Source organism: Cupressus sempervirens, chromosome 5 (assembly GCF_028749045.1).
Source record: "Cupressus sempervirens isolate cs-2001-9-10 chromosome 5, ASM2874904v1, whole genome shotgun sequence".
In the NCBI taxonomy this organism is placed as follows: domain Eukaryota; kingdom Viridiplantae; phylum Streptophyta; class Pinopsida; order Cupressales; family Cupressaceae; genus Cupressus; species Cupressus sempervirens.
The window spans coordinates 515,678,418-515,966,775 of record NC_143122.1 but is presented as its reverse complement, the minus strand read 5'-3'; the positions used below and the strand labels follow the sequence as shown (position 1 = coordinate 515,966,775).

The window sequence follows — 288,358 nt, the reverse complement described above, 5'->3', positions numbered from 1 at the left end:
CACCCATTCTAGGAGTCCTTCCAAAAGGAGACATTAAAACTATTGTGAACCTGCCAAGATAGGAACTTGGTGACAACTGCTCTAGAAGACATCATAAAATTCCAAATAGGTGAACCAGATGGGGTATTAGAAATAGTAAATATTCTATAGAGCAAGGTGAATCTAAATATTTGGCTTGCATAATTTGGCACCATAGTGACTGAGGTTTGGATAAATATTCTAAACTAATTTCCCACCAAAAGATTTATTCCAAAGAGATAAGTTTTGCACATCAACCCCTCCAACAAGTTTATTGGTGGAGAGCTTCTACAAGGACATAAGGGGAATATTTCTAGTATTAGTCATATTAGAGGACCATAGGAAAGTACAAATGATTTTTTCAATCTGACTAATTACATACAATGGTGCTTGGAGAACTAAGATATAATAGTTAGGGATAACTAAAAGAACAGTTTTGATCAAAAATTCTACTAGAGAGAGAGAGCCAACTCGCCTTCCAAGTTGAGATTCTACTCTTTTGTCTATTGATAATGTTGTCCCAAAATGAAGCTTTTACTTGTCCCATGAAGAATAGGATCCCTAGATATGTGGATGAAAAATGATCCACCAAAAAGCCAAGAATATTGATTATTCTTTGCTTAAAAAACTTAGACGTAAAGACCATAAAGACTTTTGACTTGTTCAAATTAATGACCTAACCAGACCCAAAAGTATATGTATCTAGAATTTTCTTAATACATCTAGCCTCACTTATAGAAGATCTTCCAAATAGAAGCATACTGTTAGCAAAAAAAATATGGGTCACAAAGAACTCTAAATTTTGGTATACTTATACCCTTCCAGTTGGACAACAAATTTTGTCTATGTATAGATCTACTAAGAGTTTTAGCCATGATAATAAAAAAGAAAGGAGATAGTGGATCCCCTTTTCAGACTCGCTAGATAGCTTGGAAAAAAGAAGGTATGTCATTGATAATGATTTCAAAAGTGGCCCCAAAAAGGCCAGGCAGCCAAAAAACCAAACTTAGAAAGAACTTCCAAAAGAAATGCCCAATCCACTTTATCATAGGCTTTCATCATATCTAGCTTAGCCACAAAAGAAGACATCTGATAAGTTTCAATAGTATGTAGGACTTCCAAAGCAACTAGAGCCCCATCAAATGTATCCCTACTAGGAACAAAACCTCCTTGCTAAGGAGATAATAATCTAGGGATTAGGGGTTTGAGCCTAAGATAGATAGATTTAGTTATGATCTTATATATGGAATTGCATAATGAAATGGGCCTAAAATCTATAAATGTTTGAGGTGATTTCAACTTAGGAATCAAATTGAGGTTCATTCTACTAAATTTTTTAAGAATATATCCTTTCTTACGAGAATTCTCTACAACCATTAAGAGATCAATACTAACAACATCCCAACACATCTAATAGAATAACATGGTGAAACCATCTGGGCTAGGGGCTTTCTCTAAAGCCATAGAAAAAACAATAGAATGGAGTTCATCAATACTAAAAGGCTTCATAAGGTTATCATTATCTTTACTTGTTACTGAAGATGGGATGGATTGCAGTATCACATTCCTATCACACTTATTATCTCTCAGGAGAACACCAAGAGCAAGCTTTTGTAAAAACCTACTCCCTCATTATTTAATGTTTATTATTATTATAAATATATATATATATACATGTATATATATATACATGTATATATATATATACATGTATAGATATATACATATATTAATAAGTTGATAAATATTATAATTAATAATTATTATTAAATTATGATAATAATATTTAATTACATGAATTTGTTTAATAATAGTATTTTATTGATAATTTTATTAATTACCTTATTGTCAAAAATATTTTTATAAAGTAAATTGATAATTGTAATTCAATTGGTAAAATCAATTGATTTTGATAAACTTGGATTATGCTTAAATGATTTTGTTTTATATGAAAATGATTTCTAATACTAAGGATTTTTGGAATATTTGTGAACTCGAAAACCTTAGCATATCTGACACTTGAAAAAAAATGAAAACTTGAACCCTGTTTGTAAATTGAAATCTTATGTTTTCAAAGCCAAACAAATTATGCAACTACACTTGTTGTGATGTATGTTTTACTTTGTGTTGGGGTTTGGGTTGACTTAGTATGTTGACCAGTTTTGGATGTTTACCAAAGCTCTGGGAGTTATTGTTTTAAGATGTTATATGTGATGTCATGGTTATGTGTTTTGATTTTTGAGTTATGGATAAGTGGTTATATTGTGATTTTCTTGCCGAAATCTATGAGTTTCGATTAGTTATCCTTTGGTGCTTTCCAGTTGCTTGTATAGACCTGATGTGGTCATTGTGACTTTATGAGATTTTTTACTATGAGCTTAGGGTAGGTTGTCTTTATGTATGTTGGGAAGTGGCTTGCAATGGAGGTTAGAGCCCTAAAGAGGCTGCCTAGGTAACCCATTGTAGGTTGTTCTAATAAGTGATAACATTTCATTAAATGGGTTTGAAAATTAATTAACAAGAGTCAGTGATTTGCCTCAACCATGCCTCAAGTTCTAGTATAGGCTAGAATGGGAATAGAGAGGATGCTTGGTTGCAACTTTTCCTCGTTAGTATGCCTTGTCCATATGAAAGGATATTGATGATGCATAGATGAATTTCTTTTTGTACAAGTTTTCACTAGAGGGATGTGTTCTCATCAAGTCAATTTATCAAATATAAGGTTTTTATTTTATTTTTTCACTAGCAAATAATAAATCTCAAACATAGTAATGGGTTGGTACCATGTATCATGATGTTTAATTACTCAATAAGTGGGTTTACTACTTCATAAAAATTGTGTTTCAGTAGAGACCCTAGAGCAGAGTAGTGGGACAACTAAAAGTATCTCAAAATTTTATTGTTGAGATTTGAGTAGAAATTTAATATGAAGAAAGTGATTGTTGCTACATGTCGTTAAGTATCTAGCCTCACAAAAAATTTAGGGATATCAAGATATATAGATAGATAGATGAGATTTTGATGTCCATGAGGTTGAAAAATATCCTATGGGACACTATTCCCACTACATCGCCTTTGTTAATCCAATTCACTTTTTGTGAAGGTTGATGATGAGAGCACTAAACTTATCAATGTTCTCTTTGTTGAATAGGTTGTACCATGAATTTTCAGATAAGATATCCACAAATTTGACCATGTTGTCCCTGTATGCCTCACATTCCAAAATGAAGTGTTGTTCAGTTTCCACCTTCCCAAAATTGCAAAACATGCAGATTATCTCTTCCTAGAGTTCTTTTGGTCACTTTCATCACTCAATCTTGCATCAAAGTTTATGGGAGTTGGTCCTTAGTTGTGTAGTGAGTGTCTTATCTCTCCATGGTATTATGGCCTCTATAAGTTTCAATAGTATGTAGGACTTCCAAAGCAACTAGAGCCCCATCAAATGTATCCCTACTAGGAAAATACCTCCTTGTTGAGGAGAGACTAATCTAGGGATTAGGGGTTTGAGCCTAAGATAGATAGATTTAGTTATGATCTTATATATGGAATTGCATAATGAAATGGGCCTAAAATCTATAAATGTTTGAGGTGATTTCAACTTAGGGATCAAATTGAAGTTCATTATGTTAAAACTTTTAAGAATATATCCTTTCTTACGAGATTTCTCTACAACCATTAAGAGATCAATACTAACAACATCCAAACACATATAATAGAATAACATGGTGAAACCATCTGGGCTAGGGGCTTTCTCTAAAGCCATAGAAAAAATAATAGAATGGAGAGTCATTCTCTAATAGTCCTTAATACAGACATCGTAGTCATCGACCACATTCATCCAATGGTCTTCCAATGTTTCCTCATGTACAAATTTATTGCCCACTAGATATTGTACCATCCCAATGTTATCAAAATAAGGGCATGGAGCTTGATAATATTCCAAGGGATATTGATCACATTTTGAGTTGAATGTAGAAATATATTGCTTCTGCTTCACTTTGAATGCTTCGATGGTGATCGACCATACCCATGTTTTCTTATGTTGTTTCCTCACTCTATCATATATAGAAGAGAGTTGGAGAGCTATCTCAAGTAGTATGAGCTAGTCTAAAGGGTATCTTGGGAGCTTTTTAGGGCATAGGAGAGCACTAACTACCAAAGATAAGTAAATATCTTAAACTAGATGTAGTAGGCACCTACTTTAGTTATCAGTATTATAGCCTCTACTGACATCCTCTTGGTGTAATCACCTTCAATAAATATGATGATGGAAAAAATGAAACCACCATTTACCATCTTGTATTCCATGTTTTGTAGTGGGAGCTTATTCTTCACCAATTATGGATATACTACATAGGGACAAGCATTGTGTCTTGCATGCTTCCCTTCCTATGCAACCTAGGGTAATCCATGGTTATTTCTACCAATAGATACACCATATAAGATGTCATGTAAAAATGTAGATCACTCTTGAATGAGATCAGTTTCTCATCCAAAATGTCACTTAGGATAGTGGCCCAATCAATAGGCATCTTTGCTATTTTGATGGTCTCAATAAAGTGCACCATCCATGTCTCTAAATGACCTACTACAAGAAGGCTCATGGCTCTACTGGGGAGAACTATTGAGTATCCAATATCATCTTTCATGTACCCCCATGTCATATACATGTTTCCTAATCTTTGGCCCAAGGGTGTTCTATTAATTAAGAATGTAGATTGCACCAATTTCTTGGCCTCTTTCTCATTTTCTCTATACCATTTGTTTGCATCTTCATAGGACATCTAGAGGTATTGACCTACCCTTGGGAGGTGAGAAACCTTCTCAATGTTCTATGTCTTAAGGTCAAAGACTATCTCTCCTGTCACACTCTAAGTTATGACTTTCTCATCTAGCACGTAGTGTTGATCTAGTGTCATAATTAACTTAGAGGATTGAACTAATGTAGGGTATCAAGTGCACTCACTAACCCATTCCAGATCAGGGCTAATACCATTTTTTATCTTTCTTTTAGTTTATTGAAGAGGGTTGGGAGAGAATTCTAGTCAATGTGTCTCAATTATGTGTCGTAGATACATGTATGTTTGTCCTAGAATCTGGACTTCTTCGAAGCTCCTTGGTGTTTGAATGCTACTAGTTTCAGTGCCAGCTTTGTTGCCATAGAGGATGATGATGCCATTATATCTGCACAAAAGTGGGAAAAATTAGTATCCTGATGTCAAAAGACCATTATGATAGTCAACTAAGACCTAGACTAACAAAAAATTGAGGAAAAACTAGGCATAACTGAAAAAAATTGTTAAAGGTCTTATTTTCACACTAGCACACATGTTTAGGTGTGCTAGTGTGCTTTATGTTTGAGATTTTAAAAGTAATGTGTGTAGTTGTGCACCTTGCAAAGTGCAGTTGTTCTATTTCTTAAGGGGGTTTGTTGTGTTTTAGGTGTGCACTTATGCACCTCTTAAGAGTTGCGCACATGTGCAAGTGTACACCTCTAAGAGGTGTATATTTACCTTAGAAGGTTGGAGAGTTGGAGAGAAGAGAAGTACACCCTTAGAGATACATAGTTAGAAAGTGTGTGAAGGTGTACAAATGGAGGGGGAGTGGAAAAAAAAGTGAGGAGAAGAAGGGGAAAGGTGGACTATTTATAGGCCTACACATCTGAAGGTGTACACCTCTAAGGGTGCACACATGTGCAAGTGCACATGTGTGCACTTTATACACTAAAAAGGTCTAAAAACTTGAATTTTCACCTCGTTCAACTATCCAAGCCTACTTGATCAAAGACTGGGGTTTGGCCTAGGCCTAGAGGAGGGTGCTAACTAACTAAGACCCTTCATTGTGTGCCTCTAAGAAGTCTTTTGAAACTAGGTGGTCCCCATTTTGTGACTCAAAATGGGGTGTGCATTATGGGACCATGACACATCTCAATTGGGAGTGATTGATAGATGAGTATGGGGATCAATATCTCATAGCTTGCATTATATGCTCTTTGGTAGCCCAGGCCTTGGTCACATATAGGAACTAGAAGAGCTTCCCTTTGGGCTAGGGTCAGTTAGTAGCACATATGATCGGGCAACCTTAGAGGATGGTGTGGGGACTGATGTCCTCACTGACATGTACCATGAGCTTTATGTGCTTCTTTATCAAGATGGGAGGACATGGGCTTGTGATGCAATTTTAGACTAGATTTGGGTAGGGGAGGATATAGTAGTACTACAGCCATGGGTACAACCTTGAGAGTGGAGGCATCCCTATATTTACAATTATATTGACTTTATTCCTCATACTCACAATGGGGACCTCACATATTATAAGAGAATATTTGATGAGATGTCATCATTTGTGTGGAGGCCCTATTGATAGTGTGCAAGATGCTCTAATGTGTGGGATTTAGACTACATGCTCTACAGTAAACCACTTGTGGGTAGTCACTTAGATATTATTGAGTGCTTTGTCATTAGCCGAGTATGGAGATAGTTTGGACTCCAACAAGGTGTATCTATAGAGATGATTGCATATGTCTAATTTAGGGGTGAGGAGGATTAGGGATAACTACCCATGCTGGATTATTAGGCCTCCTTGAGGGATAGGGTAGCTTTATAATGAGAGGCATGGGACTATCATCGTAATATCACAGATGTATGAGCTAAGCCATCTTATCTCCATGAGAGGTAGAGACACCTATTTCCTTGGTCTACTAGACTAGATGCACTACCTCAAGCAAGAAGATAGAGAGGGGATGGCAGAGGTGGTGGAAGTGGTAGAGGTCAAGGAGTTAGGAAAATGGAGGTTGGGAGCATCTCCTAGGAAGTTGCACATAAGAAGACACGGTCATGGAGCCAGAACATAAGGGAGGAGGCCGATGATGAGGAGGGGGATGAGGAGGAGGAGAAGGATCCTAACACAAAGGAGTGGCTAGTTAGACATAGGAAGGTGGAGAGGGAATAACCTAGGCCTAGGAGTAGCCTACAGTGAGAGAGGGGGAGGTTGTGAGGGATGTTCAAATTCAAGAATTGGAAGTAGAGGTATAGGGGTTGAGCAATGAGAGAGAGCCTTGTGGTATTGTAGATGCTCAAAAATGGTTCGCATCTATGAATTCATTACTCCTTCATAATAATTTGTCCCATTTTCTCATTCTACTAACTTTGATCTTTTGGCCAGATTGACCATATTTTGTCATTTGTATCCCCTTTCACATCAATTTCATATCAACTCGAAATCATATCAAATCAACTTGAAATCACCCCAAATCAACTCGAAATCACCCCAAATCAACCCAAAATCACTTGAAATTAGTCCTAATCAACCTAAAACATATCAAACATCCCAAATCAATCATCATTTATCCACTCCTAGGCATTGTTGTGGCTTTCAGTGCCTTGGAAACCTATCAATCTTATTAATTTGACCTTAGTACTGTCGTGGCTCTCAGCGCTAGGTCAAACTATCATTCATGTCATTCAATCTTTGACATTATTGAGGCTTTCAATGTTGGATCATGGCATCATTAACCATTTTAATAATATTGACAGCGTCCGTCGATGTTATTATGATCAAACCTTATCAATCAATTTCAATCCTGTAGCATTTACAATGTCGGTTAAATGTTACATATCAACCAATTCATGTGTCCTTGGCATGTTATCAACTTCAATCAATCAATCTAATCATGGCTTTGATCTACTGGTCATCATCTTATTCCATATCCATCATCATTACATTTTCATCAAAGGATACAGTCACATTCATTTAATCAATTTGGCCAATTATCTACTAATTTTCTCTATAGGATTAAATAACCCATAATTTAATCCTATTCTTTCTAATTATTCTTCCCAATTATCATCCTCAATTAATTAATTTTATTAATTAATTGATTCATTATCTGCAAACCATGGAAATTCTTAATTTCCTAAGTTCCATTTTTCATCATTAAATCCATTTTCTACTAATTCTTATTTTGTGGAATAAGAGGATTTTTAATTAAAATATTCCATAAAATATTGCATCATCATGACACTTGGATGTGACACCTCGTGGACCCTCCTTTGACACTTGGCTGAGATTTTTCATAATCAAATATTATTACCTCTTACGCATGTCCCTATTTGGCTTATTCGTCATAGATTCTTGGCTTTAAGTGGGTTGAGGAATCTTATGACGTGTCATAGATTCTCTTCCAAATTTGACTCTAATGTGTCATAGAATCTTACTTTTGGCATATTCCATCATATGCGTCATAGGAATCTCTTGCCACATCGCATGTCTATGGGTGACAAATCCAATGCTCTCACCCTACATGAAAATTATAAAATGGACACCCTTCCTCTCACTTCGGATTGGAATGCTGAAGTTTTGAAAACCCAAATCTTTGAGTTTTTGAGTCTCTACTTCTTTGCATGTTGCATTCTCTCTCTCTCATAAAATCACACTTCAAGTATTCTCATGGCATGATCCACATCATAGGCTTTGGCTTCAACCTTGTGTGCATTATAGGTGAATTGGAGCTACAATCATTTGGAGAAGAAAGAAGGACATGAGAGCTACAAACGAAAAAGGGGGTTTCTATTGCTTTCTTTATTAGTTTGGCTTTCATGGTAGACTAGTAGGTGCTAACATATGTTGATTGAGTTTGTGATTTTCTCATACTATGTTATGCATTTTTACCCATTTTTCTGGTCCTACAGGTATGATCTAGAGGAGGATCAATGTGAGGTGGAGAGTCAGTGAGTGAGGGCAACATATGATCATGGAGTCTACATTTTTGTAGTCCCACCAAGTCTGTGAGTGTCTTTATACTTAGAGAGAGTAGGTAGATCGGACCAGCCACCAACAAGGACACCGGTGGCTCCCCCTCAGCCACATCCTACTCATGAAGGAGGGAGTTAGTCTTAGGTCTAGGTTGATGTCCTTGAGATGCATTTTGATGTATATATGTATTTTGAGATATTTATCCATATTTTGGATCTCACATGTATATGTACTTGATTCATTTTTATATACATGAGATATTGGATTTGATTGATCTTCATTGCATACTTGTCTCAATTAATTCTTATGTCATGGATTTATATGGATGTTGCAGCACTTATGTTTATGTTTTTGTGTGAAACTAATCATATGTGTTCATTCTCATACTCATGTTTATGTGCTTATGTTTATATGTTCATGGATGTATCTCTCTCATAGATGTTTTAGCTCTCATGTTTTGAAATTGTGATATTTCATTAGATTATATATGATGATGAGATTAACCCCTTGTGATGATAGGTATAGAAGAAGAAAGATAGTGGACATGATCAATAAGTGATGAAAGACATGATCGAGAGGAAGGATGAGAAGAAATGAACACAATTAGTTGACGTGTCCATGAGAGGTGAAGAGAGAGATCTCTCCATATGCAAAATGCAATACTAAACTAGAATGATCTTATAATGCAAATTAATATGCAAAGTGGTTTACTTGCAAGGGACACATAACTTTTAGACTCTAATTTCATCATTGAGTGTTAATAGGGACATTGGAAGATCATACAATGCTCACTAGTATAACTATGAGGATATGAATATGATCTATATTGGATAGGCATGTGGGAATCCAACCTAAGCATCAAAGACATGTAGGTCAAGATGACTAATGTAGTTAGACTCCCTAAGTTTGGTATATAAATATTACATGTGTATCAAGGCATAAGCACAAAGATGACCCCTGAGTGTGATCTTGCAAAAATAGATAAGGACGATACATTGTACACCCAAAGTGTCAAGTAGGACAAGCATGAAAGTCTTCAAAGAAAATCTTCCATGTTCTTTTAGTGACATACATAATAGAGGCATCTGGAAAGTCAATCTACATTGGAGCATTATCTGTAATTGGGAATTCAACCAGTTAATTAGCAATTACTTTTCCTTTAATAGCCTTACATTCAACATACTAAATTTCAAATTATGAAATAATCATCATCCATTTGGCAAGTCAACCCACAAGTGTAGCTTTACTAAAGAGGTATTTTACAAGATCTATCTTTGCAACTAGTTGTGTGGTATGTGCAAGCATATAATGTCTAAGTTTTTGGTATGCATATACTACTACTAGGCAAGCCTTTTCAATATTGTTATAGTTAAGCCCATAGGCCACCAAGGTGCAACTAATATAATAAATGGCTCTTTCTTTCACATTTTCATCTTGTTGTGCCAATAAAGCTCCTAATGAATTTGATGTAGCTGAGATATAGAGGATCAAAGGTTTCCCTTGAATCAGAGGCATGAGAATAGGAGGCTTTGCTAGTTATTCCTTTATTTGAGCCAAGATTTTATCACATTCTTCATTCTAGATATTGGTAGTACCCTTATGTAGATTCTTATTCAAAGGTTGTGTCCTATCAACAAATTGAGAGATAAACCTTTGGATTGACTAAAGGCATCCTTGCAGACTCCTTAGTTGGCTAATGTTTCTAGGAGGTGGTATTTCCATGATAGCCTATACCTTTTTCAAGATCTATCTCTATCCCCTTAGTCGAGATGGTGTACCCTACTAATTTTCCTGATGTGACACCAAAAGCACATTTCTTTAGATTGAGCCTAAGTTGAAATTGTTTCATACAATCTAGTATCAAACTCAAGTTTGACAAGTGAGTGTTTCTTTGTTTAGATTTTTCCAAAGTGTCATCAACATAATCTTCCATATTTTTAGTATCATGAAAGATAGTGCTCATATCCCTTTGAGAGGTAGCACTAGTATTTTTAAGCCCAACTAGCATTACATTCAAGCAGAAAGTTCACCATGCACAAGCAAAAGATTTTTTCTCTTGGTCTTCTAGAGCTATCTTGATTTGATTATACTTGGGGAAACCATCATTTAGGGAGTACATTTCATAACCCATAGTCATGGTTACTGTCATGTCAATGTTAGGTAGCAAAAAGTTATCCTTTGGATATGCCTTATTGAGATCCCTAAAATCAATACATACATGAATGGATTTTTCATGTTTTGAAATAAGCACAATATTGGAGATCCATTCCACATAGTCAATAGCTCGGAGGATTGGCACTTAACAATTTTTTTAGCTCAACTTTAACTAACAATGCCACATGAGGGTGTATTTTCCTTAGCTTTTGTTAAATAGGTTTGACACTAAGAGCTATGGAGAGATGGTGCATAATGAGCTTTGTGTCTAGACTAGGCATATTAGCATAAGTCCATACAAAATTGATTTTCTTTTACTTAAAGAACTCTATAAATTTTTCTTTCTCTTCTGATGATATGGATTGAGCCACATGTATTATCTTAGAAGACTCCTTAGTAACTATATCAATTAGTTGCATTGGTTCAATCAAAACTAATGACTTGTCCTAAAAATAGCTTGGGAGACTACCAATCACCTCATCCTCAGGTTCCTCAAAGAGGTTTTCACCCTCAGATATGTCTTTACTTTTACTATTTTTGGGTTCAAATACCATCACAAAGTGGCTTTTTCCATCTAAATGCTTATTTTTCATTTTTCTCTTTATTTTATGACTAAGGTACTTGATGTCTATCTTTTTCATATTAGATGTTGGTTCGTTGGTAGAAGACACCATGGGTTTGATAGCATTTAGGCAACAAGTGATCCCATAATCATTTTGGAAGGATGGTAGCTCTAGTCTTTGATGTTGGAGAGACCAATCTCTAAGATTGGGGTGTATGAGTGAAAGGGAAGTGAAATCTTCAAGATTTTTCATGTGAAAGGAATCATCTTTAGTGACGAGAGAAGTTGAACCTATACAAAGGAAGCTATATCAAGAGGAGGCCTAGATAGATGAACGAGATCCACTAAAGCAAATTGTGAGTCAAACTTGTTGGACCCTACACTAGATTCATCAACTACATTGGGTTGGATGACATAGGCATGTATTACATCTACTCCCAATTAAGAAGAGGCATCTAAAAGAGATTCCCATTTATAGTCGCTAGAATTGGTACTCTGATTTTGGACTAGTAGACGAACAATATTTTCTCTTATTCTACCTCTGTTATGATCTTCATTATCACATTCATCAAATTCATTTTGTCTATATGTAGATTCTTTAGCATCATTATTGGTATTCATTTGTTCTTCTCCCCAAAGGAGGAAACTAGAGGGAATGGGGTCTTTTTCTTGTATAATGGGGGTAGCAAAGAATTGATCATCATCTTCTAATTCACACATCACAAGGAATTTTCTATCAAACTTGGGTAATTCATCATCTACCCCAAAGCCTAGACTAGCATTATCCTTGCTTTTTCATCCCTCAGTGTGACTTAGAATTTCCACAAGTGCCTTTTTGTCACCATTCAAGGATCCTTGACCATGATAGCCCATGCTTCTTATAAACGTATAGCCTTTCCCATATCATTTGGGAGAAATAGGAGTAGTAATAGTAACATCCTCAACATCCTCTTCTTCTCTATAGATCTAGTCCCTTATAGCTTGGTCTTCCTTCTTTGCTTATATAGAGATGGATGATTAGAAAAAGGTCCCAAAGATAGTCATGGCAAAAGACAAGGGCTTCATTTTCTCAAAAGGTTTCCCAGAAGATCATGGCAAAATTGGAAATGCAGCAATAGAATTTGAAGTGTACTCTCCCATACCAATGCTCATCATTTTTAGTTTTTTTCACATTATGTAAGGGATGGTTTGATCTCACAAGGAGAGTGGTTATGTGGTACTATCATTTTTGTAGCAATAATCATGTTGATAGAGTTGTCCCCTAGAATGAAAATATTTGTACTATTGAACAAGAACTTAATGCATTGATGGTATGTTGATGGCATAGCTTGCATTTCATGGATCCATATTCTTCCTAGCAATAGATTGTATGCAAGCAAGATATCTAGGACTTGAAAGACCACATCCTTCTCTATAGGACCCACATGGATAGGTAGCACAATTAGGCCTTTAGAAGACTATTCAACTTCATCGTATGCCTTGATAGTGATTTTTTGTCTAGGATCAATGGTGAATTCAGACATTTAGAGTTGTTGGATTACATTGAAAGAAATAATGTTTAGCCTAGCACCATTGTCTATCAAAACTCGGCAAACTCGAGTGTGAAATATTTGGACTTCAATATGGAGGGATAGATTGTGTGGATGACTAAGAGACTCATCACCTTCCTTGGAAAAAGTGAGATAATGAGGTGAGGAGATGTGATTGACCATAGTTACAAACCTCTTAGCATCAATATAATTGGGAATTTTGGTTGTTCTTAAAGCCTTTTTAGGGATCTCCTAGTGCAAAGGAGACAACTCTAGCAACTCAAAGATAGATATATATGCATGGGTTCATTGCAACTAACTGACAAAGTCATAACTAGATATGGCTGGTGTAGCCACCTATTTGGAGGAAGAGGCATTCTTGGGATTATTTTCTACTTTGAGGATAATCTTAGATTTCCCCATAGTGATAACATTTAGCATCTCACCATGTGAAGAGGAAGATTCTACCACCTTAAGAGTCACCCTAGGCCTAGTGTCTCTATAGTTTTGTTGAGAGTTGTGTGTTTTCAAGACTACTTTAGGCTTTTGGTCATCAATTTCATAGTTTGGTTCCTTGTCAAATTTAGGATGCATAATGTAGATGCTTTCAATGGGTTCTAACATGTTGATTACATAGTCTATGTCGGTATAAGTATAGTTGATCTTAACATCATGATTCTTCTTGTTAGTGTGAGATGACTCTCCTTTTTAATACTCAAGTAATGGTTGCTTAAAGGCTTTGTGATCAAAATATTGACTAAGCCATCTGTAAAAACCTTTCCTCCATCAATGAGGTTTTGGATGACATCCTTAAGCTTTAACAATTATCAGTGTTGTGTCCCTTACTCCTATGATAGTTGCAAAAGTGATCATCTCTCCAACAAGTAGGCTTGATGGGTGGGTCATAGGGTTAGGAAATATCAGGTAGTGTGATAATATTCTTAGCAATCAAGGTCCTTAGGACTACCTCCTATGACTCAACCATCGGTGTGTAGACACGTTTTGGTTTAGAAAACTTCTAAATCTTGCCAAAGGGTTAAGACATTGAAGTCTCTTGTTTTTTAGTAGCATAAATAACATTAGACAAATGGAAGGTTGGGTATTTTTTCTTAGGAGCATCTACAACTCCATCATTGACTGTGTATTTATTCTTGTTCCAAGGTTTTCTTTTATCCTTTCCATTTCCATTGTCATTCTTGTCTTTGTTGAGCACAATGTCGCCCTTCTTGACGAAAACATCCTTAATCTGGTAAGCACTCTCAACCTTGTCATTGAAGGATGTGAATATTTTTTTTCCAAGGTCATAATATAGCTCAACTATAAGTGTATTGACAAAAATACCAATATTCTCAGTCTAAGGGTACCTTGAGTGTAATGATCTCCAACCTTAGAGATATGTAGCAAAGGGCTCACCTTGTTTTTGTTTGATATTGCACAAGTCCAGCATAGTGATAGGATGTTGAATATTGTAGGAATATTTATGGATGAATCATTATGCAAGCTCATCAAACAACTTGAGGGGGGTGACAATTTAGTGAACCATTCCATAGATTGTCCCCTTAAGCTTCTAGGAAACAACCTCATAATATAAGTGTCTTCATGCATAAAATCCATGCTAAGAGCATAGAAGTGTTGTACATGATCATGGGGATCACTATTTTCATCACATTTATCATATTTGGGAACCTCTATATCCCCAAGAAATGGACCCATGTAGAGACTCCTATCGAATAGAAGAGCACATATAGATTCAACAAAAGAAGTCTAAGGTTTCTCTTTCACTACTTGCAGTTGAGAAAGTTGGTTTTTGAGCTCTTGTATCTCTTTCCTAAAGATTTCAGCCTTGGTGAGTTCTCTATTTTGTATGATCTTTTGAACATCATATTCATGGGGGAGTTTCCATTCCCTAGAGGTCATATATTGAAAATATTGGTCACCATTTTGTTAGCATCAGCCTTTGGGAAACCTCATTTTGTTGGAATCACATAAGATCCTCACTAGATATTTCATCATTTGCCTCACTTTTATGATGTGATTGTGAGGGTCTAGGTGGTGATGGACATGCTTTTGTGTGTATTCTTGGAGACCTAGGTGACGTGTTGTTTCCATTATTGCCAACAATATGGTTTCTCTTGAAAGGATTAATGTAGTAACCATGTGCATGTCTATTCTTAGAGTTATGTGCATGAGTGTTAGTCTTGGCTTGATGATAAGACCTATCCCTAGTAGTCATGTGTGCAGCCTCTTGTAGTCTTTCTCTATCTAAGCGCACCTATTTTTCTTTTTGTGCAAAGAGTTTCTTTAGGCATTGATTCCTCTCTTTAGGATGCATGGTGAGTGAAACATTGTCTATGGCCCTAGGAGTGTCAAAGGGAGTATTAAAGAAGTTCTCAAAGATATAGAATAGATTGTGCAAAGTTTAAGCCTCTTCTTTTTTTCTAGGAATGGGCTCTTCCTCACAGGTTTGCCTATGAGGATGCCTAGTTGGAGTTGTCAATTGTTCAAAAGTGAATGAGTGATGACTTCCTTGATTGACTTAGAGCCTAGTCACAATTGACATGTAAGGATATGTCTTTGTTTAATAAGATAAGATAAAAGATTTTTACATTTAGAGTTTACACAGTCAAAAAAATCACTTTTCAAAGATAGAATGAGTGAGTGTCTTGTCAAGAGTGCTCAAGAACTTACAACACTAACAAATTGAGCCAAGAAGTTGAACAAGAAGCTCGATAGAAAGTAGCTAGAATAGTAAGGTAATTGGGTTTCAACAAGTGATCATCAGTGATGTTTTAGCTCACATATAACAAACTAGATCCACCTTTTCAACTTGGAATAGCACAATATATGAAGATTTTGAACCAAACTTGGGTAGGACAAATTTACAACACCCCTAAATCAGCTACAACACAATTTTGACTCAATTATGTAAGCAATAGAGGTTGGGTAATATTTCTCAATAAGCCAGGGGATATAAGATTAACAACAATTATCGTACAACAATTTTTTCTATAGTCAGGCAATACTTTCTCAGCATGCAAAAATTTTTAGAAAGAAACATGACAGATCTTATAACTAGGGTGTGATAAAGTTTTTTTACTAACAAGTGATACTTCCTCAAGTGAAAATTATCGTACAATATTTCTCAAGAGGTTGTGTGATAAAGGGCTAGTGAATTGTGTAAAATGTAATTTAATGCCTAAAATGCCTATGTTTTAGTTCAACTTTTTGGGTGTTTTAGACCAAAATGCAGCAGTGAAAAATAGAACTTTAGTTTGTAGTAATAAACATTGTAGTTTGAAAACACTAGGGGAAATGAACATATCTCAAACAATTAAACAAGGGGCAAAGAAACCTTGTCAACAAAGCAATTGGGATATCAAAAGAAAAATCATATGGATGTTAATGTCATGTTTGATGTTTGAGAATGTTTACACAAGTCTTGTCACATTCCAAGAACTAACTAAGGTCACAACTCATTACTCAACACCTTGGCCTATGCTTGATGCCTCTTAGCCTGACACAAAATGTTTTCCTACAATAGATGTTGGCTTTGTCATGGAGTTTTCATTGGCACAACCAAAGGGACACAAATTGTGAGCGTAAAATCTTGGGGTGAGCTGGGTAGTCTACTAGGATGGATCCTTGCACCAAGATGTTGAGTGGATAAATAAGGTAGCTTTTATTCCTATGTCACTTAGAAAAGGTCTAGTTCAAAAAACTTCTCTTGCACCTATGTATAGGACACCCGACCTTGTTGTAGCTAACAAACCTCAAGGCCACAAGAGTACTTTAATCATTCTTGCTTAGTATTTTCCTCATGGTCCCAATCCCACAAGTACTTCTACTAAGTGAAGATAAGTGCTATGCCCCCCAAGGGTTTGGTCTTTGTCAAGGGGTTTGTGATTATAGTGGGTCAGGTTAGCTGGGTTTAGCTCATTCCCACTTTGGATTGTTCTTATTGGTATCTTTCCACCAATAGCAAGCCCTCTAAAGGTAATACCTCTCTAGGAGATAGAAATGAAATAGATCCACTCTTGGAGGTCAAGATTTCTAATTCACCTCAAGGGTGAAGAACATACTCTCCTATTCCAAGCACTTCCCCCATTCACACCAAGAAAGTTAATTAAAACCACTAAAAAGTAGATTATATCACTCACTTTTGAGATCTAAGGTTGGGTCAAGATTTTTGATTCACCTTAAGGGTGAAGATCATACTTTCCTACCACCAAAAGACCCTACACACAAGTTTATATATCTATGGAAAAAAAACAACTAGTGTATTGCCGCACATAAAATGAAGTAAACATAAGAACACTTGGTTGTCATTTTTATTTTTCTTTGGGCAGCCCTACAAACAAGAGTTAGTAACCCTTTTAGCACAAGGTCTTTGACATGTGTTCTTTTATAACAATTTGCAAGTAATTTTTAGGAAACCCTATCAAATAAATGCATTAGTCCATCAAAGGGTTAGTCCAAAACATAATAAACCTACAAAAGACATATGTTAGAAAATGAATAACTCTAAGAAATTTGAAAAAAAAAATGTTAAACTCAAAAATTAATCAAATAACCTAAACAAAAATCAATTCCAGATAGGGAGATATTGCTTTTATTGACACAATATTGTACAATAATTCTTTGTACATACACAAGTGATACTTCTTCTTTATGTGATACTCTATATAATGCTTGTGTGGTAGAGTTCAAGACTATAGTGTGATAGTTCTTGAAAGGAGGTATGATACTTTAACTATTAAAGTATTGAGCCGTAGTAGAAAAAAACTATCATGCAATATTGATAAAATATTGCGCGATAATCTTATCTAAAAAAAATTAAAAAGTACATAACAACAAGTTAAAATGCTCAGCTAAATGCAATCAAAGATTCAAAACAATAGTGTTCTACCCAATGATGGGTGCCAAAAATGTACACTAAGAAAGTACAATCTCTAAACCATTTTATCCAAAGTGTTCCATAGATTGAAAGGCTTGAATGGTGGCTTAAAGCTCCCTAGTCATGGAGTGAAAAGGCATGTGCATAAGCATGAAAATAGCTCTTATTTGAGCCTTAGAGATGTAACCCTTGCTAGTAAACCATGAAATGGGAGATTCTTTAGACAAGAGCAAGAGTGCTAGTGTCAAAAAACCCTCAAAGAATGCAATGCAAATGCTACTATACTAGAATGAAATGCAAAGATGCAACTAAGCTAAGAATATGAGAATGTTATAACCATACCAATTAAACCAAGTGAGCTATACTATTGAAAAAAGGAAAACTAAGCTTATGCAAATGAATTAAACTAGTATGAGTATGCAAGAATATGAAGATAAAAGTTAGAAGTTCTCCACAAAATGCTCCAAGTAAGCCTATGAGAAAACCCACAACGTAACAATAGCTCAAAATCGGGGTCCTTAGAGAAGGAGAGAGCTCTCCCTTTTAAGGGTGTACAAATTGTTGAGATCAAGATCAAGAGATGAAAGATCAAGCGTGGGGGTTGACTTTTGACGGGATCCATGTGAACATTTTTCTTCTTCACTAGAAATGAGTTGACTTTTCATATGAGACACGGTCTTTTCTTCAATATTATAAATAGGAAAATGACTTTATGTGTGCACATTAGAGTGGGTAGGAAGAATGGAGCCTTTTATTTAATTGAAAGGGGACATTTTCTTTTAATCGAATATGGACTTAGGATATTATAGTCAACCCATAGGTTATTTTTGAATAAATTGATTTTTGATGATTTGATCTAGGCAAATAATTAAATAGTTTAGCCAAAATGTTGATTAGGGGGCTAATAGTCTAAGTGAAAATTTTTAGGTGATTATACCTATTTCAAATCAATCAAAAAATGATACACAACTCTATAACAGCAACATGCTCATGTGACTTAAAAAAGGCAATTGCAAATATCAAAGACCACACATTTATATTCAATCCAAATATCTAAACAAAAGACCATTGACATTAATATTTGCAAGTACAAAATATTTTAGAAAACTTAAGGAAAATTTCCAAATTATAAATACTCATTGAGCCAATACAAAGAGGAGGTACTCAAAAGTTTTATAAGAAAGCATGATGATTAGAAAGTTAGAGTTATAAACTCTAGCACTTCATATTTGATTATAAATTGTGATAGTGCAACACAAGTGCTATAATAGTATTCCTAATGAGTAACAAGTAGAATTCATACACATATTTGAGATGTCAATATGAATATCAATGTACAAGCACCATGATCATGAGAGATCTCAATGAAAATGTAAGCAATGTAACTCATGAACAACAAAATCATTATATATTTCTATAGGAAAGTACCAAATCAATATAAAATAAGGGATTTTAGCCCTCAATCATAGAGTTACATAAATTTAAAGGTAAAATCAAAGATACAACACAACAAATTAAAATGGTTAGCACTTATAATAATGTGAAATGAGCAGCAACATAAGTATCTTAACCATGAAGCAAAGGATGAAAAATTACATGGAAAAACATGTCCTTAGACTTGGTGAAGTTGGGGATTGCAAGAGAAACAATAAATTTAAAGGCCAGAGAAATGGATCCATGTAAGGTGGATCTCCAGACTCTAATTTATCCTTCACTGGTCATCCTTGGCAATAATAGAATAGAGGAAGACATGGACCTCGTAAAAAATGCTAGGAACAACCTACTTGATAACTTCACATCAATAAAATGGATATTTCATCAAATTCTGGGATTGAAGGACAAGATGTCCATGGTTGAGGAGAATATTGGTGATAACAAGGTGCAACATGGAGAGAACAAGGACAATCCCCCCACTAGGTCCCTGATTGACTTGGCTACATTCTATAGGCTAGAAGCCTAGGTGATGGAACTAGAAAACAAAGTCAATGGTATTGAGAGTACCCTCTAGAGTATAGCTCAACATAGCTATAACATCCTTAAATCCTCCAAGAAACACATCAAGATCCTAATTAATAAGTTGGAAGGAAGCCAAGGGGAGAATTCTCATGTTGTTGTGACTGAGGATGCTAGACGTACTGATGACAATAAGGAAGGAATGGGCACAAGAACCAAAGCTACCACTAAGAAGATGATAATTGGAGCTTCCTCTAAGATCAAACAAATCAAAGTTGTCATTGAGAAGATGGATGTGGTGCTGGAAAAAGCATCAAAAATGATTAAAAGAATGGGTTAATGCTCTACTCACCTTTGGCTTTTTTGTGGTTTTCTGGTTTGTTGGCTTTTTGTGTCATCTTTCATTTGTGAGCCTTTCATTTTTGGCTCTATTTTTAGTGGGTTGTAGTTTCTTGGGTTGTAATATTTAATCTTTAGTTCTTTTTTGTACAAGGTTTTAGGGGCCTTCAAAACATATTTTCTTAATAAAAAACATAAGTGTCTTAACCCAAAAATTAATAGGAGGCAATCACAATATTGTATCACACAATGATCAATTTTGATGAAAGAGAGATTTACAAAAACTCAAGGTTAAAATACCAGTACATTGGGGTATATCAGCATATTTTATGGAAAATAAAGGAAAACCCATATGGATATTTATGTTCAAAAACAATCTTTTCACATTTACAAAGAAAGATTCCATGTGAGTAAAGATGTGGTCAAAAGACAAAGGCACTAGTACAACCCTCATTGATGGTCTTCATTGTTACAACAAAAATTAAAAGATACCCAGATTCAAAGGTCGAGGAACATACCTCCCATGTATTTGTAGGTAAATATGTTTCTTGAACCTATGCTAATATTTCTTACAAATTCTATAGATATGAATGAATGAAAAAAAATCATAATGAGTTTATTAGATAATGTTTCTTGTGCAAGGATAGATAATGAAGGAGAATCATCATATGTTTGTAATGGGATGGTGATAAAGCAACAAAGTACTTACAAAAAGCTTCAATGGCATCATGTTTTTTCTTCACATGAACTCATACTATCAAACCCTAAGGGCATGGTCGTAGCCAACTCTCCAAAAGACTCCATAAATCAAAAAAATCAAAAATAAAATGAAGAGATAGGGTTTACCCTTCTTTTTACCAATAAGACATTAAAATAAATTAAATCAAATTGAGTTCATTATATGTCACCTCATCCCTTTGAGAATTGTAAATCATCTCACACTTTAAAATCTTTTGTGGATTTATATATGTTAAGTGGTTTTATTTCTTTTAAACCATTTAATATATAAAAATTCTCAAAACTATTTTTTTTTTTTTATCAATATTGTGTCATGTTTAGTATCTATTATATAGAACTAGAAATTTGTCTAATATATTTATTAAAATCATAAATCTTGATAAATAAAACATGGTAATTTTTTATGCATAAATTATCCTTGTAAATAATAATGACCGATTGTTAAAATTATAAAACAATGAGTCATTAATTATTTGTTTAAATGCAAAATAAAATCACCCTTGCATAAATTATTGTAAAATTAATAATATCAAGTATTGAAATTATAAAATACTTGATATTTAATAATTATTTGAAATGCAAAATGAGGGAGATATGATCAATTGAGTTGTGACTATACTTTTGGAGACTTAAGAGAACCTTCTAGTTTGACAAATAGTCTTATTTTTAGCCAAGGAAGATTGTCTTAGTCAACTTCTTGTCACTGGGAGTTCATTTTTAGAAGAGGAGTGACTTTTCTCATACATTTATGGATCACTTAAATTCCTTTTTTAGCAAGATATGATGCAATTAGGACCTATTCTATATTGAAATTGTATATTAAAAAGGTTTCACACTCTAAACCCTTCTATCCAAGTGATTCCATGATATTGGAATGCTTGGATATTGGCTTAGAGCTCCCTATCCATGGAGTGCAAGAAGTGTGTTTTGAGAAATATAATGGGCTCTCAACTGAGCCTTAGGAACACATTCCTTGCTAGTAAACCATGCAATGGGAGGTTCTTTGAGACAAGAGCAAGAATGCAAGTGTCCACAAGAGAACTCTCAAATATTTAATGCAAGCATGAAGTAAGCTAATACGAAATACAAAATGAAACTACATTAAACAAGATGAAAGTATTACAAATCCAACTATTTAAGCTATGTGAGCTAGATTATTGCAAAAGAGAACTAAGCTAAATGCATCTATGCTAAAATGACATGATGTGAGAGAATGTAGACAAGAAGATGGAAGTTCTCCACAATGCTCTTCAAGGATTCGAATGATAAACCTACAGCATAACAATACTCAAGAGTGTAGATCCTTTGACAAGGGGAGAGCTCTTTCTTTTAAAGATGTACAAACTATGGAGATGAAGATCAAATGATGAATGATCAAGGGTGGAGTTTGAAAATAGGAGTGATCACAAACAAGTCAACCAATAAACAATGAGTTGACTTTGCATGTAAGACAAAAAGAGCCTTGACTTTTAATTTTGAAATAGGAATAATGCTTTATGTGTGCACATTGAGTGGGTTAGAAGAATGGGGTCTTTTATTTAATTAAAAGGGGACATGTTATTTTAATCAAATAATGAACTTAGGATAGCATAGTCAAACTGTAGGTTATAATCAAATTAATTGATTTTTAGCAATTTGGTCTAGGCAAATGATTAATTAATTTTGCCAAAATGTTGAGAAGGGGGCTAATAGTCTAGGTGACCATTTTTAGGGGATTATGTTTTCCCCTCTTTGAATAATGTGTGATCGATATGGGAACACATTACATCAAAGAAAATAGAAGCCAAGTAGGCAGAAATGGATAGAGATGTCTGATTTTGAAGAATGAAATACAGAAAGAGATAGAAAATCCTGAATGTATAGCCTGATAGCGGTAGTACTAAACACTAGGAAAGAGATGATGTTATAACTCAAGAAGAATGCTAACACCAAGCAAAGTAAATAGATCGAGAGCAAATGAAAAGATCAAACATATGCTCCTAAGAAATAGATAGTTGTAGCAAGTGATGATACTCATTTTTGCCCCCTTGGGATAAATATTGAAATGAGCTAAAGGGGATGTAGAAATGAGATACATATGAGAAAATCAAGATATATAAATATCCACGATGATAAATATATAATTAGAACCAAAGAGTGACCATAAGGAAATGAGAGAATGCCCCAGTTTGATTAGAGTTGACCATGAAGGATAAAGTGTGAATTTGAGTCGAATTGAGTAGAAAATATTATCTAAACATGAAAATGTGAATAAAAGTAGATATGAAGTGTAGAAATGATGAAGACATGGAGAAATGAAGATGCCCCAATGAAGATTCGCAGATTAGACCTCAAAAGGTCAGCTAACTATATAAAAGAAGGTAGAATTTTGAAATGTGATTTTGACTATCAAGATGAACTTGGATTTTGATTTTGATCCCAAAAATGGATCTAGGATGTCAAAATTAGCTAGGGATGCAATTTTTGCAGAATGCTAAGTAGTTTAAAAAATGAGCCAAAATGAGGTCAAAAGGTTATATAAGGGGTTCAAGTGTCATTTTCAATTCATTTGTCTTTTGTGATTTTGAGAGCTTTTAAGTGGTCTGGAGAGAGAAATATCGCATTCGCAAACATTTTGACCCATCGACATCATTTTGAGTGTAGTCGGTTGCACAACCATCCACCTGAGTATGAGGTTCTAATAAGTGATCAACTTTTTGCCCTTTTTTGAAGCATTTATGACCCTTTTCACACATTTTAAGGTTTGTACATGAAATATCATGTGATATTTTAAAAAGTATCACATAAGAACTTTAAGAAAAATTGCATGATATTTCGCATGAAAAATTCTATCGCACCATGTGTAAAAGTCTATCGCATCAGCTATACCCAAATGTTGCCCAAGCTAGTGTGAAATATCACCTGAGTGAAAAGTATCTCCTGTGTAGTGTAAAAGTATCACACAATACTTTATCAGCAAAAATTATCACTTGCATATAGCAGGAAGTATCGCACAACCTATTTTTTGAGTATTTTGAGTTGTATTTTACATGTATGATCATTTTTTAACGTTACTGATGTTTGCTTGACTTTGTTTTGCAGATGATGTTTCAAACACTTCACATCAAGGCCCCTAAAGTGGTGGGGTTGCATGTTTTAGGACATCTTATTGATGATGAGAATGCCACCATAATGAGTATGGGGCTAAAGTGGGTTACACGGATGCCCCATATACAGGTGAACCATGGGTTATTGACTACATTAGTCGAGCGATGGCATAGTGCGCACAACACCTTTCACCTACCTACTGGAGAGGTGACCATCACACTAGAGGATGTATATCGCATCCTTCAAGCACCCTATTATGGTGATCTTATGAGTTTATGTTTAATTTCTCTTTTGCATTTTAAGTTTTTGATATCTATGTGAGGCATACTGATGCGAGGTTTTTTACATGTCACTAATTTGTTATGATCAAACCCTAATAGATAGGAGAGCAGTAGTGCAGTAGATGTTTCAGGATGTTACCATCCTAGACTGCCATTTGAGTTGGAAGTGACCGATTGATGAGTACCCATTACAGTGCCTTCTATGTTTGTTGGTTGCCCATGCTCTAATTACTAACAACAGCTAGAAGGGCTTCCCACTAGGATGGGGTAGATTAGTGGTAGATCTAATTGGGTGGCCTCAGAGGATGGCATGGGGACCAACCATCTTAGTAGATATGTATCATTAGTTGCATGAGGTATTATATCATAGCGGTAAGTCTTGGGCATATGGAGTAGTGTTGGCTTAAATATGGGCTTGGGGGCAGATTTTCATCATTCGACCATGGATTCATCTGTAAGAGTGCAGCTAGCCATACACATTCAGATACATGGGATTCATACCCTAGAGTCACAATGAGGATGTGAGCTACTATTAGTGGCTCTTGGATGAGCTTACATCTTTTTTTTGGAGGTCATATCGACAGTGTCACAAATGGTCTGACTCCTAGGAGTTAGAGTACATGCACTATAGTTGACCATTGGTCAAGAGACATGCACACATTTTTGAACACTTCGTGATCAGCCAAGTGTGGTGGTAGTTTGCTGAGTGGTAGGTGGTCTTAGTGGAGAGTATGACTTATGCCCAATTTCATGGAGAGGAGGCATAAGGTTGGCTTCCCATGCTAGATTGTCATACAGGCCTTCGAGAAACTATAGCCTTGGTACATGAGCCCTAGGATTACCATCTAGATATAGCAGATGTAGGGGCATATCTGGCATATTTATATGATAGGTAGAGACATCCATTCCTGAGGTTTACATAGCTAGATACCCCATTCATAGTAGCAAGATAGGGGGAGATCGAGGAGATAGCGGTGGAGGTAGAGGTAGAGGTCGAGGTAGAGGTAGAGACAAAGGAAAAGGTAGATATGTGGAGGTCGGGAGAAATTCTTGAGCAAGGAGGAGACACATGCAAGCTTAGGTCATGAGGGATGAGGAAGAGGAGGAGGAGCATCGACTGAGACACAAGAGAGCTAAGCAAGTGGAGATACAGGTGGAGAAGCTTGTCGTAGGCAATGAAGATTGAGATGCTAGGTTTTGTGCCATGGAGGTAGAGTTGCAGGCAACTTGGGTGATCATCATAGTACAAGACCAGCAGTTGGTGGATGCATGGGTAGAGGCTGACAGACAAGAGCAATCTCTAAGAGATGATTTAGTTGAGGCCTAGTAGGAGGTGGAGTAATAGATAGCTAAAGTGTTGTACTATCATGGGGTGTACATTATTGCAGTTCTGATAGATCGACGTGTACCTATGTACTCGAAGAGGGTTGGTAGATCGAAGGGTGTGGTACGGCCACTGAATAGGAGACAAGCTCCTCCACCAAGACCACCACTAGCTATAGAGGGTGGGAGTCAGTCTTAGGTCTAGGCTGATGTTTCATGATAGTTTTTTATTGTACCCAATGTATTTTGAGACATATATCCATATTTTGGATCTCACATTGTATATGTATTGTGAAACATTTTGATATATATGAGATATTGGATTTGATTGATAGCCTTGTGTACTTATCTCATTTTATGGATGTTTATGGATGCTTCAGCATTTTATGTTTCCATATGATGTTTTAGTTTCTTGCTCATGTATGCATTGTTTTATGCTCATGGATCTCTCTCATGTATGATTTTTAGCTCTCATGTGTATGATATAGACTTATGTTTTGAAATATGTAATACTTGGATAGATTAGATGTGATTTTTAGATTAACTCCTTATGATGACAGGATAGTAAAGAGGTGAAGTGAAAGATCAAGAAGATGCAAATACATGATGAAGAAGAAAGAAAAGAAGGTATGAAAGTAGGTAGCTGACATGTCTGAAAAAAGATGAAGAGAGAGCTCTCCCCACATGCAGAAATGCAAGACTAAGCTAGAAAATGAGCCTCTAATGTAAACTAATATGCAAAGTGGTTTACAAGTAAGGAACGCATAACATTTAGACTCTAATTTAATCTTTGAGAATTTATGCTGTGGGCACCAAAATCTTACACGGCGGGTGCCAAAAATGTGCACTCAAAATGTGTCACACTCTAAACCCTTCTATCCAAGTGATTCCATGATATTAGAATGCTTGGATTTTGACTTAGAGCTCCCTATCCATGGAGTGCAAGAAGTGTGTTTTGAGCAATATAATGGGCTCTTAGCTAAGCCTTGGGAACACATTCCTTGCTAGTAAACCATGCAATGGGAGGTTCTTTGAGACAAGAGCAAGAATGCAAGTGTCCACAAGAGAACTCTCAAATATCCAATGCAAGCATGAAGTAAGTTAATATGAAATGCAAAATGCAGCTATGTTAAACAAGATGAAAGTATTACAAATCCAACTATTTAAGCTATGTGAGCTAGATTATCACAAAAGAGAACTAAGCTACATGCATCTACACTAAAATGCCATGATGTGAGAGAATGTAGACAAGAAGATGTAAGTTCTCCACAAAGCTCTTCAAGGATTTGAACAATAAACCTGCAACACAATAATACTCAATAGTGTGGATCCTTTGAAAAGGGGAGAGCTCTTTCTTTTAAAGATGTACTAATGGTGGAGATCGAAATCAAATGATGAATGATCAAGGGTGGAGGTTGAAAATAGGAGTGATCCATGTGCACAAATAAGTCAACTAATATATAAAGAGTTGACTTTGCATGTGAGACAAAAAGAGCCTTTTCTTTTAATTTTGTTTTAATTTTGAAATAGGAATAATGTTTTATGTGTGCGCATTGAGTGGGTTAGAAGAATGGGGTCTTTTATTTAATTAAAAGGGGACATGTTCTTTTAATCAAATAATGAACTTAGGATAGCATAGTCAAACTATAGGTTATAATCAGATTAATAGATTTTTAGCAATTTGGTCTAGGCAAATGATTAAATAATTTAGCCAAAATGTTGAGAAGGGAGCTAATAGTCTAGGTGACCATTTTTAGGTGATTACACATATCACTTTGGGATGATATTTGCTAGATTTTTTACTTAATGATCACATTCAAGATAGGGTTTTGCATGGATTTTTTAGAAAATAAAGGAATTTTTTAGTTGGCTATCAATTGGATAGGTACTTGAGGAAGCTTTTATGGGTTGCTTCATAGATTGGAGGAGTTTGAGAAAAATTTGTCATGCATATTTTGGATATCCAAATTAGGGTTTGAGGCTTCTATATGATTGATTTTTCACCTCATTCTTTGTCTCTTCTTTTTCGCTCATTTTTTTGCATATTGAAAACAAGTGAACTGATTTTTTGGAGAACTTTGTACGAGATAATTTTTTAGCATCAGTTATATAGATACAACAATTGTTTCTCATTGATTCTTGTTTTTCTTTATTGTGGATTCCTTTCTTTTGTGTTGTTTTTTCTTGTACTTATAATTGTAGGTCTTTGTTTATGTCCCTATTATTTTTACACAAAAATGGTAAAGTCTAGGTTTTCCTAAGCAAAAGATTGTAGCTCCTTGCATAAAAACACTTTTTTAATTGCATTATTGTCTCTATTTTGTGCATCATTTGTATTGTGGGTAATTTGTGTTGATTTAATTGAATTTGCATACTAATCATTTTTTTATCACCTCATTTAGGTTTAGTATTAATTATTATCATCCACTTCTCATCCCTTTTCTTGTATGAGTTTAGTTTAAGGTGATACCAAAAAAAGAACCAGTTGGATTTAGAGATTATTCTCTCATTTTAGGATGACCCAACATGAGAGAGAGTTTCCATGTTTCAATAGGATAGCTATATTTTGCATCTGACTATCAGCGCAATCGTAATTAACAATTATAAATTTCTTTATCTCCTCCTAAAGATTTGAAAGGACTAAAATTATTAGGGAAGAATAATGTAAGTGTGATAGAAATGAGCTTCTTAAGAGATATATCCTCAAAAAAAATTCACCTACTTTATGTTAAAGAAAGTAGTGATTTACAATAAGGATAACTCTACTTGTATGGTAAGTTAAAGTCTTAAGAAAGCCATAGGAGGGTATATGTACAATATTATTCAAGGATATAATCATGGGAGAAAATTTATTATATTTCCTAATAAAAAAACTTCTATTAATATACCCTTTGTAGATCAAAAGATCACTATGGAAATAAATCAAGTGATCTATTTTGATGATTATATAAGAGTAATAATTATTACTTTAGAAAAACTAGTAGTTGATTAGCTACAATAGAGTTTTAAGAGGATGAGACATTAAAGGAATATTTGGGGAAAATATAAGATATAGATATAGTGTTAAAAACAATTAAAGTGAATTATTAATGTTCTTACAAATTCATTACAAATGAAAAAATTAGATTATGTACGTACATTATGATCACCTAAGGAGCAACATGTTGTTAGCAACATTATCAAAGGAGTAAAATTAGAGGCCGATGGGTTTACTGGCTAGACCAATTATAATATAGTTGTCATTGATGTCAAGAAATCTTTGAAGTATCAACCGATATAGGAAAGAAGACTAGTGAGACAAGAAAGAACACTAGTGCAATTCTAGTCACAAAGGGATTCCCGGTATGGTAATAATTGACAAGTGAGGATGGGTGATATTCACAACATACTTAGACAAACTTGACAAAGTACAAGTTGACATAGGGAAAAATTTAGGATAGGTGGACAAGAATCAAAGACTCTAGCCAAATAAATAGATGAAAAAAGTCTTTAACAACAACCAGTGATTGATTTAATTGCTAGTGAGACTGAGGAAGCATTAAGGGTAAAGGGGAAAGGAATGAAATGCATAACTAGACACATCATGGGATAGGTTAAATTCATCCAATTTCTTAAAGAATGGAGAAAGAGTTATCACATCATACTCTAATGGGGAAAAAAGTAGGAGAATTAAAATTTGAATTTTTATCATCAAGTTAACTCTACGAGTCATTTGAAACCCACCACTTTCAATTTTGGAACAATGTACCTAACACACATAACCTAAAAAAATGGAGCATAACAGAGGTAGGAGAACTCAAAATTTGAATTTTTTTATTAGGGTTTGAAGGGGATTGAATAGGAACAATATATTGCCATTCACTTTGGAATGAATGATTGGATTTCACATTGAGAAGATAGAATGCCAAAGTTTTAGGTTGTAATTTCACAAGAGAAAAGAAGAGAAATGAGAAGGGGTCAAGACTTAACATGAGGTGTGTTGAATGTGGTCAAGAAATCTAAATATAGGATGAGAAGAAGTGATAAAGTAGAGAATATTTGAGCACAAACAAAGTGAAGTCTAAGTTACTGAGATGAGGGTAGTTGACAAAGTTGCAGACCGGAGTATGAGCACGGGTGATCTAAATCAATCTAACATAAGTGTATATCTTCCATAAGTCAATCTTCATGTTTTTCTCTTACAATTAATACAAAAAATCCCATTAAGGGTGGACTATAACAAGTCTTTTATATTAAATCCATTAATGTTTTAACACATTCACTTTTATTCTAAGTCTTATAATTAGGCTACCTCTAGTTGAATAAAGACTCTACCAGGTCTCTCTCAAATCCCTTAGACAGGTGGCACTTGACAATGTCTTTTTAATCTTCTAAGAAGGATAATCACTTAATCAGGTGCATTGCAGAAGGGTACAACCTTTGTGAACATCGTCTCGCACTGTAGTTTTCACCCAAACTAGGTTCCCATCAAATGCATCAATATTATATGTGATTTCTATTCTTTCTTGCATACCATATTATTTATCTAATGAATGTTTAGGTCATAGCTAAGAACATCATAGGTCGGTAAAAGGTAATTTAAGTCTAAATTGACCAACTTTAACTTGATTTCCCCCCTCTCAATATAGCAAGTATTGTTAAAACCAACAATTGGTATCAGAGCTCTGGTCCTCTAAAGTTATAAGTTTAACAACTTAAGGGAAAGATCATAACCTTGGGAGATGCATACTGGAAGCATGTAGAGATCAAATACATCTATCCTATTGCACCACTTGATGCAAACCAATTAAAGAAAAAATAAATCCATGTTTCTACCATAGATGCCCTTGTAAGTACTCTCTCTTATATTGAATATGTTTATGTAGAAATTATTGACACTGCATATGAAATTCGGGAAAAGCTCAACATTTTCTATGGTGGATACAAGCATGTCTTGAAAGAAAGGGTTGATAGCTTGAGAGGAAAGTATGATGAAATGGAGATGTAAGAGGGAGAGAACATTGATCAGTACAAATCTAGTGATTGGCATAAGAGGGGTTCAAGGCACACTAGAGTGTTAACCTCAAAATGGTTTTTGACAATTGAGTGCCAACACACTTAATCATTTTCTACATTGGAGCCGAGTACACCATGTATGCCGAGCCACAACATGAGCCAAGTCAGGAAAGACTTCATGAGCCGAGTGATCTTCAGATGCCGAGTGAAGATCAGGTGTCGAGTGAAGTTCAAGTGCCAAATGACTTTAGGTGTCGAGCATGATACAAGTGCAGAGTGACATTTGAGTGTCGAGTCATAGATGATGTCAAGCAATACGGAAATGCAACAAGTGTCGAGTAAGCTAGTTTAATATAAGTTTTGAGCATCAGAGATCAGTAAGTGTCGAGCAACACAAAATGCACATATGAGTTTGTAACATTAAAAATTTAGATGTAAACCATTTTTATGGCCGACATATGATGAATCTCGAAGGATTAAAAGATAAGATCGAATCTTTTGTATTTCCCATGCAATCAACATGCAGCCAATAAGAAAAATGGAGAAGGCATGCAACCAATAAGAGAAGTGCAAGGAATGAGTGGAAAATAGAGATTCAATATAGATCGTAGATCCATACCTAACCCTAAGTCTTCAAATGTCTTTATAAGGAAGATAAAATCACATTGAACCATGTGGTGGATGGACGAGGGTGCATAAGGAAAACTAATTCTCAGAGTAAAGAGTATAAGATCACAAAGGATCAAGATCAGAGAAAGCAGATCAAGTGCCTCCTGTATTCAGCAATCGAAGGATTGTAAGCTATCAGGTTCATTATACCTAATACTCTCCAGCAATTGTATTAGAAAGAAAACCCTATGGTAATAGGTTAGCTTAGCAGCTATTTTGTAGATCCTATAAATAGGTGATGAAATCCTTTAACATAGTAACACTTCTTGTAAAGTGTTTGAAATCCTTTAACCAGGTCACTATTGATACAGTGTAAAGCCTTTAACAAGGTAGGCCTCTAATAGGGCAGACCATCAGAAGTGGTTAAACTTTATTACTGCAGTGATTTTGTGGTTATCATCCCCACCCCAATTTTACCTTCTTATTCCTGGAGGGTTTCTGAGTTACCAAAATCTCAAGTGTTATGTGGTGATGCTTATGTGTTTTTCATAATTGTTTGATACGTTTATATGCATGCAATCTACTTTCAGTGAAGAAAAAATTTTAATGGTCAAAGCATAGTACTTCTAATTTACCCCCCCCCCCCCCCCCCCCCCCTCTTAAAAGCATTATTCCTATTTGAATATTCTAACAATTGGTATCATAGCTGACAAGGTTCTCACAAGAAGAAGTCTAACAAATTGGAGAAAAAGATCTAAAGATGGAAGTCTTCAAACTTGGGAAGATTATTGGCAATCAAGTGATTGATGTGCAACTGGCTCTACACAAAGTAGAGGAAGCAAGGGAGGAATTGAGAAAATCCTTGAAGAGAAGAAAGGATATAGCCATAGCTGAAAATGATATAAACTACAAGGAGATTGATACCACAAAAATGTGTACCAATGGAGACACTAAAGAGTTTGATGCAGCAATAGTAGAATTGATGGAGAAAAAAAAAGTTCAAGCAGATGAGATAAGATCTCTCAAGATGGAACATGAATCTCAAGCCATAATGTTATGTGAAATCACTGAACAAAAGAAAAGAGCAGTTGAGGATAGAGTCATGATGGAAAATGACAAAAGAAATCTTGCAAACAGACTTGAAGAAAAATGTACTGAATTGACAAGGATCTCAAACATGCAGATGGATACACTTGCCCAAATGATGAATCTTCATCATGAACTCAATATGAAAGATATTGAGATCTCTACTTTGAAGATGCAGAATGAACAACTATAGAATGAATTAAACAGAGAAAGAGAGGTAATAGAGAATCTCAACAAATCAAGTGAAGCCATCAAGTACTTTGAACAATTGATGAAATTTTCAAGATCAGCCCATGATACATCAGGACTTGGATACAACAGTACTGAAATTAGAGAATCATCAAAGAGTGTTGAACAAAGAAGTGACAAAGGTAAGGATTCTAAACCTACTTGTCATTACTATAATAAAAGAGGGCATATTGCTAATGGTTGCAGGAGTAGAAGAATCAATCAGACAAACACACCCAAAAACAAAAGTTACTACCACAAGTGCAACATGCAAGGACATATGACACAAGATTACAAATCTAGAGTTACAAGGACACAAAGATTTGATGGACATTGTCATAATTGTAAGAAGTTTGCACATAGAGCATTTGAATGTAGATCAAAGCCTATGTGGACATCAAATCAACCAACAAAAATAAAAGGAATTAAAAGACAGTACCATTGGGATTACAACACCAGGTATAGCTATCATTATTGTCAAGAATATGGACATATACCCTAGAATTGCATAAGAACACATTTTAAAGGGAATTATAGGAGGTGGTTAAGCCAAACCACATGTTTTAGTTGCCTAAAAACCAGTCATATCAGCAGAAACTATCCTACAAGGTCAAAGGCGCCAAAGATTAAAGAAAACAAAGGCAAAGAAAAGATTGATGTGGAACACATTAGAACAAACATGAAAAAGACATGGCAGAAAAAGAATGAATCAAGTACATCCAATGAAAGGGTCACTTCACCCACAAGGTCAAGTGATCATTTCTCATCCAATTAATCTCAAGATGAGTCTATGGGGTTGATACATACAAGGAAGTATCATACATCAGCCCTAAATCATGAAGAAGCAATGTAAAGTACAAATCTGCATGAAACAACATGCCAAGACAAAATTTTAAATAATGATGTTGAGCTATCTTTGGATGCCGAGTAAAATTCTAGTGGAAGTCGAGTTCCTAATAGCAACCGAGTTGATGAATGATGCCGAGTTAAGAAACTCCTATGGAAGACGAGTAAATTAGAAATTTAGTGCAAGCTGAGTAATGTTAAAAATCCTTCATAAGCCGAGTTTGCAGTTGAGCATTTAATGCGATGGAAATAGGGTATATTATCGTGATTTCAATCATTTTTCCTCATCGTGATCAAGAAGAAAAGGAGATAAAGAGCACAGAGCGACTTCACAATAGAGAATCCAATATTCCAAGAAGATTGCAACCTCCTACAATGTGTTTTCATCGATCTTGAGGTATTTTCATTTGTGTCGAGCTATGCAGTTTCATATTTTTGTGTAAAGGAAACCTTGGTTTGCATAAATGGCTTCGAGTTCCAAGAAAACCCTATAAAAAGAATCGTTTGAAGTCCAGCTAGTGTCTAATGAGGTTAGGCAGCCTGATTTTCACCCTATTCCTAAAGTTGCATACAGAAACGAGCTAGCCGAAGCCCTTTCTTGCATACCCCCAAACGTTGTCATGGTTTAGGACATAAGAAGATGTTACAATTGAAAGATAGGAGCCCTAGGAGACATGGAAATTAGAGAAGCCTTTGCGAAGCTATGTGTCGATGGAGTATTAAAAGATGAATACAAAATTGTTGAAAAGAAGGGTTTGACACAAGTTTTGAGTTTTCCCACCGTATTCAAGACAGAGTAGATCAGACTTGTATTGAGAAAAATTCATGATGGGAGTTTGTGGTTGGAAGAAGTCCCTATCAAGATCACAAAAAGAATAATTCATAGTGTAACTAGATATCCTACCCTAGATTGGCACAAGACCTTGAGAAGTGAATCCAAGGAAGTTATAGAAAAGAAGACAGGTGCTTAGTGGAACAAGAGAGGAATGACTATTCATACCATTCAGGATCCTCTAGTTGAGTTTACTGTTAGAGTTAATGCCCACAAATTCTACCAATCTAGTAGACTCAACAATGTGCCATGTATAGCAGTAGATGTAGGTTACAAAATTGGTAAAAAAGGATCATACTTATGATCTTGCTGAACTACAACTACAACAAATAAATGAAAACCTAACAGCCATAAGAAGGACAAAGGGTGCTCAATGTAAATTTGGAGCAATTTTGGTTTGCATATTCTTTTATGTTCACAATGAATTTCCTTCTTTTGGAAAAGTGGCATGGAGGAGTGATAGGACTATCATATCCCAAATAATTGAGTATATAGAACAAATGGGAGAAAATTTTGATACTCTGATGACAAGCTATTTTGAGGATTTCAAGAAATCCATGAAGCAAAGGGTGAGAAAACCAGTTTCCTTAGTGGAAAAACACATTAATGATATATGCTTCTTAGTTGATATTGACTTCACTTATATTCAAGCTGCAATTCCAAGGGTAAGATGGCTAACGCCATTTGGTTATGAAATTAACATTGATGAAGCATTTGTAGCAATAACTGCATTATTGGCAGAAGAGACAGATAAAAGTGCCCTACATTTTGGCACTTATGATGTGGTAAGATCAAAAATAAATATGGAATTAAAAACTGCGTCCACATTGAAAAAGAAAGATAAATTGATGAAGAAAATTAAGAAGCAATTTGGTGAAGGGGTAGTAGCTAAAGCTGAAGAAGATGATGATGACAATGATGATGAAGAGGATGAAGAAGAGCAAGGCCCAATGGAATTAACTCAAGGCCTAGGTGAAGACAAGGAGGAAGGTGTTGAGGAAGAAGAAACTAAGGAAGCACCAACCCAGGCCAAGCCAAAGAAGAGAAAGGCAAAAGATCAGCCTCCAACTCAGCCCAAACCAAAGAAAACTGCCATGCCATCACCCCAAAAGCCAACAACTAGAGCTGCAACAAGGGCCTCTACTCAAAAAGCTAAAGAGGAAGCTACAAAGAAGAAACCAATCAAAAAGACACGGGAAGAGCCTAGGAAAAGAATAAAATATGTAGCTCAACCTAATACTAATGAAGAAGATCAATCTGAAAAGGTAAGCCATTCTTCAGTTGATATATTATGTAAAAAGATTGGAAATGGAGATTTAAGAAATATAAATAAAGTTGATTTCAATGAATTCACTAAAGGAGAATAGAATAGAATAGAGGAATCAGTTTATGGAATGATGGCATAGTTCAAGTACACCCCTCTTGAACTAGATGGACAATTGCCAGATGAACTATCAAAAATTGTAGAAGATAGATGGCATTTCTGTTTAAGAATGGAAAAGGAGATGAGAGAAACAACCCTAGCAAGCATACTGTCTGATTTGACTAAGGAGAAAATAGAAAAAGCAGTCAAAAGGCACAATGCCAGGTTTACACCTAAATACAGGGCATTCTTCATTCTCCAAAACAAAATGGAAGATATTGTACAAAGAACAACCAAATCATGGAAGAACTTGTACAAAAAGATTGAAGATTTTCTTGAAGAAGAATACAAGGAAGAAGCTACTGCTCCACCAGAAGAGAGAATAAAAAGGAGAGAAGAGAAGAAAGGAGTAGAGCAAGGTAGAGGAGAAAAGAAGGAAGAAGAAAAGAAACAAGAAGAAGAGAAGAAGGTAGAAGCAAAGAGAGAAATAGAGGAAGAGACACAAAAGCAAGATGAAATGGCAATAGCTGAGCAAGAGCAGCAACAAGATCAAAGTGTGCAAGACACACAAATGTCGCCTTCTAGCCCTCCTCATGTACCCATCACACCTACAAAAAGAATAATTGTACAGGATTTTCTTGACACTTCTGCTCAGAACACCAATCCATTAACTACAGAAGATCTCAAAAGAATCCTTGACCAATCTATGCAACAAGCAAGATTGTGTGCAGATCCAATATTGGTCAGTATGGATGAATTACAGAAACTAGTAGAAAACACAATTAGAGATAAGGTGAATCCACAAGAACCACCTTCCAACATCTCTACAGCTACTAGTGGTCAACTTCAAATGTCAACAATTGTTTCAACAGGCATAGTTGACACCACAGTTCAGAAACCAAGCGCAGCAGCAAACAAAGAAACAAAACAAACAGGATAGACTATTACATCTAATCCTATAGCACAAACACAAGGTGCACTTCCTATAATTACAATAATTGATCAAGGTAGATAGTAGGAGAAAATTGAAGAAACCCCTAAAGAGCAGGAGGCAATACAAACATTGATAAATTTTCCTACCTCGGGGACTCCTTCACAAAAGCCTTTACAAATATCAGCACAAGGATCAAGCTCTACAAATATTGCAAGGGTACTTCACTATGGAGATCCTAAACTAGATAAGGAGATAGTCATACCGAGTTATGACTCAAAAACAATAAACATTGATCAAATCAATAAGGTGCACGAAGCACTAAATAGAAGAAAGAGGCAAGAGATACTCAGAAAGGAGTATCAACAAAACCAAACAATGCATGAAATTAAAGATATATTTATGGATGCTTTCAGTATTCAGTCACTAGATGAGTCAAAGTATATCATGGAATAATTATCAGGTATTATTGAACAGGTGACAAATGTAGACCTAGAGACAAATGCAAAACTCATGGAATGGTCTGAAAGAAAATTTCAAGGAAAAGTTAATGAGAAAATATCCAGTGAAATAGTACTTTCTCAGATTGAATTGGAAAAGGTCATAGACAAATTCAAAAAGGTACTTGAGAATATATTCTCATTATACAAAAATTTGTGTGACTTTTCATATTTCACACAAGAGACCAGTCAAAAGATAATGAGCCTGGAGAGAAATTTGAATATTTCTAGCATGCAACTACCTAAAGATCTAGCTCAAAGTGAGAAGCATTTTTCTCAGACACTTCACACTTAGAAAGAGATAGTTGTATTAACAGCAGAAGAGGCCACCATCAAGGCCAAACTATTACAGCTCCAATCTTCTACAACCCCACATTTGGAAATCCTCCATAAAGAACAAGTCTATGCTGAAACTATTCTCAAGAAAGACCCTAATCTTTCTACTTTAGAAGGACTTGTTCATCTTGCTGCAGAGACTGCCCTCTAGCATAAATCATTGGAAATTGCTTTGCATAATTAGGATGCAACTCTTAGGATGATCATGGAGGTAAACAACACATTTTTGGTGAAATATGATCTTAACCCTTAAAACCCTCTGACATAAGTGTCAAAAAGGGGGAGACAAGATAATGGGGGAGACAAGATAAAAAGGCAGAGCATGATATACAACATCAAATTTTGGTTACCAAGATAGCACTGATAATGGCACAAATATTGAACATTACAAATTTTGATTAAGGTTTTAAAAACCTTTGTATATACCAACCAGATTAGTACATGTACTCATAAGGTTAGTTAAGTGTTTTTGTCACTCATGTCAAAGGGGGAGATTGTTAACCTCAAAATGGTTTTTGACAATTGAGTGCCAACACACTTAATCACTTTCTACATTGGAGCCGAGTACACCATGTATGCCAAGCCACAACATGAGCCGAGTTAGGAAAGACTTCATGAGCCGAGTGATCTTCAGGTGCCGAGTGAAGATCAGGTGCCGAGTAAAGATCAAGTGCCGAGTGAAGTTCAAGTGCCGAATGACTTTAGGTGTTGAGCACGATACAAGTGCAGAGTGACATTTGAGTGTTGAGTCATAGACGATGTCGAGCAATATAGAAATGCAACAAGTGTTGAGTAAGCTAGTTTAATATAAGTGTCAAGCATCAAAGATCAGTAAGTGTCGAGCAACACAGAATGCACATATGAGTTTGTAACATTACAAATTCAGATGTAAATCATTTTTATGGCCGACATATGATGAATCTCAAAGGATTAAAAGATAAGATCGAATCTTTTGTATTTCCCATGCAATCAACGTGTAGCCAGTAAGAGAAGTGCAAGGAATGAGCAGGAAATAGAGATTCAGTATGGATAATAGATCCATACCTAACCCTAGGTCTTTGAATGTCTTTATAAGGAAGATGAAATCACATTGAACCATGTGGTGGATGGATGAGGGTGTGTAAGGAAAACTAATTCTCGGAGTAAAGAGTATAAGATCATAGAGGATCAAGATCAGAGAAAGTAGATCAAGTGCCTGTATTTAGCGATCAAAGGATTGTAAGCTATCAGGTTCATTGTACCTAATACTCTCTAGCAATTGTATTAGAAAGAAAACCCTATGGTAATAGGTTAGCTTAGTAGCTATTTTGTAGATCCTATAAATAGGTGATGAAATCCTTCAATAGGGTAACACTTCTTGTAAAGTGTTTGAAATCCTCTAACCAAGTCACTATTGATACAGTGTAAAGGCTTTAACAGGGAAGGCCTTTAACAAGGCAGACCATCAGAAGTGGTTAAACTTTATTACTGTAGTGATTTTGTGAGTATCATCCCCACCCCAATTTTACCTTCTTATTCCTGGAGGGTTTCTGGGTTACCAAAATCTCAAGTGTTATGTGGTGATGCTTATGTGTTTTTCATAATTGTTTGATACGTTTATATGCATGCAATCTAATTTTAGTTAAGAAAAATTTTTAATGGTCAAAGCACAGTACTTCTGATTTACCCCCCCTCTCAGAAGCATTATTCCTATTTGAATATTCCAACATAGAGGAAGATTATGTGGTAAGAAGATATAGAGGATGTTGCAACCACAATATTTCATAAGGATATCAACCATTCAAGAACTCAAATTGTTGGAGAAATGTGAGGTATCTCTTGATGCCCTAATAGGGAAGCTCACAGCCTTTGAGCTAAGAAACTATGACAATAACCTTCCTAAGGGAGAATCAACACTCAAAGCATTTGTCACACCTAATACATCCATAAAAGGAAGAGAAGTAGAGAACTTATCGAACTAGTAGAAACCTTGAGAGTCTCATGTCTGAAGAAGCTGAAGGGGAAGAGATAGAGGCACTACTATCAAGGAGACTTCCTCAAGGTAAAGCAAAGTACAAAGGTAAACTTCCTTTGAAATGTTTCAACAATATAAAGATAGTCCATATAGCTTCAGAATGTCTTGACAATTATAGGAAAGAGAAGTGCAAGAGGTGGAAAATTTTCAAAGACAAAGCCAAGAAGCATTACTATCTTGCAAAATAAGCCATAACTGAAAAAGAGTCAACCTATTAAAATGGTAATAAGGAGATAGCCTTATTTTTTTCTCTAGTATCATTGATAGTGGTTGATCTCATTATATAACTGGTGGCCGGAGAAAATTTCTTGAAGTGGAAGAATGTGATGGAGGAATGAATAGATTTGACAATGATGCTCTTTGTAGTGTAATAAGTAAGGGTTGTGTAGCCCTTAATAATTTCACCAACTATGATGATTTATATAGGGTGGAAAGACTAAGTATAACATGTTGAGTGTAGCTAAACTCAATAAAAAAGTTATAGATTTGAATTTTATAAAGGGGTTTGAAGGATACTAGACAAGATAGGTAACTTGTTAGCAACTATTGAGAAAAGAAGAGGTAACTTGTTTTACCTTAACTCTACTAAAGATAGTTTCTTAAGAGCCAAATCTAAAAGTAGTTGGCTTTGGCATAAAATGTTATTCCATGTAAACTATGATAGCATTATAAAGGTACGTAGAAAGAAAAGTGTGCAAGGCCTGCCTCCAATCACTAAACTTGGAAATTCTACGTACAAAGATTGTCAATTGGGTAAGCTAGCAAGTTCAAGTTTTACTATTAAATATTTTTCTTCTAAACACACTCTAGAACTATGCATTATGATATGTGTGGTCCTATGAGGAGTAACAGTGTATTTAGTTATAAATATTTTATGGTGTTCATAGATTTTTTTCTATAATGATGTGGATAGTCTACTTGAAATAAAAGTTTGAGGCATGCCACATGATCAAGGTGTTCAAGGCCAAAGTGGAAAGATAAATTGGCAAATCTTTAAAATGCCTAAGATCAGACAAGGGGGTGAGTTCATCTCATAGAATTCGTAAGCTACTATGAAGAGCATGGCATCAAAAGGTGGATGTGTATCCCCATAACACCTCACTATAATAGTGTTACTACGAAAAGAAATTGAAAAATCATAGATTGTGCCAAAATTATCATGATACTAAAGAATATTGCACAAATCTACTAGAGAGAAGAAATGAACACAATGGTATATACCTTAAATAGGGTATAGGTAAAGAAAGGTACGTACAAAACTCCTTATAAACTATGGTTTGGATACCGTCAATGAGTAATTTTAAAGTTTTTGGAAGCAATGCTACATCAAAAGGGACAAGTACCAAGGAAAGTTTAAACTTAAGATTGATGAGGGAATATTCTTAGGGTACTCCACAAAGAGAAAAGCTAATCATTTCTTAAACACTAGAAAAAACAAAATAGTGGAATCTAAAAATATAAGAGTAGATGAGTTCTCTGAGATACATGATGAAGGAAGAACCAAAGAACCACAAGACTACAAGCAGTTTGTGTACACACCACTTGTTGCCCCTATAGTAAAAGAACTTAGAGAAGATACATAGGAACAAATATAGGAAAAATAAGTTCATCTTAAGGAGTCACTTAATGAAGTATTGAGAGAAGAAATTGTGCTACCAAAATAGGTAAAGAGACACCACTTAGTTGATCAAGTCATTGGAAATAAATATGCTTGAGTGATAGCAAGGAGAAAGGAAAGAGAGAGGACATGTCTACTCTTACAAGTGGAGCCAAAGGCTACAAGAGATGCCTTGAAAGATAAAGAGTAGTTAAAGGCCATGGAGGAATAAATTGAACAAATAAAGAAAAATGAGACATGGACCTTTGTTCTTTGGAAAAAGGACAAAAATGTCATTGGCACAAAATGGGTATAAATAAAATAAATAAATAAGGATGGGGAAGTGATAAGGAACAAGGCTAGAATTTATTTCAAGGGATATGCATAGGAAGAAGGAATTGATTATGGAGAAACCTTTGCACCTATAGCCAAACTAAAAGAAGTGAGGATACTTCTAGCAATCACAACATACAAGAAATTCAAAGTATATCAAATAGATGTAGGCTTTACATTCATAGATGGAGTCCTAGAAGAATAGGTATACATAGATCAACTAGAAGGATTTGTATTATAAGATGGAAATGAAAAATTATGCAAGATGAATAAATCCTTGTATAGACTCAAACAAGCACCTTGCACATGGTATGAGAGACTCCACTCATATTTAATTACGATTGAATTTATGAGAATAAATGACAATAGCAACATCTATCAAAAGTAACAAATAGGAGTTAGGTTGCTAATAGAATAAATATTTATATACGATACCATCTTTTGAGGTGATGAAAAAATGAGTAAGGAGTTTTCTAAGGAGATGAAGAAATAATTTTAGATCTCAATGATTGGATAGATAAATAAAATCATTGGGCTATAAGTGTCTCAATTAAAAGGAGGAAACTTCATAATCCAAATAAAGTATATACGAGTGATTTTGAAGACCTTTGGACTAGAAGATCCCAAACCAATGGACACCCCAATGGTGACTAGTTGCAAACTATCAAAGAAGGGTGAGAGCCTAGTAGTGAATAAAACACTTTATTGGTCAATGATTGGTAAACTATAGTATGTGGTGCATAGTAGACCAAATATTACATAGTTGATAGGGATAGTGGAAAGATTCTCTACCAATCTTAAATAATTACCCATGGTTGATGTAAAATAATATTCAAATACTTGAAGGGCACTGAAGTATATGGATTACTGTATCCTCACAAAGGAATCTTTAAACTCAGTGTCTTCACAGATATTGATTGGGCAGAAAGAGCATACTATTGGGTACATTCTCTCTTGGAGTAATACTGATATAATGGGCCAAAAATAATAATAATTTCATTTCTTAGTCAACAAAAAAAGCTAAATATATAGTTTCAAAAGTAAATTGCACACACGTACAATATGGATCAAATAGCTCTACTGGAAGGTATTCAAGAAAGGGTAATGGAACTGATGGTAATAAATTGTGATAATACAAGTTCCACCAATATGTAAAGAACCTAAAAATGCATTTGAATATAAATCACATTTCCATTAAGTATCATTTCTTGAGAGAGAAAGTAAAAGAGAAAGAGGTCAGGTTAGAATTAATATGTTTCGAATATAGAACAACTAGCAAATATCTTTACAAAACCTCTTCAAATGGATATATTTGAGCATCTTAGAGGGAATTCAGAGGTCATACCCCTATCATGCCTAAAGTAAATAAAAATATCAAGCATCAACCCATGATCTTTCAAGATCACAACTTATATTGGATTGATGATCAAAAGGGGACTACTCCATAAGAGGAGTAATCACGAAAATAAAGGTGATAGGTATGAACCTTTGGTATTTTTTTCAAAGGGGGATAAGTAAGAAATTATTACCATAGGAAAATAAAGGAAGAGAAGTAAGAAAGAAAGAAAAAAGTGATCACTTGAAACTGGGCTAACAAAGGGGGAGAAGTAAGAAGAGCACCATGTGTGATGTGGACTTTGAGCAAAGCACAAAAAGAAACAAAAGAGAGAGAAAGAAGAAAAGTGATGGAGCACCAAAAGAAGTTAACTATCTCTAGGGGTGATGTATTGAAGAAGAACATGACCAAAAGATAAAGGTAATGACACATGCTATTATTTTCTAAATATATAGTAGTCAAATAATTTCCTTCAGACATTGTGAAGATTGTGTTAATGCACTAAATGGTTTAAATGATGTTAAGGTTTCCATCAATGGAAAAGGGGGAGATTATTGGCATAACTATTAAAGTAGTAAAATTAGAGACTAGTGGAGCTTTATTACTAGTTAGACCAATTATAATATAGTCATCAATGGTGTTAAGAAAATTTGAGGTATCAACTAGTATAGGAAAGGAGACCATCAAGACAAGGAAGAACACTAGTGCATTTCTAGTTAGAAAAGGACTAGAGTATGGTGAAAATGGATAGGTGAATATGGGTGATCTTCACAACTTACTTAGACAAAGTGGGATAAGCACAAGTTGACATTGAGAAGAAGTCAAGGCAGGTGGACAAGAAGTGGAGATTGGTATCCAAATAGACAGGATAAAAATAGTCTTAAACAATGATTGGTGATTTATCTAACCACTGGTGAGATCAAGGAAACATAGAAATACATGAGTAGACATGTCATTGGCATGTAAAATTCATCTAACATCTCAAAGAATGGAGAAGGATTTGCCACATTAGGCTCCAATGAGAAGACAAGCAAGAGAATTCAATTTTGAATTATTATCATTGAATAGACTAGAGGAGTCACACAAAACTCATGACTTTCCATTTTGGTACAGTGTACATAACACACAAAACCTAAAAAAATAGTGAATGAAAAAAGGCAAGAGAATTCAAGAACATTTTAATTTCTCTCATTAGGGTTTAAAGGACATTGAACAAGAATAATATATTGGCATTAACTTTGAAATGAACAATTAGATTGCACATTGAGATGCTAGAGTGCCAAAGTGTTAGGCTGTTGTAATCATAAGAGAAAATAGGAGAAAGAAGAAGGTATCAAGAGTTAAAATGAGGTGTGTTTAATTAAGCCAGGGGAGTTGAAAACAAACCAAGCATAAATGTTGAAGCAAAGAAGAGTTGAGCACATATGAGGTGAAGTCTAAGTTGCAGAGTAGAGAAAGTCGGAGACTAGTGAATGAGGGTGGACTCTTACAATTTATCTTCTACATGTCAATTTTCCTATTGTTCTCTTACTATTACAACAAAAAATCCCATTGAGAGTAGACCCGTACAAGTCTTTTGTATTGAATCCCTTAACCAAGTAATAGATTCCATTGTGTTCTAAGTCCTCAAATTAGGGTGCCTCTAAATAGGTAAATACTTTGACATGTCTCTATCAAATCTTTTAACTGGGTGGTAGTTGATAGTTTCTTTATAATCTTCTTACAAGGATAAGCTCTTGACTAGGCACACTCTAGAAGGGTGCAAGATTCATGAACATTGTCTCAGACTGTGGTTTTCACCAAAACTGGGTTTCCATGAGATACATCAGTATTATGTGTGACTGCCAATTTGTCTTGCATGTTATATTATTTATATGATGAATGTTTAGGCGATAGGAAAGAACATCATAGATAGGTAAAAATTAAAAGTTTGAATTGACCAGTGTTTTATCGATTCACCTCCCTCTCAATATAACTAATATTATATAAACCAACATAGGTGTATTAAAGACAATCTTGGGATAGAACTTAACTAGGAAACAATAATCTCTTTGGCTATTTTAGTTACTTATAAAAGGTATGGGTGATATACTTTTATGGTAGATAGTAATCAATCCTAATTTGAGACTCCTAATAGAAAATATATTATTTAAAAGAAGGATGTTTTGAGTTTCTATTATGTTGGAATTTATTTTCGTCAAAGTAAATATGAGGAATTCTTCCTTATGTTTTGTATTGATATAGTATTGGCCACATAGGAAGATTAAAATCATAATCAAGTAAGGATCCTCTATTTTTATATGTTATGACTTGTAGTATTTTTTTAACACTTTTTTTTATCATAAGAGAAAAATGAGGGTATCTTAATGACCTAGTATAAGAATATAATTTTGTAAGTCATCTTAAACCTATTTATATGAATTCAACCAATAACTTGAAATTTCAATCTCTTTTGTTGCCCATAATATAAGACCTTTAAACTAAGGATATTTTAGACTTTCTATATAAAGAAAATGTATAAAAGATAGCAAGGTAGAAAGCATACATATCTTAGGGGCTTTGATTGATTCGCTCATTTTGTAGAGAATGAAAGTTATAAAATTGTTCCTACATTGTGATAATTTTTTGAATATTTTTATGCTCAATAATGTAGTGATAAATACCTTAAGTGTGAATAGTTTAGTAATTTCTACAATTCAATAGTAAATCAAATCCTAAGAGGTGAGGATGTAATACCCCTCTTACCCTAACAACTATTTCAGAGAAATTAACAAGCATTAAGGGTTCTAATGTTGTTTGATATGTTTTAACTAGGGTTAAGTTGAGACAATATGATTTCGATTCATATGACAAGGAATTTACAAGTGAATGCATAGTGCATCTCTATTGTTCAAAAGATAACATTTTGATCAGTTAATATTTACATTCTTGTTGATAATGCCAATTTCATGCATTACTTTATTTATTTGATTATGATTATGATTTGAGCTAACTCTTATAATCCATCATGTTTATGTATTATATTTTGTGTATATTTTAGATGAAGAGATGCAATCATAGTCAATACTGCGAGATTTCAACATGATGTCACACTCCTCCTTCCTTTCCTATTGCATTTTTTATATATGTATATATGCATGTTGTGTATATGTTGTTGGTATTTGATGCCAATGTGTACATTTGTCAAGAATTGACTCCACCTGACTACATAGGTATGAGTGTGCCTTAAAATTATTGAGCAAGTTTTTGATACAAAGATGACATCATGATCCAAATAGGCACCCCTATACCCTAATTTATAATAGGGAGTTGGCTACCTAGTCTGGGGGGATTATATTTTATCATTTTGTTAGTTATGTTGATCAGTCAATGTAGTATTAAGAATTTATGTGTTTTTGAAGTTGTTGTGAAGTTTAAATTATATTCTCTTTGTGATGTTATCTATTGGTATATTTATAAGAGCATGTATAGGTGCACACACAAATGCCCAGATATATATATATATACAAATTATTGTATGTAGTAAAGTGTGTGTTAAACATGTGTGTTTTAAAAAATTAAAATACATATTAAATAAAAGATAAAATAAGCTAGTTAGAAAGAAATAACTAATAAAAGTTTAAATAAATAGCCTACTTTATAGGGATTTGAACCTAGGACCTTGTAGGCACTAGGTTATTGTATTTCCATTATGTTATTTGTATTCCTTGGGGTAAAGAGTATGTGAATTTAGTTTTCCTAATTAAAATTAAAAACTATGTAAAAGAAAATAAAGTGTCTTAACATCCTATGACCTAGGTGAGGCATGGATGATCTTTGCCATTAGGTTAGTTGGATTTCTTAAAACTTAGGTCTTGAGAATGTAATAATAAGGAAGGGAACTTAATTAATAAAAACAAATTTGTGTGTGTGTGTGTGTGTGTTGGAAATCTTCATGGGAAACAAGATACTGAGAGAGAGGGGGGTGAATCAGGAACTATAAAACTTTTCACTAATAAAGAAATTAACTATATTCACACCTAATCCATCTCATATCTTAGATCTCTATTAGTTGGCATTCTGAACCCCAATTTTAAACTTCAAAATCTCATCCACCTGATGATATTTTCCTTGGTTCTCTTGAAATCTCCTCTAGTCTATGTTAAAAGTGTTGTGTAAAGCTTGTTTCAAATAAAGTTTCATGATAATGAATCAAAATGCTCAAATGCACAATTTCAAGACTTTCCTTTGTAAATTTGGAACCAATTGAACAAGGTTAAATGGTTCAATGGATTCATTGGTTTGATATGTCAAAATACAACACCAAAGTTAGATTTTGATATGCAATTTTGAGTACCCTAGTTTGAAATTCAACTTCAAATTCACATAGTTCAGGTTTCAGATTTCAAAAGTTTGGATCCAAGTTGATTTGTAGTCCAAGTTCAAAGATCAGATACTCTGAACATGAATGTAGTGGTTCAAGTCCAAATGCAAGTTCAAGAGTATGAAGATAAATTCATTGTGCAATTCATGTCCCTGGTTGCACTAGATTTCAAAAGTTCACAAAGATATCAGAAGAGGTAGCATTAGGAGAACTTGTTGCTGGTTTTGTTATTGTAAAGCCACCATGGCATCATGCAGAGATTGATGAAGCCATAGGATTTTTTCTGTGTTAACACAGCCATAGCAGCATAATATTTAGTCCATAAGAGTCCAAAGTTGGGCATATGCAAAGTATTGATTGTTGATTGGGATGTTCATCATGGCAATGGAACACAAAATATGTTTTGGACTAATCCACAGGTTTTGTACTTTTCTATCCATAAGTTTGATGCAGGAACATTCTATCCCTATGGAGATGATCACAATTATAAAAGCATTGGAGGAGGACCTGGAATAGGTTACAATATTAATGTTCCTTGGAAACAAGCAATTGGCGACCCATTGGGTGGATGTCGACTTACACCTTATGGTTATTCACTTATGACACAAAAGATGATGGAATTTTTTGGTAGGAAGATTTTTTTAAAGCTTTGGAAGGTGGTTACAACTTTGAATCAATAGAAAATTCTTTTGTTGCTTGTGTAAAAGCTCTGCTTCTAGAAAAAGTAATTATAAGCTCCTCTATGTACCTCCATTTGAATTGACTTGGGATGTAATTCAAGTAGTCTACTAAGAGCTTAGATCATTCTAGCCAGCATTCAATAAGGATCTACTGATGCTAGCACTGATGAAGGATAATGTCACCCAAATCAATGGAAGAACCCTGGTGATTTGAGCTTAGAAGATCTTAGTGAGTGAAGAGAAATGACACAAATTTTGTCAGCACCATGGCATGCTGATAACATAGAATGAATGACATAAATGTTGGAGATGTCACATAAGGGACATATCACTACACTGACACAGTCAGGTGGAAAAGTTCATTACCTTCATAGAAACCCTAATTACTCAAACGTCAAATAATGGAGCATGGTGATCAAAATACACCTGGTCAATTTTGTGGAGTTGGAGCCTCTCTATCCAAACAATGATTGGACACTCATTAGCAATGATTCATTCAACATAACTTCCCTCCTCACATACAATATCTTCATCAAGAAAATTGATCACTGCCAGGAACCAATGGGGTGTGTCGCATGGTTTTGACTGAATGCCATGGGTTGGGAGCACAGAGCATGTATGTGATCATTTGATATAATGCCTAAGCTTGATAAAGACATGGAGTTTCATTTTAGTGCTAAGGGAGGAACCTGTAGTGACACTAAATGTACACACAAACCCAATGTCATCTTGGGTACCACAATGAGAACAAAGGGAGTTCACCAAACTATTTAACCAAATGCCAGTGAACATACCACCATGAAAGCCCCACATAATCGCTCATCGAGGTGAGATTATAAGCATTTTGGAGAGGTTGAAATCCTAGGAAATGCCTTTGTCACCATATTAAATGTAGCATGAATTGGCTTATCAAACCTCATTGTGAACGGCACCTGGTCTCCATACTCCCATCTATCTTCAATCACAAGGTTGGTAGTTTGAATTATAGAGGATAGTATCTCCACCATGCCCTACATCCATTCAAATCTTTGTGCTTCTATGATCACCTATGGTTGCACACAAAATTTTTACAGAAGATGTTGATAATAGAACAAGAGGTGTGCACCTAAAGCTAAAAACACCAGGATAACATGAAATGATATGTAGAGCCTGGGTCAAGCCTCAAGGTATGTAGGAGTTTGTGGTCATAGATTAAACATGTTGAGTATGGTACACCAAATTGTGATCACGCACAAAGGCATTGTGGAAACCGAAGCTCATTTAAAGGAAACCTGAGTGGAAATTCAAAGGCTTTGTTGATTATTTAAAAAATAAAGTATTGTGTTGGCTAGTGGTCTCATATACAATGGATAGCTAGGGTGTGATAAGCTTATTGAGCCCATGTGGTAATAATAATGAACCGAGCCATGAATACTGAGAAGTATTATAATAAATGTGTGGGATTTGGTCAATGATCGTAGTCTCATGACAATGGGAAAAAATGAAGAATATCAATCAAATACAGGTGAAACTCATCATTATGTCACAATTAGACTCAATATTGACTATGACAAGGTTCTGATGAAAGTATCCATAGGTTCATTTCTCATATGCCTATATATTCAATTGGTTAATTGAAAAACAAATCTCGATATGCATCATTGGGGAAATAACATATGGATATTTAACCAAAGTACCGAAGCCCAAATTGGTGGAACCTATAGTTTGGGGAAATGAGGAGTTTGTAGTGACTCATGCGATACAACCATTATAGCTATGTTATCTTTTCCTTGGAGATGAATCATTGGTTGAGGAGTTTGTAGTGACTCTTGTGATACAACCATTACAGTTGTGTTATCTTTGCCTTGGAGATGAATCATTGGCTGAGAGAATCAATTTAGTAATGTTAAAAAGAATCTAGAGATACAGAGTAAGAGTGATCATAAAGACAAAAAAATAAACAAATGGATGGAAGGATTGATTAATTATTGATTATTCTCAAGATTCTGCTATGGAAACTGAATGAAGCTTCTGGAAACAAATTCATGAAGAGGATAAAGAGGCCAAAAAAAGACAAGTGTAGGGCTCTTTTTTCAAAGGAGGTAGATGGTATGCTACTTCTTTTCGAGGGTGGAGAGTCTTGGAGGTTCCACTATTTTTTGCAAACTATGTGCTGCATATTTGGGGAAATTCAATTTGTGTAAAGGGGGCAGTTTTTTATTGTAATCAGAACTATTCATTTTAACTTTGTTTCTTTTTCTAGTTTTCTGCAAGAAGTTTGAATTGTCAATAATATTTAGAGATTTTATAATTTCTAATTGAATGGAGGTTTCATTGCTTTAAAGAGTATATGCTTCAAAATGATCTTATTCTCATTCATGTGTGGATTAAGGTTGAGTGATGGAGTTATTGTTCTATTACAGCATTCATTTATTTCAAGGATTGTCCTTGTTAGTTTAATCTTTTCTCAATGTATGTGCGGGTGGAAGAACTATGTGTCTCCATTGCCGCATATGGAAGTCTTTTCTTTCTATTTCAGTTATAATAATTTGCCCCCTATCAAAGAATAGTGTGGGTAGCCTTCACTTTCAAGTTAAAAGCATTTCTTAAATCTTATTCATTGTATATCCAATCAGGGAGTTGTTCCCTATAAAATTTAGAGGGCGCTTACACAATTCAATGGCAAAGCAACCCAATTGTTGGTATCTTTTTGTGTCTTCATTTTTGGGAAAATAAGGGTTATTCTGATGATTTATTGTGTGAAAGCAAATCTGTTTACCAATAATCTCATACCATATAATCATAAACTTTTAATGCTGAAATTAAATCTATCTAAACATAGCATCCATGAAAACATAAACTCATAACACAGTGATTTTGGTAATCGAGAAACACTTTAAGTTGAAGGTAAAATTGGGGTGGAGATGAAATCCACAAATCTTTACTACTACAACAACAAAGTTCTCCTGTTAGGGCAATAATTTGACAATATCTGATGATCTACCTTGTGAGGGGTTTTCTCTATTAAAAGTTTTTAAGATTGTTAGGTCTTACCATGTTAAAGGGTTTTACACTTACAATAAAGTAAGGACTCTATTAGGAGATTTAAATAGGTCTGTGAGAACCACACTATTAAGATATTTTCCCTGACTCAATCTATTAATATTGATTTAGTACACGATCCTTTGGTTTTCTTTGAAAGCTAATTACATATCTCCTCTCTTCAAAATCTCAATCTGATCTCCTTGTCTAATATCTATGTTCTGTCCTTCACTACTAGGTTTCTCTTTCTGATCTCCTTTCAAACTTAGCCTTCCTTCACTATGTACTTAGCTTGTTTTCTCCTTCACACTTCACACTTCATTATTTATCATTCATTACTCATTATGAACCTAGGGTTGGAACCCTTCTTAAATAAATAATCATAGAAAGTTCTAGATTAGGATCAACGATCCATATTTCATCCTTTTGTCATTTACCATTCTGATTTTTTGATTGGTTAATTTGTTTTTTTTGGGATTAATGACTTTTGATAAAAACATATAATCTTCTCCTTAATTGTGTCTAAAATCTTTAAATTTCATGTAGAATTTGGCTAAAAATGATTTACATAAGTGTTTGTGTAATTACAAACTTCATATGTCAAAACTAGTTTACTCGGCACTTGAATGTTCTGACGGTTGGTCATAACTAACATTCATGTTGTCACTCAACTTCTATACACTTTGCATTTACTGACTCAATTGGCATTAACCAAATTTCCAAATGCTCAGTCTCTTATGTGTTACTTGACATGTATGTTGACTCAGTCTCTACTGGGAAGCTCTACAATCTCTAACTTTCTCAGCTTATGATAAAATATAGACAAGTAATTAGTAGCTTGGCCTTCTCTTGATGGCTCAAGCATAGTGATGACCACTCAATGCTACCTTGGACATGACTAAGTCTTAGAGACTAATAGGCAACTTTGGCTTAGAGACCAACAATCTCCCCTTTTAACATTAGTGGAAAAACACTTTGTCATGACTTAGCTTTCCATGCAAAAATAGTGGTCCCCTCGAGACTGTAACTCAGTCTTCAAAACTTAATCTCTAGTATACATTATATACATGTCCATAAACTTTGATGCTGCTAACTCATTTGATAATGTTGTCTCTAATTTTTGTTTGTCCCTTTGTGTCATCTTCCCCTTTATTTGAATATTTCCCCCTTGTAATGTATGTCATGAATATATTTCTCCCTTTTTTTTGTCACTTATGGCTTGGGGTTTGTAGGGGTCATCTTGTATTTATCCAAAAATGTTTGATGACTAGCCAATATTTCTTAAGTCCTTTATTTCATCTATCTCTTCCTACTTCCATGACTTGAATATGAATCTCTAGCTAAACAGCTAGATAAATTAAGCTCTATAATTGAAAGATGTGTATCTTTCTTCGTTAAATTCTAAGCTATAGATAATTCCCTCTAAATTATCTCTAAATGGGGTAGTAGCCTAAATTTAATTGAAATCAATTTGTTCCTAATGCCACTATCTCTAGCCATTAACTCAACTGATTTTTGTTGATTAAATGTCAACTTATTATATAAAGGTAAGCCTTAACTAGTGTTCTTACTCAAAGATAGTGTACATGCCTTCATATCTACATGAATCATATCAATAGATCATTGATTCTCCAATGTGAAGAACTCAACATCACAAAGTTTCATGTACAAAGAATGAATTATCTTCAAAATTCCTTCCAACTGAGTGGTAAGGGTTGAAATTTCAACCTTCCTTATTACAATTTTTGTTGAGACTTTACACAAAAATTTGTGTTCAAATTTATTCTCGAACCATCTCATCAATTTATCATTGGTCTATATATCTTCAATCTGAACCTTATCAACTATATACACTAACTAAATTAAAATTTTATGTTGCTCATTAATATTGTAAATATCAAATGCATCAACAAAAATGTCCTTTATATTATGCAATACTTGTTTCTTTTTGTGTTCTCTTCTCAATTGTTCTTGCTTTGTCTTGTGATGTAGCAAGGTTTGCAATTCTTCCATCTATTTCAATATCATGTTGTTCAAGTCATACATTGGCAATGTCATGACTTCATCTAAACTCATTGTTTCCTCTATTTTATCATCTAATGTGTCATTGTTTGAGATTGAGTGGTGTTATCATTAGGTAGTGACATCTGCAATTGTTTTCCCTTTGCACTCGATCAAGGTGACTTCTCCTTTTGAGTAGATTTAACCTATTGTACAAGTGTAATAGTTAGGGTCTCTGTAGGTATGACACTCAATAGTTGTATAAGAGCTTGGATAGCCTCTTCTTCTTTGGGCTTGTCTTTTTCTGTTATCTCTTTCTTTGCTTCTACCTTACTCTCATCTAGTTTGACATCTATGACATGGATGAGTTGTGAAAACACAATTATTGCCTTGCCATATTGCTTGTCACTCATGTTAGAAACCACTATTACTGATGTAACATTAAAACCTTCAGTACTTGCACTCTCAATCCATGGATAGTCTTGTACTTGTAGTAACACTGGATTAGTGCATGGTAGAGATGGATCTAAGGCATCTGGTGTAGCATTTTTCAAATCTTCCTTAGTCAAGACATTCTAATTCTATGGAGATGAATTGAGAATTTCCTCGATTGTGACATCTTGTTGTTCACAGCCTTCTACCAATTATCTTATCTCTTTTGCAAGTTTTGCAACCTCTTTTGTATCATCCTCCTCTTCCTTTGCTTCTTCACCTATTTCTTCTTCCTCGTCCTCTTTGTCAACCGATGGAATAAGCAACCCAAATGATTCCTTCCATATAATAATGCTCTCTTGCTCAACTTCATGAGCTTTATTCTTCAAAATTTTGTAAGCCCTCTCCTTAGGCATGAATATCTTCACAAAATCTTTTAGGACTATAGACACGTGTGTCTTTCCCAAATCTGGCATTGTCTAGGCTAAAGTGGTCTCCCTGATCTATCTTTCAGTTGATGATGCCCACTTCCACTTAGCATCAACTTTATTATATAAATTCTCAAGAATGCCTTGACCTAACTCTATAGGTGATGATTTGAACTATATCATCATATCGATCATAAATTTTAAATCTTCTCCTAATCTTCTTTATTTAAAGAATCGAAATTGATTGTCTTTAATGCTTCTATACTAGATGACTCTTTCATTTCTCACATACCTGGTCGACAGTTGTTGGAGGTGGTATGGGTACAATCTAAAGTTTTCTCAAATCATCAAAATTTATTTCTTCATCATCTTCCTCCTCATGTGTCATGACCTATTTTCTCCTCAGCCTCTTAGGTAAAAATTTCGTTGGTGTTTTGGTCATCTTCCTCTTTACTGGACTACTTTTCTATTTTATAGCTAGGGGGTTGTGTTGCCTTTGACCTTGTAATTACTCTTCTTTTTGGCTTTGGCTCAAGTGGTGTAACAACCTTCTTTACACCCTTCTTTAGATCCTCTTTGAATTTTTGATCAACAATTAAAATTTTCTTCTACTTTGTTCCCTTGGGCTTGGCAACAACCAACTCTTTTCCAATGGATGACTCAACTTCAGCTTCATCTCCAAATTTCTCATCATCTCCTTTTCCTTTAATGATATGAAGTTGACATTCATCAAGTTTTCCCTCAAGATCATTCTTTCTTTTCCAATCTATCTTGGATACTTTTGTTTCTAATGTCATTCTACTCTTTTTTGTGTCATATGTACCAAATGGCGTGGTATTTGCATCAATCTCTTCATATAGCAGTGTGCCACTATTGTTGTCACTTCATATTGCATCAGCCTCAGCCATGCAACCCTCGGTATTACTACCTATGCATATATAAAATATGTATCTACCATACTGCATATATCATCAAAATAGTTAGCTACAACCAACTTAGGTATCCACATTTGGCTCTTTATCTTGTTCTTAAATTCTTCAAAATAGTTATCCATTATTGCCTCAAATTTTTTCCCTAATTGACTTATCAAGTCACTTATAGTTCTATTGTTGGTCTGCTCCTATCCCATGTTATGGTGTCGATGATGGGAAATAAATTTTGTACATAGAAAAATATGCAGACAAGTACGAAACCAAACTTATGTGATGTATTCTTGGTTTTCCTTATCACTCCAAGATTTTTTGACAATTGTTGCAGTTATAGCTTGGCAAGATCATAACAATGATCTTTCTTCAAAATTTTGTATCTGATGCCCACTGCAATGCAAGGCATGCTATTTAGTTGGCTCAACTAATAGAACTTATGTGTAATCACTCATACAACAAACTCAATGAAAGGGTCATCAGTCCCATCGATCGACATATCATGACCATCCCACTTTGCTTTTGTTTTTTTCTCAACAACATCCCGTGTGACACTTCTTATTGACTTAGGTCTATCCAGAGTAGGATAACCAATAATTCAGTGTATCATGATAGCCTTGTTAATCTTAATTGGTCTACCCTCTAACCATATCTTCATGTCATGTACATGACTCAACACTATCTTTATCTATTCAACTTTGAAAACCTTCAAAAAAGCTAGGGCATGAGTGATCCCTTTTTTGGCAACAATCTTGTGCTCATCCTTCAACACTCCATTATCACACAATTTCTCATATGTTGGAAGCAATTCATAGTCTCCAATTTCTCCCACTTTACACATATAACATGATCGTGTACCATGAACCATCAATACCCTTGGTGGAATTAATGGCATGACACCAAATTCATCACCATTCAATGCAATGTTCGGATATTCCTTGAAATTTAGTGGGGGGAAAAGATTATTCCTCACAATCTGTACATTGCTCTCCTTCAACAATTATTTTGCAGACATAGATGATGCCATCTCTGAAATAAGGTTCAAACAAATATACTTCAATAGCTTTGAAAACAATTTAACTTGACACTAAAAACTTATCTTAATGTGATCCTTTGATTTGCCAATGGCACACTGTGATTCACTTGCTATATTGCTGAAATCATCTTTGAATCACTTCAGCTCTAAAAAATGGCTTGGTAAAATGAAAATGAATGCAAAAATTTGATATATGCCTTCAATCTGTCCATTTAGTTCTACAATAAATGTGTGTGTACTTAGGTAGGCGCACAACAATTTTCTTGTCCTTCACAAGTTTTGTCCACATTTCTTTTCATTCAAATACTTAGTCATTACCACCTTGCTTGGTTAATACCAATTTGTTTGGCCAATATATCATCTTGGTTGATGTAAGCTCTCGGTCTATATTGTAATGCTTAGCCAATGCAAACTATATTACTGATGCTCAAGACTTAATAGTGAAAGATATTCCTTTACCCAATACTTCTCTTAGATTTGTCCTAATGCATCTTGATTCATGTTGATATGGAATTTTAATCACTTTTCTTATTAGGAGTTGATGTATAATATTACATTTAAGTATACAGTCCCTCACATACCTTATTTTCTTAGTTGGATGTGGTGTGATCACTTGATCCATTGGATTGGGTGATCCCAAGTTTTCTTTCTCCACTACTTCTAGCTCCTACTATATCTTTCCATTTTTTTTTCATCTCAATTTTGAATTTACTTTATTGTTTTCACCATTTGGGGCTGGTGTTGAGGTCATGTAGGTCTTACTAACATGTCCAACCTTGAGACAACTGAAAGAAACTAGGTTTCCATTCAACCATTTCTTATAGTTACCTTTGAAATGTGTCTTGATGCAATTCTCTGTAATGTGCCTATACTCTCCACAACAATGATAATTATACCATGTGTTGTAATCCCAATTGTAAGAGTTACCTTGTTTAGGTTCATGTGTTTTCTTTACAAATGTCCAGTTAGATTTTGCCTTGGATCTGTATTCATGAGCTCTATGTCCATATTTTTGGCAGTTATTATGATGTCCTTCAAATCTAGGTGTAGTAGGTGGATCACTTTTCTTTGACCTGCATTCATGTGCTTGGTGTCCTTGTTTGTTGCAATTAAAATAGTTGTCAGTAAACTTAGGTTTATGGTTTTGCATACCATTTTTTCTTCTGCATATGTTAGCTATGTCTCCAAGTTTACCACAATGATGACAAGTAGGTTTTCTTTGGATTTTGCATTTCTTTTCTCACCACTCTTTGATGATTCTCCTTCCTTGGTAGATGAAGAGTAATTGACATGTCCTAGACTAGAAGTATCATTGGATGAACTTAGTGATCCCATTAGTTATTCAAAGTCTCTGAGCTTTACTTGGTTTTTTCATTCTTTCTAGTAGTTCTTTCTTAGATCTCAACTCATTCCTTAGTTGGTCACTTTGTAATCTTAGAGTTGTGATCTCCATGTCCTTTCTATTCTACTCCTAATTTACAAGAAACAAGTGGTTCATCATGTCCAATTGATTATTTGTAAGCTTCTATACAACAAATTATATTTCTTCAAATTAGCAATTTTTCTTTTGTCTTCTTCAGCCATGATTCTATCTTCTTCAAATTTCTTCTTTTTTTCAATCACTTCACATAATCTTACTGATTAAATTTATTATTCTCTTTTGAGTTCTTTGACTTCTTTGTTCATGATCTTGTTCTTTTGTAATAGATTTGTTATTGTTGCATCACTGTCATCAGTATTTCCACTTTTAAGTAATCCTCTGACATCAATTTCCCTGTATAGTGTGTCATTTTGTTGAATGGCCATATCTTTCCTTTTCTTTAAGGATTTCCTTAACTCATTTTTTCTCCTTCAATTTGTTGGACTATGATCTCAATTTCAATATGATATTTCCCATTTTGTATTCCTCCATTTTAAGATCTTATTCTCTCAAGTTTTTATACTTTGTTTAAGAGAACTAAGCTCTGGTACCAATTATTAAAAATATTAATGGGAAACAAGATACTGAGCAGGCATGAATTGGGATCTATAAAACTTTTCACTAATAAAACAATCAACTATATTCACCCCTAATCCATCTCATATCTTAGATCCCATACCATATAATCATAAACTTGTAATTTTGAAATGAAATCTATCTAAGCATAACATCCATGAAAACATAAACTCATAACACAAAGATTTTGGTAAGCTAGAAACACTTCAAGTTGAAGGTAAAACTGGGGTGAGGATAAAAACCACAAATCTTTACTGTTGCAACAACAAAGTTCACCTAATAGCGTAACAATTTGACAATATTTGATGATCTACCTTGTGAGGGGTTTGCTCTTTTAAAAGCATTTAATATTTTGAGGTCTATTAGAATCACACTATTAAGAGATTTTCCCTAACTGAATCTATTAAAATTGATTAAGTACCTTATCCTTTGGTTTTCTCTAAAATCTAATTATGTAACTCCTCTCTTCAAAATCTCAATCTGATCTCCTTATCTGATATTTTTATTCCATCCTTCACTACTAGGTTGCGCTGTTTGATATCTTGTCAAACTTAATCTTCCTTTTCTATGTACTTATCTTGTTTTCTCCTTCACACTTCATTTTTCATCATTTGTTACTCATTATGATCCTAGGGTTAGAACCCTTTTTAAATAGATAATCATAGAAAGTTCTAGATTATGATAAATGATTCATATTTCATCCTTTTGTCATTTACACCTCTAATTTTATGATTGGTTAATCTACTTTTCTTGGGATTAATTCCTTCTAACAAAATGTGTAATCTTCTCATTTTTTATTAAGGAAAATAGGTTTTAACAGGGCCCTAAAACCCATACAAAAAATAATTCAAACAAAAAGAGAATGCTTAAAATAACAATAGAAACTAAAAGCAAACATTTGAAACATCTCCCCACATAAAAAGACAAGAACTAGAAAAAAGCTAGGGAGACAAGACAAAAAACCAGGTAGGCCAAGAAAAGTCAGGGCATTCAGGAGATTTCTCTTAGCATTTCTACTGCATTGATTTTGAGCTTCGATAGTCTACCCACCACCTCCTTCATGTCTGAGTGATCCTGGTTAGGATTTAGGGTCTCCTTCCTCATGTTGAATTAGCATGTAATCATCTCATTAATTGTTTCTAAAATCTTTAAATATTGTGTAGAAGTTAGCTAAAAATGAATTACATAAGTGTTTGTGCAATTACAAACTCATATGTCAAAACTGGTTTACTCAGCACTTGAATGTTCTGATGCTCAATCATAACTAACATTCATGCTTTCATTTGACTTCTATAGCTCAACATATACTGACTCACTTGGCATTAACTAAATTTCCAAATGCTCGGTCTCTTCTATGTTACTCAGCATGTATGTTGACTTGATCTCTACTAGGGTGATCGACAACCTCTGACTTGCTTAGCTTATGATAAATATATACAAGTCCTTTGTAGCTTGGCCTTCTGTGGATGGCTTAGTCACAGTGATGATTGTTCAAAATTTCTTTGAAAATGACTAAGTGTTAGCCACTAATAGGCAACTTGGGCTTAGAGATCAACAATATGTATGTGTGTGTGTGTGTGTGTGTCTATATATATACATATATATATACATATATACATATATATATGTATATGTATATATCAATACTTACATATATATATATATACATATATATGTTGGAAATATAAGAAGAGTAACTAAGAGGAGAGGGGTGAATTAATTACCACTAATATAAGTCTTAGATCCCTTAGATGTTAACAATGAACACAAACTTAAATGAAAATATTGATGCTTGGTAAACACACAGGCACTCAGTTTACACTAGTAAATATTGTAACTCGATAAATGCTTCACATGCAAATCTTAAGATATTATATGTGATTAACCTTACTTAACTTAGTTGCATACACATAAAAGAAATAACATGAACACCATTGACACCAATATTTAATGTGGAAACCCAATTCGGGAAAAACCACCAATTGCAACTAGTTACTGATTTTCACTCTTCTAAAGTGAGCCCTATTAGGAGCCAACTTGGTTAAAGCTTACAAAACACACTGTTAGGTGTGACCCTATTAGAGGATTTAATCACCCTATTAGGAGTGGCCTCGTTAGAGGTCTTTAGACACTTCAATATAGAAATGTCACCTTGTTAGAGGATTAACAAATAGTTGTTAAGCCAACTCTATTAAGATATTTAGATCATTGCTACAATGGTTAGAGAGTAACAATGAGATGACCAAATTTTTGATGCAACTAAATTGTTGATTACAAATCTCAATTCTGGCTTGTATACTTGATCCTTTATGATCAAATGTATCTTTGTAGCTCCACAAGGATATTTTGCTTATCCTTCTAATTCGTTTCCTCTAAGCATCTTCTATTTTTACATTCACTTGCACACATTCAATCCTCAACCTGACCTTATATTCATACCTTATACATTATCAAGTCATCTTGAATATAACTTAGAATAATTAATATCCATCTCTTCAATCGGCTAGAACAAACATACAAATTAATTAACCTCAATATGCCAAAACAAGAAAATCCTTCGTTACTCGATCCTACTCAGTAGACACTAACTTGAATATGATTTTCCTATGTTAACCAAGTGAACTCAGTTAACATTGCATCTTCACAATGTTCCTTTGGTAACCAAGAGAGCTTGGTTAACATTAGTTCCATCCAAATTTTCCTTTGTTACCCGAGTGAGCTCAGTTAACACTCAACTTCTATGAACTTCTCTTTGTCTCTCGAGTTAACTCAGTAGACACTATATTCTGAACTTGGCAAACTTTGGAATGCTCGGTAGACATAGGAAACTATCTTCATCACCCAGGTGAGCTTAGCATACACTGACTAGAAAATATTTGACATTTTGCATAACATCAAAGACAATACAAAATTAACCAATTGTTTTCAACAATCTCCCTCTTTAGCATTGGTGAAAACACAACATGTCAGAATACAATGAAATTTTAGAGAAAAACAAAGTAAGGAAAATATCCTTAGTTTCATTATGATTCTCATCCTTGAGAACTCCCTCTATCAGTGCAAGCTCCCTCTGCCTTCAGTTTCTCCCTCTATCAGAAAACTTTGTTTTCAACATCTTCTTTTGATAGTAAACTTTTCCTTTTTGCTATCAGACCAAGGTCTTCTTCTTTGATATCATAGAGCTCTCCCTTTCTAAAATTTCTATGAATATGATAGCAAACTCTCCCTCTTTGACATCTCATGCCAAAGACATTCAATGAATATCAATGTACCTCATGTAATAATTCATATGCATTATGCCCTCTTCAATACTCCATCAACTGACTGATCTTCAACATGCTCTAGTTGATGCATCACTAAACTTCATTTTAGTGAGCTTCAGATAGGGGAATAACCCCTAACTTACCTTTTAGACACAAAAACGCATCCTTAGGTAATGGCTTAGTGAATATGTCTACAATTTGTTCTTTAGTATTCACATACTCCAATCTTACCTCTTTATCTTGCACCAATTCTTTCAGAAAATGATATTTTATTACAAATTGCTAGCTCCTTGTATGCATCACAGGATTCTTTGATTTATTAATTGCACTAGTGTTATCACAGAATACAACCACTGGATCCTTGATCTCTATCTTCATACCTACCAATAGTTGCTTGAACCAAAGAACATTGGAGCAATTAAGTATTGTTGCTACATACTCTGCCTCTACTGTATGTACACTTGATTTGTGCCACACTCTAAACCCTTCTATCCAAATGATTCCATGAGTTCGGAATGCTTGGATGCCGACTTAGAGCTCCCTATCCACAGAGTGCAAGAGAGTGTATTTCAAGTTCAAGGGCTCTTAGATGAGCCTTAGAGATACTCTTCTTGCTATTAAACCATGCAATGGGAGGTTTCAAAGACAAGATGCAAGAATGCAAATGTCCCAAGGAGTTCCTCAAGAATGCAATACAAATAAAAATTAAGCTAGAATGAGATGCAAAGTAGAGCTATGCTAAAACATGTATGAGAGTGTTACAATACCATTATTAAGCTATGTGAGATTAAGCTACATGTAAAAATGAAAGCTAAGTTAAGCTAGAATGCCATGGATGAGAGAATGTAGACAAGAAAGAGAAGTTCTCCACAAAGCTCCAAAGAAACCTGTTAGAAAACCTGCAGCATAACAATATTCAAATGATGGATTGGATCGAGGGGGAAAGCTCTCTCCCTTTTAAAGATGTATGGACGGTAGAGATCAAGATGAAGATGGTGGATGATCAATGGTGGAATTCAAAAAGAGGAGTGATCCATGTGCACACACAAGTCAACCAATAGAATATAAGTTGACTTGTCATATAAGACAAAAGTCACAAAGCTTTTTCTTTTAATTGTAAAATAGAAAAAGGACTTTATGTGTGCACTTTAAGTGGGTTAGAAGAATGGGATCTTTTATTTGATTAAAAAGGGACATGTTCTTTTAATCAAATAATGAACTTAGGATAGCATAGTCAAACTATAGGTTATAATCAAATAAATTGATTATTAGTAATTTGGTCTAGGTAAATGATTAAATTAATTTAGCCAAAATGCTGAGAAGGGGGCTAATAGTCTAGATGACCATTTTTAGGTGATTACATTTGCCCCTCTTTGACTAATGTGTGATCAATTTGGGAACACATTACGTCAAAGAAAACAGAAGCCAAGTAGGCAGTAATAGAAATAGATATCTGATTTCAAAAAATGAAATGCAAAAATAGATAGCAAGTCCTGAATGCACAGCCTGATAGCGGTAGTACTGAACACTAGGAAAAGATGATGTCAGAATTCAAGAAGAATGCTAACACTTAGCAAAGTGAATAGATCGAGAGCAAGTGATAAGGTCAAACAAATGCTCCTAAGAAATAGATAGCTATAACAATTAGCAATAGAGTATTTCTACCCCCTCAGGATCGAAATAGAAATGAGGTAAGGGGACATAGAAACAAGATAGATATGAGAAAATCGAGAATATAGCAATGTCCAAGATGACAGATAGATGATTAGAGCCCAAGAATGACTATAAAAAAATTGATAAAATGCCCCAGTTTGACTAGAGTTGACCTTGAAGGATATAGCATAAAGATGTATGGACGGTAGAGATCAAGATGAAGATGGTGGATGATCAACGGTGGAATTCAAAAGGAGGAGTGATCCATGTGCACACACAAGTCAATCAATAGAATATAAGTTGACTTGTCATATAAGACAAAAGTCACAAAGCCTTTTCTTTTAATTGCAAAATAGAAAAAGGACTTTATGTGTGCACTTTAAGTGGGTTAGAATAATGGGGTCTTTTATTTAATTAAAAGGGGACATGTTCTTTTAATCAAATAATGAACTTAGGATAGCATAGTCAAACTATAGGTTATAATCAAATAAATTGATTATTAGCAATTTGGCTTAGGTAAGTGATTAAATTAATTTAGCCAAAATGTTGAAAAGGGGGCTAATAGTCTAGATGACCATTTTTAGGTGATTACATTTGCCCCTCTTTGACTAATGCGTGATCAATCTGGGAACACATTATGTCAAAGAAAATCGAAGCCAAGTAGGCAATGATAGATATAGATGTCTAATTCCAAAGAGTGAAATGCAGAAATAGATAGCAAGTCCTGAATGCACAGCCTGATAGTAGTAGTATTGAACACTAGGAAGATGATGTTAGGATCTGAAAAGAATTCTAACACCTAGCAAAGCGAATAGATCAAGAGCAAGTGATAAGGTCAAACAAATGCTCCTAAGAAATAGATAGCTGTAATAATCAGCAATAGAGTATTTCTGCCCCCTTGGGATCGAAATTGAAATGAGGTAAGGGGATGCAGAAACTGGCTAGACATGAGAAAATTAGAATAGAGCAATGTCCAAGATAACAGATAGATGATTAGAACCCAAGAATGACTTATAAGAAATTGATAAAATGCCCCAATTTGACTAGAGTTGACATTGAAGGATATAGCATAAAAATTAGGTCAAATCTAGTAGAGAGATGATTTAGATGTGAAAAGGTGAATAGAAGGAGATATGAAGTATAGAAATGATGAAGATGTGAAGAAATGAAGATGCCCCAGCGATGATTCAAAGATTAGACCTCAAACGGTCAGCTAACTGCTCAGAAGAAGGTAAAATTTTAAAATATGATTTTGACCATTAAGATGAACTCGAATTTTGATTTTGATCTCAAAAATGGATATAGGACGTCGAAATTAGCTAGGGGTGCAATTTTCACGCAATTCCGAGGAGTTTTAAAAATTAGGTCAAAATGAGGTTGGAGGCTATAAAAGGGGTCCAAGTGTCATTTTCACTATTCATTTGTCTTTTTGTGATTTGAGAGATTTTGTGTGGTCCACATAGCATCATGGCTCAGCAGAACATTCCTCTTCATCGACACCATTTCGAGCGCAGCCAGTTGCACAACCGGCCAGAGTGATATGGGGCGCCAGTAAGTGACTACCTTTTTGTTGCTTTTTCGAGCTTTTTGTGAGTTTTTCGCACGTTTTTAAGTTTTTTTGAAAAAAATTCACGCGATACTTTTAAATTATCGCACGGCCTCAGAAATATTATCGTGCGACACTTTTTTTTGAAAAAAGTGTCGCACCGTTCAGGAAAATGTGTCGCGCGAGCCACACCCAAATGTCGCACGACATAAAAATGTCGCACTCCTATTTCAAAATGTGTCGCGCGATACTATTTCAAAAAAGTGTCCCACTCTCTTTGTAAAAAATGTCGTATAGCTAGTTTTGTTGTTTTTCTGAATGCTTTTTTTCGTCATGTGACTATTACTGATGATTGCTTGTTTTACCTGGATAGGAGGTATTCCCGGCATTACAGATTAGAGCTCCTAGGGTGGTTGGTTTGCACGTTGTGCAGCATTTGAGCGATGAGGAGCAGACTGCGCTAGTGGCTATGGGCTTGCGGTGGGTTGTACGGATGCCCCATATTCAGGCAAACCACGGTTTGTTGTCTGCGCTGGCAGAGAGGTGGCATAGCGAGCATAACACCTTTCACTTACCGACCGGCGAGGTGTCGATTACCTTGGAGGACGTATATTGCATTCTGCGAGTGCCATGTCACGATGAGCTGGTAAGTTACTTGGTTAGTAGTTTGTTGATTTAGCCATTTCAATGTTGGGTGCCAACTGTATTGATGTTTAAGTTTTGGTGATGGCATAGGTGTACTATGATACGACCCCGACAAAGGGGCGAGCGCGAGTGCAGGAGCTTTTCCAGGATGTGACCATTCTGGACCGTCACCTGAGTTGGGAGAGATTGATGACTAAGTATGGATATGATTATCCTTTGCCTAGCTTGTTATGTTCTTTGGTAGTCCAGGCCCTGGTGACAGACCGAGACCAGAAGGGCTTTCCACTAGGATGGGGTCGGCTGGTATATGATCTGATCTCCCGACCACGTAGGATGGCATGGGGGCCTGCGATATTGGCAGAGATGTACCACGAGCTTCATGAGATAGTATATCATGAGGGTGGATCATGGGCATGCAGAGTAGTGTTAGCGCAGATCTGGGCTTGGGAGCACATTGCTATGATCCGACCATGGGTGCAGCCACGAGAGCGCAGCCAATCGTACATTTTTTGCTATAGAGGTTTCATCCCACAGAGGCATAGTGGATATGTGACCTATTACCAACGCATGTTTGATGAGCTGACAGCATTCACATGGCGACCATATCGAGAGTGTCAGCAGTGGTCAGATTCATGGGAGTTAGATTACATGCGGTATAGCAGACCGCTGGTGGGTCGGAGCACAGACATTGTGGAGCGGTTTGTGATCAATCGCGTATGGTGGCAGTTTGTAGAGCGATAGGTGGTGTCAGAGGAGACTACTACCTATGCCCAGATGTGCATAGATGAGGGATTGGGATGGTTGCCGATGCTAGACTATCATATAGCAGTTTGAGATACCGCAGCACTAGTGGCGACTCCCTGGGATTATCGCCCAGATGTGGCAGATGCAGGGGCTGATCTGAGGTATCTTTATGAGATGCAGAGACACCCATTCCCCCGATTCACACATCCAGATGCAGCACCTGTAGGAGTGGGAAGTGGAGGTGGCGGTGGAGGAGGAGGAGGCAAAGGAGGAGGGAGAGGGGGGAGGTAGATGGAGGGGGAGAGTTCCCGAGCAGGGCGGAGGAGGATGCGAGTGCAGGTGAGGTAGGCGGCAGAGGAGTCCTCAGAGTCTAATGGTGATGATGGTGGAGAGGAGGAGGTGCCCTTGAGGAGACGGCGAGTGGTGAGGGTAGAGGCACCTGCAGAGCAGCCAGCAGGAGGAGAGGAGGAGGTGCCCTTGAGGAGGCGGCGAGCGGTGAGGGTAAAGGCACCTACAAAGCAGCCAGCAGGAGGAGAGGAGGAGGTGCCCTTAAGGAGGCGATGAGCGGTGAGGGTAGAGGCACCTGCAGAGCAGCCAGCAGGAGGAGAGGAGCAGGGTGCGAGGATCTGTGCTTTGGAGGCAGAGATGCAGGCACTTCGGGTGACTAGTACGGGATCGGCAGTTGATGGACGAGCGAGCATGAGCAGATGAGCTGCACCGAGAGCAGGATGCTGCGAGGTGAGAGGCAGTGTATCATGGTGCTCAAGCTGCATACTATTATGTCGCCTATAGGAGTGTGGTACCACCAGGACAGGGTCTTCCTAATTATTCAAAGTGAGCGGGTAGATCAAAGGGTGCAGTGCAAGCACCAAATAGGAGACAGGCTCCTCCACTAGGGCCAGCACTAGCCGCAGAGGGTGGCAGTCAGACATGACATTGTGTTTTGATTTGTACCTTATGTATTTTTGAGACATATATCCAAATTTTGGATCTCACATTTGTATATGTACCATGACACATTTGATATATATATGAGATACTGGGTTTATCGATATTCTTGTGTACTTGTCTCAAAATGTATGTTTCAGCTTTCATGTGATGTTTCAGTTTTTGTTTTCAGCTCATGTATGTGTATATGCTTATGTGTTTTGTTTTTTGGTCTCTCATATGGGTGGTATAGATTTAAATATTTTTGTGAAAATGCGACACTTGGATAGATCGTATGTGATGATTTTTTTGGATTAACCCCTTGTGATGATAGGTTAGCAAAGAAATGCAGCGAAAGATTAAGAAGGTGAAAAGACAAGTAGAAGCAAAAGATAAAAGCAACTAACTGATATGTCCATGAAAAAAATGGAGAGAGAGAGCTCTTCCCAAATGTAGGAATGTGCAACTAGAAAAAAATGACATGAACCTAAAATGCAAGCTACTATGCAAATTGGTTTACCAGCAAGAATCGCATAACATTTAGACTCTTTAATTTCATCATTGAGCATTTATTAGGGACATCATGAGATCATACAACCATCACTAGTATAGCTATGAGGATATGAATATGATCAATATCAGATAGGTATGTGGAAATCCAATCTAAGCATCAAAGACATGTAAGTCAAGATAACTACGTGATTAGATTCCCTAAGTTTAATTTAGCAAGATTACACCTGTATCAAGGCATAAGCGCCAGGATAAACCCTGAGTGCGGTCTTGCAAAACAGTCAAGGATGATACATTTATAAGTCAAATTGTTGAATAGGACAAGCACGAATGCTTACAACACTATAGACAAACAAAGTATACCCACAAGCAGAAATCAAGAAGACATGCCCCATGCCCCCAGCCTTCTAGTCCATGACATCCTCGAAAGACTATTAGGGAGGGAACACATGGCAAAGAAATCATCATAGATAGCACACAAAGTAGATAAAGATCAGCATAGCTCAGTCGTTTAAGTGTTAAAGTGCGCGTGTGTAAGTCACTTGGCCATTTCTTCAAGACTTGATTCTGATAGTGAGAAATATTGCGACATCGGAGACCGTAGGTAAACTATCTGAAAAGTGTTGAGAAACACTTGATGTCAAGGTGGGGGAAGTGTTGAGAAACACTATTTCATGAGTTGTCAAAGAAACCCAAATGCACAAGAATACCTCAAAAAGGCTAAGCAGTTGTGCCCCTAAGACAAGGACAAGAAACAATTCCAAGCTAGGAAATGTGTAGCAAAATAGGTGATTGAGACTGATAGACAGAGGTGCAAGGGTCTCAAGTAGCACCTATTTCTAGATTTTCACCACTTGACAGATTTTTTCAGGACTTTTTTCAATTTTTTTGTATTTTTGTATTTTTATTTTTTTTTGGTGATACATCAAAGTGCCTATTGCTAGGTTTTCACTAAGATGATCATTTTTTCAGAACATTTTCTAATTTTTAGGATTTTTTTCAGGATCATATATGATTTTTTTTGGATTTTTTTAGAATAATTTAGAGATCACTAGTTTTCAAGCAAGATCACATCATTTTCTCCTAATGTCTAGCAAGGTATAGGACACGATGGAGAAACAAGCCAGTGGATAAGTAGAGATGGATAAGAAATGAGCAAGATAGCATGTAGGATAAGTAGTGAAGCCAACAAGTGAGATAGCATGAAGCATGTAGTCCAAAAGAGTAGACATGTTAAAAGACCTATGAGAACCATGTTTCATTTATTATGATCAAGATCAAGGGGTCAACTAGATAGTATAGCAATGGGATAGAGCAATAAGAATAAAGCTCAAGATAGAGGCTATGAGTGAATGGGAGAGCACAATAGAAACTCTCATGGATAAGATAGCCAATATGCAAAGATAGCTCAACATTGTGAAGATCAAAGAGAGAAGAGGGGATAGATGGATGGTGGAAGAATTACATATGACGCCTGTTTGCCAGATTTTCATCATGGTACTTATCCAAGGTACCACAAGATGTAGTTTTCACCATAGGACGCATTTATTTCTCTTTACTTTTGCTACCAAGGTGCCACAAGAAGTGGTTTTCACCAAGGCACATTTTCATTTTTTTTTCTTTTTTTTTCTTTTTTTTTTTTAATTTTTAGAAAGAGCTCACGCTTTTTGAATTTAGATAGTGCTCTTATAGAAAAGATAAGTCATGATAAGCCAAGACCATAGAAAGGTATGCTCAAATATGTTGATAGGGTGATGAAAGAGAAATGGTAGTAGGAAGAGTATATGGGGGATAAGAGTTCATGTATAGAAAGTAAGTGTAAGCTTTAGAGGATTTCATGAGGGTAGCTGAAGTATTGGACAAGATCAACATTGACACACACCTTGAAGGGTATTGGAATGATGGAGGAATCATGGATGAAGTAGCTTAAGGTTTAGATGTATGAGGTGGTAGAAGATATTTGGAAAAAAGTGGAGTGGAAGGCTTTGGAATATTTTTAGGAAGATTTTTGGAAGAAGATGGAATGGAATCCTTTGGAAGCTTGAATGTCAACTTTGAAGTATTTCAATATTCAAGCCTTTTAAAAGAGACTTGGGAATCCATATAGCTTTAGATTTTCCTTTGGATACTTTAAAACACATATCTTCAATAATGGGTTTAGGAACCCATATTTTCTTTGATTTAGCTTTTTTAATAGTGGACCTTTGCAGTCTCTTTTGTGCATTTTCCTTCTTAGCATTCACATGTCGATTAGATGGGACATAGTGATCTTCATTTTTCAATGGATTCTTATGTTTGTTCTCACTTCCAAAGGAATTGGGATTTGTGGATGAATAAGGCTGATATGACTGGTTTAGATGTATAGATGGGTGAAAAGTCATCAAGGATGAGTGTCTTTGTTGATCTTGAGGTAATATAGGAGAGCTAGGGAATGAGCTATGAGTAAATGTAGGAGATGGAGGAACATAAGGCCCCAATATGGATGGAAGGTTTGAATGTTTTAGCTTAGATAGATAAGGACCAAGGATAGATTTAGAAGATGCAAAGGGATAGTGAGAAGGGATATCAACATCTTTAGAGTGAGCAACATGGTCAAAGCCATCAATAGACTCATGAGTACCTTTGATAGGAACACCATTTTTAATAGAAGAACTTGAAGCTTGAGCACAATTTTGAAGTGGATGTGGAGAAGTAGAACATGAGGGAATGCTTTGATCTTGACAAGTAGCTTTGGATAGCATATGAAGAGAACTTTTCTGATAATTTTTAGTAAGCTCAAGGGAGATAATGGAAGTGGTATCTTCATCATACTTAGGAGGTGGACAAGATATGGGATATGGAGGAGGAAAATCTTGAAAGAGATGAAAGGATGCTTGATCTTGATCTTTCTTGACATTTATAGCTTTTTCTTTTTGAGAGTCCTCTTTACATGGAGTTACTTCTAAGGAAAAGGGAGAATGAAGAGTGAATGGAGTAGTGGTTCGATTAGGCATAGTAGTGCATGAAGGTTGAGGATGTTTAGGATTAGTAGCATGGAAAAGGTTTTCAGCCAAGTGAAGGTTAGCTTGAGTTTCTTTTAGAGGTAGCCCTTGAGGATACACATAGTCAATGTGGAAAGTATTAGGTTCTTTATTTGATGGAGGCATGTTGGAAAGCTTTGAAATGTTTGGAGATGCATGAGTGTTGGAAGAAGTGGAGGTATCAAGGAAACCATCACTAGACATAGGTTCATTAATATGATCTTTCTCAAGAAAAGTATCCTCATCACATGAATCATTAGAGGTATCAATAATTCCATTATCAATAAGATCTTGGATTTTATGTTTTAGCTCAATGCAATCTGAAGTACTATGCTCATTATGTTGATGATAAGCACAATAGATATCCAAGAATGGGTTTCCATATGAGCTAGACTTAGGTAACATGATGATCTTATTGCCAAGAAGTTTTTGCAAAATGTCATCATAAGAATCTTCCAAGGGAGAAAAATTTCTATTAGAAGTATGTCTAGAGTCCTTTTTTTGTTTCTCAAGTGAATGGTATGTATCCATGTATTCATCATTATCTTGGTCAAAGATAGGTCCATCATGAAATTTTAGCATAAGCTCAAAGGAGGTATCACTTGCTTGTTCTCTAAAGAGGTCTTTATATCTAGAAGATGAAGACATTTGATGTCTTGAAGTAAAGCATGTAGACCTAGAAGAAAAGGATGACCTCAAAGAAGGTGACTTACATGCATGTAAAGACCTTAAGGAAGATTCATGTAATGATGCAATCTTCTCCTCTAACCTTTTCTCAAGTTTAGACTTCATTTTTGTCATGCGCTTAGAGAAATGAAGGTAAGAAAGATCATTTGTCTCTTCTAGTTCTTTGTATTGTGCATATAGATCTTGAAACTCTTTAGTGACATGGAGGATATCATGATCATCTAGATTTGGTTGATGTTTGTTAGCACAAGGTTTAGATCCCATAGTTTTAGATGCAAAGCCAAGCATAAAATAGTCTAGAAGATAACTTGATGTTGAAACTATAGGAGGTAGAGTGTTCACTTGCCAAGATAGTGGAGAGAGATTAAAGTGACTTTTCAAACAATATGTCCAAGAAACTTACGACATGAATGACTCAAGTTAATAGCTTGGCAAGATGCCCAAATAGCCAAATAGATAGAGCAAGCAGGGTGACAAGTGAACAAATCTCCAACCCAAGAGTGTAGTCAAGAAATCAAGGAAACCATTTCAGCAAAAGGATAACTAGCAAGCAAACATAGACCATGAAGACAAAAAGACCAAGAGCACTAAGACCAAAAATTCACTTTAAGCATGTTCAAGAACTAGAGACATAGCAAATCAAAGTCAAATGATGAGACTCCCCTTAGGAAGCAACACAAGAAAAATGTTAAGACTTGATGATTTGACTTGGTTGACAAAGTTTGACAATAGTTGATAGCATAGCAAGTTTGATGTTCAAAAGCAATTTCTTTCCAAGCAAGATAGTGACACATGGAGTAGTCTTCAAACAATCAAACAAGGGACAAAGCAACCTTGCATGATACAAGCATATGTGAAGTCTTAAAAGAAAGTCGTATAACTATCATCATGTGTATGTTCAAAAGATTTTCACAGGTATACCACATTCGAGAACACATCAAGCAATATCTACCTAAAGGACATGGTTCATTACTCAACAACTTGGCCCACACTTGATGCTCCTTTTCCTCACACCAAGTGGTTGCCCACAAGAGGTATTGGCTTTGTCATGGAAGTGCCATAAGCACAACCAAGGGAACACATATGGTGAGTGTAAAATCTTGGGGTGATCTGGGTAGTCCACTAGGATCGATCCTTGCACCAAGAAGTTGAGCGGCTAAAAAAGGTAGTTACTAACTTAGGGTGTTTAGATAGGGCTTCTGTTCATAGTGTTCCTCTTGCTCCCAATTACGAGACACCTTATCTTGTGATGATTAACCGATCTCGCGATCACAAGAGTACCTTAAGCATTCTTGCCTAGTGATCTCCCTATGGTCAAAATCTCATAAGCGATCACACTAGGCAAAGATAAACACTATGTCTACCAAGGTTTTGTGCCCTTGATAGCCTTGAGTTTATAGTGGGTTGGAAGAGCCAGGTAATCAGCTTGTCCCCACTTGGGTCATTCCTCTCAGGTGGTCCGAGAGCAGGCCCTCTAAAGGATTCTAACTACACAAAGTGGATCAACTTTTGGAAGTCAAGATTTTTGGTTCACCACAAGGGTGAAGAGCATACTCTCCTATTCCAATCATTTTCTCCCAAACACGCCAAGAAGATTCAGTTACCCCTTGCTTTTGAAACCAAATGGCAAGTCAAGATTTCTGATTCACCACAAGGGTGAAGAGCATACTCTCCTATTACCAAAAGACTCCAATCACAAGTTTTATGTGCCTATGAAAAATGAACAATTAGTCAATGCCACATATGAAAACAAAAAAGCAAGAAATTTTGAGTTTTTATGCTTTGGGCAGCCCTAAAAACAATTTTTAGTAGCCCTTGTGCATTTGAAGCTTTGACATGCGTTCTTTTTATGCAATGTTTCAATTTTTTTTCATAAGGATGGCAACTTGTAATCACAACTTGTTAGCACCAAAAGTTAGTGTGAAATAATATAAAAATCTACAATAAAAAGTGGTGAGTTGCCTCAAAAATTCAATTTATCTTCCAACCAAGTGCATGCAAAGAAAGTGCAAGTTAATCACAAATGCTCTCATTTTTACTCTTTGATTTGACCTAGTCAACAAGATTGGACTTGTTTGCTATGATTTTGTATCCAAAAATAAAAATGAAAAGAAGAGACCCCTGTTAAAAATTAGAGATTTTTTCAAAAATGCAAAAAATTTAAAAAAATCTCTTCATTTGCGCTCTAGAGATCAATTTTGTCAAAACAGGTCAAATTTATCAAATCTAATTTTTGATCCTTAATACGACCTCAAAATTCAAAACACAAAAAAAGAACCCGCATTAGAATTGAAAACCCTTTCCGAAAATGTAAGTTTTTTTGAAAAATTTGCTGATTTACAATCAAAAATTGTTTTTTATGAAGAAAAAAAAAAGAAAAATTCATAACTCCTGAAAATCATGTCAAAATGCTCTGAAAATCAGATTGAGACATTTTGAGCACATACCCAACCTGAAAATAAAAATTTAGAACGAAACTCCAAACGGTTTAAAAGATATGATCAAATCTTTAAACCAACCAAGTTTTTGGCCTTCAAACCAATCTACTTATGGGTTGGCCTTAAAACCAAAGTGATAATTCTACAAAAGCATTTGATTAGATCCAATATGCTACTGTAAAAAAACTAAAGATGAAAAATAAAAGCAAATGGAGCTAGAAACTTGATTCAAGCCCCACGGTGGGTACCAAAAATGTACACTTGATTTGTGTCACACTCTAAACCCTTCTATCCAAACGAGTCCATGAGTTCGGAATGCTTGGATGCCGGCTTAGAGCTCCCTATCCACGGAGTGCAAGAGAGTGTATTTCAATTTCAATGGCTCTCAGATGAGCCTTAGAGATACTCTTCTTGCTAGTAAACCATGCAATGGGAGGTTCCAAAGACAAGATGCAAGAATGCAAATGTCCCAAGGAGTTCCTCAAGAATGCAATACAAATAAAAATTAAGCTAGAATGAGATGCAAAGTAGAGCTATGCTAAAACATGTATGAGATTGTTACAATACCATTATCAAACTATGTGAGATTAAGCTACATGTAAAAATGAAAGCTAAGTTAATGTAGAATGCCATGGATGAGAGAATGTAGACAAGAAAGAGAAGTTTTCCACAAAGCTCCAAAGAAACCTATTAGAAAACATGCAGCATAACAATATTCAAATGATGGATTGGATCGAGGGGGAAAGCTCTCTCCCTTCTAAAGATGTATGGACGGTAGAGATCAAGATGAAGATGGTGGATGATCAATGGTGGAATTCAAAAAGAGGAGTGGTCCATGTGCACACACAAGTCAACCAATAGAATATAAGTTGACTTGTCATATAAGACAAAAGTCACAAAGCCTTTTCTTTTAATTGTAAAATAGAAAAAGAACTTTATGTGTGCACTTTAAGTGGGTTAGAAGAATGGGATCTTTTATTTAATTAAGAGTGGGTTAGAAGAATGGGATCTTTTAATCAAATAATGAACTTAGGATAGCATAGTCAAACTATAGGTTATAATCAAATAAATTGATTATTAGTAATTTGGTCTAGGTAAATGATTAAATTAATTTAGCCAAAATGCTGAGAAGGGGGCTAATAGTCTAGATGACCATTTTTAGGTGATTACACTATAGACTAAGAAATGCAATTTTGCTTCTTACTTTTCCAAGACACTAGTCTTTTACCAAGAAAGAACATTCCACTATTGGTGCTCTTCCTGTCATCAACACTTCCTACCCAGTCAACATATGTATAGGCTTTCAAATCTAAAGTGCCTCCTTTCTTGTACCATAATCCATAAGTACCTTTCAGATACCTCATGGTTCTCTTGATTTCCATCATATGAATTTTTTTAGGATTTGCTGAAAATCTTGCCACGATATCAACTGCTAATGCAATATGTAGTCTTGTATGCACTACATATTGTAGTTTTCCAATCATTGATCTATATGTGGTCTAATCTACTTCCTTGGAACCATCATTCTTAGAAAGCTTATGTCCAGTAGACATAGATATTCCAACTGGTCTTGAATCTTCCATTTCAAACTTCTTTAGTATCTCCTTGATATATTTGGATTGACTGATATAGATATCATGTTTCTTTTGTTAAATTTGTAATCCAACAAAGAATTTTATCTCTCCAAATATGCACATCTCAAATTCTTTACTCATTTCTTCTGAAAAGGCTTTGCACAAGTCATCATTTTCAATAAAAAATGTGTCATCCACAATGATTTCAACCAACACAATCTTCTTGTCTAGTCCTTCTTTGATATACAGGTTGTTATCATTTGTTATTTGAAAACCAATCTTTATCAAGCAGTTATGAAGTCTTTTATACCAAGCTCTAGGAGCTTTCTTGAGACCATACAATGCATTGTGCAATTTACAAACCATATCCTTTTTACTAGGATCTACAAAACCTTTAGGTTGTTCTATGTAAACTTCCTCTTCAATAATTCCATTCAAGAATGCAAATTTCACATCCATTTGATAAACTTTAAATCCTCTTCCATGTTTAGCATAAGCAAGTAAAGTTCTAACACCTTCTAATCTTGCTTCAATAGCAAAAGTTTCACCATAATCAATACCTTCTTGAGAATAACCTTTGCATACTAACCTTGCTTTGTTTCTGGAAACTTCTCCATCTTCATTCAACATATTTTTGAAAACCCACTCTATGTCAATTACATTCTTATCCTTGGGACTAGGAACAAGAGTCTAGGTCTTATTCCTCTCTATATGTTCTATCTCTTCATTCATAGATTCAATCTTACTTTCATTATCCAAAGCATCTTCACTTGATCTAGATTCAAATTCAATAAGCAAACATGTATCTTTCAATTTGTTTCTTGTCATTGTACCATCTAACTTGCCTCCAATGATCTGATCAGGTGCATGGTGTCTTCTAACATATCTTGCTAATATAGATATTTTAGATTTAGAACTCATTCCATTGTCCTCGCCATGATCTTCTATATCAAGCTTGAGTCCCATTGTTTGTGACTTGGGTCCTTCAAACTTAGTTTGCTCTATCTGCAACTCGGTAGCCTTTGATTGTGACTCGGGTCCTTTAGATTGTAACTTGAGTTGCATTGGTTGTAACTCAGGTGCTTCTAGAGATTTTGGGGACTCAGGAGGTGAAGTCTCCTGACTTCCAATTATATTTGGCAATCTATCAAGTTCATAGTAAATAAACCTTCTATAATCTTGAAGTTCTTTGTTGCTCTCTTCTTCACTCTTTTCTGCAAACTCATCAATTCCCCCATGTGCACTTTCTATGATCTTATAAGTGGATAAATTCAAACATTTATATTCTTTATTTCTATTGGAATATCCTAGGAATATACCTTTATCACCTTGGACATCAAATTTACCTTTCCTAGTCTCTTTCAAAATATAACATTTGCTACCAAATAATTTCAAGTAACTTACATTAGGTTTATAGGCATACTATATTCATAAGGAGTTTGATTCAAGTCTTTCTTCAGTTGTACTCTATTCAAGGTATGTACTACAGTACTGATTGCTTCCTTCTAGTATTTGATTGCAACATTATTTTCTATCATCAAATTTCTTGCATAATTCATGATGGTGTACCAAGGGTTGATACTTATCTTTTAATTCCTCTGTCAATGCAGAACTCATTGAATTCATTAAAGATGAATTCACTACCTCTATCTGACCTCAAACACTTCAACTTCTTTCCAGTTTCCTTTTCTACTCTTGCCAAATACCACTTAAACTTATGAAAAGCTTATGACTTCTCTTTTAGATACATTATAGTCATCATTCTAAAATAATCATCAACAAAAAGAATAATATACGTATCTCCATTGTACCTCTCCATTCCAATAGGTCCACATAAGTCTATATGAACCAGCTCCAAGACTTCTTTAGAATGATAGTTCTTTCTTTTGAAACTTGTCTTGCCCATCTTACCAATTTGACAATTTTTTCATAGACACATATCAGGTTTTCTCAAACTAGGAATATCTCTCACACTTTTGTTCTTTCTTATCTTGATTAGATTATCAAAGTTCACATGACATAACCTTTTATGTTATAACTAGCTTTCTTCTACTTGAGAAATGAAACATGAACTTTTATTGAGATCTAGGTTGAATAGATTACCTTTGGTTTGTTTACCAGACCCAACTAGATTTCTTTTTCCATCCAATAGCTTATCCTTCTCATTCATAAATTTCACCTTGAATCCAATTTTATTCAACTATGCCACACTTGGTAGATTATGTTTTAGTCCTTCAACCCAATAAGCATTATCACATCTAAGTTCATCGATTAGTGAGATACAATCTTTTCTCTTTATGCAACATGGTTCATTGTTTCCAAATCTCACAATTCCACCATCATAATGGTCCATATGTTCAAAAAAATTTGTTTTGAAGTGAGCAACCACTATCAATAATCCATGTATCATTTTTGCTAATATGAGAGATAAGTGTCATTTTAACTCCTTCATCATCAGATTCATCTTTTACAATAATATATACCATTTCATCATCTTTACTACTATCTAAATCTTTAGCCATAAAACAAGATTTCTTACCTTTGTCCTTGTAGTCCTTGAAGTTCTTGAAATCCTTCTTTCCTTTGAACTTGTTGTGCTTCTTTTTATCTTTGTCTTCTCTATTTGGACATCTTGCAGCAATGTGGCCAACTTCTTCACAAGAGAAATAGATTAAAGGAATTTTACCTTTATACTTTCCCTTTGGGATACCTTTTTGCAAGCAATGCTTCAATGGCTTCAAGATCACTATCATAATTATCTTCTTCTTCACTCTTAGATTGTTTGCCTTTAGACTTTGCAGATTTCTTCTTCTTTAGTGATAACTTGGCTTCAAATGCAAACTCAAGATTACTAGAACTAGGAGTAAAATTATCATATTTATCCATCTCAAATGCAGTCAATCTTCCAACTAGAGCATCCAAATTTATCTTGTTATTTAGATCACATCTCATCTCTTGAATAGTAGGCACTTTGATTGCATATATAGGAAGAAGAGTTATGAGTATCTTTCTTACCAATGTCACATCTTCAATTGTTCCTCCAAAGGCTTTGATAGCACTGACACTAGCTTTGATTCTCTCAACATATTTTGCAATGTTTTCATCCTCTCTCATCTTCATCTGATCAAACTGACCTCTCAAGCTTTCTACCTTGGATATTTTCACATTATCATTACCTCCATAGATATCCTTCAGTTTGATCCACATGTTATGAGTAGTAACACATCCTTTGAATTCATCAAGTTCAGCACAATTAAGAGTTGATGCAATGCCAATCATCATGATGTTATGATTTTTCTTTTCAGCAATATGTTCCATAGTCAATGTTTTAGTACGAACCTTGTAAGAATTTTCTAAATATTTAAACTTGAATTGCTAATGGTTTCCAAGTGCAACTTCATGTGTTCTTGTCATGCCTCAAAGTTATCTCTATTCAACTTAGGAATCTCTCTTTTGTAAGACATCCTGATCATTAGCTTTAGGTCCTTGAAACCTTCTCTGCAAGCACCTGTTGAGCTATCATTTTGTACAATGCTTAATGGCAAGAATCTTTTCAAACTTCTCTCTTGAAAAGTTTATTTGGGATCAACTCCAAGGTTTTGGGTGATCTTGCAACCCACTAGAATCCACTTAGTTGAAGATAAATGTATTTGTTCACAAAGAAGCCTTTTTTAGTTCATACTAATTTCAAATAAGATGATAAATTTGCTTGTTGTTTTAAAATTAACCATAAAAAAAAAAAAAAATTGTTTTTGGTATTTTTTATTTTTTAATGAATGCAATCTAACAATGCAACTATATGAATTCTTAATTTAACCAAAGTTTAGGAAACAAAATAACAAAGATAAGCTAACGAGAGATAAATGTAAATAGCATGAAATGGAAATTCCTAATAGACATAAACCATGGTAACAACCATAGTCAATCATTAGGTAGAGAACCAATGAAAGTAGGAGTAATGCTTCCTCAAATCCATTGATGCAATCATCAATGCAAACTTAATAAAATTGAAAGATGTTTCACTTCTTATCAAATCGCAAGGCCACAGAAGGTGCACTCATGTGAGACAAGAAGCTATGTAAGAACAAAAGGGTGATCTCTTATCCAACTTTGTACATCAACAAAATTTGTCAACACACGACAAACACCAAAACTAAAATATCACACAATCAAATCAACATAGAAAAACTATTGGCTCCATTTTTATCATAAACAAGAATCCACAAAAATAACACACTCCAGCAAGAATAACTACACTCAAAATGAGAGCACCAAGAGCATATATTATTACATCAAAATATTGGCCTAGAATATATATTTAATTCCTCAATTTATAAGCAATCATCTCCTCAATTTGTGTTGAGAGTGAGAGATTCCTTCATGCAAATATATGCTTAAAACTAATAAAACAAATCTAATTATGTACAAATTGACTCTCTAAATGGTGCTAAGTAGGACTCCACCCTTGTTTATACTAATTAATGGGTGCATGAGCCTTACATGACTTTAAAACAATGAGAAAATGAGAAAATAAGAAGGAAGTTGTCAAATGATGTAGGAATTTTTAGAGATGCCAAAAATAGAATCTCAACCTTCTTTGGATGTTTGTAGGAGTTAAACTACCATCAAAATGTGTTTCTGGTGCATGCAAAGCTCTAAATTTGGAACTAGCAGTTAATTGTTGGCACACCTCTGACTTCTTCAAAAACTTTTGGCATGCCTTTGGAGAAATGCACCTTAGTGACAAGTCCAAAAATCCAAAAAATTTCCAAGTGTCAAAATTGAAATTCTAGCTTCTAAGTTTTCTTCCCCTTTATACCAGAGGTATGTCTGGATGTTTTCTCTTGAATTTCTCTATGATCTCCATCACTTGGGCCACATCTAGAAAATCCAAAGCATCATCCTTATTCTTTACTATTTTCTAGTAGTTGCTAACTTCTATGCAAGTCTCTGAAAAGTCTTCTAGTTTTACATCCAATTCTAGAAATGTCTCCTCTATCTTAAATGTTTGTCTAATGTCTTCATTAGTTGAAGTTTCTTCAAAGGTCTTCCAAAACTATTCAAAAACTTCTTGCATATACATGAGTTTATCCCTTGACTAATCTTCAAAAATGTCAAGGCAAGCATCGTCGTAATACTTCTCAACTTCTAAATTCGCTCTTGGGTTTGATCCTTGAGCTTATGAATATCCACATGTAATGTCTCCATTACTTAATTACCAACAACAATCTTCTTGATTCAATCATCTATCTTATCTAATTCTTCCCCTATTTATACATCCAGGTAAGTGCACCAAGTTGTGGTGCCAAAAATATGACACAAAAAAAGAATTTTTTAAATTCTTTTTAAAATACCAAGTTTTAATATATGGGTTCCAAACCTGCGGTCCATTTCATTTATTTTTGTTGTTGCATTCTTTCTCCTGAACAATGCGCACGTGGGTTATAAAACCTGAAGAGTTTCCTCCTCGCCTCCTCAAAATGCCTCATCATCACCAAAGATCAATATTAGGATTACATACCATATTTTCTACTCTTGTTTTTGCATTGTTTTATATGGTTTTGCATTGTTTTATATGTTTTTGCATTGTTTTGTAGGTTTTTTTAGTTTTGTTTTAAATTTGTTTATTTATTTAGAATACAATTGATTTCTTATCAGAAAATGTGAATAATGAACCACCAAATCTCCAGCCTAATCAACAAAATCAAAATAAAAACCCTCCACAAGATCCAAATCAAAACCTTCCACAAGATGAAAATCAAAACCCTCCACAAGAAGAGAAAGAAATTCCGCAACCTCCACTAATTGAAATACTTCCTCTTGGCACCCAAGACAACATAATGAATGAAATAGAAAGAGCTAAAATGAATTAGAAGCACTTATTGGTAAGTTCAAAGCTTGTGGAAAAACCAATCCTATGAGAGCACAATTGGCATCCTCCCTTGAGTCCATTATGACCCATATAGCTTATGTTAGTGATCAATTGGATATTTAACATGTTAAGAGGGATGAAAAAAGAAGATATTTTGCAAACAAATTATCCTATAAAGATGTGAGGAAAAAGGAAATAGAAAAAGGTAGCATTTGTGCATTGTTTAAAAAGCTTGGAGAAAAAGACATTGTTAACACAACTAAAAGGTTCCTCATCCACTAGTGCATGCATGATGATATTAGAAATAACTTTTGGGATAAATGGTGGATGGTCTTTGATACCCCTCCCTACAATAATCATGAAGTTCCAATGGATTTCTTAAAGAAATTATATTGTGAATTTGTCCTTGGGGAGATCCCTAATTATTTTGATATGTTTGAATCTCAGGGTAAAGGTGGGGGATCATCATTTGAGAGGTTGAGGGCACATTGTGACCCTAATGTAGTTAGGGTGCCTGTTGTCAAGCTACAGGGTGAGCATATGATTATTCCTTTAGTTGTGAGGGAACATGTAGAGACCAGTACTCGAGGGACTATCAATGCTTTTACATAGACCCTCATTCATTGCACCATTCCATTAGTTGAGGAGGAGCCTTTTGTGCATCGTGGTCATATGTGCACATCATGTGGATCATTATGCACATTTAGCAGTCATGTTGGAGATAGTATGGATGATGGGCTAGTCACTGATGAGTTCCTAAGTGACACATTTGGCATCGACACATAGGTAAATTACAATTATAATAAACTAATTTGATCACATTTCATATGTATAGTGAATGACTAATTAATTAGCATGTCTTGACATTCTTCAAAATTCAAGGTAAGAGTGTTGATGGCCCTAGTATAGATTTCCCGACACCATTTTACGTCCCATCAAAAAGTCAAGAGGTATGTATCGATTTAATAATTTAAATTAATAAATATATTTATTAAGTAATCATATGAAACATTGACCAAAAAAATTATCCATGTGCATCAGTTCTCTACTAGACCATCGACATTCATAAGGGACTATGAGCCTAGGCATGATACGAGCTTTGTAGAGGTACATTTGTTTCATGTTAATTTAATTCATTTGATTATATTTGTTTCATGTTACATGTAAATTGTATTAAATGACATGCAGTTGTTGATGTCTGAGATGACTCCTCATCTTTGCCAGTCCATCAATCATGGAGTTGTTTCGCGATGGCTAGTTCAGAGTCATTGATCAAGGTATGAAAGAATTTCTCTTAGGTTTATTATTGTTTATAATAGTTAGTATTGAAATTTTAAATGTTATTTATAAGTGATTATATTGATTGAATTGTTGTAGGGCCTTATTACACCTAATCATCTGCAAGCCTTTGAGGTGGACGTAGAGAGTGACTATTTGATGGCGGTAACAAAATAATTAATTTTGTGTGTACATATATTTAATTTCAATTATAATAATTATTGATTCATATCTACTTTGTATCAACTCCAGTTAGAGAAGAGCCTAAACAAGAGGATGAGCAAGCATGTGAGGAAGATCCCATCATCCCCATCATCTCCCTCCACACAACGACTGAAGACCTCTAGGGATTTGTTTCCTTCCCCTCATGGGAAGGAGAAGATATAGGGATAGACACATATGTATAGGCATTAGTTGACATATATCTTGAATTTTATGTTAGTGGACATATTCGATATACATTTGATGTATTTATGATCATTTATATTTGATGTATGACATATATTTGATGCATGACATTATTGGTTAATATATGATATATTTGTTCATGTATGACATTATTGGTTATCATAATATATTATATGTTTGTTCATCTATGACATTATTGGTTATCATAATATATATCCTTTTTTTGTTGTTTATGTTTTAAGTACATTTCATGTATTTCATTTTAATGTAATTTGCATCCAAAATGATGCAAAGTGCTCACACCAAAAGCTAGTGGATTCCCAACAAGAACACTTTTAAGGAAAACTACCTTTCTCACCTTCCTAAGTGTCTTCAAAGACTAGTTCCAACTTGGTTACAACATTGAACAAACTTCTACACAAATTCACAAAACTACTTGATCACTTTTCTTATTCAAGACTTGGGAAGCAATAAGGTAAAAATGAGCAAATTTGAGAAATAGATCATAACCAACTTCTTGCTTCAAACTAACACCTTAGACACTCCAAGGAACACCTAATAACTATCTCACAGACTTCAATCTATCATCTATTCCATCCTTCCAAGAGATTCTTCAATAGCCTATGAGTGAAACAATATTCCAACATCCTATAATTGTATTTTATTTGAAACAACATGTAATTTGATGATTTTTGGCCAACTCTTCACAAAGGGAAGTGATTATGTTTCAAACCCATGAAATGGCTATTAAGACAGCCAAGATGATCCTTAACATCTTCCACTAACTCCATTCAGTGATAACATACAACTAAAGTGGTGTTTCATTTTGACATAGTACAGGTTTATTGTTCTAAATAGGAAGTAATGATATTTGACAATAACTCAATGATCCTATATATAAGTTTAACATCAGCAATGATTCCTTGCCATATAAAAAGAACTTAATAATCACCAATACCTTATGCCTCCTCTAAATTCATTGAGGATATTTTCATCATTTGACATCCATTCTAACCGATTACCATTTGGTTTGATTTGTTACAAGGTTAATTTCAATGTTTTCCAAAAAATTGCTAAATATGTCAAAAAGTTGTCAGCAACTTTTATTGCAAAATGCAATTTTTGCACTAACTCTTTCTAAAACTTAACCAAGTGGTTTTTGGTAACACATAGGACCTATATAAGGTTTAATGACTCTCAAAACACTTATTGAATCAAAAACAACAAAAAAACAAAAATCTTTAGGACTAAGGCAACTTGGGTTTATAGGTGACCTCAGTTTCCTTGACCTTACAAACAAGGATTACCTTATTATCATAAAAAAATAACATGTTCAAAATGTGGTGTATGATCACCCCTTTACCTTCTATCATGAGTCTCCATCATTGGATGAGATGACATATCCAGTTGCCACCTAGGTGCCTTGCACCACAAGTTTCAGCATCACCCAAGATGTGGTTGCAAAATAAAAATAGAATACAATCTCCAAAGAGAGAGAGAGAGGTTATTTTAAGTCTCCACAACATGGTCTTGTAGCACCTAGAATCACATCTATACCTCACATGAGCTCTGAGATATGCCCTATAAAATATCGTTGCCTTATGGAATTTAGTAACTCTTAGGGACGATTTGGTTTGGTGTTCCTGAGAATTTTAGAGCACTCAACAAGATGGGAGGAGCTTGGGGTGAGGGTTTACCTAACCACCTAGAGCTAAAAAAAATAGACAGTTTGATCCCACGATGAATGGTGAGAGAGACTCGGCTATTGGCAACCTTGTACTGGCCAACACTACAAGTTTCAACAACACTCGAGATGGGGCCGCAAAATCTAAATGCAATTAGATCTCCAAAAAGTAAGAGAGGTTATTGTAGGTCTCCACAACATGGTCTTATAGCACCCATAATTACATCCATATCTCGCACAAGCTCTAAGATATGCCCCATCAAAGATCATTTCCCTATGGCATTTAGTGACTCTTAGGGTTGATTTGGTTCCTGAGAATGTTCGAGCACTCAACAAGATAGGAGGAGCTTGGGGCTAGGGTTTACTCAACCACCGAGAGCTAACAGAATAGATAGTTCAATCCCACAATAAATAGTGTGAGAGATTCGATAGTTGGCATCTTTGTACTCACCAACAATACAAGTTTTAGCTTCACCCAAGATGGGGCAGAAAAATCTAAATGAACTGGATCTCCAAAAAGTGAGATAGGTTATTTTAGATTTCCAAAGCATGGTCTTATGGCACCTAGAATGACATCCATACCTCACACAAGCTCTAAGATATGCCTCATCAAAGATCACTGCCCTATGGCATTTAGTGACTCTTAGGGATGATTCAATTCAGCATGCCCGAGAATATTTGAGTGCTCAACAAGATGGGAGAAGCTTGGAGATAGGATTTAGAGCTAATGTAATAGATAATTTAATTTCATGATGAATGGTGAGAGAGATTCAACAATTGGCAACCTTGTATTGGCTAACACTACAAGTTTCAGCATCACCCAAGATGGGGTTGCAAAATCTAAATAGAATTAGATTTCCAAAAAGAGAGAGAGTTCATTGTAGATCTCTATAACATGGTCTTATAGCATTGGGAATCACATCCATACCTCACATGAGCTCCAAGATATGCCCTATCAAAGATCATTTCCCTATGGCATTAGTGACTCTTAGGGTCAATTCGGTTTGGTGTGCCTAAGAATGTTTGAGCACTCAAGAGGATAGTAGGAGCTTGGAGCTATGGTTTTCATGGCCACTCAGAGCTAATGGAATAGACAATTTGATCCCATGATGAACGATGAGAAAGATTCAACAGTTGAAAACTTTGTACTTGTCAACACTACAAGTTTTAGCATCACCCGAGATGGGGCCGCAAAATCTAAATGGGATCGGATCTCCAAAAAGTGAGAGATGTTATTGTAGGTCTTTACAACATAGTCTTGTAGCACCTAGAATTGCATTCATACCTTGCATGAGCTCTGAGATATGCCCTATCAAAGATCATTGCCCTATGGCATTTAGTGACTCTTAGGGTTGATTCAATTCAGCATACCCGAGAACATTTGAGTGCTCAACAAGATGGGAGGAGCTTGTGGCTAGGGTTTACCTAGCTACTTGAAGCTAATAGAATAGACAATTCAATTCCATGATGAACGGTGAGAGATATTTGACATTTAGCAACTTTGTACTGGCCAACACGACAAGTTTCAACATCACCCAAGATGGAGCCGCAAAATCTAAACGGAATCAGATCTCCAAAAAGTGAGAGAGGTTATTTTAGGTCTCCACAACATAGTCCTATATCACCCAAAATTGCATCCATATCTCACACGAGCTTCAAGATATACCCCATCAAAAATCATTGCCTTATGGCATTTAGTGACTCATAGAGTCAATTCAATTCGGCATCAATGTTCAAGCGCTCAACAAGATAGGAGAAGCTTGGGGCTAGGGTTTACCTAGCTACTCAGAGCTAATGGAATAGATAGTTTGATCCCACAACAAATGGTGAGAGAGATTCGGCAATTGGCAACTTTGTATTGGCCAACACTACAAGTTTTAGCATCACCCGAGATGGGGCCACAAAATCTAAATAGAATTGAATCTCCAAAAAGAGAGAGATTATTGTAGGTCTCTGAAACATGGTCTTGTAGCACCCAGAATCACATCCATACCTTACGCAAGCTCTGAGATATGCCCCATCAAAGATCGTTGCCCTATGGCATTTAGTGACTCTTAGGGTCAATTCAATTTGGCATGCTTGAGAATGTTCAAGCACTCAACGGGATGGGAGGAGCTTGGGGAAAGGGTTTACCTTGCCACCAAAAGCTAACAGAATAGAAAATTTGATCCTACAATGAATGGTGAGAGAGATTCGATACTTGGCAACTTTGTACTGGCCAATACTACAAGTTTTAGCATCACCTAAGATGGGGCCACAAAATCTTAAAAAATTGTATCTCCAAAAAGAGAAATCTTATTGTAGGTCTCTACAATACGGTCCTGTAGCACCTAGAATTGCATCCATACCTTGCATGAGCTCCAAGATATGCCCATCAAAGATCGTTACCCTATGGCATTTAGTGACTCTTAGGGTTGATTTGGTTCTATGTGCCCAAGAATGTGAGCACTTAACGAGATGGGAGGAGCTTCAGACTAGGGTTTACCTAGCCACCCAGAGCTAACAGAATAGATAGTTTGATCCCACGGCAAATGGTGAGAGAGATTCAATAGTTGGCAACTTTGTACTGGCCAACACTACAAGTTTCAGCATCACCCAAGATGGGGCCACAAAATCTAAATGGAATTGGATCTCCAAAAAGAAAGAGATTATTCTAAGTCTCCACAACACAATCCTGTAGCACCCAGAATTGCATCCATACCTTGCACAAGCTCTAAGATATGCCCCATCAAAGATCACGACCCTATGGCATCTAGTGACTCTTAGGGTCGATTTAGTTTGACATTCTTGAAAATTTTTAAGTGCTCAATAGGATGGAAGGAGCTTAGGGCTAGGGTTTACCTAGCCACTCAAAGCTAACAGAATAGATAGTTTGATCCCACGATGAACGGTGAGAGAGATTTGACAGTTGGCAACTTTGTACTAGCCAATACTACAAGTTTCAACATCACCTGAGATGGGACCAAAAAATCTGTAAAAAATCAAATTTCCAAAAAGAGAGAGAGGTTATTGTAGGTCTTTGCAATATGGTCCTATAGCACCTAGACTTGCATCCATACCTTACACGAGCTCTAAGATATGCCCTGTCAAAGATCACTACCCTGTGGCATTTAGTAACTCTTAAGGTCAATTTGATTCTACGTGTCCAAGAATGTTTGAGTGCTCAATAGGATGGGAGGAGCTTAGGACTAGGGTTTACTCAGCCACCCAGAGCTAACAAAATAGATAGTTTGATCCCACGACAAATAATGAGAGAGATTCGGCAGTTGGCAACTTTGTACTGGCCAAAACTGCAAGTTGCTAATTAGGTAAAATTGGGTCTTTTTGAGTTTTTAGTCAAGATAGCCTAATATTAGGTATTTTTAGTTGTTTTCTAATAGTTTTAAACCTTTTCCAAGTCCTAGAAGTGAAATCTAGTGAACTTTGCAAAAGTTGCACTTTTTGTACAAAATTACAAAAGTCGTAAAAGTTCTTTTAAAATGTAAATATGACTAGAAACCTTCTAACCTTCAAAAATGTGTTTCCCATTCTCATATACTGGAGCATGGATAGTTACAACTTCCCAAACTTCCATTTGCTACTTTTTGCAAAAATTGTAAAAGTTGCTCAAGCAACTTTTTGACCAACATTGCAACTTTTGAGCAATTTTTGCTCTTTACATATTTAGGTCAAATGGGTCCATCTAGGACTATTCTAGGACCCTAGTTAATATTGCTAGGACCTATTAGGTAACCAAATAACTTATTTTTTCATGAATATACAAAGGTGATGAATAATCAATTGGCTACCAACTACAGATATTTCAAAGACATTGAAAACAATATATATTATTCTTTCAAGATAAATGAGGTACCGATTCTAAAAATAAGATTGAAATGATTCCCATTAATAGCATGGCCAAGAGCTATTTTTTTAATATAGTGACTAATATTTGGCCTAACTCCCCATGCCTTCTCATTCCTATAAAGGAAATCTTAATATACAAAGGAATATACACAAAGGAATTGTAGCTACATCTATTAAATATACAAAGGAAGATATAGAAAACCTGTTTAATAGAGAAATTAATTTGAGAGAAAGGGACATTTCAAAAGAAAATGGTTATCTTGGTGCCATCCAGGGTATGCCAATTAGGATGAAGAGATAAAACCCACAGCTATTGGGAAAGAGTACACATGTACACAGACACAAAAAATTTAGATAGAAAAGTAACAAGTGCTATAGAATTATCCATGGAGCAATGTGAAGTGAACCCTCAAATTGGCTCATTAGTAGGCAAAGAATATGGTCATGCACTTCATTCCAGCACCACAAATGTTTCAATTAGAAATGCCTCTTCATCAATGGCCTTGCATTTACAGGACTTTGGAAGCCAAGATACTCAAGCTAAGCATGATCCCTCAAAGTTCTCATTGAAATATATTAATGATCTTAATAGAAAAACAAAAAGCTCATTGCCACCTTTAAATGGAGTTTGTCCTTTCCCAAACATGTCCTAGTCAAGTAGATGACCGAGATGTTGCTTGAGTAAAGGGGATACTAGTTTATTAAGGTATCTTTATGATCCCACTTGCATTTAGTTACTATTTTTTGAGTGGCTAGCCAGCTGCTTCAGTGTGGGATTTATGTAATATATAATATCCTCGTACAAATACATGCCATTTTTTATAAACATTCTATTGTAAAGGATTAGTGAGCAATATCTATAATGTCCATTTTTGGGACTAAAGAATATAACTATTAAAATCACAAAGCTTCCATGCTGTTGTAATGGAGATTATGTGCAATATCATTTTGCTAATTCTAATTTGTTCAATAATATTGTATACATATGTAAGAATACTCTAGTTCATATATATATCTAGTTCTTAATTGTCTAACTATTATGAATGATTTATTGCCTTTGGTTTGGAAAAATCTTTGTTGTATACAATACTCAATATTGGTATTACTTTATATTTTTTATTGGTTAATGTTCATATATGCATATATATCCTTCAATGATGTTCCTTTTCTTTATTGGATGCACTTGCTTTAGATTCTCAAAATGATTGTTTATTACCTATTGGAGGGTTGTGTCTCCTTGGTGTCTCGTCAAGAGTAGCATCTCTTCCATGCATCCTCTCTCTCTCTCTCTCTCTCTCTCTCTCTCTCTCTCTCTCTCTCTCTCTCTCTCCCTATTCAATCTAATGAACCAACTGAATCTGCTCTACATTTTAATGTCTCAAGTATTGTCTCATGTTCTGACTCACGAACTTTCCAAAGAGTCTTATTATGTGGTTTTCCACCATGTTTTATCAAGTGAAAATTTGATGTGACAACGAGGTTTGAATAATGACCAATCTTCCTCTTTGTTTGCCAATCCTTGAATAACCACAAGTTAGGGTTCTTCATAGAATATCGTCTAAGCCATGTGTTGGTTACAACCACTGCATCAATATGGTACTCTAAACCTTCACCATCTATAACAGAGTGATCCAATTTTTGTTTGGCTTGGACACAATGACACAAATAATCATTGTCTTCATGTGTAGTAACAGCAAAAACATGGCCTACAGTGATAAATTTACAAAATGCACTCATTAATTCAGAAACTACTTAGGTAAAAGTTATAAAGTTACATGTTGAAATTACAAAGATATATATATATATATATATATAACCAAGCTGTACTAGATCAGACAAGTAGTCAAAGTCAATGGATGAATCCATCTCTACCATTTCTAGTGCTTGTGGGGGATGATAGGTGTCAATTAGGTCCAAAACATGTATATCCCATTTGTCCACTCATTAAGTTTACTCACACTCATCCCAATTTTTCTCTACATATGATGGACAATAACATGTTATTTTTCATATGTGGACACTCCATGAACCTGCATCAGAGGTTCTAAAGAGTGCAACTCACTTGATCTTGTTAGTGTGCAACAACCCTCATATGGTGCAATGTTAGTATTATATATCAACCAAAAAATTTTACGAATTGTAGATCCACCTTCCTTACCTAGACCCATTGTAGTGTTACACCACTGGACAATGGATTTTTCATCTATCAATATTGCTCCATCTTTTTACTTTAGTTCTTCATGAGGTAAGGCTCTTTTAATGCATGCACTTGCACCATCGTGCTCTCCCTTTCCATGACCAGCCTCTGTAAAATTCCACATATATTGAATTCTAGACAACCTATGTATCTTGCTCAACCAATAGAATATCCATGCATTCTTGAATTGAGATGTGCAATTGTTTGATCAAATAATGTGTTGATGATATGGTATGCCTCTATTAGCCAAATCTCCATAAAATAGTTGAAAACAACCATGTACAAACTCCGTAGAATGTGATTGATCATCGTTGATGTAAAAATGGTACTCAAAATCTTCCTGTCATCCTCTGTACTTGTAGGTGAATGCATGAATGTTACATGAACAAATATGGAAACCTTTTGAAAAGTATATTCCTTTGCTTCCACCTTATTTTGTGGTTGTAGTGTGTAGTTATCAGTGAAGTCTACAACCAAAACAATGGTATCCAGTGGAAACATATCCTTGCGCAACTTGAATTGCAAATCTAGCCATCAAGCTCTATGTGTATGCCTTGCATACTCGTAAATAATTTTTTCATGAAAAATCTTCATGAACTCATACATTGGAATCTTTTCAATGAATAAATCACATCTTTTACCCTATTTTCCATCTTTTAGAGCATATGTCACTATCTTATATTTTTTGTAATCTACTATTTCATTTTCAATTGCATGTGTACTATCTATATATTCACAAGTTGATAAAAGTTGCAAAGAACCAAAAAAAAGCATGTACCATCCAAGCATGATGTCTTGTAAAATTGTTGGACGTCCCCTATTTCACATAAAATGTTGGATGTGAATTCCCTTGAAGATCTAGTTGGCTTATTCATGTCACAATCCTACAAAACAAACTTAGAATGCAAAAACACACATGTATGCCTAAAACATCAAAATGGTTAGAAAATTCAATATGTATCCTAGAACAACAAGTTTTGCATGTGTGATTTATCTTCACATAAAAAGTTTTACCCATCTCAAAAAATCTTTGACTTATTCAAATTTGAGGATACATATCAATAAATTTTGCAAAAAATTGTGTCTGAGTTGAGTCTAAAAAATGTTTCACATGTGGGTCATGATTTTGGCTACTAATCCTCCTTCTTACAACATCTCTTTCATTAGGGGAAAAATGTGTGTTGTTTGTCCAAAATTCTTCGATTAATGATTTCAAAGCTTCACTAATTTCTTTATCATTTTGCGGTAGTTTATCGCTAAATGTCCATAACTCATTTTTTGTTCAATCTTTCAATCTCTCATGCCTTAGCATGGCTCTCCTTAGAGTACCTCTACCAATTTTCAATATTTTTCTTGTCTTTCTCATGAGTCAAAATTTCTTCATTTGGGTACTTACTATTGTCAATGTAAGTACTCATATTGTGATATTACTATCTTTGGTGTGTGATTTAGAACCCACTTTGTCATAAGCACTCATTAGATTCTTTACAATACTTTTTTCATTTGAATCATCCATTGTTCTTAGCCCAAGAATCTTCATGATAGTCCTAAATTTCAAATTCTTAATCATTTCAACAAATAATTGGCATTGACCTATAATATTTAATTCTTCAAAGAATAATCTCCACATATGATTAACTTTTCTTTGACAATTACACTTGCTAATCTTGTCAAGCATTGATTTCAAAATGTTAGTATCAATATCAATCAAATATTTTAGTTTTCTAAAATGAATTCTACAAGGTGTTATATTCTCTTCCATTCCCTCAATATTTTGAACATCAACATAAGGTTGAGTGTTTTGTGTACCTTGAACCAAAGATGATGTGCCTTGGAAATAAGATGCAAAAGATGGAATATCACCTACTTGATATGTTGATGTTGTGCCTTCAACATGACATGATGGAGTGTGTACATCGTTGGATGTACAAAGTAGCGTCTCTTCAACATGGGATGATGATATGACTCCAACATTGGAAGATGGTGTAGCTTCACAATTCAATTGTCTTCTTGAGCATAATAGTCTCATTCTTTCTCTTTCTCTTTCCAATTCTTCCTCTTTGTTTCTTTGTATCGGTGGTTCTTGTTCCTCTTGGAAAGACAATTCCTCATTATAGCTTTGCAATTTTCTTTGTTCATGTAGTAGTTTCATTTTATCTCTTTTAATTGCCAAATCTCTCTCCCTCTCTTCCATTGTTTGAGTTTTTGGTTTCTTCCTTGGCATCATGATGATTTCTATATGTCAAATTATTCAAACATCCAAATTACTTACAATTTGTAAATTACAAATCATTTAAATACATATACAAATTACAATTATTTCAATGAATACACAATATATATTAAACAAATTGTCAAATTATAATCAAACTTGTCTCTATATAGTAACAGAGAATATTTAAAAAGGACTACACTAACCTTTTCTATAGAAAGAATATTCAAAAAGCCTTCAAATATAATTTGGTGTTTGCTAGCTTCAAATAGAATGAAAGAATGTTCAAAAAGCCTTCAAATAGTGTATCCAATGATTGAATATGGTGTTTTCTAACTTCCAACAACATGAAACCTATGTTTTTTGTCAGAACAATAGAACACACAATAGACAAAAAATAGAATATGGATCAATAGGGACTCAAACTTTCATTATGACCATTTTTTGGTGTTTTCATATAGTGTGTATGCACTATAGCACATACTCCCTCTAAAGCGTGTGCACACTATAGTGCATACACACTATGTGAAAAATCTATCTCTCCCTATCTGACCCTATCCCATCCTCTACTCTCTCTCTCTCTCTCTCTCTCTCCCCCACCCCCTAGTCTCTCTTTTCCATCCCCTACTCTCTCTCTCGCACACACACTCCCATCCCATTCTCTCTCTCTCACTCACTCACACACTCTCTCTCTCCCATCCCCTACTCTCTCTCTCATACACACACTCCTATCCCCTGCACTCTCTCTCTCTCCCTCTCTCTCTCATCTCCCATCTCCTACTCTCTCTCACACACACACTCCCATCCCCTCTCTCTCTTGCTCTCCCTCTTCCACTCCCTCTCCCACCACCTACTCTCTCTCTCGCTCTCTCTCATCCCCAACTCTCTCTCTCTCTCTTGGGCTATACTCTCACTCTCTCTCCTCCCCTATCCCCTTCTCTCTCTCACACACACAAACTCCCATCCCCCTCTCTCTCTCACTCTCCCTCTCCCACCACCTATTCTCTCTCACTCACTCACTCTCTCTCTCCCATCCCCTACTCTCTCTCTCTCTCACTCTCCCTCTCCTACTCGCTCTCCCACTACCTACTCTCTCTCATTCTCTTTCTCCCATCCCCTACTCAAACACACACACACACTCCCATCCCCCTGCCCTCTCTCTCCCTCTCTCTCTCTCTCTCTTGCTCTCCATCTTCCACTCCCTCTCTCATCACCTACTCTCTTACTCTTTCCCATCCCCTACTCTCTCTCTCTCACACACACGCTCCCATCCCCCCTCTCTCTCTCACTCTCCCTCTCCCATTGCCTACTCTCTCTCTCACTTTCTCTCCCATCCCCTACTCTCTCTCATTCTCCTACCCCTACTCTCTCACTCTCACTCTCTCTCTCTCTCTCTCTCTCTCTCTCTCTCTCTCCCCCACTGCCCACTCTCTCTCACTCTCTCTCTCTCCTATCCCCTACTCTCTCTCTCGATCCACTCTCTCACTCTCTCTCTCCTCTCCTATCCCCTACTCTCTCACACACACACACTCCCATCCCCCTCTCTCTCTCACTCTCCCTCTCCCACTCCCTTTCCTACCACCTACTCCCTCTCTCACTCTCTCTCCCATCCCCTACTCTCTCTCCCACCCCCTACTCTATCTCTCTCACTCTCTCTCCCATCCCCTACTCTCTCTCTCCCACCCCCTACTCTATCTCTCTCACTCTCTCTCCCATCCCCTACTCTCTCTCCTATCCTCTCTCTATTGCTCTCTCGCTCCCACTCCCTCTCCCATTGCCTACTCTCTCTCTCACTCTCTCCCTCCCCCATCCCCTACTCTCTCTCTCTCCCCCCTCTCCCCATCCCCTACTCTCTCTATCTCTCTCTCTCCCACCCCCTATTCTCTCACTCTCTCTCTCCCTATCTACTCTCTCTCTCCCTCTCCCATCTGCTACTCTCTCTCTCACTCTCTCTCTCCCATCCCATACTCTCTCTCACACACACACTCCCATCCCTCTCTCTCTCCCACCCCCTACTCTCTCTCTCCCTCTCTCCCTACTCTCTCTCACTCCCCCTCTCTCTCTTCTCTCCCATCCCCTACTCTCTCTCTCTACTCCCTCTCTCTCCCTCTCATCCCCTACTCTCTCTCACACACACATAGACATCCCCTTCTCTCTCTCATCCCCTACTCTCTCTCTCTCTCTCTCTCCCACCCCCTACTCTCTCTCCCCATCCCCTACCCTCTCTCCCACTCCTACTCTCTCTCTCTCCCATCCCTTACTATCTCTCTCACACACACTTTCCTCCCCTACTCTCTCTCTCTCTCTCTCTCTCTCTCTCTCTCTCTCTCTCACACACACACACACACACTCCCATCCCCTACTCTCTCTCTGTCCCTCTCTCCCTATCCCACCTCCTACTCTCTCCCCATCTTCTAATATCTCTCATTCTCTACCCTCTTTCCTTCCCTCTTTATTGAAATGTAGGCTTTAAGACTGTGTGTGCACTAAAGTGCATATGCGCTATGAAAGCCTAAATTTAAAAATGCTTTAAATAGTGCATGCACACTATTGAGCACATGCACTATTTAAAGCTTTGGATTCTACCAAGTCTAAGGCTTGGTTTTGTCTTGGGATCAAACCCAAAGTTTTGGAGTCTTTAAATTGGTCTGAGACGTGTTTTTCTACAAACATACAAAAAATGATTGATTTTTCTTGTGTGCTCTCCTTCAAGTTTTCTCATGGTTGAGCATCGATAAAATCAGGTTACATGACATTGTAGGTCTCTGTGTTAGCTATATAACCATATAATTTATTTTTTATTTGAACTATTTCAAGTCTTTCAACTATAATTTCTTTTGAATGTATGTCCATTTTCTATCAAAGACCAACATGTACTAATTGGGTTGTAGACTTTAGCTTGTTCATCGAATTTCACAACTTAGTTTTTTTAGAAGCTAGACTCCATTCTACACACTTTGAAAAAAAGAAGTTTTGATTTTAGATTAATTTTAAATTATTTTTAGGGAGAGCACATAGATATTTCAAATTTTTCGAATGTGTCCAATTAAAAAATTCATTGAAAAAATACACATTATAAAATTACACGAAAAATATGGGATAAACTACATAATGTTTGGTAACTTTTGACTAGAGCGATTAAAGAATTTCAAAAAAAAGTTAAAATTTTTAGGGGAACCACACTTTGCACTGTGTTATGTTTTTTTATGAATAAATAGTATCACTTTATATGGCCCCCTTTTTTGAGGACCTAAAACTAAACCATTTTGAAAAAAAAATAGTATTTTAGAAACTAGATTCAAAGGACTACTACTTTTGTTTTTGTCATATCTTAAATTTTTTAGTGTAACTATCTTCAAATTCTTGTCAAAGTTCAAAAATTGTTGATTTCAGAAAAAAAAAAAATGTGGCCACTTATACCCCCCTTTTGGCACCACAACTTGGTGCACTTACCCATCCATAAGCATACGATACCTCTAACCCTTTATTGACTATAATGTTTGAAGGTCTTTTTCCCAGGTATGTACCTCATCCATCAATCTAAATCCTACTTTAGTATGGCAACTAGCTTATATGCATTAATTTACATATGGTGTAATAGTTTAAGGTTTCCCTATATTATTTGCACATCTTTTTCCGAAAAAATTTCCTACCATTGCTGAAACACCTTCAAAAATGGATATGATTATACAATGCATTCTCCTTCCTATCAAGTGTTGCACCTAGAGTCGCATCAGGATGATCAGGTCCAAAGGACCAACCACTCCATGCAAATAGCCTCTTACAAGCTCATCTTGTTTCCAAAGCCTCACCAATTCAGACTCATCTTGCTCCAGGTGTCTAAACACTTCTTTAATTCTTGTGGTGACCAACAATTTAGCAATGTCCAAAGTGGACTTTCCCAGTAAGACCTTTTTAATCTGATAATCTTTTGAGGTCAGATCTCCAATATTTGCATGTAGAGGAGGGATGGCAATATGAGCGAACAATTCCTAGTTTTGGTTCTCCATAATGAAGGCCAATGTTTGCACATCACCCATAGGTAGCTTAGGTTTCTTGTGAGCTTCAATTAAGTCTTTCATTCCCTCATCCACACTACAATACAATTTCATTTTCTGCCTAACCATCACCTTCCTCTTCAACTAGCTTGGAATAGTTCCCATCAGAGACATATACTTAGTTGAAGAGGGGATTTGTACTACTAGACCCTTTCTCTTATCACTCCTCTCTAGAATCTTCTCTTTCTATGAGAGATCTACATCAAGCATCCTTGTGTCTATTGAGTCCATAGTTCTCACCTTTGTATCTTGAGAAGTTTGTTGATGTTCTTCATATATTTGCCTATCTTCTGATACTTCATTCGTGGGTCTTTGTTGTGTCTCTTCTTCCTACACAGATTATACTTGCTCTTCATTAACAAGAGGGAGATGAGTGGTTGAATCTTTATCAAAGAAAGATAAATCTTGACTTGGTGAAGGTGGGGCACCTAGAGGTCCCTGTGGAAAAGGTGGCAATTGACTCCAATCTTCTTCCAAAGGTTGATTCATTGGTGTATCCCTTATCACCTACAAGTTTAGTACCCATAGGCATGAAGTCAAAATCTGACATGTTAAAGACATCAGTCCCTTGACCCTCTTGTTCATCAACTCAATTTTGTTTCTCATCCTCCAAAGTTGTAGCCTAAATAGGTTGTGTAGGAATAGATAGTGGCATTACAATGGAACTCCTTTTCCATTTTTCCTTAGTAGCCCTAGCCAAATGATTCCTCTAACTCAAGGGAAGGTTATCCTCTTCATCTTCTTCATCCTCTTTGAGAATGGTTTTCGGGACTAAAGGAATAGGAATAACCTTTCTTTGCACTTGCTCTTCATTAATAGGAGGGAGAGGAGTGGTTGAACCTATATCAAAGAAAGATAAATATTGACTTGGTGAAGGCAGGGCACCTAGAGGTCCCTATGGAAAAGGTGGCAATTAACTCCAATCTTCTTCCAAAGTTTGATTCATTGGTGTATCCCTTATCTTATCACCTACAAGTTCAGTACCCACAGGCATGAAGTCAAAATCTGACATGTTAAAGACATCAATCCCTTGACCCTCTTGTTCATCAACTCACTGTTGTTTCTCATCCTTTGAAGTTGTAGCCTCAATAGGTTATGTAGGAATAGATGGTGGCATTACAGTGGAACTCCTTTTCTATTTTGCCTTAGTAGCCCTAGCCAGATGATTCCTCTAACTCAAGGGAAGGTTATCCTCTTTGTCTTCTTCATCCTTTTCCAGAATGATTTTCGAGACTAAAGGAATAGGAATAACCTTTCTTTGCACTTTCTATCTTCTAGTCCTTTTGATTGGAGTTCTATTCTTAGCTCTCTTAGGAGTTGATGGAGAGGCTTCTTCCTCTTGAACATGTGGGGACACCTCTTGTGCTTCCTCTTCAAGTCCTTCTCCATGTTCTGGCGGTGGCACTTGCGAATTATCCTAAGTTTGAGTGGCTTCTGCATTTTTGGGTTCTTGGTTCTTAGGTGTTTGAGTTGCCTCCTGGGCTTGAGTCTCTTCAATTTTGGGCTCAGTTTGCTAAGGAGAATCTCTTTTTCATTTATTCTTTCCCTTTTTTGCTTTAAAGTATCCAACTTCCCTATCATGTTGATACATCATTTTCGTCCTAATTGGAGATTGGGCTATGAATGTTGGTACTGTAACTTTCGCCCCTCTTCCCTTTACTAAGTGGGTTGTCGCCTATAAGATTATTGTTTTAAGAACTAGGTCCAACTTGAATGGCTTCTTAATCCATTCCTTGGTCAACTGGATGATATGCCTCACCTTTTAATTGATATCTATATTTTCTTCTCTATCAATTTCTACATTCATGATCAGCTGATCATATATCTTATCCCAATTATATAGAGGATCCAAGACATCTAAAGTGTCTTGTTGAACAACCTTCAATGGGATCTTTATTTTCAAGGCATTTCCTACGAAATAAATAGTCATCCTACAATAATTCCTTATCCAGATATCGTAGTCATCTACTGCATTCATCCAATGATCCTCTATGGCATCTTCATGTTTAAATTATTTTCCTGAACTCTACCAATATTGTCAAAACATGGATGAGGGGAGATATAGTCCTCCAAGGGATATTGGTCCCATTTTGAATCAAAATTCATGATATCTTGCTTCTACTTGACTCCAAATGGAACTATGATGATGGGCCATACCCAGGTCTTCTTATGTTGTTTCCTTCCTTTGTCATATGTAGATGAGAGTCATCTTGCAATCTAAAATAAAATGAGTCTATCTAATAGATATCTCAAGAGTTTATTTGGATTCACAATTGTGCTTGCTACCCTTAAGTAGGTGAATGTCTTAAACTGGATGTAGTAGGTGCCTATTTATGCAATTCTTGTTGATGCATCTACTAACATCCTTTTTGCATAATCTTCCTCAACGAACTAGATGAATGCAAAAATTAAAGCATCATTCATTATTCTTTATTCTTTTCTTTGATCTGAGAGCTTCTTCTTTACTAGTTGGTGGTATACCAAATAAGACTATGCATTAGCATCTTGCATGCTTCCCCTCTTAAAAAATTCTTCGTAATTCATGGTCCTTACTGCAAATAGATACACCAAATAACATGTCACATAAAACCTTGGATTGGCTTTGACCACCACTAGTTGTTCATCTAAATTCTCATTGAAAATTATGGCCCAATCAATTAGCATTTTGGTCATTTGAATAGTCTCAATGAAATGTACCATCCATATATTCAAGTGTCCTACTGCTAGCAAGCCCATGATTCTGCTCAAAAGCACAATGGAATATCCAATATCATCCTTTATGTACCCTCTAGTCATGTAATCTTTTCCATCTCTTCATCCCACAAGTGTTCTATCAATCAAATATGAGGATTGAATGATTTATGTAGATCTTTGCCCATTATCCCTATACCACCTATCTACTTGATGATAAGTTAACCTTACATATTGGTCTACCCTTGGGAGATGGAAAATTTTCTCGATATTCTTAGGTATTAGGTCTAAGATGACCTTTCATGTGATACTCTTCACCACTCTCTTCTCTAACACATAATTCTCTGCCAAGGCCATAACAAAATCTAAAGACTGCACTGTTGTAGGATGCGAGGTTGCATTAACTAACCTTGATCTGAAAAGTGTTGAGACCATCAGGGACCTCTCATTCAATTTTTTGCAGAGTACTAGGAATGCATTCCAATAAATATGACCTAATTCAGTGTCTCGAATCTACGCATGTGCATCCTAGAAGTGTGATTTCATTTGTACACCTTGAAACTTAAAGACAACTAGTTTTGGAGCAATCTTTGCTGTGAGTGGAGACAAAAAGTAAGCCATTTTATTTGCTCAAAATAAAAACACATTAGTCTAAAAAGCTAAAAATAAAACCCCAAACAAACCCTAGTTACTAAAAATCTAGACCCAAAACCCTAAAAACTAGTAAAAATCACTCAAAACCTTATTTTATTCTCTGATAAAATTTAGCGTACCTTGTGCACCTTGAGGGTGTGCTACATGTGCTTATACATCTAAGGAGCTAAGTACTCTTTCAAAAGGCTAAGGGTGCGCACTTGCACACCTTGTGGGGTGTGCATGTCTGTGAGAAGTGTTTGTAGTGTCAAAAAATGATGCACACATGCGCACCCCACAAGGTTTGCATGTGTACACCATTATGTTGGTGTTCTTATTTGTTTGAAAGGTGTGCATATGTGCACCTTTCTCTTAGGTGAAGGTTCCTAATTTTTTTAATTTGTGAGTAAAAGGTGCTCACTTGCACACCTTGAATAGGTGCGCCAGTGCACACCTTTTAACCTTGGTGCTTTGTTTGATGTGTGTAGGTACATGAAGATGGCGCACCTCTATGGGTGTGAAGGTGTGTTCACCAATAGCTTGGAGGAGATAATGACTGAGGAAGAGGGAGGGGTCCCAGGCTTTTATAAGCCCGAGATGAAGCACACCCTTTGGGGGTGTGCATGTGTGTAGGTGCCCACTTCCAAAGGGAAGCACTCCCGCAATAGTACATTTAGCATAGTAGCACAACATGGACATGTGTGCATGTGTGCTAATGTGCTCTTTTACATACAAATTACCCTTTCTTTCTAAAATTCTTAGTTTCTAGGATCTGGTTTTTTTAGACAAAGGGCAGGACAAGACCTAGATTCTAGTAGAACCCTAAAAATGACTCAAAACTTAGACTAGGGTTTTGGGAAAGTAAAAATTTACTAAGGGGTCCCCATTTCTAGGAAAAATGGGGCGTGCATTGTGAAACCACAACAAATAGCCCCAACAAAAGGGAAGAAATGACAAAGGCATTGCTTCATCAACAAACATTCTTCTAACATGTGCCTAATACCAACTAAATCTTGAATACTCCAACCTTATTTTGAGTCACTTCATAGTCAAAACCTTAGAATCTTGAATCTCCAAGTTCAATGTGTGTTAAGTGTATTCATTTTTTTTGATATCTTAAAGTGTAGTCTATCATGAGCTTCCAACAACTTGGGAACAATCGTCCACCCTGTTAGTCCATTCATTAGAAATTCTCACAAAATATGTTTATCATTAGATATTCCATTGTGAAACCACAAAAAATAGCCCCAACAAAAGGGAAGAAATGACAAAGGCATTGCTTCATCAACAAACATTCTTCTAACATGTGCCTAATACCAACTAAATCCTGAATACTCCAACCTTATTTTGAGTCACTTCATAGTCAAAACCTTAGAATCTTGAATCTCCAAGTTCAATGTGTGTTAAGTGTATTCATTTTTTTTGATATCTTAAAGTGCAGTCTATCATGAGCTTCCAACAACTTGGGAACAATTGTCCACCCTGTTAGTCCATTCATTAGAAATTCTCACAAAATATGTTTATCAATCACTTATCTGACTAGATGAGAGAATCTGTTTGGAGCACTCTTAATGGGTTATCACTTTTCTTTTGAAATCCTGGGCAATCTTCTAAATTTTACTTCAAGTAACTCATATGTCACCATTTGATTCTCCATGAAGCAATTGTTTTAGATAGTGGATAGCCCATTTGGAGTGCACATCCTTATTTCAAACTACCTTTCTCAGACTATTTTTAGAATCTTTCATTCTTAACACCACCTTTTCCTTATTTTCTTCCTGTACCCTAACTACACTTAAATTGTGTGGCCAAGGCATTGGTGTTGTTTCTCAAATTTATTCTTTAGTTAACATCCCTTGCGTTCCTCTTTTAAGAAATTTATTAAAAACTCTCACGCCAAATAATGACCTTAGTAATTCCTTTGAAAAGACCTTTTTTTTGAACCAATAGGGTTTGGACTATCTCTTGTTGTCATCACCCTTGTTTTGAAAACACTAAGATAGTCAATATTTAAATCTGTGAAGTGTTAGAACTGTTGATCAAAAGTTATGAATTCAACATTGAAAGTCCTCTATTACTGCAAGTAACATCCATTCTTCTATTGGTACAAGAAACAAAATCATCTAAATTTTGTGACAAAGAAATACCTCTTTCCAAAAGTTGAAACCAAAATAAAATGGCTTATGAAATGCATCAAGATAAAATCTTGATTGCACCTAACCCTTGGACTGACACAACTTTGAAAGCAAACACACATGCGAAAAGGGAATTTCTTCACTCTTAGGCCTCAAAGTAATGTTTTAGGAACTGCCCATTGACTGGAAATGGAACCAGTTCCCCTTGTAAGGAACTCAGCATAAAAGTATTTTCTCCAAGACTCTCCACAATTTGGTAAGGACCAATCCACAAGCATTGAAACTTAGTGTGGTTGCCCAACTTTTCTTTTTCCTCATCCCACAAAAGAACAAGGTTGGATATTCTAAAATATTTTATTATGGCCTGCTTGTCGAACCACCTTTTAATGATAGCTTGATTTTTTGCCATATGCTCTAAAGTAGATGTCTATTTCTCATCCAACTCCAAGAGATTCATCAATCTAATTTGAACCCTGTCAGCATCTTCAGCATACCCACTCATGAATTTCAAAATAGGAATCCCAAGGTTAAGTGGGAATACTAGCTCTTGTCCATAGATGAGCAGGTATGGGGATGTTTCCAAGGCATTCTTGACCCTAACTCAATCTGTCCATAGCACATATTTGAGTTGAGCATCAAAATCTTTAGGATTTTCCTTCAATAAACATCTTATTACCATGATCAAGTTTTTATTTGTAGATTTAGCCACACCATTTCCTTGCAGATAGTAATTTGAAGAGAACTTTATTATAACCTGATTATCCAGTGCCCACTAGGCAAGAAATATTGATGCAAAAGTTGATCATTATCACAAACTAGAAAGAATGGCATCCCAAGTCTGGTAACAATATTTTCTTCCAAGAATTATGTAACCACCTTTGTTGTGTAGTTTCTAAAAGCCTTATCTTCTATCCAGTGTGTGCAATAGTATGTAGCTATGAGAATGAATGTATGTCCTATTGATGATGGTGGGTTTACTGGACCAATAAAATCCACCCCCCACTTTGCAAAAGGTCTTACCTCGAACACTAATTGTAATGGCATCGCCAAATGTCTTTCTTTGTTAGCACTAGTTTCACAAATGTGGCAAGTACACACATGTTCAAAAGAATCCTTGAAGACTGTACGCCAAATATACTCAGATCTTAGGATCATATGGGTCATAGCTTCTATTGACCCATGTCCCATACCATACTTATCATGAAACTACTCCAAAACCTCTTTTACATCTTCTCATCCCAAACACTTCAGGTAAATTCCTTCATAGTTCCTTTTATATAGTTTTCTATTTTGTAGCATGTAGATTCACACTTCATTTTGAGACCTCTGTGCTAGGAACTATTCGTCCAATTGGGGTATTGATTTCGTAAAAGGTAGTAAAGAATATCTTGATGCCAAAAATCAGTTATTATACCTTGATCAATATCAACTTGAGATACTATAATCTTCTTTTGTTGATCTTCTATGTTGTTTTTGTTGTCAAACCTGAATTGATTCTCATTTTTGATCTCATTATCAACTATCATCTCTATTAACCCTTGTCCTCTTACTAACTTTATTGGTTGAATCTCTAGATCAAACTCTTGTAGTATCGCCATCCATTTTTCTTGTCTTTCACCCAACTCATTTTGCATCAACAATGTCCTAACCACGGCATTAGGCACAATTACATACACCTTACTCCTTAATATGTAGTGGCAGAATTTCTTGACTAACTTTATCAGAGGAAAAGACTATTTATCAAGATTAGAATAGTTTAACTCAGCGTTCTTTAGAGGACATCTCATGAAAGTAATGGGCCTTTCATCCTCTTTGTCTTTCTTCTGCATAAGAATTCCAGCACTTGAGTATTTTGAAGCAAAAGAGTATATTTTAAATGGCAATTCATAATCCAAACTAAGTATTGGAGCTGTAGAAATAGCCACTTTGATGTCCTCAAATGATTTCTTGATTTTTGGAACCCGTTCTATTTTTGCCCCTTTCTTGAGCAAATCATTAAGAGGGTGTGCTATCTCAGCAAATGCACTTATAAACTTCTGCACAAAATTTATCTTCCCAAAGAAAGATTTGAGTTCTTTATGACTATGTGGAGCTGAAAACTTTAGAATGGCTTCAATTCTCTCTGAATTTATTGAGATTCTAGCTTCGAAGATAATATGACCTAGGAGCTTTCCTTTAGTGACCCCAAATGAACATTTCTTAGGATTAAATGATATGCCATATTTGCAACATCTATTGAAAACTTGTCTTAAATTTGCAATGTGAGTGCTTCAATCCTTTGAAAAGATAGTCAAGTCATCCATGTAGATAACTATACATTTGTTTATTAGTCCCTTGAAAGCTTCCTCCATGGCTCATTGAAATGTATCTCATGTGTTGATCAACCCAAAGGGCATTCTTCTGTATGTGAAAGTCTCCCATTTTTTTGTGAAAGCAATCTTCAACCTATCTTCTTCATCAACCACCATCTGATTAAGAAAGACATCATTTTGGATCCATTGACAATTTTTAATACTTCATCAAGTGAAGGCAAATGGTAGTTATCCTTTTGAGATGCTAGATTCAAATTGCAAAAATCCACACAAAGGCAGATTTCTCCAATCTTTTTCCTCACTAGAACTAAATTAGCCACCTATGTAGAATAGCATATGGGAAAGATAATCTTGGCATCGAGAAACTTCTTAACTTCCTTCATTATCAATGGTTCAATAATGGGATTAACAAGTCTTTGCCTTTGTCAGAAAGATTTGGCATCTAACTTCAATGGAATGTCATGTGTGATGATCTTAGGATCATACATTTTGAGTTCTTCATAACTCCAAGCACTAACATCTTTGTATTCCCTAATTAATTTGAGCATATCTTCCCTTTCCTGAGCATTGCACGCCTTTCCAACCCTTACCATTCCAAGGTCCTTATTAGTACCCAGATTATACGAATCGCATTCTTCGATCCCTTTTTCTTCAACGATTCTCCTATTACGTGTTGATTCATCCCAATCAAAAATGTGCTACAAATCAACCATTCCCTTAGGAATAGTGTTCATTTTCAAATTGAGAATCCATTCCTCATCTTCAAGCTCTTCCTTCTCAGGTTTGTCATCTAGAGTGTCATCAATCTCTTGCCGCTTAAAATGTTTATTGTACATGATAAACTCAAGTATGTGTTGGTCATCTTGGAATACTTGAAAATTTATGATTGTCTGGGATGGATGGTGCAACAACCAATTCTACTATGAATCTTTTTAATTTTGTTCTCTTGACGGGTTGTAATGTGCTAGTTGAAATTGCAAAGGCATCTTCTATCATGTTTCTCCTTCTGGGGATGGATCTTATGTTCAATGCTTCAAATTCATCCATTAGATCCCATACTCTCTTTCAATAAGTGAGTATTCTCCTAGCATTGCAAGAATAAATTGATTTTACGTGTCTGGTCACAAACTAGGAGTCACCTTTGATTATGAGAGCTTTGATTCCCTTCTCTAATGTGAAGAGAAATCCATGAATCAAGGCTTTGTATTTTGCAAGATTGTTAGTAAATCTAAGCTATAATCAATATGCTACGTAGAAAGACCTATCTTTGGGTTGATTAATTCAATACCTGCACCAGCTCCTAGTTTGCATTTAGAGTCATTGAACTAAAGTGTCTAGATCATATCTTCTATGGGCTTCCTGGACTTATGCTTGTTCATCTTTAGCCTTTCGTTTACTTGAACCTCAAAATATTGTTTCTTAGGGATCCATTGTAATCTCTCTCCCAATAGACTTGATGATTTTACATTTTTTATCTTTGATATGGGGAATGTATGTTTCTCTTGCTGATCTTGAATTTCCCCAATCAATTTTGTAATTTTGTCAACTTTAGGTTTAGGATGAATGATTACCGAAGTCCACCATTGGCCTTTTATGAATTTTTTTGGATCTTAATCATTCCTGGTGGAGGAGAAGATAAACCTTGATCACCTAATGAGGTATCACTATATGATGCATTGAGATCTTCTACCTCTTCTCCATCCTTCCCTATGGCTTCAAGTATGTATGTGGAATTTAGATTTTTTGTAAGTACTTCTTTTGGAATGTGGCCACTCTTTATTTCCATCATTTGCGTTAATACCCAAACAATCGCTTCTTGGCAATGTGAGCATTTGAACTCTGAATGACTAATTATATGCAATCTGCAAATTTGGGAAGGAGCAACACATTTGGGTCTGCTTCTTCATCTAAAAATTGTAAGTTGGCCACCATGTTATCAATGAACTGCATCACAATTTCTACTTTTGGGATCAGAATCATGGATCTTCCATCTTGATCATTTGATGTTTTAGGTGAAACTATATCAAAAGCCATCACATTCTAAGAGCCTAAGTCAGATTATAAGAATGTCACCTCATTTGGTGCATTGTATTCTATAATCATCATTTTTAGTTTTGGCTCTACATCAATCTTGATCTGATTATTCAACCCTTTCCAAGGCAACTACGGGTGAGTAAAATTGGTTGAAAACCATCCTCTTAAGCATTTTTTTCACTCTCTACTTAGTAGTAATCCATATGTTTTAGGAATTTCAACCACATGTATATCTATGATATCTTGAATTCGAGGGTCAGCTGCCAATTATATCCAAACATCTTTCAACACACTAATAACCTTTACTTCCATTTTGTCGAGTTGTATCACTATTTTGCGGTTACACCTATTAAGTTGATTGGTGAGTCTGCAACATTTGCAAAAAAGGCCATTGGTGGAACAATGGGTGGATGATTTGAAAGTAGAACTAAGGAAAATGATGAAATGTTGAATGGAAGTGGTAGAATTTTGGGTAATCCTTTGTCGCTATGAGACTTGCAAAAGTGACTGAGTTCAAGTAACTCATGTGTACCAGGTGAAGATCTTAAAGTTTGCTAAAATGGAGATGATGGATCAAGATCTTCCAGTTTGTGTCAAATTATGAAAAAGTGCACCTCTTCAAAAAGCACACCTTAACAGCTCAAAAAAATTCCTAAACTTGTGAAAAAGAAAAAATTTGAAATTGCAAGTTGTTTTTTTCTATTCTAAATGGTAAGAGGCCCTCCTTCTAGCGTCACTTATGTTGAGCCATTGTTTTACATGATGCTTAATGACAGGGATCCTTTCAAAATCCTCTCTTGAAAAGATGATCTAGGATCAACTCTAAGGTTCTGGGTGATCTTGCAACCTACTGGAATTTGCTCGGTTGAAGATAAATTTATTTGTTCACAAAGAGGCCTTTATTGGTTTGTACCAATTTTGGATAAGATGATAAATCTGCTTGCTATTTCAAAATTAACCACACAAAAAAAAGATATGTTTTTGGTATTTTCTATTTTTTAATGAATGCAATCTAACAATGCAACTATATGAATTCCTAATTTAACCAAGGGTTAGCAAAACAAATAACAAAGATAAGGTAATGAGAGATGAAAGTGAATAGCATGAAAGGGAAATTCCTAATAGACATAAACCATGGTAACAACACATTTGCGAGTTAAATCATTGAAAAGATCAGGTAGGGAACCAATGAAAATAGGAGCAATGCTTCCTCAAATCCATTGATGCAATCGTCGATGGAAACTTAGTAAAATTGAATGATGTTTCACTTCTTATCAAATTGCAAGGTCACAAAAAGTGCACTCATGCGAGACAAGAAGATATGTAGGAACAAAAGGGCGATCTCTTCTCCAACTTTGTAAGTCAGCAAAATTTGTCAATACATGACAAATACCAGAACTAAAATATCATACGATCAAATCAACACAACATGTAATCCTTAAGATTGTGAATATATGCATGTAATATCTCCATTACTTTATTACTAGTAGCAATATTCTCAATCTAATCATCTATCTTATCCAATTCTTCCCCCCTATATACATCCATAAGCATATGATACCTCTGACCCTTTATTAACTATAATGCTCGAAGGTCTTTTCGCCAAGTATGTACCTCATTCATCAATCTAAAATCCTAGTTCAGTATAGCAACCAGCTTATCTCCATTAATTTGCATATGATGTAACAGTTTAAGGTTTCCCTGTATTATCTACACACCTTTTTCCTTAAAACTTTCTTGCCATTGCTAATATGTCTTTAAAAATGGATCCAATTGTACACCTATGTTCTCCTTCTTATCAAGTGTTGCACCTAGAGTCACCTTAAGATGATCAGGGTCCAAAGGACCAACCACTCCATGAAAATAACCTCTTACAAGCTCATTCTACTTTTGGAGCCTCACTAATTTAGACTCATCTTGTTCTAGGTATCTAAACAATTCTTTAATTCCTGTGGTGACCAAGAATTTAGCAGTATCCACAGTGGTCTTTCCTAGCAAGACCTTTTTAATCTAATAATCTTTCGGGGTTAGATCTTCAATATTTGCAGTTAGAGGAGGGATGGAAATATGAGCTAACAAGTCCTAATCTTTGGTTATTTATAATGAAGGTCAATGTTCATGCATCACCCGTATGTAGCTCTGGTTTCTTAAGGGCTTCAACTAATTCTTTCGTTCCCTCATCCACACTACAATACAGTTGTCTTTTCTACCTAACCATCACCTCCCTCTTCAACTAGCTTGGAGTAGTTCCCATCAGAGACATATACTTAGTTGAAGAGGGAGTTTGTACTGCTAGACCCTTTCCCTTATCACTCCTCTCTGAAATCTTCTCTTTTTATGAGAGATCTACATTAGGCGTCCCTATGTCTGTTGAGTCCACAGTCCTCACCTTTGTACCTTGAGAAGTTTGCTGAGGTTCTTCATATATTTGCCCCTCTTTTGATACTTCATTAGTTGGTCTTTGTTGTGGCTTTTCTTCATTTACAACTTGTACTTGCTCTTCATTAATAGGAGGGAGAGGAGTGGTTGAACCTTTATCCAAGAAAGATAAATCTTGATTTGGTGATGGTGGGGCACCCAGAGGTCCTTGTGGAAAAGGTGGAAATTGACTCCAATCTTCTTCCAAAGGCTGATTTGTTAGTGTGTCCCTTATCTTGTTGCCTACGAGTTTAGTACCCATAGGCATGAAGTCAAAATCTGACATGTTAAAGATATCATTCCCTTGACCCTCTTTTTCATCAATCCATTATTGTTTCTCATCCTCCAAAGTTGTAACCTAAATAGGTTTTGTGGGAATAGATGGCGGCATTGCAGTAGAACTCCTTTTTTGTTCTACCTTAGTATCCCTAGCCAGATGAGTCCTCTGACTCAAGGGAAGGCTATTCTCTTCATCTTCTTCATCCTCTTTATGAATGGTTTCCCAAACTAAAGAAATAGGAATAACCTTTCTTTGCACTTTTTGTCTTCTAGTCCTTTTGATTAGAGTTTTATTCTTAGCTCTCTTAGGAGCTAATGGAGAGGCTTCTTCCTCTTGAACATGTGGGGACACCTCTTATGCTTCTTCTTTAGGTCCTTGTCCATGTTTTGGTGATGGCACTTACAGATTATCCTGAGTTTGAGTGGCTTTTGCATTTTTGGGTTCTTGGTTCTCAGGTGCTTGAGTTTCCTCCTGGGCTTGAGTCCCTTCAACTTTGAGCTCAACTTGCTGAGGAGAATCTCTTTTTCTTTTATTCTTGTTCATTTCCATTTTAAAGTATCCAACTTCCCTATCATGTTGATACACCATTTTTGGCCTAATTAGAGATTGGGCTGTGAATGTTGGTACTATAACTTTTTCCCCTCTTTCCTTTATTGAGCGGGTTGTGGCCTGTAAGACTATTGTTTTAAGAACTGGGTCCAACTTGAATGGCTTCTTAATTCATTCCTTGGTCAACTAGATGATACACCTTGCCCTATAATTGATATCTGCATTTTCTTCTCTATCAATTTATGTGCTCATGATCGTATATCTTATCCCAATTATACAGGGGGTCCAAGACATCTGAAGTGTCTTGTTGAACAACCTTTAATGGGACCTTTATTTTCAAGGCACTATCTGCCAAATAAAGAATTTTCCTACAATAATCCCTTATCCATATATCATAGTAATCTACTACACTCATCCATTGATCCTCTATGTCATCTTCATGTTCAAATTGTTTTCCTGCCAAATATGAACTCTACCAATATTGTTAAATATTGTTTTCCTGTCAAATATTGAATTAGCCACCGTATTAGGAGTGGCCTTGTTAGAGGTCTTTAGACACTTCAATCTAGAAATGTCACCTTGTTAGAGGATTTACAAATAGTTGTTAAGCCAACTCTGTTAAGAGATTTAGATCACTACTACAATGGATAGAGAGTAGCAATGAGATGACTTGATTTTCGATGCAGCTAAATTTATGATTATAGATCTCAATTTTGGCTTATATACTTGATCCTTTCTGATCAAATGTATGTTTTCAGCTCCACAAGGATATTTTTATTATCCTTCTAACTCGCTTCCTCCAAGCATCTTATATTCTTCCATTCACTTGCACACATTCAATCCTCAACTTGATCTTATATTTACACCTTATGCATTGTCAAGCCGGCTTGAATATAACTTAGAATAATTAATATTCATCTCCTCAGTTGGCTATAACCAAAAAACAAATTAATTAACCTCAATATTTTAGAACAAGAAAATCCTTTGTTAGCCAACACTGCTCGGTAGACACTAACTCAGAAATGCTTTTCCTGTGTTAACCAAGTGAACTCAGTTAACGTTGCATCTTCACAAAGTTCCTCTGGTGATCGAGTGAGATTAGTTAACATTGGTTCCATCCAACTTTTCCTTTGTTACCTGAGTGAGCTCAGTTAACACTCAACTTCTACGAACTTCTCTTTGCCTCCCGAGTTAACTTAGTAGACACTATCTTCTAAACTTTGCAAACTTTAGAATGCTTGGCAAACACAGGAAACTATCTTCATCAGCCAAGTGAGCTCGACATACAATGACTAACAACTTAATGACATTTTTGTGTAACAACAAAGACAATACACAATTAACCAATTATTTTCAATTGTGTGTGTGTGTGTGTGTGTGTGTACAATTATACATGTATACATATACATATACACATATACACATATACACACACATATATATACGCACACATAAATATAAATATGTATATATGTGTGTGTGTGCGTGTATATACACATATAAGAATTATGCCTTAATTCTTTCTCCCATATATATCTCATGATGAGATCATGCTCCTTCCCTCCTTGACTCTTTATTCCTATATAAGTTCCACTATGAGATTGTAGAACCCTTCAACTTGGTTGTTTACATGTTTACCCTCTTATTCTTAGGTACTTCCTTACATTGAAATAGGTTTTTCAAGGCCTCCACCCAATCTATTGCCTCCACATGATCCATGATTCCTCCAAATGTACCATTTTTTGCATTGTACCTCTGAATAGACTTCAAGGCTTCAATAAATTCCTTTTAATATGAAAGAAACTCCACTACCCACTTTGGGGTTTTCTCCTCCCCTTTTTCCCCCTTCCTCACTAGTTTCACATTCACTTTCCTTTTCCTTACTCTAGTCTTTTTCATCTCCTCAAGTTTGGTTTGAAACATTTCTTCAAGAATTTTCCTAATAGCATCTTGAGATAAATATTTAGGATGAATTGTGTTATCCTCTCCCTCTAACTCCTCTACAGAAATCCACTAATATCACAACTCCCAAGTGATCTAATTCCTACTCTAATACCACTATGATGTAAAGTGATCCAAATAACTTAAACTTTCTCTTTCACCTATCACTTATTATATCTTTTGGGAATCCCTAAGCCCTCCAAAGGGTCTTCTTGTTGATCCTATCTAATTATAAGATCCACTTGTAGACTCTAAGACTCCTATACATCCCTTCCTTTAGGGAACAACTCAAATAGGAACAAGTCTTATACCAAGCGTATATTTTCCCCTTGAATTCTCCTCCCAAGTTTTTTTGGTTAGCATTATCCACTCTAAGTACCAAGGTCTTCAAAAGGAAGACTTAGATTTTCCTTTAAATTTTTTTTGGGTATAGGAATCATAGCTGGTTTATTCCATCGCACCAACAACTCTATTCAAAACTCTACTAGTATGCTAGCCTCTTAAGCTTAGTTTCTTATTGAGGTCTATGCACTTAGTTTTATTTCATTAACTCTAGTTTTATTTCCAAATACTCTGAGGAGAAAAAAAATATTTTTGAATACCATTTTTCCTCCTACAAAATTTTTCAATCGAGATTCACAGATCCAAACATAAGGCATTTAATAATGTTTGTCTTCCTAGACATAATAGGCTCAATTAGGGCTATTTTCCAAAGTAACCTTTCTAAAATGGAGAGCCTAGACTCTGTAATCTATTTCTATGCCTTTTCCCCTATGATAAACAACCAAATTCATCATTAACCTTGACTAATTTACCACTTTGTATCTCGACAATACCCACTAGCCCTTTTTAATCAACCAGTCACATAATGATGCTTGGATAGGGCTTTCTCAATCTCCCAACTCCCTATTCTTCCTAGGCCTAAACCACATTAATTCTATAATATATTTAGATACCCCAATATATACCAAAGGACATAATTTTCCTACAATAGAAAGCAAAGGAATCTATATTTCCAATCAAAACTCAATAAGGTGTTTGAGGGTTTCCCAATCCATTATAGAAAAAGTGTTACAATTTTCAAATGGTAATAGATATTGACCTCAAACCAATTATGAGAGGAAGGTAATTCAATCTTGTCCCCAAAAATGTGTATTGATCTCATGTGCCAATCCATACAAAGTTGTACATCAATGAAGAATAGACAATTTAAAAAAAGATAGTAAATTGTATTGCTTTCTCTTCACGCAAAATTCAACCACCCTTCAAGATTGAGCTCTAGAGGATTATCAATCCATTTACCCCCATTTTTCAAATGGATCCAACCAAATTTTGAATTTTTTAGCTGTTAGAACCAACCTTGACAACTTTTTGCAAAATGTTACAAGTAAAAATTTCAGCAACTTTGCAAATTTTCCATTCTATCTGATCTACTAACAAAAATATATTTAAAATGGGTCATTTATGACACCAGAAACTAGACAAGACCATTCCTAACCTATGACACCCTCTTAGTGACACATTGACTAGATTTGACCAAGTAGGCTTATTATGGCCTATCAGGTTCAATGGTCTTGCAAAAGGGTCAAAATCATTAATAAAGAAGTTCAGATGGTCCTAAGGACCTTATTATAGAGTAAGAATCCCTATCAGGTTCCATGTTCATATATGGGTGCGCCTACACTCCAAATAATTTGAAAAAATTCAAAAGTATGCAAGGGAAATTACAATTATCCAAAGGCTTATTGCACAATTGGCAAATAAGTGTCATTCCAAAATCAATATCTTCTATGAAAAGATGCAACCTTTAAATGAAATGAATAATGTGAAAAATATATCCAATAATAAAAGGGATATCTTTTTAATCTACCAATCTAGATGCATCTTATTCCAAGGAAGCGATTCATTTTGTACATCTTATCTACTAAAACTACACTAGGAGCACTTCTAGCACAACACGATGAACAAGGAATAAAGTGATCTATTCATTACATCTGAAGGATACTTGTGGGTTGTGAGCTAAATTATTGACTCATTGAAATATAATGTATCTCTATTTTATTTGTAGCTCATAAGTTAAAACATTATACACTTCACGAAAATACAATGCATGTGTCATGAATTAACCCTTTAAAATATCTCCTAAGTAAAGCAGATCTCATAAGGAGACTAGCCAAAAGGATAATGATCCTCAATGATTTTTACATCAAGAGTATGTGGACAAAAACACAATTAAAGGTTGATTGATAGTTGACCACCTCACAAATGCACCAACTCAAGATGATCATGATCCTTTATTGATAGACTTCCCAAATGAGTCCATCTTCAACATGGAAATATCTAATGAATAAAAGTTGTATTTGGTGGCTCATACACAAGAAATGGATCAATAGATGGCATTATGCTTGTCACACCCTGAGGAGATGTGATTCCAAAATCATACAAGATAACATTTCACAGTAGAAATAATATTGTTGAGTATGAGGCTTTAATAATGTTATTGAAATCATCAATTCATGGAACATACAACACCTCAAAGTGTATGATGATTCCCAATCAATCATCTGACAGATCATTGATGAGTATAAAACAAAAGATAAAAAATTGATAGCTTACAATAAACTAATTAAATTTTTGAAGTTTAAATTTGTTATAATTAAATTTCACCAGCTTCTAGGGATACATATTAAACAAGATTGTGCTATAATAACTATTGCTTTAATATTTGGCATTCCATAAAATATAAAAATACTGCGAGTTCTTAGTAGAACAACTTTTTCTACCTCTATTTGAGCTTTCTCGATTTGCATTTGTCTATTAAATTATTGGTCCCAATTCTCCCTAGTACCAAGATATTTATAACTACATTGCCCAAATCCTACCTCCTAACTTGTCCAAAAACCAACATTGAGCCTTTATACATCAAGTTGTCAAATACATCATCACCAATGATACCCTCTACAAAATATTATTTGACCAAAACCCCCTCAAATGCCTCAATTTGAGATAGGTTGACACTAATTTACATGAGGTGCACGTTGGTATGTGTGGAGGCCATTTAAATGCTTTTAAGTCTAGCAAAGAAGTTGGTAAGAGTTGGATATTATTGACCTACCATGGAACAAGATGCACATAAATTTCCAAAGAAGTGTTATAAATGTCAAATACATGATAATTTTATTCATGCTCCAACACAAGATCTTCATCGAGTTGTCTCTCTATGTACTTTTTCTTAATGGGAATTTGATCTCATAGAGAAGATTACACCTCTCTCTTCTAATGGCCATAAATATATTCTCACTACTAATGAATATTTTTTCAAATGGGTTGAGGCCATCCCTATGACTTATATCATTGGTAAATTGTAATGTGCCCATCCTTGAGCAACTAAGTGGAGTTCTTAGCCTTCACGTTCTCCAAAGGCTAAGTGGAGCATAAGAGGAAATTAAATTAATTTCTTATAAAGTCAATAAATAAATTAAAAATTAAAAGGTGACTTTATATTTATTTAATTTAATTAATTATTGTATTACAAGGGAGAAGCTTCTAGAGTGTGTATTAATTATTGGAAAGGGGGAAGCCTCTAGTAATTTAATTTTCTAGAAGCACAATTACTTATTTTATTGCAAGGGGGGAGTTTCTAGAGAGTGCACTAATTATTGGAAGGGGGAAGCTTCTAGTACTTGCAATTAATTAATATTTGATTTTCTTCTAGAAAGTTATAGGAAAAGTATAAATAGAGGTGGGAGCTTCATTGTTTAGCATCAAATGATGGTGAATTGAATTTGATAGGAACTTGGATGTACGATTTGTTCTTGGCATTAGAGGATGTTCATCCTCTCTTATGACATTCTAGACGTCATTCCCTTGCGGTTCGGCCTTTGGAATCCATTGCTACGTATTTGATTTTATCATTTTGAGAACTAATATTATTTCAACAGCAGTTCAATCTTCAATTTGCATAAATTCCTTCTTGTTCATGTTATGTGGATTGAAATCTATGCAAAGACATTGAAATCGCTTTTAGCAGTTGGTTCAATTTTTGGGCATTTCCAGGGTGCCCATTACAATGGTATTAGAGCTATAAGTCATGCCATCCTATGGAGGTCTCATAGGGAATTTGGGATAGTCAGATAGAGGGAAAAGTGTTTGACAAAATGTATATCAGTCCATATCAGGGTGTGATGTTCAGACGGTTACTAGGTACATTAGAGGAGGGGCAGTGTATGCAACAAGAGTAGAATAGGTGAATGGATATGATGCAACAAGAGCAGAATAAGTGAATGGATATGATGTTGTAGCTTATGGCTAGATAGATGGGCATCAACATTGATGATTTCTATGTTGCTCTAGTGTAGGAGGTAGTTGATTCCTCAGGTGGGATCGAGACACGTATAGAGCCACCTAGCTATGATGTTGGTGATGTGGGCATTTCAGCAGAGTCAGTAGATGTGGGTTTATGCTCTAGTATTATTGATTCACAATCTGGTGTTGAGTCATGTGTGCAGAGTCAGGAGTCCACATATGAAGCTTTGTCAGGGGATGGTAATACAACAATAGTGGGATTAGGAGAATGTGAGGATATTGTCATATCAGCAGTCACTTATGTGTCAATTGTACCATCCAACAAGGAGTTTAGTAGTATGCATGCATTGGTTGATGTGTGTTCTAATGATGGCACACATGTTGATTATGAGTTTTCATCAACCAAAGACTCAATTTAGTTTTTTGTTGCAGCAGTTAGTGTTGTTCCTATGTCCATGTATTTTGATGCAGCTACACCTATTATTGATATAGTTAGCATGAGTGCATATGGTTCACCTGTAGCTACATCTTTTTCAATGCATGTTGGTGATGATCAGGATTCTAGTCCAACATATATTATGTGGGTGGATACAGGGAAGAAGAGATTTCATAAATCTTCTATGGCATTGCCTTCTGGTGACATTTTAACTTCTACATCATTAGCACAAGTTTTGGGTGCTAGGCTATAGGACATGTGGTTGGTCTTGATGATGCTAGTTTGCAATTGGTTTAATGTCCATAGGGATGTCACATACTACTTCATTTGGGATCCGAGTGGAGGTTAGAGTTCGTTGTGTTGCTGGATTGCTTGAGGACAAGCAATTTCAAGGAGGGCGGACTGTAATGTCCCCATCTTTTTAGCAACTAAGTGGAGTTCTTAGCCTTAATGTTCTCCAAAGGCTAAGTGGAGCATACAAGGAAATTAAATTAATTTCCTATAAAGTCATGAAATAAATTTAAAAATAAAAGGTGACTTTATATTTGATTAATTTAATTAATTATTGTATTACAAGGGAGAAGCATCTACAGTGTGTATTAATTATTGGAAAGGGGGAAGCCTCTAGTAATTTAATTTTCTAGAAGCACAATTAATTATTATATTGCAAGGGAGGAGTTTCTAGAGAGTGCATTAATTATTGGAAGGGGAAGCTTCTAGTACTTGCAATTAATTAATATTTGATTTCCTTCTAGAAAGTTGTAGGGAAACTATAAATAGATGTGGGAGCTTCATTGTTTAGCATGGGATGATGGTGAATTGCATTTCATAGGAACTTGGATGTATAGTTTGTTCTTGGCAATAGAGGACATTCATCCTCTCTTGTGACATTCTAGACGTCATTCCCTTGGGGTTTGACCTTTGGAATCCATTGCTATGTATTTGATTTTATCATTTTGCGAACTGATATTATTTTAGTAGTGGTTCAATCTTCAATTTGCATAAATTCCTTCTTGTTCATGTTATGTGGATTGAAATCTATGCAAAGACATTAAAATCGCTTTCAGTAGTTGGTTCAATTTTTGGGCATTTCCAGGGTGCCCATTACATAAATAGATCCCAAAATTAATTCTAAATTATATCACATGTCTCTATGGAGTTCCTTTGGCTATCATCACTACTCATGGTGACCTGTTTCAAAATAAGGATGTCAAATAAGTCCATGAAAAATTAAAAAAGCCACCATGGGTTTTCTAGTTTCTACTATCCAAATTGTAATGGCCAAGCTAAACTATTTAATAATACACTAGTGAAGATATTGCAAAAGACTGACAATGATTCTAAGTGAGAATGACACCTACTAATGAGTCCATCTCTTTGGACCTATAGAACCAATGTTCACACCACCACTTGTAGAATACCATACTTCCTAATCTATGGCATTGAGGCCATGCTAACTCTTGAAGTTTAAATTGTTTCATTGAGAGTATCCCTACAACACATTGTTGATAATGAAAACTATAGAGTTTCTAGACTCCGTGATCATGAAATTCTAGATGAACAAAGACAAGTTGCCTTAGTATATTTACAAGCATATCAAAAACATCTCAAAAGAAGTTACAATAAGAAAGTATGGGCTATCATTGTGAGATTGGTGGTTTGATGCTAAATATGAAGTTCAAAACCCAACAACAAAGAGGAGGGCCTAACAAATTTGAATCAAACTAAGAAAGACCCTACATAGTCACTGCAACATATCAGTTTGGAGTTTATCAACTTGTAGAACTAGAGGGAGAACCATTAACAAAATAAATGAAAACCATGCACCTCTAAAAGTACTATACATGATCCTAAACAATGTTACAAAATATATTTAAAAAGTCCTTAAAATAATAGTTAAAAAGTGAAAAAATGGAAAAATAAAGAAAAAAGTGAAAAAATAGATGCCTTAATGAAAACCTAGTAAATAGGCATCTTGGCATGAAAAAATACAAATAAAGAGAAAAAGCTAATCCAAAAGTGAGAGCCTAACAAACAAACATTTTGGGCAAGTACTATGGTGAAAACCTAGCAAACAAACACCATGTGTAGTATGTTGTTGTTCCAACATCTATCCAGACTCTATCTAATATTACCCCTAAAATATTATCTAATCACATATTTTTATTGTGTTGTATTCCTAGTTCCCTTTTTATGGACTATGAAATGGTTGATGTTCCTTGTTATTTCTTTAAGCATCATCAATCTATACTTTGTCATTGGCCCTTTGTACATAGTTTGTGTCTTGTCTATGGACATTTCTCTATACATTTCTCAAATTTGAATTTGAACTAGGGTTAAGTCCCTAAACATGTTTAATCCATGGTGTTAGTTGATTTCTTTAATTGGAGTTGACAACCTATATACTTTAAAGTCCTAAAAAATTCAACAAAATACATAAAGACTTGAAAAATTCTAAAAATTTGAATATGATCCTAAAAAATCTTATAAATTGGAATATGATCTTGAATTTTTTTTGTAAAAATCATAAAAGACTAGTATATATTATAGAATATCATGAAAGATTAGTAAAAATTATAAGATGTCCTGGAAAAAAGCAGTAAAAGTCCTAAAATATCTTTAAAAAAGAACAAACAATCGTAAAATGTCCTAAAAATTGCTAAAAAAATGTAGAAATTTTGAAAAGGCCTTAAAATTTAAATATTGTCTTGAAAACACATCAACAATAAAAACTTCAAAAACCTCTCAAAAAATGAAAAATAAAGCACCAAAAATCTATGTCTTCCTCTTGCGTAACATGTATACATGCAAGCAAGAGCCTACAACACAATGGTGAATTATGAGCCTCTTAATTGGGAGGTTTTAAATTTGAATCTACTCAAGATTAAATAACAATTAAAATAATTAATCACAACAAATAATATTATTTAACCTTGGCTTCAACCTCTTATTGATAAAAAAATGTATACATGCAAACATTGATTCAAAACACTGCACTTAAAAGAAATCATGCTTTAACAAATGCAAACTGAATCCTATGAATCAAAACTCAAACTAATCACACTTGTTCAATATTTTTGATCACACACTTCACATAAACATCTCAACTAAACAATCAACCTAGATACTTTCAAACAATTGATCAATCGAACATCAAATAGTTGAAAAAAAAACTTTAGAAAAAGTAAAAAAGATTAGAACGATTGTTGGCCCACATGTTTCAGTGAGTAATTTACTTTTTATTGATTTTCCTTAATCATGTTCCTATGTTTCTTGATGATATTAGTTGACTTATGAGAGTGGTCAGGATGGTTCATGATTGTTTTCATTTGATTTCTATTTTTTGGATGCCCTCTTGATATTCTACAAAACATATGTTCTAGGTGTATGTGATAAGTATGTTCTCTCTATGAATGCCATACATACCTTGACTCTTTACATACTATCCATGCTTTAGAGAGGACATGATCATTCCTTGTCTACATCATGTTTTTTTTTTATGCAAATGGATTACATTATTAATCTAGCTCTTTGTGCCACGATGTGCCCCATCCATTTTCCATATGAAAATAAAGCTCTCATGATATAAATTGCACTTACAAAAGAAAGCTTTGCCATTACTAACTCTTTGTGGTCTAGTTTCTTCTTTCTACTAATATTTCTTCCATCATTTCTATTGTAATCATTTTCTTGTTTTGAAACATTGTCCTAGATTCAATTTATGCCCAATTTTTTGAAGGGGCTTCCTACTGCCATTCTTTCAATTCACTAAGGAATGATCTTTCATTAATATTTTTTGATACAACACTCATAATCACACTGTCTCAAAGAGGGGAAAAATATAGACACCCAAAAATGGCTCACACCTATTGGACCCCTTCTTAACATATTTCTATCTTGTTTCATTTTTAATTTTTTCTCTTATATTGCATCATAATCTTGATAACTTTGGCCAATTTGGCCATGTCCAAAACTATTAAAATAATTTTAAATCATGTCGAGCCTTTCAAAATCATTGCTAGTGTTGCAACCCTAATCATATCAACATCATTTTGAACCTATCAAACCTTTTCAAAACACTTTAAAATTAATCTCAAGCATTGTTGATTCCCTCAATGCCTAATCAAACCCTTTTCAAAATCATAAAATGCCTCATCAAAATTAGTCTTATTTCACATGAATACATCATTTTGGTCAATGATCAATTAATTCATCCCTAAGTCCTATTTGAATAAATAAATAGACTTTATTTATTCTCCCTCTTCCTATGTCTTCATAATTAATTAATTGACTAATTTTTTGTAATGCCCTGCCAGGGAAGCCAAAAGAAATTAACCTAAAGTTTCACTAAGTTTGGAAAACATTTTTTAAAAATAGATAAACAACAATAATAGATAATATAGTAGAAGCAATAACTCACATATATACAAACAATCCATAAATATATTACATCTCCCAAGGTTTTATGATGTTGAATCGCATATATAAGTTTATTAATATTAAATCTAACACATAACCAAAATCCACATCATGGAATAACCACAAGTATGAAATCCAATTAAGTAATATGCAATTACAAAAGATGCCACATGGCATAACCATAATGCACGATCATTCATTGTACAAGTCACAGAGTATGAAAAGCTCAAAGAAGATACATCATAAATGAATACATCATCTCATAAGATCTCTAATAATCAAGTACAATACAACACAATATCACCATCCAACAAAAATACAGGATCATAATGAAAGGAACAACTGCACAAGTATATCCAACAATGACATCTAGTTGTCAGATCTCAAATGCTATAAGAAACACTACCACTCGATCTTGTGGAACCTAAATGGCCCACTCCCCCATGCTAAGGAGATAATCCCAAGTCCCAAATAGATATCAATATGCAAGTCATAACCAACATATAGGTCAAGGAAATCCTGATAGCAATCTATCTCAAAGGTACCAAGACACAAGTAACACATAATCCCAGAAGCAACAAAGACATGTGAGAAATATACTATGTAAGTGGGAAAGTGTCATCGCATGAGCCAACTCTAAGGTTACCTTGGAAGCCTCTATGGATTTTGCCCCCCTAGTGTCTCTATGTGGCATTAGTATCCTTTCATATAGAAAAATGCATACCAACGAGGCAAGGTTGCAACTAATCATCCTCTCTACTCTCATTCTAGCCTGTACTAGTACTCAAGGCATGGGGGAGGCAAAACACTAACTCTTATTAATTCATTTTAAACTCATTTAATAAAATGTTATCACTTATTTAAATAACTTACAATGGATTTTATGCTATGGTTATTTACTTCATTCTTGTATCTTGATGCTTTATGTGAATGTGAGTAATGTAAATGGATTATTTAGGTACAATTGAATAAATGGTTAAATTAGTTATTTAATGTATTTATTGTTTCGACTATGTTATTATATGCAATTGCATTTGATTGTATGTTTAGTGTGCAAGAATTATATCCCTAGCAGTGGCACATGGAGTTACTGATTCAACTATTCATTTTACCAATGTTAGCCCTCTATAGTTGACATATCTTTTGAATATGTTTAATTAAAACTTTTGGTGATTATTAAATCTGAACTCATCTGCATTATGTGAATAGACCAATGAATGTGTCTATGCATTTATAGGTTCACATTGTCACGAAAGTTGTTAAGTTAATTTCTATGATTTTGAGTTTTTAGGCTTTAAATCTTTTTGAATTTAATTTTTGGCAGCTTTGCCTTAGGTGAATTCCTATTATGAGGAATAACCAGCTTTTGTTTGGGTTGAATCAAAGTCTAGCTAGTCTAAGTGGCTATTTTCCCTAATCGATTATTCACTTGAAAAGTGAATAAGTATTGAAAAAGGGATTTGTTTTCTCACTTTTCAATTTTGCAATTTAGAAATTGGAGAGCTTTTCTGAAATCCTCTTTCTAAAGGATTGGTTTTCTGTTCATTGTGAGAGCTATGAGCGTAGGATTTTTGTGAGATTAGCCTTGTTGGATCTGGCTTGGGGAGACCTTGCTTTGCCATCACTTTCGACAGTATCAGTGGGTTATTTATTTTATCAGGCTGATTTCAATTTTTGCCCCTTTTGCTGTCAGGCAAGGCTTTCCCGTTTTCTTGTTTCTGCTTTGTTTCAGCTTCTATTTCTAGTAGCAGTTTGTTAAGAGGTTGAGAACTAGTGTTCCTGTCCTTTTCTATTGCTTGGTTTTTCCTGATTGGTCGGGTATGAACATTTTCCCTATTTTTGGGATGGGGGTTTGGGGTTTTGTGCCATTATGTTAGCCATTTTTGCATACAATGTCTGAACCCAAATATTATTGGATTTTTTAGGGTTTTGTATCCAAAGACCAAATGGGTTTTAATTTTGAAAATTTCCATTTTTTTGGGTTTTTACCTCGTTTTGTGTGCCACCCTGTTTTCTCGAGTTTTTTTGGCATGAATTTTGGTCGTGGACCTAGATCATTCGTTTGGATGTTAGTCAGATCTGTTTGGCACTTTTTACGTTGCATTGGGATGCATGTTGCATCCGTCCTCCTGAGTCTATTTTTGGTTGAGTGACTTTTTGCATTGTGTTCTCATCCAATCTTTGTGTTATGATCTTCATGGTGGTGGTGTGCCACACATGAGTACACGTGCATACATTTGTCGAGTGACTTGCAAGTCTCAATCTTCTGTGGTACTTCCAAAAGTTATGATCATTGGGGTTGGGTTGAGAATTTGCATGCCTATGGGCACTCATCGTTGGATGAACATGGTTAGGGTAGGGTAGCATATGGAGGGGCTTCTATTTCGGAACCTAGTGTTTGTTTCTTGGTTGGTAGAGGAAGTTTTATATAAGTTATAACTAAATTAAAATACTAGCTTGGGCTTGTCGATGCCAAGTGACTCTCCATGATGTCAACCCCTACTTAGTAGCCCATTGATTGTCTGACCAAGACCTGCAGTTTATGCTTTGTCTATGTTCTTGGTTTTAGTCATCATACTGTCTAGCGTGAGTGTTAGCCATGGACATTGTGCTTTGTGTGTGCTTGTGGTTGGATCTTTACCTCCATCAGCACGACAGGAGTGGACCTAAGGGCTCCCCATAGTTGGGAGGCATAGCTACCCATACCACTATTGGGAACCAATGTACAGAGATGGTCTATTGCCCTAGTACGACTATTGTTGGATGTTTTCACTTGGTACTTTGGGTTCTGGAGTATGCTTTCTTGTGATTTATGCCTTCATTGGAATGCTTGTATATCATGTTTAGGTGATGTTAGTATTGACACATTTCCTCTTTATGATGATTAGCATATGGTAGATGATGTTATTTGTTTTGTAGGATTATCTTATGCTTTACTTCTAGCATGTTAAATTTTCTTATGCTTAAGTTGTAGCACATTTTAGTAGTGACACCCTCATAAGATAACATTGATGATCTGGTCAATAGTTTGGGATGTTATGCACAGGGGATGGCTAGGGCCCACAATGGTCTTATGATGCTATTATGGCTAGGAGGAACTACGTACTTAGTTTGGTTGTTCTATTCATTGCGATGTTGTTTTAGTACACTGATGTTTTCTCCTGTACTTTCCCTTCATTGCTTGGTTAGATGGTTAGATGTAGTTTTTGTCTTTCAGTATTGTGCTCGAGTGTTGACACCTCAAATTGTGGATTGGGTACTCCCTGGTGTGGAGGTTTTGATCTTTGTTTTACTCTTTAGTTTGTCCTTAGAGTGTTTTATGCCTTTCTTGGGTGACCATGTGTCAGCATGGGGTGATACTATAAAGCGTCGCACACCCAAAAGAGATCTATTGTGCGATCCCTAATTGTATCATATGTCTCTTAGAGAAATTTCATATGATACTTTCCAGTATCTCACTCCCTTTGAAGAAGTGTCATATGATACTTGTAAAATATCACACACCCTTTAGAGGAGTGTTGTCCAAACTTTGAAAGTGTCCCCCCCTTCTTGAGAAAGGTCAGGTCATACAATACTGGAAAGTATCGTATAGGGTTGACTTAAAGTATCACCTAGTATTTGCAAAAACCTGTCTAGGCAAACAACAAGCACTTTTCAGTTTGACCCAAACTTTTCAAGAAGTGTTTTGGCTACCCTCTTAGGTGCTCTTCAATCCTTTGGCATTGCATTTTGAATTTGGAATGTTTTGATTTGAATTTAGTTGTTCATCTTTCGTAGTTAGTTATTTTGGTCAGTAGTGGCATTTGGAGATCCATTGGTGTTGGGATGTTTGGTTAGTCTTCATTGCGATCTTGTGATCCTCATATGTTGTATGTCATGCACATCCATACTTGTTTTAAAAAATTATTATCTTGGCTTATATTTATCCTTGTTTCCAAGGATCTCCAGGCGAGGCATTATAGAAAAACTTTGATGATCATCTGAAATGGAACAAATCAAAAGGCCACTACCTACAGTCTGAGCATGAGTGTGATGAGCATTTGTAGGATCACCTGCCAAAGGTCTAGCTACATCAACAGTATCACAAGCCTACTTGGACACTAGTAGAACATCTGGTGGAGGTGGTGAAGGGGGATCAATATCAAGATCTTCCTCAAAGGATGCATAATCTAAGGAGGAGTAGAGGAAGTATTAGATAGCAAGGAAGAAGTTGGAGATGGAGGATAACAGTCATCAAACTAAACATCTTGCTGAACAAGACATCTCTGGAATCAGGATCAAACAACTTGTATGACTTTACATCCTTACAGTAGCTAACAAAAATGAGTGGTCGACTCTTCTTCTCCATGGCTTTCCACTAAGCATCTAGAATAAATGCCCAAGCCTCACTACAAAAAATACAGAAAGTAGAAACATCAGGCTTGACATAAGTCCAAGCCTCCTTAGGAGTCAAGTGTTGCAATGCCTTGTGAGGCATCTAATTCTAAATATAGTTGGCACAATTGATAGCCTTAGCCCAAAATGAAGAACTCGTAGCTCAAGAATGTATCATACAATTGGCCATCTCTCATAATGTCCTATTCTTTCTCTCTACAACCCCATTTTGTTGTGGGGTGTGGGGAATAGTGAACTGATGTTGTAAACAATGTTTAGTACAAAAATCTTTGAAAGGTTGATTCACATATTCTCCCCATTGTCAGTGCATATACACTTGATAGAAAGACCAGACTGCTTCTTCACAAATGTCTTTAAGATTTGAAATGAATCAAAGACATCATACTTGTACTTCAAAAAGTACACCCATGTGCATCTAGAGAAGTCATCTATGAAGGTGAGCACATATCGAGCATTTCAAAAAGATGGAGTGGGAAATGACATAAGATCATTGTGTATCAACTCCAATGGTGCCTTAGCACGTGTGTATCTACCTACTTGAAAAAGATCTCTATGATGTTTGCCAAGTGTACAACCTTGACACACACCATTAGTACAAGAGATTTGAGGTAACCCAATGACTGGCTCCTGTGTACTCATCTATTGTAGATATCTATAGTTAACATGGCCAAAATGCTCATGCTAAAGCTTGCTCACTGCGTCTGCATGAGCAATGAGAGAAACACCTCTAGAATCAGAGCTCTCAAAGCCATCAAACTGATATAAGTGAGAATGAAGATCAACACTCCCTATAGAAATAACCAAGTCAGGATCATGGAGGTCTCGAATAACCACATCATGTGGTGAGAACTCAATTGTCTTTCTAGAGCCTGAATAACAAATCTGAAAGAAAGATAGGAGGTTCATAGAAATGGTCGAAACCAAGAGAACATCCTATAGTTAACCACCTTCTAAAGAGATAGTTCCTAAACCTATGACTGAAAGCTAAGAAGAATTACCAATTACAATATGTGTAGTAACACTCTAAGCAAGTGTGGCAACCAAATCAGGTGAGTGTGTCATATGATGTGAAGCTCTAGAATCAAGAATCCAAGTAGTTGTAGAGGACAATGCTTACGTAGAAAGAGCATGTCCTTTTCTTGAGGGAGAAGGTGGTGGCTTCGAAGAAGAAATACTGTACTACTACATGGCCTCCTCTAAAGCCTTAAGATGTTTCCAACACCTAGAAAGTGGATGTTCTTCCTTACCATAAAACTGCAAGGATCACCTATGAACTTCTTAGTCTTGGAGGAAGACTCACCAGACTTAGAAGATTCATCCTTCTAAGAGGGTTTCTAAGCATTTGATTTAGGAGTAGGCTTGGAGGAACTCTCACTACCTGCTAAATCTGTCCTGGGCTTCAATTTCTTCTTCTGTTTCCATGTAGATGTCTGAGCAAACAATGCCTAAGTCTTTGAGTTGGTGATAATATCCAACTATGTAAGCTTAGACTACTTTCTAGTTAATCGATCACAAAAGACCTCAAAAGTGGGCATGGTAAATCTGGGACCCAAGGCATCCATAGTGGAATGGAAGGTAGAAGAGAAAATTTGAAAGTTTCCTCGAAGCTTGGAGAGAATCAGGTAGATGCATTCCTTATCTATCTTCTCTTTCCTGCATCCTCATAAGAAAGTCCTCAATAGAGGGGAAAATGGAGGGTAGAAGAGAAGTAAGCTCTGCCTCAATCTGAAGTGCTCTGAACTCATTGATGGTGCCAAACAAGTCTTTGAACTTGTCCCACATTTCTTGAGGAGTGAAACACTCTTCAAGATGAAACTATAAGCTTTCTGAAACACTCAAAGAAATCAGACCCATGGCTTCATCCATAATATTCCTGTGCTACAAAGTATGGTATTGACTTTGAAAAACTAGCTGCACTGTATTTAGATAAGACCACAAACCCTTTGAATGAAGAAGTCGTTGTATATGGGTTTTACATGTATGATAGTTGTGTGGGCTTAGAAGTACTAGACAAGAAGAGGTCTCAACCATTGTTTTAGAAGGGGTTTTTGAAGTTTTCTGATATCCTGATATAATAACAAAAAGTAATATAAAAACACCCCCCACAATGCAAATAACCAAACACTAGCTTACAGAAGCAAAGCATAAACAAGAAAAGAGCAAAATAGCTTCAGATATGAATCATAAATACCTAGTACAAAATACTGGTGAAATGATAGAGAATATGGAAAGTGCTCGAGAAGAGCTTTTTGACGCTTTTTTTGGATTAGAAAACAGAGCTATAACGAAGAAGTTATGCCCCCCGGAAGATTGAAGTCATCAAAAGACTTCAAGCACCAAAACAGGTACCAATCTAAAAAAAATCCTTAAAATACCTATGCTATTGTTTCTGTCTCAAAACCATCTTTCTGGCGCTTCTTTTGAATTGAAAAAAGGCCTTTGTATGCTCGAGATATCACAAAAAACCAACAGGGCCCCCAAAAGCAATAAAAAAGGATGTTTTTTTTCTTTTAAAAATAAAATATAATTTTCTAAAAAAATCACCGCTCATGGAAACGGTGGCAGGGTGGCGGCTTGTTAAAGCGATAGTGTGGCGGAGGGCAGGTGGAGCCACTTACGGGTGGAGACGATGAAGCAACGCTGGAAACAAGTTTTCGGTGGCCGAAAATCTTTTGCACTTGGGCCGATTTTTGCTTTAGAGTGTCGAAAATTGGTTTTCGACTGTCACAAAACCTTTTTAGGCCAGTATTTGATTTAGTGGTGCTGGAAATAGGTTCGTAGGCCAAAAAATGGCCTATAGCCAATTTTATATTTTTAATTTAAAAAAAAAAAAGCCCCGTTCTGCGTGTAGGAGGCCATACGGCCCTGTTGGACATTTTTTTTGCAGGCTCCCAGATCAATGTTGTCCAAAATGAACAAACTTTGTATAAAAATAGGGGTTTTGATGCCTTTTGGATCCATCTATGAGATCTATTTGGCCTCAAAGTGCTCCGAAAATCAGAGACCCCCCATTTTCACAAAAAAATACCCAAAAAACTCTAGATTTGCTATGTCAAACCCTCATTTTCCTTTTACTCCAAATACCAAACAAGCTACAACAGATCTAGCTCAGGTACTATGAAGGATTTGAGCATTACAAATACACAAAGCCCGAAGAATATCTGCATGAAAAAACTTGTCACAGAAGAAAAAGACGAGAGGAGGCAAGGGTTTTGTTCTGAAAAATATGCAAATTATAGTCTCAAAAATGAAAAAGATGCAAGATAATTACAAATGATCTATCTTTATAGAAGGAGATTGAAACCCTTTAAAAGGTAAATATTACTTAATAATTACTAATCAATTATTAAATGAGAATGCAAAAGGTGCATAAAGAGAAAATAAAAGAAGGGAATAAAGAAAATTTAATAAATGAAATGAAATTAATGCTTTACTCTAACACTAATTATCATCTTTCAAATCTTCTCACTATCATATCATTATATTGCTTTAATATTTTAAGTGCATTTTATTAATATGAGAGATACATCCATACATTTGGAGAAGCAGGAAAGGGCATAATTGACAAATTGAGGGAGTTTTGTTTATTGTTTACATTCCTTTATCTCAATTTCTTTTGTGTTTGGATAGGTTGATTGTGGACACTTTAGAGTTCGACGGTTCCTCTTATGTGCATGTTTTCCTCATTTTCCCATCCTACAACAAAAAACAACTTCTTCTTAAATAATTGCTCAAGCCAAAGATGCTAAAAGCTCTTTTAAGTGCCTTTCTATAATTTTAGAAACCATGTCGTTCCTCAAATAGACACTATAAATAACAAGTGTGCCACATTGAACCAAATAAAGATCAATCTTGAATTCTTATGTTTTATGAAATGGGAATTGACCTTCAGTTTTGCCAATTAAGAACCTCTAACCGACTTAGCCTATGAGGGCCAATTATATGCTAAACCAAACCACCAACTACAATGAGCTAAAAAAGGGGCATTATAGTCTTACTTTTCTCATGGAGATGGGGACATTCGTTGTACTTGTGTAACCAATTCAATACTTGAGGGGACATTTGGAACATTTGATGCTTGGTCAAATGTACTGTTTGATTTCTTTTACTCTCTTTTGAAGAGGAGTTTTCTCTCAGTTGATTATTTCCCCTTCACCATTTGTAGGAGGTTGCATTAGTTTGTGCATAGACACCTAATTAGGCCTAGTTGTTATGACCCATCCATCTTTACATTTCACACTTAATTTTTTTTTTCCTCTCCCCCTAAGTTTTTCACTTGAGAATGGTTGCTAGAACATATACCTAAATTTGTTATTTGTTATATTTTGCATATTTGTAAATTGTTACGTTACATAATTGTAGATGTGCTCATACATAATTAAGCACATTTTGCAATGTTTGCTAACTTGGGATCTCTTGCGGAACTTCAGTTGAGCATTCACTCAATTGCATCCGACTACGAATGCGATCATAGTTTAACCTAGTTGAACTGTAATTGAACTTTTGGTTTACTTTTTTATAACTTTCTTATTTGGCGTGCGTGGGTCCAGTTGGTCGTAGTAATATGGGATGGCAAGCGAGGGGAGTTAACGTAATAGGGGTTAAGGTAACGCAATTGATGATTAATAATAGACAAGGATGACGTGGCAGGAGTAGGGTCCTGTGCAGACAAAATAGAGGCCTCTGGTTCTCTTATCTGCCACCGCTCCTCATCCACTTCTTCTTTTCATCTCAACACATCATCTCTCTCTAATGTCGAACAATTTTCGGAGACGGACAAAATGTGCGCGCTCAAGTTGAGCGCTTTCACTCCGACAATTGGAACTGCTACTGCCACTGCCACTATTTCATGGCGTCTTTCCCCCACACACTGCAACTTCTTTTACGACTTCACCAAGCGACCTCGTCCCACCAGGCTTAATAGATTGAAACCCTCTTGCTCACTCAAGGAAACACAGACAAAAATACAAAAGCACAAGTTTAGCAGCGTATCGCCCAGGTTGGAGACCAGTGAACCGCCGAGTGATGGAGAGCCCGCTCAATCATCTGAGTCGCCCGACGACAATCCAAACAACGCTGCACTTGCTGAAGGCAAAGGGGAAGGATTCTTTGACGGAGATACGGCTTTGAAGGGCACCCTTTTGGCGGGTCTTGTCCTCGTTGCCGTTGTAGGAGGCCTCGGAAGCGTCGCCTTCATTTACAAGGATCAACTCAACGCTTTCCTAATCGATTTCTCTAGCGTTCTTGAAGGTTCGCTCCTCTCTGCAACTTTCCCTTTTCACTCTTCTCAACTTAGCCTACTCCTCACACCTTTTTTCTTTCTCAATTTTTGAATAGCTCTTTGCTTAGCCCCGTCAAGCTGCCTTTGTAAGGCTGAGCAATTGCTACAGAGCAGACCGGAGTCTCCATGTGAACTGAGCCCGTAAGTCTCCTAGCATGGTTAGCTGCTGCGTGAAATGGAAACAGAACAACTACAACATTATAAGAAATGGATAATGCAGAGATTGCAGAAAGAAACAGATATCATATACGCATGCCTTTGTAAAAACTTCAGATCTGTTGAAGACTCTTTTATAACTCGAAGGGATGGAATAACCCTTTTTTTATAAATTTATTTAAACGAAGAAGACGTGACCAATAATTGAACAGTATCAAATGAATGAAAATTTATAAAACGCTTATCTGTACGGAATATGATACAGAGAGGCTATAGCGGAGAATCAGAAGTGATTCATCCAGGTGTAATAATTAGTAATAGTCGGACAAGTGCTTCGGAATCAGTAAAAGTTTCTGTCTTTTGATGTGGATCACTTCTGCAAATCCAACCAGCGCAAGTTTGGATCTAGTCTCTGTCAATCTCTGAATGTTGCCTTCGCTCTGTCATGAATTTCTATCCCTGTTAATTAATGAATATTAGTCGTGTCACTGGTAGTTTGCAAATGATACTGATTGTACCTCGTCTTCCTTCAACGACTTTATAATTGATTGATGATAGCAAGAAAACACACACCAGATGCTCTTAATATTGGTGCAAGTAGGCAATGCGGCAACGAATGCTCTGACTATGCCAATGAATGTATCTTGGATGCTCTTGTTGGATGATCAAATAAACCAGGGTTGCCCATTTAAGTGCAATTGCAAGGGTCATAAGTGGAAGGTTTCATGCATCAGGTTCGCACACAACAAATAAATGGGAAGGGTAAGGTCCGCCCTATCTGAGTTTGGATTTTAAAAGTTTAAGGGTTATTTCTGCAATTGCACATGTTAGCTAGGACATTCTTGCCAATCTTACTTAAGGTAAGAAACAAATGAATTTCAGAATCAAGGCCAGCTTTCACGGGCGAACGCAAAAGGAGATACCTATCAATGAATAAGAAATAACCAGATCAAAGCAAGTCAGAAACAAAGAAAAAAATGTGTAGTATGCAATTTTCCTACGTTCCATGGGCTCGGGATGGGTGGATACTATTAAGATAATATCTTATACTTTCTATAATAGTCAACTACTTGTCTGTAGTCTGTCTTTCAGTCTAGATAGGAATGTTTCCTATCCTGTCTCTTCTGTCTTCAGTCCAGATAGGAATGTTTCCTATCCCATCTCTAGTTTTGTTTCTAATTCCGTCTTTAATTCTTTATAAGGAACACATTTGTTCCTCTGTTAATCAATTAATCATCCGGAAATCTGTTAATCTGCCAACTCTTCTTGAATCTTGTAACATGGTATCAGAGCCATGATAAGGAATTTTTCGAAAAATTTATAATTTCTTTCGAAATTAACTGCTAAATTTTTTGAAATTATTTCTAAGGATTTCTCTATAGCCCGTCCAGGATTTCTTCTTCTTTGAGAAATTTATCTGTGCACATCTGAGTTTCAGCTAGGGTTTATGAATCTGTGAATCACGTCCATGCAAAACGAAAGTTGTTTTTATCTGCTCATGCTTGTGTCTAGGATTCTAATCACGATCCTATTATTATCGTAACTTGTCTTCATTCCTGCCCACACCTAGCATTTTGTTCGTGCTTGCGCCTGGTCTTCATTTCCGCTCGCGTCTGGTTTTCAGCTCGTGATTGGTATTTCCGCCCGCGCTTGATATTCTTTTTTCTCTACAAATCAAGGCGGGAAGTTGCGTATTTCCTTTTGTGTTTGCTTGCATCTGCAAATCGTGCCATATCCATCTGTAAACTCGCGATTTTTGGAGGTCATTTTTGGTGTTTTTTGTGCAAATGTTTTTTTTTTACGACCAACAACTTGCAATCTCGACCATTTGTGGAGTTAAAACTCCAATCTTCAATGCGACCTCTGCCTCTAATAGAACTTTGTAACAAAAACGACCATTTATTTCCAAGAAATTGCCATTTTCTGTGCTTATTCGACCTCCCTAGCCACCAACTGTTATTTTGCTCAAAACCCTAGTTTTTTGACCTCAGAATTTTTTTTTTGTTTTCAATTGCTTGGTGGATTTTTCGAGAGCTCAACTGGGTTGTCGTTCGTTTTTTCTGGGTGCCTCGATTTTTGTGCCTCGATTTTCGAGCCAGCGGATCCAGAAAACGATAGCAGATTCCTTTTGGGTTTTTCAAGCTCTTTTCTGGGTCATTCTCTGATTCTTCTGGGTCTTTCGTATTTTTGCTTCGAAGAACGTGCCTTCACAAATTTTCACAATTTTTTATTGGAAAACGTGCCATGGCATCTCTGACAAATATTCTGCTCGAACATAATTCCAAATTCAATGGTCGTAATTATGGAACCTGGAAGTAGCGCATCATTGCAATCTTCGAATATCGAAACATTGATCAACTTGTTCTGGGTGTTACGCAGCGTCCGACTTCTCCGGGTCCTGATCAAGATACATGGGATCTGAACAATTGAGAGGCAGTAATGCTTCTCAAAGTATCCGTAGCTGATGACCAACTTTCTCAGATTCCATCCGGCAAGATAGCTGCCGAAATCTGGACACATCTAAAAGGTCTTCATGAGACTTCTGACAAGAGCAGAGCCTTCTTTCTAAAAAACACTCTGTTTTCTATTGTCATGGATGAGCGCACCTCGCTCCAGGCACACCTGAATCAGATTCAGGAAATCCGTGATCAGTTACTTGCCATCGGTCGCAAGATGGAGGAAGAGGATATTGTGGTCTCTTCGGAGTTTACCAAAATCCTATGAGCATTTTATTGAGACTCTCAACCTCACATCTATTGGTGTTGATCTAAAGTTCACTGATCTCTGCACCCTGCTGCTTCAGCAAGATCGGTGGAAACAACAATTTGGTAGCAGCTCCAGTTCCACCTCCACTAAGCAAGCCTTTGCTGCAAAATCCTTTCAACAGAACATTGGCAACCATCAGTCTTCTCAGCCTTCCCAGCATCAACCTTCTGCTCAATCCTTGGATGGCTCTACGAAGCAAAATGTACAGTGTAATTACTGTCACAAGTTCGGCCATATGAAATTCGAGTGTCGGAAATGTTTGGCTGCCCAAGAAAGGCAAAATGCTTCCCAGCCAACAGCACAAGTTGTCGAGCTTCTTGATCAAGGCGAAGCTGCATTTTTCGCCTTCTGAATATGTTTCTGTTTTTTTATGGGTTTGTTGATTTTCTCCTCAAAAATCATTTCAAGTTGTCTGTAATATGCAAGGTTGCGTGAGGTTCTGGGTTTTACCGTTTTTTCCACAAAAACGAAGTTTTGTAATTGCAACTTATTTTGAGTCATAGCACTCTTCTGGCAAAGCTTCTTGGTTTCAGCATTTTGTAGATCCAGGGAGGGTCTCAGTTATCACAGAATGTTCCAACATCCGTACGTTGACCATTAAGGGAGGGTATTAAGATAATATCTTATACTTTCTATAATAGTCAACTACTTGTCTGTAGTTTGTCTTTCAGTCTAGATAGGAATGTTTCCTATCCCGTCTCTTTTGTCTTTAGTCTAGATAGGAATGTTTCCTATCCTGTCTCTAGTTTTGTTTCTAATTTCGTCTCCAGTCTACGTTGTTTCTTTTAGAAACAACGTCCTTGTAATTTTTTATAAGGAACACATTTGTTCCTCTGTTAATCAATTAATCATTCGGAAATCCGTTAATCTGCCAACTCTTCTTGAATCTTGTAACATTATTGGAGATGAGGGGGCCAAGGGCCTAACTTTTGAATTGTTGGACTTCGTAAGGTCAGGCTACTCCAAACCAATAACATCTAAACATTCTTTTTGCCACATCATCATCAGCCTATGTTGGCTCGTTGGCTTTACATTTCATAGAGCTGCCAGACACTCTTTGTTTGTAAGTGTGTTGTGGTAAATGAAACACAAGTTGTGCTAACAAGCTTCTCTACCCTCTTAGAGGGCCTCTTAGTAGAGTGGATGAGACTGTAAATAGACTAGTTCCTGTTGGCAACAAAAAAATAAGAATTTTAGGACAACACACAAATGGTTAGTGTGGTTGTCAAAGAATTAGGGCTATGCATAGACTACTGTAGAAGTTGATCGTCCTATGTCAGCAAATTTTCTCCACTCAATATAAATGATGTTTTATTTTAGAATTGTAAATTTTCAACATGGCCTTCATAAACCTTATTTTCACTTTAGCATCTTGTTTAGGGTAACTATGCCAAGCCTGTGCACATTTCACTTTGGGTTCAACACATCAACAGTCATATGCAAGGGAGTTTTGAGCTTCTACAACTGAAAAAAAATGATAAGAGTTATAATCAAATTGTAATTTGAGGTATTTAGTAATAAGGATAATAACTTATATTGTAGCAGCCCAAAGACTGTCACCATTCACAACCCCCTGAACCCTTCAACCTTGCATTGACTTAGAATCAAGCCATTGATTCAACTATTCTATTGTGACCATTTGTTGCAATGCCTCTTGTAACTCAAGCATCCTCTCCAAGAGAATGAAGTATAAATACATCTTGTGATTTGTCTCTACAAGTTTTAAGAACCCAAAGAAGGTCCTAAAGACTAAAGAGTGCATGTGAACTATGGTGGTTGCAAAATAAACATTTGCACATCTCTAATATCCATTAACAACCTCTATGATTCATTTGGGTTTTCTATGCCATTGGGTGACATGCACACAATAGGGAGCCCACAAAATGTGCATGTGGGATTCCTCAATCAATTTCCTCACGGATTCGCATGCGTGCCCCAGTTGCCATTGTTGCACCACATCCTCTAGCCCAACTTCCTCAATAGCATCTCAAAGGATTTGGAATTCAAATCCATAATCCTTGTGGGGCCTTAAACAATCAATAGATTTAAGGAAATAAGGGGCTTTTGTGCTTGTGACTATGATAGTGGTAGTGGACAAATTTTAATGTTAATTTACTCATCCATAATTATGTTGCATTCACTAGTAGACTTGTTAGCTTTCATTTTATCCGTTAGATTATTAATCTTGGAATTGTTATCCAAAATTATTGTCATCAATTTTGTCTCCTTAGGTGGCACATATGAGGGTCTTCTTATTAGCCTCTGCCACAGCCTCCTTGAATAAGGAGTGCAAGCCACATGGAATGGAATGCCATTGGCAAATAAGTATTTTCCAATGACACCATCTATTTTATCCCTATTTTGAACATTGAATCATTGTGTTTGTCTAATGCCCCCTCCTATTTCACCATAAAATCACAATTGCCCAAGATTAGCATTAGAGTTTACCATATATATGGTTTCTTCAATTTATGTGATCTGTATCTTGAAACCCTGCAACACAGGTTCACTTATGATCATAATGTCATAGTTAGATTTCTTTAATTAGAAATAGCATACATGAGGGATGTAGGTCAAATTGATACATTGGTAGGATCAACTTTAGGGTGACCCAACCATAGAGGTGATAAGGTAAAGTGAGTTGATGTGGTGCCCTAGAAACCTACCCTAGGCTTGAGAGAGGATTTATCATCCTGCTTGGTCTTATGTGGCTCATACCATACGTATGAGCTGGCGTACTTAGTGTGGGGTCCTATCACGTCTCTCCTCCATCTCACCACTCCTAACTGTCTTCTAATGGTTGAACACCCATTTACCATGAGGGTTTGTGAGGAGCATTCACAGCAGGATACCCCAAAAGTCTATCCTTCCTAAGCCTAAAAGCAATCCACTTTGATCCCCTTTGGCCCCATGTGACTCCTTAGTCACCCTTAGTCACATAACATGGGGTGTTGTGCTTAGAAACACCATTCTCCCTTTTGTGATCTCCTCATTTCTACCATGGCTAGTTTTGATGGATAGAAGTGTTAGAGCATGCATATTAGTTGCAATGGGTACATTTGCATATATTGCATTAATTAATTGTGCCATGCTTAATAATTTTTGCATACACATTTTTATGCATAGTTGAGTACATGTTTGTACATTAATGCTTTAGCTTAAGCTCACTTAGTTGAGCCTTAGTTTAGTCTAGATGGGCTCTAGTTTGCATATCATGCACTTCTAGTTTTCGTATCTAGCGTTTAGTTTACTATTTTCTGCTTGAGTTAGCTTTAGGATATTTTAATTACTCTTGCTTTTTATTAACCAAGTCATTCATTAATTGTAATGGTATCCCAATCCTAATTCATCAATTCTAGGGTTGTTCATCTTATCTTTGTTTGATCTCTCTTGTAGAACAAGTGTTTTGCTTGTAGATGATCCTTGGCTCCTAAGGTTGATTCATCAACTCCTACATGGTATCGAAGTATCAAAGTGCCAAGTTTAACAAGTTCCTGTCCGCTTGCTTGAGGGATCCAACCTAGGGTAAAACTTTTGTCCATTTAGGGGTCAAACAAGTTGCCACTGTGTCTGCAGCATCAGAAAACCCTGAGATTGATTATTGTTACATCAAAATTCGAGCAGTTGAAATCGGGTCAGTTTGGCTGAAGGCACAAAAATCGAGGCGAAAGTCCAAGGTTAGTTGATAAACTTGGGCACTTCAGCGCAAAATAGAGTTCTTCGTCGCACTTAGAAGACCTAAAAAGCTATAAATTCGATAATAAAATCATCAAAATCCACCACAGTGAAAGTCAGGCAATTTTTTTGGGAGCACAAAATTGAGTCCATTGTAGTTTGTACAACATTAATCTGCTAATGTAAGTGCCCAGTTAGCGCATGACAAATGAACAATGCAGACAACAAAATAAAATTTGTAGGCAAAATTTTTGAAATTAGGGTTATAAAGTTTTCTTCAAAACTTTATAAAAAAATTCAGCAAAAAGGATTTGCATTTTTTCAGGGGAGGCGTCTAAAGGTATGTTGTCAATAGTCCTTGTTGACTACGTCTCCCACATGCGCATGCAGGAACTGTATATTGTGGTGTCAACACCCCTGAAATAGAGAGCTCCCACTTTTTAGGAGCCATTAATTTTAGCAAGCTCCTCCAGTTTTGCAAAGATTGAGGAAGAGTCTGACGGTTGAGAGAATATTCAGGTGATTAATTTGTTCCAACTAGATGCATTTTTCTGGTGGCAGGGAATTTTCTTAGAATATTCTGTGATGGTTAAACGATCTTCAAATTTAATTTTGTGATCAACTGTTGCCTAGGTTGAACCCTTTGAGCCATAAAAAATAGTAGTTGTTTTTTTCCTCATAACTTGAGCATATTATATTGAAATAGAATGAATGAGATATCATTGGAAAGCTGATTTTGTCTTTGTTCTTTTTGGCATTCCAATGTTTTTAGATTCTACACCAATTTTTCATACCAGGCCATTAAAGTCAGGCTTTTGTTTTGTGCTTCCAAAGCAATAACTTGAGCAAACGAACTCTTGTGACTTCTGCACATCATTAGAAAGCTCTCAGCGTCCTCTATTGATCTTAGGTTCTCTGCAGATTTTTCATCAGGCCTGTAGATTTTTCATCAGGTACACGGTGATATCAAATTATTTCAATTTTTGATTTTGTACTTTCTCAGCTAACACAGTTGAATTGGAGTTGGTTTTTCTTGCCGTGGAGGGGTAGAATCATCCTCTGTTGTTTAAATTTTTGTTTAACCAGGGGCACTGATTAGCCTTCCAGCCATATACAATCCATTATTGTCTCCCCCGAGCACAACTTGTTGTCAATAAAGCAGATTGTGTGTGATATATATATATAATTTGCAAGAGAGGATGATTAATCTTCCTTTATACCTTTTGTGGTGCCCCTTCACCAAGGGACGCCACTCTTCCAAGTGACCCTATTAATAATAATTATATTATTATATTATAATAATTATATCACAATAATATTATAATATAATTATATTATCTCAATAATAATATAATAATTATATAATCAATATAATACTATATTATTAATAAATATATATCACAATAAGTATATTGTCACAATAATTTCATTATCACAACCTTTATGATCTATGTTGGCCTAAAGAAATTCGACCATAACTACAATGACATTAACGCAACTTCTTAGCGAGCTGGGAAGTGCAAGTCCACAAGACATGGTTATTTTCAAACAGTGGAACAAATGTGCAAAACTATTTTTAATTTGGATTTATCACCACATATGAAAGTGTGTACCCAATGATCACTGTCAATAGTTTCTATTTGTTTGAGCGTTCAATGGTCAATGAAAAGGAAGACTTGTTTCTGATTGATGATTTTAGTTCAACCAATGAAGAGGAGTTGGGGGCTGCTATGGTGCCTGGAAGGAAAGAAAGAAGGATGAAGAGAGGACTGCGAGAATTCTGGTTGATTGGATTGAATGAGCAGGCACAAAGGAAATAAAAATGGTATCCAAAAGCATATTTGGGAAGGAAATTTCTTCACATGGTAGGTCCCCAAGATTTTGGGATTTAAGGACTCCATATAGCTTGTAAAACATGACACAATGGTTTTGAAGTTAACAAGCTTGTCCTACGTATAGAAGCCAAATTTGTTATGTTCCAAAACATCCCACTAGAGAAGTCAGTGGCCAGAGAAACATGTGCAGAAATGGAACAGTTTTTTGTGTGGACCAAAGTGCTGGTTTTCACCAGGTAGTATGCTAAAAGGTATTCATGATTGACCAGGTGAATTCATAACCATCAATCACGGTGAAGTGGTTGTTTTGCTCTGTGCAGAAATTGAAGAGTTTTTGCAGTCTCTTTCAGTTCTGAGCATTTGAAATGGCTTTTGCAGTCCAAGGCGGACTCTAAAGGACCATAACAGAACAAGGTTTGTCTAGTGTAAGCGTGGAATCCCATCTGTCATTCTATACTTCTATATGTTCATTTTTAACAGTTGCAGGTGAAGAACACAGGTTTTCCATGGAGTTGCAACCACATACAGGTGTAGGAGCTTGTTGTGCTTGATATATGAGTTACAATTCATCGTAGAGGCAAGATACATACTTGTCATTGATTTGAAATCAGAGTAGCCAGAAACTCCTCTTCCCCTCCTTGGGCATGCGCATCTTGATGTCCATGCTGCATACAAATATAATATGACATGGATACACTTAGATTCCCTACCCACATGTGCCAAAAAATCCTTAATTTTTTGGTTGTAATAAATATAGATTAAACTTCGTAGAATATGTTGACTATTAAATGCTTTATCACGATAATTGAGCTCTACAATAAAATACACAACTTTATCGCCTATAAGTTGTGAACTTATCGCAGATGAAATTACAACTTATGTTCGATAAAATGACAAGTTGTTTAGTTATCGACTGTTGTCTGCTAATATTGACTCCCACCCCAAATGAACTTCATTTTATATTTTTAGAGTTGCCAACTGCTGTTTTGGGGAGAAATTTAAGTTTCCAAGGAAAAGAAAGATGATTTGCTGCGATTTAGAGAATTGTTTTGGGGATTTGAAGAAGTTTTAGAAGCAAAATCAGACTCACAAGTAGGTTTGCACCTTTAAAAAATAAATCATTGTCTTGTCTTTGTTGCATCTAAATTTAGAGAAATTCTATGATAGCATTTATGATGTACTCTAAATTGTTTTAGAGCATAATGAACAAGATTTGACACCATTTTTTAGCAATTTTTGTAAATCTTTCATAGTCTTCTGAAAAATTTCATATTTTCTTGAAAATTTCAAATGTTAACACCTTTTTGTTTGAGGCCATCCACACAAAGAAGAGGAACATGTAAGCACAAAAACACCTAAATGTAGCACACAAACACCTCAATGATCATTTCATTGTGTAAAATAACCTTCAGTTGCATGTAAGAAAGGCAGAGGAAATACTAGTTGGTGCACTTGATTTGGATAACATAGATCCTTAATGTAATAGGACATCATAGGAGTGGCCTCCGTTAGTTATAAAGGATGAGATATACAATATGGAGAGGCAAGCTATGGAGGGTGGATTCACTGTGGGATTGGATGACATTCAGAAGGATGAGCAGGTTGAGGATTATGAGGAGAAGTCATTTCTAGTGTTAACATCATCTACATGTAGGATGGAGGTCGAGTCACAACCAGTTCTACAGATTGAGGGGTCACAACTACAATGGTCTTCTAGGACTAGATCTTCTCCCCCTCTGGTAGTTTTTATTAGATTGGGAAAGGGAAGAGGACAATATAGACTATTTTGATGTTCTATTTAGTTATAGTTTTACAAAGGCAATTTTCTATTTTTAGTTTGCTCTAGAGTTTAGACTATCAGGCTACAGATACCAACCATCAACATTCCACACGAGGATACCAGTTTGTACCCTTTTTGCATTTAAATTTATCTAGAATCAGTTTGTTTATTTTGTTTGCTCATTAGATGCATTTCCTCATTGAATTTTGCAAAAAAATGCCTTTCCAATTAAATTCAAACAATTTTTTAAGTTCTTGATATTTTGCCCTTTTTTTTCCTCCTTCATGACAAGTCGCTGATAACAATATATTTTGAACTATGGTACCAAAGACAATGTGATTTGATTTTTTAAAATTTTGACAGAAATCTTCCTTAATTTAAAACAATCGTCAATCATGCAACTTTTTTTAGTTGGTATAAACAAAAACCTTTATCAAATGTGTAATATCCCCTTTTTTTGGGACATTATAATTCAATGTTGCCGGCTCACTTCGCCTAGGTTTCGGGGGCGAGAAGGTTCTTTTCGGGGTTCAGTTCGTGTTTTTGCCTAGACATTTCCAGTTCTAGACCCATCAGAGTAGTTTTGGCAAGTTGTCTAGATGCTTACTACTTTTAGTAAGTAATTAGAGGTCAGAATTTTCGGTACCTCAGTGCTGGGTTGGAAGTGTCTCGTCGAGAGCTTTTTAACGAGCTATTGCACATGCTTATTAGAGTTCATCTGGTCAGTTATTTTAATGCTTGATGACTATATGGTTTACTGAGTAAGTGACTATTAAAGTTCATTTAACTTGTCACTTTATTTAAAAAGGTACTATGTTCACTTAAGTGACTAAAGGACAAAAAGGTGCTTTATCCCACATTGCTTGAATGAGCATGCATCACATTGGGAAAAGTGATAAAGGTACAACAAGCTCCACATGAGATAGGAGATATATGAAGATTATAATATTTAAAAGAAATATTAATTTGGGAGCTGGAAACAGTTGCTGGTTATTTCTTCGAGGACACAAACCCTTGAAGAAGCATTTGAAAGTTGGACGCAAACCTAGCCTTCTTATAGGTTTTATCTACATTACCAATCTGACTGTTATTTCTGTTTGTAAGATTGGATTTGCTGGATTGTTGTGTGTTATTGTATTGCTGTTGTATAATATAGTAAGGTTATTTGGCAACCACTGGTGATTAATTACTGGTTTATTTATGTATTTCTGAATATTGGAGGAAATAAACAAACTTTCTTGAGTTTTTTTGTATGCACATCTGCTGATTACAAATTGATTAAAGTTTTGGAATTTGTATCAAATGTTGGTTTTCTTTTCGGTTTTAAATCTGCAAGTTTGTATCAAGGGTTTTTAGTAAAATATCCGGAAAGGGATATTATAGTGGTATCAGAGCCAAGAATCCTGCCATCCCGTGGAATCATGCAACACGAGAATTTATAAAAAGAAAGAGTTCCAAGTTTTGGTTGCTTTGATGTGACTGGTCTAAGACTGTGAGGACGAAACCCCTCAAGTCTGGAAAAAATTGAAGGAGTTGGACGTTACCCCATCTTCCTTCATTCAAATATTGAAGAGCATTGGGCAGGAAAATTGGCAAATAGGAAGGGTCTTTATGAACCTAAATGTCTGGAGGTAAACCACATTGAACTATCTAACAATCGCAGAAGTATTTTGTAGAGGTATTTGCTTTCAATCTTAGAGGTATTTTCGCAAAGGGTATTTGTTAGCCGATTGGATGGTTCCGGCGGTGTTTCTGTATTCTGTAGCTGACGGTCCGGCGGTGTTTTGTATTCTGTAGCTGACGGTCCGGCGGTGTTTCGGTATTCTGTAGCCGACGGTCCGGGGTGTTTCGGTATTCTGTAGCCGACGGTCCGACGGTGTTTCTGTATTTTGTAGCCGACGGTCCGACGGTGTTTCTGTATTTTGTAGCCGACGGTCCGGCGGTGTTCTGTATTCTGTAGCGGACAGTTCGGCGGTGTTTCTGTATTCTGTAGCTGACGGTCCGGCGGTGTTTTTGTATTCTGTAGTCGACGGTCCGGCGGTGTTTTGTATTCTGTAGCCGACGGTCCGGTGGTGTTTCGGTATTCTGTAGCCGACGGTCCGGCAGTAAATAATTTGTAGCGGATAGAATAATCGTGGCCGACGGACTTCTTCGGGAAGGTTCGGCGGTAGTATTTATAGCCCGTTTGGGATCATTGTAAATCATCAATAATCTACTATTGCGAATATAATTCTGCTATTCGTGTTCATTGTTTGTATGCGTTCATTTACTTTACCAGTATGGTAAATAGTATTTGCATTAAATCGCAGAGGCTTTGCATACAGGAATTGGTATATGTTTTCACATTAGTGCAAGAGAACACCACAGAGGTGATAATGTTGTTATATGGTGCCTAAGTCTCATTTAGACAGCAGATGACCTCCTGGTAACTTCAACGCACGTTGGCCTTCATTCTCGTTGGAAGTCTCAGAAGGAACTACGTCATGGGTCCTAGGTTTTCTGTAGTCCGCCAAATTAGAAGAGAGAGTTTTTCGGGAGCAACCGCGGTGTTTGGTGTGTGAAGACGTGATTGGAAGTTCGACCCTTTCATCCGTAGCAACCCAGTCTAAGCTAACAGAAAAAATAATGTCCACACGCGGGTGTGGCCAGAGCCACTGCTACTCGCAGGTATCTCTAGTCGGGACTGCTCATAAAAATCGGGAATGGGCATTGTGCAAAGAGGTGGGTTTGGCCAATCGTATAGGGAATCTGCTCACCATCCGGAATATCTTCCAAGACAGTATTTTCCACTAGTAGAACTATTGGGTTATTCAGTATTTGGTGTCATGGTGAACGCTCAGCCAATTGTTCGATAAAATTACTTAGTGGGGAAACAAAATTAAAAAAAATCTCAGAACCTGCCATTAAAATCACTCCAGATTATTTACACACACACACATATATATATATATATATATATATATATATCTATAGTCAAAGAATCGGACATGTGAAAGGAATTGCTAGTGTAAATGTGGTTTGGTTATACCAGATATTGAGGCATTTACAAAGAGAACTGGAAGACATTCGGCGTGGTTATGATCAGCATTGCCTAGTGAGATGTTACACAGGTCAACTTGGAGGAGCTACATCTGTCGCCGATTGCTAGTATATACATTCATGGGTTTATGATTTCTTGGCAGTAAACTTCTGTTTACCGTATAGGTAAAGAAAATGAACGCATACAGACAATGGAACAGAATAGCAGAATTATATTCGCAATCGTAGATGAATGATGCTTTACAATGATCCCAGACGGGATATAAATACTACTGCCGAACCTTCTCGAAGGAGTCCGGTGGCCACAATTATTCTATCCGTTACAAACTATTTACCGCCGGATCGTCGGCTACAGAATACCGAAACATCGCCAGACCGTCGGCTACAGAATACAGAGACACCGCTGGATCGTGGGCTACAAAATATAGAAACACCGCCGGATCGTTGGTCAGAAACACCGCCGGACCGTTGGCTACAGAATACAGAAACACCGCCGGACCGTCGGCTACAGAATACAGAAACATCGCCGGACCGTCGGCTACAGAATACAGAAACACCGCCGGACTGTCGGTTACAGAATACAGAAACACCACTGGACCGTTGGCTACAGAATACAAAAACACCACCGGTTTGTCGGCTACAGAATACAAAATACCGCCGAAACCATCCAGTCGGCTAACACCATCCCCCCAAAAAGAAAAGTCGTCTCCTGACGACTGACAATATCTGAGACAAATTAACAAATAATACATTTACAGAGTGACTACAACAAGAGAAATCTGCTTCCGACACATTACTGTCACCTTCGTCCCGTGCCTATAGCCTCTGCTAACACAACATTGTCTCCTCAAGCTGACCTTGATAGCCACCTGTGCTGCTTTCTCTGTTTTCAATTCCTCGGTACCCTGAGCCAAGTGTCATTGCACTGCCTCCAACTGGATGATCAGCTCCTCCCGAGCTCTCTACGCATCCACCAAGACAGCCTCACAGCCAACACCTGCTCTCACTGCCTCTGGTACACAGAAAGTCCATGCCTGCAACAACTTCAACTCTTCTCAACTAGTCAGATTCCCACGACTGATATCCGCCACGACTGGGGGTCCAGGGGGCCACGCCCCCGGCGGGGTCGAGGGGCAGCGCCCCGGGTGCGCTACCTGTCGCAGTACAGGGCGGGGTCGAGGGGCAGCGGCCCTCGCTGCCAAGACCAAATTAACACTTCGCAACCCACACAGAAATGCACGGATCACACCATTTTTGTCATTTTCTGCCGATTCTGCACTCTTTCTGGCAACCACGGATGCGTCCCCTTCCCTTTGGCATCATCTGTCACTCATTCTGAACAACTTGATTCTGTTGTCGTTTTTTTTTTTTTTTAAATTTTTCTTTTAATTTACTGCTTCCTCTACAATCCACCACAAATCCCTCTGCACACATAAATTCTTCTCCATATTTGCCGCCAATTGACTCTTCCACGGCTTTCGCTTCCTTGCTGACTCCATGCAACAATGACTTATTTCTTCTTATTTTGTTTCCTCCGTCCGTTATAAAAAAATCTTAGCCCGCGGAAGAGGAGAAGAGAAATCTTAATCAACAGTGCTGCCAATTAAACCAATACTTGCCAACAGCTGTGTGTGATTGTCCCTCCTTTTTCTGGTATTTGAATTCTTGCAACCGCATCATTCGCATTTCGAACCATGCTCCACGGCCTTTCTATCCTCACCCGCGACCTTCCTGTCGTCACCCACGGCCTTCCTGTCCTCCCCGCGGCCTTTCTTTCCTTTCTTGCAGTCTATGTTCTCCTCCCCGCGGCCCATTCTTCTCCTACTTGCGGGCTTTGTTTCCTTACCCGCGGACTATTCTTTCACTGGCGGTTAATGGCAAGGATTTTATAAAATATAATGCCCGCGGGGGCTCTCTTTTTTTTTTTTGCCGGAGGAACTTATGCTGTCAGTCTTCCTCCTTTCTCTGCCGGAGTAAATATGCTGTGGGGCTTTACACTCCGCGGGGGTCTCTTGCCTGCGGACCCGCGGGACTTTAAGTGCTCGCGGATAGGCAGTTGCCCGGGGGACTTTTAGTCCGCGGGCCTTCCTATCCGCGGGACTTTCAGTCCGTGGGCCTTCCTGTCCGCGGGGCCTGCAGGACTTCCAGTCGGTTTTTTTTTTTTTTCCAAAAGAAATCAAATAACAGAGGTACCTCCATTTTGCCTCCAGGCGTCGCCATTCTGCAACGATGACGGAGTCAGCTGGCCATCCTGTGACAGCGACGGAGTCTTCCTGGCACCATATATTTTGAATTTGGATCTGTTGACTGCCGGAGGTATCGTCTGCCCGTCCAAAGTTGATAATTTGATCGCTCCATTGTCGCCGACCTTCCGAATCTGATATGGTCCAACCCATCTGCCCTTAAACTTTTCCACTTTGATTTCATTCTGACCGTCGTACGCCTTACGTTTGTTTTGTGCCACCCCCGTTGCCCACTGTGCCTGCGATCGTCGCGCAACTGGATTATTTCCTTGCTGTCGGTGCCCTTCCACTAATTTTATGCTGCGGTGTAACCTTTTCTTTCCGCGCGGTCCATTCACCATGTACCGGACAGTGGGATTTTTCGTTTTTCTGTGTTCAGACTGTATGTTCTTCCCCTCAGCTTCAGCCATGGCAGCTTTTCCTTCTTCCACTTCCCTGCATTCCTCTGGACATTCCTTTTCCTCCTTTTTCTCATCTTCGTCGACCCTTAGCATATTACAACTCGGAAAGAGTTCGTAGTCTTCTATCTGCCAGTGGTAAAGGCCATTCACCGAGTCCAGGTCATCGTCATTCGATCCTCCGTCAAGTCTCAATACTCCTTTTTCATCCGGTTCCATTCTCCTCTTTCCTTCATCATCACTCTCGCCTTCACTGTTAGAATCTGACAATGTTGGCTCCTCGTCAACCATTTGCGTGTGCAGGTCAATTATGAATCTTTTGCCTCCGCGCTCCATTGATAGGGTATTGTGTTTCCAATCATGTTTTACTTTTGCTTGCACCAACCAATCTCGTCCCAGAATAGCATCATAGCCTTTTCTTTTTAATGGAATGACCACAAAATCCAATAAAAATGGTTGCGTACCAATTGTTACCGATTGCACTTTCAGAATTCCCAACGGTTTGATTCCATGTTGGTCTGCCGTGAGCAACTGAAATGCAGGTGGCCACAGCTTCGGCTTTCCCAACTTCTTCCAAGTATCGTCCGATAAGACATTCACGCCGGACCCTCCGTCCACAATTGTCTCTGTCAAAACATTTCCCAAAATCCCCATCTCGACGACCGCCGGATGTCGTCCGGAGGTGAGTGCCAGCAGCATTGGGTCTGTTGTCATCACTTCCCTACTATTCCTTCCTGTGTCCTCCGGTGCTTTCGAAAATGGTGTATGATTCAAAATGGCCGTCTGTAATTGGGGCATTGTGAGAAGGAGGTCACTTATCTTTACCGATATCTCCGTTTGTAAGATTTGCCGTACAATGTTTTGTTTTGCGAAGGTCTTTGCCAAGGTGCCGGTGATGTCCTTCAACTGAGATGTCCCTGCCGACGATGCCTTTGCAATGTCCGCCTGCGCTTCCCCCACTTTTCTCTTTTCCTCCACTTGCCTCCGTGTAATTGCCAGAACCTCCTCTACATCCGTGCCAATAGTGATCAAGTTTACTCCAGCCTTTGGACACTTGGAATCTTTGTGATCGCCAGCTCTGCACCATCTGCATAATAATTTCGGTGTGTTTGCCACTGTACAATCCCGCGCAAAATGACCCCACAATTTACACGCTCGGCCGTCCGTTTGCATCATACTGAGTTTGACTTCGGCTCCCATTATTATTGTTATTATTGTTATTATTTTGCCCTCAGTTATTATTCCTGTATCCTCCGGATGTAGCACCGGCAGTATTTGTGTTTCCGCTACTACCCGACGGGGAAGCCTCCTGTGTGAGAAACACCTGCGGAGATCCTCTAGTCTTCATGTTAAAGGGACAGTCCTTTGTCGAATGGCCCATGATCTGACAGATGTCACAGAATTGGTTCTTCGGACACGATCCCTTAGTATGACCGTCGGTCTTACATTCCGTGCACCACAGTTCACTACCTTTTGGCTCCTTCTGCATGTTTTTAAACTCCTTCATCATTCGAACCATATCCTTCTGTAAGGCACGAACCTTTTTGCTACTACCTTCGTCGTCGCTACTATCATCTCCGGCAGGCTTGTCGTCATCAGAATCAGAGGAGCTAATTTTCTTCTTCTTTGTCTTCTGTTCACTTTCAAGGTCCAGTGCTCTGTTATACGCATCCACATATGATGACGGTGGGACAATTTTCATTTTCCTCCGCAACTTCGAGCGTAGGCCGTCCACAAACCATCTTTTCTGCAATCCGTCCGCTGGCTTGCTTTTCATTTTGTTTATTAAGTCTTTCAATCTCCTGGCGTAGACACGGACAGTTTCGTGCTTCCCTTGCTTGGTATTGAAAATTTTTGCTACAATTTCATTATCATCCCGCAAGAGTTTAAATTCCGCCAAGAACTCCTTTTTAATGTTATCCCATGTATCCAGCTTCTGCGGATCCATATCCGAAAACCAATCAATCGCGACACCTCGTAGTGTTGCCAGAAATTGCCTGACCCATTCGTCGGTATCTGTGATTCCATTTGCCCGCCAGATCGTCTCATATGTCTTACAATGTCGAAGGGGGTCGGTTGTACCATCGCCTTCAAATTTCGGCAGCTTTTCTTTGGGTCCCGCCATAACTCTGGAGGTCTGCACTCCTACACTGGTCGGCACTCCCACACCGGCGGTTGGCACTCCTACACCGGCAGTCTGAACTCCCACACCGACAGTCTGTACTCCCACACCGGCGGACTGGTCTCCCACACCGGAGGTTTGCACTCCCACACCGGCAGTCTGCACTCCCACACTGGAGGTGTCGACAGTTGCGAACCTTGGTGAAGACGAAGGATCCTTCGAAATTGTTCCCGCGGAAGTTTATCCTGGACGAAGAGGTCACTCCACGCTCGTGCTCTGTCGGCACTGCGAGCCGTGCGAGTTGATGCTCTTCCGTCTGAATTTTCTTCCCTCGGCGAACACAAAGTCAAGAACTCCTCCCGTGCTTCTTACACCTATTCCACTCGCTGCCGAGTCTCCTCCAGTAATTCCTCCGCACTTCGGTTTCCGTCGGCAATCTTCTGGAATCTCTGTTGGCGTTCGGCTTGCTGTGCCAGAATTAGATTCTCTTGTGCAATACGGATTCCATCTTTTCCCTTCGCCTTATTCCAATCCTTGTTAAGCTGATTTGGCATTAATCTTCATTCCTCCCACCTTCCAGATTCATAAGGCAACGACGCCAAATGTTTACCGTAGAGGTAAAGAAAATGAACGCATACAGACAATGGAACAAAATAGCAGAATTATATTCGCAATCGTAGATGAATGATGCTTTACAATAATCCCAGACGGGATATAAATACTACTGCCGAACCTTCCCGAAAGAGTCCGTCGGCCACAATTATTCTATTCGTTACAAACTATTTACCGCCGGACCGTCGGCTACAGAATACCGAAACATCGCCGGACCGTCGGCTACAGAATACAGAGACACTGCCGGACCGTCGGCTACAGAATATAGAAACACTGCCGGACCGTCAGCCAAAAACACCGCCAGACCGTCGGCTACAGAATACAGAAACACCGCCGGACTGTCGGTTACAGAATACAGAAACACCACCGGACCGTTGGCTACAGAATACAGAAACACCACCGGTCCGTCGGCTACAGAATACAAAATACTGCTGAAACCATCCAATCGGCTAACAACTTCTTGAATATTAAATTGAATAACTGGTAAAGATATTTACATGTTATGGTTATGTCTAACTATTTGATGAAATTATTGTAGTATTAGCAAATAGTTAAATCAAACCATTCAGAGAGTTTATGACAGTGGCAAGAGATAGAGTTAGAAGAGGTAGCTTAGGTAGAGCTTGTGAGAAAGGCGACACTTCTACACCATAAGCTAGCAGGTTCTGCTTAGGTTGATATTTCAAAAAGAAATTCAGCTGGAGCTAGAAGGATTTGTTGAAAATTTGTTAAGTTTATGTGAGAAAATTGAGCAAGTGCAAGTCAAGGTGAAACAACTAGAAGAAAATATAGAGAGAACTACTGAAACATGGGAGGGACCAACTGAAATAGAAGTGGAATTGGAGAACAGGCTTTCACAACTTACTAACATATGAACCATTAGAAATCGTGTGTATAATTCCAAGTGTATTGAAGTTGGTGTCTGGCCTGAGCTGAGAGCAATTATCACGTAAAAAGGAAAAGAATAGTGAAGTATATCCAGTGAACTTTCTTGCTATTGGGGAACGTGGCATTATTTGCATATGGTTTTCTGTAGGTGCCATATGCCTACATGAGCAGAAGTCTTCAGATGCAATTATTAGTTCTAATGAAGATGAATTAAAGGGAGGTTTTATACTTGCTGTCCTCCAACCCTTGGCTCAAGGAGTTTTGTGTGTTACTGCTGATCAACGTTTTTTGTTCTATGATCTGAGAAGAGGAATTTACGAGAATGAAGACCTTGAAAGAAGCCCTTTTTCTCTCTTCTCCACCAATTTGATATGATCTTTTTTGCTGAGCAAGTCCTTTCTATTGCCTTTTGTTTTGAAAGGAATGAATAGATGGTTCATATCCTCCTATAGAAAAAAGGGGTCTCTGGCATTGCTATGCAAGAAAAATTAGTCATTTCACTGTCGTTATGAATAACAAACTCGGGGAATATATGTGTTATAATAGATATTATTGAACACCAAAGTTTGAGAACAATAATATTAGAACAGCGAGATCGATTTGATGTGGAGCTTCCTAAGCTTACCAATAAAACCAGACTGATATACTAGAAGACACAACTTCCTTTCTAACAGTTGCAGATTTTCAGAATACAGGAACATATATAGTGGTATTAGAGATTGTATGTTAATTGTTTGACGAAATACCCCAGTTTAAAATCAGAACTGCATGGTCAGAATTAGTAGAGTGGTAATATAACATTCTAAAAGTTTGTTTCTAGCTTCAAGGTGTAGTTTGCAAAAGTAAGCCTACAAGTAGAACATATGAAACAGGATTGGGTCCATTTTAGATACTTGACAAGCTACATGATAGAAGAAGTGGGACGAGATTTCCAACTCGATATTAGGACCGAAGTAAGGAGACTGTACGATGATTATAACAAATTTCTGTCAAAGCTTCAAAAAGAATTTCCTTTCATTAATTATGTGGACTTTCAGCTAGAGCTGCAAAACAAGATGGATATGATGAGAAACAAACACCATGCATTGGCTTGAGATCTCCTTGCAAAGGACAGTTACAAAAATTTGCATAGGGCTGATATCAATCAAATGGATGGTAGCATTAATAATGACACAAGTATACTAATAGGTTATGGGGAGACAAAAATATCTTATGGAGTTGCTTACACTAGTCCTTCTGATGAGCATGTTGATGGCCTAGATAGAAGAGTCGACCCACCCGCCAACGTTGGGAACTCCCCATCTTGTTTAGACATGAAAAATACCAACATCCTATTTGGTGAAATGAAAATTAACTTGGATAAATTTTATGGTGATACTAGGCTGAAAATTATGTCAAGTTTTGAGGAGGAGCAAATGGACCGCAATGTTGGCAGGATAGATGATATAGCATGCATTGAGTTGGAGAACATATCTGAAAATGTTGTTCCCCTAGGTGATGAAAAATTCGAAAATTCTATAGAGAACAACCCACTTGTGTTTGAAGGAGATGGTCAAAAACCATTATCACTCCTTGACTTATTGGATATGCTTTTAGTCAATGAGATTGTCCAAGTGTTGACAAGGATAGATGATTCTTCCAATTTGATTAAGGATCTCATACAAAAGATTGTGAAAGAAGAGAGGCATGGGAATGTATGTGGTGTCACAAGCCCTCTTTTACATACTATCTTTGAAACGTTGAAAATGATAAAATATGAGTACTTGCAGCTATTAATGGACAGAGATCTAGCAATAAAATTTGGAAGAGACAAGGAGAGTGAGGTAGATGAGCTATGCTTTCAATTGAGCTTAACACATTTTTCCATCTACAAAGTTGAAAATCAAACACATGGGGCAGCCACTTATGAAGAAGTTAACCGGGGTTCAAGGGCATAAGAAATCACAGAAATCATTGAAGGAATTCATAAAGTGGGTAGATGTGAAGGCAAACAATGTGATTTAATCACGTGTTCCCCGTTTGAGACCTTTTATGGTGAGAAAAATTCTATGGATCAACAAGTTGATGAGTTTGAAAATTCTGATTTTTATGACAGCAACTGTACATCTCCACATGAGCACATGGTTAGTGATACAACAAGTGAGGATAATTTAAAGATGTCAATTAATGGTGAACCATTCTCTTACGAAGACTTAGATATAAGCGAGAGTACTTATGGTGGGGTAGGAAGTTCAGATTTATCCTTCGTATGCGCTTAGGAATTTTTCAGCTTACCCAGAGATTTATCACCTAGCCCTTACGAGATGGCCACGACCTACTTGTTGATTGGTGATTTTTCTTGTTGGTATATTTCTACTATCAGTGATTTGCCTATGTATGTTGGTAATATATTCACTGATTCTATTTGGCCTTCCAGGGTCAACGAGTTATTTGCAGGTGAGTGGAGAGATCACACATTACCCTACGTTCCATATGAGGTGTCTACATTTTTTATTCAACAGGGTATTGAAGGCAGTGTTAGCACTCATGATGCTGGTGATTCACCAACCACTCTTTCATTTACCCAAGATCATTTTGCTTGGGTAGTCGGGAATCCAGGTGTTATTAGTATCTTACATCTGGTAGATTATGCTATGTTGCTACACAGTCACATGATTGTGATATGTGTGTTTCAACTTTCTGACATATTAGAGTTCTAGAGATTAGGATTACTCCTTTTTCACTAGAGTGATATGGTGGTGGAGTTGGATTGGCCGGAGCTATCATTGACATTGGAATAGATATTACAGGAGTGGTAAAGTGATACAGTGGTACAGATATTACAGGAATTGGTCAGTGGTATCTCAGACAGCGCACGAGTCCTCACTTGGGATCCTGGCATTCAGTTATTTGGCACATTGATTCCTATTGTACTATTTCACCATTCTGAGTTTGGGAAGATGCATGTCGGGGGACATCTACTGAGGAGTAGAACCTCATTCTTGATGCGAGTATGGGATCCTAGTATTTGATTTCTGCAGGTATGAGCAGATTGCTTGAGGGCAAGCAATCTTTGAGAAGGGAGGCTTTGTAATGTCCCCTTTTTCTGGGACATTATAATTTAGTGTTGCCGGCTCACTTTGCCTAGGTTTCGGGGGCGAGAAGGTTCTTTTCAGGGTTCAGTTCAAGTTTTGGCGTAGACATTTCTATTTCCAGATCCATCAGAGCAGTTTTGGCAGGTTGTCCAGATGCTTACTATTTTTAGTAAGTAATCAGAGCTCAGTATTTTTGGTACCTTAGTGCTGAGTTGGAAGCGTTTCGCTGTGAGCTTTCCAATGAGCTATTGCACATGCTTATCAGAGTTCATTTGGTCAGTTATTTTAATGTCTGATGACTATATGGTTTACTGACTAAGTGACTATTAAAGTTCATTTAACTTGTCACTTTATTTAAAAAGGTACTATGTTCACTTAAGTGACTAAAGGACAAAAAGGTGCTTTATTCCACATTGCTTGAATGAGCATGCATTACATTGGGAAAAGTGATAAAGGTACAACAAGCTCCACATGAGAGAGGAGATATATGAAGATTATAACATTTAAAACAAATATTAATTTGGGAGCTGGAAACAGTTGCTGGTTATTTCTTCGAGGACGCAAACCCTTGAAGAAGCATTTGAAGGTTGGACACAAACCTAGCCTTCTTACAGGGTTTATCTACATTGCCAATTTGACTGTTATTTTTGTTTGTAAGATTTGATTTGCTGGATTGTTGCGTGTTATTGTATTGCTGTTGTATAATACAGTAATGTTATTTGGCAACTATTGGTGATTAATTACTGGTTTATTTATGTATTTCTGAATATTGGAGGAAATAAACAAACTTTCTTGAGTTTTCTTGTATGCAAATCTGCTGATTACAAATTGATTAAAGTTTTGGAATTTATATCAGATGTTGGTTTTCTTTTCGGTTTTAAATTTGCAAGTTCGTATCAAAGGTTTTTAGTAAAATATCCGGAAAGGGATATTACAAAATGAGGAAGATAAATGAAATATTTTCCTATTTCATCTACCCATATTTTTGGGTTATCTTCCAAATTAACTCTACCATTTTTTTGAATATTTTAAACCATAGTTGAAAAACTCAGTTTCTACAATATCTCAACGGACCTAATTTTTTTAGAAATCTTGGAACCTACAAAATCTGGGCAAAACATTTCAGCAATAAACTGGCACTTTTATTGAACATTTGAAAATATATAATTTCTTAAAACCACACATACAATATTAATCTATATTCAAAAAATTTATAAACCAATAAAAATAAATTTATGATGTATAAACTGATTAATACTGTATTATCCTATGATTAATTTATTATGGTCACAAAATATATAAGTTTATTAATATGTTCAAATATGTATAAATTTATATACAGAACAAATAAATTAATTTACGATAAATCTTAATATAAATTCATAAATATTTGAACTTAATAATACTTTTAAAGTCATAAATATTTGGACTTAATAAGTTTATAATATATTGTAATATTGCATAGAAAAAAAATCATAATACTAACGTCTAAACCATCCATAAAAATCCGATAAATGCCTCATGCACTATGGCAAATGCCTTGGCCTGTGAAGGAAACGTGAGCTGGGCGCGTGACTAAACTCTTAGATTCTGAGAGCAATGACACTATTGAATAAACTGCTAGCTCTCAGAGAGACAAATCTTAGAATGATTCCTTGCTTTTTCTCAAAACCCCGACCCTCAGAACAAATAACTTTGAAAAACGCAACAGCCAGCTATTAAAAATTGTTTGTTGACTTAAACAAATTTTTAATTTTTTTTCATTGACATGATAGACCAAATTTTACCTGCAAAACTTGTGGTTAATGGCAATGTCTTAATGTTTATATCACTGCATTTTTTTCATATTCTTGAAAGTGATTAGTTGCACTATTTAATCGGGGGCTAAAGTTTTTGGCGATATACCGCACGATTGGTGATATATTGCCGATATTTTCAACTATGTTTTAATATTTAAATCAGCTTATAATTATGTATTTAGCAATTATATAACTATATTGGTTTTAAAGTAATGAAAATGTTCTATAATAATTTAGAAATTGTGTTAAATGTGTGTATTTGTTTTTTATGGATGTTGTATCCAATCATATCCATATTTCGGGTGTTAAAAAATTACCATATCCATATCTGAAACCATACCAGTAATTGTAGCCATATCCATATCCATATCCATATCTATGCATCTTTGCTTGAAATTAGTGGGATGAGGAGTTCTTACAGACTTTTCTGGAGATGTTTTCCCCATTTACAGGCTTCTATAGTTGTACCTCTGTTTTCAAGTCTTGTTGCTACTGTTTAAATGCAAATTGCTTGTTGTTCCCACTGTACTGAATTTGCATGTAAACAGCCCAAGCTGGCTCCAACTGTCAATGCTGAGAGATGAATTTTTTTTCTGCGGATATTTGTTCTTTTTCACCTTTTTTGTGTTTTTTTGGAATATGAATTTGAAATGAAATACTGATATGAAATGAAAATTTTGAAATAAACAAATGACATTCCAGACCTACTTCTGAAATTTTGAAGTACTTGCAAATTAATTAAATTACTAAACTCATGCTTTCAAGAGTAAGGAAAAATTACAATTAAATATTGATAGAACCTGATGCTTGTTTGTGCAGTCGAAATCATATCAGGCTAAACACCATTTTTCCTGAGTCCCAATTGCAGCCTAATGCTCAATGCCCAGCCAGTGGTGTTGGTTCACACATCCGACCTATACAGGTACCCTCAGCAGTAGAAACCCATGCCAATAATGGCGTTCAAGTTTGCAAGGATATTCATCCAATCCAGGCATCAAACAGCCAGGGCGATTTGGATTCAAATGCCTCCCTGAAACCCTTGGAAAAGCTATGCCAATTTGTAGGAAGTATTTGCATTTACATTTTTGTAAATATGCACCAGTTTTTTTGCAGGAAGAGTGATGCCTAACAGCGGAGATTTTAGGCGTTTGAAAGCAGATTAAACAAACATTAAATCACAGAGAAATTCACACCAACAAGAGATATGAATGGCACTCTAAATCAGACACTTCAATCTCCAAATTCTCCACTTCAATTTGCCTTCCCAGTCACTGGAAATACAGTAAAGATGTCACCAAAAACAATTCTCAGAACTCAAATTCCAATTCCACTATACCTGAGCAATGGAATGGAGAAATAATTCAGTCTTCAAAAGCCTCAGCAATTATCAAAGCAATAAACATTCATTGCACGATCAATCCCCACAATTGGAGTCATATTTATAATCACAATTATGCAAATCAGCTTCTTCCCTACACTTATCACTTAAGAGGCTTCATTTTCACACTTCCATTTTATAATTTTTGAGATAATATAAAGTGCCTTATAATAATGAAAGCCTCATTAATAACTCAATAAAATATGAACTCAAAGAATAGTATGCAGCATGCACAATCAACTGCAGATGACGACCAACTGAGCCACCACTGCCCTGCCAAAAATAGCAATTGCCCAAAATTAGATTTGCTATAAATAGCAGGCCTACCTCAGAGACCCTCAAAATTCACTGTCAGCTCACGAGGGTTGTGATGATGAACCGACCAAATCTGGTTCCAGGAACCCGCTAAATTGGGGACATTACATTGTAGAGAAAATTAAAGCAAAATTTCAGTTTGGTAAGTGTTTTGCTGAGTTGATAATTTGAAATCCTTATGTTGGGGATTATTTTGGTGAAATTTTCCAAACTTTTATGGATCATTAATCAACCCCATTTAAAGACATTCAATGAAGCTGTTTTTTGAGAGTACATTTACAAAAAGCTTTCACTAGGGTTATCAATGTTCAGTATTATCAGAAAATTGGAGGTTTTAGAATGCCTAAATAAATTTTATATGCATTATGCTTTTGCTTAGGTTCTGTTAATTTGCAAACGTAGATATATTTGGTATAATTTTTCACTGTTGGACTCATAGTACTTGATTTTTTAATTCAATCTTGTACCCAATACATTATCATTCTTTGAATTTTTTAGACCATGAACCTGGAAAGAATTCCCCTCAGACCTTGGTTCCCTAGCCAGAGGAAGGCAGGATAGAATGTCCCGCATTAAGGCTTATGAGCAAAGAAAGCTGCAAAGCCTTTTAACAGAAAAATAAAAGTAATAATTTATATGATGCTGAATTAGTTGTTTATGAATAAAGCTAGTAACAACTGGAGTACTACCAAAATTTGTTATTGTTATCATCATTTGTTAAAAGATCTTATGTAAGTGTTTGGATGCTGGATGTTTATCTCCAAGTCTTAAGCCAGTGTTAAGCAGAAGTAGACGATTATGACTGGTACTATTATTGATAGGATTAGTCATATTATTTGTAAGAAGATTATCTATTTTTCCCGTCTTTGTGGTAAGAAAAATATGAGAATCACCTCATGTAGTTCTCCTCTATTTCTTATGTATAATTACCAAATATTCCTCCATGAGATACTTCCATTAATATTTTTAAAATAAAAAAGAAAGCTCTTTAATGCCTCATTTTCTGACCCGATTCATCTACAGTTTTTGTTCTTGATTTGGTGAATTGAGAATTATATTAACCTAATTCATTCTTTTTGGATCAGGTTATGGCCCAGCAGGATATGCTTTGTTTGTTGCTGTTTATGCAGGACTGGAGGTAAACTTTGTCTATGTTTATACTTCCATGTGACTTATATGATATTAACCTAAGCTCAAGTACTTTTTAGACAGAGATTTATCTTGAACTCACTTGCACTCTGAAATGATAGAGAAGGAAGTTTTCTAGAGAGTGAAAATGGAGAAAAGTGGAAAAAGCATTCAAGTAAATGTTGAAAAATGCACATTATTTCTGAGTAATGTTTTCATTGGGAAACTGGGCATATTCTAAAACATCAGAAAATGAACTGTCTTCATTTGAAAGAAGAATGGCGGAGGTATTTTCTAACAGATTATTTAACTTAGAACCCACAGTATAGAGTTTTGGCACTAGGGTGAAAAATATTGCACTAGGGTGAAAAATATTTATGAGACTCTCTAGGTTGATAGCTTGTTATGATCATCCATGTGGATGGGAGCCATCGATGCCTAATTATGGAACATTATTTTCTAGGGGAATAGGGCATGATGATAAAATAAAAAATGTTGGAAGTATGCATACCCAGATGTCAAATGGATAGAGATTGTAACCTGATATTGGAGTGACTTGTAATCTGAATTAAATGGCTGTAAGATCCCCTACCTATGTTGATTATAAATTTTCAATTATGTCTCGTATGCATTTTGTCAAACAGATGGAGTGCAAAGTCTAATTTGAAATTGCTGAGTTCCTCTGAGTCAAAACACATTACGAAATACAAATTTTTTGCAAAGACATTCTATCAAATATTTGAAAGGCTGTCTGATGCAGAACAGAGTGTAGAAATCTCTCAGACAAATAATAAAAATAATCTCGACTCAATAATAACCTCGAAACTCTGAAATTATCCTTATACAAATCGATATTACGATTCGTTCATCCTTTCTTGTCCCCTATGTTGCATAACTGGTCCCTTAGTATAATATAAGGTGACTGTAACAAACATATTATAATTGGAAATCAGTTCTAACTACCTTAGTATAATATAAGGTGACTGTAACAAACATATTATAATTGGAAATCAGTTCTAACTATTTCCTACATCTCATTAACCCTCTCCTATACGTATCCTAAAAATATGGACTTAGATCATTACAAGACTATTGGTAGGTTACAAACAAACAGCTCCACTTATGTACGTAAGAATCTAGAAATCTTTGAGTGCACTTGCATCGAACTCTCGGGATAGAAAATTTTGTGACGTCCTGGTCATAAGTGTAACAAACGGTTTTTCATTTAAAAAACAAAGACGGTTTATATAGAGATTTTCCCAACATTCATTGAATAGATAACCAAATTCCTTTTCATATAACATTAATTGTTTTAACTATCAATGATTCACTGAAATAACCATGATCAACTGAAATAATTAGATTAACGATTAATTGAAAATAATTGTATCAATGATCAACTGAAATAACTATATTAACGATTAACTGAAAATAACTATAACAATGATCAACTAAAATAACTAGATTAACAAATAACTGAAAATAGCTGTATCAATGATGAACTGAAATAACTAGATTAATGATTAACTATCTTTCTCTACATACAAGTAAACTAAATGCTTAACAACGGAAAGAAGAAAAAAGGTAACATACAAGTATTATTAGGTGGGTCTTTAGCTAGTTGTGCTAGCCTCGGCTTTCGGTAAGAGGAGAAGCATTGACTTAAGCTTAACCTCTCAACCTTGGACCATACTTATACCCAACACAATCTATTGAATTAGAAAGACCCTCCCTACTGCAGGATCGGGCTTGGGATATTCTTAGTCCAGCCGCCTGAGCATTTTGGTGTTTAGAATGTTCGCACAGTTATGGACGAACATGTCTGCATAACTGGCATCAAGTGATCAATAGATGGCAAACATGCCTTTAAACTACCTTGGCCAAGGTTTTCTAATGGGTTCAATCACAATGACCTGATCAACACCGCTCAACTTGACAACAAGAAACAACAATACGGACTGGCATGAGCTATTTAATAAAATGTTTTTAATTCATTAAATCTGACTTTTATTCTATGTCATTTGCAGATTCCATTTCACCTCTTCACCTTTTCCATGGCTATACAGCCGGTGAGTCCTAGGTGCTGAATCTTAGAGCAGTCAACTTTGTCCGTTGATTCTCAACAATTTCATGATATATATATATATATTCCAGCTTATCACAATCTGTGATTTGAGAAAAATATTCTTAAAGATTGCAGAAATTATTGTTTAACTCTAATCTCCATTGACATAATGATTCATGGATTTATATCATGGTTAGTTGGCTTTTACTTGCCATGAACAAATCTAATTTAAAGAGGATCAACTCTGTAATATCAAACAAGATATCATCATGATAAATACTGTAGCTTACTGCTATGTAATTTGATGTTATTGCACCATTTGTTCAAGAAAAATTGAATTTGAAATATTGGATTCAGGTATTCCACATAACCTGGACAAATTCAGAAATGATGTCTTGCTGAACGCTCAGCTACTCGCCACACCTTTACTTGCAAAATATTTAATGTAGTCCCAACATAAGAGTACTCATGATTTCCGGTAGAATATCTGAGTGGGTAACAAATTGTGGTAAGGATTAATGTAATGGTATAGACTGGTATTAGCAGGGATATCAACACTAAGAAGAAGGTACTTGGGTGTTGTGGAAGAAGGCGGAAATGATCATAGAAAAATCATAAGCATGAACAAGGTAGTCAGGTGTTGTAGGAAAATAAGAATAGAGTGCTGCCTTTCGTCTCTTCGACTTCAAAATATAAGAAGAGTGATGTGACTCCTTGGCTTCCAAGAAGCTGTAACATAAAAGAAATGTATTGGTTCTTGGACGCCAAGTAAATGTGCCAAGTGTTCAATCGGTTTCAAACAAGAAAAAAAAGAATAAAAAGAATGGAAGAAGGTTTGAAGGTTATAATTCAAAAAAGAATATTATGAATTGTCTATGTACATGTAGATATATTGGTGAGGTGACATTATTTTATTATAAGAAAATAATATTATGGTGTCACTTCATTTTTTATTTATGTGTACGTACATAGGGATATATTATAATAATATGGTGAAAGATCATTTAAAATCCTTTGAGGTACGTATTATATTTTAATTAAATTATTTTATGTTTCTTACATTATTAATTTAATAGCTCATGCGGGTCCTTCAATTGTATCCTGAAGTTCAAGTCACTAGGTCCTTGCCAAGGCAATTTAAGGCCATACCTGTCAATCTTGATGACTGAACTAAGCTAATATCCCATTCTGTTGATCTTGTTAAGCAATGCTTTCCCCTGTCATCTTCTCTTGCAATCACCCGTGAAACACTTCCACCATAATAACAAGTTCCATAATAATTTTCATATAAACATTTAAAAGACTTTAATTATTAACCATAATTCCAAAATCAAGCAAATGTTAAACATTATATAACAAGTAATTATTAATGACCATCTTCATTAACAGTTAATTCAACGGATATAAATAACCACCTACGTCACATGATTATGAAAGAAAAACTCGTTAAATCCAACGGCTATGAGCAATTTAAAATTAGGTCAAAATTTGGGATGTAACATACCCTCCCCCTTAAATTTTTCATTGTCCCCGATGAATATCACAACAAAACTTTAAACAATATCTATTCAGATTATTTCAAGAAAAGAAATGTTCAGGTTCTAGCCTTGGAGAAAAGATGAGGGTATTTTTGAAAGATTTTGTGATAATCTTCTCAGGTGGCATTATCCTCTGCATATTGATCCCACTGGACCTTGCATTGAGTCACCTCTCGATTTCGTAACCGTAGCTTACGCACCTCGAGTATTTTGAGTGGTTCTGTTTTCTCCACCCTTGGTTCTTACACCTGCATTAGGTTCCAATCAATTATATGATCATGACGAGTAATGTATTTCTTAAGATATGACACATGGAAGACATCATGCATCCTTGCAAGGGCTGGTGGTAAGGCAATTTTGTAGGCTACTGGGTTCACAACTTCCAATATTTCAAAGGGTCCCACATACCTTGGGGCTAACTTGGCATTCTTACCAAATTTGATAGTACTCTTCTGAGGTTTTACTCTTAATAGTACCTTTTCTCCGATTGAGAATTCCCTAGGTGTTCTTTTTGCATCTGCATAACTTTTTTGTCTGCCATTAGCTTCCTTCAATCTCTGACGAATTTGGATTATCTGCTCTTCCATTTCCTTGAGCATTTGAGGCCCAACAATAATTCTATCTTCCAATCAATTCCAACTCATAGGAGTTCCACATTTGCGGCCATATAGAGCCTCAAAGGGGGCTGTTTTAATGGTGGATTGGTAAGAATTGTTATAAGCAACTTTTACCAAAGGTAAATATGTTTCCCACTGATATTGCCAATCCATACAATAAACTCTTAAAAGATCTTCTAATACCTGGTTTACTCTTTTTGTTTGACCATCTATCTTAGGATGATAAGCTGAACTGATGTTTAATTTAGTACCTAGTGCTGAAAATAGTGTTTGCCAAAATCTGGCAGTTATCCTAGCATCCCTATCTGACATAATTTCTCTAGAACTCCATGTAATTTGAAAATTTCTTTTATGAATTTATGAACAATTTCTGGTGCTCCATCAGTTAGATTTCCTAGTATAAAATGAGCAACTTTTGTCAATCTATCTACTACTACCAAAATGGTATTGTGTCTATTCCGTGTCATAGGTAATCCTTGCACAAAATCCATGGAAATTATTTTCCATTTCCATTCTGGTGCCTCATTTGGATGTGTCATGCCCAAACTTATAGGGCAAGAACACAACTGCAAATTTTTTTTGACAACATTTAAGTTATACAATTGAGATTTTCAATGACAATTAAAAAAAAAAAAAAATCAACTAAAAAGTTCATATTGGCATTAGGTTAAGGTTATCTTAAAGGTATGACCGTTACGACTAAGTGTGCAAGTATCGAGTTTTTGAAGACTCACTGGTCATGGTCGATCATTTTCTAAGAACCACAGTTATTCAGAATATCAATCGAGGTGGTAAGAACCTTTACCAATACATCACCGGAGAATTGATTGCCTCCCTTAAATGTGACCATGATAGTAGGGTAAATTTTGTATGGTACCTTTTGAATCTGTCCTAATGAGGATAAGTTCATTCATTTGTCAATAATATCACTGCCTACCAATTTCACCATATGTATAACTTGGTATCAGATGATTGTTTTCTTTGTTCTCCATTGTTCATCAGATAGAGTTCGTATCCTTATTTTATTAAAATTATACATTACAGTGCTAAATTATGGAACAATGTAAATGACTCAGACCCGAGGACTTAAGAAGAAGATTTACCTAGTTTACTCAAATTACACGTAAACATATAATGTTCAAACATACTTTTAAGGCTCTATTATGAACATACCTAGGACTCTACTCGAATACAATGCAAAATTTACATATATAAGTATCATCATAACCATCTACTATTCCAACCTCCTGACTATTTATTGAACCCACTAATCCCATCAAATCTCATTACTTAAACTTCTATACTTGATGTACTTCTTTTTATTTTTTTGTATTGACATAGAAGCAAAGGTTCTCGGGTTTACGAGTGTGGAGGTGATGCATTCAAACAAATTGCTCTACCTCATACATTTCTCCCCCTTCTATTTATCTTTCATACTCATTTTAAATGTATATTAGTATCCTCCTAATGAACTTCTTATGTATTATCCTTTTTCTTTTTCCGCTTGACCATTTTAGAAATTTACTAAATAGTCGCTCCAACTGGCCCCTAAATATTAATTATCTATTATATTTGTTATTTTATTTTATTTTGTTTTGTTTTGTTTTATTATTAATTTTACATACACGTCTCTTTACTAGTATCAATATATAAGTTAGGTCAAATTACTAAATTTATCTTATAAATCAAATGTCTAAACTCTATGTCTTAATTACTTTATAATTTTATTAAATAAATCTTAGTAATCCTATTTAGTAAAATACATTCCCACCTTACCTGACAATGCTTCATTCTAACTTAATTTTTATTTTTCCTAAACCAATATATTCACTCTTTAGTTCACCGTTATTTCTAAGATCATAATTGCATACTACATTTACAATACTTACCCCTTACTAACCTTGAACTTTGCCTCTACTTATTCACAAGCTAACTTGAATTTAGACTAACTTACATTTATAAATATTAAAATTATGCACCAACTAAGCTAAAAACTCTAATTCTAAAACAACTTGACATTCCCTTATTAATGCAATTTTCTCAAACAATTACCTTTCCCCTAAATCTACCTAACACTATACTAAGTCTTCTCCCCCCCAAATCTGCACCTAATTCCCATTTCCAAGGCTTCCCACTAACTTTTCCACCTCCTTCCTAGGCCCACGTGACATGGGCTGAAAAGTCTCCTTGCTGCAAATTTCATAAATGAATTTGGTTTAAAAAGGTAAAACTTTGTCTTGGTTTATTTTAAGAAAAGGAAGCACTTCTGTTTGAAACAAACCCCAAGGCAGCCCTTGGACATTTGACTTCCCACGTGAGTGGATGGGGAGTGTGTTGGGGAGGCTTCCAAGGTGGTCGGCCTTGGGAAGTCTCCCTAGTCTTTTCACCATTCAATTTTTTTTTGCTAAGTATTATGTGATTCCAAGCTATGCAATAATGAGATGTCAGTTTTTTTTAATATTTTATTATTTTATCATTTATGTCTCATTCAAGTGCCTCATCGACCTTGACTAGGGGATTGACTCCATTTTGTTTTCTGACTACCTATATTTTAAAATGATATTGATTTGTACATAAGATAATTACCTTGGATTTCTTTTTACTTGTTTTCTTTCATTTAGGAGATACTTGGCATATTCCTTTATTATTTTAATAGTCTGCATTAGCTGGGTAGTATTTCCATTTCTCCATACAAATTCCAGTGAATAAAATGTGCACCTACAGCCAGTTTATATTTTTTACATCTTATACATTCTATATCACTTATTTGGTTTTCTTCTTCTATAGTCTAGGGTACTCATGATAGGTTATTGCAATGATGATTTGGAGTTACTGATTAGGCTAAGTATAGTCTAGATTAATGATTTATTTTGCATTTAAACATTAACTTAATGCATTAGATATACATTTCATGACAATGTTATATATGACTAACTGAATTGTTTTGATCTTTGTCTTATGAAGTTTAGAAACCATTGCTCAAGGACTAACATTGTATTCTCATGCAAGATTTAATTCGAATATATACACACAACTAATATGCAATAGAACTGAGATGATAATAACGTTCAACAAAGATAATTTTCCTATCAATACAAACTCTTATATGATATCAAATTTCATTTGGCAACCTTTTGCATACCACTCATGAACATCAAGCATTTTAAATCCCTGATTGGTATTCCTATCCAAGACGGTAAAACAACAATATTATTACAATGAATTTCTCTTATGTGATACCCTTATAATACACAAAGGGTGGTGGAACCAACGCATCAATTATACACATTGGAAAAACCTTTTACTACACATGAATACTCCTATCCCTTCCATTTGACAGTTGAACTAAGATAGTAACATCCTTTTACAATACATGTAGTCTCACATAACAAGATGGAGTTTGCTCTCTATCTCATCTCAATACAATAATGTCTTCTCCTATGCAAATGGAAGACAACGAGAACTCCAAGTTTCTAAGATCTTTCAATAAGAACTTGCAAATGAGGAATAAAAAAGATGATGAACCATGGAGACTCACCTCCCAACCTAGGCCTCAAGGAGACCACCCACCGAGCTAGGGGAAACAAGGCTCAAACAGGATACATTCAATCAATCATCACAAAACAAGAACCAACATGAATACAACATTTTCACAACACATTTACAACCCCAACCAAGGCTTGCACAATGATTCACATTTGAAATCATAAACATTGGGTGAAGGTAGGCTCTTCAAGGAGGAGAATGCCATATCCTTATGAAACAACAAATCTCGCAATTGCAATATTCAAATAAGGCTTCCAAGAAACATGCCACAACAAGGCTATCAATAATCACATGCCTCAAAAAGGCTATCCACACTTACTCCTCTTCACATATCCTCACTTATACCTCCCATAGAACAATAGAAGGGCATATGGCTTCAATGGAGCCCATACTCCATGAAAACTATCCCCTCTCCAAGAGGAGGATTTCTCAACTTCAATGTTGAGCCCAACTAACCCCTTCACCCTAAGGCTTCTCTTCCCTCCCAAGGGTGCGTAAAGCCTTCACACCCAACACAACATTCAATCCACAACCACAACCCAAGAAGACAAAACCAAATGCAAATAGATTTAGCATGCTCACTCACATACACAAACATTTACAGCATGCACCATATGCAAAACACATAGATCCTACAAGAAACACGCTTACAATATCCATCTTAAACTTCCATGAGATGAAAGAAAACATGGCATGAAGCACTAACCTCCTTCCAAGCTATGGTTATGAAATGGTGATGAAAATCTTTCCTTCCTTGGCTTCCAAGCTTCCTCCCCCAAAGCCCTATTTGTCTTTACAATTAGAGAGTGGGTGAACAACCACTAAGTTTGGCACAAGCTCCCTAAAAGGACCTCCACTTCTATCCCCACCTACCCCTCTTACACCCTTGTACCTTTCTACCAATAAGAACTTAACCAAGTGCAAGGGTGAGGAAAGAAGTCATGTGATACTGTGATTTTCGAATTGGCTTGAAAATGACTAGTTTAGAGGGTCTCCTAGGTCAACTTATGGTTAGATTTAGACCTCCAACCTATACGATTACCATGTGGGTGACTTATTTTCACAAAAAATAACACTTGGGAATCACTTTAGGCTCTCTAAAGTTCCTACCAAGTTTGAATTCGAATTCCAACAAGATGGTGACTCCTAACACTCTCCAAGGTGGGTTGACTAGATTTCATAATGAGATTAAGTTTAGGTTAAGTGACTTCATGCCTAAGACCCTATATGACATGTCATTTACACATAAACAACACAAGTGTCAAATGACACACACCTTAAAATACTTTACACATCATGATGACATGTCTCTAATTAATTACGATCTTTAAATTTATTACACCCATGCACAAACACATTACGAAATAAACACAATACAATGAGGTTTTGAATCTTTCAAAGATTCACCTTGGTTTTATCGTGTTCACGTAAGTTTGAACCTTGTTTCCCCGAATAATTTCCATGGTTCAACTTTCCTGCACACTCAACTTAACCATCAGTAGCCCAATGAAATATTATAGAAATACATACAAATAAGTGCAGAATAATCCAATATCACATAATTCACATATAAACTAACTTCCATCTAATCATTTCCATAAAATATTCAAAAGATTGTAATATCAAAATATGCGTATCAACATTTATCTTTCTTAACATAACGAAATTATTATTCTAACTCTATTACATTATTTGTCTATCATAACCATGAAACATTGAGGTTATATCTATTACATCATTAAAACAAATAAATGAATCCTAGTATGTCTTAAGTGGGGGTCACTAATATGGGAACATGTAACTAGTATCTTTTCAGTCAAGCTAAACATAACAACATTCCTAGCAATACCCCTTTATTACATTACAAGGGTGTGTGTGTGTTCTAGGGTTAATCTCTTAAGCCAATAGAATGTTCCAAAATTATGTTGTCATGATTTAAAATAATCTATGAATGCAACCATTTATGTTTTGTTGTTATAATCTACATCCATTGTTATTTCTTAGGAGAGAAAATGTTAACTCATCTTTCCTAATTTGGCTAGCAAATCATTCTATAACTCCCTTGATCTAGTCCCTAGCTTGAACATATAGAGTTTCATTTTCATGTGATCTTAGCTATTCCACCTAAAGTTATTGAATGGGTATTACACTTATAATAACCAAAGTCTGCTTTAGTCTCTAATAGGATCTCATAAATCATTATTAGTAACAACAATGTCAATCATAACCTCATTAACTCTAATCACATTCATTTCATCAGATCTATAATAGGGTACTAGTGTAGGCCTTATAGGATGCAAAAGACCGTTTGGTTATTGATGTTCTGCTTTTACTCTTTGGCATTCTAAGCATCCTGCCCCAAATTTGTTACCTCCCTTTTCATTCCTTTCCAAAAATATAAAGGTTTTATATTTGACAACATTTTAATTACTCCAGGGTGTCCTAAATATGGGGCTGAATGAGATTCGTCCAAATCATTTTCCGAAGTTTAGTTTTGTTGGGTACATAAATCTTGTTATGATATCTTAATAATCCATCCTTTTCTATCCTAAATTCTGAATACTTGGGATCCTGTCTGTCTCTGATGAGAGCTAGGTTGATCTCTGCATAAAATTCATCATGCTCTAGATGCTGTAAAATCTGGTCCTTTAATCTGAAATTTATAGTAGCCATTGCAGAAATGTGTCTCCTACTTAAAGCATTTGCCACTTTTTTTTCCTTGCCTTGATGTAACTTATGTCAAATTCATAGTATTTTAAAAATTCCAGCCATCTTCTTTGTCTAGCATTTAGATTTGGTTGAGTAAAAATATATTTTAGGCCATGATGGTCGGATTGTAGATCAAAAAGTTTTCCAATCAAGTAATGTCTCCACATTTGAAGAGCATGAATAATAGCTGCTAATTCCAGATCATTAGGGGCGTAATTTTGCTCAGAATTCTCCAATTTCCTAGATTCATATGCAATTACCTGCTCATCTTGCATTAGCACACCTCCTACTCCTTCTGATGCATCAGTTATAGCAACAAATTTCTTTTGTGGGTCAGGTACTCTTAATATGGGCGCTGTTAACTTTTCCATCAAATATTCAAAAGCTGATTGACATTTTTCTGTCCATACAAATTTCCTTCCCTTTCTATGAAGTGATGTAATTGGGTAAGTTATCTTGGAGAAATTCTTAACAAACTTCCCATAGAACCTTGCCAATCCCATGAAACTTCTAACTTCTGTCACATTTTCAGGTATAGGCCATTCCTTAGTTGCTTTGATTTTTGATGGATCTACAACTATTCCCTGAGCTGATATAATGTGCCCTAAATATTGAATTTCCTTTTGGTAGAAAGCGCATTTAGACAATTTTTCATATAATTTATGTTCTCTTAACCTTTGTAAAACTTTTTCCAAATATTCTTTATGTTCTTCTTTGTTCTTAGAATAGATTAGAATATTATCTATAAAGATCAGTACAAACTTATCTAGGCAATTTTGGAATATGCTATTTATTAAGTTCATAAAGGCTGCTGGAGCATTGGTTAATCCGAAAGGTAACACCATGAATTCATAATGCCAATACCTAGTTCTGAATGCAGTTTTGTGAATATCTTTGTCCTTAATACGAAGTTGGTGATATCCTGACCTCAAATCAATTTTTGAAAATACTATTGCACCTTTCATTTGATTAAAGAGATCATCAATTCTAGGAATTGGATATCGGTTCTTGATGGTAACCTTATTGAGCATTCTGTAATCTATGCATAATCTCCTGGTTCCATCCTTCTTTCTAACAAACAGTACTGGGGCTCCCCATGGTGATACACTGGGCCGAATCAGTTTCTTGTTTAACATATCTTGTAATTGTATATGCAACTCCATTAATTCTGTGGTGGTCATTCGATATGGTGCTCGAGAAATGGGTTCTTCTCCTGGTATCAAATCTATGGTAAAATCAAAGACTTGGGATTGTGGTAAACCGAGGAGTTCTTCGGGAAACACATCTTGATAATTCTTTAGGTAGGGGTATTTTTCTTTGAACGATTCCTTTAACTTTTCTCTGATTTCCCCATCTTAAAAAATGTAGTCATCTCCATAAGTGGTGTTACTAGGATCTCTCATGTCTTCAACTCTTACTGCAAAAATCTCATAGCCCTTCCTTCCATATTTCTTAAGTTGCATGGCAGATATCTGTTTTGATTTAATTTCATGTTTAATCCCTATAATGCTTGTAGGTTTGCCTTGGTCATCCAAACAATCTACAATATTGCAAGACAATCCACCTTGGCCTTATGCTCATTGAGCTAATTGATGCCTATAATAACGTCGTAAGACCAAGAGGTGCTACATACAAATTCAATTCAGTGGAGAAATTTGGAAAATCAACTTGAGCCTCAAACAGACATTGCTCTACCTTAGCCCTTGACTGGTTTGCATACTCGATTGTTCATGGTTTTGCCATAAAATTATATCTCTTTGGAAATCTACTTAATAGTTTAGGTGATATAAAACATTCAGAAGCTCCAGTATCAATTAAAATAGAGACAGGGTTCTTGTAGATCTTACCCAGAGTTTCAATCGGGCCTATTTGTTGTTTAGCTTGTCTATTGTCAAGGACTACATGGATTCTTTGCTAATAAATATGCTGCTGTTGTGGAAGAGGTGGTCGGTGTGGCTGATTGGTGTTGGGTTTGATGGGGCATTTACCAGCATAATGATCTCCCCCACAATTGTAACATTTCGAAGGTGGCCCCTTCTTTTCATTGCTTGTATTATTTTTACTTATATTGAAATTACTTTTAAAATCCTTGATTCCATTTCCTTTTGGTTATGGCTTGCTATACTTGTAATCTTTAAATTGTTTTTTTCGAGATCCAGTATTTGCACCTTCCGTATTCCAGTTTGTTTTCCTTTTATTATCCCAAATGGAGTCATCTCTCTTAATTTTGTATTCTTGTCGAATAGCCTTCTCTAAAGCTTCTTCCATGGTTCGAGGAGTGAGAATATCAACTACTCCTATTCTATTATTCAGATCCATAATGAATTTCCTCACCTTTAGCTTTCTATCTTGCTGATATAGTTTTTCAGTTTGAGTGGGTGAAGAAGTTTTCTTATTATATCCAGAGACTTCTGTCTCTGTTCTAAGAGGTGATGATTGCGTTTCCTCATGGTTATGCCTCATTTGGGCTGCCATCTCATTCATTCTCTTTTCCATATTATCCAACTTCAGTTGCATTTCTTGCAAAATTTAAAGCAATAAATCAGTGGATGATTGTGTGTTTTCACGGACCATGTCATGATCTGCAACGTTCTCGTTGCTGCTCATTTTGTTTGTTTATTGGTTTAACTTGTGAATTTACAAAATTTTGTGTCAATTTGTTGCATACATATTTTTAAGTGTGCTTACAACAAATTAAAGGAGTTTTGTGAATGCATATAACACAAATAAACCAATTTATTTAATTAACTTAATGCTTTTACTGCTGCTTTCATGGCAGCCTTATTTATAAAAATTTCTTCTATAGAGGATATTTACATTATGGAATCTAAATTTTGCTTCGCAGCATTCAAATTTGATTAAGATTTGTACATTTCCCGCACCATCCAAGATTTGTGGAAATGCAGAAGAGAGTTGCCCTGACGAGCGTTCCAATTTTGAATTAGTTTGTTCCTATATGCTGCTTTACTAGCAGGAGCCCACTTGACTCTTTCCTTTCTCATTCACTACGAGGCCTAGTTCAGGGTTTCATTGTCTCGGGCATGGAGCAGCAAGTGTGGTCGAATTTTGGCATGTTTTTATTTAAGAGAAGATGGGATGTCGAGCCTTCTTGCGGAGTGTTCTACGTACTTGCATCGTGTGCATTTATTCTAAGAACTTTTAGGTTTAGTAGTAAGTAGTGTGCTCTAGGTTCAGTGTCAAACCCAATGCTTTGATACCATATGTAACAAACAACTTTTCATATAAAAAGCAAAGACAATTTATAAAGAGATTTTCCCAACATTCATTGAATAGATAACTGAATTCCTTTTCATATGACATCAACTATTTTAACTATCAACAATTAACTGAAATAACTGTGATCAATTGAAATAACTAGATTAATGATTAATTGAAAATAACTATATCGATGATCAACTGAAATAACTATATTAACGATTAACTGAAAATAACTGTAACAATGATCAACTGAAATAATTAGATTAACAAATAACTAAAAATAGTTGTATCAATGATCAACTGAAATAACTAGATTAACGATTAACTATCTTTCTCTAGATACAAGTAAAGTAAACGCTCAACAATGGAAAGAAGAAAAAAGGTAACATACAAGTATTATTTGGTGGGTCTTTAGCTGGTTGTGCAAGCCTCGACTTTTGGTAAGAGGAGAAGCATTGATTTAGGCTTAACCTCCCAACCTCGGACCATACTTATCCCCACACAATCTATTGAATTAGAAAGACCCTCCCTACCCCGGGATTGGATTTGGGATATTTTTAGTCTAGCCACCTGAGCATTCTAGTGAATAGAATGTCCGCATAGTTATGGACGAACATGTCTGCATAATTGGCATCACTGACATCAAGTGATCTATAGATGGAAAACATGCCTTTAAACTACCCTGGCCAATGCTTTCTGATGGGTTCAATGACCCGATCACCACTGCTCGAATTGACAACAGGAAACAATAATAGGGACTAGCATGAGCTATTTAATAAAATGTTTTTAATTCATTATATTTGACTTTTACTCTATGTCATTTGTAGATTCCATTTCACCTCTTCACCTTTTCCATGGCTATACAGTCGGTAAGTCCTAGGTGCCGAATCTCAGAGCAATCAGCTTTGTCCGTTGATTCTCAACTATTTCATGATTGATATATATATTCCAACTTATCACAATCTGTGATTTGAGAAAAATATTCTTAAAGATTGCAGAAATTATTGTTTGATCTCCATTGGCATAATGATTCATGGATTCATATCATGGTTACTTGGCTTTCACTTGCCATGAACAAATCTAATTTAAAGAGGATCAATTCTGTAATATCAAACAAGATATCATCATGATAAATACTGTAGCTTACTGCTATGTAATTTGATGTTATTGCATCATTGTTCAAGAAAAATCGAATTTGAAATATTGGATTCGGGTATTCAACATAACTTGGACAAATCTGGGAATGATGTCTTGCTGAACGCTCAGCTACTTGCCACACCTTTACTTGCAAAATATCTAATGCAGTCCCAACATAAGAGTACTCACGATTTCTGACAGAATATCTGAGTGGGCAAGAAATTGTGGTAAGGATTAATGTAATGTTATAGATTGGTATTAGTAGGGATATCAGCACTAAGAAGAAGGTAATTGGGTGTTGTGGAAGAAGGCGGAAATGATCACAGAAAATCGTAAGCATGAACAAGGTAGTCGGGTGTTGTAGGAAAATAAGAATAGGGTGCTGCCTTTCGTCTCCTTCGACTTCAAAATATAAGAAGAGTGACGTGACTCCTTGGCTTCCAAGAAGCCATGACATAAAGGAAATGTATTGGTTTTTGGATGCCAAGTAAATGTGCCAAGTGTTCAATCAGTTTCAAACAAGAAAAAAAAGAATAAAAGGAATGGAAGAAGGTTTGAAGGTTATAATTTGAAAAAGAATATTATGATTTATCTACGTACATGTAGATATATTGGTGAGGTGGCATCATCTTATTATAAGAAAATAATATTATTGTGTCACATCATTTTTATATCTATGTGTACGTACATAGGTATATATTATAATAATATGGTGAAAGATCATTTAAAATTCTTTGAGGTACATATTATATTTTATGTTTCTTAAATTATTTATTTAATAGTTCATGCAGGTCCTTTAGTTGTATCCTGAAGTTCAAGTTGTTGTGTCCTTACCAAGGCAATTTAAGGTCATACCTGTCAATCCTGATGATTGAAATAAGCTAATATCCCATTTTGTTGATCCCGTTTAGCAATGCTTCCCCCTTTCATCTTCTCCTGCAATCACCCGTGAAACACTTCCACCATAATAACAAGTTCCATAATAATTTTCATATAAACATTTAAAAGACTTTAATTATTAACCATAATTATTAACGACCATTTTCATTAATAGTTAATACAACGAATATAAATAATTACCTACTTCGCATGATTATGAAAGAATAACCCGTTTAATTCAATGGCTACGAGCAATTTAAAATTAGGTCAAAATTTGGGATGTAACACTAAGTCTTCATGTCTTGATCCTCTTGGATCCCAAGCTTTGCTCTGCAATATTCCATTAACTTTACAAACTGATATAGCCACTTGCACTTTGTTGCTGACTACCCCACTTACTTTAGTGCACCTCTTCTTAGGTACTTTAATCATCAACATTCTCATCTCATCAATTACTTTGTCTAGTTTATCCTGCAAGCATCTTGTTTTTTCCTCAAAATCTGTAAGCATTTGATTTGAACGTAGTACTTGAGTCTTAATTTCATCTTCAATTCTTTAATTGCATTCTCATGTTCATCAACACTTCTTACAACCTCAAAATCAATTTGAAAATTGAAATTTACCTATATCTCTTTAGATACTATAAACATTGTAATGTTCCCGAATTAGAATTAACTTCACACAAGCGTGTATATTGAATCCCAATGGGCTGGATGAGAAGGACAGTTGAATTAGGATGGTGTACGGACTACTTGATGGCCGTACAATAGGTACTTAGAGGTTGCATTGTAGCTATGTGAGGGTCATACAGAATGGACAGGGGGAAAAGTACGGTGAGGGTATGTTAGAAATAGGGTCTTAAGGTGAGAGCCAATTGGACATACGGTGTTGGTAGGTACGGTCGTATAGTGTGGGCAAACCCGTACGACGAGGCAAGGGGATCATCGTACGTGAGGGGAGAGTGTTGTACAGAGAGTGTGGGGGGGAGGTATACAATGAAGTCGACGACGTATGGTGGGGTGAGGGTGAGATGTCCGTACAGTGCAATTAGGAGGTTGTGCGGTGTAAGTACGGAGGGAGTCAGCGATGCCATTACATACATATATCAAACATAAATAATCTATAACATCAAAGATCAAATAGATATAAGTAACACCAAGATCAAATAAATATATGCAACTTGTTACCAAATAGCAATAATGTTCCTGCACACGAATAGTGCACCAAATTGCCAGATCCCAAGTTAAGCCGTACATAATGGAATACAAGTGGTCGCCTTTGCCAGAGATACCAATAAACGCTAGTACTAGAATAACAATCACAGATTGATGTAGATATAATTATTTGTAAATAATGATGGCACTCCAATTTGCCAGATTTGAGCCGAGTAATATATAGACGAAATAGGGTGAGGGTTGAATCCCACCAAAACCGCAAGAGCCAAATAGGGAAGATCTTTCACTTCCAAAATGGCGAACAACAGAGAATCTTGAACAGGAGTTTGCAATACAAAGAAATAATCCAAATCACATATCTACGACTACCTAAGCTGTGCTTAAATACCCATCGAGGAAAACCTTTCCGAGGGTGTACAAAGATAGCCAACGGCAACACTTACCAATGGAAACTAAAATAAAAATAAGTTCGAGATATATTAAATCAATTGGAACCACAAATCCAAATATTAACTTGGGCCCCTTATTAGTTAATTAAAGTAACTAATTAAAGATCCTTATATAATTAAAATTCTGGGACGAGTTAATTAATTAAGTTAAATTAAAAAATTACATTAAAATTTGGGGACATGACAAATCCTCGCTGTCCAAAGATTGCTTGCCCTCAAGCAATCTGTCATCTGACGAAACACCAACAGCTCCAGGGTCCTAAATCAAACTTGCAGGCAAGACAAGTGAAATGATATCAATCCTTTGTAGCACCACATTGCTATCAAACTTCCACTGCGCCACTCTAATATAAACATTATCGTCTCCTGAGTCATCAGGATCCCAAACCAAACATGCAGGCGAAATGAGTGAATTGTCATCAAACCTCCCTTGCACTCCACTGTCATTAAGCATCCGCTGTGCCACTCTGATATAAACATTGTCGTAGCCTTCACCAGGATCCCAATGACACAAATTGATGAAATCTTTCATGTCATGTTCAAAAATCTCTTTGGGTATGGTCATGCACACAAATGCTGATGCTAGCACAAACTTACCCATTGACACAACCACGGCGATCACTATTAGATTCTTGACGGATGAAACCTTGACGAAGAGAGCTTCAATGGTGAGAATGTCGATGAAGACTGTGAGAACCACAGCGGCATGAGCTTCGGTGAAGGGTGCTGCAATGATGGGAGCCTCAGTAAAGAGTACCTCAATAAAGGAAACTTTGGTGGGAAAAACCTCAACGGAGAGTACCTCAGTGGCAAACAAAATTTTAGCTGTAGATAAAACTTCAATGGTATGCAGAACCTCGGTTGAAGCCTTGATGATGGATAGAGCCTCGACAGTGAGCAATGTCTCAATGTCAACACATGTAGCTATTACGATCGATGCAGCCACAATGACAGACACATAATGATGATGGACACAACCATGATGCCATCGATGGATACAACTACAGCAATGGATACACCCTTGGCGACGGATACAGACTTGACTCCAGTGATGGACACAACGAGGTTGATAGATGCAACGATGGTGACGAACATGATGGACTTGGTAATAGACACAGCTGTAGAGACGACAATGGAACCCACAAAGATAACACTTATGACGACGATGACGGTGCCAGACATGGAAACAGACACAATGACGATAACGAATATGGCGACGGTGACAACAACAGACACAATGATGGTGATGGACATGAACTCGATGACAGAGACAGACTTGGTGTCGGTGATAGATACTTGTGAACCTGCTTCATCTCTAGCTATGATCTCCTTTCTTGACTCATATTCTCTTCATAATTTTTCCAGCAACATTATCTCGTCACCATATTTCTTGTGCATTGTGTTTAAATGTTGCTCTTTGTACTTCTTTTCATATTGTCATGATCCAACTTTATATTTCTCTCATTGCGTTCCAAATCTTTTTGAAATTTGGTCACCTGTAGGCTGAGTATTGTCTTCTGAAAGCTCTGCATACAAATTTCTGCACCTACCTTTTGCCAAAAGATCTTGAATCAATTCATGGTACTACTTTGCCACATTATTCTTGTTCTGTAGCTTAGGATGAAAGACCATGTAATCAATGAAGGGTAAATCTTTCTGAACCTGTGTAGGGAGTTAGTTATATTCATCATACATGTCGAGTATTTCAGTATTTTTATTGAGTTGGGAATTCTATTCTAACTGCTGCTGTAACTTTACAAGATATTTTGTGACTTTCCCCAGCCATGTATTTTCCCCATGACAACACTCTCTTCCTTTCAAGGAATCTGTTAAATAGTTTGCTGTTTTAGACTGTAACTATTTCTCAGAAATTACAGCTTGACTTGTCAAAGGACAAAAATGAAAATCTCCTTCTAGTCTTGACCCAAATTCACCTCGCATTCCCCGTATACATAACAAAGGCATCCTGTCAAACACTTGCATAGACATAACTAATTTAGAACATTCACTTATCCTCAGGAGCATTTTGTCAAACATCTTGTATCTTGCCTCTTATCACAAGCCAATCATTGTTTGAGCTTAAGCAAATAGATTACTGTTACTGGCATTAGTAGAAATCCATGACAGTATAATATTATGATTCCAAACAATCTATGCTGGCAGATTTATAAATAGAAGTTGCAAATGAGCAGATCTCAAGGACTCTGAACTGATCTTTGTAACAATGTTAACAGTCTGAAATACACAACAATGGCCCCATTCAATGATTCAAAATTGAGGGTACCATACAATGTTCAATTTACCAATGCTTGCTGTAATCGTCTTGGCAGCACCTGTAATACATAGCCACCATCTCTAACACCCAGACCACAACTTTTGGTGCATTACAGGGTCACAGGAAATAAAATATTTGCCGCAAATGAAATATTTGCCCCAAACATTAGGAAAAAAGCAAACCTTGTTAGTTCATTTCAAATAACCCTATAAATTTCTCAGTAACTTTGCCCAGAGTTTATTATTCACGACACTCACTATAATCTTCAATGTTTAAAAATCGTTGAAATGGCAGTATAAATATATCAAGCCCCTACAACACAACGATAAGTTGTGAGCCTTTCATCTGAGTGGTCTTGGGTTTGAGTCTACTCGAGCTTAAGACATAATAATAATAAATTTCAACAAATAATAATAAATAATAAATAATCGAGGCTTCAGCTCATTACCTATTCAAAGAAAAGTGACCTTAAATTTTTTATATTTCTCAAATAATCTTGGTCTGTGATTATAAAGTTGTGTGCCCAACGTCAAGGTAATGAGAGCTCAAATATTATTGCCATCTAAATACTCCATATGGCACCCACAATATTCATCAAAAATATAATCCTCAAACCATACTTCCACAAATCTTATTCCATGAGCCTTTGATAGTCTCCAGTGGTAAAATATTATATTGCATTTCCGTTCAAATGTTACAACCTTTCAAATGATAACATTGTCCGATAATTTATTTAGACATCCATAAAATATTCACCATAGCCTACCAAAAGATAATACTGAGCACCCCAAATATTTATCGAGTTTGCCTTCAATATTGATCATTTCTGAAGTGTCTCTGCTGCATCATTGGAGAATGGCCTTGTATAAGAACATAGGAAGAAACGATTTCGGCAGAGACATGACCCAAGATTATTATCATGACTCCCTACGTAATGGTGATTTATAAAGAGGAAAGAGCATTGAATAGGGAACAGATAGGGGAAAAAACTCAGAACGAAGTATACAATTAGTATAAGTGCTGAGAATAGAGAGTACGGTAAGCAGTGACCAAGTAAGATGCAGCAGATGGACTTGGTACTCAACACCCAATCGTATATCATGGGTTTGATTTAATCTTTGGATGGGTTATCAACTAAATTCTGTGCCATATACATGATTGGTTGAATACTGGTAAAAGTAATACCTTGCTGTGTATTTTTCATTTAATTACTGATTACTGAATTTGAATACTATGGTTTTCTTAATGTACATTAGGGGACCTTGATAGGTATGACAGTAATATATTAGGATCCTTTTATTGCTTGATATATATATATATATATATATGAAACCAAAATTATGTATGGAATAGAAAAAGAAACATAAGAATAGAAGATTATTAAATATATTTCATATTGATCACATGGAAGGATCAATAAGGACATAGTTACTTATATTTGGTATTGAATACATATCATCTGCACACATCAAAAGAAAATACATATTATATTATATGGCTGACAAAGTATGGCACGACAGCACACTAATATGCTGTATGTAATCTGAATCAATACTGAATTACAAATATTATATCTGAATTCTATGGTGGGCGAAGAACTGATATGTTGTCATTTATATACACATATAGTAATAGTAATAAATCAAGATTATATACAATAAAATACATCCATAACAAATTTATATATATGTAATAATCAGAGAGGAAATCATTGATATATTGAAGACATTTGATCCTATGACTATTTGACTAAGAAGGTAAGACTGAAGTGTTACCAAGGAGGGGCTTGTATGAATCCAAGCAATGGAGCTTTGTCCCAAGCTAGGATGGGGATCAGCCACCCCAAGCTACTTGCCGACATTGTCCCAAGAAAGGTTTAAGGGCTTAGATCTGTAAACTTTTGGTGTCTAGGCAACTTGGATAACATGTACTCCTGCCTTCATTAAGTTGAAGTAGTAATAAGGTAGGTATGGATGATAATAATTTGTAGAGATAACTTAATTCTAATAAGATCAATGTTAATCCTATTAGGGGACATTACAATCCAATCCCTAATTGAGAGATTTAGGTTAAATTAAGTAAAGTCCCAACAAGAGACATCATAGAGTGGCAGACATGGACTCATGTTCGGGATTGACATTTTAGTCTAATGAAGGTTTGATCTCCTCTATGGAATGGAATGGCGGGTTCAAAAGTAGGGCGGGAATTGGTATAGGACTTGGATTCTGCAGATTATGCTACTATCCCAGCCATATGCAAATAGTGGATCTTGATATTTACCAAAGCTTGGTGGCATTGGTAGCCCATTGAGGATTTTGGTCGTCTTTGGATTTCCACTCAATGCAAGTGGAATGTCTCATCATTTGGGGGTCTTTTAAAAGGAAATGGCCATGTCGTCTTTAGACAGCTAAGAGGAAACTTAAGATGCTTTCAAGGTTGGATGCCAAGTAAGAAAAAAAGGGAGCATCATGACCTTGGAAGCTCCCAAACTAGAAATGCCCTAGACAAAATGGAATTGCATGCACTTTCCACTGCCAATTGCAGCCAATGAGAAATCTCAGAAATGGACAAACTCACTTGCAGTGTGCCTTGACAGAGTATAAGATTAAGGGTATACAGCATGTCAAAAAACGGCAATGAGTTTTTATTTATCCTCCAGTAGAATGGAAAGCCTACGTCATGGAAAAAGGAACTTATTTTCTGACTGTTTAGGATGATCACAGGGTGATGTTGCTGAGAAGGATTTGGAAACAAGGGAAGAATCTGATCTATAATTGTGTCCAAATAAATTTGTTTCAGTGTAGTGAGCCATAATATCAATTTATTGGCTCTCGAGTATTAAATGTTTATTAATTGGATGCAATTTCATATTAGAAGTACACATGTATAAATCTGAAAGAGAATCAAGTGAGATAATCATATTCACATAATAACGTACAACAATGTCCTCAAGATATGTAATGATAGACACACACACATTTATGATTGAAAATGCACTATAGTATATACATACAATTTGAAATTAAACAATATAAAAGAATTAAGCTGTATTATTTCCATTTAGGTTGTTAACAAGCTGATAATGTGAGTGGTTTTTATTCATTGTTTTGTCTTGGTCTCTTGTGTGATAAGAGAATACTCTTAGTACATGCTGTCGCAGTCTGGTAGGTTTGGCAAATACTCTGGATCTCTGATTTGAAGCTGAAATTAGAACTTATCTCCTAGCGGCTTATCTGACATAATTTTCTTAAATGCGACTCTTTTCTATGATGCTAGATTCTCGCAATTCCAGCAGTCCCATTGACAATGTCTGCAGGTCTACTCTTTGGCAATGTGACAGGCACCATTATTGTCTCCGTTAGTGGAACGGTATGACAATTTGTGGCCACCCAAAACAAGTGATTCAATTCTTCATCATATTTTAGTTTAATATTGTACTAATACATTAACTGTCATTGTAGATTGCGGCTACTGTTTCTTTTTTAATTGCTAGATACTTTGCCCGGGAACGGATTGCGAAGCTAGTAGAAGGAAACAAAAAATTCGCTGCAATCGATAAAGCAATAGGAGAAAATGGATTCCGAGTGGTTACTTTGCTGCGGCTGAGTCCTTTGCTGCCATTTTCACTTGGAAACTACCTTTATGGTCTGACTTCAGTGCAGCTTTTTCCCTATGTTCTTGGCAGGTATTTTTCTTCACTTTTTAGAAAGCAAGATAATTATCATATTTCCTGTGAAGGATCAACTAAATAGTTTTCTGCCTTCGCTGAATTTGATTCGTTCGCAGTTTTGTGAAAACAACAGTTCTTATAAATCAGGACAAATCTGAATTTTTTGTGTTGTTTTTATTTAAGCTGAAATACAGTGAGAAAGATGAACATAAACCCTGAACAAGCTATGTGGCTTATATCCAAATAAGTTAAACTTTCTGAAGGTGGGTATAGGGGCATTCAAATAACCTTTTCTTGAGAAAACGCAGACGATCAAGTCTAATTTTTTAAGAAAATCTGTCTGATCTAAAAAACTCTGAAATGAATCCAAATCAGTAAGACTGGAAATTTTCTTTAATCTGCCTGATGTAGACTTTGTTAAAGATCTTAAATAGGCATTCTTCTAGATATATGTCACACAATAGATTTGCAATTCTTGAGAAGATAAAGAAGGTCAGAAAGAACAAATATACCAAATTGGGTTTCTTTTAACCAAATCCAGACAGAATCGAATTGTTATGAACCTACTGGATTTTCCTAGTTCGATCCAGTATTTTCAAATCTCATAGAAATTTTTATCCTTTTTTCTGGAAATTCTGGATTTCCATTTTGTCTCTTTACCAAAGTTTTTTTTTTGGTATGTGGTAACTATGTAAATTCAGCATTCTATTGCAACAGCATCACAATGATACAAATATTGTTTTGTGAATGTATGCTTATTAGCGAAGTCACAAGGTTTGCCGAGTATCTCGCTTAAAGTTTGAAATACAATGAACATCTAAACAAGGTGTGAAATTCGTTAAAATTTGCGTTTATATTTGTACAGAAAAAGCGGAAGGTTTTTTCTTTTAAATATATCTTTGCAATAGAATTTTTGTTACAGTTTCAATGGTAATTTTTAATCAATTGAGCGCCCACACCGTTTCAACAGAGTATGATTTTGCAAGTCTAGATGAGGTTAATTAAAGAACTCATTCATCCATGATAGCAAGTAGTGAGAGCACAAATTTCTTGTACATCTGATTCATTTCTTCTGTGATGAGTTGCATGTTGTTGACCTGTGAAAAAAAGGTTTTAAGGCAAGGCGCAACCAGCGACAAGAGGGCATTTGTACGAGGTTCCATTGCAAAGTGGTCGCCACTCCAGCAATTCTGCAACATCCCGTGACTTGTTTTTCAATTTAGATTTGTTTTTAGGTATTTTTTGATCATCATATTCATTGTTTTATAAAATTTTAATGTTTACATTCTTTTTCTATTTTTGTAATCAAGACTATGAAATATCAAGTATTATCATCCTGATGATGGATCACAGAGTGTGATCCGAAACTTTGATACAAAAATTGTCACACAATCTGCCCAGAAATAATACAACAAAGATTTATAATGGATTGTGGAAAACTAATATCTACAAGTATTATCATTTTTTAATTAAAAGTTATTTTTATTTATTTTAACTGGTGTTCGATTTAAACATTTGAATCTTTGTGTTAATTTTAGGATCGCTGCAAATGTAATAGCACTGCTTGTGTTTTATGTGTTTTTCAAATGCAACAATCTCTCTTGCATTTATATTGAGGATGAGGCAAGGAGAGACACGTTGCTTCATGAGACATGTCTATTCATTAGTATGTGATTAACATAATGACATATCTTTGAATCATTATTATATTAATTTCTCCTAATAGTATTATATATATATATATATATATCTATATAATATTTCACATAATAAAATATATATATATATCTTCAGTTTAGTCTCATGGGATTTATCCGACTGAAGCTATAAAACATCAACAACCCCTCTTAGCTAGGGAGGACAAACACAGAAAATGATATTACCTTAGCGTAATATCAAGAATGACATGTTTAGGAATATCCTTGATTAGAAGATATTCACCATCAGATATCATCTCATGATATTAGGAGAAATGGCCTCAGAATATCAAGTCACATGATATTCACCAAGTACTCAATGTCCATAAGGTATGTGCACACGTATCCTCAATGATACTTACTATAGGAACGTTAAATTCATGGTTTGTTTAAGGAAATTAATCCACCATGCAAGATATAATCTATCATGATCTGCATAGGCATCAACTATATGATATCCATCATGATAGAAGGTTAGACTATTGTAAGATTGTCACTTTACTATAGTAACCACAAAGTCATGTGGTAACTCACATGACATCCACCATGGCTCAATGCAGAGGGCGGAAACAAGGGATTTCACCTCGAACTTCTCTCACAGAGTAGAACTCATTAAATAGATATCAATCTGTTGATCTTTTCATCCAAGATTTCTTATGAGAAATTGTCAGACTCTCTCTGAATCAAATCTTCTGAGCTCCTCGTCCTGTAATGTTCCTATCATAAAATAAATAAATAATCAAGCTTTGTTTATGGGCTGATTAATTTAGTATATCTCAGACCCATTTTTTATTTTAAATGTTTCCATAGGTGTTGCCATTGACTTTCTCTGTAAACCCTCGGGAGTTTCTACGAAGGGTCTTTAAGCACAACATGTAGGTATTAGTTGGTATGCGTCTTTGGATTATTTCTTTATATAGTGAATTCCTGTTGGAGTTCTAGATTGTTCGCTATTTCAGAAGTGAAAGATCTTCCCTATTTGGCTATTTCGGTTTTAGTGGGACTCAACCCTCACCCTATTTTGTTGTGTATGGCTTGGCTCAGATCTGGAAAAATGGAGCACTATCTGTATGCGGAAATATTATTACTATTTGGTAACAAGTTGTGTGTATCTATTTGGTCTTTGGTTTTTGTAAGTTATTTGTGTTTTATATATATCATTTGCATTGTACAATCCCTTGCCTCCATCGTATGACTGTATGACATCCTGCCAACTGTACACTTCCGCCTTCACCATACCATACACTCTCCAATTCCACCGCACACCCTCCATACTCACCGTATGACATCCACCCCTCATCGTACAATGATATCCTTGCTTCACCATACGACCTACCCACACCATACGACACCACCTGTGAATACCATACGAACAACGGTTTGCCATTGTACGGATAAAAAATGACCAAACTCTTTACATGTCCAACAAACAAATTTTTTCATACCTTTTGGCTCACTTTCCATAATCAAATCAATACCTTCTTTGATCTTCATGTCTTCTTTGGATCTAGATTTGTCTTTACTTGTGCTTCTATTCTTTTGTATGCAACAAAAGGAATCTGGATCTGGAAACTCAATGCTTAGTTTACACATTTCTGATGTCTCACCAAGAAGCTCCATCAGGACTGAGGACTATCCTTTTTGAAATGACTCGCCATTGATCTCCCAAAGTTGTTAAGCTTTCTCTTCAAGGTCTTGATGCTCTGATATCAATTGTTAGAATATATAGTCCACTAATATAACTGGGTGGGTGGGAGGGGGGCAGGGGGTGAATCAGTTATCCAACTATTGTCACAACTATCAACCTTTACAATACTTAACCATATGAACAATATAATCAGAAACCATAACAAGATACTCATTCACAACAACACTAGATATGTTAACTAGGGAAACCCTTATTCTTAGCATGAATGTTGATGGTATTCCTTTGAGGGAGTATCCTAAGCATCGGTGAGCATGTGGCAGTATTGACATGTTGCATTCATGACTGTGTTTGTCATTGATGTCAACATAAAAGTAAGTCTGTGAAGATTGAGAGTGGTAGATAGAGATCAAGGTTGTATGGACTGAGGTTTGATGATCTGGTGATGCGCGCGTAAGAACATGTTCCACTTTGTGTCCTGATGATAAGGTTCAATGCGCATAAAGTAAGTCGAAGACGTACGGAAGATATGCCTGATTTACAGTAAGCAGTATAGAGACAATGTACTTGAGAAGCAGTTTTTGATGATTGCATTATATCTTCTAATAGAGATAATATGGAGATGCGCAGTTAGTCAGTGACAGAAGACCGTCTGATGGTGATGTCAGCGAGTGCGCAAGTTCTAGTGTCGCACATTTGTTAAGTTGTATAGACTGGGAGCCGACAGTGCTATTGTAATTATGAATTAATTAATTATCTTATTATAATTAATTAGGAAAGCCTCAAGGTCGACTCATGTAATTATTTTGAAGATAGGGTATAAAGGAAAGTATCTTCCTTTGTTGTAAAGCATGATCGTGAAGTGATTGAGTGCAAAGTATTCAAGGAAGTGTGAAAATGAGCAGAGTGTTTGGTGAATGCAAGTAAGCAATTCAAGGGATTATTAGATGCGAGGTTTGTGATTTGGTAACAAGATCAGAAGGAGCAGAGGTCCGGTTGATAGGACAAAGTGAGAGGAAGGAGTAGTACACTTCAATTCTATTATTTTGCAAGGAATAATATAGAGATCATTTGGACAGTGGGTTCATTGGTCTTGCCCCTGAAGCTGTTTGGATAGTGGGTTTATCTGCCTTCCACAACTCCTAACAGGGATTCAAAGTCTCCTAACAGGGATTGATATGTACTGAATGTTGTTATAGACACCTAACTTGGTGTTGTTGTGTATGAGTATCTTGTTATGGTTTTTGATTATATTGTTCACATGGTTAAGTATTATAAAGGTTGATAATTGTGACAATAGTTGGATAACTGATTCACCCCCCCCCCCCCCAAGTTATATTGGTGGACTATATATTCTAACAATTGGTATCAGAGACACCAAGCTTTATCCCCAACAACGCAACTTCAACAACGGCAAGGCACTCTGCTTGATTATTCGTACCATCCCTCATCCTTTTTGTGCAAAATGCCAAGATACTCCCATCATCAAATCTAGCCACCACAACAATTCTCGAGGGTCCTGGGTTTCCTTTGGAAGCTCCATCGAAGTTGATTTTCACTCAACCATTCTCAAGCGGGGACCACGTCATGCTATGTTTCTTTGACAAAGAATCAACTCTCAAAGGCCCATGAACAAGCCTATATTTAACCATGAGCCATCTCTTTAGAATAAAGGCATCATTCTGATTAAAGGGATTCTTACTTTGCCTGGTACGGGATGCTACATTAGAAACTAGCTTAGAGATGGCCTTTTTCATTCTTATCAGGAATCTTAGTAGATCCTCTGCTTTGTCCTGGAAAATTGGTTTGCTTTGTTCCTTCGATATCTCCCATAAGGTGTTGGATGGATGATTGTTTAGATTGAGGAAAAGCATGAGAATTGGGAATGAGTAGGCCACACATCCAACCAACCATTAAGATTGGTTGGCATTGAACTAGACCGGTCTAATCGCTTGAAAATGAACTCCCAAACTTTGCAAGAGAAGTCACAACCCAGAAACAGGTGGTCTAGAGACCTTTTATCACGGTTACAAAGGACACACTTGAAGGTTCCTACAAAACCCAAATGCTGAATCCGATCCCTGGAGAGGATACAGGCATGCTCGGTCAACCATGTGAAGCGTAGGCCTTAGGGAGGCATTTATTGTGCTAGCACAATTTATTTTCCCATTCAATAGATGCATGGTGACTATCCAATAGTGAGTACCCAATCTTGATTGAATATCAACCACTTTTCGCACTGCACCGCCTAAAAGCATCTTGCTCTTGTATCCTGATCACCTGCCTATCTTTTAGAATCACTTTGAGAGCCTCTTGACCTGCAGGGGAAAGATCCAAACTTGCATGATATTTCCATGTCAGAGGACGACTTGGGGCAAAGGAATGCCGATTGACAAAATCAACTACTTTCTCGCCCTGCGACCTTTTAGTAACTATGATAACCTCTTGAGGGATATCCATATTTGGTAATGATCTCTTTCCGTCCTAGGAATTAGACCAGAAGTTGGCTTTTCCTTTGTCGCCAACCTGCCATGTGGGGTGGTTCGTGGTCAAGCTTCTGCAACTAAACAAAAAATTCCATATAGCTGAGCCCTGGGGGAGATCGGCAATTGTGAGAATTCTATCATCCTCCATAATATCCATGTATTTAGCTCGCAAAATTCTTACCCACCTCCGGTTCGGCTGAAAAAACATTTATGAGACAAGTTTTGCTCCCAACGCAACATTAAGTAGTTTCTAGTTTCTCATTCCAGCCCCTCCCTCCCCCTTTGGGTTGGTAGATCCCAAGCCAATAGTGGAAATTTGTTGTGATCATGATTACCAAATTTTGTAGATATAATACTTATATTCAAAAGAAATAAATAATATAAGGCGAATTTAATATTGATTTTTCTTAGTTGCCAGATTCGTACCTTGGAGGCCGGATCTGGATTCAGGTTCGTGTCAATCTAGACAAGATCCATGTTTTTACCTTGTGGCCGCGAATCTGGCCGGATCCGACCTTCAGGGTACGAATCGAGCAACTAAGAAAAATTGGCATTAAATTCGCCTTATATAAAACGGATCCACAGGGTAAAAACATGGATCTTGCTCGGATCAGCACAAATCCTTGAGGATCCAGCGTGAACGTGTGCATCAAAAGTGTTTTAAGTGGGTCCAACTTCATTTAAAATGATTTTTTAGTATTTTGTTTTCCTCCTAACCCTAAAACAACCCTTCTATAGACTCTTTTATGAGTGAATCATGTTACAAACTTTGAAGTCTAATGATCTATATTTTGAATTTTCATAATTTCATTTTGTAATTCATTAATATCAATGTGAATGTGTTGATTTTCTTTATAATCGTGAAAATAGATCAATGATCAAGTACACTAGATTCATAGGTTCATACTAGGAAATGATTTAGTTTTAAAATTATGTATGTCTTACTTTTTTGTATATGTAACATGTGTATATATCCTTACGAATCATAATGGGAATTTTTTTTAACGAATCCATGGATCTGATTTTGAATAGGCAACTAAGCGATTTTTTTATAGTTTTTTTTTACCCTTGTCAAACTTTGTCGGAATTTTATAGTTGACGAATTCAAACTTTGTGTGTTTGGACAGGACTGAAATATGAGGAATTTGTGGTAGTGGAAGGATGTAGGGGAAAAAGCAGAATAAGCTAAGGTGAGAGCTTAACCATTTCATCACATTATAATATTGAGACAGCGTATAACAAATGTATTAGGCTATGCTAACAAGATATAACAATCCATGATGAAAGAAATTGGAATAAACCTGAGACAAAGACAGAAATACCCAAGAAATATCTCTACAACAGCAATATTCGATGTTTGTAGTTATTATGGCTATGTGCAGTCACTTATCCACAATCGACATAACCGTCGTAGAGATGCAACAACAGAGCAACCATAATTCAAAATTGTTTATTTGATACAATCTGTTGACAAATTATTTAAATTCTCAATAGTAGTCCAATGCGCTAGATCATTCAAATATCGTAGATACATCTGCAATAAGTCCACGTATCACGATAGTTTTTGGCTCCCAAAAAGTAATGTCAACTTATCATGGATAAGTTATTGCAGAGGAGTTTCAAAATTTTGCAGAGAACTTGGTAAAATATCTGTGATATTTCCCTGTTTTGTTGCGATTAATAGCAAACTTATTGCCCGCAGGCCTGTTATAAGAAGGGATGGCCGAGAGAAGGGCAATACACATTTTTTGATTGGAGAAACAGGTTCAGAGAGGAGAAAGAAGATTCCATCAGGATTGGAAAAACAGATTTTAAGTTCCCGATATCTCCCAGTATCTTTTTTGTTGACCTCAGCACGAAGCTGCCAATAACGATATTTTGAACTATGCCCTAGATGGCTATATACATGTGATGCTACAAGATTAGCAAGACGAAATCAGTTGCACTATGTTATATGCTGCTAAGGACAGTCTACAATGTCGGCCTACAACATCTCAAACAAGATATTCTCAACCTAAAATAGTACAGCCAATCTGTACATCATCAGATACCATCGTTTCTAGTTCATTTGTATTAGTGAGTAGCACATCATGATGCCAGATTTGACTTATAGCTCAGCAAACATTCAACTTACCTAGATCAAATCAGAACTGTAATTAAAAACCCTGAAAAATTTCATGCATATGAGTAACAGTTGACAAATGCAAATTCTCATCCACATAATCAGAGCTATTGCCATTTGTTTTTGATTTTGATGAATATCAATGAAATTTATAATTGAAACTCAAAAATTACAAATAGATTCCCAAGGCTTCATATCAATTTTTGTTTGGTAAAAACAGAAAATGCTGAAAACTTAAATTTGCAAGAAAAGGGATTACTGTCTCTTTAAGTAATCCAGAAAATACTTACAAAGTAGATGTACCAGAAAGTTACAGCTGTAGTTGCATTTCTCAGGATGAGTATTCGTTTGACTACCCAAAGATTTAATTGGGAAAAAATGTAAGAATAAAAGTGTTGCTTTTCCATTTAGAATGGCCCAAATTGTTTTTCTTTTTGAAATTAAGTTGGGTTTTTGGAGCAGTAGTCTCCGGTAAGGTGTAGGGTCAGCATCGATTCATTCTCTATCATAGTATAAGGCAGGGTTGAGGGGTCAAGCCATCATTGCCAAACCCACATGGACCTTAATGGCTTATGCCATTTTTCCATAATATTATCACTTGTAACCTATTGTAATGTCCCCTTTTTCAGAGACATTATAATTCTGTGTGGCCAACTCACTTCGCCTAGGTTTCGAGGGCGAAAAGGTTCTTTACGGGGTTCAGTTCGAGATTTGGCCTAGACATTTCTAGTTCCAGACCCATTAGAGCAGTTTTGGGAGGTTGTCCAGATGCTTACTATTTTTAGTAAGTAATCAGAGCTCAGTATTTTCGGTACCTCAGTGCTGGGTTGGAAGCATCTCGCCAAGAGCTTTCCAATGAGCTATTGCACATGCTTATTAGAGTTTATTTGGTCAGTTATTTTAATGCCTGATGACTATATGGTTTATTGACTAAGTGACTATTAAAGTTCATTTAACTTGTCACTTTATTTAAAAAGGTACTATGTTCACTTAAGTGACTAAAGGACAAAAAAGGTGCTTTATCCCACATTGCTTGAATGAGCATGCTTCACATTGGGAAAAGTAATAAAGGTACAATAAGCTCCACATGAGAGCATATATATGAAGATTATAATATTGAAGACAAATATTAATTTGGGAGCTAGAAACAGTTGCTGGTTATTTCTTCTAGGATGCAAACCCTTGAAGAAGCATTTGAAGGTTGGGCGCAAACCTAGCCTTTTTACAGTTTTAATATACATTGCCAATCTGACTGTCATTTTTGTTTATAAGATTGGATTACTGGGGTTGTTGCATGTTATTGTATTGCTGTTGTATAATACAGTAACATTATTGGACAGTTATTTGTATTAATCTGCTAGTTTATGTATAAGTTTCTGAATATTGGGGAAATAAACGAACTTTTCTGAGTTTTCTTGTATTCAAATCTGCTAGTTATAAATCTATTAAAGTTCTGGAATTTATATTGCATATCGGTTTATTGTTCGGATTTAAATCTGCAAGTACATATCACGGGTTTTTGGTATAATATCCGGAAAGGGATATTACAGTGGTATCAGAGCTGGTCTTCCTGCCAACCTGTGAAATTATAACAAAGACATCAAAGATATTAGCTTTAAGGAATGACTATTCATTCAAACATCATAGTGAGAACCCAGGATAGACGAGCTTTCCAGTATTACTAGCGGTATGAGTTTCAGAACGAATATATAGGGGTTTCCAACATAAGTTCTTTACATTATTAGCTATCTCACAAAAACAAGAAAATTGGCAATGTAAGAAGTTCAGTATAAGCGAATATGAACAAGGTATGAGCAAATGGATCTAATTTGCAGTATTCTGGTCTGTATCTATGTTTTTAGTAGAGGTCAACGTTTTTTCAGAATTAGTTCCAAAGAAAGTGTGCAGGGAAAAACGTAATAGGGAGCATTGACTAGTTGGAGTGTCTCCATTCGAAAGTTATTACATAGTGCAATACAATGAGAATACACCACGGGCCATAGTTTGCAGAATACTCTCATGTGAATGTAGTTTACCCATGCGGATACTGGGCATAGATGCAAGACTTAAATTGTTGACCTCAACTTTAACTCTCCCCCATAGACGTCGATTTGGAATGTTGCATTCTTGGTGACGATGGACAGTGAGCAAACCCACCTTCTAGCTTCACATGACAATCATCTTAATCTGTGGTCGTGGTTTGGAATAAACGTGCCTTAAACTTGGGATGCCGCGGGTTGCTAATCACGTCCAAGGTTAATGCAGTGGTGTACACGTGCGGTCAGGTTGGGATGAGTTGAATGTTTTACCATTCAAGCATAGAACTCACATTGCTTTAGCCAGCTACCATATTTCATCCAACGACTAAGATTCTTGAAGTTGAAGTTCTGACCTATGGGTTACCAGGAGGGCAAAGGGCATACAGAAATACTTGGCAGTTGTTTTTTGTGTCAGATATCCCAGCGCATGGACACTCCATAGTGAAACCGACTTCTGATGTAACGTTCACTTCACGTGTCGAGCCTAAATCTAAGCCATAGCAGGTTGGGCATGACCCGTAGTTGTTGTCTGCGTGTATATTGGAGCAAGTTGGGTCTTCAAACGGCATTAAGTTTTGCTCGGGTTTGTAATCTCTTAAACCTCCTTGCCTTTATTTTGGATTTATCAGCGTGAGTAGGTCTATATGTAGGTTGACAAGGCACTTAGTCTCATTGTAATGAATGCTGGGTTGAGTCAATTTGAATTTAATCACAGTATTATTTCACTGGCCAAATTGGGTACCGTGTAGTAGTCATTAATTCCTCTATTAGTGATTTTGAAGATAGTAGCATGATTTCCGCAATCGAGAGTTATTGCTACAAGCCTCTGATATTTGCAGTGTGAGTAAACTAGTCCACTACAGTACCAATACGGGTCAGAGTTTTTTTAAACTTCCTATTGTGTTGACAAAAACTTCCGCTCTGACATTACACTCCATTTATGCTAAAGATTGACTGTAGTTGTCCTTGTGAAGTAATGAACGTGGCAATGCAAGGTCTAAGACTGAATATTTGTGTTTAACTCCTTAAACTATTAATAGTTACAGTCATCGATTCGGAGTTAGAGAAAATTCGGAGCAGTCGTGTTGTATTCGGAACTCACATTCATTGTTAGAAATATATGACTTTAGTGGCCCCTTTGATAAAATTACCAAATACAAATTCTGAACTTGTGATTAGAGCTGGTGAAGTTTACTGGAATCGGGATATATTCAGATTGTCTAAGAACTGTTTGACGAAATTCCAGTGTTCTTGCAATATGAAATTCTGAGACTCATCACAGGGATATACATAGAAACATTATTAAAACTTGCATATGAATAGTTTGACAAATTCCTTCATACATTGATCAGCAATATGTATTAAAAAAGTACAGTAAGATTACTGCAGTTGGACAAGCTTGCTGCATGGAGGCTCAAATTGGTTGCATTGAATCTGTAAGGATTGGATCTGACATTTTCTTGCTTTCAATTCAGAGCTGGATATTAGCTTTCAGAAAGATGATTCCATTTATTGGGAACAATAATTTGTGTGCCAGAAAATAAATCTCATTCATGATCAAACAGTATTCTTGAATGAATAACATAAGAAGTAGCTGAAGGAGGAATTCTCTGCAGAGTCATGGTCTTTTGAGCAACACCTAGGTGAAGCAGTTCTTGTTCCAACTGTATGCTCTCACCAAGTTAGAAATTTGAAATCATTTAGGAATTTCTGATCAGTTTAGGTGAGATCAGTACAAAGTCATATCTTAGTGCAAGTCATCCCTAGGTGATAGTTCAGTAGCTATTTAATATGCAGTAGTACAACAGATCTTGATCAGTCTTTCAATACAAGCATAGAAAGACATGAAGATTTGAAGACGCAAAACTCGAGAACATGGCTACAACAAACCTTCAAAAAAATAACAATTCAAGGTACTCTCGTGATGGGCAAGTCAAGGATCCTGATGAATGTAAAACTGAAGTGAGAAGACTGTACGATGATTATAACAAATTTCCGATCTTGATCAGTCTTTCAATACAAGCATAGAAAGACATGAAGATTTGAAGACGCAAAACTCGAGAACATGGCTACAACAAACCTTCAAAAAAATAACAATTCATGGTACTCTCGTGATGGGCAAGTCAAGGATCCTGATGAATGTAAAACTGAAGTGAGAAGACTGTACGATGATTATAACAAATTTCCGTCAAAGCTTCAAAAAGAATTTCCTTTCATTGATTATGTGGACTTTCACCTAGAGCTGCAAAACAAGATGGATATGATAAGAAACAAATATTATGAATTGGCTTGAGATCTCCTTGCAGAGGACAGTTACAGAGAATTGCATAGGGAAGATATCAATCAACCTGATAGTAGTACTAATAATGGCACAAGTATACTAACAGGTAATTGGGGGACAAAAGTATCTTATGGAGCTGTTTACACTAGTCCTTTTGATGAGCAGGTTAATGGCCCAGGTAGTAGAGTTGACCAAACCGCCAACGTTGGCAACTCCAGCATCTTATTTGGGGACATGAAAATTAACTTGGATGAATTTTACGATGATAATAGGCTGAAGATTATGTCAAGTTTTGAGGAGGAGCAAATGGATTGCAATGTTGGCAGGATAGCTGATCTAACACACATTGAGTTAGAGTATATGCCTGAAAATGTTGTTCCCCTAGATGATGAAAAATTATAAAACTCTATGGAGAACAACCCATTTGTGTTTGAAGGAGATGGTCAAAAACCATTATCACTCCTTGACTTATTGGATATGCTTTTGGTCAAAGAGGACAAGATTGTCCAAGTGTTGACGAGGTTGGATGATTCTTCCAATTTGATTGAGGATCTCATGTGGAAGATTGTGATAGAAGAGAGACATGGGAATGTATGTGGTGTCACAAGTCCTCTTTTACATACTATCTTTGGAACATTGAAAATGGTAAAATATGAGTACTTGCAACTATTAATGGATAGAGATCTAGCAATAAAATTTGGAAGGGACAAGGAGAGTGAGGTAGATGAGCTATTCCTTCAGTTGAGCTTAACACATTATTCCATCCACCAAGCTGAAAATCAAACAAGTGGGGCAGCCTTTTATGAAAAAGATGACAGTGGTTCAAGGGCACAAGAAATCATGCAAATCATTGAAGGAATTCATAGTGTGGGTAGATGTGAAGGCAAGCAATGTTATTCAATCACGTATTTCCCATTTGAGACTTCCTATGGTGAGAATTTTTTTATGGATCAACAAGTTGATAATTCTGAAAATTCTGATTTTTATGACAGCAGCTATACATTTTCATAGGGGGACATGATTAGTGATACAACAAGTGAAGATAATTCAGAGTTTTCAGCTAATGGTGAACCATCCTTTTATAAAGACTTTGACATAAGTGAGAGTACTTATGGTGGAATAGGAAGTTCAAATTTATCCTTAGCATGTTCTGAGGGAATCTTTAGCTTGCCCAGAGTTTTATCACCTAGTTTTTATGAGATCGCCATGGCCTACTTGTTGATTGGTGATTTTTCTTGTTGGTATATTTCCCTTATCAGTGATTTGCTTGTGTATGTTGGTGATATATTCGCTGATTCTATTTGGCCTTCCAGGGTCAACGAGTTATTTGCAGGTGAGTGGAGCGATCACACATTACCCTACATTCCACATGAGCTGTCTACATTTTTTATTCAGCAGGGTATTGAAGGCAGTGTTAACATTCATGATGTTGGTGATTCACCAACCACTCTTTCATTGACCCAAGATGATAATGTTTGGGAAGTCGGGAATCCAGGTGTTAATAGTATCTTACATCTGGCGGATTATGCTGTGTTGCTACACAGACACATGATTATGATCTGTGTGTTTTAGCTTTCTGACATATCAGAGTTCTAGAGATTAGGACTACTCCTCTTTCACCAGTGTTATGGTAGTGGAGTCGGATTGGACGGATCTATCATTGACATCGGAATAGATATTACAGGAGTGGTACAGTGGTACAGTGGTCCAGGTATTACAGGAACTGGTCAGTGGTATCTCAGACAGTGCAAGGGTCCTCACTTGGGATCCAGGTGGAGCATCCCTAGGTATTGCCTTTGGTCGGGGAGCTAGATAGAGAGTTTGGTTGCTATCTTCTTGGGGTGGATATGGGTATATTGATAGGTCCCCATCTTCACTTGGCACCAGAGGCTCACAGGGTCACTCATGGAGTGAGGTTTTCATCCTGACTGAGTGTATTGGCACACAGGGCAGCAGCGCATGGCAGTGGGTGTCCCTTTATGATGAGACGTGGGATCTTGACATTCAGTTATTTGGCACAATGATTCCTATTGTACTGTTTCGCCATTTTGAGTTTGGGAAGATGCATGCCGAGGTACATCGACTGAGGAGTAGAACCTCATATTCGAGGCGAGTATGGGATCGTGGCATTTGATTTCTACAGGTATGAGTGGATTGCTTGAGGGCAAGCAATCTTTGAGAGGGGAGGCTTTGTAATGTCCCCTTTTTCTGGGATGTTATAATTCTGTGTGGCCAGCTCACTTCGCCTAGGTTTCGGGGGCGAAAAGGTTCTATATGGGGTTCAGTTCGAGATTTGGCCTAGACATTTCTAGTTCTAGACCCATCAGAGCAGTTTTGGCAGGTTGTTCAGATGCTTACTATTTTTAGTAAGTAATTAGAGCTCAGTATTTTCGGTACCTCAGTGCTGGGTTGGAAGCATCTCGTCAAGAGCTTTCTAACAAGCTATTGCACATGCTTATCAGAGTTTATTTGGTCAGTTATTTATATGCCTGATGGCTATATGGTTTACTGACTAAGCGACTATTAAAGTTCATTTAACTTGTCACTTTATTTAAAAAGGTACTATGTTCACTTAAGTGACTAAAGGACAAAAAAGCTGCTTTATCCCACATTGCTTGAATGAGTGTGCTTCACATTGGGAAAAGTAATAAAGGTACAACAAGCTTCACATGAGAGGATATATATGAAGATTATAATATTGAAGACAAATATTAATCTGGGAGTTGGAAATAGTTGCTGGTTATTTCTTCTAGGACGCAAACTTAGTCTTCTTATAGGTTTAATATACATTGCCAATCTGACTGTCGTTTTTGTTTATAAGATTGGATTACTGGGATTGTTGCATGTTATTGTATTGCTGTTGTGTAATACAGTAACGTTATTGGACAATTATTTGTATTAATCTGCTGGTTTATGTATAAGTTTCTGAATATTGGGGAAATAAACAAACTTTTTTGAGTTTTCTTGTATTCAAATTTGCTGGTTATAAATCTATTAAAGTTCTGGAATTTGTATTGCATATCGGTTTACTGTTCGGATTTAAATCTGCAAGTACATATCACAAGTTTTTGGTATAATATCCAGAGAGGGATATTACACCTGTGTTATTGGTTCTTGCAGGAAGACCTCTAGGCTTAAGTTAAATTTGGTCTGGGTTCCAATTTCAATCCCATGCAATCTCGTCAAAGTCCACTAAACAAGCTCTAGACAAAACTCATACAAACTCAATTGTAAAAGGCAGTTTTTTAATTTTCCTATTAGATGCTCATGTAACATGGAAGTGTTTGTAGGAGCTTTCATTCCCATTATATTTAATTTGGTACAATACATCTATTCTATGAATGGGTAGTCTATTTCACTATCAAATCAAACATGCCATGGCTGGAAGTCTTCTCTATTTGTCATGGCTATGCCCCAGTGGTGGACATGTGCTGAAGTGCCTCCTCTTGTCAGCAGCCTTCTTGATGAGAGCCAGTTTACTTGAGTGGTGTTAGAATTGATGATTGTCAGTGCCTTTTCTCTTTCTATTTAACATTTTTATGCTTTATTTTAACATTTTTATAGCTGTTGGTAGCTTCTTAAGCTCTATGGCTTGTTTTTTCAACTTAAGTAGAAACATGCAATAATTATGGATTCACATTAATAAATAGAATACATGATTTAGTTCTTACTGCCTTTAAGTGTCCTCCTCATTCATATTGTGGGTTACATTTATTTTAAGGCACTAAATGTGATTGTAAAAGATAGTGTTCCATCAGGATTTATCTACACTCTCTAGGGCCTTGTTACATGGGCAAGATGTTTTTCTTGTGTCACACCTTTCTCTGTATTGTTTTTCCAAATGACGTGAGGATGTTTCTTTAACCCAATCTGCAAAAATGGGCCTTGGGACATCCTGATGTCCCCCACATTAATAAAAACTAGAGATACGAATAGTAGGTTATTTTTTAAATAGCTATTTTTGTGATCAATATATCAATTAAAAATCGATAAAAAAAACTATATGTCAATAAAATATTATGCATACAGTATCAGATACTTTTGTTTGTATATCATTCAATTTTCAAGTTCAATTTTACCTTAGTTAGCTAGGTTCGCTCCCCCTCCTTCGGACCAGCTTGGGTATGAACTGGTACCTGGTACAATTTGTAGTTTGGTTTGGCCATGGTTTGATTTTGGGGACCCTAGTTCAAGCTTGGTGTCAAGACTGACAAACCTGGGCGAAATGGTCTTCTAAGATCGAACCATAGCCGAACTTGGGTAAACTGTTCCTTGTGGATGACCAAATAAGGTTTTCTTATAAACTTTTTGCATCCTTGATCCTAAAAAGTGGTGAAAGGCTTATGTTGGCTTCTAACTTCAAATATATTATGGTATGACCATGATTTATGATGCCATGACTACAAGTTTTAAATTTTATGGTGTTGATTAAATCATATGATTTTATGTTACTATGTGACATTCTAATTTTAACTTATGCTTCCAGGCTTCATAAATACACATATATATTATAACTTTTTACATGCTTTTGCACAAACGAACCCAAACAAACCCAAACCCCTTTCCAAAATTTTTCTGTAATGGTGAACTGGCTCTTCAGACTTGAACTAGCTCTAAGTGAATGGTTCATAAGCCACATAAGCCACAACACTTGGTGAAGGTTTTGCAAATGGGGTTGTAATGTGATTGTAAAAACTACATAGTTAAATCTTGATAGCAGTAAATGTATTGTAGTGTTTTAGTTAATTTGTGAGTTCAATTTTCAATAATGAATGTTGATTCTTCATGTTCAACGTCAAAGATGTTGATATTCTTTGAATTTCAATTTGTTAAACTATTTGATATTTTAAGGTTTTATGTTATCTATATCTTTCCACTTCCATTCCTCCCCTAACTAATTGGTGGATTTTTGTATATAATTACACACATTGTTTCCCCATGTCTTGGTGACGATTTCCTTGTAGGTTATGTATATCCATTTTATGAATCTTCCCAACTTTAAGCTTTTCTTCCATTGCCAATTTCCCTAATGGGACTTTCAATTATGAGTTATCTGCATAGCAACATGAAACTCAAAATGTGTGAGCCCTTTGATGGGTTGGCAATAATGAGGATTTAGGATGGGTCTTCTAAGTCAAGGCATTTCTTTTGTAAGATTTGGCTCAAATTACAAGATCGAATAACATAAAATTGTCAAATTAATTTTGCTTGAAGAGCAATGTAGCTTATTATTGTTAATGATTTGTAGCTTCGGTCGGATTAATCTAACCAATGCAATCAAATATATACTTAGATTTTTGATCTTGAATATTTGATTCCTATCCTTCATTGATTTGATTATCTACAACATAAGATTATTACGTTTATCATAATGATCTCTACTATCTATGATTATAGTCAGTGATGATCCCCACACACACACACACACACACACACACACACACATATATGTATATACATGTACATGTACATGTACATGTATATACATGTACATGTACATGTATATGTATATACATATATATATATATATATATATATATATATATATATATATATATATATATATGTATATACATATATATATATATATATATATATATATATATATATATATATATATATATATATATATATATATATATAATGTGTGTATGGTTGCAACAAATATCAATTATAATTAATGTTAATGAACAGGTATTATTGTTGGACATAGTGTCGAATCATGTCTTATGTAGAGACACGACTCTATGTGAGACCATATGGTCCATGTATAGCCATGTGTCTACAGAAGAGATGGGCCTTCGATAATATACATATGGAGGCCATTCTTATTCTTGGAAGCTACCGAAATCAACAAGTGCAAAACTAAGATACAACGACGATATTTTTTTCGTGATATTGCTATTAGGATTTAATTGTGTAGTTTTTGAGTCAAACTCATTGACCCATATAGCATGAGTAGAGATTCACACATGAATCCATCTCTCATGAGAATAAATGGAACACTTAGCACTCATTGGATCTAGGTGATGCTCACAGAGGTGAAGCACCGGGACTTCTCGGGAAGTCACCCACCCTAGTACTACTACAGCTTGAGCATGCTTAACTACAGAGTTCCCTCCATGGCTAAACCCACTCTGCTTGCAACCCCATTTGCAAAACCTTCATCAAGTGTTGTGGCTTATGAACCATTCATTAGAAAGCCCATTAAGCTCATCAATTGATAAGTAGGAGATATTTTCCACAGCAAGTCAAATTGTGATATTGCTATTAGGATTTAACTGTGTAGTTTTTGAGTCAAAGGTTGGGCGTTGCCTTTTTGTGAATGGTCATCCATTCAATCAAGTGAGGGTGAGTATTGTCACTGATGGATGGAAAGATTGCAAAAATTGTCCATTTATAAATGTGATTTCTATCTCCCCTAGGGGGGGCAATGTTTTTGAAGGCAGTTGATTGTTAAGGGTAGGTAAAGGATGCATAATTATTGCTTGGATTCTCAATGAACCCATAGAGTCTGTGGGAGTTGACAATGTTATCCAAGTAATAACGGACAATGCTAAAGTTTGTACGGCTGCAGGTGCTTTGGTAGAAGCATGATACAAACATATTTTGGACACCATGCACCGTCCACTCTTTGAAATTGATGATGAAAGCAATTGGCACCCAAATTGAATGGGTGAAAAAAGTGTATGAGGAGGTCCAAATGTTCGTGACAAACTACCATATGTCACAAGTAGTTTTTAGAACTTTCTCCCACTTGGGTAATTGAAGGTAAATTTTGAACTTTATTTAGTTTCATTTATCATTTTGTGTCATCTTAACATAATTGAATAATTTTTTTTGTGTTGTTTACATATTTGAAATTTGTTATTAACTAACATTAACATGGTAATAGGTTGCTGAAACTCGGTTTTCTTTACACACAATCGGCCTCAGACGACTTGTGAGGGTGAAAGATGCATTGTCCTAAATGTTTATTAGCAACTAATGGAGTGTATGGAAGCAATCCAATACAACAATGGCTCAAAAGGTAAAGGCAATGACCTTGGATGATGACTGGTGGGGTTGGGTGAATTATGTATTAGAATTCACCGAGCACATCATGTCTATGCTTTAGTTTGCCGACACTGGTGGGCCTTGTTTGGGGGGCATCTATGATGTCATGGACTCCATGCTAGAGAGAGTGAAAATGGTAAGTTAAAATTTTTGTACCATATTTTATCCTTGTTTATTGAGAGATTTTGATTTTATTAATTTTAATTAACACTACATCAAGATAACTTACATGAACATCATTTGACATCCTAGGTCATTCATAGGAGAGAGTAGGATCTTGAGGACACCTTGTACAAAAGGTGAGTCAATTGTTCTACATCACTGGAACAAGATGACTACACCTTTACACCTCCTAGCATATGCACTTTCTCCCAAGTATTATAGTTGTGAGATACATGCTATTCTTGGTAGAATGCCACCATATAGAGATCTCGAGGTTTTAGTGGGTATAAGAAGGCATTGGGCATGCTCTTTATCGATCTTGAGGTGGCATCGAATGTTAGGAGAGAGTTTGCAGAGTTTGTCTTAGGAAAAAATTGAGACCTTGATGCCATTGATGACCAAAGTATAATGGATGCTATTGGATGGTGGTACTTAATGGGTAAGACTATATCTACCCTCAACCTCTTGCTATTAAGATCCTATCACAATTGAGTTTTAAGTTTTTCTCTCCTTTCTTATGCCACTTAGCTTGTAGAATTAACACTCTTAAATTCCTATTGTAATACAGTTTACAATTTCTAATTTCTTAAAATTTTGTTGGTTGTCTCTCTAGGTTGCGAGCTCTTCTGCTACTGAGCAGAATCGGAGTACATACTCCTTTATCCACTCAATGAAGCGTGACCAGTTGGGTTCCAAGAAAGTAGAGGACTTTGTATATATTCACAACTAGCACCTCCTCTCATGCAAGGATCCAAAATACAAGAAGGGGCTAGAGAAGTTGTGGGATGTATTACTTGAGTCTGCTGACTTGGATATGACTGTCCAAGATCTAACTAGAATTACCTTGCTAGATGTTGAGGAGGATATAGCAATATCTTGGGCTAGTGGAACCGGTTTGGGTTCTAATGATGAGGATCTGGATATAGTTGCAGTCAAGGATGAAGCCATTGATCCCTCTGTTTTTGATGACCCATTTGACCCTTGAAGGGAATTTCTTACTATGATCATTGATAATTTATAAACTATTAGACACTTGTCATCTATCATTATGTTTCAAACTTTATTATTTGATGAATTAGTCTATGTTTTAAAATTTCATTTTGCAATTTAGTAATTCAATGTACGATTTTCTTTACAATGATGTATAAGATTAATGAGTGAGTATTTAATGTTTGTCTTTGACATTTGGCATCAATCAATGATAAAGCAATATATATTCATACAATGGAATGACTTAGTTTTGCAATTATGCATGTTTCTCTTATTTTTTTGTGTATATATATACACACACACACACACACACACACTCATAAACCCACCTACGAACCAAAATGAGAATTTTTCTTTTTACCCAAACCCACGAACCCATCCCCAAATCCAAATTGGCAACTTAGATCTTATCATATTGATTATAATGTGTGTATGGTTGCAGCAAATATCAACTGTAAATTTTGTTAATGAACAGGTGTTATTGTTCGACACAAAGTGTCGAATTATGTCTTTTTGGGTGGATATTTTGCAACCGACAGTTTTGGGTAAAAATTCAATCGCAAAATAAGATGACCAGCCATAGCGTGTGAGACAGAGTCTCTCCTACCTTAAAGGGAAGGCTCTCCCTTCTCACTGTTCCTTGGATCAACTCAAGGTAAGTAAGAAATTGAGAGATTTATAAACTGGGTGTTACTATTAGCCTTTCTTCTTAACTTTCAAGAAAGAATCCACGTATTCGTAAGGCGAATAATGGGCAAGGTGAATCTCAAATTACACTTCTATCATGAGTTGGAAACAGTAATACTGATAAATTTTAACTAGCTCAAAGGCTAGCCAAAATGTACCAGTTTGGCTCTAAGTCCTGTTGTACTTCTATGTGGTAAAATTTTTACAATTAGGGCACAAAGACTCCTAAAAGTAATAAAAATCTAACTATTTTGCGAATTAAGACGAAAATACAAACCACAGACAAAGCTTCTAGCTATGGATTTTCACAATTCTTCCTGGTCAAAGCTCAGGATTCAATTGTTTCTTAACTCTTTTCTATCAATCACAAGATAAAATATCAATAACAAAAGATAGTACGAATCAAAGGTAACTTGAATGAATTATAGACACAGCTTACAATTCACACAAATAACAATTTCACTTAATCAAAGTTAAGTCTCAAATGCTCCTTTGTATTCACTTTCTCTCAAAATAGTGCTGCACAAACAAAGTTCTGCTGGCTTAATTTCTCTAGAGCTCTCGTGTATAAAGATAATGATGATTTTACAATGAGGGGGGCACTCCTTTATATAGGCAAAGAAGTTGAGAAAAAGGGGGAGGAAAAAGTGGGAGCAACTCAACCAACTTTTAAAGGGTTACATGTAACTGCACATGCAACTCGCATTACATCTTTTACGTACATGCAATTCGCATTACATGCAATTAGACTTTATCATGTAATGCATCTTAAACAACTATGAAGTAGAAATTACATAACAATCTTAAAGATTGCTTCTTAATGCTTTGAATTTCACAATGATGTCACGCAGTGTAGGAAGATCAGCAATCTCCATTGTCTTTGATATGGCTTTGATCCTCACTGCATTCTCATATGCTGATTGAACAATTTTAGAATTTGCTGTTGTATTATCCAACAAGTGTTTTGTCAAGGATTTGTACAAAACAAACTTGTTCATTGTGTGCGAACCAAATTCTTCAGAATCTAAATCAGCATTGATTCTGATTGTATATTCTGAATTCACTCTCTCTGCTGCCAAAAGATTACCAAGATTATCAGCCACATGGCATCCCAATTGCTCCAAATCACAAGTAAGACTTGTTTCAACTGCTTGACAATCTTCAAGAGCCACTTGCAATTTTGTGATCAACTTTCTTAAGGTCTCTTCCTCGTAACCAATGAGTCTTTGAAATCTGAAGAACATTTCACATGACGGAAGAACGTCACATGAGACCATAGCATTTAGATCAAATTTTATCATTTCATCCCAATCCTCAAGGATTTCCTTTAGGTTATCTGCTTCTTGAGTCAAAGAAGAAATTAAGCTTAGTTCCATTTTGTTCATCTCTTTGATATGCTTTAGTATTGCAAGTGTTTCTGTGATAGCTCAAACTCCTTCAACAATGATTTCCTGTATCCAAGACTTAGCAACTTCAATCAACCTTCTTTCTTTAGATGTTTGTGATGCAACAACATTCTGAGACGATTGCTTCTGGATGATCTCATTCAAACGAGCTATTTCCTGTTTCAACTGATTCTTCTTTTCCCAAAGCTCATGACTTCTTTTTGATACATTTGCCAATGCATCATGAACATCTTGCAAAGAACTCAAACGAGATTGCCTTCCAACTTCAATCTTAGTAAATTTATAATCAGAGCTAGTGAGTTCTTCAACAGGTTTATCTACTAAGGGCTCAACAACCTCAACATACTTGGTTTTGTCAGAATCAACCAAAATTCTAGAAACAATCTTGTCCTTCAGAGATTTGGATTTAGTCTTCTTCACAGGAAGATTGTCAGGAGGAACAACCACCTTCCTTCTCTTCGTTGTTATTCTACTCAACCATGTAGGTAGGCTGAAATTTTCATCTGTAGAAGTAAGCATAGTGAAGACCATTGGCATTGATCCAGATTGTATATCTGTAGTGACTGAACAAGATTTAGTTTGCACTGCTGTAGGCATAGGAACATGTTGTGAAGATTCTGCCATGAAAAGTTCAAATCCTGTCAAAGATGTATCAAGTTGGGAAACTTGACCACCTGTAAGAGTCGGAAAATCTTCAAACACATTTGCTAAGTGTTCAAATTGATCATGTGTAGGAACACAAGGAGCAACAGATGAAATTGGAAGAGCCATGGTATTAACTTCTGAGACGGGCATAGAGTGAGTGAAAATAGTAGAAAATCAATCTACATCATCATCAATCTCATGCAAAAAGGGCTCTTCATGTGGAGAAGATGTGCAAGCTTGTGCAGGCTTGGGAGGAGATATGATTCTTATTTCTCCTCCTTCATCTGAATCTTCTTTCTCGGATTCTATTTCCAATTCTTCTTCTGATTCTGTCACTGATTCTTGAATTGGTTCAAGAACTTGGGATGATTTAGTCCCTTTTCCGCCCTTTAATTTGATTTTGAGAGTATTCTTGACATTTCAAGATGAAGCACCATCTTTCCCTGTAATTTCCAGTTGTGACTTCCTACCAGGAGGACCAAAGCTTCCACAATCCAGACCCATTTTAGGATTTACTCTTTTTAGGCCTTTACTTTTCAACCACTTGTTAGTGTTTGCTAAGATGGATTGAAACTTGTCCATAATAGATGTACCTTCTTTTTGTTGCCATTGAATAGGAAAAGGACATGTTTTATCAAAACCGGCTTGATGAAATTCTGGATCAAGGATGTTGCCATCATCTTCAACCTGGAAATTTGGAGGGATTTCCAACATATTAAGATCGATTATTTGTTGCAAGGTTAACCTGCAATAATCCATCTTCATAATATCAAGCTCTGTTCTCATGTCAATCCAAATGTCTTCAATGCGATGAACATGAGTATAAGCCCTCTTTATCTGAGAGTTCATCTCTCGATAATCAAAGTCAAATCTAGCCTTGAACCTCTTCAATGTAATCAATTGCAACTCTGCTTCCATATTCTTCGCTTTAGGCACAGAAACAATTGAATAATTGCCAATAGATAAAGGCCTAGCTGAGGTGATGCCAAATCTAGGCCTATGTGATGCATGCTGATCATTTTGCACGTCCATGAGTTGTCTTGCTAACTCCATTAGAATAATTCGATCTGTAGCATACCTAGGTAAAGTATACGACTCCCCTTTGAAATACCCAACTCTCAAGTATGTGAAAGTGGGAAATTGAAGAAAAATTCAGCCGTACTGGTTTACCTTTTCCCATGCTGCATTAGATACTCTTTTGATACACAATTGTTTGTCGAACAGACACCTGTAATGTCCAAAGAAAGCATTTTGGACTCTTCTGTAATGATACTTACTGTTAACCAAAGTAATTTGGTCATAGTATTCCCAAATAGGTACTTGAAGACGATCACCTTTGGTGGGAAGCCCCGAAAAAGACCCCATAGCAGCAGCAATGTAAACTAAAAATGAATTCATGTAAAAAGGTACTGATGTTCCTACATTGCATATTTGCTGACAGAGTGCAGTACTAATAAGCTCTCCCCAAAAGATATGTTCTTTGTTCTCTATGATATGAAACATAAATTTTTACATCCATGGCTCAAAGTCGGAAGAATCCTTAAGACCACAGATTCTGCTGAGAAGGATGATGAGGTCCTTGTATTCCTGTTTAAAATTGGACCGATGAAGAGTCTTTGGCCACCTGGAAAAATTACTTCTTTTGTTGTCTAACCAGTAAAGGTTGACATACTTCTGATAGTTACTTTTTTGTTCATTCCAACAAGCCAATGAGGAATCTTTGGTCAAATCGACACATTCTGATTTATTAGGAACTTTGAAGACTTGTTCAATCACTTCAGGGTCAAGGCTAATAATAACCTTGCCGTCACCATCTTTGATATTTCTTGTCTTAAGAGTGAAGCGCCGAGCACATCCGTAGACAAAATCAGGTTCTATGGCCACCATGGGAAATGTAGAAACCAAATGGATGTGGCTTCTTTTAATACGTTTCATCTCATGCGTAGCTGGAGCTTCAATCCTTTGTGGAAAATCGGCTACATCTACGTGACCAATCTTGGTGTCTAGTATGTTATCCAGAATAGACGTAACTGAAGAAGAAACTGCATGAGCCAATTCTTTGTCATATTGGTATTTCATCTTGCCCTTGGATTTGGAAGGTGAGGACATTTCTTGTGCTTGTACTGTAACACAAAAATTCCAAAACACAAATACATCGTCAGAAGGAATCTCCATGTAAGTGAATTCCAGAGCAGCAGTGAAGATTCGAAAATGAGTGACTTTTGAAAAGGAAGCGTATGCATATGCAACGGAATGTGAAATGAAATGAAATGGAAGTATTAATATGGAAAATAGAATGGAATGAAAATGCGCAAAGGTGAAACGCATGGGAATGCCTGCAAAGTGAAAGTTGCTGATTTCAATTGTGACTTAAATGTTTTCAAAGCTTTATTGAATGAAGCATGCATATATGTAAATGCAATATGTAACGGAAAGTGAAAAAATGAAATGAGGTGTAAGTGCGAATGTGTATACGGATGCGGATGAAGGGTAACATGTAAAATATGTTATGAGGTGGAAACATGTATGGAAACATGTATTTATTCATGTAAGTGTGAATGCATATGGAGAGGAGAAAATGACATCTTTTTGACTTCACAAAAAGTGACTTTTAGTCAAAATTGGACCTTTTGGATGCAATTACATGTAAGGCATTTCGTGTAATCGTGTCGTGCGAATGGAAGCGAAAAATGAGATGGATGAAAATAGAAACGAAAAATGGGATTACATGCATATGCGGATGGCGAATGGGATAAAAGACATGTAATCGCATTTGTCGGATGAAATGTGAGATGTAATGACATGGAAATGGAATGTGAAAAAAAAATGAAATGATAATGCTTTCGCATGTAATGAAGGAAAAACAAGTTTTTGGGAAAAAACTTGCAACTTCTCCAAAATGGAGAAAAACCGGCAACAAGCACACAAAACCAAAATAAAAGAAAAACATACCTCTGAAAACAACTCAAAACATGCCAAGATGTAATGCACTCCCAAAGATGAAATTCGAATTTGGAACTCGAGGAAGAACCAAAGACATCAAAATGAAGAAGAAATTCATATTTAAAGAAAAAATGCACATTCTAAGGCAAAGATTTTCACAAATGGCATCCATCCAACGATTTCAAGCATCAAATCAGCAAGGATAAGCATGAATTAAAACACAAGAAAGAAGAAGTCCACTTACTTGATGAATATGTGCCAAAAATGAAAGAAAAGATGCTCTTTCTTTGAAATTTTCTTCAAAAATGATGAGAATTTGTCAAATCTCCAAAATCCGAATTATAGAGGGCAGCAAACAAGGAGATTATTATGCAAGATCACAAAACGTGCCCTAAATTAACTCCTCATTGCTATGTTTTAAAGATTTGAAAGTTCTTGAGCCGTTTTTGTCAAAACAAGCAAAAAACGTGATCTTCAAAGTAAAGTATTTTGATGATTTAACACCAAAATAATGATCCTCAACCAATGTAATCACCTAAAAAGGTAAAAACGACTTGATTTCATGCAAAAAACGTGATCAAACTTGGCAGATTTATGGATTTTTATGCAAAAAACGTGCCCTAGCTTGAAGTTTCAAACACGTTTTTGGGTGCAATAACTTGATTTTTGATGAGGGCAAAATGATCACCTCTCCAAAACATGATGAATGCAATTGATTTCATTCAAATCCATGAAGAGAATCAAAAGTTATGATCAAAATAGGAGGTTTTTGGAGCAAGAACATGTTTTTTTCACAAAATAGGACATTTTTGTGTTCATTGCATATTTTAAAACATGTAATAAGGTAAAATAGGACCTTTTTGATGCAATTGCATGTTTTAAAATATGTCTTTGCTTATAATCTCACTTTTTGAAGCCCATTACATATTTTAAAATGTGCAAGTCTCTAAAATCTCACTTTTTGGAGTCCCTTACATATTTTATAAACATATCTCACCTTTTTCATGCACAAGCATGAAAACTCAACTTTTCATGTCATTGCATCAAAAAGGTCCACTTTTAGAAGCTTTTGATGTAATAACTTGAAAAGGGTCCTCAAAATGAATTTTTATATGTATTAGCATGAAAAGTTTCCACTTTTCATAGTTTTTTACATGCATATGCATATAAAATGTCCACTTTTAGACTTTTAAGTTATGCATTTCACTTATTTTTATAAAAATGTCAACAATATGGGTCAAAAATAATATTTATGTATTATATTAATCAATATAAGTCATAAACATTAAGTTAAAGTGACATTTATATAAGTATTTGATTTAAAAATAAAAAATTTAAAAAGTAACTATATAGTTCTATAGTGACTTTAAGTGAAAAATTAAAAAGTAACTCAACTTAAAATTATAACATAAAGTGCACTATAGTCACTTTAATTTATAAATTTAAATGAAAAGTAACTTCAAAACATAACAAAAAGTGAGTAAAATGTTATATTTTCAAAAAGTGAATGTCAAAATGAAAATATAACATCATTTTTTTAAATTGTGCTGTTGCACTTAAAATGTCCACTTTTGAGGCACTAAAATGACCATATCTCTTGACTGACAACTCCGATTGACCTCTAGGTTAGACTGAATTGAAGGGAAAAACGAAAGGCATAACATGAGCAAATTCAAAGGACTAAAAACAAACAAACGCAAACTCAAAAGCAAAGAACGGACTGTGAAGGCTTCAAAAATCAAGCAAAGGCTCGACAAAAAGAAAAAGAAAAACGACTTGACGAAGGCCTTCAATAAAACAATTTGATATTCGAATTGAAATGGATCAATCAATCAACATTAAGCAATTGAATATCAAATTCAAGCTTAGAGAGACACGAAACTAGCTTGGAAAAGTTTCGTGCTGTTACCAACATTTTGTGGTGACAAAATGCAGGACAACATGTCTCACGTAGAGACATGACCCTACATGAAACCATATGATCTGCGTAGAGCCATGTCTCTGCAGGAGACATGACCCTTAGATAATATACACATGGAGGCCATTCTCATTCTTGGAAGGTACCAAGATCAATAAGTACAGAACCAACATACAGCAGCAATACTTATCTCAACAACAGTACTTTGCCGTAGTTTAATATTGACTCATAATCTTGTTGTAATAATATCGTGCTTCAAGACTCTGATTCAGAAAGAAGTAATTTGTCATTGTATATATCATTTTGTTATCAATATTGAGATCATAGCAGATCGATATCAACTCATAGCAAATTGGCATTGATATACATTTCAAATTATTATTATTGTAATATTGTAATCAGTAGAGAATATTTAGTATTGGTTTATTGACATATACACCTGCATAACAGAGATTAGAATTGAAATTCTTAAAGAATATAAATCTGATCTAACTTTAACAAGTATAGATTTCATCATCGCAGCAGTTTTGGCTTTACAAGTAGTTTCCCAGTCAATCGATGGTATTATTTTTGTGTCATTGGAGTCTTGCTGTATTAACTTTTTCATAAAGCCTTGCAAACTACTGTTGGCCTTTTCTGTGAGTTTTATGCACAATATTATGTAAAGTGGAATAGGTGAGATGATTGCCTTAATCATTGTGATCCTTCCTACAAGGCTGAGATATTTTCCTTTCCATGATTCCACTTTCAGTATCCAAGATTCTTTTGTATCTTCAAGTGAGAATTTCTAACTGCTCCTTTGAGTGAAGGGGATTTGTGTATAATGAACTCTACTATGGAGAAAATATGTGTTTGGGTAATTCTGTATTAAAGAAGAAACTATTTTGACTTTTCTTATTAATCATTTGACCAATTAGGCTATGAGTACTAAGTTGATCTCAATCTTGCTGCTTCTAAATTGGCATTTTCATTCAAGGTGGAATGATCATCAAACTTTTGGTGGGTCAATAGCATGCGTTAAAAGTAGATCCCTCAATCCACCAAATCTGGTTACCACCTGAATTGATCTTTCTAAAGGCTCAATCAATGTGATAGAGAGGAAGGTGGAGACGTGTCTTCTTGGTAGAGTCCCTAAATTGATTTGAAGAAATTTGTAAGGCTACTGTTCATGGAGATGAGTACTTGGGAGTTGAGATGTAATCACAGATTCATTACTGCCATGATTTTCTGTAACCAAATTTCTCGAAGATTAATAATAAAAATCTTTAGCATGCTTGATCATAGACTTTGCTAATGTTTAGCATTTTGACCAATTTTTTGTGTAGAGGAACAACAGAGTGAAAGGATTTGTGAACTATGATTATTCCATACACGATTGGTTTATCTAGGGCAAAGTTGATTTTCTCTTGTAAAATGTTTATATGAAGTAAAGGTTTGAGTTTGTTAGGAATTACTTTTGAAATGATTCTGTACAATGTCTTAACAAGATGAATAAAGCAGAATTTCAAAATGACATCATATTTAATTTTTTAGGCATTAACGCAATGTTGGTTGAGTTAAATTCCTTAAAAATCATTTAGCATTTCTTTAATCTTGAATAGTCTACCTTATGCCATTCCACATAACAACCCAATATGTTTGAAATGATGCTAGAGGAAAACCATCAAGGCCCAAATTCTTATTTGGTTTGAGTTCCCATAGATCCAATTTTATTTTACTGTTTGTATTAAGGGCCATCGACATTTCTTTACTGCTGAACGCCTTGAGTTTAGGCGAGGTATAAGATCAAGTCGAGACTCTTGGTTTCATACATCTAAGGCACTAGGTTTGGGAAGAAGCTCTTCAAAGTATTTGAAATTCTTTTTTTGAATGACTTCTAGGTTTGATGAGAAGCTTCCATCTGTTGCTTTTGTAAGCTATTTTATTTGAGCCTTGTGTACCTTGGAAACATGGGGAATGGCATTTGGTGTTTAGGTCTCTTGCCTCTATGCATGTTTCTCTACCTTCAAATTTCAATTCTACTTTTTCTCTAATAAATAATTCTTCATATTGTGCAAATGTTCTCTTTTTGTGAATTCTTCCCGATGCATGCCTTGCATCATAATGTTTGATGTAGTGTCTTTATTTCACTTTCAGTCCTTCCCTTTGTAAATTTTTGTGAAGTTGTTCTTAAAATGTGTTTTTCTCTGTTCTTCAAAGCTACTCTACATTCTTTTAAATTTGGGAGGCCATATGAGCAGGGCTTCTTGTATATTTCAAGACATTTTTATTCATGTATGTACCTGTGCACACAAACTTGTGTATGTTGTCACTGATGTAAATATGTCGTACTTAATAATTGAATTAGTTGGTATTATATATTGCACCTGGACGTATTCCATTTCTATGAGCATTGTAGCATGCCAAAGGATAAAGACTTTAGGAGTCCCATAAAAATGCCATTGATGTAATAAAGATGATGTAAGCAGTGGAGTATGATCTTGGTAATATTGAGAAAGTCTAGAACAATTGTCTTCAAAAATAGTCGAATACTAAGAATGTAACATTTTTATGGTGGAACAAGTACACAGAGAAGGTTATGTTTATTTGAATAATTGGCACGAAAAAATTTAACATATGCAGAGTTAAATTAAAAAGGAGTTGGTATTATTGGCTATTGTGAAGGTATGCATGTGGTCTTGAAAATGGAGAGGGTGATCAACATGTTCAAAGGGGATTTATATGCTTAAATTAGACAATTGGTTTTTGAATTTTCACATATCTATGAATCTTGATAAACAATAAGTTTATATAATAAACCAAACGAGTCACACTCACTAGGAGGAAATTAGAGTAGCGATTTTTAATGAGTCATGAGAAACCTCAGATCAAACTCTGACTTATTCTAATAAATGGAAAAGTGCATTTCATATGGCATGGGAATGAGAATTATGCGATGTAATTATTTTCTTCAGGAATTATATATGTAGTTTCTATTTCGAGATGAGAATTATGTGATTGGAATGAATTAGGTAAGCAGCTTTTGAGTGGGAAGGAGATGTCTGTAACCATTTCAACCCAAGAAGACCTAATAAATAGAAACAAGTATAGAATGGATATAAGATTTATACATGAAAAAGTAAAACTTGTCAAACCGAATTAATTTATTTATTAACAATAACGAAGGACAGAGGAAAATCAGGTGAGAAATCTTTGCACAGAGAAAGGACAAGTCAATCAGCTGTTCCTTGTCTAGCTTGCTGCAAAGGAGAAACATATAGTGCAGCTGACAATCTCTCCTCCTGTCACACTAACCTTGCCTCCTATTCCTGCACACAACTGATGGCCAAATTTGTAGCACAAGCCTACTCAAAGACCAGGCTGCATCAATTTTCCTCTGCTTTTCACCCAATTGAAACTTGCATGCACTAAATGCTTTGTGTAAATAAATGGACAAAGACTATGGAATGCTCTGTGAGAATAAATTGGCCAAAAACTATGGAATACACACAATTCAGTGCCTTTTTTGCTAGTGGTGATTAACCAAATTGGCTTAATAATTCATTGAATAAAAGCTAAGTTGCCAGTTCGGATTCTGGTTCATATGTGGGTTCAATATTCAGGTTTGACATTCGCTCAAATTTTTGTTGGGCTGGGTTTGGTCCGTTTTGGGTTCGTTCGAACAAGTTTTTTTTTCTTAGAAAGAAAAATTATATGTGTAAACATATGCTGCAGCAAATAAATTTGTACACCACTATGCTAATATTATAGCAATTTAGCAACATAAACCACCATATATATTCACGATTTAGTTCGAATAGCATGACAAAATGTCAAAATACACCACTATATCAATGTTTCAATTCAAAAACAGTAATGCCAACATTACTAATCACTAATCAGTAAACACTATCAGTCATGTGATAAAAAATCATCAAAGAATTCCTCATCATTAGGAAGATGTCGATTAGAAGCACAATTAGTGCCACTAGCATTAGTAGTCTCAGTTGTAACCTCAGGATCAGCTTCAACATCACTATGTATCTCATCATTATGTTCACCATCATCAATTGCTAGTGCATCAAAGTGGGCTTCCAACTCTGTAGACTCTGGTTCAACATCCCATTGTTTTGCCTCCCTTTTTTTGTAGGTGTTCTCTTTGTGAGTTGTGAGCCTCAAGTTGGAATGCACAAAGACCAAGTTATCTGCCTTCTTGGAGTTTAGTCGGTTGCATTTTATTGAGTGGATAAAAGAGTATGTGCTATAGTTTCTCTCAGATGATGATGAATTAGCAACTTATCAAGATTTACAAATTTGAAATTATAGAGTGAAGAGTTTTGAATATTTATGAACAAGAAATTACATATTAGAATCTTAAGACTAAAGAACTTACCTGCGATAAAATTTTGATGGCAACGGGCTGCAAGAGTTGGTACTTTTATCCATGGAAGTACCACCATTTATGAGCAATAACATTGCTCTTGTCTTCAAGAGCATCAAGACCACAATCATCGGTGCTGGCAAAAATCATAAATTCAGACCTCATTGCTGATCATAGGTGCTCTAGAAAGAGTTCTTCGGAGGGCTTCCTTGTACCCTTTAGAAATTTCAGGATCTCTGTATGGAGCAACTCTTGTGCTGTTCCCCTTGAGGACATCTTGGCTATAGAACTTGGGGATCAATGCAAAGGCAAGTAGATGCAAATGGGTAGTCATTTTATTCTATCTCTCTTCCATGATTACTTTTAGCTCCTTGATGAATTTTACATAAGGATCTTGCTCTTTCTCATTTATGATGGCCCTAATATCTTCAATTATGGAGTTAATGCCATCATATACCTCACCCAAGCAAGGCCTATCCATGTCAGTGTATTAGATCATGCTTAATATAGACTCAGTGAACTTCAGAAGGTACTCAACACGGCCCCACCAGGAGTCTTGTAATATCCTTTCCTTAATGACAACTGCCCTTTCACTATTAGATTGCCTCCATACACTCCAATTAGTACTGGTTACCATTCTAGACAATGCCTCTTTCACTTTGATAAGGTGTCTCAAAACAATAGTGTTGAAGGCAAAGCGGGTCTTAGCAACCTATTTTAAGATCAAAACAATCGTAGATTAAAAATTAAAAATCAACTAATCTATTTAAATTTAAAAGCATAAAAAGTTTACTAAACTAATGCGACTAAATTTCTAAACATGTTTAAATTTTAAACAATTGAACTTACTACCTTGAAGAGTTCCAATTTCGAGAATTGTCTAAATATGGCTTGTGTCATATCGTGGTTTGTGACAAACATTTGGATATCTTGTGCCTCTTCATACAATTTTTTAATCCACTCAACCTTAGTGCCAATTTTTTGCAGCATTAGGTTGAGTGAGTGCACAATACAAGGTGTCAAAAAAATGTGTTCGTACCGCTCTTCAACCAGTAAGCTAGTAGCCCTACAATTCTTTGCATTGTCGGTTACTACTTGAACAACATTCTGAGGGCCAACTTGCTCAATGGCTTGGATGAGAATGTTTGTAATGAAAGGACAGTCCTTTACCTGACCTTCACAATCCACAACTCTCAAAAACATTGTACCTCTTGTAGACACTGCAATAACATTCATCAGAGGACAATTCCTCGCATCTTTCCATCCATCCGATACTATTGTGACACCTACTTCGGTCCATGAATCCTTGATGGGTAGCATGTCATCAAGTAAAGTGGTGCGTATCTTCTCATAACCAGGGCCCTTGAACCCCTTTGGAGCATCATTAACTGCTTTCACCATGTATTGCCAATATGGTGAGCGAACAACATTAAATGATAATCCATTTGCATATACACATCTTGCTATGGCTTGATCGACAACGTCTGTAGCATCATTTTGAAATGATGCTTCCAATGGTCCCATTGCTTTCTTACTTACAAGCTATTGTTGAGAACGTAAGAATGGATGACATTTTCCCTTTCTTTGAAGGCCTACCACTTTGCAACGGATGAGCAACACTTGCCCTCCCAACAACTTCATCTGCTTGCTTTTGTTCTTGAATGTATTTGTTCATGATGTGATTTGGAAGGAGGGTTTTAGGTAGCTTTCCGTTTACTTTCGGCTTCCCTGTACAAAATTTAATGCCTTTTTGAGGACTAAAGCACAAATGTGCTTTCTCTCTACTATAGGAACTACTTGATTCCTCTTTGCAATGGCTGCAAATCCATACACAACCTCCTCCACCCGACATTGGTCGTAGTATTTTCACGTATTTCCATAACGGGGAACATTTGTCGATTTTGAAGTGGGGATTTCCGGTGCCAGAACCAATTGCAGCCATTCTTAGAATGATAGAATCTACAAATAGTAAACAACAAAAAAAGTAAATTTCTTTGATTTGAATGTGCAAAAAATTAAAATTCAAGATCTCCCCACAAGAACCTTTAAAATAAAGTAACATAGGCTTGGTGTGTTTGTACAATCTAGCTAGAATAAGCAGATTATGAAGAAACCAAGGTTGCTGTAAGTTTTAACAGCAGTAACATCTGAATTCAGTTCAAGAATCAATACATTAGTGTATCTGATATCATTGATCAGATGGAATAAGTGAAATATGAAGGGCCCAAGGTAGTAGCATTATTAACTAGACTAACCATGAGTTGACATGCAACTGTGTATCTAGGCTATGTACAGTAAGAAGTGATATGTTGGCTGAATATATCAACAGTAAGAAATCATAGTGAGGTTAAAATGCTGAGTTAGATTACCTTCCTTTCTATTGGCTAGATTGAAAAGAGAATGACTGGTGAGTGGTGACTGACTTGTAGTTGTAACTTGTGTGCCTTTGCCACTACTGTGAATGGTGACTTAATGGTTATTGCCTTGGTGCCTTTGCCGTTAACCTGTATGCCTTTGCCACTGCTGTAAATGGTGACGTTAACGGTGACTGGTGCCACTGCCTTCAATGGTGAATGGGGCTGCTGTTGTTAATGGTGAAGCCAAGCCTAGGTATTACAACTTTACAAAATTGCGGGTTTGATGGAAAATTTTAAACTTTAAAGTTTACATTATAATATTAATAAAATATATTAAAACTATTGTGTTGAAGTCAACCAAAACTAAAATCATGTTAAATTCGTTCTAAATTTCCCTGTGTGGTTTCACATTCGCTCATTATTCGTCTTGGGTTCGTAAAAGTGAATTGGCATCGAATTTTATGGTGAAATGGGGATTTGGGATTGAATACGAATTGACTTCGCATATACAACAAACCGACTTGCGAATTCTCAATTGGCAAACTGAATATGGTAACTTAGAATAAAAGTATAAGAAAGTCAACATTTTTTGATTTATGGCTTTAAAGTGACTCTACCATGAGTGACACCTTACCATTTTGATGGATTATGGCACCCCATTGAGCCTTCATGAGCTAGACCCTGAGGTCAGAGACGATCTTCCTGCAGTGTCCATAAATTTGATAAATTAAATTAATTATTTTAAAGATGTCCAAAATATTAAATAATAGAAGGATGACTTTAATTTTAATTAATTTAATTAAAAGTGACTAAAGTAAAGCTATATTATAAAGTCATTTATTTAATAAAATTCCCCAGGTTGTTTGAGAAGCAACTTCATGAGAAATTATGGACGGTTCACCAAATTGTCAGAAAAGGAAAGTTTTACATGGCATTTGATATGTTCAGATGATATTAAATTTGGATGAAATTATCTAACGCTTTGGCATTAGTTAGAATTTTTGGAGAGGGAAACCTTCAGGAGTTTGTGAAAGAGCTGAATGGAAACCTGGTTCTTTTGGGAGTGAAATTGTGATGGGATTCACATTGTACAAAATTGGTGGTCATAATTTTGGAGAAATTAAATATTTGCAGGTGTGAGCTGCTTTACCTGATTTGAGAAATAGAGATAAATAAAAAATATGACTATACTTGGAGACTGTCACAAGATTCGCCGAATTTCATCCATGAAGTTCGAATTTCAGCGAATTTTTACCCTTTCTGAACTTCATCCGAATTTTATGATATTTAATGTAATATAGTTATTTATAATAAGATTATTTTATTTTGATATCATATCGAGTTATTTAGTTTAATTATTTAGCAATTTCTAACTATTTTGACAATTTTGTGGATATATTACTTATATTTAAAAATAAATAAATTTATATAAGTTAAATTAATGTCGAAACTTTTCCGAATTTTTACCCTTGCCAAATTTCATACGAATTTTATGAATGACGAACTCGAATTTGAATTCGAACCTTGTGACTTAGCTTGGAGTTACCTCAAAAATATTTGAGGCTTAATAATAGTGTTTTGAGAGGTATCGTCTGTGGGCATTTTTCATTTTATTTTGAATATATTTGAGCCAAAGAGTTTTATAAGAAATGGTGGACCATATTGTCAATAATAAGAGGCATTTTGTTTGGTAAATTGATATTTGCAGGTCAATAATATTATGGTGAGAAATAAATATTAAAGGTTATTTTTGGATGTTGGCTTCAGTTTGAACTATAGTGGAGCCTATAAATAAGTCTGGGCACCAGCGACAGCAATAACCATTGACAGATTCAATGATCTTGGGCATGATTTTAATCTTGAGAATACATATTATTCCTTCCGTGAGTTGCATTGAATGTTTCTGGAGCAGGATTGTCTGCAGTGCCGTGAGATCTCTGGAAACTAATGGTATCCCCAGTAACAGAGCAATACCATTTCTCCTGGCTTGAGTTTATCCACCGGTGCATGAATTTCAGTTAACTTAGTTAGCGTTCAATGAAGATATAGAAATATTTTTGGAGCTGTTGAAGGTGCATGTCCTGTTTCTGTTCAAGTCTGGAGTGAACATTTCATCTCTGTATATCATTTCTGATGTATGACAGCTGCATAATCCTTTTCCTAGGTGCTATATGGAAGGAGGTATCTGTCAGTGACACTATCCAGTAAGGTTTGCATATGTTCTGGTTTTCTTTGGAGTTGGGACTTTGGAGTAACCTGTGCTGTTCCTATTCTTTTCTTGGTGTGTGGGCTTTCTAGTCGCAATGAATGCTACTGTCTGCTGGAAGCCATTTTAGTTAAATGCGTCTAAGATGAATGTTGGAGATGCAATGCAACTTGGATCCTAATATCTTCAATTCTGGTTGTGTTAGGGTAGAAGTCAGATTATTTCGGCTATGCTTTTTCAAATATAAATCATCCAATGTCATTCAATAAACAATCTGGAATATGAATAGCAGTATTAATTCAAAGGGGCACAGTTGTTTCTGGTTTTGCATAGTTTATCTTTGTGGTGTGAAATGTATGAAATCATTACAAAGTTATAAACTGAATCTAGCCCTTGCAAACAGTTAAACATTTCCAACTTCCAAATCAGGTAAGTTTGACAAAATGTCTGGTTACTGAATCATTGACAAGTTCAACCAAAGAGTTTCAATTTAGACAACTTTCATACAGGTGTTCTTACACTTCATTTCCACATGCAGTTGATTCAACTGGTGGATGATCCTCAGAATTTTTTACACCTATATGATCATGCACAATGTCTGCAATGCATTTCCTAAATATAAACTTTGATTTTGCAGAGAGATGGATGTTCAATTCCTTTTAAAAGCAGCCATTTGCAGATCTCTAATCGTTGGAATAGAATTTTTAGTAAATGTTTTATAAATCTGTAATTTTCTGTTAATTTTGTCTATTTTGCTGGGCACTGAACATCTCACACAAGGTGTATCATCGTATTAATGTTAGAAGGGGGCATTTTAAGTTGCTCTCATTAGTAAATAAGAGAGTACAATTTTTTCTGTTAATGGCACATGTAGAGTGTGCTATTGCAATGGGTAGCATATTGGGGATGCAAAAGTTGGGTAAATGTGGCCGCACAAAATGCAAAGAAATTATTAAATGCTTTGTCAGATAGATTATATAGAAGGGCTCACTAATTCATGTTATTCTTTTGTGCCTCCATAAGGGTTATTTCATACGCAGATTGTGGACTTTAAGAATTGAAATTAGCATTGAATGACAATGGTTGTGGAATTGTTTTACATGTGCTTATCTTTTTTTCATTATTTTCTTGTTATTTATCACTTCGTATTACTGTATCTTATTAGCATTGTATGTCTCTCTCATGGCATGTTAACAAATATAATTGAACTGTATCAAGATATCAAATAACACATCGACCAACTAAGCTTATTTTGTGGGGTAAATTCTGTGTTGAGTTGTTAGTCAAGCTTCAAAATGTTGAGAATGCGGCATTTTTGTCATTATATTACATCCTCTCATATTTTGACTGTCCCCTGTCCTTAGTTTTTTTATAGCTTTAGTTTCCATTATAGCTGTGCGAAGCCCTTTTGTATCCTCAACAGTGCTTCTCGTTTATAAAGTTTAACTGTGGCACTGAGTAATTATTTGATATTTGCAGTTGGTTGGGGATGCTTCCTGGAACATGGGCATATGTGAGTGCTGGTGCTTTTGGTAGAGCTTTCATTGTAAGTTCTTTGATCTTAAATTATCTGATACTTTGCATTGTTTCTCTCTGCTGGTTCTTTATGCACAAGTTCATCTTTGTTCTACAGTAAATAATTGAAACCCAATTTTAAAGCCTTCTAACCTAAATTAATTAGAATCCCTGTTAGTAAAGGCAGGTTTTTATAGATTGCTGACTTGTCAATTGGCATACAAGATCATTTGTAAATTGCTTGAGTGGAGAGTGCATTACTTTTTCTATTTGATTGCAAATCTGCTAACCTTCCAAACTTGTCCTCAATATGAATTTTACATTTTTCTTTTGTAACCAACACGACATACATTGACTACATTATTAAACTCCTTAGAAGAGCCTTTTTTTATTGTTAGGTTATTAATGTCTAATTATCAAGTAGTTGACTTAAGAGCTGATCATATATCCACATCATTGTTTGGATTCAAATGATATCAATGCATTTAGGATTCTGTACTGATAGCTATTTCTGCAGATACAACATGAATGCAAGAGGATTAAAATTTCTTGAGTTGTTCCTTTGTTTTGAAATTTGGAATCTATCAAAACATAGATATTCGTTGAATCAGGAAATTAATTTGTTATTATGTATCACTGTAGTGCAGTCAAGGATGAGGTACTTGTTAGAAATAGGAAATACGGGGGCGGGGGTTGGGGTGTGAATGAGTATTTCACAAACTTTAGCCCAAAACTGGATATTATTAACAATCTTATAACTTGCATATGAAAGCAAACTAACTATGCCGAACAGTAACATAACCATGCAATAAGAGAACTCATAACACCATATTTTGTTAACTAGGGAAACCTTGGCCAAGGGAAAATACCAGATGGGGATGGCACTCACAAAATGATCCATTAATCAAAAGTATCTTGTGAAAGATATTCACCCTGTTAGGAGTCTATTACATCCTTATAGTGTCTCAGTTCTTGTTTGGAGGACTAGGCTTTATTAGAAGCCTTGACCTTGTTAGGAGTTGTTATATACAATTACAAAATGCATGCAAGATGAGCCCATTGCCCAAACATGCAATGTACAATATAGTTCTTTAATACAAAGAGATAGATACAAAAACCTCTTTACACTGCTGCTGATATCTTCAATATCAGATCTTGCCTTTGCTGCTCATTCACAAAATTCACATTCCTCTGATTATACATCAGAATTTGCATCGCATTACATCAATATCACATTACATCACTTAATCACTTACATAACTTTGCATTCACAATCTTTCCTTTATACCTTGCTAATTTACAATTATCTGCCTAGTCGACCTTCATGCTTTTATACACTTTACAAAATACAATAAATTTTTTTACTCACTTAGGGTTAAAATATAGGATGTCGTTCCTAATTAGTTAAGTAATTATTTCGTAAACAAAATAATTCCTTAACCCAAAATACCCATTTCTTTGTCATGCTCTGTTCTGCTTGTACACTATTGTTGCTGGTAAATTGACCATAACTTTGTCCATATAGTTTTGCGCTTTCGCATCATCATAGTGTCAGGTAGCTGCACCTAACTTCACACATGTCCATGAGAAGCCTGTGAAGCTCGCGAACCAAAACTCTATCTATTCTGCCATATAAATTGTATGACACTTAGACAATTTTCTAAGTATAACTGCCATGACTTCATTTTCATGATCTGCCCACTTTATATGACTAATATGTTGCTATAAATGAAAACATCAAAATGTCTAACATAGCCAAATTGTCAACAATTTCCCCCTTTAGCATTGATGGCAACATAGGGAAAATTGGCTAAGTCCCAAAAATAAAACTTCTCAAAATTGGCCTTGACAAAATTTATAACTGTGGATCATTACATATTTACCATCTTTCATTATATCTCCTAATTACATGATAACTCCCCCTTTGATTATAATTCTAACTTCTATTACAACTTCTACATTACTCCCTTTTACTTATACCTTATCTTTCCCTTATACACAATTTTCTTTATACCTGCCTTATACATAATTTTCTTTGTCTCTCCCCCTTACATATCTATATATACACAATTTTCCTTTTCTCTCCCCCGTTGACATCAATGACAAAGGTGTCAAAACTTATGTACAAGTCAAAATTTGCTGCATTACCTTCAAGGTTGTTGCTGACTGGTGATTTGTGAGATGTAATCATCAAAGTTTTGTTTCAAATAGAGAACTCCATGTCCCATTTGTCCTTAATTACATCTGGAACATTTAAAATTGCACATAGAGCATAAGAAGCTATCTCTACTGCATCTAGATCTGTATAGACAAACTTTTCATAAGATGCCTTTATTGATAGGCATTCTTCCAGCAGCCTCTGTACAAGATCAATTTTCAATGCAAGGTTTTCCCTTAACAATGAAAATCGCTTCAACTTCATCGCCTCTTGTAGTTGTGAAAGCCTGATTTTGTTATTAATTTTATTGATTATGTTCTCTAGGTCAACAATTTTAGTTGAGGGATTTTGCACTTCATTCATAAGTGCCTCTAATTTTCTAAGTTTGGTGCTTAGCTCTTTTGAAATACTGATTAAAGTGGGTGCTCCAACATACTGCCCATATACTGTCTTCCCTTTAGTTAGACATTGTTGTCGTCAGTAAATATTGTGTAGCCGACAGGTTGATGTCGTCGATAATTGTTATGTAGCCGACGGGCCCCTTCGGGAAGGTTCTTCGGGATGGTATATGTACAACTTTGGATTATCATTGTAATTATCATTGGAAGTACTATATAATTTGTTCGGCATATATGCGAATAATAACTGGAGTACTGTTGTGTTACATGTTCTTGTCTATTGTTTGTATGCATTAATAAATCGTTTACCTCATATGCTAAACATTTGGCACCATTGCCCAATGGACGTGGAATGAAGGCAGAGGAATGAAGACTAATGCCGAATCAGCTTAACAAGGATAAAAATTAAGATTAAAGGGAAAAGATGGAATACGCACCGGACAAGAAATTTTAATTTTGGCACAACAGGCCGAGCGCAAACAGAGGTTTCAGCAGATTGCCGATGGACACCGAAGCATCGATGAATTGTTGGAAGAGACTCGACAGTGGTTGAATTTGGTGGAAGAAATAAGGGAGGAATTTTTGAACCTGTATACGCCAAGGGAAGAGAATCCAGATGGAAGGGAATCAATTCGCATGGCTTAGAGTGCCGAGGGAGGACGAGCGTGAACTTTTCGTCCGTGATACACTTCTGGAAGGAACAACTTTGTTTGAGGAAAGCCCTTTTTCACCAAGTATTGCGACTGTTGGAAATAAGACGACTGCCCAAAACAATGTGGGTGTGCAGAGCAACGTGGGTGTGTAGAATAGCGTGGGGGTGCAAAACAACGCGGGTGTGCAAAACAGTGCGGGTACACAACAAGTACCTCCAACTTGAAAAGTAATGGTTGGACCAAAGGAAAAATTGCCAAAGTTTGATGGTGATGGAACAACCGATCCAATCAGACACTGTAAGACATGCGAAACAATTTGGACGGTGAATGGCGTAACCGACACAGATGAATGGGTTCGATAATTTTCAGCAACCCTAAAGGGTGTAACAGTTGATTGGTTTGCTGATGCCGATCCCCAAAAATTAACTATATGGGTGGGAGTTAAAAAGGAGTTTATCACCGAATTTCAATTGCTCCGAGACAACAATGAGATAGTAGTAGAAATCTACATCACAAAGTAGGGGAAAAATGAAACGGTTCGTGTATATGCGAGGAAACTAAAATAGTTAATAAATAAAATGGAAAATAAGCCGACAGATGGGTTGAAAAAGAGATGGTTCATTGAAGGACTATGCTTGGAGTTAAGGAAGAAAATGAAGATTGTGCTGCCATCATCATACACTGAAGCATACAATCGGGCGATGGACTTAGAAAGTGAACAGAAGACGAAAAAGAAGAAGAAAAGTAGCTCATCCAACTTAGATGACGTGTCTTCGGAAGAAGATAGCAGTGGTGATGAAAAGGGCAGCAAGAAGGTTTGAGCTCTCCAGAAAGATATGATTAGAATGATGAAGGAATTTAAGAATATGCAGAAAAAGACGAATGGAAACGAGGTATGGTGTACAAAATGTAAGACAGAAAGTCACACGAAGGAATCTTGTTCGAAAAACCAATTCTGTGATATCTGTCAGATTATGGAACATTCCACAAAAGAATGCCCCTTCAATATGAAAACAAGAGGGCATCAACAAGTGCTCGTAACACAGGAGGCTTCCGCATCAGGAGGGAGCAGAAACACTAGTAACGATGGTGCCACTTCGGGTGGGTACAAAAATAATAGAAGAGGGCAAAACAACGATACCAACAATAATAATCAGGGCCGCAGCCGAATTCAGTACGATGCGAACAGCCACCCAATGGTTCAATGCCGACCATGCAATTTGTGGGGCCACTTTGCACGAAACTGTACATCAATGAATACACCAAAGTTGTTATGCCAATGGTGCAGTCTTGGAGATCATGAAGATGCCAAGTGCCCAAAATCAGGAGTGAATTTGATCAGCATCGGCGCGGACAAAGAAGTCTTGGCAATCACCCGTAAACAAGCAAAACTGTACCCCGACCCGACGGAAGAAAAAAAGTGATTGGAAGAAGCGCGAGCGAAAATTGAGAAAGCAACACAGGCAGGAAAATCACAATTGAAGGACACTACCAGTATCTCAACGAGGGACTGCGCGGAACAAAACATCATAAGGTAGATATTACAAATTGAAATACCAATCAAATGATATGATCGTCACAATGCCTCAACTATGGACAACACTCACGAACATAGCCCCGACTGTTAAATTACTAGGAGAACATGGAAGGGAGAAGGAAAGTGGAGCAAGTACAACAGACAGAAGGGAGAAGGAAAGTGGAACAAGTACAACGGACCCAATGCTATTAGGCCTCACATTCGGACGACATCTGACAATCGTAGAAATGGGTATATTAGGAACGGTCCTTTCAGACACAATTATGGATGGAGGTTAAGGGGTAAACGTCCTACCAGAAGATACTTGAAAGAAGTTGGGACAACCGACGTGGCCACCTACATTCCAATTGCTCATGGTGGACCAACACGACATTAAACCTCTTGGGATCCTGATGGCACAGTATTTATTGGAACACAACCGTTCCTACTCGATTTCGTCGTCATCTTGCTAAAAAGGAGAGGACATGACACCATTTTGGGCTGGGGATGGCTTGTACAAGCAAAGGTTAAGTGTGACTGGAAGAAGAATACACTATCAATGGAAAGCAGGGGACGACGATTCATTATTGATTTATACACACAAATGGTGAGCAAAGAAGTCGTATCATTTGATTCCGAAGAAGAGGATGAAGGAAAGCAACGATTGGAACCCAATGAGGAAGGAGTCCTACAGTTGAAAGTTGGATCGACGGATGATGATTTGGATTCAGTGAACAGCCTTTTCCATTGGCAGATGGAGGATTACAAGCTCTTTTTGAGCTGTAATATGTGAAGGGTTGACGAAGGTGAGAAAGAAGAGGGAAAAGAATGTTCGAAGAAATACAGAGAAGCGGAAGAAGGAAATGCGATTACGACAAAAGTTGAAGGGAAGAACATACAGTACGAACCCAGAAAAAGGAAAGATTCCACTGTACGGTACACAATAAATGGACCGCGCAGAAAGAAAATGTTATGTCGAACCATAGAAATAGTAGAAAGGTGTTGGCAGCAAGGAAAACACATCATACAGTCTGCATAGGAAACAAAGAGGAAGGTTTTAATAAAAGCTTCAGCAGTACGGAGTGAAGGTTCTAAAATCAAGAATACAGTTGTTGACGGCAAGGAGTGGCAGCCGATAGAATTCATGGTACCGAGTTTCAAGAACAAACTGGGCAATATGAAAAACTTGCGGGAGAGATCGTGTAACTTAAATAAACTTGATGAGCGACAATTGCAGACACAATGGGCCATGGAGGTGACATAGAGTAGGCGTAAAGCGTGACATGATAAACATCTAAAGCTAAACAAGTTTCAACTGGGACAATTGGTGTTGAAGTATGGCGGACGAAGCGAAATCAAACCGGGGAAGTTTAAAGTCAAATGGGTTGGGCCATACCAAATCCAGGAAGTAGGTGATAACGGAGCAATAAAGCTATGGACATTGGATGGGCAGAAAATTCCAGAAATGGTGAACGGTTCCAAGTTAAAAATATATCATGCTAGAACCGTTCCCCTGTCGATAGACAATGAGGAGCAGTAGTTTCAAAAAAAAAAAATTGAATAAAAAAAAAACTTGAAATTGAAAAACAAAAGAAAAAAAGGAAAAAAGAAAAAGAAAAAGATCATTAAAGCCATCGTACGGCCTTTTAAACTGAGCCTCATGATTGTACGGTAAACATATTAATACTGTACGCTCATCTTTTTCCACCGTACGACCCCACAATGTATGCATTCACTATATGGTCCCTTCAGTAAATGCACTCACTGTATGGCCCCTTCGGTGTAGGCAAACAATGTACGAGAAAAGTCCAAATCCGTATAAATCGTACGGTGTGTAGTGATAAGGGAAGGAGTGACGACTGACGGTCGTACAGCATATGGTGAAGGAGGAAAAAGGTGCAGCAAGGGAAATTACAGCATAGTTTAGACCGTACGACAATTACAATAGATACTTATCCAACTACGACAAGCAGAGGGAAGGCTAGGTTCATTCAGACCGTACGGTGTACAGCTTCCTAAGATAGGGAATTTGGACCGTATGACGTACGGCTACACAAAGAAGAAACATTAACTCGTACGGCCAATCAGATAAAAATGTTGGCAATTGGCTAGTCCGTAACAGCAAGGCAGGCCGTACGTTTCATTTCTGGGCAATTACAGGAGGAATTCACAAGTACAACAGAAGTTAGAAGCCGTTCGTTAAGTCTTGAAGGAGGGTTGTACGGACACCAGGGAAGGAAAAGAATTTGTGTCAGAGAAATAACTGACCTAACCCAGTAGAAGAATAAATGGAGTCTGCAGGAAAGAGGCAGTGGAAGAAAAACTTAGAGGAAGGAGCAACAAAAAAAAAAAAAAAAAACGACGACAAATAAAAAATGTTCAGAATGAATAACGCATGATGCCCAAGGGAAGGGAAAGACATAAATGGGTAGTAAAACATAAGCAATTGCCAAAAAGAGAGTGAGATCGGAAGAAAATCACAAAAATGGTGTGTTCCATGGAGTTTTGTGTGGCGTTTGATGGAGCATAAAATTTCCAGTCTCCATTTTTTTAAATCTTGAAGAGTAAGAAAATATGACAAGTTGGTGTTGTTGATGCCTAGACGGAAAGGAGTAGTTCTAAGATTGCAAAATCTCAATGGAAGTTATCATCTTTTATATTCAAGTGGAAGTAGTTTTGGTGCTGCTTACTATGTGGAACTTCGAGGAGAGTAAGGGACATTGGGGCCATGGAATGTCCAATTCTACGGAGGCACAGATAGCCAAAAGAATGTCCTATTGTACCACCTAATATAGATGCATATGTTGGCCAATTGAAGAATTAGCATAAAGCAACTATCAAGAGTTGGATATGGTGTTCAATAAGAAAACTGAATACTTGCCTTCCTATGTTACAAGAATTCCTTTTGACATCACAATTGTGCTCATGATTATTATGGTGTTTAGTTACAGAGATAACAATAAAATCAATAATCAATTAGAATTAAAGTTATTGACTCTCCAGTTTTAGTGGTCTATGTCCAGAATTATTTTTAGTGGATATACTGGTAATTGGGGGATTGTTCTAAAAAAATAAATGCCCAGAAATATTTACAGGTTTCCAACAGTTTGATGGGCTATATATTTAGAACTGGTTAAGAAGCTAAATGATAAAATGATAGTAATGAGCAAAAATGTTATTTTTCTAAGGATACTATCAGATGTTATAGATCAGTATTGTTGCTCGGTCACTGAGATTTAGGAATCACGAAAGAAAATGGGCTGTTGAGTTTGCCAAGTTTCCAAGATATATGTTCATTTTTGAGGATTGAAACTAGTCAAGTGGGTAACATAGTGATCATCATATCTTTTCTCCTACCTTGGAAATGTTATAGAAGTGTATGCAAAGATCTTGGTTGATGGATGAGCACTGTATTTTTATACACAGCTAACATTAGTAGGTATCTAAGAGCTATATATCAATGCATTTATGTATCAGGATCGCTGTGTATTCATCCATGGGAGCAATCTGTATGAAGGCGATACATATGATACGACAGACTCTTGAGCGGTTTGAGAGATTTATCATTGTGCCCAGGCTTCACCAAATCACTTAGGATGAAGGATTTATTATTTGTAATTGATATCTAATGTTTTCTTGTGTTTGATTGCAGGTTTGGCACGATGGGAAGACACTTGAGTTCGAAAGCATAGGCTTGAGAGGAGGGCACGAAATTTTTTCTGACGCCAATTAAAAATATATACTCCATCTACAACCACAAACATTTGCTGAAGAAAGCACGGGTATACACACAGGGGAAAGAATGATGCGTTGCGATTTCTTGGTGACCTCTTCATTTTATGGTGCTGTCAGGTCTGAAGATGCATGCAGGAATTAAAAAGATTGCACCCAACTCCATGGAGATAAAGGCTCGGGTCATGCAAACCGCCCATCACACATCCAAACAGGTGGATATGAAAGCAAAGAAAAGGTGCCGAATGGTGAATATGGATCCAAATTGCAGAGGTTCCTGCAACCTACAATGGCCGTCCAGCCTCTATTATATATTCAAGATATATTTAATAACTTCCTAATACCATTGCGTAGTTTTTAACAGGATTTTATTACGCAAAAATAAAGATTATGTTATGGTCAACTTTTAACACCATAATCATTCAGTTGAAGTGTGATTAGGTGTTGTGAAAAAGTGGTGACTTTTTATTTGCACCCTTTCACTTGTTTATAAATACATGAAAAATCATTCAAGGGACACAATTCAATATTCATATTTTAAATTTTTTTTGCCCATCCTATGCCCCACGATGTATTATATTTTTCATTTGCAGAGAAATGAATTTTTGAACTAAGCTCGTGGATTTGAGTTATTGCGTGGACTTTGTGCAATCCGGATATATTCACATTAGATGGATCATCTGTAAGGAATGTCTTTAGTGTGATTTTATTTCCGGCATTACGATTTATTTTATTTTTCGGAGTTTTAAACTATTATTAAGTTGTGTCCTTTGTAAATGTTATTTATTTATTTTCTAGAAGTGTTTTAATATTCGGATAAGTGGATTGGGTCATTATTGCATTTTAAATTTGATAAGTATAAATATTGTGAAATATTTAATTATTTTCGTTTTTATGTCAAAATTGTCTCTGCAGGAGTTAAAGTGCATTTTAGACTAGTTTAAATTACGTTTATATAATTGATCCGTCGTGTCTAAATTATTAAAATTGTTTACAGTTTAAATATATTAAACTTTATAAAGTTGTACGTCTCAACTTATAATATTGACTCTGATCGCCCATTCAATTAAGCACTGGTCTTTTACTCTTAATTCATAATCCATATGCTGGCAAATGTCTCATTTCTTGCCTTTGAGGAATTAATATATTCATCTGTTGCATTAATCTATACTTATTCTTTATTTTTAAAATATTATTTCAATCATTTACTTTTGTTCTAAGTTCATAAATCGCAAGTTTAAAGTTTTCCTATAATTCTTGCCATTTGGAAAACTTTTATTGTATTCGTGTTCTAATCGATCTGCTTTAAGCATCTTGGATTTGAGGTTGTTGTCCAGGATTAGGTAAACTCGCCTCGGTTTTGCAGAGCCGGAAGCACAGGGGATATGGATCGCATCGATCAATCCCATCAAGTTGGCTATAACCAGTTGGACATCCTAGCATCGAGCAGGCAAGGCTCGTAGGATTCCAATCTGCGGTTTTGGGAACCAACAGCGTTGAGGGTGCTGATTTGGTCTCTGCCCCAGGACCCACGGGGCACTGCCCCTCTACCCCACTGGGTCAATGCCCCCTAGACTCCCAGTTGACCTAGTTATCAGTCATGGGAAGTGTGACCAGTTGATGAGACTTGGAGCTGCTGCAGGCATAAAGTGTTTGTGTGCTAGAGGTAGAGAGAGCACTAGAGCAAGCCTTTCGAGAGGGGTGATACGTTTTGAGGCACTCGGAGTAGGTGTTGGACGTGAGGCTGTCTTGGTGGATGCATAGAGAGCTTGGGAGGAGCTGATCATCAAATTGAAGGCAGTATCGTGACACTTGGCTCAGTGTACCTAGGAGTTGGAAGCAAAGAAAGCGGCACGAGTGGCTATCAAGGTCAGCTAAGGAAATAGTATTGTGTTAGCAAAGGCTGCAGATGCAACGTAATTTGGAGACTAGTTTGAGGCAGGCATGAAACAAATGTGAAAGTGGCATGACAGAAACATATCCATCTTGTTATAGTGAGTCAGTTAATGTATTCCATTTTGTTAATCTGTCTCGGATATTTTGTAATTGTCGTTCGGAGACGACTTTTTCTTTTGGGGGGGATGATGTCGTTGGTAAATATTGTGTAGCCGACGAGTTGATGTCGTCGGTAATTGTTATATAGTCAGTGGGCCCCTTCGGGAAGGTTCTTGTTATGTAGCCGACGGGCCCCTTTGGGAAGGTTCTTCAGGATGGTATATGTACAACTTTGGATCATCATTGTAATCATCATTGGAAGCACTATGTAATCTGTTCGGCATATGTGTGAATAATAACTGGAGTACTGCTGTGTTACATGTTCTTGTCTATTGTCTATATGCATTAATAAACCGTTTACCGCATACGGTAAACAATTGTTTTCATTCCTTGATCTTTTCATCAAGGTTTTTCAAATCACCTCTGATATTATCACAAACTTTTCTGAATATTTCTGCATCGTGTAGAGTTTGTGCCTTCACAGCTGGTATATTTGACAAGGTAGTGAAGTCAGTGTCAAAAGCTTGAATTACAACTTTTTCTCTGTCCTGGAGATCTAGTTCTGTCATCTTCATTGATATGGTGTTCTGAAGTCTATCTGTCGCTTCCATCAATGAACTTTGCAGACTCTTCACATTCTTGTTCTTCTCTATGATCTTCCTAAGTGATGAGATCAACTTTGTTTGATCATCATCATCTGAAACTGTAAGGACTGACTTTCCTTCTTTTCTTCTTCTCTTCTTCCTCCTTTCTCTTCTCCTCTTCTGCTATCTTCTTATCCTCCTCTTCTTTCTTCTTTTCCTCCTCTTTCTTCTTTATTTCTTCTTCTTGCTTCTTTCTTTCTTCTTCTTCCTTTTTCTCCTCTTCTTCTTTCATCTTTTCTTCTTCTCTTTTCTTCTCTTCTTCAACTCTCCTCTTTTCTTCTACTCTTCTTTTCTTTTCTTCTTCTTCTATCCTCCTTTCTTCTAGTCTCTTCTTTTTCTTCGCTTCTTTCTTTCTCTTCTTCCTTGCTCTTTTTCTCTTCCTCATCTTCTGAACTTGTGTAGCTGACCAAATTGTCAATATTTGTACCACAATCCTTAAATGGATCCTCTACAGTGTTTAAAGTGATCAGTGTATTGTCACACTTGCATGGTATCAGTACCTATAGTAACTTGCAGAGTTGACTCTGACACTCTTACTACTGCTGCTACTGCTCTATGTTCTTGGCTAGATATGGAGGTCATGAATTTTACAATAGCTTGCTTTGTTTCCTTCTTCACCTCGTAATTTCCTCCCATTATCAAAATTGCTCTTCTCTTATTTCGCAATAGGGGCTCAATACCCTTCACTATACTTCCAAGATGTTCATCATTCATTACCTCACATAATTTCCTTATCATATTTCTCTAATCTTCATCAATTACTCTCCTCTTTTTGTTAATTAATCTGTCATAAAAGTCTTTAGGAATTTGACCTTGAATGTCTTCAAACCTTTTATTAGACAGGATTATATGTCTAGTAATCGCATCCTCAAGCTCTAATCTGTCAATACCAGTGTATAAGTGGTACTCTCTGATTGTTCTTTTCTTGCCTTCTCTGGTTTAGTTTTCTTAGGAGTGACTACTTGGCCTCTCATCCTCTTCTTGGATTCAAATGTCATTATCTCTTTGTGCCTCTTTCTTGGTCTAGCTGCTATTTGTTTTATTCTTTTCTGTTTAGGTGTCTCGGCTGGCTCTTGTTTGATCTCAGCTAATCTAGCTGACTTCGTCTTTGTTTCCACAATCCTTACTTCTTCTTCCTCTTTCTTAGATTCAACTAATTGAATAGTGGGTGCTCTCTATGGGTGCTCTTGTGCCACAACTACCTAAGGAATTGTTGATGCTGCTGCTCAAGGTTTTGCAATAGTTATACCTTCTGATGGTCCTGTTGTTGCAAGAGGTGTGACAAACATAATGCCTTCCTGTTCACTTTTCTTTGTCCCTACCACTATTTGTCAAACTACTGCTTCTCTCCAGGAGTCATTTGGGTTTCTTCCATGATCTTCTTCATGGTTGCCTCAATCTTCTTTGATGACTTCTCAAGCTGAGCTTGATTACTCATTTGCATGATCTCTTCATAGGTTCCAAACCTATTGAATTCTACATCTCTTGCTGACTTAATTTATTTCCACATATCTTTCAATTTGCTCCTCAGTAACCTCATATCCCAGTGGTTCTACATACAACATTCTAGGTTCTACTGGCTCTATGTATGTAAAGTCAATGTCCACCATAAAGCATATGTCATTTCTGAATTTTCTTACTACCGAGGGTGGAATCCTGTACCTCTGTTTCATTTCAGCTTGGAAGGTCTGCACAACTAGATCCACACTGCTCTCAATCTTTTCAATAGGATATCTTTCGTATAAGTCAGTTATCTTCTCAATGGTGCACTTGTCATTGTTCAGTAAATTGTTCAGTAACTCAGTCACAAACAAGAATGGAAATCTTTTGATCAAATGGAAAAACATGTAATTTATCAGTGATCTAAATGTGAATTGACTATTCTTCGCCTTCTTAATTCTTTCTAAATTCTCCACTAATTGTGCTCTTAAGATCTCACACATATTCACTTTTACTTTCTCAATGCACATCTTGTAGGCTACATGGATGAAACCTGCTGCCACGTCGTCCTCTCAAGAACTAGCACAGATCTTTGATGTCATGATTCTGCATATGAATCTCATGCTACTTAATCTTACTTATCACAATTCCTCTCATTATACTTAGATCATGCTGCTTAATCTTACTTATCACAATTCCTCTCCCATTATACTTAGATTTCGTGTTCTCCAACACAAGTTTCTTTATATTCTTTTCGTTCATTGGTATTGAACCTTCATTGCATAGTCCAGCCACTTCATGAATTAAGTTAGATGATATATCTACTTCATTGTTTCCCAACCGGAACTGTTCATCATGAATTCTACTCAATAGTATCTTCACCCAATCCTCATTGTCAAAATCATGTGAAAACAAGAAACTTGAGTAACTCATTCTGTTCTAGGTGCTCATATCCACTCTTAAAGCTCATTCATATCTTGGTTGTAAGCATGATCAAATTCTTTTGCCACATTTCCTTCTCCTAGTGCTTTAAACTTACTCTTAAGGTAACTGCCAATGTTTTCCAAATATAATATTCCATTTGGAATAACTGAAAATGTTGCCGTAGGAATAACTGAAAATGCTGCCGTAGGAATAACTGAAAATGTTGCCGTAAGATCATCTTCTAAGGGGCAAGATCTGATATTGAAGATATCAGCAGCCGTGTAAAGAGGTTTTTGTATCTATCTCTTTGTATTAAAGAACTATATTGTACATTGCATGTTTGAGCAGTGGGCTCATCTTGCATACATTTTGTAATTGTATATAACAACTCCTAATAGGGTTGTATAGGGTTTATCTTCAACTTGGGTTTGGTCTCATCCTCAACATTATGAATCAAAGATCTATCTATGTATACTACAAATTCTGAACTCAAATTCAGAACTGAAACTTTTGAAATCCGCAAAATACCTCTTCGACTCTGCTTTGATTGCCTTGGATTCACTATCAATTTGCTCCTTTACTTCTTGCACGAATGAATGGTGCTCAAAATCTCAATTTTGATCCTTAAATCCTTTCCATTTACCTACTCCATTAATTGTGCAAGTACGCAGTCCGTAAAAAGCTGTTTCTAATTACCAAGAGACTTGTTTTCTTTCGTGTGTCAACATACGAACTCCAAATTGTTTGTTCTCTTAACCATAGCTTTAAAACATCACATTCTACCTCATACTAATTGCGCACCTTAACTCTGTCTCTAATATCACTCCTACCTTTCTGGTGCTTGTTCCTTTTATAAAAGTGTTTAATTCAAGTAGGATGAATCAATCACTACAACTGATTTCAATCTGCCTTCAGGTGCTTCATTTGACTGCTCTTCTAACACCACATGTGAACTTGATGGATCTTTGGCTTTGACAAATACTTCTTTGAATTCTTCTACATGTTCTCTTATATTGTCTTTTTGGGTATCACTGTTGTTATCATTCCTTCTTGCATTCCTGTTCATGTTCCTTTTGAAGTTTGGATTCCATGTGTTGTTCCTCATGTCCATTCTACAAAATCTTGCTATATGACCAAAGTTGTTACATAACTGGCATAGTGGTGCATTGTTTCCAAATTTGGGTCCAGGTTGGTTAACAAGTGCTCTGCAATTTCTGGCAATATGCCCACGATTGTTGCACTTGTAACACACAATGTTGCTTCTCATTCTGCTGATTCCTTCATCAGATCTTCTTCCTGCAGGCCGGTAGCTAACAACATCATTTTACAACTCGTCCCTATAATTTTATGGGCTTTCTGCTTAACCATGGTTGGGAGGGTTAGTATCTCTAAACATTCTACTATTGCTATTACTATTATCAAATTTAGGTTTCTTACAATTTACTGCTCTATGACCAAAACCATGACAATTATAACAGTACAAATCTATAACTTGTTTAAATGACTTACCTTTGCAGTCCCTTTTCATATGACCAACTTCATTACATCCATAACATCTACGTTTGAATTTATATCTCACTTCTTTATATCTCAGTTTGCTCATGTTACTTAGGTTCATCAACTTCCTTAGGTTGCTTAACTTTCTTAGGTGCATTATTAGATTGATTTGACTCAATCTTATTCAGATCTTCTTTATTGACTCTAAGTAACTGTGCTCTAATACCAATTGTTAGAAAAGGAAATACTGAAAGGGGGGGGGAGGGAATTACTATTTCACAAACTTTAGCCCAGAATTGTATTAACAATCTTATAACTTGCATATGAAAGAAAACTAACTATGCTAAACAGTAAACATAACCATGCAATAAGAGAACTCATAACACCATATTTTGTTAACTAGGGAAACCCTAGCCAAGGAAAAACTCCAGTGCAGATGGTACTCAAAAAATGATCCACTAATCAAAAGTATCTTGTGAAAGATATTGACTCTGTTAGGAGTCTATTACATTCATATAGTGTCTGAGTCCTTGTTAGAGGACTCAACCCTATTAGGAGTTGTTATATACAATTACAAAATGTATGCAAGATGAGCCCACTGTCCAAACACACAATGTACAATATAGTTATTTAATAGAAAGATAGATACAAAAACCTCTTTACACTGCTGCTGATATCTTCAATATCAGATCTTGCCTTTGCTGGTCATGCCCAAAATTTGGATTTCTCTGATTATACATTAGTATTTGCATCACATTACATCACTTAATCACTCACATAACTTTGCATTCACAATCTTTTCTTTATACCTTGCTAATTTACAATTATCTACCCGGTCGGCCTTCACGCCTTTATACAATTCACAAAATATAATATTAATTCTTACCCACTTAGGATTAACATCTAGGATGTCGTCCCTAACTAGTTAATTAATTATTTCGTAAATAAAATAATTCCTTAACCTGAAATACCTATTTCTTTGTCATGCTTTGTTCTGCTTGTATACTGCTGTAATTAGTAAATTGGCCATAACTCTGTCCGTACAGTCTTCCACACTTGCATACATCATCATCGTAGTGTCAGGTAGCAGTACCTAACTTTGGACGTGTCCAAGATAAGCTAGTAAAACTTGCCAACCAAAACTCTATCTATTTTCCCAAATAAACTGTATGACACTTTGACAATTTTCTAAGTATAACAGCCATAACTTCATCTTCATGATCTGCCCACTTTATATGACTGATATGTTGTCATAAATGACAACATCAAAATGTCTAACCTAGCCAAATTGTGAACAATACCCAAGGAAGGGCAGGCAATCCTCACAGGTACACAATCTAGCAAAGGCCAGTTCAAACAACTGAGAGATTCAAATACTAAACATAGCATGGGAAGACATTCACAAAATAACTTCCAACAGGCATGCAGCCTTGTACAAGGCTTTGGTCTGACGTGAGAGGTCTACCAGCATTCTTCCTGGTCACCAAAACTCCCATGAAATCCAACAAAATGACCACTTTTAGATCCCTTTCCAGTTCAACATTTTTTCTGTTAATTACTAATTGTGTCTGTCTTTTTCATTTTTTCATTCTACTCAACTGCAACTCCCTTTATTTATTCAGATTGATCTACTATTACAGGTGTAAGTAGTCATACAACTGCCACGATAAAAAAAATTAAAAATACTTTCCATTTAAGAATAGAAGTATTTCCAGATGGAGGAATAAACCATGTTTTGATAAAGGTCTGAAAATGGAAATCAATGCCAGATAAAGTAATTGTTCAGCAAGAAACTGCCACTGCCAATATAAAGTTTTTAACTAATCAATAAAATAATTGCTTCCGAGTCTTAAAGATGGCATCAATATTGGAAATATACCATGGTCAAATGCATACGAAACTCATGAAATATGATATCTATGGCATCAAAACTAAAAGTCTGTGGCTCAAAGGAAGGCCTGCATTGTTCATTCCAACATCATGACAAGTCACATGCTACAATCTAAGATATGGTGTTAACTAAATTATTTATGCTTCAACGACTAAGCAATCTCTGCGTGTGGATTCTCCCACTTAAGTTGTTGTCTGCAAGATATCCTCCATATACTATGCTTTTCTGTAGAAATATTACAGGAGATGACTCACTACGACAACTAATATTTAAGTCAATAAATTGCTACAAACAATAGGAAAAGTACCATGGACTTTGAACTTTCCATTTTAGTTTTTGAATGCTCCCTGCACCACCAGAATAAAGTCAGTCCCTTTCTGGAAGTAGCCAAATAAGCTAAATAATCTCTAAACATCAGCAACTTCATTAATATCCTTTTCTTGTTCTAATAATCTATGCTTTGAATGAATGCACAATGAACAATAATATATATTTTTTGGATCAGTAACACAATAGTTTATATTGATTTGTGAAAAAAAGATTACATATATGAGAAGGCCAACTAGTGGCATTGTAGCAAAAACTACATCATCGCCTATGGACACTACCCAACCTTGCTCAAAAAAATGGATTACAATAGCAAAAGGAACCCAACACCCAAACATCTCTAAAAAAGACAAGACTGCACCATGGAATCATTTGAACCAAACAAAAACCTCATCCAAATAGATAAGTTAGGAACTCCAACGCACCCATCACCACCTCCAACCCGATTCCAAGAACCACCACTTTCAGCCATGCTCCCAAAAGCACCATGGCAATCATCCAAAAGGGAAACATCCACCCCAGACACAACACCGCCAAATCCCCCAACCACAGTATGACTCACATTATCTGCCACCCTCCTCCGCTTTACTAGAATTTGTCTTCGAATTAATGGATGGCCCTCTTCACTCACAGGCACCGAAGATTTTACTGGTGTCAACTTTCATTTCCCAAGGCAAACACCAAACCCTAGAACCTTAGCCTGTTCGCCTGTGCGTAGTTACAAAAGCAGCGTGCACCAACCCATTTGTGCCATTGGTAAATACACCTCCCTTGGCTCAGTTGATGACCAAACCAACAAACGTTGCAACTCGTACAAACCACCACCGACGAGTCTCCATGGACGGATACTCAAATGCAACCCCTAGGCCATTTCGGCTCCGACAATTCCTTGCCATGCTCAAGACTTTTGTTTTTGAGTCTGCCACCATTAGCGCAAGGCTAGGAACAAGGATGAGATATCCAGGTTTGACCGTGTACTCCAATCCTTCTCCAAATACTCCTATCCAAACACTAGCATCACCGCTTCCTAGAACACCTCATCATCAAATTTGAAAACATTTCATAGTCATTTTATTGTAATCGACCCTTAAAAGGATGGGATTTTCCCCGTCATCTTTAAAGAAAAGTTTGCCTCCATACCTTTCCACACAATACTCTGCGCTTTCCACTAATCTCGAGCATTTCAATTTGTGACCTGCAAACTATGAGCCCTTTAAAACATGTTTCAATATCTCTAGAATGAGCTCATTTCAGAGTACACACCATCATTAATCGGAATTCACTCCCTGAGGCTTACATGCCAACTTTCCATTTCGGCACACTACACCGTAGTACTTCGCCTCCACTTGATTATGACTCATAGCCTCCAAAACTACCAATGATTGATAGATCGAAATCTAATGGGATGATATCCCTAGTCTTCGAAAAGTTCAAGTTTGTCAATGAGTGAACCTTTAACTCCCACATTTGACAATTTGTTTGCTAGTTCGTTAGCCTCCCAAGGCATGTGTCATATTTTGAACACCTCTATATTTTCCAACGAATTCGGAATTTTCTAATGTGCTTGTCCAAGTACCATGTGTCCATCGTCGCTTTAGCTATCCCATTCACTACCACTTGCAAATCACCCTCAAGATGTATCTTGCAGGCACCCATCTTGATTCCAAGCAAAGTTGCTTCAACAACAGCCAAACATTCTGCCTGGTTATTGGTTCCATCTGTAATTCGCTTAGCCACTAGTGCAATGATGCTGCCATCTTCGCTTCTTGCAACAACACTGATAACTGATGAGTCAAGATTTCCCTTAGATGCCTAGTCAAAATTGATCTTTAGCCAACTAGGATCCGGTGGGTGCCAATTAAACTTCTTTGCCTCAATAGGAAGAGGGTGATCCCTCAAATGCCCATTAACGGGCCTACAATGAACAATAATACTATCATATATAAAAATGGATTATTTTACAAGGCTTTATAAAGGCTAGTTCTTTAACTCTTCTGAACAACAACCTTACGCATCTAACAACCAATACATTGACTATTATTTTTAATTCCCTTAATATAGTTTATGCCCTAATATCAATACGTGCATAGTATTAGTTTAGAATAAAACATAAATCTTATTAATATTACAAACACACTCATACAGATTTTTGATCACAAAGGATCCCAAAAGTCAACATTATGGGGGTAAATATCATTATGGGGGTAAATAACATTATGGGCTTCTCCAAAAATTAATGTTGTACTTCTGTGAATGCACCATAAGTTACTTGTGTGTTACTAAGATCTGCTTAAGCTCAATTCAATCAACAATTGCTTTTGTTAATGTTGTAGCTTCAGTTAGATTGAATTGACCTAGAGATAATCATTCTATGATTATTAATTAATCATCAATTAGATAAACTCTCATGTATATGTGCGTGTGTGTGTATAGTTGTTAACATTGTTTATATGGTTATTAACTTATAAACCATAGAGACATGCCTTTTTTACTCATATTTATACAAATTCAAATCTGCACTTGGAACACACATAAAATTATGAGAGTGCTATTACATTTGCAGAAAATGGATCCTTCAAAATTAACATGGTATCAGAGCGGCAGGCTACAAATATAGAAAATAAATAAAAAGATGCAAAACAATACTGGGGAAGAGATATGATGAGAGGATGATATGTGTAAAAAAGGAAACAAGCGGAGAAGGGCAGTGGGCAATATAACACACATACATCTATAGAACATCGATGGAACAAGAAAGCCACTATTATAGTTTTGAGATTATAAATACATCTCAAGCCCAATCATAAGAGGAGATTCTCATTGGATGATTTTATATATATATATATATATATATATATATATATATATATATATATATATATATATATATATATATATATATATATATATCAAGGCATCAAACACAGGGAGATATATGTGACTTGTAGTGAAAAGAACAGAAGAGAAAAACACTGGCAGACTGGCCACCCAGAGAAATATTAGGAGATAATCACAATGGATACACACATCGAGATCATACACAGTTCTCTAGCACTTTCACTTAGCAAACAAATAAAAACAGTTATGAGGGCGAATGAAGGGATATAGGATATCAGAAACATTATCTATAAGAGGAGACGACCAATTCAGTTATGTCTGCAATTCCTTAAAACCCGATGGCAACAACATGGGGGAGTTTTAACCAAGGTTTTGACTAAAAACAGGTTTTTCTTGCTGCCTAGAATAGAGTGTTCCAGCACATATACCCAGAGAAGATAACAGTGATTAATGTAAAAGGTTAAGCGGGATTACCCGATATAAAGAAAGAGTTATTACTGAGCAGTGATTCAAAAGCCAATTGCAGCAATACATTATTGAGCATGGACAGACTCGTCCAAAGTATAAGCCACACAAAATAGCCATAGATGGGAAAGGTAGAATATGAAGAATACATTATTATGTTGGAGCACCACTCAGGATAAAATTTGGCAGTTATTATGCAACAATCATTTACAGATGAATGTGTGTTTGACCACCACACAGACTGCAACACAAACAAAAGAATTATATAATAAATATGGAAAGGTGGATGTTGATTATAAACCAATTGGTTGTGAATATATTTAAGAAGAGATATGACTGAATGCAATCTCTCAATCTTACTAGTAACATAAGGAAAATCAATTTCATTCTCACATCATCATCAAATACCTTCAACACAATAAGGCTAATTATAATCATAGGAAATTTGTATCAGAGAAGCAAAGATATTTGTTCTGAATATTATATTAGCCGCTTACTAAATTTGGCGAAAATATTATTTGACCCAACTCTTTAAAACGAGAAATATCATTTGATAATTATCAACATCAGATCTATTAGATTTCCACAATCCATGAAAATGAGCTTTTTAATTTCTGGATTTGATTGTGTATAGTTTTTTTACCATCAATGTTTCGGATCATACTACATGATCCATCATCAGGATGCAAGAGAACATGAAGAACGAAAAAGTATAGTTCTTTTACCATCAACCTTTCGGATCATACTACATGATCCATCATCAGGATGCAAGAGAACATGAAGAACGATTTTTTTACCATCAATGTTTCGTTCTTCATGTTCTCTTGCATCCTGATGATGGATCATGTAGTATGATCCGAAACGTTGATGGTAAAAAAACTATACACAATCAAATCCAGAAATTAAAAAGCTAATTATCAACATGACAACATCAATACAAATATCATATATTCGATTCATGCAAACAATCTCTGTGTGGCTACCATACAAAGATCTTGTTACATTGGGGCCATAAATGTGGCGGATCATCTACAGTCGGGTCTACAATTATCAGCAAAGTTTTCTATGTTCAACATTTCTGTACTTGGCGGGTGTGATTAATTGGAAAGTGCTGAACAGTCATCATTGCCATTTTAACATTGAAAGATATATCTTATGTGCATAAGGAGCAAGGTTGGAGCCAACTTGTAGATGCGGAATAATACAAGTACTCTCTGTGCAACCTCTGGAAACTATCTGCTATTTAGCTGCCAGCATGAAAGGATTCTATATAGATTGTATCCTGAGATTTATCATAATCTGGTGCAATCTATTCCTACAGTTTAAGTTCATTCTATATTGTTTGGGTGTTTACCTTTGCATTAATGCTTGCCATCTCTATTCTTTATCAAAGTAAATAATTATTGCCAAAACTATTTATAACTGTATTAAGCAAACATGTATCCCTGAAACAAAATAGTAGTAGCATTGGGGACTTATATTGGTAAAGAAAACAGTGGTTTTTGAGAAGGGGACTTATATTGGTAAAGAAATTGATGGGTAATAACAACTTTGCCAATTTAAAACTTCTATCCACACAAACAACTTTAAATACTGAAGCAAACAATTATGCACATGAACATTGTAACACAATGTTTACGTGGCAGGAGAAAACCACGATAAATAAATGCTTTCTTATATAAACTGTTCTTTTACAATGTTTTGTAGGCTACAATCTACTAGAGGCTCCAAACTACTAGAAGCACCAATACTTATTGCTTGTGAGCACTAACCCACTGCAAACTTCTTTTCCACCTTGTTAATGTTGCTTGCTCAATTGATGATGGTTACTTTGATGACACAATATTTCGCTTCTTATATCTTTATGAATTTATACGGCCTTCTCCTTGAAGTATATATATATATATATATATAAGTATGAGATAATTTCCACAACAATTCAAATTGTGATATTGCTATCAAGATTTAATTATGTGATTTTTGAGTCAAACTCATTGACCCATGTTTCATGAGTAGTGATTCAACATGAATCCATCTCTCATGAGAATAAATGGAACACTTAGCACTCATTGGATCTAGGTGATGCTCATAGGGGTGAAGCACCGCGACTTCTCAGGAGGTCATCCATCCCAGTACTACTCAAGCTTGAGCGCGCTTAACTACGGAGTTTCCTCCATGGTTAAACCCAAAGCTTGCAACTCCATTTGCAAAACCTTCACCAAGTGTTGTGCCTTATGAACCATTCATTAGAAAGCCCCTTAAGCTCATCAATTGATAAATAGGAGATAATTTCCACAGCAAGTCAAATTGTGATATTGCTATCGGGATTTAACTGTGTGATTTTTGAGTCAAACTCATTGACCCATGTTTCATGAGTAGCGATTCAACATGAATCCATCTCTCATGAGAATAAATGGAACACTTAGCATTCATTGGATCTAGGTGATGCTCACAGGGGTGAAGCACTAGGACTTCTCGGGAGGTCACCCATCCTAGTACTACTCCAACTTGAGCGCGCTTAACTATGGAGTTTCCTCCATGGTTAAACCCAAAGCTTGTAACCCCATTTGCAAAACCTTCATCAAGTGTTGTGCCTTATGAACCATTAATTAGAAAGCCCCTTAAGCTCATCAATTGATAAGTAGGAGATAATTTCCACAGCAAGTCAAATTGTGATATTGCTATCAGGAATTGACAGAGAAAACCAAATATATTTTTGTGAGAATCCATGCTAATGAATATTCCAGGCAAAGTCATTACACCCTCAACATGAAGAAATTTGCTATCGAATGCATTTCCAGCAAAATACAAGAGGAAAACCTCCATCATGGTGACAATATCTGAATCTAGAGAGTGCAATAATGGAAAATGAAGCTCTAAGCTATGATTCTTGGTGAAATTCTTAAATATCCATGAGGGTTTTTTGCCTTGGAGGAGAGACAAGATCGACAAAGCATCGAATGGAAACACCTAGAGGTTATAAAAGAAGTTATACTCAGAAAAGTAAACCCAGATCGGTTTTGTTGAGAAAAGGAAGAACTCATTATTTCTAAAATAACCCAAATGAAGGATAGTGTAGTCTTGTTTTTCTTGTCATACACAACAAACCCTCAAATGCCAAGGAAATGTGAGCAAGGAAGCAAAAGCTACAAGTTCGAGCTATACCCAAGCAGTGGAAAACTGTTAGGTTCTAGTCATAACGGCATGAAAGATCTAGATTTGCATTGGTGGCTTCTATGGAGCATAAATCCTACAGCCATGGCTACTATATAACAGAAATCTAACACAAATCCAGGAGAAATTTTTCATTCATAGCATGATAGTAGGAAAATGCATAAGGATAGCAAGAAATTCTGGAAAGAACTCCAGATTTGGTGTTAGAAACAAAGGAGCTCCAAGTTGAGATATCATATGAATGAACCCCAAAAAAAATTCCAAAAAAATGCAGCCACGTGGTACCAACATCTAGGCAAAGCTACAGTCATGGCATGGGGAAATATTCCAGAGAAGTCATTGTTTGCAACAGATAAAGCCATGATTTGATTAAAAGAAATGAAACCCTCGACCTTATTTCAAACCAAACGCAGGTGAATGATTTCATTACAAAAGAAAGTTTTCATATAGTCATGTCTTATTCATACACAAAGACTGGAACATATCATGAGGAAATGTAAGAGAAAAACCTCAAAAATCACAAGCAACAATTGGATAAATGCAAGGAAATGTAAAGAATTGCCATATCAATAGGAAAACCTCACCTTCAACACGACATTAGCGGGAAATCTTGAACAAAAGCTCCAGATTTTAGCATATCAAACCCTTGCAAATGACGGTCTTAGAATAATTCTAGAATTACCAAAAATGGCATAGAAAGGAGAGACAGTAATATTTAGCACTGACAGGCCTCAATAATGCACAAGAAAAAGTATTTGATACCCTTAATGGTGGCGACAACTAGAATAAAAACCTTGTGTTTTCCTCTCTTTCAAACTTTCCAGACTTCAAATGCAAAATGAAAGAAATGAATGATTTTAGGTTGAAACGTAACATATACTTTCCTCAATTCCTTTGAATATGTCTTTGAAGTCTGTTGCATTATGTTGAGGTTTTATTTCCTTTTCCTAAATGTGTTGTGGGTAATGTCAAAAAGGGAGTTGTGTTAGGATTATTTCCTAAGTTCTTATGTTTGCATAATATAATGTTAAATGGAGTTATTTAATGATGTTTTTATAAATCATTTAATAAGCCATTATCTTTAATGCGGATCTTTAGTGTTTCTCAACTCTTGAATTTGTCTCCTCATTTTAATGGTCTAGTTGTCAAGTGTGACACTTGTTGTAGGAGTTAAAGATTGGATTGGACTCTCATTATGTTTGACTTGGTAGCTTGAGTTGGTTTGAGAACATATGGAAATAATATAGGAGTTTCAAGGTCGAATTTGACCTTGTCTTGATAGTTGAGATGTCTTTATGGCCAGTTGGAGCATTCTATGGGCAGTTTGACATGAGCCATGGGTTTCGTAATGACTTAGTGGAGTTTATGAGGCAGTTGGTCATCATTTTTGGTGGTTTTAACTCCTATTTTTGAGGCCTTTTCGATGGATTCGACCCCAAGGGGTTTGTACTTAGTCTTTTGGACTCTTTTTGATTTCTGAGTTCTAATTATGCACAAGGAGATTTTGTGAATTTTTCTTGTGTCCTTAATGTATTTTTCTGCATCTTTTGTAACTTAGTTTTTGGACACTCAATATCATGATTGGATCATTTTAGCAAGTTTACTTTAAATAAAAGCCTTCTTTTCTTTCTACAGTTTTGTGTAAATGTGTGATAGATAAAGGCAATCAGTGAGTTTTCAAGATTCCTTTTGCTTTGTCTCAACTCTTATCAAATTGTAGAAGTGTAAGTTTGTTTGTAGGTTGTAGTGTGTGTCTATCAAATTTTAGGGATCGTTAAGTGAATATCATCTTTTCCTTAGCTTTTTGTCTTTTCATGACCTCACAAAAATATTTATGCAAGCCTTTAGTGGATTGAAGTGTTGAATCATCAAAATAAGGTCTTCAAAAAAGTGAAATCAGTTGTATGTTTTGTGTCCATGTCTTTGGTGAATCACCTTCTAAGTTAGTTTTAAGTTTTTCAAGCTTTTTGTAAGTTTTCTGCAACTTCTCTTCCCTTTTCCTTACTAAGTCCTAAAGAGTAAATTAGGTGATTATCCAATATGAACTGACCTAGAATCCGGAGGTCTCATTTTCATGATGGCATATCCCACACGCATAATTTGAGTCTCATGTTATGTATAAAAAATACACAAGTGACATCATCTTCTATAAAAGATATAGCTAAGCACTGCATCTCATATGGTAGTCCATCATTGCTCATGATCAAAAGCCCTTGTATAAGGAGGCATCATGATTGCCAATGTACTAGAAGCCATTTTACAAGGATTCTGAGAGAATGAATTGAAATCTCTTTGAACAACTCATATAATTTGGTGCAGTACAATTTCAAGAAGATAATAGGGGTGCCCTTGAGAAAGGATTTGGTTAACATGATCTTATCACTAACCCAACAACAAATTCACATTATGGTACATAGGTATTGTTGTGTGACTAGGAATGAATCAGTCAAAGCGCTGCTCTATTACATTGGGAGTCAAAATTCAAACCTATCATTTTAATCAGATGTGAATTATACCTTGTGAAGCAAGATATCTTTCATGTTTGGGATCATGTGAGCAACATGTGTGTAAAGTTGAGCGGTTAAAACAATATGAATAAATGGGAATTTTACGTTGTGGGGGGGAATAATAAACAATGTTCCATTCCCCTCTTGAACCATCTTTAAAGGGGAGATGTTCCATTCATGTAGATAAGTATTTATTATCCTTGAGTGTTATATTTATCTACCCATTATAGTCTCTTTCTTATTTGTTCTTCTATACATAATATAAAGAGTTGGTTGCCTTGATCTTTTCCTTTGTGCTTGGGGATGTTCTTGTAGGAAAATAAGGTTGGTACTTTACACATGCTACCAAACATTGTGCAAAAGTCCAAATATTGTACAAAAATCAAAGAAGTTTTGATCTAGAATTCATTAGTCACCCAGTGATCATGCTATATAGAGTGAGACTCTTGAAGCGAATATCTTTGATGATTGAGGGGGAGCAGATAGAAGATATGTTTTAGTCAAACTTTTGATGATCTTGATCATATTAATTCAAAGGGAGTAGACCATTTCGAGATGGATTCTCTAGTGATAAGGATACTTGTTGAACTAGGGAAGCATGTCATGACTTGTTGCCAGGAGATTAGAAGGTTGATATCAGTCTTAGCGGGAGTCTAGCATTCCATCGGAAGCAACCTTGGATACAAAAGTCAACGGATTGAGAGAGAGAAGTTTGAGGTGAAATTCCTTGTAATGCATTCTTCTTAGTGAGAAAGAAGTTTGAGGAGAAAACCTTTATTTCACCTTCTAGAAGTAGCTATGGTGGATCCACCCTTTGACATGGTTCGTGGTGAATGTCATGCAAGTTTCTACATGATTCTGTGGGAAAATATCATGAAAGGTGACAATCTTTCATTGATGTGTTTGTGAGATCTCTATTGTAAGGTGATGATCTTAACAGTGGCTTGACCTATTATCATGATGCTACGTTAAATTGCTGTCCTAGAATGTGCCGGAGATCATGATTACGAATGTATCACGATAAGCTACATTAAGTTGTTGTCCTAGAATGTGTCGGAGATCATGATATTTATCATGATGGACTACATTAAGTTGTTGTCCTTGAGATCATTATTGGTATTTGATAGACTAAATTTAGTTGCTGTCCTGGAATGCGCCGGAGATCAAATAACACATATCCTTCTAGGATATAACATATTCTTTTGGTAGGCATCATGAACCTAATGCTAGTGCACATACCAAGAGAATATCAATATGATGAATATCATATGTTTGATATTCCTTGTTGAATCATACTTAGGATGAGATCGAAAGATAACATCTATTTTGATGGATATAAGTTGATATCCTTAGATATGTCATTCCAAGAATATCATATTGAGATGATATCTCTCTATATTACTGAGAGCATAACGTGTTCTATCACAATCTTTCCTAGCTAAGAGGGAGTGTTAATGTTGTAGCTTCAGTCGGATTGAATTAGAGATAATCATTCTATGGTTATTAGCTAATCATCAATTAGACAAATTATCATATATATAATATATATAGATATGTTTATATAATTGTTAACATTGTCTAAATGGTTATTAACTTATAAACCATAGAGAAATGTCACTTCATGAGACGTGTCTCTTCTACTCATATTTACACATTCAAATTTGCACTTGGAACGCACATAAAATTATGAGTAGTGTACATTTGCAGAAAACTATCCTTCAAAATTAGCAGCTACTGGATTGCATTTTTGCTTTGATGGAATGCATTTTTTCTTGAAAAACATGAAAGAATTTGGAGGCATTGTTAGTGCCTTCTCATTTGCTAGGTTTTAGTTTATTTCTTGCCTTTTTGCTTTTCTTTTTGGTTGTCAAATTTCCACTTACCTCCACTAGTAGAGTCTTCCTCTTGGGACTTGGTGGTTCCTACAAGTCTGGCAGATTTAGTGAGTCTGATCAGATTCACTAGGACTCAGGTCTAGGTCCAAGGCCAAGAAAGGCTTACCTTGAGACTTGGAAAGTCTGTCAATTACAGAGGGAGTCTTGCACTATTGGTCAAGAAGCCTATGTTTCTTGAAATTGCTTTCTATAAAATTGTTATTCGATAACTATGACTAATATTTAGCAATATAGGAGCCACAAAAATCTCTTTTAGCTTTATATTTTTAAGAGTGATTGTTCTTTTGAATTTTATGAAATTGTTGCAATTTGTTAAAATAGAAGCTGATTTAATTTTTTAATAATGTCTCAAATGTTGAACACTTCCAAATGTTGAGAGGGCGGGAGTGATGGCGAATCAGCATGCACTATGACTAGACCTTTGGTTTTACTTATCAATTATCTTTATTCAACTGACTGCTAATGAAAGATATTGTAGTGACAACACAAATACTTGAACACAAGATTTTCATTTTGAAACCTCAATGTAAGAAAAACATGGGGAGAATCAAACTCACCATATGAATAATAGATCACAACGTTTTAGGCCACATGCCAAGGAGCTCACTTCTTAAAAGAACTTGCAAGCTGAGGTGCAATGGTGTAGGGCAAGATACAAAGGATTTGCAAACCACTGGCGAGCACTTCTTCAAGGAAAAATACATTAGCATTAACTACAATGATTATACCAATTGAACCGAGTACAAGTGCATTCTCTGTAATGCTCATAGTTCTCTATTATACATTTGTGACTTATTTCATCTTTATTTGTCTACATGTTTGTAGTTCACAATATATCGTATACTTTCATACACACACCATACATCCATCTCCAAATGATATCTTCTTATATTATCCATGTAACATCCCCTTTTCTTGGGCCTTAGCTAACAACTAGCATATCATCAAAATACATGTTCATATGAAAGTCATCAACAATTACATGTTCATATGAAAGAGATTAACGGTTACAATTGGTTTAGTTGAAATATCATAACTAACAATTGAAGGCATAATCAAATAAAACTAAATTGAGGATTTTAAGTTTGCAATACCCTAAATTCCAAAATTGAAATCCACCTAGGGCAACATCTACAAAACCTTGGGTTAGTCCACATATACCACTTAGGGCACAAAAGTTATACCATTGCATCGTAATAATTAATACCATTTAGGTTAACAAAACCATTGTAACATTCCTTTCTCTCCCTGGCTAATTATGACAATTAAAAGTAAATAAGAGATACGCCTATATTTTTATTCAGAAGAATAAAGGACAATTATAACAACCATCAAGTAAGCTTATCTCATTCAGGTAGTTACATTTCATGATCAATTTGTTAAATCAACCGATTTCCTAATACATTTAAAAGTAAACTGATTTCTAAGCATTGGAGGGAATAACTGATTAAATGATATTAACCATCTAATGTTTTTTCGACTTGAGGTTTCAAATATCACAAAAGTACAATACCTGTTACAAAAAGATATTGAATGCAAATCATATCTTTGTCTTGTGCAATCCTTGACATTTGGTGGAGAGGAGAAGCATTACCAATGGCTTAACCTCCCAACCATGGACCCTTAAGAATCCCCACACAATCTCATCCGAGAAAGGCCCTCCCTATCCTGGGATTAGGTTCGGGACACCACTGTCCTGCCATTGAGTATCTTGGTGCTAGAGTATCAACCACCGCTCAATTTGACAACAGGATCTGAACATTGGACTACCATGAGCTGACTCATATTTATTTATGCAGTTTTATAATTATATACTTTCATTTTTTATCTCATTTTGTTCTTGCATGGATGTTCTCTCCTCTCAACCTTCTGGCTTGACCATTCCGGTCCTTATGGGTGCTTCCCAAGAGATCCCGTGATCATATTCAATTCAAGTATCAAATTTTGTATTCTATATTTAATGTCATTGTACAAAATCCTTTTCATGGCACCACATGTTGTTCTTATCTCAGAGGCATATTGCCAACACCTCTGTATAAGCCAACATAGAATATTAATACGCATAGTAAGTATTTCGATGCTTGCATAAAACATGTCATACACAAAATTTGAAAGCGGAATATAAATACGGATTACTTGCAGTGATCACAATGAAAACTTATGATTTTCACAACAATATTATCAACATACAATCCTTATGCTTGCAACATAACAAAGAATAATGAATGCATAACCTGCTATAAGAGATGTGCTGCCTTGTGTGGTTAGAGATCATCATTCTAGTTTGGCAAGCGAAAATGATAACTCTGTAAAAATGAATGCAAGGGAGTCTTGGTAGGTCTAAGGCTATACGCTAGACTCTTGAAGGAATACAGAGCTTGCTCCCAATGAATTCTACCATTATCACAGTCTTGGCTTATTGCCGTGAGAATGAAATCGCAAAGCATAAAAGAAAAGCTTGGTAAAAGAATGCTCACATAGCCTTGGTCAGAACATAAATAAACGAGCCCACAAATGCATGCTCGGTTACAGGAATGGCCAAGTTGGCAGACGTAAGGTGAGATATCGGTTCCAAAAAGAAATTACATTTCCATCGATTCATCAACAATAAATAAACTCCATCAGTTGTGTTGGGTGGATATTTTGCAATCGATAGTTTTGGGTCAAATTTAGTCGCAAAATAGGATGACCAGCCACAGTGTGTGGGACAAAGTCTCTCCTACCTTAAAGGGAAGGCTCCCCCTTCTCATTGTTCCTTGGATCAACTCAAGTTAAGCAAGAAATTGAGAGATTTATGAACAGGGTGTTACTATTATCCTTTCTTCTTAACTTTCAAGAAAGGATCCACTTATTCGTAAGGCGAATAATGGGCAAGGTGAATCTCTAATTACACTTCTAGCACGAGCTGGAAACAATGATACCTATAAATTTTAAGTAACTCAAAGTCTAGCCAAAACGTACCAGTTTGGCTCTAAGTCCTATTGTACTTCTATATGATAAAATCTCTATAATTAGGGCACAAAGACTCCTAAAAGTAAGAACAATCTAACTATTTTGCGAATCAAGATGAAAATACAAGTTACAGACAAAGCTTCTAGCTATGGATTTTCACAATTGCTCCTGGTCAAAGCTCGGGCTTCAATTGTTTCTTAACTCTTTTCTATCAATCACAAGATACAATATCAATAACAAAAGATAGTACGAATCAAAGATAACTTGAATTAATTATAGACAAAGCTTACAATCCATACAAGCAACAATTTCACTTAATCAAAGTTAAGTCTCAAATTCTCCTTTGTATTCACTTTCTCTCAAAATAGTGCTACACAAACAAAGTTCTGCTAGCACAATTTCTCTAGAGCTCTCTTGCATAAAGATAATGATGATTTTACAATGAGGGGGGCACTCCTTTATATGGGCAAAGAAGTTGAGAAAAAGGGGAGGAAAAAGTGAGAGCAACTCAACCAACTTTGACCAAGTCTAACTACAGAAACCAAAGGGTTACATGCAACTACACATGCAACTCGCATTACATTTTTTGCATACATGCAATTCACATTACATCTTTTTCATACATGCAATTTGCATTACATGCAATTACACTTTTTCATGTGATGCATTCTAAACAACTATGAAATAGAAATTACACAACAATCTTAAAGATTGCTTCTTAATGCCTTGAATTTCACAATGACGTCACACACTATAGGAAGATCAGCAATCTCCATAGTCTTTGATATGGCTTCGATTCTCACTGCATTTTCATATGCTGATTGCACAACTTTGGAATTTGTTGTTGTATTATCTAACAAGTGTTTTGTCAAGGATTTGTACAAAACGAACTTGTTCATTGTGTGCGAACCAAAATCTTCAGAATCTACATCAGCATTGATCTTGATTGTATATTCTGAATTCACTCTTTCTGTTGCCAAAAGATTACCAAGATTATTAGTAACACGGCATCCCAATTGCTCCAAATCACAAGTAAGGCTTGTTTCAATTGCTTGACAATCTTCAAGAGCCACTTGCAATTTTGTGATCAACTTTCTTAAGGTCTCTTCCTTGTAATCAATGTGTCCTTGAAATCTGGAAAACATTTCACATGACGGAAGAACGTCACATGAGACCATAGCATTCAGATCATACTTAATCATTTCATCCCAATCCTCAAGGATTTCCTTTAGGTTATCTGCCTCTTGAGTCAAAGAAGAAATTAAGCTTAGTTCCATTCTATTCATCTCTTTAACACACCTTAGAACTGCAAGTGTTTTTGTGATGGCTTGAACTCCTTCAGCAATGATTTCCTGTATCCAGGACTTAGCAGCTTCAATCAACCTTCTCCCTTTAGATGTTTGTGATGCAACAACAACATTTTGAGAAGATTGCTTCTGGATGACCTCATTCAAACGAGCTATTTCCTATTTCAACTGATTCTTCTTTTCCCAAAGCTCATGACTGCTTTTTGATACATTTGCCAATGCATCATGATTATCTTGTAAAGAACTTAAACGAGATTGCTTTCCAACTTCAATCTTAGTAAATTTATAATTAGAGCTCTTGAGTTCTTCAACAAATTTATCTACTAAGGGTTCAGCAACCTCAACATACTTGGTTTTTTCAGAATCAACCAAAATTTTAGAAACAATCTTGTCCTTCAGAGATTTGGATTTAGTCTTCTTCATAGGAAGATTGTTAGGAGGAACAACCACCTTCCTTCTCTTTGTTGTTATTCTACTCAACCATGCAGGTAGGTTGAAACTTTCATCAGTAGAAGCAGGCACAGTAGAGACCATTGGCATTGATCCAGATTGTATATCTGTAGTGATTGAATAGGGTTCAATTTGCATTGCTGTAGGCATAGGAACATGTTGTGAAGATTCTGTCATGAAAAGTTCAAATCCTATCAAAGATGTATCAAGTTGGGAAACTTGACCACTAGTAAGAGTTGGAAAATCTTCAAACACATTTGCTAAGTGTTCAAACTGATCATGTGTAGGAACACAAGGAGCAACAGATGAAATCGGAAGAGCCATGGTGTTAATCTCCGAGATTGGAATGGAGTGAGTTTTGAAAACAGTAGAAAATGAATCTACATCATCATCAACCTCATGCAAAAAGGGCTCTTCATGTGGAGAAGACGTGCAAGCTCATGCATGCTTGGGACGAGATATGATTCTAATTTCTCTTTCTTCATCTGAATCTTCTTTCTCGGATTCTGTTTCCAATTCTTCTTCTGATTCTATCACTGATTCTTGAATTGATTCAAGAACTTGAGATGATTTAGTTCCTTTTCTGCCATTTAATTTGAATTTGAAAGTATTCTTGACATTTGAAGATGAAGCATCATCTTTCCCTGTAATTTCCAACTGTGACTTCCTGCCAGGAGGACCAAAGCTTCCACAATCCAGACCCATTTTAGGATTTAGTCTTTTTAAGCCTTTACTTTTCAACCACTTGTTAGTGTTTGCTAAGATGGATTGAAACCTGTCCATAATAGATGTACCTTCTTTTTGTTGCCATTGAATAGGAAAAGGGCACATTTTATCAAAACTGGTTTGATGAAATTCTGGATCAAGAATGTCGCCATCATCTTCAACTTGAAAATCTGGAGGAATTTCCAACATATTAAGATCAATTATTTGTTGCAAGGTTAACATGCAATAATCCATCTTCATAATATCAAGCTTTGTTCTCATGTCAATCCAAATATCTTCAATGCGATGAACATGAGTATAGGCCCTTTTTATCTGAGAGTTCATCTCTCAATAATCAAAATCAAATCTAGCCTTGAACCTCTTCAATTTAATCAATTGCAACTTTGCTTCCATATTCTTCACTTTAGGCACAGAAACAATTGAATAATTGCCAATAGTTAAAGGTCTAGCGGAGGTGATGCCAAATCCAGGCCTATGTGATGCATGTTGATCATTCTGCATGTCCATGAGTTGTCTGGCTAACTCCATTAGAATGATTCAATCTGTAGCATACTTCGGTAAGGTATACGGCTCTCCTTTGAAATATCCAACTCTCAAGTATGTGAAAGTAGGAAATTGAAGAAAAATGCAGCCGTACTGGTTTAACTTTTCCCATGCTGCATCAGATACTCTTTTTATACATAACTGTTTGTCGAACAGACACTTGTAATGTCCAAAGAAGGCATCTTGGACTCTTCTGTAATGGTATTTACTATTAGTCAATGTGATTTGGTCATAGTATTCCCAAACAGGTACTTCAAGACGACCACCTTTGGTGGAAGGACCTGAAAAAGACCCCATAGCAGCAGCAATGTAAACTAGATATGAATTCATGTAAAAAGGTACTGATGTTCTTACATTGCATATCTACTAACAGATTGCAGTACTGATAAGCTATCCCCAAAAGATGTGTTCTTTGTTCTCTATAATTTGAAATATAAATTTGTACATCCATGGTTCAAAATCGGAAGAATCCTTAAGACCATAGATTCTGTTGAGAAGGATGATGAGATCCTTGTATTCTTGTTTAAAATTTGACCGATGAAGAGTCTTTGGCCACCTGGAAAAATTGTTTCTCTTCTTGTCTAACCAGTAAAGGTTGACATACTTTTGATAACTGTCCTTTTGCTCATTCGAGCAAGCTAATGACGATTCTTTGGTCAAGTTAGCACATTTTGATTTTCGAGGAACTTTGAAGATTTGTTCAATCACTTCGGGATAAGGCTAATGATAACCTTGTCGTTAGTGTCTTTAATATTCCTTGTCTTTGGAGTGAAGCGCCAAGCACATCCATAGACAAAATCAGGTTCTATGGCTGCCATGGGAAATGTAGAAACCAAATGGATATTGCTTCTTTTAATATGTTTCATCTCATGTGTAGCTGGAGCTTCAATCCTTTGTAAAAAATCAGCTACATCTACGTGACCAATCTTGGTGTCTAGCACATTATCAAGAATAGACGTAACTGAAGAAGGAACTGCATGTGCCAATTCTTTGTCATATTGGTATTTCATCTTGCACTTGGATTTGGAAGGCGAGGACATTTCTTGTGCTTGTACTGCAACACAAAAATTCCAAAACACAAATACATCATCAGAAGGAATCTCCATGCGAGTGAAATCCGGAGCAGCAGTGAAGATTCGAAAAGGAGTGACTTTCGAAGAGAAAGCATATGCATATGCAATAGAATGAAAAGTGAAATGGAATGAACGGAATGTGGAATGAAATGAAATGAAAGTGTGGATATGGAAAAAGAAATGAAATGAAAATGTGCGAAGGTGAAACGCATGGGAATGCATGCAAAGTGAAAGTTGCTGATTTCAAAAGTAACTTAAAGTTTTCAAGACTTTATTGAATGAAATATGCATATATGTAAATGTAATATGTAACGGAAAGTGGAAAGTGAAATGAGATGTAAGTGCAAATGAAAGGTGCACTTTACGTGGATATGCGGATGCGAATGAAGGGTAACATGTAAAATATGTTATGAGGTGGAAACATGTACTTATTCATGTAAGTGTGAATGCATATATGAAGATGGAAATAAAACAATGGAGGTGAGATAATGAATTATATAATCACTTTTGGAGGAAGGAAGAAGTCAAAGTACATAGAAAGCGAAAAAAACAACTTTTTGTCTTTTCAAAATATGACTTTTGATCAAAATCGGACCTTTTGAATGCAATTACATGTAAGGCATTTCGTGTAATTGTGTTGTGCAAATGGAAGTGAAAAATGAGATGGATGAAAGTGGAAACGGAAATGGAATTACATGCGTGTGCCGATGGCGAATGAAGTGAAAAACATGTAATCGCATTTGTCGGATGGAATGTGAGATGTAATGACATGGACACGGAATGTGAAAAATGATAATGCTTTTGTATGTAATGAAGGAAAAACAAGTTTTTGGGAAAAAGCTTGCAACTTCTCCAAATGGAGAAAAACTGGCAAACAAGCACACAAAACCAAAACAAAGGAAAAACATACCTTTGAAAACAACTCGAAACATGCCAAGATGCAATGCATTCCAAAGATGAAATTCGAATTTGGAACTTGGGGAAGAACCAAAGACATCAAAATGAAGAAGAATTTTATATTTAAAAGAAAATTGCACATTCTAAGGCAAAGATTTTTACAAATGGCATACATTCAATGATTTCATGCATAAAATCAGCAAGGATAAGCATGAATTAAAATGCAAGAAAGAAGAAGTCCACTTACATGAAAAATATGTGCCAAAAATGAAGGAAAAGATGCTCTTTGTTTGAAATCTTCTTCTAAAATGGTGAGAACTTTTCAAATTTTCAAAATTCAAATTATGAAGGGCAACAAACAAGGAGATTAGTTAGCAAAATGCCAAAACGTGCCCTAGATTGGCTCCTCGCAACGTTTTAAAGATTGTATGTTCTTGAGCCGTTTTTGCCAAAACAAGCAAAAAACATGATCTTCCAAGCAAGTTGATTTGAAGTTTTAACACCAAAATAATGATCCTCAAGCAATGTAATTACCTAAAAAGGTAAAAACGACTTGATTCCATACAAAAACGTGATCAAACTTGGTAGATTTATGGAGTTTTATGCAAACACGTTTTTGGGTGCAATAAATTGATTTTTGATGAGGGGCAAAATGATCACCTCTCCAAAACCTTTTGAATGCAACTGATTTCATCCAAATTCATGGAGAAAATCAAAAGTTATGATCAAAATAGGAGGTTTTTGGAGCAAGAACATGTTTTCTTCACATAATAGGACATTTTTATGTTGATTACATATTTTAAAATATGTTGGAAGGCAAAAGAGGACCTTTTAGAGTCCATTGCATGTTTTAAAATATGTCTTAAGACATAATCTCACTTTTTGAGACTCACTGCATATTTTAAAATGTGTAAGACTCTAAAATCTCACTTTTTGGAGTCACTTACATATTTTAAAATGTCTCACCTTTTTGATGCACAAGCATAAAAACTCAAATTTTCATGTCACTGCATCAAAAAGGTCCACTTTTACAAGCATTTGATGTAATGACATGAAAAAAGTCCTCAAAATGAGTTTTTATATGCATTAGCATGAAAAGTTTTCACTTTTCATAGTTTTTTACATGCATATGCACATAAAATGTCCACGTTAAGGCTTTTTTGTTATGCATTTCACTTATTTTTATAAAAATGTCAACAATATGGGTCAAAAATAACATTTATGCATTATATTAATCAATATAAGTCATAAACATTAAGTTAAAGTGACATTTATATAAGTATTTGATTTAAAAATCCAAAATTTAAAAAGTAACTATATAGTTCTATAGTCACTTTAAGTGAAAAATTAATAAGTAACTCAATTTAAAATTATAATATATAAAGTGCACTATAGTCACTTTAAGTTATAAATTTAAATGAAAAGTAACTTCAAAACATAACAAAAAGTGAGTAAATGTTATATTTTTGAGAAAGTGAATGTCAAAATGAAAATATAACATCATTTTTTTAATTCGTGTAGTTGCACCTAAAATGTCCACTTTTGAGGCATTAAAATGTCCATATCTCTTGACTGACAACACCGATTGACCCCTAGGTTAGACCGAATCAAAGAGGAAATCAAAGGACATGACATGAGCAAATCCAAAGAACCAAAAGCAAGCAAACAAAAACTCAAAATCAAAGAACAGACTGTGAAGGCTTCAAAAATCAAGCTAAGGCTTGACAGAAAGAAAAACAAAAACCACTTGACGAAGGCCTTCAATAAAACAATTTGATATTCCAATTGAAATGAATTGATTGATCAACATTAAGAAATTGAATATCAAATTCAAGCTTAGAGAAATGCGAAACTAGCTTGAAAAAGTTTCATGCTGTTATCTGCATTTTGTGGTGACAAAATGCAGGACAAGAAGTTGGAATATTTGAAAAGAGCAGTTGAAAATAAAAGTTCGATGGAAAGATAGGCAATTGCTCAAATCCTTTGGAAACAATAATAATGACAATTATGAAGGTTCTCTCTCCAAATGATTTTAAAAATATATCGGCATCATGGTATCTACACCACTTCTATTTGTACATACGCATATACGTACAAGTGCACAAATTTAACCATTTATCTCTTTTGTACCATTATATTGATTTACGCACATATATAAATACATGTATGTGCAAGTATAGGTATCCTGATATCATGATGTCATTACATAAAGTATAATAGGAGGCTCTACAATAGTCTCAGATAAAAAGGTAACATTATAATAACATCATAACGATTAACTAACATGTCATCTTCATATGAAATTATAACGATTAACCATCTTACCATTCTACATGATCATAACTAATTTTACGTATCAATTTACTTCACATGGAACCTCAACGGTTATATGTACATTTTGAAATTGGGATGTAACAATCCATCACAATACAAAATAACACATGTTAGGTCGGTTTAATGAGATGTAGCATGTAACACATAGATCATTGGTCCCAAACACAATCTCCAAAACATGTGGAAGGCGAATGAAGCATGTGAAGATTTACGTCATGTCAACATTCCTCAATCTAGATCCAAAATCTTTGCTATAAATACTGTATGCTACTGCAAGGACCAAAATAACATTAGTTGACTTCAAAGTGCAGACCTTCAAACAATTTTGGATGCACAACATAGCATCACATAACATCATAACATCAGCATATTTGAATCAATGAACCACATAATCAGATCACCTGAAGACAGAGGAATGTAGACTATTCCTGCATCCTATCAGTGTATCATAGTCAAGAAAAAACCTCAAAATACAATATTTCTTGTTGTGGACTGAACCAGACCATGAGACCTGATAAACAACAATCACTGATGTCAACTAACGCCATGCTCCAACTGCAAGGTAGAATAACTCAGTGCACAAAGACACGAACCAAATAGTCAAAATGTAAACTGACAGACTATTCTCCGGTACACTCAAACTTAGTCATTTTCATATGTTGACAACAGAAACCTTCTTCACAGTCATAGCAAGGCATGGCAAGATCCATAACGGCATCTTGACTCTTCCTCCAAAGCATATCTGGATAGATAGTTTATTAATCAAATCAACATAATCCACTACGTTGGTTTTAGAATGACAGAGACAACTACAGCAACATAAATTCACTTCTAGAGAAAAACAACATTAGATATTTGAACTGGAGTACTGCAAAATGTTAGAAACATGTCCACCAAACTGCACACCTTGAAGTACCAATGCGGAGTGTTTTCCTAATCAGATCTGACCATCCCTAATTTACCAACCTCATTGTCAACAAACAACAAAACATAACTTCAAACACTTAATAGCTGGGGACCTGAAATCATTATATTGCAACATTGAACATTCACAGGCCATACTCATTACTTCCAAAACTGCAACCCATCAATATCTTATTCGGAGGAATACAGTTTATTCTCCCATAAGGACCTCAGATACTCTTTTTGGCATTTTCCAACTTTCCATACTTGCACCCTCTAGATACATCACATATTGACTTAATATGATCACTGGACATTATATCAATATCTGATTACTCAAAATCAAACCTTTATCAAACTTCAAATGCTCCTTCCTTCATATCTCAACTTTCCAAACACTAGACAACATAATTCTTCTTCAAGATGATACTAATGCAAACAGCTAGATGGCATCAATGTCAGCACTAGACACAAATTGCTAACAATCTCCTCTTTATTGATGACAATGCTTGAGGCGCACACAATTGATTTCTTCTTCTCAGTCCATAAACACAACACCAAGTTGTCAATAATCTTCCTTAAGAAATTTGACATCAATGATCTGCGGCAACACAATGCATAATTAACAACAATCACCCCCTTTGTCATTGAACAATGCATAATTGCCAAAAATCACTGCTTTTGTCATTGATGGCAACACTTGTGCAACACTCCTATGAAATTTTCCTTTTACGGACTCTCTCTCCCCCTTTAATGTCAAAGACAAAGGGTGCAATATTGGAAAGACCTCTAACTGCTTCTCTGTGCTCCCCCTTTTACGTACATCTCTGTCAGCTACAAAGCTCCACTTATTAGGGATATCTAATTTCTTTAACAATTTTTCTGTAACCAAGAATCTACTAACTCCATTGCTGCCTTCAAGAGAAAAAAGACATATTTACAACATACTCCTATACATATTCTTCTCCGCAAGAATTTCAAATGCTCCTCCTAACACTATCAACTTCCCTCAGGTAATCCACCAAAAATGAATGCAGGAGAAATCATACTATATAATTATAACTTCCACTGTGTAAATAAGATCAAAATTGTCTTTTCGCCAAAACTTAGGTAGCTCACTTGATTGAGGGCATTATGTTTGTGTGCTGAACGAAAAAGGTTTCCAAAAATTTTCACTGTAGAGGTCAGCCAGGTACACTAACATGCCAACATCATGAGATCATCCTCAACATCTGTATTGAATCTCCGATGCCTTGAACTTTTGATACAATTTCTCAGACTCCTCAAATATTTTTGCTAGACTAGTCTATGACATCCTTTAGACGACTAAATTGCTCCTTTATTTATCTGCTAGCAAATCCAACTCGATGTACAAATTCACTAGTTGTTGTCTCCCAAAGCCATCTCCATTAATCTTGAAATTTGTTGTATTTGTTTGCTGCACAAAATGTGATTCTAGAAGGTTAAATTGATCTTTATGTTGTTTGATTAAATAGACTATCATCCATTCTGTCTCAGGTTTGAATCCTTCATTCCAATCAACCTCATTTTTTCAGATTTTATAAAAAATTTAAATCCATTTCTGTAAGCATATTACTCATAACCTTATTGAGAATGACACCATCTTTAGAATTTTGATTTTGTGGTCCTCCACCAAAAAAAGTTTTTCCGCATTATCGTCATTAATATGGCAGATATGCCATTTTAAGCCTTTTATCAACCATTGCCTCCTAATTCAATATGTAGTAACCATGGTTCCATTTGTTGCAATATCTTCATCTGGCATTTCATAGCATGACTTAATAAAGTTAACATCTTCCTCACATTGGATCTGGATCATACCACAGTTTATATGCGTCTTTACTCTTTCTTTTGTCCTTTAACTTTCTTTGTCACATATATAATGTTTTGAGATCAGTCGGATTAATCTATGCATTGATATCAACATTTGTTTTTATCCTTTACTTGCTATGATTGTAACTATCATAATTAAACTCTGATGCACAAGATTAATAATCAGTGATTATATATATATATATATATATATATATATATATATATATATATAATCAGTTATATTCTAAAGAATAATAATTATTATCTGCTGAAGGCATTAATCACTTATGGCAATACAATACATTGTTTTGTATCACGTAGAAACATGTCTCCTGTAAGCCATAAACCCTTGCCATGACATATTTATATGAAGCCAATTCAAACTTGAGCAGCATACGGAATTATTTTAAGTGCAAAGCAATATAGTATTCAGCCTTCGACAAATCGACTCAGCAATATTGATACACTTCATATCAACATTGTATACAGCAGTTGATGAACTTGTCTTGTCAAGATTACATCACAGCAAATTGATACATCCTTGTAAGTTGGAAGCAGCGATCCTCCAAGATCTTTGATCTGTGTAAAGATTGATCATTGTTGATTACATCCTTACATCTGCACAAAAGTAAAAAAAGAAAACACTATCATATATAAATCTGATCAAGTTTAACATATAATTTCTTTTAGCTGAGTAATATTTTGACACTGACACCAGCACGATGGAAAGTACTAAATGTCATCTGAGTAGCTGGTTCACCAACAGACTGTGCTATAATACATCCAATTATCTCCTTATCCATGTGAATGCTTTTTTGTAAGGTGGTACTACTTCGGTACATGGCTACTTGCAAATGTTGTGCCTAGAAGAATTTTATGACCAGGAACAAACTTTAGCCTTTCTTGAAATTTGGCAATTGCTTTCTTTTTGAAGGATTGGCAGCATGTAGCTAGAACTCCAATTTTCTTGAACAATTTCATATCCACAAACAATTTCAAACTTTCTTTTTCATCTTCAGTAAATCAATTTTCTGTGATTCAATCCAAACAACATCCATTCCATCCTTGCCAAACTAGAATTGGAAAACATTGCCAAGTGAGCTTCTGAAAATCCCAACTTACGACCTCCATAACTTACACAAGACTCTACTTTAGTTCCCCTGTTTTTGATGTTTTCTTTGTAGTAACTATCAAACCTTCATGCCTTTCTCCCCAGATATGATTTCTGCATAGTGCCTCAACTTTCTAGATCCATAACACACCTTTTTAAAATGCAGTACGGTTATTTCTTCGAACCCGCACGAAATTCACTTCCCTTGTACAGTTTTTTGTCCCTTACAAGAAATTCTTTTGAGATATGTTATTAAAACTTCCTTTTGCCCAACAGTAACTGTTGCCTTCAAATTGCTACTCTCTGATAAAGTTCTTGTTCCCTTTTGTGTACAACTTTTTGCATCATTACAACTCGTTTTGGATTGACTTTGTTTAAAGGACTTCATTGTTTGACCTTTTTCCGCTTCCAGTAGCTTGTCCTGAGAAGCCTTAATAAGCCATTTGACTTCAACACATAAACCTCTACTAGTCTCTCTAGAGACCTGAAATACTCAAATCAAAATGCCTTCATTATTATCTATTGTGCTGAAAACCACCTAACATCCAAACCAATGGGGGGCACTTAATATCCACAATAAATCTCTGCATTAAACTATGCATCCTATTTAGTTTTTAGAGGAAACATCTGCAACACCACGGGGTATAGACACATCTACTGATTGTTAGCCGATTGGATGGGTCCGGCGGTGTTTCTGTAGCCGACGGGGTGATGTCCGGCGGTGTTTCTGTTTCTGTAGCCGACGGGGTGATGTCCGGCGGTGTTCCTGTATTCTGTAGCCGACGGGGTGATGTCCGGTGGTGTTTCTGTATTCTGTAGCCGACGGGTAAATAGTTTGTAGCGGATGTAATGTTGTGGCCTACGGACTCCTTCGGGAAAGTTCGGTGGTAGTATTTATATCCCGTCTGGGATCATTGTAAATCATCATTGATCTACTATTGCGAATATAATTCTGCTGTTCGTGTCCATTGTTTGTATGCGTTCATTTTCTTTACTTGTACGGTAAACACTGATTTTTCTCCTTCTTTCTCTTTAGATTTCTTTACCCATGTCTTCTACATCTCTCTTTTCTGATTCACATTAATTAATTTATTTTCTAGAACAAAAGCCTTCTATAACATACCATTTTGCCTAGGCTGAAAATAGAAAACATATTCTAAGATTATAACTGGCTTTCATAACAAAATGACATAAAGGTAGTTATATTCGTTACATCTTTTATAAAGAAAACCATCAAACGAATTCATTGTACAAGAATAAGTAATAGAAGTGAAGTAACAACCTTTATCTAGTTTACATGAAAGGAAACTATTATAACTTCCATAACTAATTTCTACTAATACATTAAGACATCATGAAGAAACACTTTTATATATACATCCTCAAGGAATAACATTAAATTAAGATAAGGAACGCACAAAAGATCAAGAGTCATACATGTATCAAATAACTGTCAAGGTGTTGTGAAAGTCTCGACATCTGGTGAATAGGAGAAGCATTGACATAGGATTAACCTCCCAACTGCGGACCTTAACTTATCCCCACACAATCTCATATGGGAAAGGCCCTCCCTACCTTGAGGTTAGGCTTGGGGCACCATGGTCTTGCCACCCGAGCATCTTGGTGTTATAGTATCGACTAAGCGATAGACAAGGTAGTGGATATCCACAGTTAGCACTCTAACCTCTGGTGATGAATTGCGACAAGCATGCCACTAACCTACCTTGGCCAAGGATTTAGATGGGCATTGTGAAAGCCCGATCACCCACCGCTCGACTTGACAACTAAAATATATTTTGGACAACCATGAGCTGACTCGATAAATGCAGTTTTAATTATTCATTTACTCTTGTTACTGACATTCACTTGTTCTTGCAGGAGTGTTTCTCCTCCCCACCTATTCATGCATGACTCCTGTTCTTGAGTGTATCCTGGGAGATTTCTGTGTGTATAAAACATTTCAACTTATCAATCAGGATTACTTCCTCAAATCTCAGCCTTATCTCAATGGAATATGGTCAATACCATTGTACAAGTCAGATCGATGCCTTCAGAAAAATATATCAGAGCTAGCTCCATGAACAATATATATAGTATGTATTTTAGAAATGTATTTGCAAACAATCACGATGGTCTCAAATAGATCATGACTGAGTAGGTTTGTAAGATTACAAGCACTCAATATGTATGGAAATAAATGAGATGAACTAGTTCTTATACTTCTAAATCAATATACTAAGCTTTTGGTTATGGCAAGTATTACTACATCCATAATCGAGGATGCATATTAACACTACAAACATTCAATATCATTGTAGACAAACGTATAGAAATAACCAGAAAAGACAAATATCATATGAAAATAACTTGAGCATATGGTTGCATGACCTGAGAATGGTAATTGCATTCGGAATCATGGCTAGTAATCATGAGCTTCAACACAAGAATGAGTTCTGTACAGATAGTTATGGTGTGGCCTTTCCTGCGACTTGAGGTGTTGTGATGTGTAACAAAATGATATATCACCAAAGGCAATAGCAGATGGAGGATGAGATACTTTGCTAAAAAAAACGCAGAGTCATCATCGATAGAGAAGAAAAGAGAGCCGTTCTCCGGCAACGAGAGCATTAAAATAGGCTGCCCGCACACTCTTTCAGTTATAAGAAAAGGAGTGACGGTCCATAGGCAACCAGTGGTCACCAGTAACTCCTCCACACTTTTAAAATTTAAAAAGAAACAATGCCGATATGAAGGTGGCAAACGCTCATCGATATGGAGCCAAATTAAAGACACGAAGATTATGCTTTCTCAAAGTTTATATCAAATATATATTCACATCATGCTATTTGTGTCACCTATAATTTTACGTACACCTATATATATACATCAATATATTAATTTATGCACCCACACACACACACACACACACATATATATATATATATATATATATACATTTATACATGTAGGTGCAATTATAGGTGTTAAAATATCATGGTGATAATATATAGAGTTACATACCGATGATTACCTTCTTAAAATCAAGTTTTTCTATTTCATTGTGTTTAACAGTTCTTTTTTTTGGGGGGATAGATGTAGTAGAGAATAAAGTACTATTGTACTTAGTGCTTGTTAAAAGCTTAAGTGGGCTAGGTAGTTAGGAGGTGAGGGAATGCGTCAGTTGGTTTTCCCAACCAACCAACCCTTCTATAAGTACTTGGAATATTGTCAATGTAATGATGATGTTTTGGTATGAATAAAGTAAAGCGTTTCCTCGCCGATTGGTAGTGTGGTATTGAGGTATATTCTATATTTGGTCCTAGGTACATGTGTTTATTATTCTGTGAATTTGAGTAGTATTTCCATTCTACAATTACTCCATGGTCGCAAAAAAGATATAGAAAGAAGATAACACATTTTTTATGCTAATAAAAGTTTAATGTTTTTCTTGTATTAAGAACCAACCGGGTAGCTCATAATTGTCCAAGGTATACTCTATGTTGCCTAGCTGTTAAATCCTTTACCAAGATGGTTAGAGCCCTAGAGCCCATACCTAATGACTTGTCAATGGACCTTTTTGGTGCCCCCTTCCTTAAATCCTATTTAGCAATGCTTCTCCCCTCTTTGTGTACTCCTGCATCCAAAAAAAATACTTCCACGATAATAACATATTCCTCAAATTTAAATCAAGATAACTATAAACAATTTCATTTCATTTTGTCACAATGACTAACTACCATACCACTAACAATTAACTTTATAATTTCTTGAAATGTAAGTATTCATTTTTAATTGAGTTGTAACGAGAAATTAACAAGTAGTTTTCACATGAATTAAAATGGTTAACTATAATTTTCATTTCACAAGATCACAACATTCAACTGCTTTTAACTGTCTGTCATTCACATGAAATATATAATGGCTATATGATTATTTTAAAAAGGCAAAAATTTGGGATGCAACACCTTCACATCCTTTCCTCTGAAAAAAAATAGCAATTTACTTTGATTTGTTGCAATTGAAACATATAGGACCTTGTTGCAGACCACTCTGATTACTTCTGCAATTAGCTCTGCACTCAACAACCTTGTGCCCATATTTGATCCAAGCATAATAATCGCCATTGAAAGATTGTACATTTCTACCTGGTGCTCATGTTCACAAATCCATTTCCTGTCATTCTACTTCTGCACTCGTTTGCCTTATGCCCAAACTTAATTCAAGCATAACATTGACCATTGAATGGTTGTGATCTGATCTGACTTCTCCACTCACTAGCATAGTTTGCAACTCTCCGAGGTTCCGAGGACAATTTTTTTTCCTTTGAGTTCTTACAACTTTAACCCTTGTGTACTTACTGGCACAAGAAAAACAAAGGGCAGAAAATACACATACCTTGTCTTGTACAGCTTCTGCATCTTTCATATTAGTTAATCATCATCATGCATTCATTCTTGATATGCATCCATTCATATATGGTGTCATCCTATAAATGCATTCATTCATGATGGGCCATCACATAACTGACCAAAATAATTGTTGACCGGATTCATTATGGTATAATACATTAGCATTGTGAGGAATTATGGATAGCATAAGTTATGTCAAGTAATGAGGGAGTGATTCAAACAAGATATAAAACCCATGAACAAGATACCTGGTTGAGGACTCACCAGCACCTTATTTCCCTAGATCTGTGATTACCAAAAGAATTAGTAATAAAGAATTGTGTTTATCAAATTAATGCAAGTCTCTTACTTTTACCAAAAAGACCCAATCAGCTAGAGATGTGATCATGTTCGGATAAAATAATGCAATTGAAGAAAAAAACACAATATTGGAATTCTTAATGAAAGAACATTTGGTAGATATGTATGGCAGATTTAAACAATTCCAAGGGGATTGTTGATTGTTTCTTTTATTCTATTTATCCATACTTGGATCACTCAATTGAGCAGTTGCCTTTTTGACAAATTCAGTTGCATATATTAAGGAGAGTAATCAGGAACAGACCACCACCTTTTGCAAAAGTCTAGATCAGAAATAGGGAGTCATATCATTGCTATAAGCAACAGAAAGAAGACTTCAGCATATTTCATATTGCCATATCAGGAACAGCTATATTGAAAAGACTTACAGCATATCTTCTATTGACACACCAGAAACAGCTACAAGCATTTGGAGGGAGACTTACAGCACAATTCACATTGTCATATCAGAAGTAACTGAGTTAACTCCATTTGTGCAGATCAGAGTTTAGCAAGAGATCATCATTGAATAATCCCCATAGTTCATATCAGAGATAGCAACAATTATCTACTTTACTGCAGATCTGAATATCAAAGATATTCATAATTCTTGAATAATGTACAATGATTTAAGATTATTATAAGATACTCATTGACAAATGGTATATCACATAGTGATCAAGATTATCATATTATAAGTGGTGCAATTGTATATCCAAAAAAAATCATTTATAAGAAGATTATAATATATCATTCTTATAGCAAGTGGTATTAATTACAATTAATATAATTTTTATACGAATTTTTAGAGTCTTTGATTGGAAAGAAGTTTCTTGCTATTGGATTTGTGAGTTAATAGTTCCTTATTCCAATAGAATCTACATAAGGGGAGATTATAAGTGGTATCAAAACATTGCATTTTTGTGGGTTATATTGCATTATTCCTATTGGTTCCCAAAACCGTAGATTGAAATCCTACGAGTCTTGCCAACTCGATACTGGGATATCCAACCGATTATGACCAACTTGGGGAGATTGATCGATGCAATCCAAATCCCCTGCACTTCTGGCTCTGCAAAACCAAGGCGGGTGTATCTAATCCTAAACAAAACACTTGAGTCCAAGACACTTACAGTAGATTGATTAGAATTCAACTATATTGAAAGTTTTCCAAATGGCAAGAATTATAAAAAAACTTTAAACTTGAAAATTATGAATAAATAAATAAATGTGATATATTTAAATAAAGAATAATTATAGATTAATGCAACAAATGAATATATTAATTTTTCAAAGGAAAGATATGAAATAGATTGCTAGCATATGGATTGCAAATAATGAAAATACATAGTTACACCACCCTAGGAGACGGGGGGACAAGTTTCCGAGACGGGGGGACAAAGGGGCATTGATTTGGGGACAATGGCGGGGGACGGGGGGGTGGCGGAGGGAGTAGGGCTGTATATACTATACATATGGTACTTAAAATGCTAGTTATGAAAAGATGTACTACAATTAATAATTATACGATATAAGATACAAAGATGTAGAAAACTTAAACATTGAACTTTGCATTAAAGTTTTCAACTAGAACATCATGATTCATGACCAAATGACAAACAAACAATGAACATTGAACATTGAACATTGAGCATCAGAAAATAATAAATATTAGTCTATATATCAGTCTTCAGATCAATAGTATGAATATCTAGATTCTACTATCTAATAGTAATCAATAACCATATGGGTTATGACATAAAGATGATTACAAGAAGTATCATGTGCCATGAATTGTGATATCAAAATAAGTATATAATGCAAACAAAAACTACAAGTCTCCAAGAGTCCAAATCAAAATGTCAAATCAATGATCAATGATCATGCCCAAGAGGCTGAAAGTTGAAAGTCATCGCCACTGGAACTATCAGTCTCTCCAAGATCAAGAGCTGAAAAGGGAACACTAACTAACCCTATGGCTGGATCTAAAGCATCCTCCTCCTCATCAATCTACGATGGCTCCGCAGACTCTACATCCCATCATGATGTTGGACTCTCCTTGTACACAGTTGTCTTATGGGCATTGATATGCAACACACTGTGTACAACCACTAGCTTCTGTGCTCTTTGAGAGGTAAGTCTATTCCTCTTAAGAGAGTGGATGAAGCTATATGTAGACCAATTCCTCTCAATGAAGGAGACGTCGTGGCATCCCCCTGCAATGAAGGAGACTCCTTTGCGTCCCCTCGCACCCCCACAATCGGAGACATCTCATCATCTTCGGCGGCAGTGACAATTTAAGTGGCACCGCTCGAAACACCGAGAGGCCATCCCCCCATCCTGGGGACATCCCCGTCTCCGAGACGGCCCAGTTTTTTGGAGGGGACACGTCCTCGTGTTACACTAGAAAAATATAAAACCAGTGCCAAAGGGTGATAGAGTTAGTATTATAAGTTTAAAACGTACAACTTTATAAAATTCTACGCACATTAATTATAAACAATTTAGTAATCAAGATGCGACAGATCAAATCTATGGACGCAATTTTAAAACAGTCTGGAATGTGTTTTAACTCTTGTGGTTAGGAGACAAACCAGACATAGATTCAGAAACAATAAAATATTTCTCAATATCTATGATGTTCGATTTTAAAATGCTATAATTGATCCTGTCCACTTATCTATCATATAAATTATTTATAAAATTAAAATAATACATATAAATGACAAAACTATATAATATTTTACCTCTAAAGCTTCAAGCAAATAAAATAAATATTTCTTACTGATCATGAGGGAAATAAAATTGCACTAGAGACACTCCTTACAGATGATCCATCCAATGCAGTTTGACTCCAGAATCGCATATAAATTTATTCAACAATCCACAATTCACGAGCTTTGGTCAATCATTCAATCTTTTCCAATAAAGGAGGAATATAATATATCAAAGTGCATAAGACTTGGGTATGTAAAAATTTATAGATGGATATGAATTGTCTCTTTTTTACATCTTCTATTTATAAAGGATGGAAGGGCATTATTAACCATCGCACCTCTTCCTAACAAATAACCGGCCAATTACATAATATATAATCTAGACTAAGTATGACTGACATTTTATTGTATTTTAATCGGTGGCACATTTAGTTTGAATAATCCATTCGATACATAAATCTTCTCACTTCAAATCTTTGGCGTTGCCCCTTATTCCTTGCGATATCATTCCAATATCTTAGTTCCAACAATCCCTCTGCTTCCATGTGCATGCGCATGGAATCATGCTTCCACATATTGTATTTCTCCATATGCCTGCATCAAGCAGACTTCACTCTCTTTTGTTCTAGCCTTAGATGCAGTAGCATAATGTCTAATATCATTCCTCTTTTGCAAGTTTCCCTGCAAACAAATCAAAAAACGTATCAGATATTAACAACCACATAAAGATTTGAATCGATGGTTGACGGTAAAAGATTCAGGAGTCCTTATAGGTAATGTTCCATTGTTATTCGTATATGACTGTCATTTCAATATGATTCTGACCTGGATATTTGCTGGGTGATATTCTTATTATTCGACAAGCATATCCAGTATTAGTTCCTGTGTAAGTGAATCCAGAAATATATAATACAGACCAATTTACAGATGTTCAAGACTTGAAAATAATCTATCATCTCCAGATTTCACGGATATGGTGAAGATCTTGATAACGAATTGCTTTAAAAACACACAGTATCTCTGTATCATTTTGCCTGAGAAAAAATCATTGGCTGGATATAGATAATCCCCCAAACCTTCTTGATAGGATTAGACTTATTTACATTGCTTCTTGCCATGTATGTCGCTGTGAATCTTCTGTGTACAGTAGGGAATTGATGGTTTAGAAACCCCCAATATACAGATATAAACTCCAGCATATTGTCTCATTCAATCTGCCGCACATACTCTGCCATACTCTGTTGTTACTGAATATTTATGAAGCCTGTGTGATTTACCTCTGTATATAATATATAGTTAACATGCTAAGGATGTCTACCCATCATTGTTAACATAATGACAGGACTTCATGTATTGATCACAGGCCATTTTGCATCCATTACTCTACGATAAGACTCCATTCCAGAACAGTCTTTAGCAGGAATGGGTTAGTTTCAGCATATCTGACTATATCTCAACCAGTTCTTCGGGAAAGACTCTTTAGCTAAACATATATCAAATACAATCTTTATAAAAAAAAGTACTATTCTGTTACAGTATCATCCACAGATTGATTGAAAACAAATGAAATCTTCATTAACTTGGGAGACATTGAGTGATTTTCTGGACTAGATTCTCTCATGCATATAACATCCTTCATGTTTCACAATTAATGAGGTTGGGCATTGATTTGAAAGTTCATCATGATGAGTCTGATATCAAGCCATTTTGGATAGTGATGAAATGTATGCCTATATGAAACAACTTCCCTTTCCATATTCTTCTGATCATGATTTTTCTTAGTATTTTGAAACATCGTTTGAATATAAGTAGTGGGTAAGGTTTGAACATTTCCTCTTTTCCATCGTGCTTGGGACTCTAAATTTGCCAAAATTTTAGAGTTTCATCAATTCCTACAATGGGACATCACAAATTCAGGATTGATGTTGGTCAGCTTGACTAACTGCATTGAGAGATGTATCATGAAGACTTACTTTGTGCTCTCCTCTCTACCTTTGTAACTCTTGTATGCTTGCCTTCAGAAACTCATTCATCCTCTATTATGCTTTCATGACATCTTAGCAAACATTGGCATCACTTATCAGCACCTTTTATAAGTCACCCTGATATCTTGAAATGCTGAAATCCTAAATTCTGGCCAGGCCCCAATCTGAGGGTGTCCTCAATCTCCTGTTATAATTCCTAGAGAACTAACATTATATTCATAAAATAAAGTGGAAAGAATTAGAATATAAATTATATATTCTTAAGTTTTTGGAGTTGAGGAAACTTTGACAAAAGCAGGTTGCAAATAAAGGCGTTGGTGGTTTAACTATGCTAGGTCCAATAATAAAGTATGCCAAGTTTTAGGAGTTCGAGAGAATACTATGATATATTAGGGTTTTTTCTCTTCTTTTCTCTAGTTGATGGGAAGATCAATTTTCCTATAGTTTGACCCCAGGAAGCTATCAGTTTGCACCAGATCCTTTCATTTCTCAGTTCTGATGTTTATGCTTTATGATATGATTATACTGGATGTTTTACTTTATTTTATGACTTGCGTGTTGTGGAGTGCCAAACTTATCTGTTATACCCATCCTTGGCCTTTTTTTTCGTCTACGCCATGATATTGCTACCTTTCTCTATTTGGAGGTTGATTCAGTGGTGATCACATCTTAGTGCATATAATTTCCATATCTACACCAGAATCCCATCATAAAATAGAAAACGAGACTCATATTAAAGAGATTATTTATGTTAAGTGGCAAGCTTTTGTTGGCTAGAAGCCATAGCTTTATTAGTCTGTCAAAAGATTAATTGAAGTCCACAAATTTTTATTGCTATTCACAACCAGGGTCCTTTAGAAGATGTAAGATTCAAAAGAAATGAACTACTAGTTGAAAATTTTGAAAATCGATAGGGATAATGATTATAAGATCATTTTTTCTGTCCCAGTGTATCCATTAGCTCTCATATTGTTTTCTTGTTTCTCCCTCAGTATTATATCAAGTTAGAATTTGTAGTGCTAGTTCAGTTATTTTATATTTTTAATCTACATACAAATGCTAATACCTGTCCTCCACAGCAAGAAGAGGCAGAAGGAGGATTGCCTGGAGGAAATCAACAGTTGTTGACACTTGGTTTAGGCCTCTTAGTGACAGCAGTGGCTGCTACTTATGTTACTAGACTTGCTAAGGTTGGCTAATAAGAATATATATCCTTTTTTTTCCTTCTTGATTCATTCCCTGGAGCTCGTTGATAATGTTAATTGTGTAAATATCTCCTTCACATCTTTATTCTGCAACAGGATGCTGTGAAAGATATAGAGTAGGCACCTGAGAAGAAGATTCATACATCTTTATTGAAAAGCTTCAATGAAGACTGAATAAAAGTACAACTGGTAGTCTATGCCACATTTTGGAGGGTTGGCACTAATTTTGGCAGCTAAAACAGATGAAATAGTCCATTTGTATATTAAGGTGAATACCATGGTACCTAGTGTGGATCATGTTTCTTTCTTGATTCAGTCACAATGACGATCTTAAAATTGAAAATTGACTAGAATGTACATCTAGTAATGCCTTAGCTGACAGTGAATATACTAATCTCAAGAATATTTGTATTAATCTACCAAGAAACAGTATATGAGAATCCCTTATTAGTGGCTGTATTATTGGTCGACTGTTCTATAATATCACCCATATCTTACTGTGGGTTTGTATGCTAAATTTGTATAAGCTGTTTATCCACCCATTGAGCCTACATCAACAGTCAGTGGTTTTTAGTTTTCATTACTCACAGATTAATACAAAATCTATTAGAACATTTGAAGCATTTGGATAGATGGAAGGCAGCTGGTAGTTTTTTGATAACATATATCTTCTGAAAACATTGGATAAATTTGACTCTAACTCATCAAAATTCCTTTGAAGCATTAAACACTCGTTCATGATATTAAAGAATTTATTAGAATATTTGAATCATTTTGATGGATGGAGGGCAGCTGTTAGTTTTGGATAATATAACTGCATAATATATCTGCTGAGAAGATTGTGGATAAAATCCAGTATAACTCATCAAAGTTCCTTTTGAAGCATTACCCACTTGTTCGTTTAATATTTTAATTTTTTCATGCACAAGAGGTTGATCCAAGAGAAGGTTTCTTTACCCATTCTGCCATTTCTATCTTCTCACTCTTGCATAAAACTTTACCAGAACCGAACTGTGATACTAACAACAGGCATCAGTTCAATAAATGAATGTGAGCATAGAATTGAACCTTTTAATTAACATATGCCACTAATCATTTCCAAAAAAATGCTCTAAAAAATAGCTTAATAACAGTAGGTGGAAATGCAATCCATGTATGCAGGTTGTCCGAACCTGTGAGCTCACTGCTCCAGTGTGGCACAAAGCCTGCAAGCTCAATGGCATATTTGAACCTTGGTGGCAAAAATAACAATCCCAAGTTTTAACCATGACACAATGCCTTTAATGGTGCCTATGTAATCATGGCTGGGATTGAGTGCATACTCATTGTATCTATTATGATCATAGCTCCGAAATGACTGTAAATACAGAAATTAAATAAGTATTTAAAAAATGACATAGCTCCAGTATAAACCAAGAATTATACCTCTGAAAGTTTCATGTTTTGGAATGTTTTTGATATTGTATGAACTATGTTTTTGCCACTGAACAATTTTCTGCTTTGATGACGATAATACTCATATGTATATGTATATGTATGTATGTATCTATCTACATACATCTATATATTTATATATATGTATGTGTATAGATACCTATATACATGTGTGTGTGTGTGTGTATGTATATAGAAAATGTCAACACTTTTAAAAGGCACGATGTTCACTATGAAGGTGCACAAGTTATGATTTTGAAGACTGCATGAGAAAATTGCATCAGCCATCTTTGTCTCAGGTTTAGTTTACTATTGTACACAATGGAAAATGTGGTCTTTCGGCACACACTTCTAGTTGTAACTTAGATATGGTACACCATTTGTGCACTGCCTTGAGGATCTTTGAAGCAAATACTGATATTGTTCTCTTTCCAAGAACAGCTGATGAAATTGGTAGACCCATTTAAATTGAGAATAAAGTTTAGCATATGAAGTGCACAATAATGTTAGGAGATGGATTTACCTTAAAGCTGATATGCGCATAGAGCATGCAATAACATTATAAGCTGGATTGCCATAATCCTTTGTAATCTCCATACATGAAGGAATGAATGAGTTTTGATAATGTTCATGATACCAACAGTCTATGGGACAGAGCAGCATTGCTACCAATTTAAAAGTTCTTGGTCAGTTTGTTATAGGTCTTGATCAAGAAGCTTGCATTTTTGTGAAGTTTTGCCTCCTCAAATAGTTCATTTAGACTACTCACTTTCAAATTGTTTTATATTGTGTATGAATATCCTCACATGTTGCACACTTTAAAAGATGAAGTGGCATTTGGTTTCCACCATTTCTTTATTGCAGGCAGAGAAATTCTTTCCTCTCACATTTTAGGGATATCCATATGCCCGTCTTACACCTAACATGGTGGGACCGAACTTTAATTTGTGCAACCAAAAGTGTAGTCTTTCCTTTATAATTGTCTCTTTTAGTGTGATGTTCCCTATGAAAACCTTTCCTAATTCACCTTAAATTTCCCTAGTTAGGGTTCATACAATCCTTGGAAATGTGTACGTCAAATTAGTTTACTAATCTTGAGTCTGCGAATTGGCCAGTATCATAGAGTTCAATACCGTACATATAGAGTTACAATTTTCAAGATATTCAATATGGCCTTTGGAGTTCCATCTAAACCATTCATTGCCCCCTATGGAGCACTCATGTGAGATCATACAAAGTGCCTTCGAGCCTATCTGACAAATTCAGGGGTTTAGAAGTCTAACTGCCTTACTGCCTCTTGCTTAACTCTTTGAGTCAAGGGTGTAGAAAGCACACCCGTCTTTCAATCTCCTGCTTAACCTAGATGGATCTTTGGTTGTTTACCCTTGTTACTTTTACCACATCTCTCCTCCATAATGGAACGATTGGTTGGTTGGAGTTCATAAATATAGATATAGAAATTCGGGCTATTGAAAAGAAGGCTTATATCTAATCTTGAAGGTGTGCTTTTTATTTCTTTCATGTTATTCTGTATTTCATTTCTGATTCATTTGATGTTGATGATATATGCTACTATACATGTCTAAGGACAATTAATTGTACTCAATTGGTTGAATTAGTAATACTTACCAAATTTTATGACTTTCATATGTTTCTCCTCTCACAATCCTTCCCTATCTCCGTGAATACCCTTATCTATAGTTAACTTTTCATAATGCTGCATTCTTCTTGTTGATGTGAGTTTTGGTTACACTACAACATGCAAAATTCAATACTTAATATTCTGAATGGAATACCAAACCTTAAACTGTCTCTTGAGCAAAGATACCTTATGTGCTAAAGATTGCAAAGAAAGATCATTAAGGTGACTCCAACAATCCTTTAGATGATGGGCATTCACTCAATAGTAATGATTTCATATATTGGTATCACGAGGGGACTTTTTCTAGTTTACAAAGAGTTATCAAATTAACTTCGAAAGTTCTGGATCCCTAATGTGCAATAAAAATATAATGACGACTTCCAACTTGCTATAAACTTGTGAATTTTAAACTACTTTTACTTATATGTGAGGATGCAAGTGACTTGTTAATGTTTTTGAGACTACTAGATATGGCGTTGTCATTAACTTAACCAACCTAGTGCAATTTTCTAAGATATGGTTGAAAGATGATGTTAACCAACCTAGTGCAATTTTCTAAGATATGATTGAAAGATGATGTTAACCAACCTAGTGCAATTTTCTAAGATATGGTTGAAAGATGTTCACATCAGTATTATTTCTCAATATAGTTATAGATGCAAATCAATGAGTAGGTATTGATTGAAGTTAAGTTTATGATCATTGTCATTTGATTATGCAAGACACATTTTTAATCAAGAAGCAGCTAGTGATTTGGTCCAAGCAACTTCAGGCTAAGAGATATCCATGATAACTTTCATCTAATCTAAATTGATTGAAGCAGACTCTAAACGAAGTACTTTGAAAGAAAATTCTAATCTAATTGAAGAATGCAAAGAACTATACAATAGTCCAAATTGATCTCAAATATCCACCATGCAAACACAATAATGATAGAGGTCTATTTTAGTATCTTACAACAATTCTACTAACACAACTTCTTATAAACAATGAGACCAAACATTTATACAGCGAGCTCAATTACAATGAATGACAAAAATCAAATTAGATTAAATGACCTAGATCAATCCACTAGAGTCTTAAATTAGTTCTCCATATCCCTTACTAACAAATATTAAATATGGACCCATTTCCAAAAGAGCACCACAATGTAGGCCAATAGAAAATACATTACTCTTTAAAGACCACGGGCTAGATAAATTGTACCAAAAAATGTGCTAATAAAAAAATGCAATTTTTATGGGCCAATGAAGAAGTCACTAACTAATAGACCAATAAGAAAATTTATTATCTTCCAAAAGCCAATAAGACAGAAGGTTAGGTAGAACCCTTTACAAATTGACACCAAATGGGCTAATTAGTATGAACCACCTATTTATTATTCAATAGAAAAATTCAAAGTCATATGGGCCTACAAGTAGTCATCATCTAGGAATTCGTTCTCTTTATTCTGTTATTTCTTTGTATATTCAATACATCTGAATATTACATCATTGAAATCCCCCATGGATGATTAGCGCTAATTTGAGCCTATACTTGTGATATTCCATATTGCTTGTACATGTGACACTTGTCTCTTCCAATTTCGCTAAATTACAAATATCCACAAAGTTTGAAAATTCTGAAGTTGCTTCCAAATGCTTAACCATAACTGGGGTGACCTCCATGAATGAAGTATCCTTCATTTTTTCTTACCATCATTTGACACTTATCTTTTGATGATCATCTACCTCCAAAAAGAAATATAATTCTCAAATAATCGAGTATATCATTCTTGATCTCCAAAATAACATCCTTTGTAGCCAAACAATTAGAATCCACTTGTTTGAGCACATCACCCTTGTGAAGTAACACTCAATACCATGTTGGGAAATCAACATTTTGCCTCTTCAATACTTGATCTTTATCAATGTCTATTGAGGTATTTCCATGATTACTTGCAATCTAAAAAAAGTCTTTTTATGACCTGGCGCAAAACATTCACACGCCTTCAATATGACCTATACTTGTTCTTAAAGAGAGAGCATGATATCATAGGTTTTGACGAAGTTTACAATAAACTTATTTACTTCCTCAAATTTTGGCATCGCCCATTTCCTTGCTTCTTGTCATGTCAATCCTATCTCCTTTAATTTCATCCATCAATCCACTAGAATATGTATCTGAGGAAAAAAATAAAGTATCAGATCAACCTATTAAAGTGGACTCATCAACTGTCTAGCGTACTCTTTTCAATTGCTTATTGTCCTCGTTGTAGCTTCCTTTCTTTCCAACTTACTTGTTTATCCTTTCCTCTAAAGTTGGAATAGATCGACGTGCTTCTTCTACCTTCTATCTCTTAGTAACATGTCCTAAATGTGATGTCGAAATCTTGCAGAAGCATATCCCCTCTAGCCTTATCCACTTGTGGAACTGCAACTTGCATTCTGCATGCACTCGTGTTATCTTTGATGACCTTGTAGAACCTTTTGTATAACATTTTGTCCTTTTAATTGTCATTTCCCTTTACAATTTCTTGTACACTCTCAGCTAGTTGAAAACTAGTTGTTTGTCCCTTCTTTATCCTTTCTATAAATCATGACGGTGCAATATTCTCTCCTAATTCATCTTCATTTTCTTTCTTCTTGGCTTTGGTTTTGTGCGTTCTTATTGACGTCTTCATTTGGGTTCACCTTTTGTAGTTTAACTTCACTATCATCTCAGAGGGCCTCTATGTCAATAATCTCATTTTGCTCCCCCGACGCTCGTCATTTCCTTAGAGGGGTGCATCTATCTCTTGCTCATTTAGATCCAATGGAAAATAGTTAAGTATTAGTAGTTTCTAAATTTATTGCATCTTAGGCTTGGGGGGGAGGTAATGTAGTGAGTGAGTGACAATGCCACACAAGGTTCAATAGGGCTAGAATAAGCCAAACTATCACCACCTTGTGTCATGTCCCCAATTTTCGGTGGCAGTCTGATTAATTAATTTGATTAACTTGGTTGTCTAAAATAATGAATATTTTATGAGGACGACTAATTAATCATTTTAATTAAATAAATAAATGATATTAAGTTAATTACTTATAAAGTTATCAAATAAATAAATATTAAAAGATAACTTTATATTTAATTAATTTAATAAAGTGACTTGGATTATAAAATATTTAATAAAGTCACTTAAGAGATAAGATAAAAAATGTTCTAGAAGTCTCTGGAGAAGATGGAGAGAAAAGAATAAATAGGCACCCTGGGGCTCCATTCGAATCAGGCAGTTGTTTTATCTCTCTTGTTTTCAGATTGTGATTCAATCACAGGTGCATTGTGGAACCTAGGGTTTTCGCAATTGTCACAGTTGGCCATTGAGAACGATAACTCTCAATTGGTACGCAATTTTGAGGGTGTGAAATATCATCTGAATTATTGCAGATTGGAGGTGACATTCAGTCATTTCATCAGGGCAAAATTTGTGGCTTAAGGCCAAAATTTTGGTGGATCATTCTGGGAATTGATATTCGAAGATTTAAGCTATTGCAAGGTTTGAAGTTCATCAATTCTACCAGGATCTGTTGGCAGAAAAGTAAGGAGATTTCGTCAGCATTCTAGCCAAACCAAGCAGGATATATAACATTCAAAAATTTACTAAACACATGGGTCCGAGGGTTCAATTTAGAGGTGACTGCAAACAACGAATTAATCCCAAATAATCAAATCTGCAGGCGCTTTCTTCTCATGCATTTCAGTCACTGTTCGAAGATCATTAATATCGCAGGATTGAAGGGTTGGTATTGTAGTCGAGTCAGAATCTACCGCACTCAAAGTGTATATAATGGTCGATCTTTTACTGAGGACGCGTTATCTCCGGAACAAGGCTGTAGGAGCTATCGGGTTCAGTGAATTATGAGCCGGCAGAAATCCAATTTCGAATAAGTCTGGAATCAATTACTCCCGGTAAATATCTAAGGGGAAATAGCGTATCTGCCAGCGCTTTCTATGACCCAATTTGGGAACTCAGCTACAGCAGAAATCCAAGAAAGTGGATTTAATCTTTCCGCAGCTGGGCGTCATCCAAGGGCAAAGCGATTATAAGTGCCAGAACCAACTTTCAGCGGACGATTAATATATTAAAGCCATCTACTTCATGGGTGAGGAACCGTGAGGGTTACTCATTAAAAAACGTGAGCCGACGTGAGTTGCAGAGTTTCGCGTGAAGATTGGAACAACTATGGCTTATATCGTCTCACCATTGGAGTCGGGACTGAGGGTTTTTTCGCAGAATATGGGAGCCATCTAGGTCTTGGTCACCAACAAGAAATTTTGAGCTAAACTGTTGTGGACGGCGAGAGAAATTGCAACCTCCTTGAAGACGGGGAAATAACCAGCAACCGACCCATATCTTGCGCAAGAAAACTCATATTGGACCAGGGGTGCAAAGGAATTTCTAAATCGCGTCAGCATGGTGGCAGACGGGTAAATCTGCAGTGCGGCACTACAAATGGCAGACTTCATTAAGAATAAATTTCACTACGGTGTGGTAAGAGACTTCGTTGGTCATGGTGTTGGCAAGGTTTTCCATTCTGATCCAGTGATACTGCATTTTCAGAATAATCAACCCGGACGCGTGGTAGTAGGTCAGACTTTCACAATTGAGCCCATGCTGACATTTGATGGCATTGATCATATAATGTGGAGTGACAACTGGACAGTTGTTACAGCTGATGGTAGCTTGTCTGCACAGTTCGAACACACTTTTGATTAGATTGAAGATTCATGGAGACCACGGAATCTGAGGTTCTCCATATTGTCTATTTACAATGAAACTTAGTTAGGATACTATTATTCATTACTTTCAAACAGTGAAAGACTTGTTATTATATTTGAAGTTTGATCTTCCCTGAAAATTGTTGGTTTCTCGATTACCATTGTTTTGTGAAAACTATTTAATTAAGAGAATTCATCTGAGACATTACACTTTTAAAGTAGTGGCCTTTAGAGTAAGGGCCTCATGCTTGATTGCTAATTGTTTGACGAAATGTCAAACGCTTGAAGTTTTAGTATTTTGGTGTTTAAGAAGCAATAATCCTGTCGGGGTTATTTCAGTGGTATCAGAGAGGTTTTCTTGCCATCCTGTGGGGTGAGAACCGACTTACATGAGTGATCAGCACTCTACTTCAACCAAGATGGACAAGTACATCACAAAGTCTCCAAGGACACAATCTTGGACCATTAATAGACACAGTATGCAGAGTCAGAATTGTGGAAAGGAGAGCTATTCAGACATTCAGGATGAGCTCAGAAAAATCAGACATAACATGTCTGAACTGTTGGTTAAGCACCACTGTATGATTGACAGGCTATCCGACCTAGCTAAGGTGAATAAGTCAACTGGATTTCGATTTGGCAAATCTTCTCGCAAAGCCTTGATTGATACAGTGGGAGACGTTACTAAGAGCCTTAATGAGGAATTCGAGAAACAAGTTTGCAACCAGTCAAAGGTTTCAGTTTAGCCACAAGTGGCAAAAGATATCACACTAATGGATAGTAACTGTCAACTTGATACTCAAGAGACAGTTGTATACAGGTTACCCAAGGGAAATATCTCAGGAAACCAGGGTGGTTTGGTTCCAACAGGCAATGACTATAGAACAGTGAGTTCAGATGATGATAAGGATGCTGATGGTGAGATACCAGGTAGAGATGAGCAAACACTGAGTATTCATGATTTCACTGAGAGAGAGTACCAGGCTCAGTTAGACGCTTTGTCACATGAGGTTGAGACTGGTAGTACTTCACATAAGTTGACTAGTCAGCTAAAGGTGAGCAAAGACAGTATTGTTACTTCATTATCTCATCATGACAGGATGCAGGAGATGTTAGAAGAGCACATCCAGATGATTCAGTTACAAGGAAGACATAAGGGAGTTCAGGCAAAATCTTCTTGCTTTGACTTACAGGCAATTAGTGAAGGAATGGGAACAATGAAGTCAGGCTATTTACATCTTCTATCAGACCGTGACCATCTTCTTAGCCTTACCAAAGATTATTCAGATGCCTTGAGGAGGAAGGAGGAGGGAATTGTCAAGCTTTCTTGTGAGCTTGAGGACACTCGAGCAACTTTGGCTTTACAGGACTGGGAGAGACATGAGAATGAGCATGGCATGGAGCTAAGCTTAGTTTCATCTGGCACGTCTGACACTCAGCTTTCTACATTTGATGGGTCATATGTGGTTGCTGATAATGTTGCGCATTCATCTAGCATTCACATCCAGGATACAAGGACAAGGTTAGACAGGTTTGTAGAGCCAGTTGGTCACATTACTCAGGTAAGGAGTTTGCTTGAGTTACCGACTGTCCCTTGTTCACAGATATGGACTCGAGAATGTTTCAGCAGCATTTGGGATTCAGTTAATTGGAGATCTTTAACACTTAATAGTAGCAATGTTTGTTTGAGTGCTATCATGGATTTGATTAGCAGAATACACGGTGTTGTCTTTCCTTGTGCCAGCAGCTTGTCCGATGTTGGTATTGGTTTTTATACACCGGTATTGGGTTTGGTTTATATATGCAGACGACCATTCTTGCTAGAAGGTGTTGAAGATTTTTCATATTTGGAAGCATGTACAGATGAGTCCCAGGATCGTTTTGGCCTTGATGACATCCAGGAGAATGAAGTGAACAGTTTTGAAGATTCAGCTTCCTTGACAAATTCTTTGGGTACAGGGGAGTTTAACAGCAGTACTACAGATTTTGACACTCCGGATGAGGATATGAGTTTTGGAGATGATTCGCGAGATATGAATGATAATATTCTAGAAACCGGTGACCTTGAGGATACTCTTTTAGACAGGGCACCAGAAGAGGTTTGTAGGAGACAGTTTAGCCAGAGCCATCATGTGACTAGTCAATTGAAAGTTAGTAAGCGAGACATTGCTATCGCTTGTGAGCATTTTGATACTGCTCGTCGGTTGTTGGCCGTTACTGGGTGGGGTACTGCTATGACAGATGAGTCCAGTGGTGGTTACTTTCCTTTGGCAGAGATTCATGCCTTGAGTGAAGCTGTCCGGATTTTGAAGCAGGATTACTTACGATTGGTAGCCGACCGTGATCACCTGGTTGAGTGGGGGAGTACAGCATATGAGGCACTCTTGGATCGTGAAGAGGAGGTGAGTGAGCTTTGCCAGGAGCTCATAGCGACTACTGAGGCATTAGAGGACACACAACGAGATCTACAAAAGTCGCAACTTCAGTTAAAAGAGGTGACCGTGGAGTTGGAGCATTTGCTGTCAAAACCAGCCCCAGACCCAATTCATTTGACTATTGAGGTGGATGATGGTAAGAACACTTCCGCAGTTGCTACTAAGGAGCATATTGTTGAGGCTGACACACATATTCAGGATTTGGTAGTAGCTGGTTCTAATGAGTTTGGGATACCGGTAGAGTCAAGTTTCCAGATTGATTCTTCTCAGATAGTTGATAGTGTGGTACAGTTGAGTATGCCACCCTTACAGGAGGACCAGTTGTGGTGTAAAGGGGAGTATGTTAATGTTTCCTCATATAATTTTTACTATACTGAACCGTTCATGGAGTATTTGCTGGATAGTGCATGTGTTCATTTGGACTCGCATAAAGTGACAGAAGGTGTTCTCATCCAAGATACTAGTATTATTTGCAGATTGGTTGAGAAGATTATAATGGTCCTCTCTACTATGCTACCCCGCAGGGATCTCGAGGAGGGATTTGTTGAGCAGAGTGCACAGGGACCTATCCGACCTACAGTCACTCAGAGTTAGAAATTGGAGCCATCTGTTGATTCCCAATTCAGTGATGATGAGCCAGCAGCAGAGTTTGGAGGTTCTTATCGGCGTTATGCGGTAGGGTACGCTCATCATTTTTCTTTTGACACAGAGATAGAAGATTTTATTTCACGCAGATGTAGATTGGCTCTAGTTTCTTACCATCCATTAGGGGATAGATTGGCACCATCTTTTGAAAATAAAATTGGTAGTAGCAAGTTACTCAGCCTGCAGCATCGACACACCCGGAGCAGTTTTTCAGAGATTGGATTTGATGGCAGTGATTCAGGTACCTATGGCTGTTGTCATATCTACAGTGCAGTTGGATGCAGGTGTCATTTTGACAGGGGCTTGAGTTTTGATAGAGTTGATGTTTCAGTTGGCTTGAGTTCCGCAGAATGGTTTCTTCTACCAACATCTACAGTTGGTTTTCAGATAATTTCATCAGAGTTGTCAAGTTGTTTGGTATTGAGTATAGTTTCTCAGTTGTTGATATTGATGATTTCTCCACGGGAATATGGTGAGGATTGGGATGATACACAGATTTACATTTGGGATCCAGGCAGATTGATTGGTTCATGGTTCAGCCATTGCTTGGGGACAAGCAATTTCAGGAAGGGCGGACTGTCATGTCCCCAATTTTCGGTGGCAGTCTGATTAATTAATTTGATTAACTTGGTTGTCTAAAATAATGAATATTTTATGAGGACGACTAATTAATCATTTTAATTAAATAAATAAATGATATTAAGTTAATTACTTATAAAGTTATCAAATAAATAAATATTAAAAGATAACTTTATATTTAATTAATTTAATAAAGTGATTTGGATTGTAAAATATTTAATAAAGTCACTTAAGAGATAAGATCAAAAATGTTCTAGAAGTCTCTGGAGAAGATGGAGAGAAAAGAATAAATAGGCACCCCGGGGCTCCATTCGAATCAGGCAGTTGTTTTATCTCTCTTGTTTTCAGATTGTGATTCAATCACAGGTGCATTGTGGAACCTAGGGTTTTCGCAATTGTCACAGTTGGCCATTGAGAACGATAACTCTAAATCGGTACGCAATTTTGAGGGTGTGAAATATCATCTGAATTATTGCAGATTGGAGGTGACATTCAGTCATTTCATTAGGGCAGAATTTGTGGCTTAAGGCCAAAATTTTGGTGGATCATTCTGGGAATTGATATTCGAAGATTTAAGCTATTGCAAGGTTTGAAGTTCATCAATTCTACCAGGATCTGTTGGCAGAAAAGTAAGGAGATTTCGTCAGCATTCTAGCCAAACCAAGCAGGATATATAACATTCAAAAATTTACTAAACACGTGGGTCTGAGGGTTCAATTTAGAGGTGACTGCAAACAACGAATTAATCCCAAATAATCAAATCTGCAGGCGCTTTCTTCTCATGCATTTCAGTCACTGTTCAAAGATCATTAATATCGCAGGATTGAAGGGTTGGTATTGTAGTCGAGTCAGAATCTAACGCACTCAAAGTGTATATAATGATCGATCTTTTACTAAGGACGCGTTATCTCCGGAACAAGGCTGTAGGAGCTATCGGGTTCAGTGAATTATGAGCCGGCAGAAATCCAATTTCGAATAAGTCTGGAATCAATTACTCTCGGTAAATATCTAAGGGGAAATAGCATATCCGCCAGCGCTTTCTATGACCCAATTTGGGAACTTAGCTACAGCAGAAATCCAAGAAAGTGGATTTAATCTTTCTGCAGCTGGGCGTCATCCAAGGGCAAAGCGATTATAAGTGTCGGAACCAACTTTCAGCGGAAGATTGATATATTAAAGCCATCTACTTCATGGGTGAGGAACCGTGAGGGTTACTCATTAAAAAATGCGAGCCGGCGTGAGTTGCAGAGTTTCGCGTGAAGATTGGAACAGCTATGGCTTATATCGTCTCACCATTGGAGTCGAGACTGAGGGTTTTTTCGCAGAATATGGGAGCCATCTAGGTCTTGGTCACCAACAAGAAATTCTGAGCTAAACTGTTGCAGACGGCGAGAGAAATTGTGACCTCCTTGAAGACGGGGAAATAACCAGCAACCGACCCATATCTTGCGCAAGAAAACTCATATTGGACCGGGGGTGCAAAGGAATTTCTAAATCGCGTCAGCATGGTGGTAGATGGGTAAATCTGCAGTGCGGCACTACAAATGGTGGACTTCATTAAGAATAAATTTCACTACGGTGTGGTAAGAGACTTCGTTGGTCATGGTGTTGGCAATGTTTTCCATTATGATCCAGTGATACTGCATTTTCGGAATAATCAACCCGGACGCGTGGTAGTAGGTCAGACTTTCACAATTGAGCCCATGCTGACATTTGATGGCATTGATCATATAATGTGGAGTGACAACTGGACAGTTGTTACAGTTGATGGTAGCTTGTCTGCACAGTTCGAACACACTTTTGATTAGATTGAAGATTCATGGAGACCACGGAATCTCAGGTTCTCCATATTGTCTATTTACAATGAAACTTAGTTAGGATACTATTATTCATTACTTTCAGACAGTGAAAGACTTGTTATTATATTTGAAGTTTGATCTTCCCTGAAAATTGTTGGTTTCTCGATTACCATTGTTTTGTGAAAACTATTTAATTAAGAGAATTCATCTGAGACATTACACTTTTAAAGTAGTGGCCTTTAGAGTAAGGGCCTCATGCTTGATTGCTAATTGTTTGACGAAATGTCAAACCGTTGAAGTTTTAGTATTTTGGTGTTTAAGAAGCAATAATCCTGTCGGGGTTATTTCACCTTGCCTCTCCCCACTCCAATAGGGCTACTCGAAATTGTAGCTATAATTCCATGAACACTGCCATTATTCTACAAGGTGATAACTATAGGTGGGAAACTCTCCAATTATTTGTATGGGCCTGCACCTCATTTTCTAGTGTGAAAGTTGTGTTTGCTTGCCTTGAGGACATACCAACTACAGGACACATATTTTCTAAAAGTTGGTTCCGTACCTATGTCCTCTTTACTTTTCTTCCTTTTCATTTGTGAGACCTTGTCACTACCTCTTATTATTTTGTCTTTTGATCCTATTAGTTCCCAAAATTATTTTTCAAACCCTAAGACTATGCCAAGTTCTATTATCAAGTTCAATAACTGACTTTGGCCAATGAACATGATTGATCAAAATGAACAGATTGCCTTGCACTTCTGGTTCTGTTAGACCAAGGTAGGTGCACCTCATAATTATTGACCAAATTGTAACTAATCTTTGATCTCTATGTGAGAATAACATGAACTTCTCAAATAGATTAATGACTTATTTTACTCCTGCTTATGTTCCTCCTACTCCTAAATCCTTTTACTTCTATCTTCACTAAAAAATCTTATATTTCTACCCTTACTCCTAATGCTTTGTTTGATGAAGCTTAGATATTGTTGCAAACTAGTGCCTCTCTTCCTTTGGGTAACATAGTCACTTCTTTTTGAGATCCCATTGTATAATTCCACTCTTCAATTCTTAAATCTATGACTTGCATAGATCTATCAATTATCTAATTCAACCCCTACTTGAGAAGACTAATTAGATATGCTACATACATAATTGTTGGAAATTACAATTGGAATTACAACTATTATGTTGTCTTTTATGTCAAACCTACTAGTGAGACGTTTTCAAACCTCCAAGAGAGACATTCACTAATAGTGTAGCCATATCATTTGATTGATGAAGAGGATTTGAAAAGATGAGATAGCAAGGTGAGCTAGTGATGTTGTTGAGAAGATGAGTTAAGTATCATAAAATTACAATGGGCACTTTGATAAGTTAGTCATTGACAAGATAATGTGTTGTTTAATGATTACATGAAGTAAAGAAGATAAGTGAGATGATGTATGAGAGAAATGACAAGAAGTGGACTAAAACTCTAAGCTTGACTGAGTATCAACATTGGTTTTTCAATGAAGGAGCTTAAACAAAACATTAAGGAACTTAAGTAGAAGTTGAGCAAGTTGTTGTAGCGACTTATTGTAGTAATGGCCGAAGATGCTAAGCAAGACATAATACAGTATGCCGAGTTACACAATGATGACCAAGCATATGAACTTAGTGATTCTCAAGTGACAAAAAAAAGTTATAGTTTCAGAGAAAATCAATATTGGGCCCAACATAGTTGAAACTTTTGGATTAATCAAAACATGTGGATGATAATGATTGATGAGATGGCGTATTTAATGTATGATGAGAGTTTTTATGTGATCCAAGGCAAGGATTTGATAAGAAGTTTCTAGAAGTATCAAGAAAGGAGGAGAACAAAATGATAGAAGGACTTAATGAATCTGAACTAACCCTAAGATTTATGATGATGTTTAAGAGGCAAAAGATCAAAATTACCTATTAAGGAAGCATAAGAGATATTCTCTAAAATTGGTTCGTTGTTGATTAGCAAGCTTAAGGAGAACCTATGAAGAATAGAATAGTAGAGGTGAAGCGTGATTGCTTGAAGGGATACCAAGCAGATCAATGATGGAGATGATAATGGAGGTCAGTTAATGAACTAACATATGAGTGAATGAAGATTTGAATTTTCATAGTGTGTTTTTCAGATCAAACCTACTTTTGCTTTCTAACTATCGTGACATTCAAAATATTTTAATCAAGGTTGCCTAACACTCATTTTGTAAATCATTTCAAGGTAACATTCTAATGGAATGATCCAAAGTCCTCTAACTAGACCACTTCTAATAGGGTGATTAAATCCTTTAATAGGGTCACATCTAACAACATGTTTTGTAACCTTTAATAGGGTTGACTCTTAATCGAGCTCACTTCAGAAGAGTAAAAAGGTAGTAGCATGTTACTTGGAATTTTTTCTCAAATTGGATTTCCATGTTAAATCTTGGTGTCAAAGTGCTATTTACTTGTGTGAATGTTACTTTATGCATGCTATTTTTACAATTTATTTTATTGTTAGTCGACGCACATATATAGAACCGAGAGATACAAATGTTAAGTTGCTAATGATATGCTATATGGACTAAGCTATTTAATGAGATCAATTGGATTGTTTGAAGCTATTAAAAGTTAAAGATGGGACATCTGAACTTGAGGATAACTGATTCACCTTGCCTCTTAGTTATTCTAGCCACTTCAACAATTGGTATCAGATCTTTGGTGCTTGTAAGGAAAGTTTGAAGGAACCAAAGTCAAAGATCAAGATGCACAAGAGAGAGATACCTGAGATGAACAAGGAGAATTTCCCTGCATGGAAACACTTCATGAGATTGCACTTATCTAGTATTGAAGACTCTACATCATACTACCTAGACAATGAATACATTGAGGTACCTAGACCTATGATAGTTGAGAAAATGAAAGAGAAGTAGGAGCACAACCAAGTAATAATTGAACTCACAACAAAATTTTTGGGACATGTTGGCGCAAATCAATGGTAGAGACCAAAATGTATTGAGATCTAAGGCATAAAGTTTCAGAGGAAAATTTGATGACATGCGAATGAAAGAAGGTGAAACTATTGCACAATATTGTGGCTGAATCAAGGAGGTTGTCAATGCTATTAGAGGAGCTAGAGGAGACTTATCTCATGAGACCGTGATAAGTAAGTTATTGAGGACTTTACTTCCTATCTATGAAATTAGAGTATGTGCAATTTAAGAATTGAGATATACACTTGGAAATGATCTGACCTTGGATAGTCTAATTGGTAGACTCATTGGATTTGAATTGTCAAATTTTGATAATTATTCCCTAGCTAGTGTTGACTA

The 288,358-nt window shown here is 36.0% G+C and overlaps 1 protein-coding gene across 2 annotated transcripts; it reads left to right on the top strand.

Annotated features, from left to right (window-relative positions):
• Positions 1-129,379: 129,379 nt before the first annotated feature.
• On the top strand, positions 129,380-272,366 carry LOC149556971 (SNARE associated Golgi protein family). 2 transcript variants are annotated; one of them, XM_089831615.1, is made up of 7 exons: positions 129,380-129,878; positions 157,075-157,127; positions 180,003-180,095; positions 180,188-180,411; positions 218,876-218,942; positions 271,627-271,737; positions 271,849-272,366. In XM_089831615.1, exons 1-7 carry the CDS (start codon positions 129,410-129,412, stop codon positions 271,870-271,872), a joined length of 1,041 nt encoding a protein of 346 aa, XP_089687741.1. In that variant the 5' UTR covers positions 129,380-129,409; the 3' UTR covers positions 271,873-272,366. The 2 variants fall into 2 exon arrangements, with proteins under 2 accessions (XP_089687741.1, XP_089687742.1); XM_089831616.1 differs by lacking the exons at positions 271,627-271,737; positions 271,849-272,366 and adding an exon at positions 266,077-266,154.
• Positions 272,367-288,358: the final 15,992 nt, after the last annotated feature.

Excerpts from the sequence above, each read along its gene's own strand:
- LOC149556971 (XM_089831615.1), top strand. The coding sequence starts at position 129,410 with ATGTGCGCGCTCAAGTTGAGCGCTTTCACTCCGACAATTGGAACTGCT. Across the intron at positions 157,128-180,002 it reads CTGTTTATGCAGGACTGGAG|ATTCTCGCAATTCCAGCAGT; the intron begins GTAAACTTTGTC and ends CTATGATGCTAG. Across the intron at positions 180,412-218,875 it reads TTTCCCTATGTTCTTGGCAG|TTGGTTGGGGATGCTTCCTG; the intron begins GTATTTTTCTTC and ends TGATATTTGCAG.